The sequence below is a fragment of the Toxorhynchites rutilus genome, chromosome 2 (genome assembly GCF_029784135.1).
Source record: "Toxorhynchites rutilus septentrionalis strain SRP chromosome 2, ASM2978413v1, whole genome shotgun sequence".
NCBI classification, from domain to species: Eukaryota; Metazoa; Arthropoda; class Insecta; order Diptera; family Culicidae; genus Toxorhynchites; species Toxorhynchites rutilus.
Window position 1 is genome coordinate 260,046,531 of NC_073745.1, and position 256,955 is coordinate 260,303,485.

A 256,955-nucleotide genomic window follows, 5' to 3' on the forward strand; every position below is an offset into this window, starting at 1 on the left:
TGTTTAAGCACGTAAATATTTGCTCATAATTTTTTTGGATTGTGGCACTCTACATAATTTGTATGCAGATAGACTATCCACAGTTTGTGGGGGAATGGAATACTCATACAACTCAAATGGATAATGATTATCTGCTATCACAAAGCTGAGAAATTTTTTGACGTTTTGTTTTACTATTGATTCATTCAAAAAAAAAAAGCTTTATTTTTAAATGTTTTCTTATCCTGAGACTGGCTCACCATATTGCACTGCTACTAAAACCGTAGGCTAACTTCAAGGATATTTTTTATTCATTTTCGGCGAATAATCAATAGAGTGCCGTGTTATGAAACATCAGAATAATAGCAAAAACAATATAACGATTATAAGGTGTTGGACAGGTTATTCCAGACGATATTGGAATATATTCCATCTGATCATCTTTAGAAAGGTTAATGACCTTCAAAGGATAAATTTATCTTGGGCACATTGAATTGATGTTCATGACTTCCAGTCGGACGTTTATTCGCTCTGATAATAATTGTGTGGTCCTCACAAAGCATATATTCCAATGCCGTCAGTTCACTGAAATTATTCGCATACCGTTTGATGATAAGGTAGGATGTTGATAATCATTTGCTGCGATACCTATTGTTCCAACAGTATTCATTCGACAATATGAAGACTGAATACCTGAAATTAACCAGATTCTACCATGCAAATCTGCGGTCAAAGCAGTATGTACACTTGAGAGATGCAACAAGTTTGAAGGGATATAAAAAACATTAGTCGTTCGACAAATCTACTGCCACATATGTCGGAAGTCCACGATACATGAATATCATACGTCCATACTATTTCATTACATTTATTCGCAACGAAGAACGTAACCACACAGAATTGAATTAATCAAATATGTGATCCGTTTTATCTACAAAATAAAAAAGGGTCTGAAATTCAATCGAATTCGAAAGGTGTTTCGTGAAGTCACTAATTGAATTACTGTTGGAAAAATTATTTGGAGAGAAATGTGAATGTACAGAATTATTGGAATCTAAAAACGATTTTGGGCGGGATGAGATTCGCCCAAATCTGCTGGTAATAAAATTAATCAATTGCATCCATTACCCGTCTGCTGTTTATCGGGCGGGAGACGACAGCAAAATAAAATCGACACGAGACTGAGTCAGCCACTCACTGCGGACCAGGGATGGTAAAAAATCACATTCAACGATCAATGAATAAGTATATCCCTCTAGTCGGATGTTTTTAAATCACCCCCAGCAGGCGAGGCTCTTTTATTCTTCATATGTACACAGAGAGAATACTTGGAACGGTGAGCTACCAAGATCTCAAAAAAGCAATATGAGAGCGGAATCCCAACTGCTTGCACTCTCGAAGCATTACTTCTACTACTCAGGTTTTATCGTGAGTGCAAGCCACAAACGATTAATCCCATTCCATAGAGCGGATGATGAGTTCTTGATCGGAAAGTGTAACAAGAGACGATCAACTGAAATCTTACGACACTCATCGAGGGATTTTTAATTCTCTATTGCACTGTCCGCAGTGAGTGGCTGACTCAGTCTCGTGTCGATTTTATTTTGCTGTCGTCTCCCGCCCGATAAACAGCAGACGGGTAATGGATGCAATTGATTAATTTTATTACCAGCAGATTTGGGCGAATCTCATCCCGCCCAAAATCGTTTTTAGATTCCAATAATTCTGTACATTCACATTTCTCTCCAAATAATTTTTCCAACAGTAATTCAATTAGTGACTTCACGAAACACCTTTCGAATTCGATTGAATTTCAGACCCTTTTTTATTTTGTAGATAAAACGGATCACATATTTGATTAATTCAATTCTGTGTGGTTACGTTCTTCGTTGCGAATAAATGTAATGAAATAGTATGGACGTATGATATTCATGTATCGTGGACTTCCGACATATGTGGCAGTAGATTTGTCGAACGACTAATGTTTTTTATATCCCTTCAAACTTGTTGCATCTCTCAAGTGTACATACTGCTTTGACCGCAGATTTGCATGGTAGAATCTGGTTAATTTCAGGTATTCAGTCTTCATATTGTCGAATGAATACTGTTGGAACAATAGGTATCGCAGCAAATGATTATCAACATCCTACCTTATCATCAAACGGTATGCGAATAATTTCAGTGAACTGACGGCATTGGAATATATGCTTTGTGAGGACCACACAATTATTATCAGAGCGAATAAACGTCCGACTGGAAGTCATGAACATCAATTCAATGTGCCCAAGATAAATTTATCCTTTGAAGGTCATTAACCTTTCTAAAGATGATCAGATGGAATATATTCCAATATCGTCTGGAATAACCTGTCCAACACCTTATAATCGTTATATTGTTTTTGCTATTATTCTGATGTTTCATAACACGGCACTCTATTGATTATTCGCCGAAAATGAATAAAAAATATCCTTGAAGTTAGCCTACGGTTTTAGTAGCAGTGCAATATGGTGAGCCAGTCTCAGGATAAGAAAACATTTAAAAATAAAGCTTTTTTTTTTTGAATGAATCAATAGTAAAACAAAACGTCAAAAAATTTCTCAGCTTTGTGATAGCAGATAATCATTATCCATTTGAGTTGTATGAGTATTCCATTCCCCCACAAACTGTGGATAGTCTATCTGCATACAAATTATGTAGAGTGCCACAATCCAAAAAAATTATGAGCAAATATTTACGTGCTTAAACAAAAAAACACATGTTGACATATTTGCGCTAATTTATGTTTTTTTATTAATTCAAGGTAATCAAGGTCTTTTCTAGACACCAGTTTACTCGGCCCCGAAAAAAGTGGTCTGTATTTGGGCAGGCGGAAAAATATATCTCGCAAGACCACGTGTTCGATGTCGTAAAAGCCTTGGCCAATAACGCATTTACATTAACTCATAAAATTAGTGATTTGAGAGGGATTATTGTTTGTAGTCTCTTGATTAATTTAAACACCATCTGAGAAATCCTCCGTGAAACATGAAACATTAAAGTCGTCCTATCTGCTGTAGCGCATTTTTTTTTATTTTACCCAGTTTCATCGAAGTAAACGCGCTCGGAAAGGAAAATTGAACGCCCGGATGAGAGAGCGAGAATCGTACGTCATAGAGACACTCATTCCCATGGAGCAAATTCTTGTTAGGAGTTGAAAGCAAAACGAGGAAGGAGAGTAACTCAATTATTCAGACTAGTTTCAGTCTAGTAATGCTTTGGTCAACTCAGAGTTACCAAGAGAAAATCATTTGGTTATGATGGGTGAGGATTAATAGTTAGTCGCAGTTTGCACAGATTACGATCTGTGCAGTTTGCGATTAATCGTAAATCACATCATGCTCCCTTGTTTTCCATCCTTGCTGCGGACAGTGCAATAGAGAATTAAAAATCCCTCGATGAGTGTCGTAAGATTTCAGTTGATCGTCTCTTGTTACACTTTCCGATCAAGAACTCATCATCCGCTCTATGGAATGGGATTAATCGTTTGTGGCTTGCACTCACGATAAAACCTGAGTAGTAGAAGTAATGCTTCGAGAGTGCAAGCAGTTGGGATTCCGCTCTCATATTGCTTTTTTGAGATCTTGGTAGCTCACCGTTCCAAGTATTCTCTCTGTGTACATATGAAGAATAAAAGAGCCTCGCCTGCTGGGGGTGATTTAAAAACATCCGACTAGAGGGATATACTTATTCATTGATCGTTGAATGTGATTTTTTACCATCCCTGATCGTGATACGTGAGATTCATCGCGCCGTTGTCAGGGGATTACTCTCGCACTATTCTGAGGTTCGTCCGACAGTGATGTGACGAGTTCATTCGATGGTGACGAACAGATGAATCACAACTGAAAACTGATGTATTATAAGAAACGTCAAATCTTGCACCTCTTTGAAAAGGGCCAATGCCAGGAGTAGTAGTTCACCACTATTTTGGAAAATCAAATTTTAAATTTCTTAATTTTTATAGTTTAGATATGTATTTGGTTAAGACTGTTAATATGAAAAATACATTACAACTTTGACATCATTTTATAATAAGATTACATTATTTTACTATATCCAGTATATACATTTTGAATAATAAACATTTCAAATGATAAACATTTTTGCATAGGCCCTTTAGGGTCACCATAGCTGTTTTAGATGTTGAAAATAATTCCTGATCGATTGCTGCTGGATTCTATACGGTGGAGCGAATTTATACGTTATTACGTTGAAAATTAACATGAACGAAGGTATGCATTTTGGTGATCGATTCATACATGAATTCTTAATAGATTTCAACTGTTAGCAGGTCTCTGGAATGCGATCAGTGCCTCTGAACATTACAACAAACAACAAACGAGTGGATATACTGCGAACGCTACCGACACTTCCAGGCAAAGAGGAGCAAACTGCAGACGGTTTAGATGTAGCATTTTGGTTTCGGTAAGCTCGAGGTACAGGAGCCATCATTGAGACCGGATAACTTGCGAAAGTGCAATATGAGTTAATCATTGACTCGACGAAAGAAGACCAAAAAAACGAATCGGACTAGAACTGCGGATCAAGCAGTTGTAACTGGACCAGTACTTGATTGATGACAGACTTCAATAACGGGCTACAGAGAAAATGGATCGGATTACAACTGATACCGATGCAATTAGGATTCTCGTTCTATGGACGTCTTGCACTAAAGACTATAAAGTTAAATTGAATGTTTTCTATTATTGTCTTTATTGTCTTTATTGTTGAATTTGTAGAGTCTGCTTCGAAAACGAGTATCGAGTTGTGGTTCTCGGATAGTGAAAAAGTTGTCTGGGTTACACTTTGGTTCATCCCCGGCATGTGAGAAATTGCTCCAAAAAAATATCACAACCATAAAGGCTTCCATAGCGAATCGTTAGTTCGAACAATATTTATTGTTCGTTTTTTTTTGCTTTGAATGGATATAATCATGAATAAAACCAGAATGAGAACAAACATAAAGGCATTACTATTTCAACTTGTTTGTTTTATGTCATACTCGCGGAAATCGTGCAAACAGAACAGTGTTACGAGGAAAAGCAGTACCGACTCAAACCGTCACGCATTCGCAACGATTGTAACCAAAAAGCGACTCCGAGAATATAACGACAAATGAACAAAGTTCATCGACAAATGAACAAAATACATCGCCTCTCGGAATACTAAAGCATTCCTGAACGTATTGTTGCGTTGTAAAAAGCCTCTCGGAATAACCTCCAGTGACTAAACGCCCGACTGACTGTTTAGTCGTTTTGGCGGAGAAACTGCGTGAAGAAGCCAAAAGTCATTACTAACTGAATATGAATATAGTCAGTCAGATAGTCAGCTGACTATCCTCAGTTGATTATGACTATGCAGAGCACTGCTCAGTGCAATGTGTGCTTCTCGAAATGATTCTACAAAAACACGCAAGCCATTTAAACTTTTCAGGGTCCCCGGAACTTTTTACTAAAGAGTTATTTACTAAATTTCGATGTATTCGCAAATATTATCCGAAATGATGAACCAACAAATTAAAGAAAAATGAGATGTTCTACGTCCTTAGCGGTCGTGTCTCGGATACAACCCCTCGTCATGGGTCGTTCTACAGTTGCTGCCATGGTCCTGGGAACATGTCAGATTTTGTAGAGAGTTTCATCATGTAGCAATATTCATTGGACTAAGCGAAACTTTCCGAACTGTGTCTGATCTATTGACGGGAAACATTCAGATTAAATGGATCCGGCGGATCCGGATCGATGGCGTTCAATTTCAAAGTACTTTCACTTCCATTTTTTGGAAGAATGTCGGAGTGAGAGGTATGAGATGTTACCACTACGCCAGATCGCCTCCAGCAGATCATGGGTTACATTTGGATATGAATTAGGTTTTTTTCCGGAGATGAAGCGTATCCTTTAATGTGAAACTTGCTTCGCCCTTATCCACGTACAAAACTTGATTCAAACAATGGATGATCGATCGCACGTTTGTCGAGGGCAAGAAAACGTATTAAATGTGCGTTTGGTTTGGAATAAGGACCGCTGAGTAGAGCATATTTGGCAGCCCATTGAACATAGGTGAAGTTTGTTGCTGAGAGTGTTAAGACGATATGCATATTGCATAATATTACAATTGATCAAGAAAACTGCTGGACAAACAACTTCATCCATCCAGGATCAAGAAAATATCTTCAATGGAATATTTAAAAAAAACTCAGGTTTTTAACGAGGTTTTTACGCAGTTTTTCCAATCAACGCGTTTTTTACGTGGATTTCCCAATTAACGCTGTATTTTTGGGCAGTTTTTCCAATTAACGCCAATTTCCAATGACGTATCCCCCGCGTAAAAAAACCTGGGTGTATTTCAGCGGATTTCTGAACAAAAATATACTTTACTGAATTCGAAAAAAATGATAAGAAGAATTTTGATGAATAAATCTTTTTATTAAATCGAAGCAATACATTTCGAAAAAGAAATAAAATAACATATAAAAATGTTTGGCATTTGTGTTTCCCTGATTGTTCTCGGGATAATCTGAGACCGCCCGAAGCCGAACGGCGACTGCCTGCTCTCTCTTCTTCGAAAAAAAAGTGAATCAAAAAAATAAAAATAAGAAAATAAAAATAAACAAATACATGCAAATTTGGTTCAGTGTATTTTTTTTTCACATAATACATTTGGACCAATTTTGGAATGTATGAGCTAATTGATGACGTTTAACTAACAAAATATCGAGTTAAGTTCTCCAAACGGTCATCCAGAGTCCGTACTTGTTCTGCGCGGACGTTCCGATCCACACTCTTATCATTTTAATACAGTTAAATACAGTTGTCCCGATCCGCAAATGTGTTTACTTCCATTTTTACACTTGACGATCGTCCCGATGCGCACTCTTATAATTATCATTTTTATACGGTCATCCCGATTCGCAAATAATTTTATTTTCATTTTTACACAGCACTGTCGTCCAGATCCGCAAATAATTTTACCTCTATTTTTACACAGCACGGCCGTTCCGACCCGGACTCTTATCATTATCATTTTTTCATATGGTCGTCCCGATCCGCAAATATGTTTGCTTCCTTTTTCTTATGTACCTATACGGTCGTCCCGAGCCGTACCCATTTGTGCGGTCGTCATGATCAGCGCTTATCCCCTTTTATTCTACAGTTTCATCGAACGGTCGTCCCGATCTGTACTTATTATAAAATATTTATTTATTTTTACCTTGCTATATTTAAAAAAGTGGAACATGTCGATGGTAATAATTTGTTCGTTTCCCTTGTGAATCTTTAGAGTAACCCTCATTATTAATATATGACGAAGTAATAGGTAATAATTAATGCATTAATGCAATGGATTTACAAGACTGATGTGCGTCAGTACTTTTTTTTAATATCATCTACTAAACATAGAAACAAAATTTAAGAAAAAAACTTTTTTTGTTACCCTACAGCAACCAAGGTATTAGGCTGCATTAATTGAACAATAAATCGTTGTTTCTGGCAGCAAGTTTCAATTTTGCTATCATCCAAGTCAACCGAACGGTGACTGCCTGCTGATAAGACAGCGGATGATTAGCCGAGTGTCCAGTCCACTTGATCGCTAAACTGACGAGGGCCGTGTTACCAGAACTGGGTATGCCACACAGTTTTGAAATGGAATAAAATAAGTAAAAAAAAACTTTCAACTAAACCGTTTCATTGTGATTAAACATAATAATAATGATACAAATAATGTACTAAAAGTTAATAAATAATAGAGCAAGTAGCCTAAACAGTTATTACACCCCTTCCTTCATTAATCTGGGGCTTTGGTGAGAGTAAAAAAAATCTTGGGGCACGTCGGGCTTCCATTTTAGAGTGATCCAAAAAATCAACTTTTTCCCATTTTGTCCAAATATGACTTTTTTTCAAATAACTTTTTCATAATTTTTGAACTGCTAGACCGATTCAGATGATTGATTTATCAAATTGAAGCCAATGAGCTAGACTTTTTTGAAAAAATATTTCATTTGCAAAAAAAAAAATGGGTGGTTTTTTTTATCCCTTTTATTTATTTATCAGGCTCATTATCATTTTTGCTGTAACAGCGCCGGGTTTTAATCGTGTACATGTACATATGTTTATGTTTCTATAAATTGTAAATTCTACAATCGTTAGTAGTAGCCATTTAGGCGTAAGGGTATATTATTTCTGTTCTTCCATTGTTCAGCAGACCGGACAGCGGAGTTGATATTGATCATTGTTGGGTTATTTATAGAACAGCAGCCCGATGTTTCTTGCAAAGCAGAGCAGTTGTATGGATGAATCGATCTTTGTTCCCCCATGGATCGATTTCCATCGCTGATGATGGTTGCGTGGACGTAGTTATTCTATAACAACACAAAGATGGTCATTTGAGGACCCTGAGTTTGAACTCACGATCGATCGCTTGCTAAGCGAACGCGTAACCAAGTGGCTACGAAGACCCCCAAAATGGGTGGTTAATGTCGGAGACATAACCGGAGAGACGTCTACACCAAGGGCGGTCAATTTGAATAACTTATCGAATATCCGAGTAGTTTTTCTGTACCCATTAGCAAAATTGGGAACAAAAGTGCCCACGGCTTGCATGTATTTGCATGTTGGATTTCCAAGATTCAAGATTTTGTAGCATTTTGTATTTCCAAGATTTTGTAGCAGCTTCCATCTTGAATTTCCAGTTTTATAACGACAGCAGAGACAAAGGTGTGTTTCATTTAAGATCAATCGGTCAACAGGAAGGGGGTCAAATTTGTATTAATGTGGGACAGCGCTACATACGACCTTATAAAGTTAAAAACATACATACAAACGGGTCAAGCTAAATGAAACCGTTTAATATTAAAAAAAAAAGGGTTCGTTATGCTTTTATATCAATAATATCCGGCGGGTGAATCATTATGTATGGATCGTTGCATGTATTTACGCCCTTTTCAAAAGTAACACTTGAGTCAAAAAATTCACAATTACTGAGGAAAACTTATTTTTCCTCCAACCCAAACGGAATACAAACTTTCATTCGAATCAAAAATACATGTTTTTCTGCATTTTTAGGACGATTTTATTCGGAAATGCTCTATAGGAGTGTTATTTCGCCTACTTTCGAACAAAGATCAATTTCGTTAATTGTAGAACATATCATAGAATTTGCAGTGAAATTTTAAAAATAGTTGTTGGTTGTTGGGTGTCAACTAACAATTTGTAGAGCCATTGGAGATATTTAATTCAGTTTATAGAAACTCAATAATACCTTATAAACTACTAACCATAATGTTATTTAAATCCATTAATTTAGATGTTTCACAACTACATCCTGTACTAAATTTTCCCATTTTCAAATTTTGATTCGATTATATACAGTGAAAAGTAATTGGAGACTATATATAATCGAATCCGTCCTGTATTTCACTTTTGGAACAGTTGGGTGATGGATAGCAGTTTTTGACAGCATAGCCAAATCACTATTTATTTCACCCGTCTGTCTGATTCAAATCACCTCATTTATTCAGGTGAGCATTTCTCCATTGTTTGAAATTTACTCGCATTGAATTCTATTTCTTTCTAATGCTCTTCATAGAATAACTCGCATACGGACATCAATCTGTATAACGTAGGCAACCCTTTTCCTTGAGATAATTTATGTCCAGTGACATCTGGCTAGGTGTGTTTGTGTAAACGAACGCCTCGCTATTGAAATACCGAGAAGTCCAACCGAGGCTTTTGGGTTACCTCCACGCATAGAAAAAATAATAATAAAAAAAACAAAACAACAAGGAGCAACGGCAAGAAGATTTACAATGCAAAATAATTCACTCGAACCTCAATGTTCCTATACGGGCAAAGTGCGCTCAAATGCACTTCTCGCCGAAGGCACCTAGACGCCTATTTGTTGAATCCATCAACGAGCGTTTAATTGTCGTAAATCTGTTTTTATAGTTCTGTATTATATAGAAAATAATAAAACGGCAACGGCAATTAAAGTGCATCGGCGTGGAAGGAGCGGGCTTTTCGGCCAAATATCTCTTATTGCGAAGTCTTGCGGAGCAGTGAATGTTTTTGTTTTGGATTCGGAAGAGCATGTGCCGGTGGGTCAGACTCGATAAGGTTTACGACAAGTGTTACTGTCTGTTGAATGCAAAACTTTTCGGCAACCAATGTCGGCACATGACCACGATCCTGACCTAGCAGATACACCGGAAACGTTGTTCTATTAAGTGTGAATATTCAGGTTGTGGACACTAGTACTACTAGATGTTCAAGAGATATATGATGAAGTAATGACAATTAATTTGCAAATTTTGAGAACCTATCTTTCTCTTAGGTTCGTGTACGGTACGGGCATAAGCTATTAAGACTACTATGCAAAAATGCAGTTTCAAATCGTTAAAAAATCAATAAAAATAATTGTTTTTTTTTAATACACCAAACATGACATTCTAAACATTCTCTAACTATTACTGAATGACATTGTAAGGACAAATCAATTTGTTGAAATTATAATTAGAAACCATCAGAAACAATTTTCGTTCAAGATCATTGCACAATGGTCCAGGAGATACATTTAAGTGGAAATTAGCATTTAGAGCTTGACAGTTATTCTCGTCAAAGTTGTTACTCATGATAGAGCGCTCGTTTTTATGTTGTCAAAAATAGGGTGACCAAAATTTTCGATGAAATAAAAAATCTAACTTTCTTATCTTTATAGATAAAGATAAACATAGTTCAACAATGTTGTAGCTCATATTATTTGAGACATCTTTGTAGAACAAAGTTTTTCTCAAGGGGGTCTCCGAAGCCACATTGGTTGCGCGTTCGCTTAGTAAGCGATCGATCGTGAGTTCAAAACTCAGGGCCCTCATTGACCATCTTTGTGTTGTTACAGAATAACTACGTCCACGCAACAATCATCAGCGATGGAGATCGATCCATGATCGAAATAAGATCGATTCATCCATACAACTGCTCTGCTCTGCAAGAAACATCGGGCTGCTGTTCTATAAATAACCCAACAATGATCAATATCAACTGTCTCCGCTGTCCGGTCTGCTGAACAATGGAAGAACAGAACGAATACTCTTACGCCTAAATGGCTACTGTGAAATGTAATGTACCATATGCAATGGTATAGAAGGAATACTATAACGCCAAAAAAATGGCAAGTGTGTAATGTGCTATTTATAGATATGATAAACATGTGACATGTACACTATTAAAATTCGGCTCTGTTACAGCTGAAAAGCTAATGAGCCTGAAATAAACGAATGGGATAAAAAAAAAGTTTTTCTCTATCTCTTGAAATAACCGATATAGCGTCTTTTTTCTATGTTACGGTAGGGTCACCATGAAAAAAAAACTGTTTCTTTGCTCTAACTTTTATGTTTCAAGGTGTACAAATTGTACAATTGTACAACTGTCTTCGAAAGACTTTTAGAGCTTACTAATACAAACATTTTTTGATGCAGAACTTATCAATATCTCAACTTTACTCAAAGTTATTGATATTTCTTCCCAAAAAACACGCTCTTTTCATTTGTTTGTCATTCTTTCTGGGGCAAACATAAAAAATGTTTGTTGACGGAATTTGAAAGAACAGATTTCACTCTATATAATATGTGGTTTTCAAAACTATGTTATTTTTTGTATTTGAGTAAATTGAAATTGAAATCATGAGTTTTTGGAAAAAAAGGTTGGTGCAACTCAGATAGATGGCGCTAAAAACAACTTTGTGGGAGATATTTATTGTTTAGAAAAAAACTGTCTTAGACCAAGTTATTACATATGATAGAGCGCTCATTTTTATGTTATCAAAAATAGGGTGACCAAAATTGTCGATAAAATTAAAAATCTAACTTGCTTATCTTTATAGATAGAGATAAACATAGCTCAACAATGTTGTAGCTGTTGAGTAACAACTTTGTCTAAGACAGTTTTTGTCTAGAGAATAACTGTCGAGCTCTAAATGCTAATTTCCACTTAAATGCATCTCCTGGACCATTGTGCATTGTACATAGACAGTTACCCTGGTATGCTATAAAGGCCTTCGCATTATTATTAGTAACTAAGCAGCAACATATTTTGTGCAAAAACATCGTAGTTCTGCAAACTATTTTCATTTGTGTGAGTAATTCTCGTGTACGATATAAACATTCTAGCCTTCCTGTACACCCAAACTAGCGTTGGCAGTAAACATTTCATCTTCAGCAGAAATAATGCTTTTTCGTGTACTGAAGGGTCAAATGAACAAATAATGAACTGTTTAAGCTTTAAAATGTTTGTATGTATAGGAACAGATATGTCTTAATTTTTTTCTTATTTCATCTTTTTTCAAATATAGTGTCAACGGGGATTGAACCAATGCCAGATGAAACGCAAGGCTGTTTAACACGACCACGCTGTCCACATAGCTACTGGTGCTGTTGCATAAATGTGTGATAACCTCACCTCATTAGAAAATGAAGTTGAAAAATGTTTTCTAAGAGTGAAAAGGAGAGCACAAAGGAGAACTATATCCATTTCGGTCTGGGCCCTGTATTTGGCAAACTGTACGAAAAGCTTTCATATGCTTTCATTTCAATGTGTCTGCTGCTTCGCTAACTCATTTTGGCTCATATTGGCTCTAGCGCATTTCCTGTTATTTTGACGTAGGACTACGTCTAACCGGAAGATATAGGGGGTGAAATGGAAATTTAGGCACTGAACAAGTAGGAAAAAATGCAAGATTTGAAACGCTTATAACTTGAGCATTTCTCAATAGATCGCAAAGGTTTTTGCATCAATTGATAGGAAATATATCTACGCATCTATCATAACGAATAACATTTCATTTTTCTTGAGATAAATAATTGAATAATTGTGAAATATCAAGCATTGTCAAAATGCACTATGTGCCCATTTTTGATTGGTCCATTTTGTGCTCCTCAAATCGTACCAACCAAAACGGGCAACCAGAGCAGCAGCGAAATAGAATGAAGCGCGATTGGAAAGGAAAAAGAAAAAAATGAACGAAACATTGGTCGCAGTCTCACACATGCGTAATTCTCGAGCCAGCCAGTCAGCTTAAATCCACATCGGTTCGCATCACAACACATCAACAAACCAACCCAAGCAGCCATGTCTGGTCATGGTAAAGGAGGAAAAGTGAAGGGAAAGGCAAAATCCCGCTCGAACCGTGTTGATCTGGAGTTCCCCGCAAGGGTAGCTAGGCCGAGCGCGTTAGTATCAGTGCATCAGTCCACCTAGCCGGCGTTATATAGTTTCGGCCGCCGAAGTGGAGAAGCTGCTCGCGACGATAAGAAAACTCGCATTCAGAACAGACCACATTCGGTTCGGTGGACATCAAGACAACAACAGGCAGTTGCAGCGAGTGGCAAACGCAATCGCAAAACGACAGCAGGTAGCGGAAGAAAAAAGTTTGTTCTTTATACAATCTGCTTTGGTGGCAAAACCAGAACAAGGCGGCATCGAAGGCGTTCGAAATGGTTTTTCTTAAAACAACGAGTACTAAGTTTTCTACATTGGAACCATTCCATAAAACAAGGCGCTTTTCAGGGCCATTAAACCTTCCAAAAAAGAGTTTAGGAAATACAGTTCAATGCTTTCTAAAACATTATCCAAAATAATAATAAAATACAAATTGATTTTTTCATAATTTGTTTGCCAGGATCTGATGAGTATGTGAATTTGGCAGTTGTTCTGAGCTTATTGATTTTCACCAATTCTTAAATTGTTTCTAGATTGAAAGTACAGTAATTTACAATTATCTCGACATTTAGCTAATTGGACGGACCTGTAATGCGACATATTTAGTTGGACATTTTTGTAAACATAGAGTTCGGGGTCCATATTATGACCCCACGTTGAAAGTCGACACTGTACCACTGTCATCGCAAATGATCAATTACAGGTTAAAATTACCTCCAATCCGATACTGAGTGGTGGTAATGCGACGTGCCATTGAATGTAATTTACTGTAAAATATGTCACAAGCTGGATGGGAAGAAATTTTCCAACTGTGAAAGCTGTGGCGAGTGGCAAATGCAATCGCTAAACAGAAAGGTTTAGCCGAACAAGATGGGGATATCGAGTAATAACAAAACAATAAACTCTTTAGATTGAAGATAATTTTGTGATCCTGAAAAGGACCCTTTTTAGCCTGCATGTGAATCCAACGAGCGAACAAATCGTAATGAATGTATTTTTTTGCCATCGCTCCCTTTTAACGCTCATTCGTTCGTCTCGTTGGACTCGCCCCTCTGGCTGAGTCTGCCGATTTGTCTCTATCCTGTGAGTGTGTACCGCTAGAGTATAAAACACGCGGACCCCAACAAAATATCTTATTTTCTTTCAAACCGTATACCCGTGTGGTTGATTGCATCGACATCGTGGACGTAACAAAGGAGGACAAGTTAAGGGAAAGGCAAAGTCTCACTCGAACCGTGCAGGTCTCCAGTTCCCTGTTGGTCGCATTCACTGATTGCTCCGCAAGGGTAACTAGGCCGAACGGATTGGTGCCGGAGCACCAGTATACCTAACAGCGATTATAGAGTTTCGGCCGTCGGAGTGCTCGAGTTGGCTTGCAAAGCTGCTCACGACAATCAGAAAACCCGCATCAAGAACAGAGCAGCTTCGGTTCGGCGCTCATCAAGGCAACAATTAGTTTCAGTGAGTGGCAAAGTGTTTCTCCGGCACGTCGCATTAAATGTAATTTACTGAACAACATGTCACAAGCTGGATGGGAAGAAATGTTCCAACTGTGAAAGCTGTGGCGAGTGGCAAACGCAATAGCTAAACAGGAAGGTTTAACCGAACAAGATGGGAATATCGAGTGATAACAAAAACACAACACCAAAGGTTCTTTCCAGAACCATCAACATATTCATAAAGAGTAAGCAGTAAACTAATCCATTTTTCAGGTAGATAGGTAGGTATTCACGTAGGAGAAGAAAATAAAACAATATATTTAAAATATATATTTAACAAAAGCTGTCCCCTTTGTATAGTCCTACGTCACTCCGGTTATGTCCCCGACATTACCCACCCGTCTTTTTTTTAGGCTCATTCAATGTAATAAATCGGGATGCCAAAACCTGTGCGGAAAATTAATTTTGGGTGTATGGTTGAAGTATAATGTGGATTGAAATGAATCTCTAATTTATATCATTACTGTTAATGTCAATACGGGTGATCGTGTAAGAGACGCCAATGATTGCCTTCTTGAGTTCTATACTCTTATGGTCCATACTACTTAAGATATTAATAACGACTCAATAGACTACGAATATTCCTTGTGCCATTTTATTTTATATTACCTATTTCCAGAATATATCGAATGAATATTCATGATGTATTTTGTATTGTTTTGATTTTTTCATGTATAGTTTTGTTGTTACTTACTATAATACTATTCGTACAATCACTCCTCATTAGTTCTTTGTAGGGTTTTGATCTTGCAAACAAGCTGACCAGTCCATAATCTGAAGCCCCTATGTTATGAATTGCTGTCAAATTTACCCATTATTAATACCGTTGATGCAAAAACAGAAGTAAATGATTCTGAAGTACTTCATTGCACTTCTGAATGTACATTGGTGTTGATGAAAAGCTATCTGAACCAGGCGGTTTAGAAAATATTTTCCTCAAACCACCAAACTGCCGCCAGCAAAGTTGATTAATGCTTGAACCTTCAACGAAAAACATTCTTGAAGAATTTATATGGTTACTAGCTGACTCGGCAAACTTCGTCCCGCCCACAATTTATTTATCGTTATCACATTCACGTTTTCTTACTAAGCGCACGTTCATGGGTCCAATCATAGAACTGTTCATTGATTGATCTTCTAATATACCCTTTAAAATTACCTTTCACTATAAAATTCCTAGTACTTCTACCATAACTCGTCATTACTATATCAGATTATTTTCAGATACAATTCTCGTTCAAGATTTTGCATCCACTTGTAAATAACATGTTTCTCCGTTTGGTGGAATAAATGTTTGATACCAAAAAATATGATAGAATAAAGACAGCTCTAAATCGGACAATTCCTTTCTCGAGTTTGCTCTTATCAATACATTCGGCAATCCATTTTTATTTATATAGATAGAAAAAGCTATAGGAGTGAGTTTTATCACATTAAAATCCATTTCCACTTTCGAACAAAGATCAATTTCGTTAGCGCAAAGACTAACAACGCTTGTCACTATGAAATTGTAAAACATATGGGAATTTAATTTTCTTCAGAGTTTTCCGAAAATTTTCAATTGTCATGTTTGGTTGGAATATGTTTGATTGAAATATGTGTATGATTTCCATGGTACCCTCCACCATTCCAGAAGAGGGAGGGGTGTCATACCATCCTAGAAACATTTTGCATACCCAAAAACCCTCACATCACAAATTTGGTTCCATTTGCTTGATAAGTTCTTGAGTTATGCCCCTCCTTAAGAGAGTTTGCTTGATTAGTTTTCGAGTAATGTAGTAATTTGTGTTTCATTTGTATGGCAACCTCCCTCAGAGAAGGGGAAGGAGTGTCCAACCACCATAGAAACATTTATTGCTCCCCAAAACCTCCACATGCCAAATTTAGTTTCGTTTGCTTGATCAATTCTCGAATAATACAGAAATTTGTGTTTCTTTTATATGGTGGCACCCCTTAGAGACCTAAAACCTTCATATGCCAAATTTGGTTCCATTTGCTTGATCAGTTTGCGAGTTATGCAGAAATTTGTGTTTCATTTGTGACTGACTGATGACTGATGATTTCTATATACAGTGTCGGACAAAACATCAAGACTCAAGCAAACAAAGAAAGTGACAAAACTTTGATAATCCAATCCATTCATAATAATTTATTTGCATTGTTCGAAGACATTTGTAGAAAAACAATAGTCATTCATTGACAAATACATTTTAAGCATACTTAACAACAAAAATGACACGACAAAATTCAGCGGCGACTGGTGGAGCAGAGGCTAGGCGACAAAAGCCCCAGAAAGGTCATGATGCTGACGGCGAAGTATCTGAAGCGGCGCGGCTGAAGTTCGCAAAAGACCACTTCGATTGGATTGGTCCGCCTTTCAGGGTATCAATTTTTTTGTTTTTTTTACCATGAATTTTAAACCGGTCTTAATTTTTGTCGCGTCATTTAAGTTGTTAGGTAAACGCATTTTTAATGAATGGCTATTATTTTAACAACAGATGTTATAAATTTCTTCGAACAATGCGAATAAATAATAATAAATGGATTGAAGCATTTATTGGATTATTTTTCCTCAATGTTTTGTCACTTTCTTCTTTTTTTTTTGCTTGAGCAGTGGTCTTAATGTTTTGTCCGACACTGTAAATATTTCTTGAGGAATGTAGTGAGACTATATATCCACGGGTCTCGACCGTAGGTTTAATTCGAGAAGCTTCATACAATTTTCAATTACTAATGGGTTCTTGATATCGCTCCGGATTAGGATAGTTTTCAAAACCGAACCTTCAATGGTAAAACACCTGCTATGACTTCAAGATTCATGTTGTCAGTTGATTGCATACACTTCTTCTTCTTCTTCAATGGCACTAACGTTCCTAGAGGAACTTCGCCGTCTCCACGTAGTATTACTTGCGTCATTTTTATTAGTACTTAGTTGAGATTTCTATGCCAAATAACACGCATTCTGAGTGGCAAGCTCTAGAATACGCGTGATCACAGTGCAAGTCGGAGGAAATTTCTTTAACGAAAAATTCCCCCGACCAGAACGGGAATCGAACCCGAACACCCGGCATGTTAGTTATGACGCTAACCACTCGGCCACGGGAGCACATTGATTGATTGCATACACACTAGCCTTAGATTGTGCAAGATTGTTGTTATTGATCCTTTCTACTTCACTCGGTACGTATTGTTTCGAATATGGTGTGCTTACATTGCGTTTCCAAAGCTAATTGCAGATGGGGATGCGATCCATGAAAAAGGAGGACCAAAAATATTAATTTTTAGCAATTTATGACATTTGTGATTTTTTTTTTAATTTAGAATCTTTTGCAAACACGCCACAACATGCACACACGCTAATGACGAATTTCATGCCAACTCGTCTTAGGAGTTGGCAGCACCATTTCTGATAGTAGTGAAACATTGTGGGTGTAAAGACATGGATCATTTAAACAACTTTGCATACTTGAAATATTCGAAAAAGAATTAGACTAATGAAATGTAGGAAATTGTTTTAAAAAAATACCACAAAAAATACCAAAAATTGAAAACAAAATCGCTGACAAAAAAGTTATTTTAAAAATTAAAATTCATTTTTTCTCAAAAACGTATTTTTTTAACAATCCCAAAAATATATATATGAATAGCCCTTATAATTTCCAACAAGCCATCCATTCATCGGAAGATGGGCACTTTTACAGGGAAAAAGTTTTCCGAACGACAACTTTTTCATGTTTTCTTTGAAAAAAATACAACTTATCCTAATTGTGTTTAAAGTCAAGATAGCAATAAAGTGTATTCGAAAAAGTTTCAGATCTTATTAAAATACAAAACTTTTGTCGAAGACATCAACTTTTTATCTTTTATAGTTTTTGGAGTATAAGTCATTTTTGTATGAAGATTCCTGAAAAAAATAATGTTTTGCTCGTAACATTTGTGTGCGTTTGACATGTTCTTCAAAATTTTGTAGGACTGATAGATTTTTAGTAGGTTTTTTTTTTAAATTTTGAGTTTTTTCACCTTTTTTCGAATCATCTTAACTTAAAAACTATAAGATCTACAAAAAGTTGGTCAGACAATGAAATGTAGGAAATTACTTAGGTTTTCATTAAAAATTATCAAAGATTTTTTTGGGAAAAAAAAATCATTAAAAAAAATATTTTGGAAATTAGAATTAATTTTTCTCGAATGCTTTTAAAATTCTGAAAAAATAGATATAAATAGCCCTCAAAATTTCCAACAAGTTTTCCATACATCGGAAGATGGGCACATTTACAAGGAAAAAGTTTTTCGAACAACAACTTTTTCATATTTTTTCCTTGAAAAAAATACTTTTAATATTTAATTCGTAACATTTTTATGTATAAATTATCGCAATTTGCATGCTCTGCTAACTTTTCTTTATTTATAAACAAGAACTTGTCAAACGTGAGAATTTACACACAAAAATGTTACGAACATAACATTAGTTTTTTTTCAGGAGTCTTCAAACAAAAATGACTAATATTCCAAAAACTCTAACAGATAGAAAGTTGATGTCTTCAACAAAAGTTTATATTTTAAGAAGATCGAAAACTTTGTCGAATAAACTATATCGCTTTCTTGACTTTAAACAAAATTAGGATTAGTTGTATTTTTTCAAAGAAAATATAAAACATTTGTTGTTAGAAAGACTTTTTCCCATCTTCCGATGTATGGACGACTTGTTGGAAATTTTAAGGGCAATTCATAAATATATTTTTGGGAATTTAGAGAAACGTTTTTGGGAAAAATGAATTTTAATTTTTAAAATAACTTTTTTTTTTCAGCTAAATATTTTTCCAAAAAAAAAATGGTATTTTTTGTAAAACTTTAAATAATTTCCTACATTTCATCCTTTGACATGAATTTGGTAGGTATCATAGTTTTTAAGTTATAATTTTTTGTAAAAAATTAAGAAAAAAAAATGCCTTTTCCAAAAAGTAGTCTAACTATTGTTTGAATATTTCAAGTATGCAAAGTTGCTTAAATAACCCATGTATTTACACCCACAACGTTTCACTGCTTTCTGAGATGGTGCTGCCAACGGCCAGTCGAGTTGACATGAAATTCGTCTAATGCTTGAAGATGCATTCAAATAATATTAGGCTGTCAAAAAAGTCCTGCGGTATTTTTTTTTTGAATTTTCATTTGTTCATAAAATTAGTTACAATCATCTGTTTTAAGTCAAATATGCGCCGTTTTGTTCGATGACTTGTTCCCAACGAGATGCCAACTTCATAATACCCCTGTTATATAAGCTCGCTACCTTATTGGCAAAAAACTCGGATAGCCAATTTTCACAGGCCTCTTTTGTGGCTAACTTCTGACTACCTAGCTCGTTCGCCTTGGACAAAAACAGGTGGTAGTCACTTGGTGCAAGGTCCGGACTATACGGCGGATGCAAAAGAACCTCCCATCCGAGCTCCCGGAGCTTCTGGCGCGTCACCAAAGAAGTGCTACCTTCAAACGGTCTAGTTGTTGGCAGTACAGGTCCGAATTGAGCGTTTGGCCATAGGGAAGCAGCTCATAATAGATTATTCCTTGACAATCCCACCAAACACACAGCAGAACCTTCCTGGCCGTTAATGAGGGCTTGGCCACCGTCTGAGCCGCTTCAGCGGGCTTCGACCACGACCGTTTGCGCTTCACGTTGTCGTAAGTGACCCACTTTTCATCGCCAGTCACCATCCGCTTCAGAAACGGGTCGATTTTGTTGCGATTCAGCAGCGATTCACATGCGTCGATACGGTCAAAGATGTTTTTTTGCGTCAACGTGTGTGGCACCCATACATCGAGCTTCTTTGTGAATCCAAGCTTCTTCAAATGGTTAATAACGGTTTGATGACTTATCCCCAGCTCTTGGCCGATGCTACGGCCGCTACTATGCCGGTCTGTCTCGGCTAATTCAGCGATTTTGTCGCAATTTTCGACGACAGGCCTTCCGGAGCGTGGCGCATCTTCGACAACATCTACACCAGAATGAAAACGTTGAAACCATCGTTGTGCGGTGGAAATAGAAACTGTATCGGGTCCATAAACTGCACAAATTTTATTGGCAGCTTGAGATGCATTTTTGCCTTTGTCATAGTAGTACTGTAAAATATGTCGGATTTTCTCTTTATTTTGCTCCATATTTGCGACACTATAACTCACGAACGACTTAACCAAACAAAACACTGTCAAGGACTATATTATAGCGCGCAAAAATACCTTTCCAACAAGCTCGATATGCCAATAGTATGACTCGATACAATGAATACAACTAGAACTACGCGCTTACAACGACACCTCACGGAAATACCGCAGGACTTTTTTGACAGCCTAATATAAATTATTCACATCTACTCTTAAAAAGCCTGGAACTGAAATCAGAGGCAATAAAGTTGGAATCACAAACGATCAAATCTCTAAGAATGACAAAGAAGATCAATAAGTAGAACCTGATAGCGGTTCGATGATTTTCTTATTGTACGATGTTTAGAAATTAAAACGATGTTGTAGGATGTTCTGTATAAATATGAACTCCTGAAACCAAGTTAAACGCATGCTGGTCAGAACATGCGACCAGAAATTAGAAAAAATATTCCATCGTGATAAGAAAGCGAATGAGAAGTCATAACTCATCTGTCATGTAACCCAGTTCTTGTTCAATAAAATTGATACTAAACCAATACAGAGCTCTCTGCGTAAAATTTGATCGGACCAATCCTGCCATTAAAATACAAATAATCCTTTTGAGGAGAGATCCACAAATTGTCAGATATATTGAAAAGTAGTGGGAAACGAAGGACTACAATTATGTTGTTCTTTTAATAAATTATCCTAATAAACCATTCATTTTCACTAGGAATGTCGATGTCCAATTTATATTTCCAATATAAGGTCATGTGAGTGATCAAGACAGCTTTGTCGTTGTTGTCTTGGGAAGACATTCGACAGTTTTCATGTCTGAATAGCAACTGCAAGTTTCGATAATGATAATATGATCACGAAACAACATTGAAATCCTAAATTGGAAAATATGTTCAGTAGCGAATCAGATATTCAATTTTCCAAGAAGGAGAAGAGTGATCTCATTCAATGAAACAAATGCCTCCGGCTCTGTACCATGTACAATTAGTTCATATCAATAGTAATTTATTATACTGCGGAAATCATTCATCCAATGGTATTATAACAAAATCTTCACCTATCGCAATAAAATTACGGTTCACGCAATTTGATTACACTCATCAATTCTGTCAGCTAGCGAAAGCAGCGACAAACACGGATGCCCTTGGCATTCTCACGTATCCATCAAACGATCACCCATCTGCGGGAAACATTGCTGTTCCCCTGCCGTCTGCAGCGCTCGAAGTTAACACCCTTCGACATCCAGCGTGATGCGCACTATTCCCCGTTGAAACGTTGTATAATCGCTGGCAGTGTTCATCCGCAAAACGTACAACTTTTCCGCCGCCAGTGGATGCCATGATCCGAATGTGCACGCTGAATTAATCTGCGATTACGATACAATTAGCATGCTGATGATCTTCAGTAAGTATCACGTTACCTCCGTGTCGTAATAGTGGCAGAGACCGTTCATGCGGCTGCTCGGAATATACTCGATCATATCGATGGAGCGGCAGGCTGGCAGCAGGAGCCCTAATCCTGGGGATAAAAACATATATGTACATGCAAATTGAGCAAACGAATGGTACGAAATGCTTTACCAATGAAACCCGATGTGGGGGGATTTCTCATAATTTTGAACTTGGACTTATCCTGGAGAGCGGTCCACGCTCGCCAGATGCTTCTCGGATCCACCAGATGGAAGTTCGCTCCAGGATATTTTTCATTATAGCGCTTAAAATTATCAAACAGATTAAAGTCTGGCGACTTTATCCTGAAATGTAAGGACAAAATTAATCGTACTTTAGTGTAGCAATTTCCTCAATCCCTCACCAATCACTCAAGCTTTGGTTGAACTTCCCGGGATCCCAAGCTGCTATCGAAATGTTTGTGAACAATTTGGCAGTGAGCAGTTTAAACTCCGGCTTCGTTACCACTTGCGAATTAACCACACGCACCGTAGTTTTCGCGCCAACATCATCCTCGAACCCACTTGTGGGAGCGTTGTTGAATCGCATTACGATATCATGCTGATCGATGAATTCCCCCAGTTTAGAACCCTTCAGTGACCCGGAACTAGCGATCACTGCGCACGTGGCACTTGTCTGGTTAAACAATGGCCCCAGCGGTAAGTAGCTTCCGATTTCGTTCCAATTGAAGGGAGTGTCTCTCCAGGAAACCGTCCGTACATTTGCCCTCGTTAATCGGCAAAGCTCCGTTTCCACGTTGTCCGTCCGTTCATACTGAACCTGGTAGTAATCGTTTTTCTCAAACGACTCCTTCACTACCCTTCTGAATTCGGATATAACTTTCGATTTGAACAGATGGGTCTTATTGATGCATTCCGGGGAATCCGGATCGAAGCAGACGTACTTGGCCGGATCGAAAGCGGCGACTTTAGCTTTTTTCGATGTGCTAAAGTGAGGTCTGGTCCGGGGAGCATCCTGTTCGTTGGTCGTTATGGATGGCTTCTCCACGCCGGCCTTCAGTTGACGTTCGCTGGCGTTGTGCTTAGCGTGGAACACATTTCGTTTATCCAGTCGGTGGCTTGCTATTACTGTAAATTTGATATTATTTGATTTTTTAAATTTCGCATAATGTCTGTAATACACACCTGTTGCATGGTGAGATGACGAGATGGCAAGATTCATGAATATAATAGTTAGCGCCAACAGGAAGAGAACTGTTGTGTCGGAGTTGCTGCGATTCATTTTCTTTTATCGCTCGGTATGTGTGTCCTGGATGAGAATTATAGCGCAGAGGAAGATATTTTATAGCTCGATGTTTAAGAGTATACACTCTAAAATAGAATAAACGAACGAACAAACGAACATTTTATTTTTTTTTTCTTAATTTTTTACAAACGTTTCAAAAACTATGATACCTACAAAATTTTGGTCAAAGATTGATTTTTTTTCCCAAAATATATATTTCTGTAAAGGCTCATAAGCGTTAACCTGATTAGCTATGTTAGTAATTTGTAACCGATTATTCGCGGCTGGCTCGAAGTTAGTATTACAATTTATTGTCATAATCGGGATATTGTAGTCCAATGCACTGTACGTGTGCCCGACACAGGATACTTCCTATTGGGATGCAGCTGACCATTGATCAGCAACGCCCCCCTAGTCTGTACCTCATATCTAGTCTGTTATCTTCACTCCACATGCGCTGCCAACTAACGAGTGTGTGCTGACGAGGAATGTGGAAAAATTCATTAAAAGCAATTTGCTTTTCAAAAAGTGTGCCATCTGAAGCGCCCATCTTAGCTAGCGAGTCCGCTTTCTCATTGCCTGGAATCGAGCAATGGCTGAGGTAGTCTTGAATAATTTTTCGACAAAAATACTCAGTAGTTGTCTTATTCTTGTTGGGAAATAAGATGAGTGTTTTTCAACTTTCATTGAGCGGATTGCCTTTATTGAGCTGAGACTATCTGAAAAAAATCAAATAATGCTCGATGGGCAATGTTTCAATGATTTCTAGATCGTAGTATATCGCACCCAGTTCAGCGACATACACGGAACTAGGATCTCTGAGTTTGAAAGAGGCACTGGAGTTTTCATTGAAGATACCGAAGCCAGTGGACCCGTTTATTAATGAAACGTCTGTGAAGAACATTCTATCAGATCTAACTTTACGATATTTTGCCGAAAAGAGAGTAGATTATCTGAGATTCCATGGATGTTTTGACGCATGGACAGAAATAATGAAATGCAGGAAATTTTATTTTCATAAAAATATTTTGAAAATTGAAATTAATTTTTTTCACGAAAAATCATTTTTCTAAAATTTCCAAAAAAATATATGAATAGTCCGTACATCGGAAGATGGACACTTTTTCAAGTTAAAAGTTTTTCTAGCAACACCTTTTTCATGTTTTCTTCGAAAAAAACTGCCTAGTTTTTGTAGCGATATGATGTATTCGACAAAGTTTTAGAACTTATTAAAATATGGACTTTTGTCGGTGACGCCAACATTCTATCTTCATAGTTTCTCAAATATTTGGCACCACTGCGACCATTAGTTTGATCTATTGAAAATAATGTTTAACTCGTAACATTTTTGTGTGTATAAATTCTCGCGTTTGGCATGTTCTTGACATGTTTCTAAATAGATAAAAGTTTGCAGGACATGTTCATCGCGATAGAACTCTTTCCCTGTAACATTGCCTTTTTTCGATGTATTGGTGATATGTTTGTAGTTGCATGGACTTTTCAAATAATTTTCGTTCGGAATTAAATAAAATATATTAAAAAAAAACAAATTTTAAAAATATTTTTTTTCAGTGTCATTTTGATTTTTTTTTGTATTTTTTCTACGAATGATTAAACAGTTTCCTATTTTATATAAAATTTTATTAAAATTCTGAACAAAACAAATTCTAGTATACAAAAGAATTACAAAAATGCATTTAAATGAAATGAAACGTCTGTGAAGAACATTCTACCAGATCTAACTTTACGATATTTTGCCGAAAAGATCGGCGGAACTACATCGGAGAGTAGATTATCTGAGATTCCATGGATGTTTTGACGCATGGACAGAAATAATGAAATGTAGGAAATTTTATTTTCATAAAAATATTATAAAAATTGAAATTCATTTTTCTCAAAAATATATTTTTTAAATTTTGAATTTGTAACATTTTTGAGTGTATATTATCGCCATTGACATGTCCTGCATCTTTTATCTATTTAGAAACACGTAAAGAACATGCCAAATGCGAGAATTTACACACACAAATGTTACGAGTAAAATATTTGAGATTTTTATATTTTTTCGAGAATTTTGAATATACAAAAAAACGAAAAATTATATGGAAAATGCGAAAAATTAATTTAAATTTTTTATTCCTGTGTATTTTGTTTTTTATTTTTTGGCATTTTTTTTAATGAAAACTCAAACAATTTTCTACATTTAATTTTTTCTACTCGTAACATTTTTGATTTTTCATGTATTCCAGTTTATGAGTTTTTGAAATTTTTGTAAAAACTTAGAAAAAAAAACATTGGCCCCTTTTCGAAAAGTGGTCTAATTCTTTTTGAAGATTTCAAGTATGCAAAGTTGCTTAAATGACCAATGTTTTACACCCACAAAGTTTTACTGCAATTTGAGATGGTACTGCCAATGGCCAGTCGATTTGGCATGAAATTCCTCAGTTTTGAATTCAATTTTTCGATGAGCGACAGGAATTTAATTGAAGACCATTTATTTTTTGACGTAGAACTACGTCTTTCAGGAAGGGTGCCAAATCAGAAAACACGTTTTTTATGAAAGAAAGCCAACATTAATAACTATTTTCACTATGAACGAATTTTCATGATTTGCATACCAATCGAATCGGAAACTCTCTAAGATTTGTTTGGTATGCTATACATTACAATTCGCTAATCTCTAAACGGTTTAAATTCATGAAAACTGGAAGAACTTCCTTCTTTATCATACATTTGTTCTGCCGACTTGTGTGCTAACCCTACTCGTATTTCGAATGCTTAAAACTCGAACATTTCTTAACCGATCGGAAAGATGTTTGGATCAATTGGTAGGAAATATTTCAACGCGTCTATCACACTTAATAAAATGTTATTTTTCATGAGATGAACAATTGAATAACTGTAAAATGTCAAGCGTTATCTAAACGCCCTAAATGTCAAGTTTTGATTGGCCCGATTTACGGTTTCCCCAACACCAAACTGACCAGACGTCCCGCAATACGCGGGACAGTCCTGCATTTCAACAAAATGTCCCGCGTAAGCTTCCGTCCCGCGTTTGGCAAAAGAAACGAAAATGTCCCGCGATATCAATATATTTCAATATCACAATTTGATCATGCTGATTTTCTCGAATGGATGAAAAAAAAAGACGGGTGGGTAATGTCGGGGACATAACCGGAGTGACGTAGGACTATACAAAGGGGACAGCTTTTGTTAAATTGATTTTAAATATATTGTTTTATTTTCTTCTCCTACGTGAATACCTACCTATCTACCTGAAAAATGGATTAGTTTACTGTTTACTCTTTATGAATATGTTGATGGTTCTGAAAAGAACCTTTGGTGTTGTGTTTTTGTTATCACTCGATATTCCCATCTTGTTCGGTTAAACCTTCCTGTTTAGCTATTGCGTTTGCCACTCGCCACAGCTTTCACAGTTGGAAAATTTCTTCCCATCCAGCTTGTGACATGTTGTTCAGAAAATTACATTTAATGCGACGTGTCGGAGAAACACTTTGCCACTCACTTAAACTAATTGTTGTCTTGATGAGCGCCGAACCGAAGCTGCTCTGTTCTTGATGCGGGTTTTCTGATAGTCGTGAGCAGCTTTGCAAGCCAACTCGAGCACTCCGACGGCCGAAACTCTATAATCGCTGTTAGGTATACTGGTGCTCCGGCACCAATCCGTTCGGCCTAGTTACCCTTGCGGAGCAATCAGTGAATGCGACCAACAGGGAACTGGAGACCTGCACGGTTCGAGTGAGACTTTGCCTTTCCCTTAACTTGTCCTCCTTTGTTACGTCCACGATGCCGATGCCGTACAACCACACGGGTTTACGGTTTGAAAGAAAATAAAATATTTTTTGGGGTCCGCGTGTTTTATACTCTAGCGGTACACACTCACAGGATAGAGACAAATCGGCAGACTCAGCCAGAGGGGCGAGACCAACGAGACGAACGAATGAGCGTTAAAAGGGAGCGATGGCAAAAAAATACATTCATTACGATTAGTTCGCTCGTTGGATTCACATGCAGGCTAAAAAGGGTCCTTTTCAGGATCACAAAATTATCTTCAATCTAAAGAGTTTATTGTTTTGTTATCACTCGATATTCCCATCTTGTTCGGCTAAACCTTCCTGTTTAGTGATTTGTTGCCACTCGCCACAGCTTTCACAGTTGGAAATTTTTGATCCCATCAAGCTTTGTGACATGTTGTACAGTAAATTACATTCAATGCGACGTGCCGAAGCGCCACTCAGTGTCGCATTGGAGGCGATTTTAACCTGTAATTAAATATTTGCGATGACAGTGGTACAGTGTCGACTTTCAATGTGGGGTCATAATTTGGATCTCTATGTTTACAAAAATGTCCAACTAAATAAGTCGCATTACAGGTCCGTCCAATTAGCTAAATGTCGAACTAATTGTAAATTACTATTCTTTCAATCTGGAAACAATTTAAAAATTGGTGAAAATTGAATAATCAGGAAAGTCCCCAACTATCAATAAGCTCAGAACAACTGCCAAATTCACATACTCATCAGATCCTGGCAAACAAATGATGAAAAAATCAATTTGTGTTTTATTATTATTTTGGATAATGTTTTAGAAAGCATTGAACTAAACTTTTTTTTGAAAGGTTTAATGGCCCTGAAAAGCACCTTGTTTTATGGAATGGTTCCAATTTAGAAAACTTAGTACTCGTGGTTTTGAAAAAAAAAACCATTTCGAACGCCCTCGATGCCGCCTTGTTCTGGATTTGCCACCAAAGCAGTTTGTATAAAGAACAAACTTTTTCTTTCTGCTACCTGATGCCGTGTTGCGATTGCGTTTGCCACTCGCCACTCGCTGCAACTGCCGGTTGTATTGATGTCCACCGAACCGAATGTGTTCTGTTCCGAATGCGGGTTTTCTTATCGTCGCGAGCAGCTTTGCCAGCTAACTCGATCACTTCGGCGGCCGAAACTATATAACGCCGGCTAGGTGGACTGTGCACTGGTACTAACGCGCTCGGCCTAGCTACCCTTGCGGGGAACTCCAGATCAACACGGTTCGAGCGGGATTTTGCCTTTCCCTTCACTTTTCCTCCTTTACCATGTCCAGACATGGCTGCTTGGGTTGGTTTGTTGATGTGTTGTGATGCGAACCGATGTGATGTACGGTTTGAATGAGAATGATCGTTACGGCAGCGGAGCGGGGATTTTTAAGCTGACTGGCTGGTAGAGAATTACGCATGTGTGAGACTGCGACCAATGTTTCGTTCATTTTTTTCTTTTTCCTTTCCAATCGTGCTTCATTCTATTTCGCTGCTGCTCTGGTTGCCCCTTTTGGTCGGTACGATTTGAGGAGCACAAAATGGACCAATCAAAAATGGGCACATAGTGCATTTGGACAATGCTTGATATTTCACAGTTATTCAATTATTTATCTCAAGAAAAATGAAATGTTATTCGTTATGATAGATGCGTAGATATATTTCCTATCAATTGATGCAAAAACTTTTGCGATCTATTGAGAAATGCTCGAGTTATAAGCGTTCCAAATCTTGCATTTTCTCCTACTTGTTCAGTGCCTAGATTTCCATTTCACCCCCTATATCTTCCGGTTAGACGTAGTCCTACGTCAAAAAAAAACTTTTATTTGGCAGACTGTTCAAGAGCGCTTCTAATGCATTCAAAGATTGATACGTTGAGCTGGTTTCATCGCACCGACATTGGGCTTTTTGTTTAGAGAGTGTCAACTGGAAGCGACAGCAACAAAATTGAAAAATGATTTTTATAAAAGTACCCTATTGATCCACAGGGACCAACGTAAGTCAGACGAAAAGTTCATCTTTAGTGCCCTAGCTCGGTCAGGGCTTAACGTCTTAAATAAGCCGCAAGAACTAGTGTTTACTCGACAGGAAGAGGCAGAGTTGTTTGATGAAGTATCGTAAATGAAGCGCTGGGTGGTCTTACGGAAGTTGGCCGGAACCTGAACCATGGCCGATGAAAATATGTATATTGGCGTGTTATTTTACCTCTTCGTGGCTTTGGTGGTCGTCTGTCTCTCTATTTTGGCCATTCGCCCAAAAATTTTCTATTGGGCGCAGCTGAGGAATGTTGGGAAGGTTGGTATTCTTCGCGACAATGTTTATCTCCAGCCGATCCATCTTCCAGTGATCTTTTGGCATAATGGGCTGATCCCAGGTTCGGCATAAAGACCACATCACCTTCCCAACTCCGGCAAGCACTTCGTACTATATATCTCCCCGTTCACCATATAACTCGAAAGAAGTGCGGCTTGGACATTCCCTCAACGTCTGTCAGAGAAGGACCTTCTTCGAGAACTTGATGTGAATGATATATTCGACGTCATCGCTTACCTTGGGAACGTAAAGTACCCGGTCCCCTGCCATTCGAATTTTAACATCAAGTACGTCTCGTCTTTCATTATGAGTACGAAAAGAAGTTTTTCACTTTTTTCGCCGGAAAGAAGTTTTTCACCAGCACCTCAAGTTACTCCTTCTGAGTGATTGCCTGCTGCTCAGATGCGGCCGGTCTCATCTGACGCTTCCGCATAAAAATGTCCATTTTGGCCAGATTCTTCTCCACCGTTTGGCCGGTTGCTTTTATCTTCCGGCTTAAGGAGCGGCAAAGCGATGATATTGTAAATACCAGATCGACTATATCTGGCGGACACAAAGTGCCTCAGGCTGTCCAACGCCTTCGCTGTGGGGTGGAGCTTGCAGTATGGAAAAATCATCAAGTTACTTGACAGTGCTGCTGCTTCGAATCAACAGCCTTGAATCATTTTCGTTGTAAACTTAATAAACGTAAGATTTAAAGAAAATTTGTTCCTATAAATTATCTTTCATCGCCATCCGAAATTAGTCCATTTTTTTGAATGCATACGTTAACACTAAAATCGATGAAAAATTAATTGAAATTTTCGAGCATTCCATTCGGTAATTTGAAGAAAATTGAATCGTGCTTGCCAGGCGTAAATGCTCTGATTGAGCGAGTGATTTTCGGACGTAAACAAAATCTAAACCACAACTGAGTTCCGATACTCAGAAAGAAATAATACTGATCAGTTTAGACTCGCTAAACTATGGTTTTTGTTCACATAACGTATATACATAACATTTTGTTTTTTGTGTCCCGCGTTAGACCTCTGAACATCTGGTCACTTTACCCAACACAGACTTCAAAATCGATGTGCCTGTGGAAATCCGCTCTGCAAATATACATACAAGTCGGGGGTATTTGTGTTCCCACCGAGCTGTGTTTCCCTAACACGTACTTCAAAATTAATGTGCCTGGAGGAATCCGCTTCGCAAGTACATGCAAGTCGGGGGTATTTTTGGTGTTGAGTACTTTTGTACTCGCTTGTCGTTGTGCAGATCGGAATATGTTTCTCTAAAACGTACTTTCGAATTGAGAAGCCTGGGAAAATCGTCATTTCAGATACTAGAGGTGAATGAACTTTCTCGGTTCAAAGTAATCCATTATTTTTGGGTGAAATTCAGAACTGTTTTTAATATGCTTCGAATTGTCCGATTCGAGTAAAATATGCACCGTTTTGTTGTAAATTTCGTTGCCATTCTAAAAATAGCTTCATCATGTCTCTATCATAGAAGTCTTGGTCCTTACTTGCGAAAAACTCTAGTAATAGATTTTTACAATCTTCTCTTCATCCCAATTTCTTATCCCCCTGGAATTTTTACAATACGAGGAAAAGGTGGTAATCGTTTGGTGTCGGTTGCGGACTATATGGTAGATGCATTAAAACATCCCAATCAATCTCTCGGAATGGTGTGGCCTTGCGTTGTCCTGAAGCAATCTTAATCTAGTGTATTGCACTAAAATAAAAATAAAAAAAAATTAAAAATTTGAAAAGAAAAATTAAATTGCACGTATTTTACTCATGCATTATCGACACCATAAACATCAGTCACAATTTCAGCGGCCTGGCTTGCATTTTCGCATTTTCAAAAGAAAAAAGTGTAAAATGTACCGAATTTTCTCTTTGTTAACCTCCATTTTCAACACCTGTAACTCACAACTGAATGGAACAAATATAAAAAAGCAAAATAATTTTCTTAGTGCTTTACAACGAGCCTATACCTGAAATTGTACGATCGATATCACGCGAGATATTGATTACTAAAGCCAGCTATCGAGAAAATAATGGATAACTTTTTCCCCAACTTAATATTTGTTTTTCAAAATATTGTATATGTCGTGGTGAAAACGAAAACTGTTTTTTTAAATTATATTGAAGAGTTAATTTATCATTATTAGAATGATTCGATTCAGGTCAAATATACACCGTTTTGTTCGATAATTTATCGTAATTTTGAAGGTATTTCAACTATGCCACTCAAAAAACAATCCACGTTCTTATTAGTGAAACGGACCGAGGCAATCGATTTTCACATAATTTTTTTTATGTGGATTTTTTTTCTCCATAGTCAGGAACAGATGATATTTATTTGGTGCCAGATTCAGACTATAAGATGGATAGATAAAAATGTCCCAACTTCTGTTTATGACGAGTCACTACCAATTTCTGTGTCCTAATGGACACAATTCCTTTTCTATTATTCAAATTTGAACGCTTTCGTGAACAGTAAAGGTTCAAATCAGGAATTTAGAAGATAATTTTCTTTCAAAAACACCGAAAACATATTAAAACCTTCTATCTTGGTTTGGTCACCGTTTATGCCGACTCACCGCGTTTCGAGAACAGCCAATTTCACGTGGCTTAGTCGTAAGTAACCTGCTCTTCATCGCCAATCTCCAATCGTTTCCAAAATTCAGCAGCAATTCGTGGATGGAAATTCGATTCATTAGCTAAAGGCTATTTTGAGTAATGTTACTCATAACACTCCAGTAAAATTTAAAGTTATCCTCTCGAACATTTTTTCTCAAATTGTTTATAGTAAAATTTGTTCAAACATAATCTAAAATGAAGAATCTACCCAACGAAGATACATTTTTCATACACCTTCTCACTTCTATTTCTATTATTATTTGAAGCAGTGCCACTCTCGATACATTTGTTGCTATTTAAAACGATTATCGTTGTATTTCAAAATTATTCATTCATTACAATTCCTTCCAAACACTTCTCTACCAATCGTTGTTGCCACCAAAACACTGAACACGTGGAGAGCCGTTGTCATGATAACCACTCATTTCTGATGTTTATTTTTCTTCGCTCGAGAGTGAATCGATTGTTCAGCAGAATCAAGATGAAAATACACTGATTACCTATCTAAATGAACGTGAACACTTGCGTAGCCATCACATCCGAACCGCATCACATATAAACAACAACTTTTGCATCTTAAAAGTTTAATTTTGTTTTACACACATTTAACACATGACAAAAACTGTGAAGCCCAGGCCCGGAACACACCCTCGCTGTCAGCAGCACATTGTCCTACTGCCTAGAGACAGCTCCCGAAACGGACGAAACCGACGGCTGCTGTGCCTCCGGTTGCCATGACACTCACCAGATGAATGAATCTTGAGACGGCTGTAGTTCTTTATTCTAGCAGGTGAAAGCACTCGTGTGAGGACTGAGGACTTCCGGGGTGCGCTTGCGTAGATGGGCGCCACCGACATGTAGGGAAGAAAGTGTTTTCGCTCGACGGAATCGCACGACGATGTCAATGGGATGTGAAGCAGACATAACAGAACTCCATTCATGGGTGGAATTGGCGGGTGTACTGATTAATTCGGGGCTTTTGTTTCCGTGTGATGCGGAGAAAGGATGAGTTGATTTAGTCGATTCGATTATTCAATATTATTCTGTCAAATGTGGTGCATCCGTTGATAATTATAGTTTTCTAAATTAAATTTGAAATCAAACATTATTTCTCTATGTTTGATTTCAAATTCAATTTGATATTAAATCTTAGTACAACACTGCATATTATAACCAAAAAAAAGGTAATCGCTCTTTCGAAGATGACTTGGACCGGACCATGTGACATTTTTACGATTTCGAGAAAAACGAGCTTGAAGTTTAGTGCTGTAAGGGGTTTGTGTTGATTATACAAAACAATTTGGATACGTCATTCCTGTTGTACGCGTGATTTTCCAAATCTGATAAATGTGGTATGTAGTTTACGAAATGCTGAACCTAATGCAATCAATAACTCGATTTTTTTAAATTTTAATTTTCATTTTAACGTTATAAAACAAAATATACAGTGGTGCCCAATTTGTGGTTCGGAAAGTTAAAAAAAATCGAGGGGTTGTATCCGCTCAGGACGTAGCACTACACTATCTTTTTTTTTATATTTGTTGGTTTATCAGTTCGGATATTATTTGCGAATATGTCGAAATTTCATAAATAACTCTTCAGTAAAAAGTTGCGGGGACCGTGAAAAGGTTTAATGGCTTGCGTGGTTTTGTAGAATCATTTCGAGAAGCAACGATTCTTTCTTGCCTTTGCGAGAACAATACACTAATTGGTCATATGTCACAATTTGTTTCTTTATATTAATGCACGCATTGCACTGAGTATTTAACGAGAGGCATCTTCCGTGCATCGCCATTCAACAAGCATCAAACACGCGTCTAACAGATGCATAGGGTTACCATCTGTCCTGATTTAGCTGGACATGTCCTGATTTTGAGATCTATTTGGGGCGCTCTGATTTATTTTGCACAATCTAGCCTTTGTTCTGATTTTCTTGAGAAATTCGATTTTGATGCAGAATCACAATTATTTTCAGTGTATGTTTTTAGTAAAACCTTTTTTATTGAAAACCACAGTTTTGTGAGCATATGAAGAGTAGCAGTTGGATTTTCCACGAGATCTTTCAACTATTTTCATTTAGAGATTTTGTTTCATTGGCCACGGAGATGGTTTTCGTGTTCTGTTCGATATTCCAAGCTAATTTTTACAAATGTCTAAACGCAAGTGTTATTTCACCAATGAATTGCGCTAGAAGTATCTCTTTCTCACAAAATAACTTAAGGATTATGGGGCCAACGCTGCATATATTAGGCTGTCAAAAAAGTCCTGCGGTATTTTTTTGACTTTTCATTTGTTCATAAAATTAGTTACAATCATCTGTTTTAAGTCAAATATGCGCCGTTTCGTTCGATGACTTGTTCCCAACGAGATGCCAACTTCATAATACCCCTGTTATAGAAGCTCGCTACCTTATTGGCAAAAAACTCGGATAGCCAATTTTCACAGGCCTCTTTTGTGGCTAACTTCTGACTACCTAGCTCGTTCGTCATGGACAAAAACAGGTGGTAGTCACTTGGTGCAAGGTCCGGACTATACGGCGGATACAAAAGAACCTCCCATCCGAGCTCCCGGAGCTTCTGGCGCGTCACCAAAGAAGTGCTACCTTCAAGCGGTCCAGTTGTTGGCAGTACAGGTCCGAATTGAGCGTTTGGCCATAGGGAAGCAGCTCATAATAGATTATTCCTTGATAATCCCACCAAACACACAGCAGAACCTTCCTGGCCGTTAATGAGGGCTTGGCCACCGTCTGAGCCGCTTCAGCGGGCTTCGACCACGACCGTTTGCACTTCACGTTGTCGTAAGTGACCCACTTTTCATCGCCAGTCACCATCCGCTTCAGAAACGGGTCGATTTTGTTGCGATTCAGCAGCGATTCACATGCGTCGATACGGTCAAAGATGTTTTTTTGCGTCAACGTGTGTGGCACCCATACATCGAGCTTCTTTGTGAATCCAAGCTTCTTCAAATGGTTAATAACGGTTTGATGACTTATCCCCAGCTCTTGGCCGAAGCTACGGCTGCTACTATGCCGGTCTATCTCGGCTAATTCAGCGATTTTGTCGCAATTTTCGACGACAGGCCTTCCGGAGCGTGGCGCATCTTCGACAACATCTACACCAGAATGAAAACGTTGAAACCATCGTTGTGCGGTGGAAATGGAAACTGTATCGGGTCCATAAACTGCACAAATTTTATTGGCAGCTTGAGATGCATTTTTGCCTTTGTCATAGTAGTACTGTAAAATATGTCGGATTTTCTCTTTATTTTGCTCCATATTTGCGACACTATAACTCACGAACGACTTAACCAAACAATACACTGTCAAGGACTATATTATAGCGCGCAAAAATACCTTTCCAACAAGCTCGATATGCCAATAGTATGACTCGATACAATGAATACAACTAGAACTACGCGCTTACAACGACACCTCATGGAAATACCGCAGGACTTTTTTGACAGCCTAATACATTTCCATGGTTCTTCTCTGCACATACTGGGCATCTTTAGTCAACTCATTCACCTCGGACAAAACGATTGTCTTAAATTTCCTCTGCCCTCTTGGATCAATCTGCTGCGTTTGACAATTTGATTGATAGAATTCGTCACGACCACTCTGTCATATATCCCGGCATCCAATGGATTCCACGCCCGGTCCGTTTAGTTCCCACAGCAGATTATTACCGGCCCGAAAAGACCGTAGGACATGATATGTCGTTTTTGTTTTGACTTTTGTCAAAGTAAATATCAGATTACGGTTAATTCCAGGGATACCAGATGAATTTTTTGAAAGTTTTCGACGAAAATCTGAAATGTCGATGTTTATAAATATCTGCCAATTACGATTGTAAACGAGAGAATCGCAAAGTAATGTCTTAAAACAGAGGTTGTAAGCGCAGGGAGCTGAACCAAGTCATAAAGAAAAGAAATGCCATATCCCAGCAGTTTGCAACCGGTTCTGTTTGGTTCGACAGTAAAATAAATGGAATCTCTGCCAGTGATAATACAGTTTATGTTGACAGATAAAAACTTAACGATTCCATCACGTTTGAGTTGTCTCAATGTGCAAAGCTGAGTTGGAGATCCGATTGACATCGCCAACATAGATCGGAATGCGGTTGCCTAATGTGTAGAAGGCCTAAGAAAACCGCACCGGGAACGACAACAACAAAGTTAGAAAATTGTTTTTAAAAAAATCCACTATCGATCCGCTGGTATGCTGGCCATACGAAAAGTTCATTGTCCTTTCCCTAGTTTGGCCGAGGCTCAACGTGTTAATTAACGTTCCTATTGTTGTTTGCAATCTGTGAATGTGAATCTTTTGATTTACAAAACAAAAAAATAACTTTAAAATCACTCTTGCTATTGGGAGTACTGCCTCAGAACAGGAAAGCGCAAACTCAATCCGCCAGCCTTGTGGAAAAAGTGATTCGAAAATTACAATATCGAACGTTGAATGTGAGGTGAAGATCACTCTCGTAATATTCAAGCGACACCCAATATGGAACTGAACAATGAATAATTGTATTGATTATGAATAGTGCACCCGTGGCCGAGTGGTTAGCGTCTCACATTATCATGTCGGGTGTTCGGGTTCGATTCCCGTTCTGGCCGGGGGATTTTTCGTCAGAGAAATTTCTTTCGACTTGCACTGTGGTCACGCGTATTCTAGAGCTTGCCCCTCGGAATACATTCAAGGCGTGTTATTTGGCTTAAGAAAACTCAACTAAATATTAATAAATGACGCTAGTTGATGCATACGTTGAGACGGCAAAAGTTCCACAGGGAACGTTAACGCCATTCAAGAAGATCAATATTATAGTTAGAAGCTATAAACAATGTGTGGTACTGACCACAATCGACGAAAATTCTGTAGTCAACAGTAATGATAGAAAAATGATTGCGGAGATGCATGAAAGAAGTGTGGAATCAAGAGTAGGGACATCTTCACTGGAAACACTGTCGACTGATTGTTAGAGCTAGCGTGTCTGTTAAACTAGTACTGGAGAAAGAACCATGGTCAAACCACGCCAAAGTGAGCAGACTGTGATAGAGTCACAAAACTTTCATCAGTAGTAAACTGGTAGTATGAAATCAAAAAATACACTATTCACTTCTCCTGTATTATACGAAATATTTTCTCTGGTAACAACAAACAAAGTTTCTTTTATTATTTTCTCATGTTATTCTCTTTATTCATAGTTTTTCCACTTCACTTTCACTTCCTTACTTTTGGTTGGCATTGTTGTTGGTTGCCTTCCGAAATATGAACAGCATTGTTTTAAAAGTATACAGAAGCGGTGAAATTATATACAAATTAGCTTCAATTCGACGTAAAACAAACATTTTTTTTCCTTAGTTTTCACTTATCCACACTGTTGGGTGAATAAGCACTCTTCTTGCACCTTGGTTGAACCCACAAGATGTCCTCGTGTTTCCCATTTTTTTTCTTCTTTGCCACCTACTTTGTTTTGTTACTTGTTAAATTTCCTAGTTTCCAGATTAATACTTATATATATAGAATTCTTTTTTTTTGTCTTCTTTTTTAAAGTATGTGGGTGAGTTTCTCTCATTTATTTTGTTTCCTATTTGTTTAATATTAATCTACTCTCCGTGGATCCGATTTGCAACAATTTTCAATCAGAGTAAATTCCTACTAATACATCGTATATATATATATATTTATTTTCTTCCTCTTATTCACTGAAACATAGGTAACAAACAGTTCTACAAACTAAAAAGTTCAGGACTTACTGTGACTTCTTTTCTTATTTTTGCTCTTGAACTCGTTTTTTTTTGTTTCTGGTTGTTTCTTTACTTTTTAATGGTAATTCGTTTTCGCCTTAACACTCTACATTGTTATTATGTGTGTAGTTTCCAATTTAAGTTTTTTTTTGTTGTTGTTGTTAATGATTCGACTTACGTGTAAATGTGTTACAGTGTTTAATGTTAATGTCTGTGTCTGTGAGTGATGTTTATTCACTTTTGGTTACATGTGCGTGCCTTTCGTTAGGCTTCGAGATTTATTTCACTCCCGCTCGGTATAGTTTCATCTGTGTTCTAACACTCGCAACAGCAGAAACGTCTCCTGGTGGGGTTTTTTACTTGAACTATTGTTTTTTTTCTTCTGTTAGTATTTACTTTGTTATCCGTTACAACTATTATTTTTTGTCACTTATTCAAATCTGTGGCGGGGGCGATTGCTATTAAATTTTCATTCATTTTGTTTACTAACCTCTGGTCTGGTGGCTGTAGGTATGTGTTTTCGACCCGTTGCAGGGTTGACGCGTATCGGAACCCATTTTGAAACCCCAAAACCAAAAGTCAACTAAATACATCCATACGTTGGGGGGGGGGGGGGGTTTAATTCGGTGAACTCGGTTCGTGTCTACCCTTCTGTCCATCGTTTCAGTTTTTCTTTTAATGCTTTGCTGTAGAATTAGATAACTGTACTTAACAATTTTTATTCCTTTTTCACTTTTTGTAACTTTTTTTCATCTACGGTACGGTTTTCTTTTTTTTTGTATTTTTTTCTGCCTTTTTTGTTATATTTTTATTATGTAAATTTTTTATCTATTCTTCTCTTTCTTCTATAAAACACATTTAAGTTTGTTTTTGTTTTTCTTCAATTATCTAATATACTTCTCTGTTTGTTGGGTTTCCTTTTCTCCGTTTGGCTCTGTTCACTATTTGTGTTTTATATTGTTTCTTGTGTCTTGGCTGGCTGGGTAGAATTTGGCGTATCAGAACTTTCTTTTCTGTCTCTCGACCACCGTGAAGATTTGCCACGTTGGTTGTGAAGGTTTAATTTTCCCTTAGTGTCACTAACTTAGGATCGAGAAATTTCGCATTTGTGGTTATCCACAACCACTTGACGACCTGACGTCAAGAAATCGTTCCGAAGTTGTAGGGAGATCATTACGACAATTTTTTTTATTGTTTTTGGGACATAGATTCAAAGAGATAATCAATATGGGGCGTTGGAAGAATGTTGTCGGTAATTTACACAGAAGGGAAATACAGGTTGCCTCGGATTTCAGAGATATCAAATGATCAGAAGTTTATGGCTTGTTTTCACAGGTGATCTTTAAGAAGAGTGATTAAGGGCTGAACATCATATGCCTTCCACGTACTTTGAAAATCATAAATGAAGAAGATATCGTTTTTCTTAGGAAAGCTCCAAAATAAAACACTTGAGAAGATCAGTGTTTCTCTTCAAGGTCGCTTGCATACGGGCAACGAGCTCTCAATTAGGATCAATTGGATCTGTAGATTCAAATAAGACAATACCCATTCAAGTATCTGGTTTACCAGCCGAATCATCGGAGACTGTACAACGATTGCCATTAATCAATGACTGCGCCAGTGGTTGTGTCGTTAACGTCACAGCCTCACAACCCAGCTGGCTTGAGTTTAACAATCCCTGTCGATTCCGTTGAGATTTTATGGATACGTCTTCTGGTCGATGTGTTATTGGGTCATAGAAGAAGTGTTTGCCCGGCCTCGGCGATTGAGTCAAAGTGATCGAATTGTGCAATTGGAAAAAAAAACAAGAATGTGAAACCACAAATCAAAAAGTCGTCAGCCATCTTATGTGTTTGTATTTGATATTTTGAATACCATATATTTAAAAGATTTTACCACATACAGAGAGTACGTTTGCTGATGTTCCGCTCAGTATTGCGGAATTTTCCATAAAATTTACCTGTCTCGTAGACTTAACGTCTCGTTGAAAAAGGACCTAATAGAACTACATTTAACTCAAAAAAAAAAAAACTTTTAATATCAATAAAAAAATATATGTTCGTCAACTCGCCACTAGACTTGATTAGTTACACATTGGTTGAGATTTTGAAGCCTCAAGGCGAAAGTACGTAACTAGTTGCAAAAATATTGATTTTGCAACGCAATACTTTCTCTAAAATGAACAGCAATCTTTATTCAATCATCATTTATATTTGGATTGAATTGAGTTTTTATACTTTCTTTGTTGAAACAATATTTAGTTAGTGAGTAAACATTACTTCTTAGAAGAAGTGAATCCATAAATATCCATGTTTTTTGGGAATGTTGGGCGTAATATTCCATGTTGAATGAAATGCCAAAACGAATGTATCATATTTTTGAAATTCTATGATTTGAGTCGAAGTACTCAATGTACTCCGTAAAACATTCTTGAGCTCATGAATCTGATATCGCTGTTCAAAAGTCGGGGAAACGTCAAGATGAGTTATTTTAAATATTTTAAAAAATATGTTCCTTTAATCATGCCCATGATTGCTAAATATTGACAAACACGCAGTGTAAACAAATATTTTAACTTCTCCCAGTGTCCATTTTGGATAAGATCGCTTATCTGTTTTATCGTTTTACGATTTTCCGCATAAGAATTGTCGAAGCTTACGGCTTATGGAGAACAAAATATCCAAGCATTTCAACTTGAAATGGTTGTAATTACGGAAATTGCTCTTCGAAATCGATTCCATCAGGTGGTACGCAATTACTTCAAAAATCCCGAAAGATGCAAAGAAAACAAAAAAGAACCGAAAAAACTAATCAAAACCTCTCATATTACACCTTCTCACATGGATAAAAAAACACTAAGTTTCGCTCAAACTCTCAGAAATAGGCAATGAGATATACACTCTGTCCAACTTCTATAAGACCAGGTGATGATCTTGCTGCTTTGTGTCTTTGTGAACAAACAACGCTTCAATTTATATTCTAGTATATTTGTATTGGTAACTATCATACACTGCATGATTTTCACATGTGTGTGTGCAAACGTTGAGCATAAACAAATCTTTTTGTATTTTTCAAGTGTCAAGTTTCTATAAGACCAGTAACGTTTTCCGTTGGTTTTAGTTAGTTTGATTAATAAATCTGGAAAATTCCGAAAGTAAAAGTGCTCACGGATAGAGAAAAAAGGCAAATCGTTGCATTTCACCAAGAAAATGTTGGAATTAGAGAAATTGCTCATCGGATTGGACGAACCCATCAAGTAGTTTTCAATTATTTGACGAATCCTCAACGATACGGTAAAAAGAAGAGAGCTTTAAAATCCCTTATGCAATTGAAGCAATCTTTGAATCTGATTGTTTCACGGGAGACAATTCGTCAAATTTTGGTAACAAGTCCTTACATAGGGAGGGCTAAATAGGTTAAATCTCCTAATCTCAGATCATCTCACATCGAAAGACGTCTGAGTTTTGCCAAAGCTCACATGAATCAACAGTGGGACATGGTATGTCACGACAAAGAAAGTTTTCAAAAGAATACATTTTGCTATATACCATAACGAAAAGTTCTTCAATATTTTTTTTACTTCTAACTTTGCTAGGTTACCTTCAGTGACGAATAAAAAGTTCAATTTGGATGGTCCTGATGGTTTCAACGGTTACTGGCGTGATTTACGGAAGGAGGAACAGTATTTTTCAACCAAGAATTTTGGTGGAGGCTCGTGCATGGTTTGGGCGGGATTCTGTGCAACCAGAAAGCTCAAGATAGTTTTCACATCATTCAAGGATTACATACATGTTCTGAAATAGGTAGGAGGTTTTTGCGTGGATATCGTCACAAAAAATTCTCATTCCAGCAAAAACAATGCTACTATATATACCAGCAAAAGAACTAAGCAATGGATTAAGGACCAAAAACTTATTTTTTTGGACTGGCCGACTTGCTTTCCAGACTTGAATCCTGTTGAAAAACCTTGTGGGGATCCATGTACGCACTGACTAGCAAGGCACTGCACTGACTGTACCACGATTGAAGAGCTCAAGGTCGCAATTTCGGAAAAATGGAAAAATATCAAGAAATCTGTTCAGCAAAATTTAGTAAATAGTATTCCAACAAGAATTTTCCAGGTTATTAGCCCAAAGTGACAAGGTTGCCCATTATTGACATGTAAATCAGCCGATCGTTTTGTATTTTTCATTGATAATACATATGAATTTTGAAATGGTCTTATAGAAACTTGACAGCTGAAATTATCATATTTAAGCACAATAAATCAACAGTTCTTTTGAACGAAATTAACGTTAAATATACTTTATTCCAAGCATTCTACAAGGTCTGAATATATCTTGTTGGAATTCTAACTGTTTGTGTTGCAACGAAATATAATTAGGGTGGTCTTATAGAAGTTGGACAGAATGTAGACTGACAGTAGCCTAACATAAAATTCGATTTCCTCTGTGTTTATTGTGATTATAGTCGTCTTTCTACAAGTCAAGAAATATTTCGGGTACCTTTGAATTTTTTAGGTTTACTTCAGTGACAAAAAAATTCAACCACGATGGTTCTGATGGATTCAGCGGATATGCGGGGAGACCGCATATTGAAAATATCGTGAAATTCTCGCGTAACTTTTGAAAACGACCAATCTACATTGACCGATTCTCTTCATTGACTTTCTCTTTCGATACGCTCGGCCTTGCAGACAAATTTGGTGCCTGTTTTATCACATAGTTGGATAAATGAGGATTCCTTCTACACTATTGATCTTCGAACACATAACGAAATCTTGATCAACATGTCAAAAGGGTCTATCTTCTTTGATCGATTCTCTTCACCGACTTTCTCTGTCGATAACCACGGCCTTTCAGACAGATTTTGCTCCAGTTTTGCCATGTAGTTTGACAAACGAGGTCCCCTTTCACACTCCTTATCGTCGAACACATCAGGATATCCTGTTACCGCTGAGTTATTGATGAAAGAGAATGTAGATGAAGAGAATCGATCAATATAGATAGGTCCTTTTCAAAAATTACGCGAGAATTGCATTTAAATGAATTGGACTGGAAGATGAAACCCTGCCCGCCATTAACAAGTTGAACCCCGCGTCGGTCCTTATTGACTGACAACGGTCTTTCTTTGGGAGACAGTTAATCACCGGGACCGACAGTTACGAAGTATGAAAAAATTGTTGCAAATTGCTTTTGTTACAATATATGACTACTTCCTGGTCGATTTTCTGACTATATCTTTGGAAGCAGTGTCACAGTGGCACTATGATGTGCTCTCTAGCTCTCTTGATGCAGAATGCGCAGCAACAATGTTTTCAATTGCTCACAAGACTTCACGCTTTGTTTTTCAATAGAACCTATCTGTTTCGATCGATTTTCTTCATCGACATTCTCTGCTGTTTATAAACTCAGCGGTGAAAGCATTTTCAGAATGTTTCCGACGATCTGGATTCTAGAAGAGAACTTTGTTCGTTGAACTATCTGAAAAAAATACAGCAAAGTCCGTTTACAAGGCCGTTATTATCTAAAGAGAAAATCGATAAAGAGAGTCGATCAAAACAGATAGGTCCTATTGAACAGTTAAGCGTGACTTCGTCAGGCAAGAAAAAACGTGAATTCCCTGGAAGAGGGACCCCGGTTTTAACTGAAGATGAATAATCAGCTGTAGAAATCATTTCTTTTTCTGAACAAGTATTTTCTTGTTTTCGAAAAATCGGAATCATAACCACGCAATCAACCACAGCTTTCTTGCGCATACTACATACACCACTTGAAAAATTGTAAGAAGCAGAAGTTTTGGCTATTGTCTGATTAAACGGGTATTTAGAAAAATGACTAATGACATGTTTCTCGATTATAACGCTTACATTGATAATTTTGGAAATAATGAAAAATCTGAATATCGTGTGAAGATGAAGTAAAGATTACTTTGGGCATGTTAGCTTTCAATTGTTTTTCGACAGAAAAACAGTAGAATCCCGATTATCCGCGGAATAGTCTGGCTAGGTCACCGCGGATCACGAAAATCGCGCATAATGCAATAAATGACTAAAAAAGAGATGCAAACACAATATTTCAGCATGATAACTATGTTTTATCAGTAAAGGAATCATTAAACTATCCATCTATAAGGTTGTGTACACCAGAAGTCAAATAATGTGAAAGTTATGACCAAAACCAAAATGCAAAATCCTACACCTCACCGATAATTTCCGGGAAAGTCCATAGCATTACTATGGAACTCGCTTTCGCGGATCATTCGCGCGCGGATAACCGAGGTTCCACTGTACCCTTTGAGTTTATATCATCGACATTCTGATGTTGGATGTATGAGTACGATCAAAATGATCACTAATAGATGGCACCAGTGGCACTAAAACGTGTCAGGCAATGTTTTACCTTTTTTCTTGTTCAAACGCCAGTTTGGTTTTTCTTTTGGTTTCATTGCATATCATTATTTGGAAGTGTAAACAACGTTTCCATTCCTTTGTCTTCCCACACTCTCGAGAAGCTTTGTTTTTATGGTTGTTTTCTTTGAAGAAAAGTACAACAGAAACCTATCGAATGTTTTGTGATGCCTATGAGAAACGTGCTTCATCAATTTCAACCAGTGGTTTAGACGGTTCAAGAGATGAGATGCGAAGATGCGACAACGAGTGCGAAGGAAGGCCAGCAGCGGTTGAAGACAATGATTCGGAAGCGAAATTGAACCAAGATCCGTGTCAGTCGCAAGAGCCATATCATTGCGTCTGAAGGTCTTTAATTAAAAAAAAACCTTTAAAATGTGATTTGAAATCGTCTAATTTAACGATAAATAATGTGAGTATCTAAACCCTTTGCGATCGGAATTAAATTCCCCTTGAAAGAGGTCCTGTTATCTGTCCACGTTAATATTTTTTTGTTAATACCGAGCACCGTTATCTATTGTTCATAGAAGCTCCGTATTAATTTGTAAACAGATTCACTTGACATCTTAATTCGTTTAGTAAGTGTGTAAACTGTTATATGATTGAACAAAGTATTCAGGATTATTCCTTGCTGTGATGGCTGAGAGCAGACAAACGACTGCAAAGGGTTAAGTCAGTCGCAACAATGGTAAAATCGCATCAATTGAATTTCGAAGTACATCTCCACCCATTGTATTCCCCAGAACCCCTTCTGCGTGATGAAATAGTAGGGTAAGTAGTTTGCAGACCCTAAACGAGTGTTCCGGGAAAGGTTTTTGGTTTTAATGAAGAAAGTAAAGTTTACTCCAGCGCTCAACTCTCAACAACGAGTTCCATAGTGAATCTATAGGCCTTCCCGGAATATTTCAGTGAGTGATAGGCCCATGCTCTTTTGTTTTGGTCATGGCTTTACCATTATCTGACCACTGTTGTACTCGACCTTGTAGATGCATAGTTTAATGATTTCTGTATTGATGGAACATACTTTTCATGCTGAAATATCGTTCGGACCTCCTTTATTGCGTTATCCGCGATTTTCGTTATTCGCGGTGAGCTTGAGAGACTACCTCGCGGATAATCGAGGCTCTACTGTATTAATTTAACAATACGCTATTGAAAATTAGAGTTGTTTTACAGACGTTCCGTACGAGTGCCAATCTTATATTGCCAATCTCAGCTTTTTGGTGGATTGGTTATTCATATACCGGATGTTATGAAATATATCGCCGGTCGGACCTATAATATAGGGTTGCTCTCGGATTCTCAAGAGTAACCATCATAGCCGTATAATGAAATGATAGAGCGGTAAGTCACGGAATATTTCGCCGGTCGAGTTTATCATTGAAGGGTGATTGGCCGGTGAGCTCCTGTGCTGTTCGTCTTCTGCTGTGTGTGTATGAGAAAGAGAGTGCTTTTCTATTGTTTACCCCTATAAATTAGTACAAATTTCATTCTATACACACTAGTTTTCTATGTTCACTGGATATTATCCCCTTCTTGTTTGCATTGTTTCACTAGTAATGTTTAGATCAACGTATGTTCCTCTTATTTATTTGCTTTCTCCGTCGCCGTGTGATGAGATAAGAGTGTAATCGTTGGGAATAATCGCTAAATCACGCGTTAAGTTATGAAAACTATCGCTGGTAGAATTCATAATTCCGTCGCCGCGTGATAACATGACTGAACACTACTACATGGATTGAAAAGCCTCGGAAAAAATGAATAAGATTCATTTCGAGAGGTTCATCTGCCACTAGCTTATGTGTGAAGTTTCATGACATTTGGTTTTTTTTGTTCGCAAACTACAGTTGTTTAAATGAGCATTCGTATGGAAAATGGAAAAAGAGGAATATCGTATTTTGATCAAACATTGTTTTTTGATGCGAGAAATTCCTGAACAATCAATGCAGGGCTTGACGAAATGTTATTCCACTTCTGGTCCTTCGAGAGCAACAGTTTATCGGTGGATTAGTGAATTAAAAATGGACCGCACAAGCTCCAAAAAGAGGCTACGAATCCAGAAATCGTAAAACAAGTGCATCGACTCGTTTAGAACGATCGTAAAGAGAAGTTACGCAAGTTAGCTGAGACCGTAGGCATTTCAAAAGAACGAGTGGGATACATTTTGCACGAAATTTTGGGCATGAAAAAGCTAGCCGCGCGATGGGTGCCGCGTTTGCTGACCGTCGACCAAAAACAGCGGCGCGTTGAAGACTCAACAGCCGGTTTGGCGTTGTTAAAGCGTTATTGTGTGGACTTCTCTCGACGTTTTGTGACAATGGATGAAACGTGGTTTCATTACCACTATCCTGAGTCCAATATGCAATCTGCAGAGTGGCACTGAGGTATATTTCTAAGAATTAGAAGTTTCGTATTACAGAAAGGGAATCGAAATGTTGGAAACACGCTATACAAAGTGTATTACCATCGAAGGAAACTATGTTGAGGAATAATTACAGCTTTGCCCAAAAACCGATTGTTTTCATTAAAAATCCCAGATTTTCAACCCATGTAGTATGTGCTCTATGTTATGAAATAGATCGCCAAATTTCTCATAGAACGATGTTTCCGGTTGATTTTTCAGGCTACCCAGGGACAACATCCGTCACCGCGTGATATGAGAGATTATAATACGCATGATATGTTGTGGAATATATAACCGGTTGTTTTTATTATAGATGAATCCTCTTGGTTACTTTCTCAAGTCACCCAAGGAAAAGATCGTTACGCACGATTAGTCACGAATTATATATCATGTCGTATACGAACTTACGATCAGTAGCTGAATTGGAAGATATTGCAAAAAATTAGGGCGACAAATGCAAAACATACTATTCCACTCAATTTACGATACAATGTCTGGTTAATTCATTCGAGTGTAGCATATCGTTCATCAAATCAAAACTAGCGTCCTAAATATGCGCTTAGAAGTTGTCCAGAATGGTTCTAACGAAGAACCGAGAATGTTTCCTCACTAATGAATGACGAAACGTAAGCGAAGATAGATTTCTGATTTTTGATCTTCTATAAGGCCAAAAGATCCATCGGACAACGGCTCGAGAAGATGTCTCAAGCAAGTTAAAATTCGTTATTTTTGATAAAATTACTGAAAACCCGCTGATCTTGTCATGCTTACCAACCCGTATGCAGCTGCGGACGAAAACCGATGTTTTCTCTACGAACGAGACTGATTTATAAGGAAAAGTTCTAGTAAAAACGAGTGTTATAAGACACAGATGTACACAAGCATCCTATGAAGTTTTGGCAAGATTAAGTTAGCTGCCATTTCAGCGGTACCGGCTGCTGAAAAAAGGGTGGCAAACTAATAAGAGATGCTCCAAAAATGAATAGATTGTGGAATAAAATGGCCGGCCAGTTGAACCAAATGAGCTCCAAAAATTTATGCAAGGCATCCGAAGAAAAGTTACAGATTTCTTCAAAACCAAAACTATTTGTTATTTGTTATTGTGGCGCAGAGTGAGGCTATCAGGGCTCTGCATAGTCATAGTCAACTGAGGATAGTCAACTGACTATCTGACTGACTATACCCTCATTCAGTTAGTAATGACTTTTGGCTTCTTCACGCAGTTTCTCCACCAAAACGACTAAACAGTCTGTCATTTCATTCTTCCCAGTCAAATTGTCCTCATTGCATTTTGAAGTGACTACCCCCAAAACGAATTCGTTCCTCTCTTTCTCTCTCCCATGTACGTGTGCATGCATCGATGTTTGAGTTCAACGTGGTTTGACATACGCTACAGGTGAGCTAGATTATTTTGTATCATTCACGAAAATTACTCACACGTATAAAATAGCGTCAGTGTGTGTACGCTGTTTTGCACGCTAATACGCTAATGAGCTCACGATGGGTGGACAATAAACCGTCCATTGATGGGGTAACTTCTTTTTTGCATCAATAATCATGTTTTCGTTCCACTTTATATAAACGTGAAAATAATATTGCGTACGCGGGTATAAAATTAGTGTCAGGGGGAAATGGATGTGTGGATTGAAGTCAGTTGAATGAAGAGGCAGATTTGTATTCATTAGTAGAGCAGTTCTAGTCAGTGTCTTAGAATATCAACAAATATTCACGAGTAACGAATATGATTTTATTTCAGTGTAAATGACTTTTTTTTCAGCTCGAAACACACTGCCCTCATTATATTGATGACAATAACAAACGAGTTCATTTTGTTCATATCGCTGATGAATGAACAAATTTGTTATAATGAATGAAGACGGCATTGAGTGAGGTTCATAACTTCGCTGTTATTTATACTTTGAATATCAACAGCAACCAATTGATATTCATCACATTCGAAACGATATTCGTTCTGGCATTGATTTTGAGTCAAAATTCAAAAATAAACAAAAAAGCCAGACTGGACCATTTAGAGAACAAAAGCACCAGAGTTCGATGAAACGAACTTTGCAAGAAATCGCACAGGATTTGGTTGGCAGACGGTAACAACGGCATGAATAAAAACCAACCGCACGCAACTGCCTCAGGTTGAAAGTAAACAACAGCTGATATACATCTGGCTAATATGAAATTCAATTATGGCATCTTGAATAATCAATATGAAAATGACACTGGGTGGAAAAATGAACTTCAAAACATATTGAAGAACAAAAGTTCATTTGCTCATATTCACTGGTTGTCTGGATCTGTCATTTTGATTTTCGTTTGGAATATATAGGTTTTCGACGCAACCTAACCCGAAAATCTATGCATTCGAGCTTAGCGAAGATGATTTTTTTCAACACTGGTTCTAGTCGAAGAGAAGCTACGGAGAGTAGAGTCGGTCTTCATTATTCACTCTCGAAGATTTCGGGCTCTGGAGGCTATAGATAATTTGTTCTCCAAGAAAGGAATCGCAGTGCCAGAGAAGTGTTGAATGATTTTTTCAGATAAAAATTCATCATACAGTGCCCCATAAGCGAAAGTTCATTTGAGTCAAGCCCTGGATAATCGTATCCTCAAACACAATCTCACGAAGAATTAGACCATCGAGACACTTCCCAGATATCAATTGAGGTACACTGACAAAGTTACGAAGAACCAGCAAGAGAATTGCCAAACGTCCGACCCGCTTCGACACACGGCAGCGCGTTTTTCGGTCGAGCCAAAACTCGTGTATTCATTTGTTGTTGTTATTTTTTTCCTGTTTCTCCTACTATTCGAGTAAGATTATGGGTTTTGTTTCACTGTCGAATTTCAACATCTATGAACGTTTTTTTTGTCTCTGTACGTTATTGTTTATAATACTGTTTGTTTTATAGATCCCCTGTAAAGCTTGTCTCGTGGATTTTTCTCTCGTTCCTTCACTAGTTATTAATTGTTTGGTTTTCGTGTTAGTGTGTATTCGTTTTATTCTGACTGTCGCTAGCTGCTAGATGTGTACAAACTTTCGCTCGCACCTATCTCGTTAATCTCGATCTGTGTCTTGATTGAAGAAGGGAAAAAACTAATAGTAACGACGAAATCAGGTCTGCCTTCTTCTATATTGGATGAGTTGCAAGATGTTCCAAGTACGAGGAGTGGAAAATTGTGCAGATTTTCGTGTATTCATTGCTGCATATTGGCAGCAATCATCGACAGAAAGTGGTTGCCAAACCTCTCGTTTTCGGTCACGCATCAATTTACTATTCGATTCGCGAATGATGCCCACCACAAAATGTCTTTCAATCTTCCTTCTTCTTTAGTGATAAGTTATAGTGTTTTCTTAGATAGAGATATACTTTTATATGTAATAGATTTGATTTCTTTTTCGTTTTTTTTCTATACTAACATTATTTATTTGTTTTTTTTTTATTTTTTTCTCGACTCTATAGTACAATAATTGGAATCAATTATCTTGTAATCACCGCACTTGAGGAAAAAAACGATTCCCATCATTTTGCTTCCAATTTGTTCGTTAGTTCTAAATAGTTTTGTTGTTTCGTGTGGAAGTGAATGTTTTGGTTGTGAAAGTGAGATTTTCTTCCGCCTTCTTACTCCGAACGAATGGCAAACCCAAATTCCGGCAGAGATAAGAAACTGATGTGCTTCTTGTGAATTTGAGTTTCTAAGTGATATTTTTTTTTGGTTTTGTTTAGAACCGGTCAACTTCGAACAATGTTTTGGCCTGTTTTCAATACTTTCCTACTGTACAAACATAGCGATTCCGTGAACGAGCTCCTGTGCTGTTCGTCTTCTGCTGTGTGTGTATGAGAAAGAGAGTGCTTTTCTATTGTTTACCCCTATAAATTAGTACAAATTTCATTCTATACACACTAGTTTTCTATGTTCACTGGATATTATCCCCTTCTTGTTTGCATTGTTTCACTAGTAATGTTTAGATCAACGTATGTTCCTCTTATTTATTTATGTTTTTTGCTGCTCGCCCCAACCATTACTTATGCCATCGTCGGCTATTCCCGCGTCAAAACAATGGCTTGTTACTACTAGTTTTACCATTTTGCTATCACTATAAAAATAAGTCCTCGAAAATATATCTGTCAATTGGTACGAACAAATCAACAACACCTCACTTCGTTGCAATAAAAACATAATGCCAAGAACAAATACTTCGGGTGGGTTTTCTCTGATCGACGTATTCTGTTTCAGTTACTTTAGCCTTTATTTTGTTTATGGTTTTACCTTTGACCTACACGAATAACATTACAACTTGATGACGTCTCTAGGATTTTATTTTGTTTCTCTGTTTGCTGTCTCACCGCTTGCCGATGAATGAACGTGTTTCATCTTTATTTTTTGTTGTTTTCACTGTTCCTTTATTGTATTTCTACACCGCTAAAATTACTTCGTACATTCTTCCATCCGCCTCCAGTAGCTGCTGAATAAACTTCTTGGCCGTTTTCCTCTTTAAATCTCACATTTATGTAACAAATATTGGTTATAATTTCATTTGTTTTAATTACTATTTAAATGCTAAAAATATGGCTTTCGAACGTTAACAATTTTGTTTTTATTATTATTTTTAGGTTTTATTTATCCTTGGTTTGGCCATCGATCACGGCCGTGTTGCTGTTGTTGTTGTTTTTTTTGTTGTTGTTGCTGTTTTGATGTATTTTTGTTTCTCGGGACAAAAATAGTCCACCACTGGTCCTGCGCTATGGCAACCGTATTTTCTTTTCTTTATTAATTTTATTCTGGAGAGGAACCAATCGTAGGCCCTTCCGGTGAACCCAACCACTAGCGGTCGTGCCCTGGACATGCGATGCTCCACGATACAAACATGATGACCGATTAGTTTTAATTTCATTTGTTTGATCTAAGGTTACAATTTATGATAGATTCTATTTGGGTTCGCTCGGCTGCCACGCTCACTTCAGTATCTTTGCGTGTGCAAGAATGTGAGAATGCCCCCCAACACGAACAAACATTCTTATCGCTTTTATTTTGCTTGCTCCTCAACGAGTATAAAAGTTAAGAAACTGTTTCCATTAAATTTTTGACTACTAATTCCAACTAGTGCATTTATCGTTCACGATTAAATAAGTACAGTTTATTGGTGGATACTGTATTCTCGCTTCTTTGTTTTGTTCTATCTCCTTAGGATTCTTGTTGTTTTGCCGTTCCATCGATAATTTCGAAGTAATAATGTCGCAGTCCACACTTTGTATCCACTTATGCTTTTTTTGTTTGTTTTGTTTGTATGTTCAACAAACAACGATTGTTGTAAAAATTGACCGACTAATTATAATAGAAACGACCTAGCTGTACCCAAAACCCAAGTCCACATTTACGCTACCAATCGACACTTCCAACCCTTGTCCCCCTCTTCTTTTTTTCTACACTCACCTTTCAGCAAATATCAGATGGTAGCGGAGGATTTACCGAATGATTCGAAAAAAAACACATTCTCCTCTCTCCACTCCATTCCCTTGCTTCTTATTGATTTTGCTTCGTTTGACCACTAAAACGCTCGAAATAAGTTCTAAACTTAACAACGGAAAAAATCTAACTCGAAAAATACTTGTTTGCTTACACATGTTGTTGTTTCATCTTGTAAAAACTTTTTTTTCTGTTGAACCTTTTCATTTCTTATCTTCTTCTACTGTTAGCTTTCGTTTACGTCTATTAGTTTTCTCACTTTGCTTAACAATTAATAATTTTTTATTTCCCCTAAAATTGTTCATTATTATTATTCTTTTCCCCTTTCCGCGCACTTCAAACTTCCACCTGTAGGTGCACCATTCATTGGCCCAGCCCAGTGCACTCTCGCCCCTCTTTCGCCCGCTTTTCTTCTGTTCCCCACCTTCTTTTTCGCTCTTCGTGTCCTTCTCGAGCTGGGCCCCATACACCTCAAAAACAAACGCGGGCCTCGGAAAGGTATAAAATTGAAAAGATTACAACTTCCACCCGATGACACGATGATGTGCTGCCTTCCACCCCGCGCACCACCCACCACACCAGGAAACGCACTTACAACAGCCCACCTGATATAAAAATGCACCTTTCCTCAGCTCCACTCACTACTCACGACTCGCCTAGCTCTCTTTCTCTTTTAGTGTCGCAATTTTTGCATAATCTCCGCGGCGTGGGTTGAGGGGTTTTTGGCGTGGTGGATTTTTGTGCTTCTTTTTGTTAATCATTTGTTCTCTTCCCGTTTCTAATGTTGTAGAACCTCACAACGATCCGGTTTTGAGTCGAATCGTCAATTAATGTTATTTTTTGTTTCTGATTTACTTAATTTTCGCTTGCTTGTTTGTTTTTTTTTTTGTTTGTTTGTTTGTTTTGATGTTACAGTTCGGGGTTTTCTTTTTCGTCATACTGAGTTTCACGTAGTTTTATTGGTGCTGATTTGTGTGGGGTGTGTGTACTTTTTCGTGTGTAAAAGAAAGTTCTTGTATGTGCGTGTTGACTTAGTTGGTAGTGCCCAAGGTTTCACCTTAACTATAACCCGGCCAGTTGGAGCAAGATCTTCGTCCATGCGACAAACTCGTCCAAACACCGCAGTCGCATCGTCCACGAGTTATTAAAGTAAGTGTTATAAACCGCCTTTACACTACTTAATTTAATAAATGACGACGACGATGCTAGCGATGACGCGGATGATGATGATATCGATGATGCTACCGAAGACGCCGGTGTCGTCCAGAGGCCCACCCCAGAGGAACCGGGACTGCTGGTGGAGCCATCGACCGCCCTAGGCTCCTGTTGTTCCGGGGAGGACACAGACTGCTGTGCCGCTCGGCACTGACCCGACTGCTGCAGTGCTGTCATTGTTGCGCTTGATATACTCGGGCACGTGCGTAATCGGGGCGGCAGCTGGCTGCTGAACATCACCTCGGCGAGAATATTGCGTGTGGTTGTACTACTCCTACTCCTGCTGATATCGTTGCTACTAGAAGAAGAACTGTGGAGGCTGGTCGTGTTGGAGCTAGTTTTATTCGCGGTCGCTACTTTGTCCAGTTGGGCCCTTCCGTTGGCACCATCGTCACCGCTACCGCTGCCATCGTCCGGCTCGTCCTGCAGCAGGGGATCACACTTCGCACAAACACCGGACAGAGGATTCGCCTCACAGTGCCTATAGCAGCAATCCTCATGGCCGCTATTCGATTTCATCGTTTGCTCACCCGTTTCACCGATGTTCAGATCTGGACGGAAAAGGAAAAAACAGCGAAAAATGTTAGTTTTTGTTCCGTTTGGCAAGCAGAGATTAAAAGTTTTTCAGTGTACCTAGAAAATGTAAACTCTCACTGCCACCTTCGTCGGTTCCGAATGTACAGTTTTGGTTCACTGTACATAAGTAAATACTGTACCGTAAGTAGCGACGGTATAATGTTCTTCAGTTGGCGTTCTTTATTAAATAAGCAGTAATTATGAATAATAATGGCTCAACTGAATGTAAATTTTTAAACATTGTTTTCAACGTAGCCAATGGTGACAATAAATTCTAAATTATTCAAATGATCATGTCAGAACCCAAGTGTCTCCGCCCAGAGAGGTATCTGAGCAGAGTTCCGCAGTGGGATGAGTGAATGAGATCGAATATAGACAAAGCAGGTTTGATCTATACTGATCGATGGTTTTATTACGACTGAGTGCTCTGAACATTTCGTGTCCCTTTTATACGATCAGTCCCATAGTCATTTGAACAGCGCGATTCTATATCGGTTGCGTCTGGAATATTCGCTATAATACAATTGGGCTTTGTATAGCGGGTTCGTTTCCACCTGTTCCTATCCCATGATAATTCTCTGGTTATTGTTTGTGTGTTGTGATTGTTTACTTGTTGTTTTGTTGTGATTTTTTTTTGTGCTGTGGTGAGTATTATGTGTATTGTGTTTAGAATAATGTTTCATCATTTTTATAGGTGATTATCCCAGGAGCAAAAATAGTAAATAAATAAAATATTCTTATATGTGTAATTCACTAACTATTCTTCCTTTTCAGGTGCGGATTAAGGTTCTGCCTGCTGAATTTAATATGTTTAGTGTTTTAGTGTCAAGTGTTTATAGTAATATGTAAAGTGTTGAAGATTTTAAAATAAAATTGTTTTTAATAGAATCGAAGTGTGTTTCTGTTTGGTGGATTCTCTTTTTGGCCAGTCTGGGCCGTAACACCAAGAGTGATGGTAATGACATAGACCATCATGACCAGTCAATCTTTGGACGTAGAGCTACGTCTTTCATTAAGGGTGCAAAATCAGGAAACCGTTTTTATGTAATAAAGTTAACTTTAATAACTATTTTTGTTGCGAAAGGGCTTTTGACGATTTACATACCAAACGAATCGGAAATTACCTAAGATTTGTTTTTATGCTATATATTACTATCCCCTGATGTGTAAATGGATTGAATTGTTGTAAACTAGAAGCATTTCCATTTTCCCATACATTTGTTGTGCTCATTTGTGAGCTTCCCTACCCATGCCGTCAATAACGAGCAACTTATCGACGATCAATGAAGGGGAATGATTCAAAGTCTTCGTGAAAAAAGAAAAGAAGAAGAAGAAGAACGGAGGGGAATATTTGTCTAGAGCAGCGGTACTCAACCTTTTTTTCAGATGGGCCACAAACACGTGGTAGTCATGGTGTCGCGGGCCGCTTGTGTCTAAGACTCGACCGCATTGTTAACGTAGGAATTATGAATGCCGAAAAACAAACATTATAGTAATTCAAGAATGAAACTTTTTAGCACAAATATTTGGTTGCACTGAGGGCCGTTGAATGAATGCTCTCAGTGAGGGAGAGGTTTCATTGTTTGCGAATGTTTCGCAAACTTCCAGTTTCCACAGAAGAACACAGCACTCACTGCTGAAAATAGCTTTTTCACACCCAGCTTCAAATGCGTTGCACTTTGATGACATTTTAAACCCTGAAACAATGCTCGATATCACGAAAAATTAATTGATCGATCGGAATGTCAGCATTAAATCATTCACGATTTATTAGTCATCTTGCTAGTGACCATTTGGCAGCGACAGCGGCAGCATTCCAAATGGTCTTTGTCAAGGCCGAATGTTTTATTTAGTTTTCCAAATTGGCCTTTTTTAAGGCTAGAGGCGTATTAACTGAGAAAGTCTGAGAATCTGAGAGAGACTCTATAATTCAAAACATCATCATCATTACACCAATAAATCCGAACACGCTTCCAAATTTACAGAATCTCTCTTCCACCATAAATTCAACAATTTGTACGTGTGATTCAATTATACGCAACAATCTCCACATATCTGTATGAAAACTCGCACCATGTTGGTTTTCATACCGTTATGTGAAGATTGGTTATATTTTTAATATTTTTTATGCTTATCTTGTGCAAGCTCTGCACGTTCGTTCAACATGGTAACAATACAAAAATTGAAACCAGCCAGGGTAAGCACGATATTTATACTACTTTCACGGCCATCCGACGACATGCATCATCTACTGAGTTCTTATGATATCACCAAAATTTACAAATTTTTGTGATTTCATTTGTTGGCTTTTAAAGCTGTGAAAAATTAGGTCAATAATTAACAAACATCACTTATACACTTTTTATCTTTTGAAAGTAATTGTAATACCACTTCTCTCAACCGGCAAAGAAATGTTAACGCTCGAATCCTTGCTCCCCAAATGTTACCATATCGTTTTCGAAATTTTCAACTTGCACTCCAGTACAGATGCAAGAATGATGTGGTGCAAAAATAAAGAAACACTCTCCACCAGACGGCGTGAAAATCAACACAGTGTCTCCACCGAACATACATCACTATGCGGATACCAGTCTTTCATTTGTCCTATCGAACAAATCAGCTTTGTCTGAAATCAGTATTGAGAAAGACTGCGGTCTGCAAGTTCGAATTATAGAGGCTTTAAAACTTCAATTTATTCGGCTTTAACTTTGAGAAAAAAGCCTATTTGGAAAACTAAACTAAACTCTGAATTATGAATGTTGTGAAATAGCTTGTTTATACTCGATAAATTAAAAAACGCTGCATTTTCTATTTCTATTTCATGAAACCGTGTTCTGTTTTCTGATTTTGCACCATTACTGAAAGATATAGCCCTACGTAAAAAAAGGTGATGATTTCATAGGTTTTCGTTATTGTTACACATTAAAAATAGTTCAAAATAAAGTAACACCAGATGGGCCAACCGGAAAAGTCTGCCCGGCCCGCGGGCCGCAGGTTGAGTATAGCTGGTCTAGAGCATAAATATTGGATCTCGCTGAGGCAAACTTTCAGTATCATTCTAGATACGAAGCAATGAACATCGCTTATTCCTCCTTGTTTTGCGTCATCACATTTCTTCGTTTCGTTTGAGCTGTGGACGCGACCAAATTGCTTACTCGCTGATGTATTTTGTTAAATATATTTTTAAATATAATGTTTTTAGGGGTCCGCACATTTTGTACTCTAGCGGCACATGTTCACTGGATAAAGACAAATCGGGAGGCTCAGATAAAGGAAACGACAGCAAAAAAAAAATTATAGGAGGTTGTGTTCAAGACACAACCGCATCATTGACGTAGAACTACGCTGTGGTTTAGTTCAAGTCGCTTGTTTATAACTGCGGACATTGTTTAATAATGCTACGAAAATTTTGAAATAACCATTCTACCAGTTTGGTCGCCCTGAGATGTTTTGACGTAGAACTATGTCTTTCATTAAGGGTGCCAAATCAGAAAACAGGTCACGTTTTTATGAAATAAAGTTAACGTTAATAACTATTTTTGCCGCGAACGGATTTTGGTGATTTACATACTAAACGAATCGGAAATACCGTAAGATTTGTTTAATATGTTATACATTAGAATCCCCTGGTTTGTAAATGGTTAAATTTCATGAAAACTTTAATCGTTTCCATTTTCCCATACACTTGTTCTGTTCATTTGTGTGCTTTCCCGAACAGAGCGGTCAATAACGAGCAACTTATCGACGACCAACGGAGGGGAAATCGTAGGATTTAAAGTCTCCGTGAACAAAGGAAAAGTAGAAGAATGAAGGCGAACACTTGCCTAGAGTATAAACAGTGGATCTCGCTGAGGCAAACTTTCATTCGGCATCGGACTGTTGAGCAATCCAGTTCACTTTGCTTTCGTTGCGCTTCGATCTAAGATTGGACCCCACCAGTGCTAATCCAACTTGGATATCGTCGTTTGGTTTTTCTGTTCGTTTTTCGCGTTATTCGTATCGTGTGTTTTTCTTTCCTGTGCACCCGTGGCCGAGTGGTTAGCGTCCCACACTATCGTGCCGGGTGTTCGGGTTCGATTCCCGTTCTGGTTGGGGGATTTTTCTTCAAAGAAAATTCTTCCGGCTTGCACTGTGGTCACGCATATTCTAGAGCTTGCCACTTTAGAGTACATTCAAGGCGTGTTATTCGGCATAGAAATCTCAACCAAGTATTAATGAACGACGCTAGTTAATGAATACGTTGAGACGGCAAAAGTTCCACAGGGAACGTTAACGCCATTCAAGAAGAAGAAGAAGTGTTTTTCTTTCCGCGTCATAAATTGGACGCTTCGCGTAGTGTGATGAGCAAGAAGAAGAGGAAGGCAGGCTCGAGCCCTGCAAAAAACGAACGCATTGCCAGGGGCAATAAAATTTCGAGGCAAGCGTCATCTAATGATGCACGCGATGTTGGTGCAGTGAAAAACGCTCGCACTGAACCGAGCCTTCGAGAGTGTCACACCGCATCGAATAACAGCGTAGTAGGTGATTTCGGCACGTCAAGCGTTAAGCGTTAAGGTTGTGAACCAAAAAACAGGAAGTGGTTTATATCTATGGTATAACCGCAAGGGTGACGTAGGACTATCGTTGATTTAGAGATCATTTGTTCGAAGTTGAATCTAAATCCATCCTGAATGAATGAATAAATAAATATTTGGGTGACTTCAAAAACGAGAGTGTTACGTTGGAGACTCAAGGTTTTATGCATCCAATATTGGATACAAAAAACCTTGTTCTGAAGAATAATCTTCAGAAGCTTTCCTGCTAACTGCACTTGATTGACAAATCACAAAACCAAATGTATGTGGTCGCAGTATTATATGGATAGAAAACATTAAAATAAACTCGCTTGAATGTAATTTTCAATTCCAAGGGGAACTGGCAGATTATTTTTCAGCAACGATCATTTCTTTCCAGGTTTCCTCTCGATAACCAGCAAACGAAAAAAGTTGCGCACGTGTCTGTGTGTGTGTGTGGCGGCTGCTTCTATGTCTTCCCGAGGAACCGTATTTCGATGCTGATACTCTCTTGGTCACGAGAGTATCAGCATCGGCTTTTCTGCGCTCCCTCACAGTTAAAACAAACTGATTGCATTTCAGGTCAGGTCAGGCCAGGTAATGAATCCCTCGATCCCTCGCCGTTCATCTCGTTCAGTAACGATGTTGTCTTGTCGATGTCCTCAGGAGTCGTGCACAAATTACGTAACGCTAAAAATCCGAATTCTGAACCACCTCTCCCCCCCCCCTTTCGTAACGCAATTTCCTATCTCTAATAAACAGAAAGTAACGCAACATCTACCCCCTCCCCCCTTATTTGTGCACGACGCCTCACGAAAAATGAATCAGTTTCACCACCACAATATCATTTCAGTATGCTTTTCGTGCGTGATTGAATCGAGAGAAGGTGTGGTTTACGATGGCAATTTGGAAGGCAAACTAGAGGAGAATGAACTCTCTGAGTATGAAAATTTCGGCGACTGAGCAATAATCGATTGAAAATTATATAATTTTCTCGATACGAAACATTTTTCGTTTTTCATGTTATGCATCCAATATTGGATACGGAAATATTCTACTGATGGGAAAGAATAATCTTCAGAAGCTTTCCAGCTAATTACACTTGATTGAAAAATTACGAAATCAAATGTATTTGGTCGCTGTGTTTGCCATATAATTAGAAAACATTAAAATAAACTCTTTCGCATGGATGTATTATTCAATTCCCACGCAACTGGCAGATTATTTTTCAGCAACGATTAGATCTTTCCGGAATTTTCTCGATGCTGTATGGCATCCACATGAAAATTCTCGTTTCAGTTTGGCCTGTAAAAACTTTTCTAAACTCTAATCCATCAAATTTGGAGCCCTGAAAAGGGCCGTTGATTATATGCTAAGCTAATATAGCACCCTCTCCTTGGATTAGATGGGCCAGCTGAATGTCCTTGGGCATGATGTCGTCACATCACGTTTCACGTTTTGCGTGGATAGCACACAAATTTGTATCTTCGAATAAGCCTCCTGCAGCGTCATAACAGCGGAACTTTGGAAGCGCAAGTCGGTTTTGAAGTCCTGAGCAATTCCACGATCCAAAAGCTGCAAAGGTAGCTTGCGGATTAGCAATTCGGTCGACTTCCGATAGCGATGAATTTCACGCAAAGTTCCCGGTCGATAGCGATGTGGCTTCTTCACCTATCCTGCGGCTGGTGCGCTTATCCGAGCTGCTTCCGTGTGCCTTACCACTGAAAGACTAACTAGCTATCTGCTTGGTCCCAAACAAACGAGTCGTCACGGTGCGAGAGTAGAGTAAGAAATGAACGAAAGCAAAGGAAGCGTCATTTTATAAACCATAAAAGTATAGAATCTAAACCCCACCCTTATTATATTCGTTGCTTACCCTGAGAGAGAAACGAATAACATCGAAGTAAGTATACAGTAATGTATTTGAATCCGGACACTTTGCGTTACATTTAATACCATACCGCAGCCACAACATTTTCTGCATGTTGAATTAATGCGATTGATTAGTAACTATCAAGAAACTATCAGTAACTATATTAGCAACTATTAATCGCATAAATTCAACATGAAAAAAATGTTATGGCTGTGGTATGATATTGAATGTAATTCAAAGTGTCCGGATTCAAAAGCATTACTGTAAAAAAGAGTTAACTCGACTGAAATTTTTTCGGTTCGGCCTGCAAAAACGAAATTAAGGGCCCCCGCCGACTGCAGACTGACTTGTCGACCGATAGTTCGGTCGGCTTCTTAATCAGTACGGAGAGGTGTGCACGTGCGCAAATTACACCGATTCAGTTGCGTCGGTTTTTGCACCAGTAGGCCGATCCGACCAAACTGTCGGCTGAAAAAAAGTCTATAGTGTGCGGGGGCTCTAATTGAAGTGTACAGCATAATGCATAGACGTAAGTATGAGCTTCCCCATCTCACATTCCAATAAGATTAATGGGTTTCCAAGTGGGCGCGCTACATACGGATACGAATGATTTCAATAACCTGTTTTCGAAGCTATCATTAAGCTATTGAAACAATTTTTCGACTCAATAAATAGCAATCATATAACTCTTGGACATTTTATCTTTTGTATGAAATGATTATCATACTGTTCCGTTGATCCGAAGCAGAATGAATCACGCTTAAAGAAGGAATGGATTTTTTCTTGGAATTTAGTCAGCAGAAATAATGCCCTTTCCCAACAATTAAAAACGACAAACGGTAAACAGTTTCATCAAAGTGATTTCTTCGATATGGGGATATATTCACTACATCATGTCATATATTTCATATTTTTCATTATGAAATTCATATCCATGGCACCTATCGGTATCGAATTATCGACACTACTCGTTTCCATTTTCGTTAGTCATTCGGTGGTAAGGCACACGAAGTCAGCTCGGATAAGCGCACCAGTAGCAGGATAGGTGGAGAAGCCACATCGCTATCGACCGGGAACTTTGCGTGAAATTCATCGCTATCGGAAGTCGACCGAATTGCTGATCCGCAAGCTACCTTTGCAGCATTTGGTTCGTGGAATTGCTCAGGACTTCAAAACCGACTTGCGCTTCCAAAGTTCCGCGGCTATGACGCTGCAGGAGGCTTATTCGAAGATACCAATTTGTGTGCTATCCATGCAAAACGCGTCACATCATGCCCAAGGACATCCAGCTGGCCCATCGTATCCGAGGAGAGCGTGCTATATTAGCTTAGCATATAATCAACGGTCCTTTTCAGGGCTCCAAATTTGATGGATTAGAGTTCAGAAAAGTTTTTTACAGGCCGAACTGAAAGGAGCATTTAGCGAAAATCGTGGTTTCGATAATAATTCGTTACCGGTAGGTGCCATGGATATGGATTTCTTAATGAAGAATATGAAATACATGACATGATGTAGTGAATATATCCCCATATCGAAGAAATCACTTTGGTGAAACTGCATTATAAAATTATTTGTGTACGAATGCCGCAATCGATAGTCGACTCTAATTTGCGCTGGGTAATTTCCTCGGAGGACTCGATTCCTCCTTTGAGCATTAATAATCTCTTTCTGGCAAAACGATGTGGTATTAATCACATTATTTGAATGATAGAATGAATAAGTTTTCTGCCAATTTTCTTTCAACCTCCAAACGTATCTTTCTCCCGTTTGTCGTTTTCGCGTTCGCTAATCCTTTCTCACAACACCCATTTCTAGTTTGAGAAATTGTTGAGTAAACATTGTTTGTCAATGCGCGTAGAGCGGGAATTCCTAAAGATTCATTGCACCTCTAATAAATTGCCGAAAGACGTGGTCTTACGTTGATCGCACTTGATTGAAAAAATCAAAAACGAAATGTATTTGGTCGCAGCATTATATGAGTAGAAAGCAAATAATCGCTCGAAAATGACTTGATTTTCGCGATGTGAAACATTTTCCGTTTTTCATGTTATGCATCCAATATTGGATACGAAAATTTCCACTGATGGGGAAAAAAATATTCAGAAGCTTTCCTGTTAATTGCGATTGATTGAAAAATAACAAAACCAAATGTATTTGGTTGCAGTGTTATATGGATAGAAAACATTAAAATAAACTATTTCGCATGAATGTGTTTTTCAATTCCCAGGGGAACTGGCAGATTATTTTTCAGCAACGATGATAGCAACGAGAATTCCGCGCGTGTATGTGTGTGTGTGTGGTGGCTGCTCCGATGTTTCAAGCGGAACCGTGGCATCACTCTCCTCCTGATGGATTCCCTTTTGGCCTTAGGTGCACAAACAGGCTCTTGGTGACACCGTTCATCAGCGCTTTCATGATAAACGAAATTAGCTTCACAACAACAGCGACAACATGCTCCAATCGCTGTTCAATCATAACTGAGTGGGTTTACGAGCGGCGCTCGCTTATATACCGATTTTTGATTTCAATAGCCTGTTTTGAAAGCAATTTTAAGACTATTGAAACAAGTTTTTGGATGAAAAAGTAACAAGTATATGACGCGTAGACATTTTATCTTTCAAATGAAGTGTTTATCATACCATTTCGTTCAGTTGTTTAAGAGCTATTAACGCTCAAAATCTCGGTCTCCGGCGTAACGCTTTCGTTCTCGAAACTTTGGTTTTACACCCCGGTATAGAAATGAAAGACGTAGTCCTACGTCAAAATTATCTGGGGAATACCAAGCATCTTGAATGTCTTACTGGAATGTTATAAGTTATTTGGGTTCGCGTGCCAGTCGCAAAACTGCCTTCAACTAGTATTGCATTTGCGCTAATATTGATCATAATGAAGCATTTCTACTGTTTTTGAGGTTGTTATTAACAAAAAGAGTTTATTTCGCTTGTTTAGTCACCAAGAAAGTAAATGTCGTTTTGGAATTTTGTGACAGCTGCGCTTCTCTCGAGCATGAGAAAGTAATGCAAGTAATGCAGTAATATTAACAGAAGCGTTTCTTTTGAGAATAGCGCAAAATGATGAGAAGTGTTTATATTCCTAGTAGTTTCAAGCCACCAATATATGGCTCTGTATGCATGCTATGGCGAACGCTTGTTTGGCGGTTGGTTTACGTTGTACGAACGATGCCTAGAGGTGCGATTCCTTTGAGGCATACTAAATAACATGTAGCATGATATTTGATACTTGCAAGTTTCTAAAATTTCACAGCATTATAGAATAATATCCGAAGGTAGAAACAAGCGACTTATATAAAATAACAGTGTAGTTATACGTCAACAATGCGGTCGTATCTTGGACACAACCTCCTATAATTTTTTTTTATTGTAGAACCATTTGACGATAATTGTTTGATGATTCATTCTTGTGCTCGCAGAACAATACATGATCGAGATTAGCGCAGCCTTAGTGGAGAAACTTTCTCCTTAGTGGAGAAAGTTTTGCTACTGGCAAGCTAAACCAAATTACATACAAAATTCCAGAACGACATTCACTTTCTTGGTGACTAAATAAACGAAATAAACTCTATCTGTTAATCTCAACAACCTCGAAAAGAGTAGCACTGCTTCGTTATGATCAAGATTAGCGCAAATGCAATCCAAGTTGAAAGCAGTTTTGTGACTTGCACGCGAGCTAAAATAAATTAATAACTTAATATAACTTATTGAATAACTTGGAATTCCCCAAATAATTTTTAAGTGCACAACCTTAACGCCTGCTTCGCTATAGCGTCAGTTCAATGCATTGATGACAGAAACCAAACAATGTTAACTACTTGGAAGAAAGGCTGAATATTTGCCTCAGCAGAGATTCATTACTAATACCTTAGCGTAAATATCTCCCTCCCGCTATCTCCCTTCCATGTTTATATTTATCCTTGCGACTGCATAATTTGCAACACCAAACGCACGCACGTACGCACACAAATATCCATATATCGATGGCTTGAAGCAACTAACCAGTCATCAGAAAACAAACGCAGCGCTGCGATTGAGTTAATTTTCGTCAGCGCGCGCTCAAAGAAAACTTGTATTCTGTCTTGGTGCGAAGAGCACAAAATTCATAAGCACGACACCGCAAAATGTACCCGGCGCAGAACTCAAATACTAAACATTTCTTCTCACTTGTGTGATGCGCGTCTCATTCTATACACACACATACACATCAAATTCTAGCGCCCGCTTTGTCTTCATTCGTTCTAAGTAAAGCATAAAAACAACAGCGCCCCCCCCCCCCATTTGAACCGTATACGCTTGGGTGAAGAAAAATATCTCAACAGAGAGAGCAATCCAGATTCAAGCGCGCAGTAGAGAAATACGGCGCAAATTTCAGCGTAAAACTCAGCCTAACACTGGGCGCAGATCTCTGCGATAGAACGGCGCTGACAACCAAACATTTCGTCTGTGTTTCGGAGCGTGCTCATTCGCCAGAGCGCATGTGTGCACAAGGAGTGGGAGACAACTGGGTACAAAAATCTTGTAGCGCATCAGCATTGAGTTGCATTCTGAAGACTGCAACTAACTATACACACACTCATCTCCGTTTCGCACTCTTCTCAACAGAAGCCCTTTATGTTAATATTGCCAGTCTAGATTAGCTTAGCTGTTATCCTTTGTGGAGAGAATTTTCGTGCCGTCATGCAAAACCAAATCATAGACAAAATTTCAGAACATTTATTTTCTTGGTCAGCTGACGATAGCCTAGATTGATGATTATCCACACAATTGTGTAACTCAGAACCTTAATGCAATGGCGTCAGTTTGATGCAATGATTGCAATGCCAAAGACATCAGCGAGTGAGTAATTTGTTTGCGTCCACATCTCAATCCGAAACGAAGACATGTGATGACGCAAAACAAGGAAGAACAAGCGATTTTCATTGCTTTGAATACAGAATGATACTGAAAGTTTGCCTTCCTTCCTTGATTCAGACTTCATACTTCTTCAGTTCATTCGTCTCTAACCTTCAAATAGGCCCTTGAATAACTTTACTTTTTCCATCATATTACTCCCTCACCCCCATTGCCTTGAGAAATGCATTCAATCCCTCGCCGTCAGCTCGCCCAGCAACGATGTTGTTCAGTCAATTTCCTCACAAAGAATGAAAGTTTGCCTCAGCGAGATCCACTGTTTATACTCTAGGCAAATATTCTACTTCGTTCTTCTTCTTTTCCATTGCTCACGGAGACTTTACATCTTACAATTTCCCCTTCGTTGATCGTCGATAAGTTGCTCGTTATTGGCAGCTCTGTTCGGGAAAGCACACAAATGAACAGAACATATGTATGAGGGAATTGGAATGCTTCCAATTTTCATCAATTTAAACCATATTCAGACTATGGGATTGTAATGTAGAGCATATTAAACAAATGTTAGGGAATTTCCGACTCGTTTAGTATGTAAATCGCCAAAATCCGTTCGCGGCAAAAATAGTTATTAACGTTAACTTTATTCCATAAAAACGTGACCTGCTTTCTGATTTGGCACCCTTAATAAAAGACGTAGTTCTACGTCAAAAAATGGATGGGTTATATCTATGATATAACCGCAAGGTTGATGTGGGACTACCTTAGCTTAGCAATCATTCGTTTGTATTGATTAAAATCTTGATTGAATGAAACAGTTTCCAAATTCAATTGAATTCAATATAATTGTTTTGTGAGTAAAAGGATTGTATGATGCCATGTAAGGTCAACTCATGCATTGTGATAGATTATGTTCCTCGTTACAAGTAAATTTAATGACAGACCTTTGATGTTTGCTATGATGCCTAGGACAAAATATATGTACGGAAGAATTATCAAACGATTATTTTATTTTACATTTCCCTCTGAATTTTACATCTCTCAAGTGTACGTACTTCTCGAACCGCGAATTTGCTTGAAACTGGAAAGTTCATTCGCTTCTAGTGTCTGGACGGTTTTCCCAGGTTCCTAAGTTTAGTAGATCGTTAGGACAAACATATTCTAGTCTGCGCAAAGGCAAGCGAGGACAAAAGTACTCGCGGTTTGCAATTATTTGCAGAGCCGATTTCCCCAGAAACCTTAGTTTTGAAGTCTGTGTTAGGGAAACACATTTCAATCGGAACAAAAATACCCCCGACTTACATGAATGTGAGATGCCGATTTCCTCCAGGCACCTTTCATATGCTTTCATCTCTGTTAGGGAACACATTTCGGTGGAAGCAAAAGCTCCCCCTACTTTCATGTGTTTGCAATGCCGATTTCTTCATCGCTGCTTGGTTTTGCAATGCCGATTTCCTCAAGGCTGCTTGGTTTTGATGGCTGTGTTTCGGAAGCCGTAAATCGGGCCAATCAAAACGAGGCAGTTAGCGCGTTTATATAACGTTCAATATTTTACTTTTTTTTTAAAATAACATTTTGTTAGTTGCAATAGATGCGTAGAAATATTCCCTATCAATTGATGCAAACATCTTTCCGATCCAGTAAGAAATGTTCGAGTTATAAGCATTCGAAATTTTTAATTTTTTCTTGCATGTTCTGTGTTTAGGTTTTCATTTTACCCTCCATATATTCCGGTTAGACGTAGTCCCACGTCAAAAACCATCGTATTTTGTAAATAACTTTTAACAACTCTTTTGTGAATAATTTGGTGGCCCTGAGAAGTGCCAATATAGTTTGTATCGTTCTCACGATGCCCATGGTTTTGTCCTCATTTTGCAAAAGCACTATTCTCGACAGACTGAATGCAGTCACAGGCACTGGTGTGCTGAATCGATTCCAGGACAGTGACGGATAACGGTTATCCATTTGATGAAAACACGGTGGTTGTTGCTGCTGATATTCATGGAACTATGGCCTTGACGTCCCCACAAACTGCAGATTTTTTATCGTCCAATAGTTTGATCGGCTTCTTGATCAGTACGGAGAGATATCCATACACGCACGCACAATGCATCGATTCAGTTGGATCGGTGTTTGCACTATCTCAAACCGTACAAAACTAGCGGCCGGACTCTTAGAGCCTCCGAAAACTGCAAACTTTTTATCGGCAGACAGTTTGATCGAATTGGCCTGTTAGTGCAAAAACCGACCCAACAGAATCAGTGTTATGTGCGCATATGCATATCTCTCAATACTGATTAAGTCGGTTCATCAAACTATCGGTTTTAAAATAGTCTGCAACCTGCGGAGGCTCTTAGTGCCACTTAATGTCACAAATGACACTGCTCCAGCCTCTCCTGTCGTTGCTGCCACTCCATGATGAAACGATTAGCGCATCCGTTCTGCTCCGCGGTTAGAAATAGAATGATGTTTTTGGAAAGCAACAGCCAAATTTATATCATTCGATTTGCGATAGGGGGTCTTCGTAGCCACTCGGTTACGCGTTCACTTACTAAGCGATCGATCGTGAGTTCAAATTCAGGGCCCTCAATCGACCATCTTTGTTTTGTTATAGAATAACTACGAATAACCACGCAACCATCATCAGCGATGGAGATCGATCCACGGTGGAGCAAAGATCGATTCATCCATACAACTGCTTTGCTCTGCAAGAAACATCGGGCTGCTGTTTTATTAATAATCCAACAATGATCAATATCAACTGTCTCCGCTGTCCGGTCTGCTGAACAGTGCATATCTCTCAATACTGATGGAAGAACAGAAAGAATACTATTACGCCTAAATGGCTACTACTTTGTGTAATTTACAATTTATAGAACCATAAACATATGTACATGTAGACGATTAAAACCAGGCTCTGTTACAGCTAAAATGCTAATGAGCCTAATAAATAAACAAATGAGATAAAAATATGCGGTAGAATCACAAGTGGGAGTGGTTTACAATATGATTCTTCATTGGTACCCAAGTTATATTCCGCTATTACTCTGGTTGCTCGTTTTGGTCGGAGCCTTTTGAGGAGCACAAATCGGACCAATCAAAACGAGGCACACAATGCGTTTGGACAATGCTTGACATTTGACAATTATTCAATTGTTTATCTCAAGAAAAATTAAATGTTATTCATTCTGATAGATTCTGATTTCCTATCGATTGATGCAAACACCTTTGCGATCTATTAAGAAATGCTCAAGATATGAGCGTTCAGAATCTTTCATTTTTTGCTTCTTGTTCAGTGCCTAAATTTTTCATTTTACCCCTCATATCTTCCGGATAGACGTAGTCCTACGTAAATATCCGAAGTTATTAATAAGTGGCATGAACCAAATAACAGCGTAGTTCTACGCCAACAAAGTGGTCGTATCTTGGACACAACCTCCTATAATTTTTTTCCAGGGGGGGCACAAACACACTCGAGTCAAGTTTTACTGAATTGTCAAGTTGGTTTACAGTATTTCTTAGCAAAATTACATTGCCAAAGCTCCCAGAAACAACGCCCGAAAAACACTCAGATCGGCAACGGAAAACCACGCTATCCATATAGCTGCCAGCGCTGACATATAAAAGCGTGATAATATTACACCTCATCATAAAATGAAGTTGGGAAGTGTTTTCTAAGAGGATAAAGAAGAACATGAACGAGAATATGTCTTCGTCTGTCTGGGCATTGTATTTGGCAAACTATACGAAAAGCTTTCATATGCTTTCATTTAAATGTATCTCCTGTTTCGCTCGCTCATATTGGCTCTAGCATATATATTATACAAATTATATACATGTATCGGGGAGTAGAACATTTTCTGTTATTTTTCAGCCCATTTAATGTAATAAATCGGGATGCCATACCATGTGCTAAAAATAAACTTTGCGTGTAGTCTTGACGTATGCTTCGTCATCAATCACACAGCAGCTGTACTCAAGGAACATCTTCAAGTAAAGCTTCCTGTCGCGGATTTTTGCTACAGTTTGCTGGGGTCATTGCGGTTTAGGAGGTTCTGAGCCTTATATGAATATCATCCAACCCTTACTTTGACTTTGATTTTCTGGCCAAAACTTTGTGAAACGCCGACCTAATTGATTACATCACGTGTTGAAATATTGGGATTTCAGGTGAAATCGTGACAATCCGCAATATTTTTTTTTCCCAAAACACGATCGAATTGCTCACGATTTTGCATTTGAGCGCAAATTTTATTCATGAGGGTCCACTTGACTTATTTCCATCTTGGTCGAAATGAAATACACATTCGCAGGATATAAACAATACAGTTCAAAAAGAAACTGTGTAAATTAGGTTGATTCCTACCCAGTAAAAAACAATTTACGTACAACCTGCCGTAATTAGGAAGTTTTCAGAGTTTCTCTCAATTACGATAATTCAATATTCACCCTTTAGTGCATAATTTTTACACAAAATATGTTCTCCTTATAGACACTCCCGCAGTCAGAAGAATGAAGAGATGGTGCAGCGCGGCCTTTTCACCACAACTACAACTATTGGTACACTTTTGTATAGAAAACTAAGTTAACCTACCTTGACACAGAAAGGTCGGCTCGCCAGCGTATTGCGTGGGATAAGCTGGAGCTCGGTCACCCGGCAGCATGTACGGACATTTTTGCTCTACGGTTTGACATACATCTAGACACGGTCGTATTCGTACTCGTTGCGTTTTTCGGCGTGAACTGTAATGAAACATGGGGAAACAATGTGAATAAGTGATTGCAGAATGAGATATCTATTTAAGGGAGTGGGGATGTCGGAAATCACCTCAAATGAAGTGGCATTGGTTTGGTTCGGTGAGGAAGAAAAGAAATATATTCTATTTCGAGATAATAAGAGAACTAGATTACGAAAGATAATGACCGCTAGTAAAACTTAAGTCATTGGATTCTTTCATCGCTCGTAGTATTATGTCTTAATATTGTCCCGCGTTGCTGAAAGTAAATTTAATTCGGAGCCGTAAAAAGAAGAACATTATTCAGTTTTATTGCGAAACTTGTTCTTTCTCCTCGATACTATCTCCTCTAATTCTGCCCAGTTGCTTTCACCGGGAGTGTATGCATTAATTCATCACTCCCACGAGCTTCACATAACGGAAGATGTTCTTCATTTTAACATCACTCGTATCAGTTAACGGACCAAACGAAGGATGGGGGAGTGCAGATCTCGTTAAACTATGCACTCTGTTTAACTCATATTGTAGTCCAGAATTTGAAGAATTCATTTTAATGCCACGTTCTTTACATAGTATCGCAAAACTAGTTGAAACGGGCTTCATTAATTGGTACAGATTGCAATACATCTTGTGAGCTCTGAAGCAAACATTAGCTTTCATATATTGCTTTCATATATTTATATAAAAGCAAACCTGCACATCCGTTCGGCTTACTTACGGTGCATATTTCAATTTTAACTTCATTTACGGAACCGAACCGGCAGATCCGGCCACACTTTCTTGCATAGCTCACAATTTCAAGTCGCTCTGCAGTGGAAAATGCAGGAAAGCGCGCTCGGTGCCACAGAACCACTTAGATCCGCGAGGATAAGATTGATAAAGAAACCAGCCGAGTGCTGATAAAAAGCCGACAGCCGAGACACGGACGTCTTCTCTTCCCGACCAGGATGATGTGATGATGAATTTCTTATTCATGCTCAATCCTTAAATCCACGACAAAACAGTATGCTAAGCATTACTAGCGCTAGCGATAACGCTGAAGCATGTTGTATCATTGCGAATCTCGAGAAGGTTTTGAGTGACAGCTCGTGCAGAAAGAACGGATCTATGTCGAGTCGAAAGCAAGAAGTAATACACTGCACAAAACTCGCTGATAGGTATTGTGTTACGACATTCGGTTTCGCTGTTTTTGGGAATAATTATTCAATTGGCGCTTCAAAACATCATAGGATATCTACACTGGGTGACAATGAATGTATGGGAAAAAATCGACCCTAAAATCTCAAAAAGTTACCCTATACAAAATGTTCACCACCTCGAAAAACCATCCTATGCTAAATTTCAGCTCAATCGGACTTAAGGTAGAGTGGCGCAAAGTGCTCAAAGACACTCTGGGACTTACCCTATGCTAATATTTTGCTCATTAACCGAAAATCGTTATTTATAAATTTTTTGTTGTTGCCAAATGCCTTTAAATTGCATTACTTGTCGAGATTTACTGTTATCTCGAAAAAAAAAAATTGTCGATCTGTAATCAAGTACCTGGTAATTGGATATGGAATCAAGGAACTGAAAATCGACATCAGGGATTGGGAATGGCGAGTCCTCATCTGTAAACCATATATGGAATTTAATTTCACGGTCGGAATCGGGATCTAAAATACATTCAAATCTATTCAAAATAAAACGAACTTAAAGTTTGCTGCTGAAAGGGGTTTTCGTTGAGTATTCAAAGCAACTTAGATACATTAACTCTGCTGTACTTTTTTTTTTTTACTTGTTAGAATGCTTTATTGCTTTGTTCATAGTTTTATGTATACATTGTCATATAATTTCTAAGAGATTCACTATTTTTGTCATTATCTACAACTTCTAAATTATACATTATATATCGAATGAATGTTTTCAAAATTATGCTTTTTATGCTTCTATTACAATGAATTTTAGCGTAGTGCAAATTATCAAAGTTTATACTGTTTTGTTGAGCTGTTGTGTTTATGTTCGTAATAGTTGTCTGCCAAAGATTGAGAACTATGCGGCATTCTGAAAATTTATGTCTAATGGTTTCTATTTGCCCACAATGTTGACAATCCGGATTATCTCTTCTCTCTTGTCGATAAAGTAACTCATTATGATGCAGCTTCCCATGAACCAGCAGAAAATATATTGACTTCTCATCAGACGTAAGGTTTCTGTTATTAATATTTTTCCACACCGTTTTCCAATTCTGTATAAGTCTCCTGGTAATCCCAACAGGAGGCAGCTGCTTTAACATGTGATTATAGATAAGGTTTGATGTCGGGTTATCTATTATGCTTCGGGGTATATTTTCCATCACAATTTAGAACATATATAAGTATTGAGAAGGATAATTTTTTGCCTAATATTAACCAAACGTGGACGATTCATCCATAGTAAACCGTTTACGTTACGGTAGACAGTTTCCCAGTTCCGGGAGATAGTATCCTTTATGTTATTTTTGAACGTTACGCCTAGTACTTTTATAACATCTTTCTTGACGAGTCCCGTCCAATTTGGAAGCGGAGGACCAATATCCATTGCTGTCGTTTTTGCCATATTTAATTTAGCTCCTGCTGCTATCGCAAAACGTTCAAAACACTCCAGTATTCGAGGAATTTTTGTTGAAGCACGAACAATGATTGTGATATCGTCTGCGTATGTTATAACACATTCTTCTGGGCCGCAACATATTTCCGTCAAAGCGTCCAGGAGTGGTTGAAGATATATAACAAATAGGAGCATGCTTAGTGGGTCACCTTGTCTGACAGATCTTTTAACCGGAAAACTTTCACTCGTGCAGCCATTTATCACTATTTGCGATTTCGCAAGACCCGTTAAAATGGTCAATAAATTTACAAAAAGAGTATTGAATCCCATCCTACGAATAGTTTCCAACAGATATGAAATGCTGACTCTATCAAAAGCACTGCTAAGATCACATGCGATAGCAATTCCTCCTGTACCCTCTTGTTTAGATAATGCAATGTAATCCCTGACTGTGCATGTAGCTTCAAAAATATTGCGATTTCCATTGCTGCATTTTTGGTGCGAAGAAAGAACATCTGAGGTGATCTGTTCAAGACGATATTTCATCACTCTGCTGAATATTCTATAGTCTACGTTCAGCAGTGTGATGGGTCTCAGTCCATCCAGTCTATTGTCTCCTCCTTTTTTACGTACCAGCACGATTATTCCATCTTGCAGATCTTGTCTAATATTCCCATTTTTAATCTCGTTCATCACCAACACTAACTCTCTTTTTATTATGCTCCAGGCTTTTATGTAAAACTCCCTAGAGATACCATCTTTCCCGGGTGATTTGTTAGCTGCAGAACTTTTGATAATGGTGAAAATCTTATTTTCCGACAGATCTTCATTGCTGTCGTTTTTGCCATATTTAATTTAGCTCCTGCTGCTATCGCAAAACGTTCAAAACACTCCAGTATTCGAGGAATTTTTGTTGAAGCACGAACAATGATTGTGATATCGTCTGCGTATGTTATAACACATTCTTCTGGGCCGCAACATATTTCCGTCAAAGCGTCCAGGAGTGGTTGAAGATATATAACAAATAGGAGCATGCTTAGTGGGTCACCTTGTCTGACAGATCTTTTAACCGGAAAACTTTCACTCGTGCAGCCATTTATCACTATTTGCGATTTCGCAAGACCCGTTAAAATGGTCAATAAATTTACAAAAAGAGTATTGAATCCCATCCTACGAATAGTTTCCAACAGATATGAAATGCTGACTCTATCAAAAGCACTGCTAAGATCACATGCGATAGCAATTCCTCCTGTACCCTCTTGTTTAGATAATGCAATGTAATCCCTGACTGTGCATGTAGCTTCAAAAATATTGCGATTTCCATTGCTGCATTTTTGGTGCGAAGAAAGAACATCTGAGGTGATCTGTTCAAGACGATATTTCATCACTCTGCTGAATATTCTATAGTCTACGTTCAGCAGTGTGATGGGTCTCAGTCCATCCAGTCTATTGTCTCCTCCTTTTTTACGTACCAGCACGATTATTCCATCTTGCAGATCTTGTCTAATATTCCCATTTTTAATCTCGTTCATCACCAACACTAACTCTCTTTTTATTATGCTCCAGGCTTTTATGTAAAACTCCCTAGAGATACCATCTTTCCCGGGTGATTTGTTAGCTGCAGAACTTTTGATAATGGTGAAAATCTTATTTTCCGACAGATCTTCCATAAGGCGTTCATTTTCGTCGTGGTTTGCGTCCAGTGTTCTTCTTGGATAGAATAATTCATCGTTCTCGGTGTCTTCTTCTTCGTACAGTTTTTGGTAATGCTCGAAAATAACACGGTTGATCTCTGTTTTATCCGTAATTTGTCGTTGATTCACTTCTAATTTTACAATGTTGGTTTCTCGTCATCTGTTCTCTTGCTCCGCAATTTGAAAAATCGACACGTCTTCGCCTCCCAGTAATGAAATATTGGGTCTCCTTCTCGAATAACTAAATTGTTTTTGTTTTTGCAGCATTATCGCTTTTATTCTATTTATTTCGGTTGTGCGATCATGTTCCCGATGTTCCTCAAAAGTGCGATTCAAACAGGCGTAATAAAAACCCATTGTGCTATTGAACGTTTGTATTGCAATCGAATTTTTCTAACGAAAAAATGATCTTATTTTCCCTTTCACATAGGAAGCCCACCAGTCGACCCATGATTCATAATTTCTTTTTTGGCGTATCCAGTAATTCCATTTAAATCTCAATTCATTCAAATTTCCGTCTGTAAGCAGTTGATTATTCAATTTCCAATGAGGACGCTCAACTGTGTGTGGTCGCAAAGGGAGAACAATGCGAGATATCACTGCTTTGTGATCACTGAAGCAATTGGCATGAAGCCTGCAATATCGTGTATTGTGAAGACATGCCTGCGTGACGTATATTCGATCAATTCTGGACATAGATCGTCCACTGACAAATGTGTAGTCTATCTGATGATTAAAGTGCTTCCACACATCTTTCAAATTTAATCCTTCGCATAGTCTCTTCAACATAGTACTTATGTTTGATACTCCTGTTGCATCGTTTGAGTCAGTGACTGAATTGAAATCACCCAACATTATGGTGTGTGTAGAAAAATTTGATAAATATTGAGGAATTGTTTGGTTGAAAAATAGTTCTCGAGCAGCTCTGTTATTCGATCCTGACGGCGCATACACATTTAAAATATTTATTAAATTGTCATCGTTCCCCAATTCGATGCATACCAACCTCGAGTCCAAGCTTCGTTGCACTCGCCTAACATTTATCCCATTTCGAACTGCTATCGCTGTACCCCGCTGCGTTTCATTTACGTTCAATATCATATTGTAACCATGCAAACATATGCAATCACCAGCTACCTCTTGGAATGCAATGATATCTAAATCTAGTGAACGTACGAATGCGCGTTGATTTTGTTATTATTGCATATGCCGTTTATATTCATGGTTGCGAAAGTGTATGAAAAATTTTGTATATTTACTCCAGCCATAATTATTGATTACTTGCCGTCGCTTTTCGACCTCGTTGATCGTCGTGCTCTCGTGTTGTCTACTATTTCATCGTCAGAAATTTCCATAGTAGTCTTCTCCTCCGCTCGGGTAAGAGAGTTTGATCTACTATTCGTTTGAGTGATACGTGGACGATCACTCACCATGCTGCTCGTCATTGGTTTGTGTGTTTGGTAGATAGTCTGCTCATTCGTTAGATCGGTGTGTGGTGCTGTGGTTTTAACTGCTTTTTCCCTAGATTCCTCATCCAGGGGTTGAGCGGGGCGTTTGAAATGACTTTGGGATTGCTGTGTTGTGTTTTGTTGGGTCGACAAATGTGTTTTTTGTGGTGTTTCTTTTTCTTGTACGGAATCGGCATGCTCTCTTGTCGGACCGACAAGCACTTTGGAGTAGAGCGTTGGACTTTTGCTTTGAGTCGATAGTTTCACTCGGTTTTCAGCGCAGCTGGTCCCGAAATGGACCTCCTGATTACAGTGTCTACAAGTTTGTATTTGATTTGTGTAGGTGCAGTGGCTGCTGTAACCTTTGATGTTTACGAAAGATGGAATTGAAGAATTCATGCGAATGCGTACAATACGTACGCCGCTCGGGGTTTGAGAGAAGAACTGTGATCGACACATTTCATGTTTGATGCTAATAATCTCTCCATAATTCGAGAGATATTCCACAATCCACTCTTCTGGCATCTTCGGTGGCAGATGATGTAATTTCACGTCAGTTCCACCATCCTCCACGTAAAGTCTCATACGGTGAGGATTCCCATTGTTGTTGAGAACGAACTTATCGTCGTACTCCTCCACTACCTCTCGAACCGCCTCTTGTGTTCTCAGTTCCACGAATACTTTTCCTTCGATCCGATCGATTTGTATGGCAGCTACTTCTACTGGTGTCAGCTTCAAGTTTTTAGCGATGAAGTTGAAAATACTTTCGTCTCTCAACCTGCGTAATCCTTGAATATCGATGAAGAAGTTATGTTTCCTCAACGAATCCATTTTCGCAGCTGGGGGCTTGGTCTTAAGAGCAAGCTTTAAACCCCTAATGTATACGGTACTGATATAAACTTTTTGATTTGAAATTTCCGATCACTTCGATTTACGTCTGCTCAACACGAATGCTTAGCGGTGATTCTTGTACTCGTGATTTTCCGAATCTGATAAATGAGGTACCTAGGTAGCTTACGAAATGTTACCTAATTCTATCAATAGTTCGAAATTTTTAATTTCGCGACTTGGTCCGCTATGACCTAACACCGAGCGTATGTTTGTGATTTGTATTCTTGAATTTGAAATCCACTAGAAGCTGAATTGAGGTTCGGTATCTGCGTTCTTCGTCCGGAATTCGAATTTAGAGCTGGAATCCACAATCGATCTTGGAATCATACCGGGTGTATAAATATGCAACCGGGATTCACACATTGATAGTTATACAGGAAAATGTAAATAGTTAAAAGTCGATTCGATCGCCATTTTTTAGGTTTTTAACATCTGTCAACAACATCCAATGCAAAACTCGGAAAATCGGAATTTGGCTCAAAAAATTTAAAAGTGGCCACTTTGATGTGAGGAACAAGGAGCGAGTAGAACCGCCGAAACAGTTTGAAAACACCGGAAACCGTTCAGAACTGCTAAAAGTGCAAAGAACAATTGATCGAATTGAATCATGATTTGCTCCAAAAACGTCCGGAATATCAGATAATGACAATATCCTGTCACACCGAGCAAAATCGAGCAGATATTAATAACGCTCTACTACCACGTGCAGCTATTCACCAGGTCTGGATCATTCTGATGACCAGTCGTTTTCATCGATGGGCTACGCAATCGCAGAGCAGCTGTTCAATTTATAGGGTACCTTGATAATCTTTGAACACATTCCAAATGTCTGTCTGAGGAATTCTAGCTAGAAGTCAATTTCAGTTGTATGGAAAACAACAACTGAAACTATCTTCAAAAACATTTGAATTTGCGAGTTACAAATGTTATATTGCCGAATTAATAACATTTACATAATCTTACTTTGAAAAATGCGATTAAAAATATTGTTTAATTTTGCTGATTTGGCACTATAATTCTTAAAAATAAAACTAATAAAGTACATCTTCAAAATAAGCTATATATTAAAATGCGAATTTTAGCCGCACGATTTTTTTACAACGCCTGATAAAATCTTTCTACAGTTCTTCAATCATTCGTGGTGCTGATACACAAAAATATTATGAAAATAATAAGGTAAATGATTTTGGTTTGTCCAGTCGGAAATATGATCATGGGTTTGTCCACTTTTTTGAATGCTCCAATTCAGCACATCTTTGTCAAATCAGGTATTCGAATGTTGCAAAACATATAAATAAAATTGTCTTTTTCATTATTTACAGTAGTTTTATAGTATATTTTTACGAAATCACATGTTTTAAAGGATTATAAAATACACCATCTATTGTTGTCAATTCGCCCCTCATTCGAGCTAACTTTTAATCGATCACCAGATGATTGTTTCGCACGTATTCAGACCTTTTCTGGATTATAACACTTACATATATTGTAAACATCATTTTTGCATACCATTTGTATCAGATTTACATAGCAAAACCATTAAATTAACGCATTTTGATGAACTCAATTCTGATCATGCGTTGTCCAATTCAAAAATGTTGTTTTGTCCACATGATTTCTATGGCAACCGTTTGGCGCGCTGCAATTTGTTTATTGTGTCTTTCGGGCATAGCAGAAACAAAGTTTCTTTATATTGAGTGCGTTGAGGTAAACACTTTTAAAATGCCCAAGAAAATGCAATGTTCTGAGGAAAGCCTATATTATAAATAGATCAATATGATGGCAGTAAACTCAAGCAATGATAAATGCAACATCTAATTGAGAATTCGAATGTTTTCTTTCAAAAATAGTGGTTTCTAAAGCCGGACAAACCATGATCAGTTTTTGGACAAACCATGATCAGAGGTGGTCATACCATGATCATAATTCCTCTTTGAGGAAAATCCTCGAAAAACATAAAAATTTGAATAAGTTCAACACCTTATGGTAGTATTATCTACTAGAGACTTGGGGCTTTTCTACAAACCCAAACTCGTATCGATTATATGTGATTTTAATGAAGAAAAATCGATTTGCATTTAGTAGTTGCGTAAAAACACCCCAAATCGGACAAACCAAGCTCATTTACCCTACTTTTCCAGACGCTGTAATTTTTCAGCTCATATTCCATTTGATCGGTGTTAAGTCAGAGCGAACCAAGTCGTAAAACTAAAAATTTCGAGTTATTGATTGCATTATGTTAAACATTTTGTAAGCTACATTCTACATTTGTAAGATTTGGAAAATCACGTACAGCAAGAATAACTAATCGAAATTGTTTTGAACGGTCAATAGAAACCCCTTGTAGCACCAAACTTCAAACTCGCTTTTCTCGAAATCATAAAAATGTCACTTGGTCCAGTCTGACTTAACACCGACCATTTGTCGAACGCTTCCATAACCTGAAACTCTCATTTCCTTTAGAAAGGGAGCCAGAAACATTTCAAGCCCACGATATAACGTTTTTGTTCGAAAACAAGGGGGGCTGTCATACAAATGAAACACAAGGTTCTGCATAACTCGAGAACTAATCAAGCAAATGAAGCCAAATTTGGCAAGTGGAGGTTTTATGGAACAAGAAATATTTCTATGGTGATTCGACACTCCACCCTCCTTTCTAGGTGGGGGGAAAGGGTCATAGAGTGATCAATCAATGAAGAGCTCTACGATTCATTTCAAACCATTCTACAACAATGAGCGTGTATTTCAATAAAAAAAAATCCATTGTCTTTTCATATACTTTTCATATTCTGTATTTTCTATATGACGAATTTCATGCCAACTTAACTGGCCGTTGGCAGTCGCAGATAGCAGTGAAACATTATGGGTGTCAAGACATGGGTCATTTAAGCAACTTTGCATACTTGAAATATTCGAAAAATACTACTACTTTTTGGAAAAAGCCAAAATTTTTGATACCCATCAATATGGGTATCAAATGAAAGATATTGACTAGTAGAACGCAGTCATTTATGAAAAATGCAAATCTAAGATGGCGGTCACTACAAAATGGCGGATTACATATTTTCTCATCAATATGGGAATCGAAAAAAAGGGCTTGACTAGTAGAACACAGTTATTTATGAAAAATGCAAATCCAAAATGGCCGCCACCACAAAATGTTTTGAAGAAACTTTTTTTTTTCAAAACTGCATCAATATGTGTATCAAATGAAAGGGTTGACTATTTGAACACAAATTCAAAATGAGCCACGTCAGATTTCCATTTTCTATAGTTAGATGTTCCATCACATGTCCCTCGATTTTATTTTAGTCTCATCAATGCCCTAGATTAATGAAGAAAGGAGTGTGGTAACTACTAACTGCTACTTGCCTTATTATTTTCTAGCTTTTAGTACATCGTTTGTATTATTGTTATGTTTAATCACAATAAAACCGTTGAACTTAAAAAACCGTGTTTTTTACTTTTTTTTTTAGTTCTTAGTACATTATCTGTATCATTAGTATATTTCTATACAATAAAACCGTTCAACAATATCTTTAAAATTTTGGATTTGCAATTTTCATAAATAACCGTGTTCTACTAGTCGATCTCTTTCGTTTGATACCCATATTGATGAGGTTCTGAGGGAATATGTAATCCACCATTTTGTAGCGGCCGCCATCTTGTATTTACATTTTTCATCAATAACTGTGTTCTTTTAGTCAAGCACTTTCGTTTGATATCCATATTGATGGGGTTTGAGAAAATATGTAATCCACCATTTTGTAGCGGCCGCCATCTTGTATTTACATTTTTCATCAATAACTGTGTTCTTTTAGTCAAGCACTTTCGTTTGATATCCATATTGATGGGGTTTGAGAAAATATGTAATCCACCATTTTGTAGCGGCTGCCAACTTGTATTAACATTTTCCATCAATAACTATGTTCTACTAGCCAAGCCCTTTCATTTGATACTGATGGGGTTTGAGAAAATGTGTCATTTTGTAGCGGCCGCCATCTTGTATTTACAATTTCTATCAATAACTGTGTTCTACTAGCCAAGCCCTTTCGTTTGATACCCATATTGATAGGATTTTGAATATACAGGGAAACTTCGATATAACGTACCCTCGTTATAACGTACCCTCGATATAACGTACATTTTACCTCGATATAACGTACACATTTCCAAAGTGTAAAGGAAAAATTTTTTCAATATTTTTTTTCTGATAGAACAATGAATTATCTGTGTTGTGATGCTAAAACAAGTTTTGTACCTTCAATCAATTCCGAAATACATCTGTTTTTGTGATTCTGGATTCTAAATGAATCAAGCTTTAATCAACAGTACGAAGGTATACATTATGATAAAGGCTGGCTTCGTCTTCTGATTGAAGTTATTCATTAACATTACTAAAACAGCAACACAATAATGTATTATACAATTCGTACAATTCGATACAACGTACAATTTTGAAAGTGAAATGTACGTTATATCGAAGTTCACCTGTATATATATATATATATATATATATATATATATATATATATATATATATATATATATATATATATATATATATATATATATATATATATATATATATATATATATATATATATATATATATATATATATATATATATAAGTTAAATAGTGAAAGAATTTCGGATAATGAAAACTAAAACTAGTGAGCTATGTTGCTCCTGTTAAGGTTACGACAAGACTGATCTTTATTTTCTATTTCATGTACAAAGCTAGCTTATAATCTACCCTATCTGCCTATCTCTATGTTTCCCTTCTTCCTTCTTCTCAGAAAGAATGTTTAACCGTTTTATGGTGTCGACTCGAGTCCTTATCTGTGGCTGCATAATTGTTCGTCGGTCGCATTTACCACATGGCGTTATTTATGCTTAAGTGTTTACTTAAGCGCTAGAACATTGATGCGTGATGTTTGCTCTGTCTCCTGCTGATAAGTAATGTTGGCGTTGGTCGATACTGAAGATTGGTTGACTGTGTTGATAACTGCTCCCTCTTCAAGAGTGGACCGTCTCGGTACACTGGGCTCTGCACTCTCCTTGGTTGTGGATCTGAAGAGAGTTTTCAAACGATTCCTCAACAGATAGATTGCAAGAAATGATGAAATAATTATTGCTGGAACTCCTGTCCCGAGGGTGAGTGAGAGGTGTCTTCTGTTTAATAACACCAGATGTTCTCTGGTTTGTAGATGAATTTCGTCTAGTTTTTTCAATGTCAGAGTTGCTTCGGTGTTATTTGAGAATATTTGGATTCCGTAGAGTGGGATGAGTAGTGGTGGATCTTCATGATAATATTCTACATTACTAAACTGCGTGCCGTTAATTGTGACTGTACAGTTGCGAAAGTAGATGATCATTGTTCCAGAAATGTATCTGGAAGGTAGCCCACAGTTTGTTTGCATTAGTGTGGCGTTTCCTCTGATTAGCAGATGATTACTGCTTATTTTCTTCGTTTCTTGGGTGTACCTGTCTTCTGTATAATCGCAGCTGCCCGAGACTCCTCTGAGAATTTTGGAGTAACAGTTGTCTTGGGAAACGTCTTCTAGTTGGTTTTTGTTACATAGGGTTTCCTCTCCAATTTCCTGGCAATCGTTTTTAATGAGGTATGTTTCTAATTCATTGAAGAGTGCTCTGTTCGTTGGCAGTTTCAGGATTTTTCCTTCCTTGGGTATCGGTTCCATGATGATATGTGTAAATGTGGATGGTTTGAGATTTGGGACTGAAATCACAAATATTATTTTCGTATCTTTGTGTATTACTGCTAGATCAAGGTACTCGTAGGTTTGGTCGAATGTGTTGATTGTAATGTTGCTGTTTCTTAAAATTGTGGTCGCTTCATTTAGTTCCTCTGGTGTCAGTACGTTCAAATGGATAACCTTTGCTTTTGCTAGTTGAATGCTTTCAAAAATATTTTGTATTTGTTCTCGTAATAAATCTAGTGCCATGTTCAGGTTCATGACTTCTTTAATGATTGTAGCCTGTTCTGCATAGCCTTTATTGTTTACATAAGCGTCTCTTGATTTTATTAGGTTTTTCACTAAAATATCTTGTTGCTCGTTAACCTTTTTGATTATTCTATTCATTTTGGTTTCAATTTGTTTATTGATTTTTATTTGTTCGTTGTTTTGTGTAACAATTGTTTCTTCGTTTTTGAATAATGTTTCCAACTGATTGTTGATTTCGATTAGATCATTGTTGTCTAGATTGCCTGTTATTAATTTTATGGTGCTTCCTAGGATGTTGATTAAACCTCTTTTGTTTCTTTGTTTTGGGATAAGGTTGTTATATGTGTTCTTGATTGAGTTATATTTTAGATTAACAAGGTCTGTAGTTTCTTTTAGATTAAATATGGTAAGGCCTTCAATAATTTTCTCTAGTTTGTGAAAGGTTGGCTCGAAACTTTTTAATTCGATTACATGGAATATTTTGTGTGATCCTGTCTTTATTCTTCCTTCGTTCAGGCTCAATGTCACGAGGCCGGGATTGTTGCTGAGGTCGTAGAGTTGTATGGATGTTTGTTGCGGAAATGCAATCGATTTTGGTAGATACATTGACAGGAATGCGATGGCAAAGGCCGAATACAGGAATGGTATCCACGCCATACTGAAATGATTAGGAAAATAATTTCATTTGATTATTAGTTTCGTCGGATGTTTTCTTTGTGAATCTCTCGGCCGGAGTGATCTAGGAAGGTTTTGTTTTTATCCCGGATAACTCTGACTGGAAGATATTTTTCTTTTGCTTTGTTTCGGATGCCTTGTATTTTGTTGTATACGATGCTTTCTTCCTGTAACGTTGGTGGGTCTTCTCTTTTCTTATTATGGTATTCCAAATTGTATTCTTTTGTTTTATTTGACTGAAGCATAACGTCTTCATAGAGCTTGTTTCTGTTCTCTAGAATTTTGTTCATATCGAGATGCCTTTCTTCTCCTTCTCTGAGTCCATAGAATATTTCGCGAGGTTTGAATTTAGTTGTTGAGTGTACTGTATTGTTATAGGTAGTGCATGCGATTCGATATATTTCTTTATCACTTAGGTCGATGTAACTTGGTTTCGTACAACGAAAAATTTCCCCTAGAGTTGAGTGAAATCTTTCTACCGTACCGTTACTTATGCTATGGTTGGGTGGAGTGAAATGAATCTCGATATTTAAATTTTCCAAGAGGGCTCTGATTTCGATGGACCTGAGTGCAGGTTCATTGTCTGAGATTATCAATTTTGGAGTACCATACAGTGAAAAGTATTTTGTTAACCCCTTTCTCACGTCGTGGATGTTTCTGGATTTAATTGGGATTATCGATGCGTATCGCGAAAATTTATCTAAAAAGGATAGAAATATATTAGGTTTATGGATAAATAAATCTAAGTGTACTATTTCTAGAGGCTTTGCAGGATTTGGCGTAGATCCCAGTTTAATTTTATACGGATGTCTCTCGTATTTGTTTTTGTTGCATGTGCGACAAAGCCTAATGAACTGTTGTATCTTACGTTTCATTTTCGGAAAGTAATATCGATTGGAAATCTGCCTGTTGTTTTCCCATATACCTCGATGTCCACTTTCGTGTGTTTGTTCTATTATTAGGTTTTGTTCTTCAGCGGTCTTCAAATCAGTTAAACATTTTTGAGTAATAAATATTTTAAATGGTTTCCCTCTACTAAAGTAATTTTTATAAAAAATTTGGATTGTTTGGATCAGATTTTCTGGGCATAATATACAGTTTGATCGTTTAGGATCTATGAACTCTTTGAAGAGTTTGGTGAGATAAGGGACGTTGAAATTTGATTTCATTATGGTTCGTCTGTACACACGCGGAAATATTTCTTCAAGTGTTTCCTCTTCTTCCGTTCCCAATTTCAGAATTATTTGGTTACTAAAACTATTTAACGGCGATTCGGTGCATGGGATAAATGCTGAATCGTCGGTGTCGGCGGAGTGCATTGTAGCATCGTCTGAAGAAGAGGTTTCATCGCTTACTAACTTCACTGAAGTTTCACAGGTACTAACTTCAGCGTCATTATGGTTTATTTCCTGACGCATCCTGGAGAGACTATCCGCTACTATATTCTGTTTTCCAGGTCTATATTTTATCTCAAAGTCAAATTCTTCTAAATAGAGGCGCCAATGTATAAGCCTGCTGTTGGAGTCTTTTAAGTTCAGACTATATGTCAGAGGTTTATGGTCTGTATAGAGTGTGAATTTTCGTCCGTAGAGGTATGGTCTGAAATATTTACAAGCCCACACAATAGCCAACAATTCTTTCTCAATGGCGGAGTAGTTTTCTTCCGTTTTATTAAGTGTTCTGGAGGCAAACGCGATTGGTTTGTCGCTACCAATTTGTCCTTGAGACAAAACAGCGCCTACGGCATAGTTAGAGGCATCTGTTGTCAAAACAAAAGGTTTTTCAAAGTCAGGGTATTGCAGGATATCGCTTGATGTGAGGATGTTTTTACATCGCTCAAAAGCATCTACGAAATCTTTATTGTGATCAATTTTTTCTCCTTTTCTCAACGATTGAGTAAGCGGTTTTGATATTTTTGCGAAGTCCCGAATAAACTTGCGATAATATCCTAATATTCCGAGAAAACCACGCAACTCTTTTTCGTTCTTTGGTAGTGGCCACTCTCTGATAACTCCGAGTTTTTCTGGATTAGGCTTAACTCCATCACGTGTTACGATGTGGCCAAGGAATGCAACTTCTTTATGAAGAAATTCACTTTTATCAAGTTGGATTTTCATATTGTATTTTTGTAGTGTTTCAAAAATTTTCCTCAGATTATCCAGATGCTCTTGTAGGCTTGTAGAGAACACGATTATGTCATCCATATATACTAAACATCTGGAACCAATATGCTCCCTTAAAATATTATCCATTACACGCTGGAACGTAGATGGGGCGTTTTTTAAACCGAAAGGCATCCTTAAGAACTCGTAATGCCCGTTTTCGACACTAAACGCGGTTTTTTCGATATCATTTTTGTCTAGTTCGATCTGATGGAATCCAGATGCGAGGTCCAAAGTAGTAAAGTACATACAGCGACCTAATTTATCTAGAATATCAGTGATGTTAGGGATGGGGTAACGATCATCAATCGTTTTATCATTCAATTTTCGATAATCTATTACAATCCGCCATTTCTTCTGTCCGGATGCATCCAATTTTTTTGGGACTATCCAAACGGGAGAAGTCCATGGGCTGATCGAAGGTCGAATTATTCCTTGTTCGAGCATTTTCGAAACCTGCCGTTGAACTTCTTCTTTATGGCAAAAAGGGTAACGGTATGATTTTGTGTGAATAGGAACATCGTCTGTTGTTGTGATCCTATGTTTGATAGCACTAGTGAAGGTTAACTTCTGTCCTTCCGTATAAAATATGTTTGTGTAATCCGCGACTAATTTAATTATTTTAATTTTCTCTTCTTGGTTTAAATGGTCTAGTCTGATTTGGTTGAAAATGTTTGATTTTGGAACATCCAACGTTTCTTCGGGCGTGGTTAGTGAAAAGTTATTCACTTCTACTATTAGAGGTTGCGCTGTGTTAATTTTTACTGGTTTATCTGATAGGTTAGTTACTGTTACGAAGACGCGATTTTCTGAGCATTTGTATATTCCAGAAGGTATCATTATGTCTGGTGAGATTAAAACATCATGCTCTAGATAGAATTCGCCGCTGGATTCATTGGTTGGGAGATGTACAATTTTTGTTTCATTCGAATTCATGTGTATTGTTACAGACTCAGGATATTTTCGGTACATTTTTATTATATTTGAAGGAAATTTGAGTTCATTCTCCGCCGTTAAAATGTCAGCTTTCAATGAGCGTAATGTTTCATATCCTATTAGACCATCAAAATAATTATGGAAATCGAAAATGTAGAATATTTGGTTGCTTGCATTTTTTACGCTTGGAAACGGGTTAAAGTTGACAAATCTATCCACGGAATGTGAGCCATAAATGTTCTTAATATTCACTGTTTGTGTGAAGTGACATTTGTCTAAGTTGACGTGTTTTGGGCTAATGTAGTTTTTATTAGCCCCTGTATCTATCAGAAACTTCAAGGATCCTTTATTCGTAGAGAGTTTTATATATGGAAGAAAATTGTTTAATCCTTTGTTTTCGATTCCTCTACTAGGTGAAAATTTAGTTCGTCATTTTCTTCATTGTCATTTTTCAATAGTGCTAGTGGTTCTCTAGATGTGTTAGGTGTAATTGATAACTGTGGTTCTCTAGACGTACTAGGTGCCGATTCATAGTATTGGTGAAAATTAAATGAATCATTTGCATAATGAGGGTCGTACAGTTCTGTTCCCTCATGGCAATTTATTGATCTGTGTGAATAATTGAACGGTTGTTTTGGCCTATTCATGTAATTAACGTGCCTTGATCTTATGGAAGGATCAACTTCCATGGGAATGGGTTTTGACACTTGTATCGGTCTAGGGGCAAAAACATTTTGCGGAGGGATGTTATTGCTATTGTGGTGGAAATATTTTGGGGAAATTTGTTGAAAATGTTGTTGGTGGTATTGTTGTTGTGGGAAACGTGGAATTGATCGTGATTGGTGGGAACGTGTAGTGAAAAATTGTGGATTCCTAATTTGATTATTTGTGTATCTTGTTTTCGGGGGAAGTTGCGGTGCCAGTGGAAATATTTTAGCGGGTCGATAATGTTCAGTTTTGTTTAATCCATGTCTGTTTTGGAAATTTCTTTCTTCCACGCAGGCGTCAAATGCTTCTTTCAATTTTGACAGTTGTCGGGCTCTAACATTGCCCCCTATTGGTTCTTTAAGCCCTGCTAGAAAAACTTGCAACGCATTTTCCTGATGTGTTTTTATAAGCTCGTGTCTGCTGTTGAGATGCTCGTGTTGTTAATTAAGAGCGATAAAATTTGTTGGACTGACCCATAGAATTCTTCTAGGGTGCCCGTTTGTTGGAGTTGGAATAGCTCCCTTGTGAGTGTGACAGCATCGCGCTTGTCACTGTAATAGGCAATCAAGTTTGCCTTAATTTCGCTCCATTTAAGCGGAGTGCCATATATTTCTAGAGCTTGGTCTGCGTCTCCTGTGATCTTTGCACGAATAGATTGCAGCCAGATCTCTTCGAAAGGTGTGTCTTTCATAATATTTAAGAAAGGTAGTAGATTTTCTACTGACCTTATAAATGAATGTAATTTGACGGGATTCCCGTCGAAGGATGGCAAATTATTTATGGCTTGAGGCGTTTGCATCGCCTTCAGCACTTTTTCTGCATTGCAGAACATTTCGTTCGTTTGAGCAATGCAGTCACTATCCTGAGTATTTACAGGAATTGTGAAACCTGCCAATTCAGGGTTTATTTTTCACTATTAAATCACTATCTAATCACTATCACCTTTTTTCAGGGTTAGAATTTTAATTGTAATTCGATAATTTAATTTATTTTTGTTTTATGTTAGCTTTGTGTGTTTCTTGTGATATACAGTGGTCCGGTTACCTCGGGTAGGGCCTCGCCACTCTGAATTAGTACTTGCTTTAATTTTTGTTTTCGGGGACGGGCTTTTATTTGTTTCAGTAAAGCGCCGATCCGATTTATGAGTTAGAAAAAAGAAAAATTTTGTTACTTACGATTTTTAGAGCTGGAACTAGTGTTGCGTCCGGTTTCGTCAGATTAATCACCACTACACGATGTTCGTTCGCGCAGGCGCAATTGCTGAAATTAAACTAACGTTTCGCGAACACTTAAAACACTATCCTACCGACTGCGCCAGTTAAATAGTGAAAGAATTTCGGATAATGAAAACTAAAACTAGTGAGCTATGTTGCTCCTGTTAAGGTTACGACAAGACTGATCTTTATTTTCTATTTCATGTACAAAGCTAGCTTATAATCTACCCTATCTGCCTATCTCTATGTTTCCCTTCTTCCTTCTTCTCAGAAAGAATGTTTAATCGTTTTATGGTGTCGACTCGAGTCCTTATCTGTGGCTGCATAATTGTTCGTCGGTCGCATTTACCACATGGCGTTATTTATGCTTAAGTGTTTACTTAAGCGCTAGAACATTGATGCGTGATGTTTGCTCTGTCTCCTGCTGATAAGTAATGTTGGCGTTGGTCGATACTGAAGATTGGTTGACTGTGTTGATAACTTATATATATATATATATATATATATATATATATATATATATATATATATATATATATATATATATATATATATATATATATATATATATATATATATATATATATATATATATATATATATATATATATATATATATATATATATATAAATGGAGCCATCTTGTAGTGGTCATCTTGTAAAAAACACTATAGATAATTGAATTAATAAAAAAAATTGTACCAAACGTGCTTCCATTTAGTCCCGCTACTTATGACGCACCCGTTAATAAGTTCTACAAGAATTAATAAATAATTTCTCTCAAAGAATTGCAGAGAAAACAAGTGTCCGGATTTAAAAGCAAAAGTGTCCGGATTTCAAAGCATGATCAAAAAAGTGTCCGGATTTAAAATCACACGATGAATGAAATTTCAAATTTTGAACAAATATAACATGATTTTGTGGAATTCTGTGATTCATAACATAGATGAAGACTTCCAATTCTATAGGAACGCTAATTTTTCATTCTATGATATGTCAATATTATGCATTTCAGTGCGAAAAACGCATATTTGCGTCTCAATTATCCACTTCTGAAATCATTTACCTCCTCTCATCAAATGCTCAATTTTTTGTTACATTTTCGAGAGAAATGTTTCAAAACCCGTGTGAATGTATACAGTAAAACCTGTTTTTGTGCGGTTTTTTTTGTGCGAATTTTTTTTTTGTTCGATTTTTTTGTGCGATTTTCTGTTCTTGTGCGGTTTTTTTTGTGCGGTGTATGAAAAGAAGCATATTTGACGAAGTTATCGTCCATTTAGTTTTTTCGATGGTTTATATGCATTTCAGTGCGAAAAACGCATATTTGCGTCTCAATTATCCACTTCTGAAATCATTTCCCTCCTCTCATCAAATGCTTCTAAAAAAAAAGTTTTTCTAAGTTTTTACATGACATGATTTCTAACAGCAGCACGTTTCGACATGTAACTAAAAGCACAAAACAGTCACGCGGAACCGAAAAGGCTGTCACATCGCAAAGCAGGGAAACAAAAGGAAATTGAACGGTGAATGGCGTGGATTTGAGTAACTTTCTTGGGGGGAACTTTTTTATGCGGTCCCTATCTACCGCACAAAAAAAGTTTTTTTCAAAATGTGTACCTGGTGAAGTTTCACACGATTTTTTTTAATGCGACTTTTTTGTGCGGTCCCTATCTCCCACACAAAAAAAGGTTTGCCTGTAAATGGTTCTTAGCTTTAAAGCCTCTTAGCTTTAACCTTAGAAAGGAAAGAAAGAGGCACATTATTGGGCCTAGTGTAGATGTTTCTATAAGTAAAACAGCTAATGATGCAGAAGATGAAACAGACATCAGTTTTAAAATTCACCATTACAATTTCCCATTCTACTTCATATTGTTTGTTGCTCTCTCATTATGTACTGAATTTATTTTGTGCATTATCAAAAGATTTTATATTTCGAATTTTATGATATTTCGGATTTTTTTCCTTCTCCATTTGTCGCGTTCGAGTATTTGTCACGCTTGGGTAAATGTTGCATACGGCTATTTGTTACATTCGGGTTAATATTACATTCGTTACGTTCGGACAAATGCTACACAACCGTAGCAGAAAGGGTGTTAGATAGCTGTTCCGAAATATTCCAGGAGATGTTCGAATCTTAACTGCGGCAGAGTTATTAAACTTTTCTTGTTTTGGATTCTGTTTGCCTTAAACGGGCTCTAATAAAAAAAAACTCAATTTGTAAAAAGCTTCTATCTTTTTTAATTTCGCTGCATAAGTGTTCAATTATTGTCTTTCGTTACAACCTCCAAAAACCACAATTTTCCGCCATTGTGTTTCCACGGTTTTTATTCATTCATTTTTATAAATGTATAATGAAATGGGTGTTACGCGAAAGAAAACATAGGGCATTAAAAATTGTAAGGGTTGGCTGTAAGTGAAACTAGCCAAAGTACCCATGAGCCAGTTTCCATCTCCAATTCTTTAATTATTATTTCTTTATTTCGTCAAACTATAGTAGATAACAAATTACATACATTACATTACAATTACAATATACTTAATGAGTAATTTATAGCTATATTTATGAAAATCAATTATAAGAGGTATGCAACGCAGCAAACATATATGACAAAACTGTAATTCACGAATACAATGATATAAAGTTCGAAATGAAGTTGGCATGAACAAATTCCGTGCTCGCAAGGCTCGTGTTGGTGCATAAAAATTTAGATTTTCAAGTAAGTTTTCAGAGCTAATCCTGTGTGAAACTAAGTCAATTAAACATGAAATTGTGGCATTTTCTCTGCGTTTCTCAAGTGTTTTAATGTTTATTAACATACAACGAGCTTCATATGGGGGAAGGGGAGATGTTGTCCAGCCTAGCTTTCTCAGAGCAAATAATAAAAATTGTTTTTGTACTGATTCTATTCGATTGGAGTGCAGTTCTTGATAGGGTGCCCATACAACACTGCAATATTCTAAAATAGATCTTACAAAACTTATATACAATGTTTTTATTGTGTATGGATCACTGAAATTGTAACTAAATCTTTTTATGAAACCGAGCATACTATTTGCTTTATTGATCATTGTATTGTAATGTTCGCCAAAAGTAAGTTTCGAATCAAGAATTATACCTAAATCTCTAATTTTGACCCATCTCTCTACAGTTTCAAATCCTAGAGAACATATGAAGTCATAAGTTTCATGTTTTCGAGTATACGATATGATTTTACATTTCTTTCACATTATTATCTAAAAGACTTTTCACGCACCATTCGAAGAAAACATCTACTTCTTGTTGGAAAATCACAAGGTCACTGCATTTGGTTACTTCCATGTACAATTTCATATCATCAGCATATATTAGAATGTTGAGGTTAGTTAATACTAGTGACACATCATTTACGAATAGGATGAAAAGTAAAGGGCCTAAGTGAGAACCTTGTGGAACTCCGGATGTGACATTCACTGGATTAGAGATTTTTCCTCTAATGCGAACAAACTGTGTTCTATTGGTGAGGTAAGATTCTACCCACTTCAATAAATTTCCAGTTACTCCCATACGTTAGAGCTTGAAAATAAGCATTGGAATATCTACTCTGTCGAAAGCCTTGCTGAAGTCTGTATAAAGAGTCTCGACAACGTTGCCTCTATCCATTACCGCAAGAGAATAGGATACAAATTCTAAAAGATTTGTGGCAGTGGATCTTCCTTTATAAAAACCATGTTGATTCGGTGAAATATAATGTTTTAACTGATTGAACATTTTAGTATTGACAATAGATTCAAATAATTTGGGAATACAAGATAATATGGCGATGCCACGATAGTTATTTATGTCAGAACGGTTACCCGATTTGAATATGGGTAGTAGGAATGATTTTTTCCAGACAGAAGGAAATATTGCCAATTTTAGTGATAAATTGAAAAGCAAGGACAAAGGATGAACGAACTCTCGGGTAAAAACGAAAAATAATCGTAATCTCGAACCACGTTATTTGTTGTGTAGTAACCTTGGAAAAAACGGGCGAATTGATTACTAATATCACTATCATTTGATCCAACGTATTCTCCAAATTTCATACTTGATGGAAAATTATTAGATTTCATCTTATCGCTGGCAAAATTAAAAAAATTCTTAGGATCGGATTTAATATTATTTTCTATCCTTGTACCTTTCATATTCTAGTGATATTTTCGCATCAAGGTTTTTACAAATATCTTTGTATATGATTAAATTATCCAAAGTTTCGCTGGCATTGTATCTTTTATGAGCTTTTTGTTTTTTGTTTTTGAGATTTTTAATATCACGAGTGAACCATACTGGTGTTTTTGAATTTGTATTAAGTTTTTTCTTTCTTGTTGGAACATCTTCGCTTATGATTCTATACAGATTATCATCAAACATTTCAACAGCTTTGTGTATGTTCATTTCATCTTTAAGTAGAAATGACCAATTTATATCATTAAGCTTACAATTAATTTGCTCGTAGTCTGCCTTTTTGAAATCAAAATTTATCTCAAAATCGCAATCGGTGGGGCGTGTACTTGTGCTATCGATAAATAAAGAGTATGCTATAGCGGTATGGAATTTTTCATTTTTCCAAAGAGGACATTCAGCTTTCGAAACATGGAAATCTTCTGTGCAATTAGTAAACAACAAGTCTAGGAAACAATTTAGTTCATTTGAAATAGGATTGATTTGACAAAGACCTAGTTGGCTTGTTTTATCGAAAATAAGTTGCAATGTCTCATTTTCGCCTACAATCGGGAGTAAGATTGATTCGTTCTCCTCGTCTACCGACAGCGGTACTGTTACGGCACAAAAAAGGCCACTGGAGTTACTAATCAATAAATCGTCAAAAAAGGAAGTCAATTTAGATAATAAATGTAAATTTAAAAATTAAATACCCTAATAATTTATTTTATAAATAAATAATTATCAGACAAGCAACTGTGTAAACTTTCTTCAAACTCTAATGTAGTAGGGTTTTTTGAGTTAACAAGCTAGTTAGGAAAACTTCAGAATAGGAGTTTTAAAATAAATACAGACATCAACACAAATTTATTGAAAAATAAGTAATATGGGAAGATTTTTCAGACCGAACTTGGCCTGTGTTTCTAATAATACGAAGCTGCACGAGCTCATGCTTTGAAAATGAAAATGCAGTCAGAACACATAGCAATCAAAAGGAATCAAATGGAAAAAATATATCATATTAGATGTTCCCATTAAATTATTCTTCGGAACAATATTTTAAGAAAAAAAATATCATAAAAAATTAAACGGAACTCTCATCTAACCATTCTCAGAAGAAGAATATATAAAAATTTACGGAAGCAAAGACTCACCTTTTCACGTTGATTGATATATTTTTCACTAGTTGCTGCTTATTCGCATCGCTCAAATTCGGTTCAGTCTGCTTGTTCGAGGTGTCCCCACGGTAGTTGGCGTTCGATTTACCTTGGGTCGCCCGATCACCGTCGCTTCCGGTTTTATTGTTAACACTTTTGCTGCTACCGCCGCTGGTTCCACTTCCCCCGCTGTCGTCTCTGCTTTGACTGCTCATAGTATCGTGCACCAAGTCGTCTCTCGTCGCGAAGTACGGCAGGAAGATGGTACAGCCCCACCTCCGATATGCCTCCTGGAAAAGAGGAACAAAAATAAGAAAAACTCAGCTTTAGTATTGATCGAGTTCGCTAATTTGTTCGTATGTTTTTTATAAATTTTCAAGTACTCGTTTACGATTATCAAAAATCCCAACACAAGTTCTGACCACGTTCTTGTTTCTGGCCACGATATCAAATGAGAGACTAAACGCCAGCACATTTTAGCGCAGCGCCGAGGCGGTGGTATAATGTTTGACATACTTCCAACGCCAGGGGCATTAACTGGCCAGCATCCCGCCTCCGAACACGGTTCCCTGTTGAAGTGTAATGCTATACTCCACGTGTCTTTCGAGCACGCAAAGGATAGCAAAAGCGAAAAAAAACAGCTAGCGCTAACCACAATCGTTGTGTTCATCCTCCGTTTGACCTATTTTTGTTTGCCAGCAAGTGAAACTAATAATACATTCATTTAAATATTCAGCTTCCATAGGTGAACAAATGGAATTTCGCTTCCATGGAAGTCCCACCCGAAGGATGAGTTGACCTTCGTGCCACAATCAACTTCCACCGGCAAATGAATGAAAGTAGGGAAGCCTCCGTTGGTTTCCGTTTGAATTTTCGAGAAGTTTTCTACCCACTTGTGGTTTATTCATTAATGACGGTCTGAAAACAGGAGATGAGTACGATTTCAAGAACGGTACAAGAATTGAATATTTAGGCTTCATTGTGGATTGTGGTAACATCGCCATGATGGCGAGCACAAATTTTAGCAGCAGCGAAAGGTTCAGCGGAATGAAGCGCTGAAAATATCATTACGATTACTGGTAACTGCCACTTCACCACTCTCCCGGTAGTAATCACTTCGACTACAAACTATTTCTGTCCGGAACAAATGTTTACGGTTACTGGCGAAACAAAAAGTCCGATTCGCTTCTCCCAGCATCATCCTTTTCATGCCGGGTTACATAATCGCATCACAAATGATTCGAGCCCTTGTGCAAAATCCAGGAATGAATCAAATCAAGACAGTTGCCGACAAAAGCACAATCTCATAATCTTTCATTTTTTTTCGCTTTTCTTCGCTGGTACTGACCTTTCCTGAAAAGGTTAGTGCGTTTCAGCAAGTCAACATGTTTCCAATCTGGGCGGAACTGAACCGGTTGGTAAGTGGGTGGATAAAGGTGGGATTCCAAATGTACAAATTCTATTCGGTCACTGGTGGGAAAAGTGATGGAAAAGTGTATAGCGAATCCGGGTGCGGAATCATTCTGAGGGGAGGTTTATGTAATGCGAAACCACATCAGGACTTGCAGTGCAGCTGGAATAGTTACGGTCAGTAAAATGGGTGCCGATCGAAAGGCTGTAAGATTTTTCTCCTATTTTTCACCTATTATTCCAGTATCCAGTTTGTATTAGAAAAAAAAAACCTTTAATTATATTTCGCTAAGCGAATGTAGAGTACGCTATGAAAAATTGTTTGTCGTTCTTTCAATAGTTGCATGGTGCGTACTTCATATGGATGCAGTTGTTTCGAAAATGCCCATTCAGCTCACAAGGGAAGTGTAAATGGAATTGTTCATGGTCTGATTCTACGCATTCTTCATGTACGTATATATGCGAAATAAGTCATCGTGAAAATTGTTAGTAATTATAGAACTTTAGTACGCTGTTTGAGAAATGTAAGTAAAAAATTCATAAGAGTGCAATTCCATATAAAATTGTTGAAAACTGGTTGATGTTTCACCTACACTCTTCAATTTTATTGGAGATTTACCATATGATGGTGGCTACTCATTTATTATTTTTCCTATTAATATGAATTATCTTATGAATTAGACATATTTTCATAAGAGCTTTGTTCAACAAAATAAGAAACTTTTATCTGTTCAAAATTTTAACCACGAGAAAACGGGTAGGATAATAATGGACTACATAAAAAAAATCGGGAATACGCTGTTTAAGATCTTATTCAATACAAACATAAAAAAACCACACCGGAAAAAAACGTTTACGATTCTTTCATTTTTGAATAATAAATATTGATTTGATTTATCAAATTATGGTGTATAGAGAAGCTACTCTGTGACGCATAATTGATCGAATACGGTCGAAGAATTCAAAACAATTGATTTTAATATCGTCAAACATACAGAGTATGCGAAAATAACCGGACATTCAACGATGGAAAACACAGCGATTACTGTACCTGGCATGTTGAAAACTTATTGATAGTTTGAGTGCGACAAAAAAACATATGAATGAAATGACGAGCAAAAAAACATGTCGTATAACGGATCTATTAGAATTTGACGAAGGCAAACTTTACGAAATTGCAGTTTTCTCACAAAAGCTACATACAATTCTGCATAGATTTATCATAACGAATTTATTATCTTAAGCGTCGACATAAATCGGTAACTGAGACTGAGAGAATGAATTGATTGCGGACATCACATTAATAACTGATAACAAATAAAAAGAAGTAAAAAAAAACTTTTTAAGTTGAACGGTTTCATTGTGATGAAACACAATAACAATACAGGTAATGTACTAAAATCAAATAAATAATTGGGCAAGTAGAAGTTAGCAGTTATCACACCCCTTCCTCCATTAATCTAGGGCATATGATGAAACTATTAACTATGGATAGCGGAAATCAAACGTGCCCCACGATTTTATTTTAGTCTCTTCAATTCCCTAGGTTAATGAAGGAAGGGGTATGATAACTACTAACTGCTACTTGCCTAATTTTTTGTTTAGTTTTTAGTACATTATCTGTATTGTTATTTTTTTTGTCACAATGAAATTGTTTAACTCAACGTTTAAGTTTTTTTTTCTTTTTTTACAGACTTATCTCACTTCTTAACTAGGCGAACCTAGCCAGAATTTTCACCTGCCCCCGGGCTTCTGAATGCCAAAGGGGGACTAGGCTCTGCGGAATGCACGTATCTGCATGCTCGTGCTGTTTCAGTCCTGACCGAGAAATTGTCGGACAATCGCGCAGGTGCTAAGGATGACCGACTTTTGGATGCCGGCCAATTCCTTCTCCATATTCAACACCTTTAGCGCTTCCAGAAGTGTCTTCGGGATAATTCCAGTTCCAGAGAGAACGACTGGAACAATTCTTGGGACCTCCCTTAGCCCCCACAGTTCCTTGAGCTCCACGGCCAATGGTCGGTACTTGCAGATTTTGCGACCGTGGGTCTCCTCCAGATTCTGGTTCAGTGGAATAGCGACATCGATGATGGTGACTTTGCGGTCGCTCTTGTCGTAAACCATTATATCTGGACGGTTGTGGTGGATCGAGAGGTCGGTCAGAACAGTGCGATCCCAGTACAGCTTGAAACGGTCATTTTCCAGGACAGGTGCAGGCAGGTACCGGTAGTTTGGTACGTTGTCTTCCAGTAGAGCACATTGGAGCGCCAGTTGTCGATGAACAATACGGGCCACGTTGTTGTGGCGCTCGGTGTAGGCTCCGTTGGCCAAAACGGGACAGCCTCCCATAATGTGCTCTATGTTTTCACCTGGTTGATGGCACATCCGGCAAATGTCATCAACGTATTGATGCCAGACGTACCGCCTGCAGTTTCTCGTCGGCATTATCCTGTCCTGGATGGCTATCATGTCGGCTTCTACTACTGAAGAGAGTTCACCACGCGTTAGCCACAGATTAGATGCGGCCTTGTCGACGTGTGGCCGGTCCAGTTGATGGGGGTGGGCACCCTGCACTGCCTTCTGCTTCCAAGCTGCAATCTTCTCCTCCACTGTCTGCAGATTGCAGTTGAGTTGGTACTCCGCTTGCGCCAAGTACAGAGCGCTGTATCCTCTGTCGGCGGCGCAGACAGCCCGGTATAGCGCGTTTTGGTTGGCGCGTTCTGCGAAGTACTCGCGCAGTTGTCGTACCTGGTCAACACACAGTGCAGATATGTCGACTATTCCAAGTCCCCCTTCTTTGCGTGGCAGTGAAACTCTCTCCAGTGCCGATTGAGGATGGTGCATTCCGGCCTCTTTAAATGCTTTCCTCATCCTCCTCTCAAGGTCCTCTAGGTCAGTTTTGCTCCATTTGACTACACCAAAACTGAAGGTCAGCAGGGGAACCGCGAATGTGTTGATCGCGCGTACCTTGTTCCCCGCGTTGAGGAAAGTCCTCAGGACACAGTTCACTCGACTCAAGAACTTGTCTCGCAGCTCCGTCTTGATGTCGGAGTGGCGAATCCCGGTGAGCTATCGGAATCCAAGATATTTATAGGATTCGCCACGAACCATGTCTCTTATAAACTCGCCGTCATAAACCTCGTAACCTCCGGATTCGGTAAGCTGCCCTTTCAGCAGATGGACACAGCGGCACTTGTCGAGGCCGAACTCCATACAGATGTCCCTGCTTATATCTTCGACAACCCGGATAGCTACACCTAGACGCTGACGTGAATCAGCGTAGACCTTGAGATCATCCATGTAGAAGGTATGGGTCACTTCTTCGTGGGCGCCGTCGCCATACCTTATTTTATAGCCATGACCGTTTCTATTGAGCGTCCTACTGAGGGGGTTCAGTGCCAGACAAAACCAAAGCGGGCTGAAAGAGTCGCCTTGGAATATCCCCCTCTTTATCGGCAGCGTTCTAGACTGCAACACATTTTCCCCATCACTAAGGTGCAGAGACGTGCTCCACTGCCTCATCGCATGCTGCAGGAACCTAACGACGACGGGATCAATTTTGTAGAGCTCCAATACCCGGACGAGAAACGAGTGAGGTATGGAGTCATAAGCCTTCTTGTAATCGATGTAGGCCATACTTAGGTTATATACCGCCTTATATACCGCCTGGCCGACTATGGCTGCGTCGATGATGGCCTGGTCTTTGCAGCCATGCATATTTTTCCTGCATCCTTTCTGCTCTTCTGCGATGATGTGATGCTGTTCGCAGTGAGCAGAAACTTTGGCGGTAATTATGCTGCTCAGTATTTTGTACAGACTCGATAGGCACGTTATCGGTATGTACTTTGATGGGTTCAATGTGTTTTTCTGTCTTTCGGGAGGAGGAAGGTGACGCCACGGGTGGCGAATTCAGGAAGGTTGTGTGGGTCACGTAGCACCTTGTTGAAGCACTCAGCTATCTTTGGATGTGCGACGGTCAGCTTCTTGTGCCAAAAGTTCTGGACACCATCGGGGCCCGGTGCTGCCCAGTTCCTCAGGTACCGCGAGGCTTCGCGGACATCGTTCTCTCTGACGATGATAGCTGGCATCTCTCCAATTTCACCACAACTCTCCTCCTCCCGTCTTAACCACATTTGCCCGTCGCGATGTTCTACTGGGGTCTCCCAAATACCAGCCCAGAAGTTCGTCACATCGCTAATATCTGGCAAACCTTCGCGGTAGTCGGGCTTCTCGTCGCTAATGTGGTCGTAGAACGCTTTCTCGTTATCTCTGAACATCCGATTTTGTTCCTGGCGCTTTGCAGAGTTAGAGTAACGTTTCAGCCGTTTTGTAAGGACGCTCAATTGCTGTACCAGTGTGTCGAGTTTTTCCGTCAGCTGGTGAGCTCCCAGCTGGCGAAGTTCAGTAGGCCGCACTTGGCGACATAATTTCACCGATCTGTTGCCTCTTTTGTACGCCATCAGTCTTCCAATTGCGGCGCGCTTGTTTAGGATCCGTTGCTCCAATCTCCTTCGCCATGGAGGCTCACGCCTTTCACGGAGATGTTGGAGCAGTCCGCCTCTTGGCCTAATACGGTATCCTAAACTTTTGGCGGTCGCCACAACAGCACAGTAAACTTTCAGTTGCAGCTCCTCCATGTTCTCAGCATCAACCAAGTGCAGCGGAAGAACGTGCTCGTTCATGAGCTTTACTGCACTTGTCAGCCTGCGGGAATGCTGCAACTTCGGGATCCTGGGGCGCGACAAAGGGTCCGTGTCGCGGAACTGTGAGATCGCCTCGTCGTAATGGAAGCCCAGATCGCGTAGTAGTTGTTGATCTGGCTGTGGATCTTCCGGCTCAGGGGGTTGTTGCACTGTGGCCACCACTGGTGCTGATTCGCGTGCCCCACTCGCGAATGAATTGCTCAGCCGTACTGAACTTCGTCTCGACACATCGCTTGCTCTGTTGTTCCTGGAGCTTATTTCTCTCTGCACCTGCTGCTTGATCTCGTCGATTTGCGTTTGGGAGAGCATGTTGTTGCGTACTATCGCTCTACGCCTCGCGTTCATCGCGTTCTGATCAAGCCTCCCGACGAGCTCTGGATACGCTTCCTCGAACATTGTTAGTATTCGAGGGCGACCGCTCATGTCCGTCTCCAAAGCAGTGCAGATGTAATAGGCGCGGATCACGAATTCATTCATTTCGTGTGTCCACATGATCCGGCGCCTAGTGGTACCCACAAGTGTGGACGACTGTCGTCTGGCAGTCGCAACACGTCTCGTAGGCGCAGCGTTTCTTGGGTGATGTCGATGGCTGCTGTTTCCGTGTGGCGGTAGCTCTTCGGGTTGAACCCGGCTGGTGGCCCGCTCTTGCACATCGCCCTCCAGCCGCTGGCCGCTCGCTCTTACGCCCGTTCCAGGACCAGCTCCAGTTCGGGGACCCTCCTCGGGCGATCGCATTCTGAGTATTCTTCGTGAACGTAGCTCCATTTTCTGGGTGTATCTCCTTTGCCCGGGAGACAGCGGGTTGGCAAGGCCTCCATGACCCGGGAGGCCTTCCCCGGGAGAGATATAGCGCTCTGACTCGCTCGCACCCCCTCACTTAGCCACTTTCGACACCCGTTCTCGGAGCCAAGACCAGGTGTGTGTTTCCAGTTCACGCCCGATCTAAAAATGTCGTCATATGATCTTCGTGGAGGCGTGAGATAGGAGCATTTGAGACCAACAGGCAGGCTCCTACCCTATGTTGATCCCCATTTGAGAACCTATTTTATATTCTATTTATATTTTTTATATATTTTTTTATTATTAGATTTTTCTTCTATTGCAATGTTTTCATGATGTATTGTATTCTATCAGTCAAATCATTTCATTTGATACCGATAATGATGAGATTGCAAAAAAATACATAATCAATCATTTTGCGCCGGCGACCTTTCTGAATTTGTATTGTTCATAATACGCTGTTGTTCATTGATACGCATATTCCAATTAACTTTTTTTTTAACTAATATGAAATCAGGCATTTTCTTGCGGCCGCCAAATTGAAATTTTCAAGATAATTGAATACACATTATTATAATGACAGCAAAGATAAAGGCATGTTTCAAATTTGAGATCAATTATCAAAAGGAACGGGGTCATGTTTTTATTAATGTGGAACAACCATACAGACACACAAACATACATACAAACAGGTCAAGTTGAATGAAACCATTTAAAAAAGTAGTGCTATTTTTTTTTATCCCATTTATTTGTTTAAGGCTTATTAGCATTTTAGCTGTAACAGAGCCGAATTTTAATCGTGTACATGTCACATGGTTATCATATCTATAATTAGCACATTACACAGTTGCCATTCGCCAGTATTCCTTCTATACCATTACATATGGTACATTCACACAGTAGCCATTTAGGCGTAAGGGTATTCTTTCTGTTCTTCCATTATCCACAGTTGGACCACCGGACAGCGGAGACAGTTGATTGATCATTGTTGAGTTATTTATAGAACAGTAGCCCGATGTGTCTGGCAGAGCAGAGCAGTTGTATGGATGAATCGATCTTATTTCTACCGTGGATCGATCTCCATCGCTGATGATTGTTGCGTGGACGTAGCTATTCTGTAACAACACAAGGATGGTCAATGAGGGCCCTGAGTTTTGAACTCACGATCGATCGCTTACTAAGCGAACGCGCAACCAATGTGGCTACGGAGACCCCCCGAAGTGCTATTTTGTTACATCATGGAATTGAATGTTCCATGAATAGCTGTGATCTACTGGTTTTTTTTTTTTTTTTTTATTAAATTGTTTATTTTTACAGGCTCAGTTACATAAGCTTAAAGGAGCCAAACTCCTATCTGTATTGTTACAAGTATATATAATCATTTTTTATTAATTCTAGTGTTAATGAAGTAGAGAACCGATTACTCGCGGTTTGCTCGAGTTTAGAAGGGTGACATTTTTTTCAGGAAAAGGAAGGGATATAAGGATATGTTGACAATGTTCACACTCACATTCGCACTCACATTCATCATACTCAATTCTTAAGCCTATCTTATATCTAATATGTATTTACATTTCACCTTATTCTATTGTTAGTAAGAAGGGATTTAATTTCTCGCGAAGGAAAAGGAAAAGGAAAATATAAGGATATAAGGACAATCACACACGAAGATCGATAACTTTTAAGAAGACGTATATTTGGGACATGTAATCAAGGTCTAACCAAGCCAACACATCTCTCACCGGCACATTGGGCTGTCTTCCTCTAGCCCGAAGAGAGTTTTCTAAATTCGATCTGGCAACAAGATACACCTCGCACGACCAAACAACGTGTTCGATGTCGTGGTAACCTTGGCCACAAGCACAGATATTGCCATCGGCAAGATTAAAACGAAAGAGTAGCGCGTCTAACGAACAGTGATTGGACATGAGTCGAGAGAAGGTGCGAATAAAGTCCCGACTCAAGTCCAGACTTTTGAACCATGGTTTGAGGCTAACCTTAGGGATAATCGAGTGAAGCCACCGACCCAATTCATCTTCGTTCCACTTACGTTGCCAGTTAACGATGGTATTTTTACGGACTAAAGAATAAAATTCATTGAAGGCGATTTGACGCTGATAAATATCGCCTTCAATTGCACCTACCTTTGCCAATGAGTCAGCCCTCTCATTACCCGGAATTGAGCAATGTGAGGGGACCCAGACAAAGGTAATGACATAACAGCGTCTGGTTAAAGCACTCAAAATTTCTCGTATTCTCTCAAGGAAGTACGGCGAGTGCTTTTCCGGCCTCACTGAACGGATAGCTTCGACAGAGCTAAGACTATCCGTTACAATGTAATAGTGTTCAACAGGTCGTGAGGCGACGCTGTCCAGCGCCCAGTGTATTGCTGCCAATTCAGCAATATACACTGAGCAAGGATTCTGAAGACTGTGGGAGGTGCTAAAAAATTCGTTCAACACTCCAAATCCTGTGGACTCATTCATAGAGGACCTATCAGTAAAGTACATATTATCACAATTGATACGCCCATATTTTGCATTGAAGATCGAAGGAACGATCCCCGATCGATGATAATCTGGAATTCCATGGATTTTCTCCTTCATGAACAGATCAAAATGTACAGAGGAATTGATGTAGTCAGGAAAACAAACACGGTTGGGAATATACGAAGAAGGATCAACCTGCATGGAGATGAATTCATGATATGAAGTCATGAATCCAGAATGAAAATTTAGCCCGATCAGCTGCTCAAAATTTCCGATCACCAATGGGTTCATGACCTTACATCGGATGAAGAACCGAAGAGATAATAAATTGAAGCGATCTTTTAGTGGGAGTAGGCCTGCCAAAACCTCGAGACTCATGGTATGCGTTGAGGGCATACATCCCAACGCGATACGGAGACAAAGATACTGAATTCGCTCGAGTTTAATGAGGTGTGTTTTGGCAGCTGATTGAAAACAGAAACTGCCATACTCCATCACTGAGAGAATAGTTGTTCGATACAACATTATAAGATCTTCTGGATGGGCTCCCCACCAGGTGCCGGTAATTGTACGGAGAAAGTTTATTCTTTGTTGGCCATCTACTGGTTAAGCCCCTTCATTTGATACCTATTTTGATGGGTTTTGGCTTGAGAAAATATGTAACCCGCCATTTTGTGGTGGCGGCCATTTTGGATTTGCATTTTTTTTTTGACGTAGGACTACGTCTAACCGGAAGATATAGGGGGTGAAATGGAAATCTAGGCATTGAACAAGTAGGAAAAAATGCAAGATTTGGAACGCTTATAACTCGAGCATTTCTCAATAGATCGCGAAGGTTTTTGCATCAATTGATAGGAAATATATCTGCGCATCTATCATAACGAATAACATTTCATTTTTCTTGAGATAAATAATTGAATAATTGTGAAATATCAAGCATTGTCAAAATGCACTATGTGCCCATTTTTGATTGGTCCATTTTGTGCTCCTCAAATCGTACTGGCCAAAACGGGCAACCAGAGCAGCAGCGAAATAGAATGAAGCACGATTGGAAAGGAAAAAGAAAAAAATGAATGAAACATTGGTCGCAGTCTCACACATGCGTAATTCTCGAGCCAGCCAGTCAGCTTAAAATCCCCGCTCCGCTGCCGTAACGATCATTCTTTGTGTGGACACCGACTGGACAACATCGTTGCTGGACGGGCTGGACGGCGAGGGATCGAGTGCCTTTCTCAAGGCAAGAGGGCGGAGGTGGTAGCGCTGGAGTAGAATAGAGTAGAGTTTTCAAAGGGCCTTTCTCAAGGCTAGAGACGAATGAACTGCAAAAGTTTAAAGTCTCTATAGTACAAGACCTTCCATCCTTCCTTCCGTAACGATCATTCTCATTCAAACCGTACACCACATCGGTTCGCATCACAACACATCAACAAACCAACCCAAGCAGCCATGTCTGGACATGGTAAAGGAGGAAAAGTGAAGGGATAGGCAAAATCCCGCTCGAACCGTGTTGATCTGGAGTTCCCCGCAAGGGTAGCTAGGCCGAGCGCGTTAGTACCAGTGCAGCAGTCCACCTAGCCGGCGTTATATAGTTTCGGCCGCCGAAGTGATCGAGTTAGCTGGCAAAGCTGCTCGCGACGATAAGAAAACTCGCATTCGGAACAGAACACATTCGGTTCGGTGGGCATCAAGACAACAGGCAGTTGCAGCGAGTGGCGAGTGGCAAACGCAATCGCAAAACGGCAGCAGGTAGCAGATGAAAAAAGTTTGTTCTTTATACAAACTGCTTTGGTGGCAAATCCAGAAGAAGGCGGCATCGAGGGCATTCGAAATGGTTTTTTTCAAAACCACGACTACTAAGTTTTCTAAATTGGAACCATTCCATAAAACAAGGCGCTTTTCAGGGCCATTAAACCTTCCAAAAAAGAGTTTAGGAAATACAGTTCAATGCTTTCTAAAACATTATCCAAAATAATAATAAAATACAAATTGATTTTATCATAATTTGTTTGCCAGGATCTGATGAGTATGTGAATTTGGCAGTTGTTCTGAGCTTATTGATAGTTGGGGACTTTCCTGATTATTCAATTTTCACCAATTCTTAAATTGTTTCCAGATTGAAAGTACAGTAATTTACAATTAGTTCGACATTTAGCTAATTGGACGGACATGTAATGCGACATATTTAGTTGGACATTTTTGTACACATAGAGATCCAAATTATGACCCCACATTGAAAGTCAACACTGTACCACTGTCATCGCAAATGTTCAATTACAGGTTAAAATTACCTCCAATCCGATACTGAGTGGTGGTAACGCGACGTGCCATTGAATGTAATTTACTGTAAAATATGTCACAAGCTTAATGGGAAGAAATTTTCCAACTGTGAAAGCTGTGGCGAGTGGCAAATGCAATCGCTAAACAGAAAGGTTTAGCCGAACAAGATGGGGATATCGAGTGATAACAAAACAATAAACTCTTTAGATTGAAGATAATTTTGTGATCCTGAAAAGGACCTTTTTTAGCCTGCATGTGAATCCAACGAGCGAACAAATCGTAATGAATGTATTTTTTTGCCATCGCTCCCTTTTAACGCTCATTCGTTCGTCTCGTTGGACTCGCCCATCTGGCTGAGTCTGCCGATTTGTCTCTATCCTGTGAGTGTGTACCGCTAGAGTATAAAACACGCGGACCCCAAAAAAATATCTTATTTTCTTTCAAACCGTAAACCCGTGTGGTTGTACGGCATCGGCATCCTGGACGTAACAAAGGAGGACATGTTAAGGGAAAGGCAAAGTCTCACTCGAACCGTGCAGGTCTCCAGTTCCCTGTTGGTCGCATTCACTGATTGCTCCGCAAGGGTAACTAGGCCGAACGGATTGGTGCCGGAGCACCAGTATACCTAACAGCGATTATAGAGTTTCGGCCGTCGGAGTGCTCGAGTTGGCTTGCAAAGCTGCTCACGACGATCAGAAAACCCGCACATAGCAGCTTCGGTTTGGCGCTCATCAAGGCAACAATTAGTTTCAGTGAGTGGCAAAGTGTTTCTCCGGCACGTCGCATTAAATGTAATTTACCGAACAACATGTCACAAGCTGGATGGGAAGAAATTTTCCAACTGTGAAAGCTGTGGCGAGTGGCAAACGCATATTCATAAAGAGTAAACAGTAAACTAATCCATTTTTCAGGTAGATAGGTAGGTATTCACGTAGGAGAAGAAAATAAAACAATATATTTAATATATATATTTAACAAAAGCTGTCTCCTTTGTATAGTCCTACGTCACTCCGGTTATGTCCCCGACATTACCCACCCGTCTTTTTTTGCAAAATAACTGTGTTCTACTAGGCAAGCCCTTTTATTTGATACCCATATTGATGGGGTTTTGGAAAAATCATTAAATTCGCAGTTTAATAATGACTGCAGAGATAAAGTTGTGTTCTAAATTTCAGATCAATCGGTCAACAGGAAGGGGATCAAATTTCTATCAATGTGGTAAAGCACTACAGACAAACATGTTACAAACATACAAACAAATTACAGGGCAAGCAAAATAAAACCGTTTAAAAAATGTGTAATCGTTGTAATAATATCTAAATTTGTGCAAATAAATCTTCCGTGTACGATGGCTTCAAAGTTTTTCGTGAACGGAAGTTAGAGTTGTGAATACCACCGAGAGATAGGTTGTTGGTATCGTGTATTTCAAATGACTTTAACCCAAAAAAAGTTGGTTTAGACAACAGTAAATCAAACATTCGATGAAAAGCATATTGAACTATCATTCTTCTAGCATTTTCTTAGAAATGCCTTACATAAACTTTATTCTTTTTAACTTGTTTTATTCCATGATCACATAAAAATTCATAGAGGAATTATGGTAAAAAAAAACGTTGAAATGCGATGGATGATTTTTAGAATCCATTTCTGTAGAGGAACTGGTACAAATTCGGTACCCCATTTTGTTTTTTTGCATCAACGTAATCATCTTGTTTATAGATAATAAATCAACAAATGCCATCTTATAAAAAAGTGCACATATTTCGAATGAATGTAACGTTTGGGTTGATAGAATTTAAATTTGCGATAAAATGATTCTCTTTCTCATTTGTTCTTGTGTTTCTGAGAAACAGTTATTTCCGGGCCGCTCTGTATATAGCACTCATCCATCGATACTTTAAACTATTCCAGATTAATTTTCCTCGAACCCGAGAATCATATGTATAACAAACACACACAATTATTTATCCGGATACTAACAATCATAGGGTAATTCTTTTCAAATTTTGAATCATGACACTTTTTCGTTATATTCAATACTATCCCAAAACTGTTGCATGCTGAATTGAAGTGACTGATAGTTGATACTGTATCAATTTAGTGTAATATCAAACATTATACCTAGCTCTTATGAGACAAAAGTGAAAACAATAATTTGTGTTTCACAACCCCATGTCCGGAATAAAAAGCACATTCAGAAGATGATTCTTAAATTCCAGGAATTATAAGCTAACGATGAAAATTCTTATTGAAGGAGTTGCATAAGACTGTGTCCCTAAAATTATAATCATACAATAAATTTCATGGCTTTTGTTCATTATTGATGTTAGGTTCAAGATTGTAATAGAATAGCAATCAAATAATAACCTAATTTCTCTAAAAGAAATTCTTCTGACAGAATGTGTCCAGAATTCTAAGCAAAAGTGTCCGAAATTCAAATCTATATATATATATAAAAATGTAAGGCTAAATCTGTTGGTAAGCGGAAAACCCGAAGAAGGGATGATCCGATTTTAGCCTCCTGTATTTTGTTGTATTCGTCTCTTCCCGTAGATCAATATAGTGGAGAGAAAAATCGGAAAATTTTCGGAAAATCCTGAAGGAAGGTCGGTAAATTTGGAAAATTGAATTCCAAATTTCTGCATAACTCGAAAACTAATCAAGCAAATGGAGCCAAATTCGGCATGTGAAGATTTTAGGGGGCACGAAACGTGTCTATGGTGAGTACACTCCTACCCCCTCTCTTAGGGGGGCTGCCATACAAACGAAACACAAACTTCTGCATAACTCGAGAACTAATCAAGCACAATTTGGGATGTGAGGGTTTTTGGGTATGAGAATTGTTTCTATGATGATATGACAATGACAATTGAAAAATTCGGAAAATTAAATTCCCATATATTCTACAATTACATAGTGACAAGTGCTGTTAGTCCATTTGATGTTTGCGCTAATGTGATGAAACGCACTTCTATATCTTCTTCTATCTATACCAATAAAAAACTATCGCCGAATGTGTTGATAAGAGCAGAACTCGAGGAAGGGATTGTCCGATTTAGGACTGTCTTTATTCTATCATATTTTCTGTATAAAACATTTATTCCATATAACGGAGAAACATGTTATTTGCAAGTGGTTGAAAAATCTTGAACGAGAATTGTATCTGAAAATAATCTGATATTATAATGATAAGTTTTGTTAGAAATACTAGGAATTTTACAGTAAAAGGTAAATTCAAAGGGGTCGATTAGAAGATCAATCAATGAACAGTTCTACAATTGAACCCATGAAATTGCTCATAGTAAGAAAACGTGAATGTTTGAAGGTATTGATAACAAAAAACGAATTTTGGGCGGGACGAAGTTTGCCGGGTCAGCTAGTCATGAATAAAAATATTGTCCGGATCTTAAATTACGGCTCAATGAAGATATTTACGAATTTTGAACAAATATAACATGATTTTGTGGAATTCTGTGATTAATAACTTACATGAATGGCTTCTTATTCTATGGGAACGGTAATTTTTTAAGCTATTGACGAATTTAATGCCAACTCGACTGGCCGTTGGCAGCACCATCTCAGATAGTAGTGAAACGTTGTGGGTGTAAAGTCATTCAAGCAACTTTGCACACTAGAAATATTCGAAAAACAATTAGACTAATTTTTGGAAAAAGCCAAATTTGTTTTGTTATATTTTTACAAAAATTTATAACTTAAAAACTATGAGACCTACAAAATTCAAGTCAATGGCTGAAATGTAGGAAATTGTATAAATTTTTACAAAAAATACCAAAAATGTTTTTGGAAAAAAAATTCGCTGAAAAAAAGGTTATTTTAAAAATTAAAAATCATTTCTCTCAAAAACGTATTGTTTTTAAATTCCCAAAAATGTATATATGAATAGCCCTTACAATTTCCAAGTCGTTCATACATTGGAAGATGGGCACTTTTACAGGGAAATATATATATTTACAGGGAATATATATATATATATATATATATATATATATATATATATATATATATATATATATATATATATATATATATATATATATATTTTATATATATATATATTTTCTTTTTTTTGAGAATTTAAAAAAAAACGTTTTTCAGAAAAATGAATTTTGATTTTTAAAATAACTTTGTTGTCAGCTAAATTTTTTTCCAATTTTTTTTGGTATTTTTTTGTGAAAATGTAAACAATTTCCTACATTTCGTCTATTGACAAGAATTTTGTAGGTACACCCACAATGTTTCACTACTATTTGAGATGGTGCTGCCAACTCCTAAGACGAGTTGGCATGAAATTCATCTATTATATGTCATATTTTTTTGTAGTTTAAGTTATCATCACAAAGCATATAAGCGTCCGGATTTCGATGGATTAATATATTTCATAAGATAGAAAAATTTAAGGATTTCGTATAAGATAAGATTAGATAGGAAAATTGAAGGATTTCGATTCGCTATTAAATTCGCAGCACCCTCTCAAATTTCGTTCAAACTTTGGGATGAAACCGCGACTATCAAACCTTTGAAGCTGTTGGGAACTAGTGCTGCGAACCTATCCGAGTGCCCTTCATAAGATCCATCTGCAGAACAGAATGTGTGCCCATTTTCGCTTCGAGTGCAAGGTATGAAATCATTTGAAAGATAAAATGTCCAAGATGTATATAATTGTTACTTATTGATCCAGAAAATTGTTTCAATAGGTGGAAAACTGCTTCTGAACATACTATCGAAATCACTATAAATATAACAATCACTTCAAATATCATTTCAGTCGCGATTGGATTGCAGTTGAGACATGATGCATGATATCGACGTCAATCTCTCTCAGTTTCTATTTTGCTTTCGCATGGAGTAGTCATGAAAATTTGTTTGCTTGTGATTGCACCCGAGCGAATATTTGCACACATTTGGTATTCTACTAGGTGTTCCGTGATGCAATCCATAATCATCAGTGTCTATTCTGCTTTCGCATGCAATGGTCATGACTAATTTCGTGTATTATTCTCACGAAAACAAAATGAGTATTGTAGCAGATATTTTCAGTTGCTTTTACAAAACCACTCAAACCCATCAGTTCCTTTCAGGACCACCAACAAATTCGAAAGAGTTTAAGTGTATGTTGATAACAATTCCATATTTATACTCATCTACCCACACACTACAAGAAAAAATCAGCAATCTTTCAAAATATTCGTTCATTCATTCATTCATTGAGAAATGATTCAGATGCAATTTCAAATAAATGATTACTGAGCCAGCGGTAGTCCTACGTCAACCTTACGGTTTTACCACAGATATAACCCACTTCCTGTTTTTGACGTAGGATTACGTCTTACCGGAACATATGGGGGGTAAAATGAAAACCTAAACACAGAATAAACAGGAAAATATTAACAATTTCGAATGCTTATAACTCGAACATTTCTTAACAGATCGGAAAGACGTTTGCATCAATTGATAGGAAATATTTCTACACATCTATCACTATTAATAAAATGTTATTTTTCCTGAGATAAGCAATTGAATAACTGTAAAATGTCAAGCGAAATCTAAACGCCCTAACTGCCCCGTTTTAATTGGCCCGATTTACGGTTTGCTCATAACAGCCATCAAAACCAAGGAACCTGGGGAAATTGGCTTTGAAAATACATGCAAGTTGGGGGAACTTTTGTTCCCACCGACATGTGTTCCCTAACACAGCCATCAAAAGCAAGGTGCCTGGTAATATTGGCATTGTTAATATAAGTTGAGGAAACTCTCGTTTTCGAATTCTCCCAATTATTCATCCATTCATTTATTTAGAGTTGATTCAGATGCAATTTCAAACAAATGATCACTAAACCAATAATAGTCCTACAACAACCTTGCGGCCATAGATATAACCCACTTCCTGTTGTTTCAAATGTCTAAACGAAAGTGTTATTTTACCGACGAATTGCGCCAGAAGTACCCTTTTTCACAAAAGAACTTAAGGGTTATGAGGCCAACGCTACATATGTGATTCATAAGTGTTGGTGGCTCACATTAAGATTTAGCCATTTTGTTGAAATAGAAGTTTGAAATCAACAATGAAACATTACAGGTAGATCTGAACACGAAAAGCACATCTAAACACCAAAACATTTCCAGAATCCATGCTGAGCTATGTGGTGCAGAAAACCGGCCGGAAAATTTGGGGTGCAGAAGGAGCCCTTGCGTTTCATACCCGTGACGCGTACTTCGGTACTATTTCACTTGATATTTAAAGACTCTGAAAGCATCAAACAATTTTCGGGCTCCGTAAAAAGACAGAAACCATCATCTCCGGAGTATTTTGCACCACATGGATCGCCCAAGAAATATTAGAAATAAATAAATTTCATGTGTTTTTATTTATTTATATCTCAAAAAATCACAGTGGTTTGGTCATAATTGTAACTGTGACAGGTGTCCTCCTGATTTTCAACTCCAACCAGACAAGATGCGGACTCGAATATGTTCGAAGAGCGATCTCCCTTTACGATGTGTATTTTTTTATAGTGACTTTCAACACATTTTGGCTGGTTCGTCACTTTCACTTCCATTTTTGGAAGAATGTCGTGAGTGAAAATTGAACTCGCGACCTTTAGCGTGAGAGGTATGTATGTTACCACTACGCCAGATCGCCTCCGCTTACGATGTGTATTCTTTATGATAGGATTGAGGTTTCTGTCCATCGAAGTAATAAATAAGAGTGAGTTTAGTGAGGGTAACATAACGTGAGTGACAAATTTCTGTGGTTGGACTGTTACCACATTACCAGGAACACGAAACCACCTCAGCATCGCCGAGCAAATCTTAGGGAGCTTTCATGCGCAGGAAAAATAGAACAAAACGATTCCGTAAGCATTTGCATGGCGTTAAGACAAGCTTGTAGCAGAGAAGAACAACCCTGAGGGGGGTCGAGGGGATGATCGGGAATACAAACACGGCTTTGCACTGTTGCAGCATTCATCGGCTGGAGATTGCTGCCATTCACTGATTGAAAGCTAATAGAGGGAACGTAAGAGATAATCAAAAGCACCGGAAAGCCTTTCAACTCTGTTCTGACACGGCCATGGGATCTCATTCTTCAGCCGAGTGGCATGGTGCAAGGGAAGGCAAGTGTAGCAAGGCGTGGACGAACAAGGAAAAGGAACCGTAAACGTGCCTAATCACGTGAAAGCTGTTTCTCCTTTGCGTGCATTATTATTCAAGCGATACAATTTTCCTTTCACAGTGTTCGGGCACGATTCTGCACACAGACACAAACACATTGACTGGCATTCCACAGGAAGGGCGACAGCAACATTAAACTTGCAACATCTTAGAAGCCTGTCCCCCACCCCGTTACAGCGCGCGAACCTCTGCCACTGGTCTGCCAATAAATGAAAAAGAAAACTTGAGGAAATTCTCTTTTCATTAACTTTGCTAAGTTCAGTTGATTATGTGCCAAGTCGAGGGGATATAGACAGGGCTACAGTATTATAGTTGCCTCAGCACGCTGTAACAGAGGGCTTTTGTATGTGTCGAAAATCTTATCCGATAGACACGTGCATGCAAACAGGAGCGCAGATTCATGGAGGCGAAGCCTAACCTAGAAGGATAGAAGAAAAAAACCTAAACGAAAGCTTAGAGCGAAGGGCGCTTTAGTCTGGAGTGGGTGTAAAATGAATGGGCGTTTAACTGGAAGCTGGATCGAAGCCACCGCCAATAGACGGCAATACCGCTTTGGTGTAATTTAGTCATTTTCATTTTCTCCGCCACATTTTGCTCTTCCCGAATCTTGGCTGTCGATAATTATTGATGATTTAATTTGAACGTCAGTATTATTTAATGAGGCGAACGATTTTGGTATGTCAAGAATTCGGGGAAAGAGTGTATTCAGCACATTACAACGAAAAAGTACCACAAATGGGAGTCCCGTCGTCGATTCTTTCGTTATAGTTCACGAGGACCTATCTACGCCCATGTGTATACAATTAGAGTCGCTTTCAAGAATGAATAAGGTGAAATCGTAACCCTGTCCGGTGAAAGATGCCTAATAGAAACAGTTGTATCATGATATCACATACATTATAATTAACGATGCTGTATTTAGTGCTAATGGAACATTACAGATATACTTCTCGGAATTATGAGAATAATGATTATCCGAAGTGTACAATTATTCAGGAAAGGGACAAGAGATCGAACCGATAGATGATTTTTATATAAAAATTGACATAACCTAACTAATTTTTTGCCGGCTTTCAACTTAGCAAACATTGTTTACTTATCGTCAATCGTAAATTTGATGATACCATAATGTGGTTACGAGTATTCATTAGAAGCAGTTAAATTACGTTGAATCTCCATCCGGGCTCATAACTGCTTGTATCTGCAAACTTTCAAGCCATAAATGAAACAATCAAATATTTTGCGATTGTGGAATATGTTATAATGGTACAGACGTTCATAGGGAAGCAACCCATTTTCAACGCAGTATTTTAGTTGTTTCATTGGTTATTGGAACAAAAATCCTTGTCTTTCATTATAAACGAAAATCTGGCACTGAAGGCGTACGACACCCAGTTTTATGATGACAGAAGATAAATGGGGTGTGTCCCAAATTTCAAATCGATCGGTTAACAGAAAGGGGGTCAGATTTGTATTAATGTGGGAGAACCTTACATAAATACAAACATACAGTCATTCCACAACAAACCGATATAGTGGTTCTCAGATATTCGTGAAAAGTGGTAATTTTGTTCTTCACCGCAAAACATTAGACCCGTATTTTTCTATTTTTTCAGTAGGGTGACCATTTGCATTATAGGGTGGTCCGAAAAATCAACTTATTCTCCTTTTTTCCAAAAATCCAAATGGGTTTTCCCCAAACCTCATCAATAGGGGTATCAAATGAAAGGGCTCGACTAGTAGAACACAGTCATTTATGAAAATGGCCGCCGCCACAAAATTGCGGACTACATATTTTCTCAAAACCCCATTAATATGGGTATCTAATAAAAAGACTTGACTTGTAGAACACAGGTTTCAATCGTGTACATTAGGGTGACAGCGAAAATGGTCATGTCAAATTTCAAAAACCGATGATGTACATTTTATTTATTGGCCCAAAAAATTATCTGGGCAAAGTTTCAGCTCAATCGGACATGGCTAGTTTTGATTTTTTGATCCTCGAAAATCTTCCAAGGGAGAGTAAAGGAAATTTGAAAAATCGCGATTTTTTTTTCGATGCAAATGACTAAAAATGCATAAAACGTCGAGATCTGGTGTTATCTCAAAAAAAAAAATGTTGGCCGAAAATCGACTTTTTGGGACTTCGTTGGCCACTCAGGACAAGAAAATCAAAATTTTGAGTGCTTTGAGGCACCCCTAAATCATGTCCGATTGAGCTGAAATTTTGCACAAGTATTTTATTTGGGGCCAATAAACAAAATGTACATGATCGGTTTTTGAAATTCGATGATGAAATTTTTCCCATACATCTATTGTGTACATGTACATATAGGGTTGGGTAAAAAGAAATGTCGTATTTCTGATCGAAATTTGACGCTTTATTTAACATACTTAAAATTATCCAATTTAAGTCAAATATGCGCCGTTTTGTTCGCAAACTTGTTGCCATTTAGAAGGCAACTTCATTATCCTCCACTTACAAAACCCCCCCTCTTTATTTGCAACAAACTCAGACAGCCAGTTTTCGCAAGCCTCTTTTGAGGCCAACTTAGTATCACCAAGAGCGTTTTGCATGGACCGGAAGAGATGATAATCACTTGGAGCCAGGTCCGGACTATACGGTGGGTGCAATAGGACATCCCATCCGAGCTCCCGTAGCTTCTGGCGGGTCATCAAAGATGTGTGAGACCGAGCGTTGTCATGGTGGAAAACAACATTCCTATTGATCATTTCTGGCCGCTTCTGGTCAATCGCCTGCTTCAAACGGTCAAGCTGCTCACAATAGAGAACCGAGTTGAGGGTCTGGTCATAGTTGAGCAGATTATAGTTGATGATTCCCACACACCAAAACCTTCCGGGCTTGGCGATGGTTTGGGCCGGCTCACCGCGCTTCGACCACGACTTTTTTCGCTTTAGGTTGTCGTACGTGATCCACTTTTCATCACCAGTCACCATCTTCTTCAAAAATGGGTCGAGTTCATTCCGTTTCAGCAGTGCATCGCAGGCGTTGATTCGGTCCAAAAGATTGTTTTGCGTCATCTCGTGTGGCACCCATACATCCAGCTTTTTTTGGAATCCAATCTTCTGCAAATGGTTCCAAACGGTTCTTCTTCCGCCCATACATCGGAAGATGGGTACTTTTACAGGGTAAAAGTTTTTCTAAAAACAACTTTTTCATGTTTTCTTTGAAAAAATATAACTAAAGATCTTATTAAAATATGAACTTTCGTCGAATACGTCAACTTTCTATTGTTTTTGGAATATAAGGCATTTTTGTTTTACTCGTAACATTTTTGTGTGTAAATTCTCGTGTTAGACATGTTCTTGACATATTTCTTAATAGAAACAAGTTAGCAGAGCATGTAAGTCACAAAAATTCATGCATATAAATGTTGCGAATTAAACATTAATAGTATTTTTTTCAAAGAAAAACATGTAAAAGTGGTTGTTCGAAAAGCTTTTTCACTGCAAAAGTGCCCATCTTCCGATGTATGGACGGCTTGAAAAATATAATTTGAATTTAAAATTTGTTTCAGTGAAATTTAAAAAAAAATGTTTTTGGTGTTTTTGTAAAAAAAAAAAAATTTAAAAATTCTACATTTCACCCTTTAACCAGGATTTTGTAGGTATTATAGTTATTGAGTTATACTTTTTTGTGAAGAATCAAGAAAATTTGTTGGGCTCTTTTCAAAACGTGTTCTAATTCCTATTTGAATATTTCAAGTATGCAAAGTTGCCTTAAAGACCTAGGGGAACTGGGGGGAAATGTGGTTACCCTAAGGAACATGCCCATTTCCTGTGTCCACATACCATTAAAATTCTCGTTCTTCGAAGAATATTGTAGTTCAAATTATTGTAGTTCAAGCTAGTAAGCGGTTTTTATTGGTAAAATTTAAAATAGTACATTTTTAATTATTAGAAAAAGAGGTGAAAAATCGAACATTTTTTTAGTGAGAAGGTAAATAGGTCACTTGTGGGGGGCGAAGTGGTCACCCGCACATATCATGTTGGAAGAGATAGATTTATGCGGCTTTTCTTGGCCAAATTTGTTTAAATCATGATTGAAATAGTAGGTACATGTATGAAATGAGCTAGGCTTATTCACCTAGAATCGTAATTGAAATTTTCTCATACATACAAAAACCGTAGTAGGAAACATGTAACGTTTTTCAAAATGAGGCTTGGTTTTGGTTGGGGTGGCATATTTTTCCTGGGTCAAAACCACAAAAGGGACCCCTTTAGAAGCAGAAGGTGATAAGGTGTATCAGGTTTTGAAAACAGAACATTGTCAATAGTAATCCTCCACTAACCACTTTGCCCCCTGAACAACGCAATACGAAATATGCAAAATAATCGCTTAATTTTAACAAAATATCTGTTCACTTCCCCTAGAATATGTGAACAGTCGTCCGAATCGTTGATTTGTCGCAAATACCAGGTCAAATAAACTAAATTTCACTAGAAATTCCCTAAATTCGAAACGCACAAAACTACGGCCGAATGGCTACAGAGAGAGCGTTTCTTTTATTTCTTTCTTGACATGCGACAGCTCCGTTGAAGTACAGGGTGACTCAAAAGTCATGAAATTCTTCAAACATAAGATGACTATCAATACGGTGTCAATAGTCAATAGTTATACTACCAAACCACATTACCCACACTACCCTTATGTGTTTATACCCACAACGTTTCTCTGCTATTTGAAATGGTGCTGCCAACGACCAGTCGAGTTAGCATGAAATTCGTCTATCGTTGATACATAATTAATTCTTGTTCTCGTGAGAGCAATACACAAGAAGCGTGCCCTTATTGCCAGTATGTATCTCTTCTTCGAGACATTTACTGCCACCACAGATGATTTTATATTTGTACAGCCATCACCGTTATATATCATTGTCAACGTATGAATTCAACAACCATTACGTGCGATTCCAGCTACCAACTACTAAAAACTTCCGTGAACATTCAATTTCAATAATGCGATTTCATTGGTATGGTGAAATGGCTATCGAATCCATAGCCAATGGGCCTGATTCTCGAATACACTTCGAATACACTTTACGGTGGAAACGGAATGAAACGTATCGCGATTCCTAAATTTCCTAAATTTCTTAGTATGGTTTAGTTTCCTTATCGGTTAAATTATTCGCCTGTGTTTCGTCATTACTTTAATTACTGTCTCTCACATTCTGTACAATATTATTTTTAATTCTAGCGTCCATTGAATTCCAGTAGAAGGTGACTTACAGAAATAGGAACCTCATTACAAGAGCGTTGACATTTTGTTTATGCCTTATGAAAAAGACAAAAGTGAATGAGCTAGGTTTGGCCGTTTCGAGGTCTGGTGAGAAGCTGTCTTTCCTTACTGCTATTCTGTCGAACCATGGACGAATTGTGTTCCTAATTTTTTGAAGGAAAATTGGCCTACTGTTTCTCCAGGATCTGTCGAAGCTTTTACGAGTCTGGTGTTTTACCCAAAGGTAAACATTGGAGCCCTGCCGGATAATTTGTCGAAGGTAGCGATTAGCAGCGAGAAAGCTTTTGCGCTAAAAATTGTGCATTGGGGTGGAAGGAGAAACCTACCAGTATATCGGTTTTCGAAAATTCCGCAACCGACACCGTTGATGATTACTGAACCATCATCAACCCAATGAGGTGATTGAAACAGTCTTCTACTTTTGGGTTGGGATTTATAGCGACTCACCATGTTAGAGTCGCTATAAATCAAAGTAGACGCATGGTAATTGTTTTGGGGGTCTCCTTAACCACATTGCTTGCGCGTTCACTTAGATAGCGAGCGATCGTTTTGAACTCACACTCAGGGCCCTCATTGACCATCTTTGTGTTCTTACAGAATAACTACGGCAATGCAACAATCATCAGCGATGGAGATCGATCCACGGTCGAAATAAGATCGATTCTTCCCTATACAACTTCTCTGCTCTGCAATACACATCGGACTGCTGTTCTATAAATAACTCAACAATGATCAATCAACTGTTTTCGCTATCCGGTCTAACTGGATAATGGAAGAACAGTATACTCTTACTTAATACTCTTATGCCGAAAAATGGCATCTGTGTAATGTGCTAATTATAGATATGATAAACATGTGACATGTACACGATTAAAATTCGGCTCTGTTACAGCTAAAATGCTAATGAGTCTAAAATAAACAAAAGGGATAAAAAAATGGTAATTGTTCGGACTGCAGTGGCCCAGAAAAAAACTTCTCTGTAGCGGATTTTCTCTGATGCGCTCAAAGCTAGAACATATTTATTCTTTAATCAATATTCATATAAATTATTACCTAATTCTTACATTTTTAGTTTTTTCAAAAAGACTGATCGTATCTTCTCCGGCACGGGTATAGATTGCCTTTATGCCTGTACGCTTGTCGCCTTCAGTTCTGTTGAAATCTTCGCTCACGCGTGTATTTAACTGAGAATAAATCACTCCAATAGTTGACGTTTTTCATTACACCTACCTAAACTTGTAATTGGTGAACAACGTCTACAGTCTACACCCAAACTAGCGTTGGCTGAAAACATTTCATCTTTGGCAGAAATGATGCCATTTCGTGTGGTGGAGGGACAAATGCGCAAATAATGAGCTGTTCTAAAAACTTAAAAATGGTTTGTATGTATGCGAGCAGACATCTTTTTCTGTTTTCTTTTCTCATTTCATTTGGGATTGTGCCAAAAAAAAGTCCGTACGACGTCAATGGGGATCGAACCAAGGACGGCTGGAATGCAAAGCTATTTCAAATGACCACGCTATTCATATAGCTGCCAGTGCTGTTATATAGAAGCGTGATAATATTACATCTCATCATAAAATGAAATTGGAATGCATTTTCTACGAGGATAAAGAAGAACATGAACGAGAATATATTTTGCTCTGTCTGGGCCGTATATTTGGCAAACTATACGAAAAGCTTTCATATGCTTTCATTTAAATGTGTGTCCTATTTCGCTCGCTCATATTGGCTCTAGCATAAATATTATACAAATCATATACATGTATTGGAAGTAGAACATTTTCTGTTATTTTTCAGCTTATTTAATGTAATAAATCGGGACGCCATAACATGTGCTAAAAATTAACTTTGGGTGAACAGTAATCTTGTCGCATAGGAATGTTGAACAAAGACTGAAATTATGTTAACTTAGAAAAAATATAATTCAAAAACGAAAAAACGCCTTATTGATTTTTGGATATGTCATGTAAAAAGGCCTGAGTTTTCAAGAAAAGATATAAAAAAATATAGTGCCCTCTGTCTCTCAATCATGTATATATTGATATTGAGTGGATTGCAGAAAATACATAGTATGTTCTCTAAGTCAAGTTCGTTCGTTTGATACACATATCTCAATCAACCTTTTTTTTTTGAGATGATATGGAATCAGCTATTTTGTAGCGGCGGCGAAATTGAATTTTTCAAGAGAGCAGTTTTGAAATGACAGCAAAGATAAAGGTATTTCATAAATTCGGTCAGTTCCTATTGGTCAAATTTCTATTAATGTGGGAAAACCCTACAGACATAAAAACATACATACGAACAGTCAAGCTAAATAAAACCGTTTAATAAAGTAATTTGCTATTTTGTGATTGCGGTCATCTTGGATTTGGATTTTTCATGATCTACTGTGATCTACTTTTCAAGCCCTTTCATTTGATACCCATATTAACGGGGTTTTGACAAAATATGTAGTTCGCCATTTCGTAGTGGCAGCCATCTTGGATTTACATTTTTTATAAATAACCTTATTCTACTAGTTAAGCCCTTCCATTTCATACCCATATTAATGAAGTTTTGAGAAAATATGTAGTTCGCCATTTTGTAGTGGCAGTCATCTCGGATTTGCATTTTTCTAAAATTTTTCTTCCCTATTCTACTAGTCAAGCCCTTTCATTTGATACCCATATCAATGAGGTTTTGAGAAAAAATATTTTGTAGTGGCAGCCATCTTGGGTTTGTATTTTTCATAAATAACTGTATTCTACTAGTGAAGCCCTTTCATTTGATGCCCATATTAACGGGGTTTTGACATAATATGTAGTCCGCCATTTTGTAATGGCAGCCATCTTGGATTTGCATTTTTCATAAATAACCGTGTTTTACTAGTCACACCCTTTCATTTGATACCCATATTAATGAAGTTTTGAGAAAATATGTAGTCCGCCATTTTGTAGTGACAGTCATCTCGGATATGCATTTTTCTTAAATAGCCCTATTCTACTAGTCAAGCCCTTTCATTTGATACCAATATTGATGGGGTTTTGGAAAACCCATATTGATGAGGTTTTGAGAAAATATGTGATCCGCCATTTTGTAGAGACCGCCATTTTGGATTTTCAAGATCATGAAATACGCAGTTTTATAATGACTACAGAGATAAAGGATTGTTCCAAATTTCAGATCAATCGGTCAACAGGAACGGGTCAAATTTCTATCAATGTGGGTCAGCGCTACAGACAAACATGTTACAAACATACAAACATACAAACAGATTACAGGGCAAGCTAAATAAAACCGTTTAAAAAATACGGGTACTTTACGATAAGGAACAAAACTACCAATTTCGACGAAAATCTGAGAACCACTATATGGGTTTGGCATGGAATGTGACGTCTCTGTAAAAGCTGTAAAGTTTCTGAATTGGGTGAGAGTATAAAAATATTTTTTGGGAATATCCGACGAATCGCCAAACAGCTGAACGACGAAAGTTCGAATAAAAAATATAAGTTTAAATAAAAATATACTCGGTTAGTTTATTTAAATGAGAAAATTCTATCATATCCGTATCCTAAGCATATGGCTTCACAGCAATGTTATGTCATTATGGTTGACACTTCTCCAGTTTTTTAATTGTTGCCTTATTATGCTATGTTTCAATTTATTGCAACTGTTGCGAACGCCCCTCGTCAGTCGACACACCGCTAAAACAACTTTGGGATAACAACTGACAGATGATAGGTGATTGATCGCGGATAATTGAACTGATCTTATAATAAGAGAATTCACATTGTTCTAAAACTTCGAAGGAAGCGAACTCATGTGATCTTGAAAATCGTTATTTAAAACTTAATTATATATATATATATATAAAAGTAAAATACACTGTATTAGTAAACTATAGTGCTCAAATTTAGTTTACCGATTGGTTGAAGTGAGTAAAATAGGAATTATAAATTAGAATTATGTCTAAATGAATAAATCCTCGCAACAGATTAGGTACTTTGTAACTTGTAGGTTAGGTGCTTTGGACCAACGCTCCTGATTACGCTCTTTTATCGTTTCTTCGTACGACACGGTAAATTGTAGCTAGCTTAAAATTAAGACAAAATAATTAAAATTTTGCTAACATAAAAAAATGTTGAAATTCACCAAGGATTTTGTTCGGATTAGATTTTACTTCGGGCTAAGCAAGAAGAGATTACAAAACGTAAGTTGAACTCAATAATATGAAGATGAAGACTCTAAAATGTAACATTCATTGTAGGAAACATTAACGGTATCATCAATAAATTCGTTTAAATTTTGGAACCAACTATCTCTTCGTTGCATAAGCAACAGCAACCATTACGTTTTTGTTTGTACCCGGAATATACAATAATAAAACTATTTGCGTAGCGTAATGTAAACACGCATGATCTGTTAATTGTGTATACTTCCATAACACTTCAATATGCTTTCTGGCAAATTACACTAATCATTTCAATACAGACATTAATAAAGATTTCCTGAGGAAAAAACTAAGATAAAAAGTTTTTTTAGACCAAAAACACAGATTTCGTTGTGGAATCCTTATTCTATCTCATATTCATAATATGCAGAAGGTATGAAGCTCAATCTATTAGTAAGCACAATTTTGGCTTGCCAAATAAAAGTAAATTCCGACTGGGCGCTACTCATGATGCAAACATACCAGTGTGAACGATGAAATTCTTAAATCTTCTGCTATCCAGCCAAATGTCTACGCTCCAGTGGAACCAAATACTTGCAATCCATAACTCGGCCATCCCTGTCACAAATAATCGAGCGAGCCACCGAAATGAGCGAGCAGATCTAGAATTTGTCGCACATGTGAGTCGCCTCTCCCACATTGGGCACCATCCATCCCAACCTTCCGCCCACACTAGGACGACGACGTCGAGAGTGAGTACCGTTCGCCAAAAAGGACACTCACATCGGCCACAATCGACCACAATTTGTGCTGTGCGAAAGAGAAAAGAGCGAGAGCGGGGTTATGAGAGTGGAATCATATCTCGAACGCCGTAGTGTGGGTGTCATTTTCACTCCATCAATGGGTGCCAATGAAACATTGATTCTGTGCGTATGTTTGTGTGTTTGCGAATCTTGTAAAAAGCTCCACATCCTTGCCTGCATACCAACAAATCGATTAGCGTAACAGATCAGCAGCAACAGCATTCTGTCACGGAGAAAGAGCGAATGGACAGATTGACTGACTTGCTGATAGGTTAACACAGCTCTGATGTCGGATACCGTCTCATGGAGCCCCAATTTCGGCAGAGAATGATATGCGCAGATAGAAATTAGAGCTAATGGTTATTTAGCCACGCGATATGTTCTCATCCGCTGAATGGAACTTTGTCTGGTATTGTTTCCAGAGGAATGTTTTTCAAATTAATTCAATTATGTCTACCAATCAAGAGTTAATTGTTTTCGATTAAAAATACAACAACCGAATTCGATATGTTTTCAAGACGAATTCTACGGAACAAATGTATAAACTATATAAGATAATCTCTAGTTAGTTAAAAAGTGAGTCGATAATTATTGCGACACTTTAGATTGATTAGTAAATCGGCTATATTGCCTTTCTACCCATAGTTGCCCCATGTTCCAAAATTAGCAGCTGAGAAAAACGCAATCAATGTTTTGTACCATATTTGTCTTCTAATAGTATTTCAGTTTAGCAATACACAGGGTTTTTTTTCATAAGCAGTAAACTATTGTTTAATGAAATGTAAAAAGATCCCATCACTTAAATTCATGAATCTTGATTACGGACTCAAAAAATCCTGGTGAAACAGTTATGCCTAGAATATCAGCATGGGACAATTGGACTTGATGTTGTTTTTCATAATACTGGGAACAAACGATATTTTTTTTGTTTCTCTGAAAGAGTATGCATAAAAACATCAATCATCAGCGCAGAGAGTGATCTGCAACACCTTTGCAGACTATTAATCTCATTATTATTAGGCTTTCGCTAACAAGATGTACCGTTTTATCTCAAATTCCGAACACTTCATTTTTAAATGTAAATTTACTAACTTTAAACTCCAATCGCAGAACTGTTCATTGATTGATCTTCTAATCTACCCTTTGAAATTATTTTTAACTATAAAATTTCATCAAAATTCAATTTTTTTTACCAAAACGCGACATTATAATATCAAATTATTTTCAGACACAATTCTCGTGCAATATTTTTCATCCACTTGTAAATAACATGTTTCTCCGTTACACGAAATAAATTTTTGATAGAGAAAATATGATAGAATGAAGACAACCCTAAATCGAACAATTGCTTCCTCGAGGTTTGCTCTTATCAACACATTCGGCGTTCCATTTTTGTTTATATAGAAAGAAGGCGATATAGGAATGCGTTTTATCACATTAAAACTCATTTCCACTTTCGAACGAAGATCAATTTCGTTACCGCAAACATCAAATGGACCTAACAACGCTTGTCAATATGACACATGCGAGTTATGCAGAAATTTGTTTCATTTTTTTGTTAGCCCCCCTTTAGAGAGGGGGGAGAAGTTTCGAACTACCATAGAAACGTTTATCGATCCCTAAAACCTCTATATGCTACGTTTGATTCCATTTGTTTGATTTTTTCTCGAGTTGTCAGAACTCTCCCCCTCTCTTTAGTGTCAAACCACCATAGAAACGTTTATTGGTCCCTAAAACCTCCATATGCCAAATTTGCTTCCATTTGCTTGATTAAGTCGTCATTTTCGACCAATCAGAAGTGGGTATTTCCGTTAGGATAGTGGTTGAAATTTTTCAATTGGTCGATAGTTAGATTCATGAGATATATTATTTTCTTCAATAAAAAAAATTTTATGGAGTGCCGAAATTGATGGACCGAAAAATTTCATCAATCCATTATGAAATGACTGAGCAATAAGCGTTTGAAATTGGACAATTTTCACGATGTGCTCGATTTTCGATTTTCAATTTGTACCCCAATATGTTCCCGAAAGACGTAATCCTACGTCAAAAAAATCCATTTTTTATACAAAAGGAAACGTTTCTCAAAACAGTGGATTTTTTTACGGCACTGCGTTGAGATACCTTGAAAAATGGAAGTCTAGTAAAGAAGAAGCACAGCAGGATTCTATCGAAGTTCATTCCTGAATGATCAGTGATTCAAAAGAGCAGATAAGTATAAAACTTTCTGTTCAGACAGTTTAAATTTTTTTTAATCAGTGGACGACGATTAATTGTAATTGGAGAGATAAAAAAGTGGTACAAAGAATCCGACTCAGTTGCAAATTATTGGGAGTAAATATTTTCAGAAATTACGAATGAATTTTTAGAGTGTAAGGGATTCGTGAGGTTTACTGATCATATTTTGTGTCTGCCTGGCAGTACCACACCGATTGAAAGGCCAAACAGGAATTTGATCTGGAATATTACAACGAAATTTATGATAAAATTGCTAATTGCTGGCCATTTTGTATTCTTTTGTTACTGCCGCCATTATTAATTATACAGTAGTCATTCGGTAACTGGACTTATCTTAAATAGGACGTGCGTTAACTGAGTTACAATTCAGATAAGTATCTATAATAGACGTCATCTTCAATTTGCAGTTTTGTTTTTTCCTGTCTTGTAACCTAGTGACCAAGCTCGAAACAAAAATTCGATAATTGGTTTGATTGTCCGGCCCAGTTAGCGGTCGATTAATGTACTGTTCCTCAAATCACGTTGAACGCTGATGCTGACTTTTGCTGACATTCTGTGACGTTACTGGCAAATGCGAACATTACTATGAAGTATGCATGCCCTCATTTGATGAATTCGTACAGCAGTATCCATCTGATCATTACGACCAACCGCCAACAGTACTAATTGAGTGAGCAACAACAATGTACCCATTTTAATTTTCGACATTTGCCAATGTTTCCGTTTCGCTCTTTTCATCTCATTTTTGTTATTTACCGTTCACATACAAACCTGGCAGAAAGTAATAAATATTATTTATTATTGACTCGGATCGGGAACTCACCAAGCTCACGGCAAAATCAACTAGAAGAAAGAGAGAGAGAGGGAGGAAAAATGCACGCTCTCTCTGTCAAGAGGTGACTGCATTTCTAGTAACGTCAAAAAAAAGAGATATAAATCATCCGGTGCTGAGGAGTGCAAAAGTGGCAAATTGGTGCACGATATCCGAACATGTGGCCCTTTTCAGGGCGCATCGCATGGAAAAGTGAGTACTTGCGGTGGAGCTGTTGAGGTCGCCGCCGTCGACATTCATTACATCGGCAGCCGCATGAATAATTATAGAATATGAATGATAGGTGTTTCAAATGAACTACGACTACGACAGTGGGCCACAAATAGATCGTGGAACTTTGGCAAACCAAGGGTAGTAGTAATTTCATTGGCGATTATTCACGGTCAACCGGAATCGAGCGAAAATGGGCGAGAGCACATTTAAAATGCGCTATCCGCGGTGTTCGTGCCACATGCCCTACATGGCTGAGATGCATTGATGTGTGGTTTACGGCAGCCACCCCAGGTTCTCCGAGTTTTCCACATAAAAAAAAATGGAAATGCGCGCGGAAAGGATGGATAATTGATTTTCTCCGCACAGACCAAAATCGACATTCCTTGCTGTCCGGTTGTTTACCAAAGCACTGGTGGCACTGGATATAAATAGAACCCCCTTCCGATAGTGGATTGGAGCGCGGCGCAGTTTGCGGTTCAACGACTCGGATATTCAAATCCATCGGAACCGATGATAATGACCAGCTGCCCCCGATCCGGTCAACCCATTATCCCAAACGCGATGATAACCCATCTCGCAAGAAGGGTAGGGGAAATCTATCATTGTGTCGGCATCGATTTCAAGAGCATTATTTATCTTCAGACCGGCGCGAACGGATGGAAAAGAACTTTCCACTCTGCCGAGTAGTATACCTTTCTGTCCCGGCTGAAAATTATTGCCTCCGTAGGACGCATCCAGTAGGTAGGATTATTTTCCATGTCATCACGGACTGAATTCTTCTGAATTATTAAATATCAATCGGGAAGATATCGAACGTTCCAATTCATGGAACCTTCACTTTGTACATGCTCATAGTCCAAAGGTAGAGTGAAACGTGAACGATGTAAGTGGATGCTAGAACAGCCTATCAGCTAGAACAGCCTATCAGCCTCGGTCTTTTTTTTTTTTGGATGGTCATCCAAATGAAGGAACATGTTTTAGAAGAATTGCTAAATAGGTTTTTAAGGTTGCTGGGATGTGACAATAGAAAGATGTGTGATACTTGTTAAAGGCTTACCACGAGTGTTTTGAAGAATATCAACACCAGAGGTAACACAACTTATAGAGAAACATGGTTTGAAGAACGAATATACTCAATATATGTTGCATCCTCAGCGTTTATATATTATTTATTGTGCTGAAATACAGAAACGAACCCATATAAGTGATATAAAGTCGTTAGGGTGGATTGTTTTCGTTGCTGGTCACTGTATATCATGAGAAACCAAAGCATCGACCACCGCTATTTCTAGTCGCCCACCTGTTTGATACTTAAATCCGTCATGTACAATAGGAGTTATTTTCAAAAAATATATATATATTAAAATAGAAAGTTTTGAACAGCATTGGCGAGCTGATTTCAATGATAATAAAAATCATTACTTCAATATGAAGAAAAATGCTGCGGGAAGTCATCGCATTTTGGTGGAAGTTTATGGTGATCATGCTCCAACTAAGCGAAGTTTAAAAGTGGTAATTTTGACTTGGAAGACGAAAAACGTTCCGGACCACCAAAAAAGTTTGAAGATGAAGAATTGGAGGCATTACTCGATCAAGATCCATCACAAACGCAACAAGAACTTGCAGATACACTTAGATCAGAGTAGCTCAGCAAACCATATCCGTGCGAACAACTGCTCCAGCGGCATAATAGAAAGGGTTTTTTGCATCGAATCGTTACTGGCGATGAAAAGTGGGTCCATTACGACAATCCTAAACGTCGGGCAACGTATGGATACCCCGGCCATGTATCAACATCGACGGCCGCGCGGAATATTCACGGCCAGAAGGTTATGCTGTCTATTTGATGAGACCAGCTGGGTGTGGTGTACTATGAGCTGCTAAAACCGAATGGAACCATTACGGGGGATCTCTACCGACGACAATTGATGCGTTTCGGCCGTGCGCTGAAGGAAAAATGGCTACAATACGAGCAAAGACACGATAAAGTTTTTTGCAGCACGACAATGCTCGGCCGCATGTCGCGAAACCGGTCAAAACATACTTGGAAACGCTGAAATGGGAAGTCCTATCCCACCCGCCGTATTTTCCAGACATTGCTCCGTCCGATTAGTACCTTTTTCGATGGATGCAACATGGTCTGGTTAATCAGCACTTCTCCAATTTTAATGAAGTCAAAAAATGGATCGGCCGATTATTTCCGCAAAGAGATCCGTGAATTGCCAGAAAGATGGAAAAAAGTTGTGACTAGCGATGGGCAATACTATGAATATTGAATTTGTAACCATTTTTGCAGAATAAAGCATTAACTTTTGAAAAAAAACAAAGAAACTTATCGGTACTCCTATTAAGTGAATGAAAAAAATACCAAATGTTGACTGAAATGCGACGTTAACGTTTTTAAGAAAAATCACAAATGGAAAGGAGACGTGATTCAAGACAATTCGAAAATACAGTGACTCAAACTGGAAATCGTACCTCACCATGCAGATCTTTTTTCATTACATTTGAAAGTCGAAAACAAGCTTCCAAACATTCTATTTATATAGTGGTATATACATCATTTAAAGCTTAAAGCTTCAGCTTTTGGGATATTTCACGAATATATTGATATCTTGGAGTATGTAGATGTAGTGGACAAATAAAATGGGGAAGAAATAAAATATCAATTTCTTTCTGTTTTTATAAAAATTTTGTGAATTAACAATTTTTTTTTGCCAACCAACTTACTAGCAAATTCAATGAACCAAACAGCTTTCATTTGGTTTTTATAACGTTCATGTAGGGACTTTCCGTACAGAAATATTTTTGTTTGAATGGAAAATCGCTCCTTCATCATCAAATTGGTTCAATAAACAATAATCGCACCGCAAATCGGAAGGTTGTTTTGAAAACTGAAATAAATTATTCAACAGTTATTTTTTTTTAACGAAGACAAATTCATTTTATTTAATTTTTTTGCATCTATGTTTATAACCATCTGTGAATTTGCAAATATTGCACTAAGTTCTAATTTTAGTAGGAATAATCTTAGCCTAGTGTATCCCAAAAACATCTGTTAACGTTACGCTGATAGAATTTCCTTGTTCAGAAATTAGTTCGAAGAAGATTCAAAAATAGATGACATAAGGCGTCGTGCACAAATTACGTTATGAACGTTATAAACAGGTAAGGTATTCCGTTTGAACCCTTATTGTGGTAGCTGAGAGTAGACAAACGATCGCAAAGGGTTAAACAATTTTCTGGAGTCAAGAGCCTAATCTGACAAAAATCATTGGAATTTACTTTGAAAGGAAAATTATCTGAAAACCAATTACAATCAGTAATTACGGAAACAAAATCCAAGGGTAATATTTTTTTTCAAAAAAATAGCTAATTGACTTTATATGTCGATCGTCTGAATAGGTTCAGTAGTTCAAAAATTATTAATTTTTGAAAAAAGGGAAAAAGTTGATTTTTGGACCACTCTAAAATGGAAATGGACACCCTTATAAAAAAAATTAAAAAATACGGGTCTAATGTTTTACGATATAGAATAAAATTACCACTTTTCACAAAAATCTGAGAACCACTATATCGGTTTATCATGGAATGGCTGGATAAATAATTAGTTTTAACTTTTTACCTGAATAGACTAATTTCATGATAACTCCTCTAAGGAGTTGGCAGCACCATCTTAGATTGGACTGAAACGTTGTGAGTGTGAATATATTGATTATTTAATCAACATTGCATGCTTGAAATCTCAAAAAAAAAAATTAGACCACTTTTTGAAAACAATCAAAGCTTTTTTCTTAAATTTCTACAAAAAAATTCCAACTCAAAAACTATAAGACCTACGAAGTTTGGATCAAAGAATGAAATGTTTGGATCAGAAAATAAAAGAATATTTCTCAAAAACGTATTCATTAAAAAGATTGTACATAAAATAACCAACAAGTCATCATCCATTCCTCGGAGGAGGGCACTTTCACAGGGAAAATGTTTTTCTAACAACAACTTTTTCATATTTCTCCTGAAAAAATTACAACTAATCCTATCTTTTTTTTTTAAACACTCTATCCAACCTCTACCTCTATATTTCGCTGTAACGCAAAAAGTTAGAATATCAACAAAATATTTTCATACAATGTTGTATGTTTGGCATAATGTATAGTTAACGATAACCTAGACATTGGTCATTGTTCCAAGAAAGAAAAAAATGCCATCTTACATTGGAGAACTTTACGTTATGGAACAATTCCAAATGAAATCGACAAATGACAAATCATGGGTATTTTTGATTAGAATGAAAGTTTGTATTCAAATTGGTTTGGGAGAAATATGAGTTTTCCACAGCAATTGGGAATTTTTTGATTCAAGTGTAACTTTTCAATAGGGCAAAACAATTTTTGTAAAGTATCTAAATAGTGTCTTAGAAAGAGTTATAGAGTGTTGATGTTTAAACGTGGAAAAAATGTACGCTGAGAAAAAAATAGTACTCATTTTTTTATCCACGATAAAAATCTTTAATTTTCAATATCCAAAATACGTATTTTTCAATTTTTTTCAATTTTTTTTCATAGAAGTCATTTAGAAAATTCAAAAAATGAGTTCTAGATGGTAAAACTGTTTTTGACAAACTTTGTAGAACATCATATTTTTACGATTTTTTTTTGATCCACAAAGTTTGTCAAAAATAGTTTTACGATCTTGGTCTAATTTTTTTGAATTTCCTACATGATTTCTATTTTATATGATCAAAATTTTAAAAAAATACGTATTTTAGATATTGCAAATTAAAGTTTTTTTTTTCGTAAAAAAGAGTACTATTTTTTTTCTCTGTATGTATTTTTTCACGTTTCGACATCAATACTCTATAACTCTTTCTAAGACACAAATTCGATACGACTCATAGTTGTTGAGGTATAAATTATCAATGATTTATTTTTTTTACTAGAATCGTTATGCCCTATTGAACAGTTACGCTTGAGTCAAAAAATTCCCAATTGCTGTGGGAAATTCATGATTCCTCTAACCCAAACGGAATACAAACTTTCTTTCGAATCAAAAATACATGTTTTTAAAATCTGCATATTGAGGACGATTTCAATTGGAATTGCACACAATGTCATTCGCGTATACTACATATTACCGCAAACCCCCTTGAAGTGTTTCATTAATTTACTGTACAGGAATCCACTTCAGCTGCAATGAAAAAAACAGCGCTTAAACATCGCGGCCTTCAACATAGCTCGAAAGGATGAAACCGTATCAAACATAACAACCCTCAGTAAACACTCAAAATTGGCTGTGGAGATGCTGCAGCGTCTCGATTTCCGTCGTCCCTCCGCTGGGGGTGATCTTCAGGAGATACGCAACAATGTCGTGATAAATTATTCACGGAAAATCATAAAAAATAGCCTAGCGGCCGTATCATTCATTCATGGCGGCAGAGTTCTTCTCGGGATTTCTCGCCCAAGCAACGGTCATATTCCAGGTGGGAAACCCCGTCCTCGCAAATGCATATTTAATGTAATCTTAATCGTCACGGGACACAAAGAGTGGAACCCTGCGTTTCGAGAATCCTTCCAAAAACTCGATTTGGCGCTATTGTTTGCTGAGGGAAAGGGATGTGCTGTACACAAACATCAAGATGAATCAGCATTTTGTCGTGTCGAAACAAATAACAAAAAGTGGAACGAACGAACGAGTGAACACACTCAAACAAAGTTTCTTTGTTACCACAAATGAAAATATTGAAAACCCATTATGGGTCGAAAGATTTGTACACACTTGCAGCTGCAGCCCAAGGAACGAAAGTACGGCGTATTTGAACAGCGAACTATGTGCCGAGGGTGGGTGGAACAAAAACGATGTACAATATCTGCTAGTGGGAGTAGACCTTTTGCGAAACGTTCGAAAGAAAGAGATACGCTCAGGTTTGAGGAGAAAGGCACTTGTATTTCCGCAGGGTAAAAATTTTCACGCTTTTTCATCTCGGGGGCAGAATATTCTTGCTGTCATCGCTACAACTGATTCCACCAACGCCGTATTATCGCCACCCGCATTCCCACACAGAGAGAGAGAGAGAGAGAGAGAGAGATAGGTTGAGGATGATCATGAGGTTTTTGCTTATGTGCATTGAATAAATATTTTCGATAACAATTCCTGTCGCCTCCAACCACCTTTATACTTTCGTGTAAAGGAGCTGCTTGTTCCACACAAGGCTTAATATATAGGTCAAACCGCACGGAATCGTGGGATGAAATCTTATGGCGCAATCCCGATCCCATGCATACGAGCGCATAGATGGCGCTCAAGATGGTTACGACGACAACGAGACGGAGACGTAGTTAGGACGAATAGTGGCGGCAGCAGCACAAGCAACCGGGCGTGAACTGTGGATATTCACTCAAGATTCCAAGGCCACACACACAATACCTAGCAGAGCATTGCTGGCAACGGAGTTGCGACAAGTCCCGACTCATTTACAATAACGAATACGGATACGTGCAGCGCCACCGTTATCGGTGCTGTGCGATGAAGCATGATAGAACGCAGAAATTAACAATATTGTTGTGGCTTTGTGCAGACTCTCGGGTTTGACAGTGCTTCTCAACAGGGACATAAACAATCGCGTTTACTAGGAAGCGCAGTCGGGTGAGAATTCGGGATTTGAAGATATTGATAGTAGTCGGTAAGATGACAAAACGCCGTTAGTTTCTTGTTATTACTTTCCCATACATATGTAACCTTCTGACAGACCTAGCATCAATGAGGTGACTGAATTAAACACCAATAACGCCTAAAAATACACAATGGCAATATCACAGAGGCACAGTCCGGAGTACACAAATAACGATTTTGACGTAGGACTACGTCTAACCGGAAGATATAGGGGGTGAAATGGAAATCTAGGCACTGAACAAGTAGGAACAAATGCAAGATTTGGAACGCTTATAACTCGAGCATTTCTCAATAGATCGCAAAGGTTTTTGCATCAATTGATAGGAAATATATCTACGCATCTATCATAACGAATAACATTTCATTTTTCTTGAGATAAATAATTGAATAATTGTGAAATATCAAGCATTGTCAAAATGCACTATGTGCCCATTTTTGATTGGTCCATTTTGTGCTCCTCAAATCGTACCGACCAAAACGGGCAACCAGAGCAGCAGCGAAATAGAATGAAGCACGATTGGAAAGGAAAAAGAAAAAAAATGAACGAAACATTGGTCGCAGTCTCACACATGCGTAATTCTCGAGCCAGCCAGTCAGCTTAAAAATCCCCGCTCCGCTGCCGTAACGATCATTCTCATTCAAACCGTACACCACATCGGTTCGCATCACAACACATCAACAAACCAACCCAAGCAGCCATGTCTGGACATGGTAAAGGAGGAAAAGTGAAGGGAAAGGCAAAATCCCGCTCGAACCGTGTTGATCTGGAGTTCCCCGCAAGGGTTGCTAGGCCGAGCGCGTTAGTACCAGTGCACCAGTCCACCTAGCCGGCGTAATATAGTTTCGGCCGCCGAAGTGATCGAGTTAGCTGGTAAAGCTGCTCTCGACGATAAGAAAACCCGCATTCGGAACAGAACACATTCGGTTCGGTGGACATCAAGACAACAACAGGCAGTTGCAGCGAGTGGCAAACGCAATCGCAAAACGGCATCAGGTAGCAGAAGAAAAAAGTTTGTTCTTTACTTAGTACTCTTAGGAAACTTAGTACTCGTGGTTTTGAAAAAAAAAAACATTTCGAACGCCCTCGATGCCGCCTTGTTCTGGATTTGCCACCAAAGCAGTTTGGGTGGCAAATCCAGAACAAGGCGGCATCGAGGGCGTTCGAAATGGTTTTTTTCAAAACCACGAGTACTAAGTTTTCTAAATTGGAACCATTCCATAAAACAAGGCGCTTTTCAGGGCCATTAAACCTTCCAAAAAAGAGTTAAGGAAATACAGTTCAATGCTTTCTAAAACATTATCCAAAATAATAATAAAACACAAATTGATTTTTTCATAATTTGTTTGCCAGGAGATCATTTGTTTGAGTATGTGAATTTGGCAGTTGTTCTGAGCTTATTGATTTTCACCAATTCTTAAATTGCTTCTAGATTGAAAGTACAGTAATTTACACTTATCTCGACATTTAGCTAATTGGACGGACCTGTTAGGGTTTTCCTCAAAATAGGCCTCAGCTTCGGTAATCACTTCATCATCGGTCTTAAATTTTTTGCCAGCGAGCATTCTCTTCAGGTCTGCGAAAAGAAAATAATTGCTGGGGCCAGATCTGGAGAATACGGTGGATGCGGAAGCAATTCGAAGCCCAATTCATGCAATTACACACGAAATTCGGATTTTTCCATTTTTTTTCACAATAACAAAAGTTGCTTCACTCTCGAACCAATCGACCGATTGCTGCCAAATTTTGATACGTATCCATTGAAAGATGGTGCTTTGTGATAGTCAAGTAGATTTTTGCAAGAGGCGCCATCTAGACGTCAACCTTATGAACTTTTCAGCCGAACTGTTATACAGCAGAGGTGGTAAAACTTTTCGTTTTCCTAAATTTTAACAAAAATTTCTAACTCAAAAGCTGTAAGACCTACAAAGTTGTGATCAATTGTGACCTTCGCGTACATATGGTGTACAATAGGGTGGTAGCGAAAATGGTCATGTCGAATTTCAAAAACCGACCACGTACATTTTGTTTATTGGTCCCAAAAAAATGAACTGTGCAAAATTTCGATTTTCGGCCAACATTTTTTTTCTCGAGATAACACCAGATCTCGACGTTTTATGCATTTTTAAGTCATTTGGCATCGAATTTTTTTTTCGACTTTCCATATTTCCTTTACCCCCTTGGAAGATTTTCGAGGATCAAAAAATTCGAGGGGTTGTATCCTAGACACGACCGCTTAGGACGTAGGACTACGCAATCTTTTTATTTGAAATTTGTTGGTTTTTCATTCCGGATATTATTTGCGAATAGGTCGAAATTTCACAAATAACTCTTGAGTAAAAGGTTTAATGGCTTACATGGTTTTGTAGAATTCTTTCGAGAAGCTCGGATTCTTTCTTGCCTTTGCGAGAACAATACACTAATTTATCATATGTCACAACTTGTTTCTTTATACCAATGCACGCATTGCACTGAGCATTTAACGAGGGGCATCGCCATTTAAAAAGCATCAAACACGTGTCTAACAGATGCACACAGTTGCAGCGATGTAAATGAAACATCGCGAGAATGACCGTTTATGAAAACTCGTTTCGCGACTCTCGGTCAAAACCGTCAACAAAGCTAGAAGCTTGTTGCATAAGAACAGAGCCGATGCACACGAGAGCAAATACGAATGGCAACTAAAAGTATCAAAGGTGTGCTATTCAAATGTACAGGAAATGAACAAGTTCTAAGTTTCGCGCAACTAAAACAAGCAACACACACAAAACCAAACACTGATGGCTAGAAGCGACCTATAATCATTTGCACTCTTCTTTTTTTTCGACTGCTTTGCCATGGCTCGAATGGTACTGTTAATTGCACTTCAAGTGAAATATTCGCTAGCGTTTACAGCTCGAGGAGAACCATTAATCACTAAACGAGCACAATAAGCGACTTTTTTGTTTCGGGCACAGAAAGATTCTGAGAATTTTCCTCAGAGGAGATGCAATACTTATACGCTAGCGATAGATTACTTACTATGCAATGGTGGAGTTTACTTCGCAAATATTTTCTTTTCGATAACCCCCTTCGTTGTTTCTATTCTAGCGGCTACATAAGTTACTCGTTATTGACAGCTCTGATCGGGAAAACACACAAATGGACAGGACAAATGTGTGGGGAAATGGGAATGCTCCTAATTTTCAGCAGTTTAAATCGTATACAGACTATAGGATTGTGATGTATAGCATGTAAAACATATCTTAGAAAATTTCCGATTCGATTGGTATGCAAAACGTTAAAATCCGTTCGCTGCAAAATTAGTTATTAACGTTAACTTTATTTCATAAAAACGTGACCTGTTTTCTGATTTGGCACCCTTAATGTAAGACGTAGTCCTACGTCAAAAATCAATACTTTGAGCGCTTTGATGAGCTGAAACTTGGCACAGGTCCTTTTTTTTTGAGCCAATAAACAAATTGTACATGGTCTGTTTTTGAAATTCCACTGAAAGTTTTTCCATACATCCATTGACACCCTATTGTATATATCTAACCTATTTAGACTTATGTTCAAAATGATGACTCCTTGTCCACATTTATGAACATCGATATAAGAAATCAAATAGTGTAGAGTTCCTCGTGTCCATGTAAGAATGTGTTTACGGATTCAACCTCATCCTACCCGTTTAAATGACATAAGTTAATATAAGATCTGTCTCTCCAGGACCTTCATTTAATATACCGTCGATGGGGGTGAAAATGGGTCAAAAAAGGTAGTTTTCGAACTTTTTGTTGAAAAACTATCGTAAGTTAGAGTAAAACACAATTCTGATAGAAATGTTCTCTAATGATGAACACTCGTAAGTGTTCAAGGAATTGTTGAATAATACTAATATTTCACTGAACTACGATTAAATGAAAGCTGACCCAATCTCACCCCCTAGAGGGGGTGACAATGGGTCAAAGTAGTGAATATTACTTTCTATTAAGAATTGTGTTTAGAAATCAATTTCTCAATAATTTCAAGATAATTTAACAACATGTTAGTGTCTTGAACGTTTATCTGAGTTACGAAAATAGATATAGTGGTTCTCAGATTTTCGTGAAAGGTGGTAGTTTTGTTCTTTATCACAAAACATTAGACCCGTATTTTTTATCATGATGGTGATCATTTCCATTTTAGGGTTGCCCAAGAATAAATTTTTTCCCATTTTTTCCAAAAATGACTTTTTTTTTGAATTCATAACTTTTGAACTACCGGGCCGATTCAAATGATCGATTTACCAATTTGAAGCCACATGAAATACCAACTATGCATAAAAATTGGATTCTAGTCGCCTAGATGTTGTCCAGTCGCATAGGAATGTTGAACGAAAACCGAAAACATATTAACTTTGCAAAATCACCCGAAAACGATAAATACACCTATCTGATATTCGTATATGTTATATGAAAAAAACCTCAGCTTTCAAGGAAAAATATGAAAAATATGATGACCTTTGTTCCGGAACCATGTAAGCTATGAAAAACAATTGAGGGGCTTAGAATGAAAGGGGTGTAAGTGATTTGATCGATTTCTCTACATCGACTCTCTCTTTTGGTCATAACTTAGCTGCAAACTCATTTCCAGCTGTATTAGACAATGTGGGAGATAGGTCAGAACCTCATCTATCGGATTCTATAGAAAACTCACATTGGAACGTTTTTGCAGTTGAGTTATTAACTAAAGGAAAAGTTGATGAAGAGAAATCGATCAAGTCACTTACACCCCTTTCATTCTAAGCCCCTCAATTACAATCAATAATAACGAAAACAAAATCTGTTTTTTTTTCAAGTGTAATGTTTTTCAAACAAAACTAGCTCATTGGCTTTAATTCATTTATCGATCATCTAAATCGGTCCAATAGTTCAAAAGTTATGAATTATTGAACAAGTTCATTTTCGGAGAAAAGCGGGAGAAGTTTATTGCTCTTTTTTTCTGATGAAAAAAAAGAAAAAAATACGGGTCTAAAATTTTAAGATGAGGAATAAACCAAACTACCAATGTTCATGAAAATCTGACAATCACTATATCGGTTTGTCATGGAATTCAATTTTTTGCTTGACCCATTCTCACCCCCACACAGTGTAAATAAGAGATTATTTAGAAAATATTGAAATTCGAATGGAAAAATGTTGCTCAAAATCAATAATGACTCTTCTGGCAATACTTTAAAGAATAATTCTATCCAATATTTACAATTTTAGTAGTTCTGTATAATGCTGGGCATAATATTTTTTTCTGAGGTGTTATTTGATGGCTATTTACACATCAAAGTTTGATGTGTTATTAAATAATAACTATTTGTGCTACAGTTAAGTATTATGCAATGGAAGTTTTGGAAATATGTCTCCTATTAAACGGCTATTTTAACTTTTACTATAAAATTCCTTTCAAAAATATTCGCAATATTTGTCAAGATATTACTAATAGTAAGATTCTCCATTTCAGGCCCAAGTTCACCCCCATAACCCATTTTCACCCCCATCGACGGTATCTATAGAGTAAAAATTACAGATTTCTGAACAATGAAAACAAATCAATACAATTGCAATACAATCACAGTCCTACATCAAGCTCTCGTCCGTGCCCCTAGGCCCAGACCCATCTACTTTTTTTTCTATTTTTCGTCGTCTGCATTTTATCATTATCCTGAAATCGATTATTTTATTTTATTCGTGGATTAAAATTTGTGAAACTTACCATATCTGTAGAATTATCCAATTTCTTTTGTGTGGTATTTTTCTGATTTCAAATATCTTTATCATCATCCGTTCAATTCGACATACTTTTGAAGTGTGTGAGGAATACAAAAGTAATATAAGTAACTAGCTGACCCGGCAAACTTCGTCCCGCCCAAAATTTGTTTTTTGTTATCAATACCTTCAAACATTCACGTTTTCTTACTATGAGCAAGTTCATGGGTTCAATCGCAGAACTGTTTATTGATTGATCTTCTTTTCGACCACGTTGAATTTAACTTTTACTATAAAATTCCTAGTATTTCTAACAAAACTCATCATTATAATATCAGATTATTTTCAAACACAATTCTCGTTCATGATTTTCTAACCACTTGCTAATAACATGGTTCTCCGTTACCTGGAATAAATGTTTATACAGAAAATATGATAGAATGAAGACAGCCCTAAATGGTTAATTTCCTTCCTCGAGTTCTGCTCTTATCAACACATCCGGTGATCCTTTTTTTGTATAGACAGAAGAAGATATAGGAGTGCGTTTCATCACATAAAAATCCATTTCCAGTGTCGAACAAAGACCAATTTCGCTAACACAAACATCAAATGTACTAACAGCCCTTATCACTATGTAATTGTAGAACATATGGGAATTTAATTTTCCGAATTTTCCCTTTTTCCTTCAGAGCTTTTCGAAAATTTCCAATTGTCATATTTGGTTGGAATATTTTTGGTTGAAATATGTGTAATATTTTTATGAGACCCCCCCTCCATTCCAGAAGAGGTAGGGGTGTCATACTATTATAGAAAGGTTTATTGTACCCTAAAGCCTCCACATGCCAAATTTTGTTTCATTTGCTTGATTAATTCTCGAGTAATACAGAAATTTGTGTTTCATTTGTATGGCAGCCAGCGCCCCCCCCCCACCTTAGAGAGGGGGATGGAGAGTCTAACCACCATAGAAACATTTATTGCACCCTAAAACCTCAACGTGCCTAATTTGGTTTCATTTACTTTAATAATTCTCGAGTAATGCAGAAATTTGTGTTTCATTTGTATGGCAGCCCCCCCTAGGAGAGGGGGAGGAGTATCTAGCGCACGTAAAAACATTTATTGCATTCTAAAACCTCCACATGCCAAATTTGGTTCCATTTGCTTGATTAATTCTCGAGTTATGCCGAAATGTGTGTTTCATTTGTATGGCAGTCCCCCCCTCCCCCTTTTAGAGAGGGGGGTGGAGAGTCTCACCACCATAGAATCATTTATTGCACCCTAAAACCTCCATATGCCAAATTTCGTTTCATTTGCTTAATTAATTCCCGAGTAATGTAGAAATTTGTGTTTAATTTGTATGGGAGCCCCCCCTTAGAGAGGGGGGAGGGGTCTCGAACTAACACGAAAACCTTCCCCGGTCCCAAAAACCCCTACATACCAATTTTCATGTTGATCGGTTCAGTAGTTTCCGATTCCATAAGAATCAGACAGACAGACAGGCAGACAGAAATCCATTTTTTTATATATTATATATAGATACAAGAATGTATGTAATAAACTTCCAGTTAGACGACAGCTCGTCTCAGTAGAGAGTAATTTCCCATAGGTAATGTCGGGCGATTTCGTAGCCATATTGGTTGCGCTTTCGCTTACTAAACGATCGATCGTGAGTTCAAAACTTAGGGTCCTCAATCGACCATCTTCTTGTGAGAATAACTACATCCACGCAACAATCATCAGCGATTGAGATCGATTCATCCATACAAGCTTTGCAGGCGGAGGTTCTTAGTTTCCGAGCGCAACGCTTACCCTGTAGTCCTTTTAAATTCACTAATATTAGGCTGTCAAAAAAGTCCTGCGGTATTTTTTTTTTGAATTTTCATTTGTTCATAAAATTAGTTACAATCATCTGTTTTAAGTCAAATATGCGCCGTTTTGTTCGATGACTTGTTCCCAACGAGATGCCAACTTCATAATACCCCTGTTATAGAAGCTCGCTTCTTTATTGGCAAAAAACTCGGATAGCCAATTTTCACAGGTCTCTTTTGTGGCTAAGTTCTGACTACCTAGCTCGTTCGCCATGGACAAAAACAGGTGGTAGTCACTTGGTGCAAGGTCCGGACTATACGGCGGATGCAAAAGAACCTCCCATCCGAGCTCCCGGAGCTTCTGGCGCGTCACCAAAGAAGAGTGTGGCCTGGCGTTGTCCTGATGGAAGACAATGCGGCCTCTGTTTATCAAAGATGGCCTCTTCTTCATGAGTGCTACCTTCAAGCGGTCCAGTTGTTGGCAGTACAGGTCCGAATTGAACGTTTGGCCATAGGGAAGCAGCTCATAATAGATTATTCCTTGACAATCCCACCAAACACACAGCAGAGCCTTCCTGGCCGTTAATGAGGGCTTGGCCACCCTCTGAGCCGCTTCAGCGGACTTCGACCACGACCGTTTGCGCTTCACGTTGTCGTAAGTGACCCACTTTTCATCGCCAGTCACCATCCGCTTCAGAAACGGGTCGATTTTGTTGCGATTCAGCAGCAATTCACATGCGTCGATACGGTCAAAGATGTTTTTTGCGTCATCGTGTGTGGCACCCATACATCGAGCTTCTTTGTGAATCCAAGCTTCTTCAAATGGTTAATAACGGTTTGATGACTTATCCCCAGCTCTTGGCCGATGCTACGGCTGCTACTATGCCGGTCTTTCTCGGCTAATTCAGCGATTTTGTCGCAATTTTCGACGACAGGCCTTCCGGAGCGTGGCGCATCTTCGACGACCTCTACACCAGAACGAAAACGTTGAAACCATCGTTGTGCGGTGGAAATGGAAACTGTGTCGGATCCATAAACTGCACAAATTTTATTGGCAGCTTGAGATGCATTTTTGCCTTTGTCATAGTAGTACTTTAAAATATGTCTGATTTTCTCTTTATTTTGCTCCATATTTGTGACACTATAACTAACGAACGACTTAACCAAACAAAACACTGTCAAGAACTATATTATAGCGCGCAAAAATACCTTTCCAACAAGCTATAGTATGACTCGATACAATGAATACAACTAGAACTACGCGCTTACAACGACACCTCGCGAAAATACCGCAGGACTTTTTTGACAGCCTAATATAATAAAATCCTAGGTTTTAAGGAAATAAAAAAAATGCAGACGGTGGAAAAATGGATAGACGATATTTATACCGATCACGTATTCATCAGAAGCTTTGGGAAGTGCCATACTCTAAAACGGCTGCTGAATTGTTTCAGTGATTGTTGTAGGGGAAGACGGGGTAAGACGGCCACCCTAAGCATAGAGTACAATTAAACAAAATGCATACAGCATCGATCTTTAGGATGTTTTCCGCAATAACGCTGACTTCAAAAAGTTTTTTTTTATTTCATAATGTTATATGATAAATTAAAAGAGGTATGAAAAAGGTGCTATTAAAATCATGACAGGTCAAGTTGACCACCACTAAGGGTGAGATGGCCGCATGAAATGACTCATGAATGTACAACCCTTGTGAAATTATCATATTTAAAAATTATTATATTTGGTATCTGAAAAAAGATCAAATTTATCATGAATGCGCCTTAAGTTATTCAACCAACAGTTCAAGTGGTGTGATATTCTCATTCAATTTGTCAATTAGGCGCGTTCAAAGGTGCGTTTATGGCAAATCACATATCTTACAATAGTGACCACCTTGCCCCCGCTATGAGTCAAGCAAAAGTGTATCAATAATTCTATGAAATGCTTTTAAAACACACCGTTCTCTATACAAACACACTTAACAGACCTGTGTGTTTACTATTGCAACATTGGTTTCATAGGACATGTCCATATTCACCACTGAAACACTAAATTTCTTGCGAGCAAAATAACAAATCGTTGCTCGTCGCCATCTGAAAATTTTATTTTTATTGTTTATCATGACGTTTCACCTATACACACGCAAAAATGGGTATACATGATTGAGTGAAATGCAATACATCAAACTAATGTATTATAATTATCCAATAGTTGATTGTCTCAATAATCTATAGAGAGGCCATCTCACCCTCCCCTACATGGGACATACTTTCACAAATGTAATGTTATTAAGATGAACCACAAGCTCAATTCTGTTCTATTCTATTATATTGTTATCACTCAAATAACTATAATATTGTGATACTTAATTGATAGACAGTCTCTCGATCATGTCCCTCAAGTTCCATTATCTTGGTGTCATCCTAGACTCAGTATTAGAGTGCCAATGAAAATGGCCATCTCGAATTTTCAAAGGGAACTTGATTAAAAGTGCTGATTCTCACGAAAAACTATCCTATGCAAAAAATCAGCTCAATCGGACTTCATTTACTAGTGTCGCACAGCTGTCAACGTTTGAGTTTTTTGAAAATCGAGAAATCACCCAAGAGGGGAGTAAAGGAAATTGGGGTATTCGATTTTTTTTTATGCCAAATGTCTTCAAATTGCATGAAACGTCGAGATCTACTGTCATCTCGATTTTTTTGTCAAAAATCGACACTCTGGAACTTTTTCGGAATACGAGGTAAAACGTATGGTTTTGGGTGCCAATGAAAATCGTCATATCGTTTTTTCATAGGACCTTCCTGCGAAATGTTGATTTACAAGATAAAATACCCTTTACAAAATATTAGCTCAATCGGACTTCATTTACTAGTGTCACAGATGTTAAAATTTGAGTTTTTTGAAAACCGAAAAATCACCCAAGGGGGGAGTAAGGGAAATCGGGGTTACAAAAAAAATATTTTTTTTTATGCCAAATGTCTTAGAATTGCATGTCGAAATTGTCGACATTTACTGTTATCTCGAAAAAAAAATTCGTCAAAAATCAACTTTTCAGATGAAAGTGTCAATCGACGTGTTTAATAAAGTTCCCTTTGAAAATTCAAAGGTCACTTTTTCCCATACATCCATTGGCACTCCACACAGCATTTACCTTTCGATTCAAGCTGGATAGGCCGGTGAAATCATTGGTCAGTTTCATCAAAAATTATGCTGGTCTAAGAAAACAGTAAATGTTGACCGCTATAGGGCCATGGTAACAGACTTTTTTGTACCACAATTCGCATATTCGCGTTAAATCGCACGATCTCTCGAAAGAAGCCAAATTCATGGCAATAAATACAATTTATCTGTGTGTTGTCTCAATTGTAAATTCTATGTCCTTATACAAATACACATGTGTCTATCAACACTGACTCCATCTTTGTACCAGACCGAACATTTATTGAGCTATGAGTTTTGTATAAATCAGCTATCAATCCCACTAAAAGTTGGCAATTGTAAGTCAACACAAGTCGATTACAATGGCAAGACGAAATTCACCCGAATATCTTCGCCATTATTGCGAAGTATTTGATTACGCGCCTGTGTTTCTGTTTGCAGTCTCCTTTACGACTTATTTGCGTTGGGATCGATTTTTCCTGAAACATTCGTTCGAATATTACAAAATAACGTCATCCCACTCGGGGTCTCTACCCGGAGGGACACTGCATGTGTGAGAATCTGGTCACCGCAACGGTAACGACAATTTCTTCTCGTGGTCTTGGTCGGGGTTTTTCTCTGCGAGCTGTGAGCATGGCCAATAAACTACGCTACAGGGCGTTGTAACGCGAAGTCGTCTTCCGCTTCCTTTGTCGCCAGTCTGAGCGTGAAAATATGGGATATGATGCGGGGGCGGGGGTGGTATGTGTCTGAGCAATTTGTGTGAAATTGAGTTGCGATGTTATTATTTTGTGGAAATGTGCTTCTCAAGAATGGTTGAAAGTATGATGGTGAAATCGATTTTGGTGCACTTTGGAAGGTGTTGAATGTTGTTTCATATTTTATTATTATTTTATGGAGATGCAGCGTGTTTTGCTGCAATTAACTATTCGTATTGTCACCTTCTATCAATCAATGAATTACGGAAATTATTGAAGAGATCCAGAAGAAGGGAATACATCCGGGTGAGTAAATTAAGCGAGTCAATTTTCGTGACCGCGGGAGTGTTATTTTTGATCACTTCTGCGCATAATAAGTTCGTCGCAGAAACGAGATTCTGCCAGTGGTTATTTATACTTCTATCAGCCGATTGATTTATTCTCGCATGAAAATATAAAATATATCCAATGAAGCATCGAAACGATGTATGAATCAGGAGACGTTTTTGTCAATCAATCAAGTGTAAGTGTAGGAAGATTTTATGTGACTTTCATTGTGACATTACCACCCAAAGCATTAAGCCTTCTCATAGAAACTTTTAATTACACCATAGAAGACCACCCATTGCCACGCTACTTTCTCTCAGAAATATCGTTGCCAAAAACCATCTGGCAGTGGCAATTACGAAAGCCCGTCTTTTTCAGCTCCCGGCCAGATCGCAGTCCGCAGTTGGAAGTTTAAATATGATTCTTCATTCCATCTGCATTGCGCTAATTTTCCGGCGTGAAGTGGTTGGTGAAAACGAGCTGCCTTCATTCCCTACCTACCTCAAACAAAAAATGTTCGATATTCTCTCCGCGCGAGCATCTTGAAGGTTGAAGAGAACAGCAGTCTTTTCCGCCCGAAAAATTGGTCTTCGATTCCGTCCCGTCACCATCGTTATCGGAGGCAGCAGCAGCTGAATCGAACAGGGGAGCAGGAATCGCACACCGAGTCCACACAAACACACGCACGCATCGGAACAAATACACACGAAGCCACAGTACGCACGCTCACATGAACCCAACGCGAGACCCATTTCGACGTGGAAAAGAATTGCGGAAAACGGAAAGTGTGGGTGCGCTGGGAATTTAGCGCGTACCGGAATCCTTTCCAGTTTGGCCAATGTTAATGGTTTCCGGTGCGGTAAAACGGAAAACTTTGCGCTTGGTTTTCTTCCCTTTTTCGGGGCTTGCTGAGAGGGTCACGTTAAACCACGCCGAGCCGAGAAGTATGTAGTGAATCGCCAAAGGCATCATCATAATCATCATCATCATCCGAATAATGTGTGCATTGCCACCGAGTGCTAGCTGAAATCTATCTCGTGTAGTGGTTTAGGATGGGTTGAGCAAATGTCTGGTTTTATAACTTCGAGAACACAAGTGAGCTGTTCAACCGTAAAGGAAGATTTTTTTATATAAATTTGTTTTTTCTGTATTTTTTGATTTGGTTAAAATTTTGCAGATGCGTTCTTTATGACTAAAAATGTTTGCCATGTTGATTCTAGCCTTGCTTTTAAGAAAACCTGAACAAAAATTGCTTGAAAATTTAAAAAAATATATATCTCTCAGAAACGATTGATCAGATTGATTTGGTGTCTTCCGAAATGTTTTTGGTTATTGAGGTTATATGGAGAAAGTGTAACTGTTAAAAAAAATAATTTTGTTTCGAAAATAACACTCAAAACTAAATTTTCTCTAGAAAGGTGTTTTTGATATTTTTTTATGTGTTGCAGCGGACAACTAATGAAGTTTATTTCACAGTGCGTCAAAATGGAAGAATTTCATGCCAACTCGAAGGACTGTTGGCAGCACCATCTCAGATATCAGTGACTTACTATTTTCCAATAAGTCTTCCATATATCGGAAGATGGACACTTTTACAGGGAAAAAGTTTTTCTAGCAACAACTTTTTTATGTTTTGTTTGAAAAAATTACAACAAATCCTAATTTTGTTTAAAGTCAAACATATGACAAAGTTTTAGATCTTATTAAAGTATGAACTTTTGTCGGAGGAGTCAACTTTCTATCTTTTACAGTATCTGGAATATAAGGCATTTTTATATGTAGACTCATGAAAAAAATATGTTTTACTCGTAACATTTTTCTGTGTAAATTCTCGCGTTTGACAAGTTCTTCACATGTTTATGAATAGAGAAAAGGTGGCAGAGCATGTAAATCGCGATAATTTATACATAAAAATGTTACGAATAAAACATGAAATGTAATTTTTCCAAGAAAAACATGAAAAAGTTGTTGTTTGAAAATTTTTTTTCCTGTGAAGGTTCCCATGTATGGCTGACTTGTTGGAAATTGTATGGGATATTCATATCTGTGTTTTCCAGAGTTAAATAAAACATGAGTTAAAAAAACAAAAATAAATTTGTATTTTCAATATATTTTTTTTCAGTGAATTTTTTGTTGGTATTTTTTCTGAAAACTCAAACAATTTTCTACATTTTATCCTTTAACCAGAATTTCGTAGGTATCAAAGTTTCTGTGTTATATTTTTTTGTAAAAAATATTGACTCTTCAAAAATAGTCTAAATCTTTTTTTTAATATTTCAAGTTTGCAAAGTTGCTTAAAAGATCCATGTCTCTACAAACATAAACGTTTCACTGTTATCTGAGATGGTGCTACCTAAGACTCCTGAAATTCGTCAGTGGACAATTAATGGACAACATAATGAAAAAAAAGATGGAATTTTGAAAATTGTTGAAATGGGCCTTATAATTGTTTTTAGGCCCGATTTTATGAAAGTACGCATAACGCATACGCATATGCAAAAAGTTATACAGAAAAAATGTCGCTAAATACTACCGTTTCTGAGATACAATGATTTTCAGATAAAATTTACTGAAATTTTTTTATATCGTTTTCGTTTTCGTTTTTTTTCAGGACTTTTTAACCAAGAAGTAAATTTTCCTAAAAGAGTAGATAACTTTCGACTGCAATACTTGAAGTGATTAGGTGATATGGTTAAATTTTATGATTGTGTAAAAAAATATACATTATAACAAATCCTATTATTTTATCCGTTTTTCGGAATAAAAATTCTCAGAAGTTAATCCTTTGATGTTCGATTCGCTTCGGGTGTTGCAACGCATAACAAATATTACTTATTGTAAAGTGGATCAATATGAAAAAAATGTGGGCAAAAATATGATTAGTTTAGAAAAAAATAAAATCACGAATAAAAAGCAATCGAACTGAGCTTGGGTAGACTGTACAATTCGTAGTAGCTCTCCGTGATTGACCTGAACCAACCAAATTGCACAAAGAACACACAGAATGACGCTTGGGACTAGCAAATCATTCTCGTTGTGCAATTTTCGGTGATTCGAGCTTTAAATGGTCAATAACGACACCGGCCACGTCCTTACAGTCACCAGGGGAAGGGAAGGAATGTTAGTATGATAATCGCCGCCCGAAGGCCAGAAGGGTCGCCTCTATAGCGTGGTTCCCTAGCGATTATCATGAAAAGGATAGTGGTTAGTGGGAAAGGTATGAATCAGGATTAACTGAGGTAAGTGATGTGATTATGTGAACACGAACTATCGACCACACAACAAAACGTTTATCAAAGTTCAATCACGATGTCGGAGAACTAACTGTGGGAAACCTGAGAAGGTAACCGAGAAACCGAGAGATCTCTAAAACCAATAAGACCGGAAATATATATTGTATATTGTTATTCATCGCACGTATTCTTCATTGAACTCCAATTGTGATCGCGGAGTCCTTTTTTGAAGACCTGAGAAGGTAACAGAGAAAACTGCTCTTAAATCACTTGAACCGGAGCATATTATTTAAAAACCATAAAAATAAAAAAAAAAATTAAAAATTTTTAAATATCACATTTTAAATTTTTCGGATTTTAGATTATTGAATTTGAAATTCTTGGAATTCATAGCCTACACGGTTCTGTCACCGTCGCTCCCTCACCAAAGACAACATCTGCTCTCCTCCACCTTCACTCATCCCACGCAAAGCCCAACCGTAGACTGTTCGAAGTGCCGACCAAAGCAAACCCTCAGAATCACCCGACCGGAAGACGGACCCTTCGAATGAGAGCAAAATCCACTGAACACATCTCCCTCAACTTCTCTCGTTATCAAATAAGCAACCGGGAAAAATGTTCTATGACATAACGTAACTACTATTTGTATCTTGATTCATCGTACGTTTATTGTTCCATTGAACCATTACGCAACAACAGAGGTATAAAGACAACCAGGAGAACTCTTTTAAAACAATCCGAATCGAGTTTATATTTGCTGATTTGAGCTGGAATATGACCAGAACCAGCGTAGTTGCACTAAGAACACACCAACTTTATAGTTTGTAATTTATTGAACATTTATTCTTCCATATGCACCAATGCGACAGCGAATAATCTCAACGAGAGCTCTAAAAAGTCAACCGCGCGAGAAATCCGTATAAACTTTATAATTCATGATTTCGAATAAAAAGCAATCGAACTGTGAAATATATTTAAATCGATCTAAGATAGTGAAATATGTTCGGATCTAAAATAATAACATGATTCTAAAAAACATGTTTTTGAGAAAAATTAATTTTCATTTTCAAAAAAAAATTTTAAATGATTTTTTTAAATTTATTTGATATTTTTTAATGAAAACATAAAAAAATTCCTACAATTCATTCGTTATCTAAAATTTCGTAGATCTGATAGATTTAGTGTGATTTTTTTTTTTAATTTTAGGCTAGAGTTTCAAGTTTTTTTTAACTTTATTTCCGAAAAACTTTAATTGAAATACTATGTGTTCTACAAAATGGTCGTAAAGAATGAAATGTAGGAAATTATTTGGGTTTTATTAAAAAACATCAAACAATTTTTTGAAAAAAAATATTCATTGAAATTAAGTAAAACTTTATTCTTTCAGGAGTACTACACAAAGATGCCAGCCATATATTCCTGAAACTATAAAAATAGAAAGTTGACGTCATATTTTAATAACATCTAAAACTAAATCTCAATTTTCAGTTTAACAAAATTAGGATTAGTTGTAATTTTTTCAAAGGAAACACGAAAAAGTTGTTTTTTTTCCCAAAATATATATTTTTATCAAGGCTCATATGGCGTTAGCCTCACGGGGCCGGGAGTTCAATACTTTGACAATTTTTCTTATTATCTATGTTAGTAATATGTAACCGATTACTCGCGATTGGCTCGAGGTTAGTATTACAAGTGTTTTCGTAATTCGGATGTTGCTGTCTCCAATGCTCTGTACGTGTGCCCGACTCGGGATACTTCCTATTGGGATGCAGCTGACCCTTGATCAGCAACGCCCCCCTAGTCTGTACCTCATATCTAGCGTGGTGCGTCTTTCTCGACTCGAGGAATCCAGGATGGAATGGTCACTAACCGGCGCAATCATCAGTTCATGTAGAGTTGTCATGAGCGGTACAACCTTTGGCTCTTGTTGAATCATCAGTGGACTGCACAACCTTTGGCCCGTGTAACTGTAAAGAGTGTGTGTATGTATTGCCGCGACTAAGTAAAAGATTATCGATCGGATAGGAGGGATATAAAACGGGGACACAACGAAGGAAACATCATTAAATGTTGACATCGGCGTTCCTGAGGAACAGGTATAGATGAAGCAGAAGATCAGGATCACGGCTACCTAAGATATCCCGGACGGGGATCTCCGATTGTCTGCCTTGTGCTCTCAGTGCTCTAGAGAGCTGAGAGCGAGCAGTATGGAACCGGATACACGACCAGACAACATGCTCGATGTCGTGGTAGCCATCGCCACAATCACAAAGATTGTTTGCTGCGAGCCCAATGCGATAGAGATGCGCGTTTAGGTTGTAGTGATTGGACATAAGCCGAGATATCACGCGAATGAAATCACGACATTCAATCCCTTGAACCATGCACTCGTCGAGACCTTAGGGATAATCGTGTGTAACCAACGACCGAACTCATCTCCACTCCACATGCGCTGCCAACTTACGAGCGTATACTGACGAGTAATGTGAAAAAATTCATTATAAGCAATTTGCCTTTCAAAAAGTGTGCCTTCTAAAGCGCCCACCTTAGCTAACGAGTCCGCTTTCTCATTCCCCGGAATCGAGCAATGAGAGGGAACCCATGCTAAGGTAATCTTGAATATTTTTTCGACCAAAACACTCAATAGTTGTCTTATTCTTGTTAGGAAATAAGATGAGCGTTTATCAACTTTCATTGAGCGGATTGCCTCTATTGAGCTGAGACTGTCTGAAAAAATAAAAACAACAAAAAGTTGTTGTCAGAATAACTAATTCCTTGTAAAAGTGCCCATTTTCCAATGGGTGACTTGTTGGAAATTGTAAAATAGTGTTTGAGAAAAATAAGTTTTAATTTTTTAAATATATTTTTTCAGCGAAATTTTTAAAATATTTTTTCACGAAAACTTAAACAATTTTTTACATTTCATCCTTTGACCAGAATTTTGTAGGTATCTTAGTTTTTGAGTTATAAATTTTTGTAAAAAAATTATAGAATTTTGTTGACCCTTTTCAAAATGTAGTCTAATTCTTATTTGAAGAATTCAAGTATGCAAAGTTGCTTAAATGACCCATATCCTTGCACCAACAACGTTTCACTGATATCTGAGATGGTGCTGCCAACTGTTAAGACGAGTTGGCATGAAATTCGTCAATGGGCAAATTATAGACAACAAAGTTATAATTAAAAAAAATGGATTTTTGAAAATTGTTGAAATGTTTCTTATAATTGTTTTCAGACACCTCTATAAAATTACGCATAATTTGCTGTCAAAAAGGTATACGGAAAAAAATTGCCAAATGCTACCGTTTCTGCGATACAGTGATATTCAAATAAAATTCACTGAAAATTTTCAACTTTTGGTCGTTTTCGAATGTTTATTCAGGTAAAAAGACCAAGAAGTAAATTTTTAAATTTTCCTAAATTAATTAGGTGATATGGTTAATCTTTATGGTATAGGATGGTATAGATGGTATGGTATATGGTATAGGATTGTTTTTTCAGGTAAAAAGACCAAGAAATAAATTTTCCTAAAAGAGTAAATAACTTTCGACTGCAATACTTAAATTAATTAGGTTAATAATTAATCTTGCCTTGAACCTTTCTGACTGCAAATTATGCGTACTTTCATAAAATCGGATCTAAAGAAAATTATAAAAAACATTTCAACAATTTGAAAAATCCAACAATGAATATAACTTTTTTGTCCATTATTTTTCCATTCTGGCGCACTATGCAATAAACTTTATCATTTGTAATAATAAAATCAAAAAAATCCTTTTTTGAGAATATTGAGTTTTAAAGGTCATTTTCGAAATAAAATAACAATGAAACATTTTTTATAGCAACGCATATTTTCTCCATATAGCCCCAATAATACAACAATAAAATATTGCAGAAGACACCAGATCAATCCGACTAACCGTTTTTGAGATACATTGAATTTTGTTTTGAAAAACTGTTCAAGCAGCTTCCGCATAGGCCCTTCTCAAAAGTAAGGCTGGATTCAAAATGGAAAACCGATGATGCTAATTCTACTTTTTGGTCATAAAAAAATGGGGCTGCCAAATTTAAACCAAATAAAAAAAAAAGAATAAATAATTCATGTTTTTGTCGTTTTAGATTCAAATTTAAAACTTTAGATTCGGATTCCTGATTCAAGATCCGGATGGTTGTCGGAGCGAGAAATCAATGTTTCGGGTTTACTTGCACACATGTCGAACTTGATAATATCTTCGATGGACTTCCTAATTGTATGGAAGAAGGGGCATTATTTTTGGTAAGTAATTCCGAGGAGAAATCCAATCCTTCTTTAAAGGTCGGGACGATAATATTCGGTTACTCGTTCAGTCTGATCGGATGGTTTTTAGTGTCAGGATGTACACTTTATAAGAACATGTATTTTCAGTGATATCGTATTACTCGAACAACCGAAGCCTTAATGAAACTTTGTCCTCTTTTGGTAAGAATTTCAACATTTCTCATCGTCGATTATTTCCTCTGGGGGTACGTGAAGGTGCGTTGCTATATTGATTAGCCACAAAATTTGGAGGAACTTAAAGGAGAAATAACTCGGATTATCAACTGCATCGAAGTCGTAATGTTAGAGTTGTGCATGAAGATTTTTTTTCACCGTTTAAAACGCGTTATCGAAAAAAAGGGTGGTCACATCAAAAATGTCCTAAAATAAGCTTTATTTTCGTTTTTTTAAAATAAAAATCGGTTCACTTTTGTAGAAGTTATTAAAATTCTTTGCGTGAGCGTTTAATATGAAAGACCCTGTAATTTTAAACAAAAGATAACATGTCCAAGAACTTTATGTTTGTTGTTTAATGACTCGAAAAATTGTTTCAATAGTCTCAAAATTGCTTTGAAAACAGGTTATTGAAATCACACAAATCTGTATATAAACTGGCGCCCGCTTGGAAATCCATTTAGTTGTTATTGCTATGTGAGGTAAGGATAGTCACGCTCACACGCCTGTGCATTATGCTCTTCTCTCTCAATCCCATTTCCTTTCTGCAGCCGGACTGAACGGAGCCGCATTGTTTGGTGAAAGCAGAATTTCTATTATCAAATGCTCACGAATGCAACTATCAACCGATGATTCCAATTGTCGGGGCTTGGGGGGGGGGGGGTATTATTTGTGCTGTTTATTTTCGAGGAGGAATCGATTCCTCGTTTTTTTTTTTATCCCATTTATTTATTTAAGGCTCATTAGCATTTTAGCTGTAACAGAGCCGAATTTTAATCGTGTACATGTCACCATTGCCATTCGCCAGTATTCCTTCTATACCATTGCATATGGTACATTCACACAGTAGCCATTTAGGCGTATATTCTTTCACACAGTATATTTTTTCTGTTCTTCCATTATCCAGTTGGACTACCGGACAGCGGAGACAGTTGAATGATCATTGTTGAGTTATTTATAGAACAGCAGCCCGATGTGTCTTGCAGAGCAGAGCAGTTGTATGGATGAATCGATCTTATTTCGACCGTGGATCGATCTCCATCGCTGATGATTGTTGCGTGGACGTAGCTATTCTGTAACAACACAAAGATGGTCAATGAGGGTCCTGAGTTTTGAACTCACGATCGATCGCTTACTAAGCGAACGCGCAACCAATGTGGCTACGGAGACCCCCGATTCCTCGTTTGAGCGTTAATAATTCTTTTCCTGCTAAACGAAGTGGTATGACAATCACTTCATTCGAAATTATGAAATGTTATATGCTTGAATGCTTGATACTTATTAATTGCTAAAGTTAGCCAAAGTTAGCGCTACGTTCATTTTGCGGTTGTATCACAGAAATGATCCATTTCTAGTTTTCTTGAAAAATATTATTCTTTAGGGCAGGTGAAGAACCACAAACGTAAAGTAAACAAGTAAAGAAAAACAAAAGACCTTCGAATAACGAAAACCTTCATTAATTCTATATGATTTCGAGACTTGAATTTTGTTCATGACCTTCCGAATTTTCAATAGATTTTTGTGAAATTTAGTTAAAACAACCCATGTTCTGTTGTTCTGCCGGCGGAACTGTTACAAGGTCTCGAGAGCTGGCCACCGATGAACATGGAAATCCAAAAAATATTTGACGAAACTTCATAAAATACAATTGAAACTATACTACCGTATGTCCACGAAGACAAATCCTGTTCAGCTGAGGGGTTGCTCCGCGGAAATTTCCCCTAGCCACCACAACATTACTAATGCTAATGTTAATACTGACGTTGATGAGACAAACCATTCTACACACGCACACACGCACACATACATAAATACTCCAGATTTCGCCCGCAAATTTCGAAGGTAATTTGGTAGGGAAATAAAGCTTTTGCCCTGATTCGTCCGGCGGAGCGAGCGCGGTCGAGCCCCGTTGAATCAGTGACTGGAGAAGGGCACAATGCGTGTGGGCGGGGTGGCAAATTGCACCGGGGACCGATGGAATCCATTTCGGATAAACGTTAATCGCTTTTCCCTGGAATTGTGTGTGAGTGGGCTGCAGTACTAAAGCGGTCCCGGGGTGAGGTATCGATATCATCCATTGTAATTAGAGGGAATGAGGGTGGGAGGAATTGAAATGAGCAATGTGTGTTTACCACCTATTTTACTACGGCGGCGGTGGGTTCGTGCGAACCCAACATGCGAGTTAGAAGTGATGACGTGTCATAACATCAGGGCCAATTCGTGATGTTAAAGCCAGATTAAATATTCAAACAGTATGATTTTGCTTTAGCAGCAACATAAAAAGCTGGTTCGTAGTGAATGTTTTTTTTTCGGTGAAGTTGTTTTGCAAGGTAGTAGATAGTTCATTGTGTACAGTTAATTAAGTTTAATCGAGGAAAAACGGAATGGAAATTGAATAAAACGTAACACCACATACGAAATGTTGTTGACATTTAGCGAGTAAATATAAATGAAAAAAAAAGTGAACATGAAATGAGTGAATACGACAAGAACTGCAAACACCACCACCCAAAAAAACTGTCTTAATTTCATTCTATAATAACATCAAAAAGCTATGAACATATGGTATTGAAAATGTTTATTGAATTTGTTATTAGTTTGGTTGCTTCGCTCTCTTGCAGTAGACATGCTTCATCAAATACAACAAGCAAAATATTGTTTATGATTCTGAAATTGAGGACTACGAACATACACAACCACCCAAAAACTTAGTGCGCTTAGTTGGACTCAAGCACAATCAGAATATGCAGCAATTTTGGAAAAAATTGAAAACTATTAACTGGATTACATCAAAAGTTGAGAAACAAAGGTATCGCACGTCTGAAACCCATTCGTGAAATGCAAATATGAGAAAAAAAAAGTCACAGGAGGGTTGTGTCCGAGACACGACCGTATAGTTGACGTAGGATTCCGTTAGGCTATCTGTTGATTTTGGATATGTTTGAAGAATTACATCGTTAAGCTCTTTGATAATGATTTAGTGGCCCTGAAAAAGGCAATTTTGTTTGGTTGTTGGGTATTGTTTGTTCACTTCACCAGTGTTTACCGAGTGATGATGACAGAAGTATGGAAAACCGTCGTTGTGTGTTACGTATCAGATAGAAAATGCCGAAGTGGAATGAGATATGATGAAAACCGCCCTCTTTGACCCTATACGAGAAGCCTTCTGTGTTATGTATGGATGAAATAAAGAATAAAACTCACCAATGTAATATAAGATAATTACCAACACCAAACACAATTATCAATTTTTCTCATTAGTAAAACCAAGTTACTTTAATATAGAGAAAACATATTTGAAATCGAAAAGGTTATAAAACAAAATTTATAATTTTCACTTGCTGAGTGATTCAACCCAATGCGAATTTTAATTGGACTAACAACACCTAATACTATATGTAGAGTATATGGGAAACCACTTTTCGAATATTTCTTCACTTTTTTTATTTTTTCTCGCCCCATAAACTTTCCTTGGGTGAAAATGAACACAACAAAACAGACAGCTTAAACCGAACGACCCGTTCTCGAGCGGAAACATACCTTGGATTCTATTTATGAAAATTGAAATGAATCGTTTCATATAACAAGTTATTTTTAACACAACTGCTACCATATACAATTTTACAATTACACTTGTGTTAAATTTTTTACAATACACGATCGGTCATTGGTATGGAATTTCACGAAGCAACCAACATTAAAATTCAAAATTTAAATTTTATTTGCTAGATATAATCGTATCACTCACCTAACTAGCAATATAAAAATGCCCCCGACTTGCATGTATTTGCAATGTCGATTTCTCCCCGGCAGCTTGGTTTTGATGCCTCTGTTAGAGAACACATTTCGGTAGTCACAAATGTTCCCCCTACTTTCATATATTTGGAATGCCGATTTCCCCCAGGCAGCTTGGTTTCGATGTCTCTGTTAGGAAACAGCCGCATGTGTCGTCAATTTCGACCAATTAGAAGTAAATATTTCCGTTAGGATAGGGGTTGATATTTTTCAATTGTTCGATAGTTAATTTCATGACACATATTATTTTCTTCAATATAAAAAAATTATGAAGTGCCGGAATCGATTGACACAAAAATTTCATCAATCCATCATGAATTGACTGAGCAATAAGCGTTTGAAATTGGACAATTTTCACGATGTGCGCAATTTTCGATTTTCAATTTGTACCCCAATATGTTCCTGAAAGACGTAATCCTACGTCAAAAGATTCATCGGAAAATGAATTGAGATGATGGATGCATAATGAGAATCCGAAACGCAAAAGCGTGTAGGTAAAGCCAGGTGAAGTCCGTCTATTGAAGCATGTGCTGTGGGTGGGATCAGTAAGGTGTTGTGCACAATGAGTTGCGGAAAGTCTAATACTTTAATTTAGATGCAATCAGACCCGACGGGACTGTTGGTATTCACCGTTAACAATGCTTTTGAATTTATTTGTAGGAAAAAAAAATGTAAGGGGTTGTATCTAGGACACCACCGCATATTTTCGACGTAGAACTACGTAATTATATTATGCAATCCACTTGTTTACCACTTCGAATATTATTTTAGAATACATCGAAATTTATGTAATAGATTATGTTCTACGTTTCAAATAAATTTGATGAACGTCCTTTTACGTTTGATATGATGCCTAAGACTACCAAAATATGTGAACGGAAGAATTGTCATTTCCCTCTGAAATTTTTGCACATCTCATGTATACATAGTTCTCGAACAGCAAGAGTTCATTCACCTCTAGTATCTGAAATGACGCACCCAGGTTTCTCAGTTTAAGAGAACGTTTTAGGTAAACATATTCCGGTCTACACAGTGACAAGCGTGAAAATGAACTCAATTATTTACAAATTTCTGCTTTTCAACTGGGCTACAGTCCATTCGATGCGGGACTTGGCCAAAAAGCTCGATGTTCTGCAAAGTTTCGTCCAGAGGGTTAAGAAGCGATCCTGATTGAAAACGTACAAGGTGCTTCCCAAATCGGGACGAACAAACCCCGCACTAGGTTACCGTAAACGACTGTACAGGCTCTGTTGGAGGACGTCAATCGAAAATAAAACTTGCTGAATGTAACTCCATAAAATAATGTTTTGGTACAAAAAATACATATTTATAATTTAGATTTCTTTTTTGGACCATTACTATTAGGGTTTTAATCCCTTCGGGTTCACTATTCCAAGTAATCTTCTCTGATGAAAATAAATACAACCTGAACAGTATTGATTCATAGCGAAGGGACTTATAGAATCATTAATGATTTCTTTCAACTAACAACATTGAATGCAAAAGTTTGATCGTTTGGCTCAGCTATTAAATTTTTACTGTAAACTCAAAATAAAGAGTGGTTCTAACTTTATGAAACATATATTTTTGTATTGCGATGCAATATCTCTTTCGTCATCTTTTTATTTTCAAAAAACCATAGAAATAAATGCCTGATCAAAACCATTTTCCAACTTCTCACAGAAATATGATACAGAATTCATCTATTGCACGAATGTGTCTTTGGATTACATCAATCTGTTCAAATTCAAGTCCAAATTCATCGAAAGATTTTCAAACGAATCACGTTCCTTGAAATCATCGAAATTATTATATTCATAAACTAAATGGGTTGGGTAACGTTCACATAACAATATAATCATATTCTATCATATTTTGATCTAGATAATAAGGTGCATAGCGATTGATCGAGGTGAATTCTGGAATCATTTCCGGAAGAATTCTTTCAATATAGTTTTATTGGTCTATTTCTGATTTCCGAGTGACTAGTGGACACATCAAAAATTAATTAAGGGATAATGTGTAAAAAGCTAAGTTCACCTTATTTTTTTCCTTATATTCAATGTGTATTGTCAAAATGAACTATTTGACTATGACTATTTGTACACAGCAAAAAAGAAAAAGAAAAAACGGAGAATTGGTTTTTGTCATAAAATAAATAATGTTTGTTTTCACTTTTTTTACAGAAAAAAATTTACTCTAATCTTAATAAATTAGAATGAGAGGGGTGTAAGTGACTTGATCGATTTTCTCTCCATCAACTTTTTCTTTCATGATCGAGTTATTCATGAAAGAAAAAGTTGATGGAGAGAAAATCGATCAAGTCACTTACACCCCTCTCATTCTAATTTATTAATAGAGAAAATCGAACCTGTCACGTACACCCCTTTCACTCCTTTCCCTCACATATTCCGTGTACACGAATTTTCACGTAACAGCATGTGCCCATAAGGCCTACTCTAGCTAGAAATAACTGTGTATAAAAACTAAATAACAATGAAGTGTCCGGATGCACTCTCTTAGCAACGGTTCGTTGAAATAATCTAAACTGGTCAATATTCTAATACAAGCTGTACGATGGATGCATGTTTTAATACCCAATTATGTCAATCACATGACAACCATTCCTTCTGTAAGAATAGGTTTTGGCTCAAAATGTTTCCACTTACTTTCCTTTCTCAGCAATATCCATTCTAACGAACCGAAGAAATTACGATCACAATATATCATTGGAGGAATGCAAGCGCTCTCCCTTCGCCACTTCTGCTTCATCTGAATTGCGGCAATTTCTCACCGAAATTGCCTACAATGTTGCTCGAAAACATCATACATACCCATATATTCTTTGTTACAATTTATGTGGAAATCGTAACTGGATTAGTAAGCAAATAAAATATTACAATGTATACACACAGGAAGGGTTGAGGAGAAAAACGCCCATTGAAATGAGAAAGACCAGATAATTTCATTAGTCGGCACATAACAAGATAAAGCAAACAGACGGTAAGGTATTTGCAGTAAGTATGCGCACTAGTTTGAAGCTTTTTATAGCTCCCAAGTGGGAGACAGTTTTTTCATGCATCAAACATATTAAAAGAAATACATATTGAAAGGTATTCCAGACATTTCACCTAATTTGGCCTGTTTTCATAAGCCACAAGTTTCTATTTGCGAAAAGTGGTCCAGTTCGTGAATAATACACTTCGGCGAAGTAATTAAATCATGTGACCCCATTTCAAGGTCCCTTAATCCCTCTTCTCATCTCGCAATTGCATATCATCTCATTACACTCTTGATGATTCACATCGCCAAGACAAACACGCGAGCACGCACTCACGTGCACATGTTTCATCCACCCCTATTTCCCACTGCTGAACCAGAATGAGTATATTCATTTAGTGGAGAAATTAACTCCATGTCGCTCCGGATCTGCGGACAACTAATACAGGACAAAATATTCTCCCTCCCATAGACCATCGTATGTATCCGGTTCACTTCATATCTCCGTCACACTTCCTGTTCCCGAGAGGAACGTAGCAACTGGCAGGACACAGATGGACGCACGTGTGCACCTAAAAGCAATAAGTTGGCTCCGTCGATAGCTGCTTGCAGCCATAATGCCAGTCACAATGGAACGCAACGTAATGGGCAATCTGATATCACTTGCATCGAAGATCAATAAATATTTTAGGTTATGATTTGACGTTTTGCACGTACCGACACCGTAAAATGGATGTTCAAAGAGAATAGACCTTTATTTTCCAACTGCAGTGGCCAGAAAGTTCGTGCCGACACTGGTGATGACCAAATCAAGACGCTGATCTAGAATGTTTCAGACTTACTACAGATTTCTAGAACAGAAAGATATAACATCTAAATGGCGAATAACCAGAACGTCGCGGATCGGAAAAATAGTTGGAATTGACGAATTTCATGCCAACTCCTCTTAGGAGTTGACAGCACCATCTCAGATAGCAGTAATACGTTGTTAGGGTAAAGCTATTGATCATTTAAGCAACTTTGCATACTTGAAATCTTCAAGAAAGAATTAAAAGGGCTCAATTTTTATTCTTTATTTTGTATAAAAAAAACTAGCTCAAAATTGTAACACTTACACAATTCTGGTTAAAAGATAAAATATAGGAAATTCTTTACATTTTCATGAAAAAATGCCAAAACAATTAACAAAAAATTACACTGGAAAAAATATTTTAAAAATTTAAATTCATTTTTTCGAAAACATTTTTTTTAGTTTCAAAAAAAAAGTGGACTCGATTATCCAGTGACTCGATTATCCGGAATTTTAGACTCGATTATCCGGAGTTTTTTATTTTTGATTTTCGGAAATTTTGAATAATAATTTCACATTGAATAGCTAATATGGGTATCAAATGAAAGGGCTTGACTAGTAGAATACAGTTATCTATTAAAAATGCAAATCCAAAATGGCCGCCACCACAAGATGGCGGCATATATTTTTTTTTCACAACCCCATAAATATGGGTATCAAATGAAAGGGCTTGACTAGTAGAATACAGTTATTTATGAAAAATGCGCCTGACTTTAGATGAATCGTTACTTGTACAAGTTCAATGAAGCCGAATTTAGGAAAACAACTAATGCTCATTTTGTTTGTAGACAATATACTATATCGCTATATCGTATTCAACAAAGTTTTAGATCTTTATGAAATATGAACTTTTGTTCAAGACGTGAACTTTCTATTTTCAATGGTTTCTAGAATATATGGCATTTTATTTGGAGACTCTGAAGGAATAATGTTTCACTATTAACATTTGTGTGTGTAAATTCTCGCGTTTGACATGTTCTCGACATGTTTCTAAATAGTAACAAAAAATGCATAATATGTAGATAGAGATAATTTACACACTAAAATGTTACGAGTTAAACATCAATACAGCGAGCAATTCTACACCAAATCGGCCAATAAACAGCAAATTTTGACCCGACCCTCTCCGATTTTTCTGAAACATGGTTCTTATTGTGAAATGAAAAATTGAAATTTTCATCATAAATTACCAACCTAAATTACGACTGAGTATTGAAAAGGGCGTATTCAAAATGATTGACCTTTCTTTCAAAAAATCGTAGTTTGAAAACCAGATGTCTGATTGAAGCTTAATATTTGAGAAAGTTGTTGGAAAATCAATTACCTATTTAGGAAAAATAGTATTTAGAATACATCGTTAAAAAATCTTACTCGAAAATTTAAATTTTAATTTGTTATATCTTGAGAACGGTTAGTCCTAGAATAAAATGCTATATATAGTTTTTCATGCTGAATCGCATGTAGATTATTTTTTTTAATATTACCTTACCTAAATGGTTACAATTTCACAAATTATTGAAATTTTCTAAATTTTCAAACAAAATATATCTCTATTTTGGGATACGGCACCACTACACATCAAACTTTTACCTAAAAATGGGAAATACATGTTCAAATATACATTAAACAATAAACAAAATATTTTTTTCAACAAACTTTTTTTCACTAACTAGTTCGATATTTTTTAATTAAAACCTAAATAATTTACTGCATTTCATTTTTTGATCAGCAACAGTTTCTGAGTTAGTAAAGAATGAAATATATGAAATTATTTATCTTTCTAACAAAAAATATTAAACTAATTCAAAAAAAAATCATTGAAAATAAAATATTTTGAAAATTAAAATTCATTTTTTCTCAAAAAAAAACATAATTTTTGTAAATTTTGAACAAAAATTATAAAAATGGCTCATTCAATTACCATACATTGGAAGACGGGCACTGATACAGGGGTATCAGGAGCTCAACTTCTTCATGTTTTATTTGAAGTTTTTTGACGTAGGACTACGTCTTTCATTTCTGTACAGGGGAGTAAGTGCAAAGTTTCGAAAACGAGAGAGTGACGCTGCAGTGCAAGATTTTGCACGTTAATACCTCTTTACCGGCTGAATGGAGCTGTATAATAATCACTTCATCCGAAAGATAAAATGTCGGATCGTTTCAATAGCTTAAAAATTGCTCTGAATGCAAGCTATTGAAATCATCACTGCGCATTGATGATGATTGGTGATAGCAATGTGTTCCCGAACACGGACGCAAAATCTAGGCACCTGGAGCAACCGTCATAGCGAATACATGCAAGCTGTGACTTCTTTTGCTCGCATGCATTAGTGTTTGGGAAACCATCCCGGACACATGCAAGGCGTGAGTACTTTTATTCGCATCAGTATCTGTTCTGCTTTCGCATGGAACAGTCATGAAAAATGGTTTGCGTGTGAATGCGTCCGAGCGAAGGAATATTCGCATTTACGCATTCGACTTGGTGTTCCCGTGATGCAATCCAATTGACGAACTTACGCAAATCTGAATCAGCTCATGCGACACCTACATTAGAGTTCAGAACCACACAAGTGATGGTGTTTGTTTATACAGCGCACTGAAATGCAAGATTCGGTCGTGATTATTCACTTTATTTCTATTTAGATTCATTTCAACCAATAAATGTCTTCAGTATATGGTAAGAAAATTAGGGCTTTGTATATTTACGCTGATTTCAACACGCGATTGGACCAAAATCATTGATAATCTTCGAAAATTTTTAATTTGATAATGGATACAGGTTAGGAATACTGTGGATAATGGTGATGAAATCGATATCATATTAAGTTGGATTATATAATTGATAATGTAAGGGCCGATACAAGAAGGATTTGCAGTATTTTTAGCGCAACACATGCTACTCATTGTTTATCTAGTTGAAAAAAATTAAAGTTACAACACTTATACCAAGCCATTCTTCAAAATATACATACCACATTGTAAAATGGCGATTTCCTAACCTTTTTAGCTTAGAAAGAATACGTGAAACCGGGAAATTTGAAAAAAACATCATCATTTTTCTCACCGCGCCATCTGGTTGTAAATCTAACGTAAATTCGTCAATAGCATCAATTTCTGTTCAGCTTTCGCATGGGACAATCATGAAAAATTGCCACATCACGATAAAAACGAAATGAAATTTATGCAAGGTTATATAGACTTTATTTCGTTTTCACCGTGAAGTGGCGCTCTCAGTTTCTATTCTGCACATGGAGTGATCATGAAAAATCTCGTGTTATTCTCACGAAAACAAAAATGAATCATGTATCAAACATCTTCAGTTGCTTTTACAAGGCCACACAAATTCCATCGGTTCGTTTCAGGACCACCAACAAGTTCGAAAGAGTTGAATTTTATGTTAATAACAATTCCATACTTATACTCATAAAACCACATACTAACAAGAAAAACTTTCAGCTATCTTTCAAAATATTCATTCATTCATTCATTTAGAATTGATTCAGATGCACTTTCAAATAAATGTTTACCGAGCCAACGGTAGTCCGATTGCGGTTATATCACAGATATAACCCACTTCTTGTTTTTTATTAATGTTTTTTTTTCCCCAAAATATATTTTTTATTTAGGCACATGTGGCGTTAGCCTGACGGGGCCGGGAGTCCAATATTTTGACAAATTTTGTCTTACAACTATGTTAGTAATATGTAACCGATTACTCGCGGTTGGCTCGAGGTTAGTATTACAAGTGTTTTCGTAATTGGGATGTTGCTGTCTCCAATGCTCTGTACGTGTGCCCGACACGGGATACTTCCTATTGGGATGCAGCTGACCATTAATCAGCAACGTCCCCCTAGTCTGTACCTCATATCTAGCGTGGTGCGTCTTTCTCGACTCGAGGAATCCAGGATAGAATGGTCACTAGCCGGCGCAATCATCAGTTCGTGTAGAGTTGTCATGAGCGGTACAACCTTTGGCTCTTGTTCAATCATCAGTGGACTGCACAACCTTTGGCCCGTGTGTCTGTAAATAGTGTGTGTATGTATTGCCGCGACTGAGTAAAAGTTTATCGGTCGGATAGGAGGGATATGAAACGGGGACACAACGAAGGAAACATCATTAAACGTTGACATCGGCGTTTCTGAGGAACAGGTATAGATGAAGCAGAAGATCAGGATCACGGCTACCTAAGATATCCCGGACGGGGATCTCCGATTGTCTGCCTTGTGCTCTCAGTGCTCTAGAGAGCTGAGAGCGAGCAGTATGGAACCGGATACACGACCAGACAACATGCTCGATGTCGTGGTAGCCATCGCCACAATCACAAAGATTGTTTGCTCGAGCCCAATGCGATAGAGATGCGCGTTTAGGTTGTAGTGATTGGACATAAGCCGAGATTTTATTAATGTTCAACTCGTAACATTTTAGTATGTAAATCATCGCGATTGACATATGCTGCGAAGTTTTTGACGTGGGACTACGTCTAACCGGAATATATGGGGCGTAAAATGAAAACCTAAACACAGAACATGCAGGAAAAAATGAAAGATTCCGAATGATTATAACTCGAACATTTCTTACTGGATCGGAAAGATGTTTGCATCAATTGATAGGGAATATTTCTACGCTTGTATCGCAATTAATAAAATGTTATTTTCATTAGATAAACTGTTGAATAACCGTAAAATGTTAAGCGTTATCTAAACGCCCTAACTGCCTCTTTTCGATTGGCGATTTATGGTTTCCTCAACACAGCCATCAAAACTAAGCAGCATTGGGGAAATCAACATTGCAAATACATGAAAGTAGGGGGACTTTTGTTTTCACCGAAATGTGTTCCCTAACACAGACTTCAAAACCAAGCAGCGTTGGAGAAATCGGCATCGCAAACACATGAAAGTAGGGGGAATTTTTGTTTCCACCGAAATGTGTTCCCTAACAGAGATTTCAAAACCAAGGTGCCTGAAGGAAATCGGCATTGCAAATTCATGCAAGTCAGGGTCATTTTTGTTCCGACTGAAATGCGTTTCCCTAACACGGACTTCAGAATCAAGGAGCCTGGGGAAATCGGCATTGCAAATACATGCAAGCCGGGAGCATTTTTGTTTCGACTGAAATGTGTTTGCCTAACACTTCAAATCCAAGGTTTCTGGGGAAATCGGCTTTGCAAACAAATGCAAACTGCGAGTACTTTTGTACTCGCTTGCCTATGTGCAGACTAGAATATGTTTCCCTAACACGGTCTTCTGAACTTAGGAATCTGGAAAAATCGTGCAGACACTAGAAGCGAATGAAATTTCAGGTTGGAAGCAAATTCGCGGTTCGAGAAGTACGTATACTTGATAGATGCAAACTACAGAGGGAAAATTAAAATAAAATAATCGTTTGATTATATATTTTGTCCTAGGCATCAGGACTGTCTGTCATTTAATTTACTGTCAAAGGATTGTCATTTAATTTCCTTGTAACGAAGAACGTAATCTATCACAATGCATGAATTGACCTAACATGTTCAATCTTTTTACTTACAAAGCAAATATATTGAATTCAATTGAAATCGGAAATTGTTTCATTCAATCAAGAATTTAATCAATACAAACAAGCGATTGCTAAGCTAAGGTAGTCCCACGTCACCCTTGCGATTATATCATAGATATAATATACCCATTTTTTTTTCTATTTGGAAACATGTCAAGAAGATGTCAAACGCGAGAATTTACACACATAAATGTTAATAGTAAAACATTATTTTTTCACAAGTCTCCATACAAAAAAGCCATATATTCTAGAGACGATAAAAGATAGAAAGTTGACGTCTTCAACAAAAGTTCACATGTTCATAAGATTTAAAATTTTGTTCAATATTCTATATCGCTATCTTGACATTAAACAAAATAAGAATAGTTTTATTTTTCTCCAAGAAAACATGAAAAAGCTGTTGTTAGGAAAAAAATGAGTGGGTTATATATATGATATAACGGCAAGGTTGACGTGGGACTACCTTAGCTTAGCAATCATTTGTTTGTATTGATTAAATTTTTGATGGAATGAAACATTTCCTGAATTCAATTAAATTCAATATATTTGCTTTGTGAATAACAAAAATGCCACTGACTTGCATGAATTTGAAATGCCAATTTCCCCACGCTACATGGATTTGAAGTCTGTGTTAGGGAAACTCATTTCAGTCGGAACAAAAATGGCCCCGACTTAAATGTATTTGGAATGCCAATTTCCCCACGTTCCTTTGATTTGAAGTCTGTGTTAGGGAAACACGTTTCAGTCGAAACAAAAATACTCCCGACTTTCATGTATTAGCAATGTCGATTTCCCCAAGGCTGCTTGATTTGATGGCTGTGTTAGGGAAACCGTAGATCGGGCCAATCAAAATGAGGCAGTTAGGGCGTTTAGATAACGCTTAACATTTCACAGTTATTCAATTATTTATCTAATGAAAAATAACATTTTATTAATTGCGATAGAAGCGTAAAAATATTCCCTTTCAATTGATGCAAACATCTTTCCGATCCAGTAAGAAATGTTCGAGTTATAAGCATTCGGAATCTTTAATTTTTTCCCTCATGTTCTGTGTTCAGGTTTTCATTTTACCCCCCATATACTCCGGTTAGACGTATTCAAAAAATCCCTGTAAAAGTGCCCGTCTTTCGATGAATAGGCGACTTGATAAAAATTGTAACGGCTATATTTTTTTAAATATTTTTTGAGAATTTTCATAAAACAGAAAATGAATTTCAATTTTAAAAATCCTTTTTTTCAGTGTATTTTTTTCTAAAAAAATTGGTATTATTTTATGAAAATTTAAACCATTTCTTATATTTCATCCTCTGACCAGTATTACAGTTTTTAATTTATAAATTTTTGTTAAACAATTTGAAAAAATGGCCGTTTCAATAAGTGGTCTAATTTTTTTTAAGATTTCGTATATGTAGAGTTGTTCAAATGACCAATATCTTCACATCCTAAACGTTTCACTGCATGTCGCTGCCATTGGCCCGTCGAGTTGGCATGAAATTCGTCAATTTCCCTATTCCGATTGTTTTTAACGAACTATGTGCTCAATATTGAAAGTGACCGGATTGATTGAAAGATCAGAATCATAAATTTAGCAGAAATAATTTTCGAAATTTCGAGCAATCCATACAACATATTTATCTCCACCAAAAAATTATGTTACGATTGAACTTTGTACTTTGAAGGCAGACACATATTTTGCATACTGCGAGTCGTGTTGAATCCCATTTCAAACACGCTGTTCCGAATCCACTATGTGTTCCGAGAGGAATCATCTACCTCACTGGTCACTGTTTCGAGTGGTGAGAGATATGGGCAGAGCGTGCCAATTTACAGCAGCGCCATTCCGGTGCAGCGCACGTTTTCAATTACCATATCGTACCGTGCAATTTCCAGCCGAGCGAACAGTGCTAATTAGCCACAATCACTTACCTTGCAGTCTTCGCAGTGGTGGATGATCGAGTACCGCTGTCCGCAGTCGTACCGTACCAGCACCTCGGTGAACTCGCAGGTGATCCTGGCGGCCAGGGCGTCCGTTTCCAGCAGGTCACTCAGCATCCTAACACAATCCGGACCGCCGCGCAGCACCGCGGCGAACGCCTCGTTGTGCAGCGCGCTATCCACGGTACGTTCACAACAATGTCTCAAACGTGTCGTTCGCAACTTGGTCTCAATACTTTGTGACGATTTTTTACAAATTTGTGCTGGACTTAACTCTTCCTTATCGCCCAAATAGTCAAGGCACTGTTGTTTATCATTTAACCGGTTCTCCATGTTATATTTAGTATTATCAATATTGTTTGCCTTAAAGATACTATTTTTATTATTAGACTTAGCCATGCATGGCGGTGGACACCGCGGTGGACCAGGACCTTCGTCTATCCAGGCCACAGGCAGTGTACCGGCTGAACATTGACCCTGAAACGAGAGAAAAAAAGCATATATATTTTTAATATTTTTCAAAAGAATACCAAACCGTGAAATAAGAATATTTGCAGTTGATGGTGCATACAGTTCAGAAGTTAATTTCTTGTTTACTGCTCATCTTCAATTGAAATCGGAACAAAGCGGCAAAGCATTAATGCTGATTGATGCTGATAAACACTTGCCCAGTTAACATCAACTTATTTACAGCCCAGTCATTCGGCGGGACTCTCCGACATTTCAATTATATTCCCCTTTTTTCCGGACGGTCGCCAGCTTATTGCTGTTTCGCGATTCTAGGTAAAAGACTGGCGCTGCATTCCGTGACTCATTCGGTACCGCATACCGGAAAGGAGCACAGCGTCAAAGGCACACAATGACGTAACCACCGAGTTGTTTTTCCCGTGGTTCGTTGCCGCGTTACTTTGTATTGCTACCTACCATAGCGCTCACCGCGGCCGGTGTGGGCGGCTATGACGTCGTTCAGGTAGCCTCCGCTCACGATGAGGCGCATAGTCTTTAGGGGGCGAATGCAAAAAAAAAATTCAGAAGTCCCAAGTGAAAACGTAAAAAATGTAATGATGATTTTTACTTAGCATGGCTATCAGTCTGAGTGAAATAAAAAGGTGTTTTTATCCCATGGAATTTCAACTTTGAACGTAGGTTGCATCTTTTTTTTTTTCGTAAGATAGCGCGGAATTTGTATTGTTTTTCTGAGAATTCTTTTATTAGAGTAGTTGTTATTTTTTTTTTTTTTTTTTATTTAAATCGTTTATTTTTACAGGCTCAGTTACATAGGTTTAAAGGAGCCGAACTCCTTACTGTATTTTTACTAGTATATATACATTTTTCCTTAATTCTAATGTTAATAATATAGGAAACCGATCACTCGCGGTCAACTCGAGTTTAGAAGGGTGACATATTTTCTTCAGGAAAAGGAGGGGATATGAGGATATGTTGACAATGATCACACTCACACTCTCAATCACACTCATCACACTCAATTCTTAAACCTATCTTATATCTAATATGTATTTACATTTCATCTTATTCTTAAGAAGGGATCCGATCTCTCACAAAGGAAAAGGAAAAGGAAAAACTAAGGGTATAAGGACAATCACACACGAAGATCGATAGCTTTAAGGAATACATATATTTGGGACATGTAATCAACGTCTAACCGAGCCAACACGTCTCTCACCGGCATCATGGGCTGCCTTCCTCGGGCCCGAAGGGTGACTACTAAATTCGATCTGGCGACAAGATACAGCTCGCACGACCAAACAACGTGCTCGATGTCGTGGTAACCTTGGCCACAAACACAAAGATTGTTGTCGGCAAGATTAATACGAAAGAGTAGCGCATCTAACGAACAGTGATTGGACATGAGTCGGGAGAAGGTGCGAATAAACTCCCGACTCAAGTCCAGACTTTTGAACCATGGTTTGAGGCTAACCTTAGGGATAATCGAGTGGAGCCACCGGCCCAATTCATCTTCGTTCCATTTGCGTTGCCAGTTAACTAAAGCGGACTAAAGAATAAAATTCATTGAAGGCGATTTGACGCTGATAAATATCGCCTTCAATTGCACCTACCTTTGCTAATGAGTCAGCCCTCTCATTACCCAGAATTGAGCAATGTGAAGGGACCCAGACAAAGGTAATGACATAACAGCGTCTGGATAAAGCACTCAAAATTTCTCGTATTCTCTCAAGGAAGTACGGCGAATGCTTTTCCGGCCTCACTGAACGGATAGCTTCGACAGAGCTAAGACTATCCGTTACAATGTAATAGTGTTCAACAGGTCGTGAGGCGACGCTGTCCAGCGCCCAGTGTATCGCTGCCAATTCAGCAATATACACTGAGCAAGGATTCTGAAGACTGTGTGAGGTGCTAAAAAATTCGTTGAACACTCCAAATCCTGTGGACTCATTCATAGAGGACCCATCAGTAAAGTACATATTATCACAATTGATATCCCCATACTTTGCATCGAAGATCGTTGGAACGATCCTCGATCGAAGATAATCTGATGTTCCATGGATATTCTGCTTCATGGACAGATCAAAATGCACAGAGGAATTGATGTAGTCAGGAAAACAAACACGGTTGGGAATATACGAAGAAGGAACAACCTGCATAGAGGTGAATTCATGATATGAACTCATGAATCTAGAATGAAAATTTAGCTCGATCAATTGCTCAAAATTTCCGATCACCAATGGATTCATAACCTTACACCGGATGAGGAACCGAAGAGATAATAAATTGAAGCGATCTTTTAGTGGGAGTACGCCTGCCAAAACCTCGAGACTCATGGTATGCGTTGAGGGCATACATCCCAACGCAATACGGAGACAAAGATACTGAATTCGCTTGAGTTTAATGAGGTGTGTTTTGGCAGCTGATTGAAAACAGAAACTGCCATACTCCATCACTGAGAGAATAGTTGTTCGATACAACATAATAAGATCTACGGGATGGGCTCCCCACCAGATGCCGGTAATTGTACTGAGAAAGTTTATTCTTTGTTGACATTTTTTACTCAGATACCTAATATGGTCGAAAAAAGTTGAAGTTTTGGTTTTGCTGGTCTATGCTTCCTAGAAAAAACCACCATCTCTGTTTTCTCCGTGGAGAATTCGATCCCTAGCCCAATGGCCCAGGTTGAAAAATTGTTCAAAGTATCTTGTAAGGATTCTTGCAGGTCGGATTCGTTTGATCCTACGACAGACACCACTCCATCATCTGCAAGTTGTCTTAGGCTGCAATTTTGTGTAAGGCAATTGTCAATGTCGCTTACGTAGAAGTTATACAAAAGGGGGCTTAAACATGAGCCCTGGGGGAGTCCCATGTAAGAGACCCGACTTACTGCCGAATCTCCGTGAGAAAAGTTCAAATGTTTCTCACAAAGCAAGTTATATAACATATTATTCAATAGAGGCGGCAGACCCCGAGATTGTAATTTGTCTGACAAAACCTCTATTGAAACAGAATCAAAGGCCCCCTTAATGTCCAAGAATACTGAAGCCATTTGTTTTTTTTTTCGGCGTAAGCCATTTGAAAATCTGAAGAAAGCAACGCAAGACAATCATTCGTCCCCTTGCCCCTGCGGAACCCATATTGTGTATCTGAGAGTAGGCCATTCGTTTCAACCCATCGATCAAGGCGAAACAAGATCATTTTCTCCAACAATTTCCGTATACAAGACAGCATTGCTATTGGGCGGTACGAATTGAAGTACGCGGGTTTTCCGGGTTTTTTAATAGCTATAACTCGCACTTATCTCCAATCATCTGGAACAATATTATGCTCCAGAAACTTTATAATTCAACAATAAATTCAACAAGCGATGTTTCGCCACATCAGGGAGATTTTTCAGCAAGTTGAACTTAATTCTATCCGATCCCGGAGCAGAATTGTTACATGAAAGGAGAGCAAGAGAGAATTCTACCATCGAAAACTCGGAATCAAGATCGCACCTATCTTGTGGTATATCTCGAATAATTCTTTGCACTGGAGCGGAATCGGGACAAACCTTTCGTGCAAAATTAAAAATCCATCGATGTGAATATTCCTCGCTTTCATTGGATGAAGAGCGATTTCTCATGTTTCGAGCCACTTTCCATAATTTTTTCATTGACGTTCCTCGTGATAAACCTCCCACGAAATTTCGCCAATAAGCACGTTTTTTCCCTTTGATCAAGTTTTTAAATTGATTTTCAAGGTCCAAATACGTTTGAAAATTCTCAATGGTTCCACGTTTCCGAAAAGCTTTAAATGCATTCGATTTATCTCCATAAAGCTTGGAACACTGGCCATCCCACCATGGATTGGGAGGCCTTCGACGAATAGTGGAACCTGGGATGGGTTTCGTTTGAGCGCGAATCGCGCTGTCATAGATCAAACGAGAAATGAAGCTATACTCCTCCAATGGAGGCAAACCGTCTCTGGAATTGATGGCTAGAGCAATCGCGTCCGCATATTTTTTCCAGTCAATGTGTCTTGTGAGGTCGTATGCCATGTTTATTGATTCAGAAGAAATCAACCCATTGGTGATAGAAATTTTGATTGGCAAGTGGTCACTACTGTTGGGATCCTGGATTACATTCCACTTGCAATCTAACGATAGTGAATTCGAGCAAAGCGAGAGGTCAAGAGCACTTGGGTTAGCAGGAGGTTTAGGTACACGTGTTGTTTCCCCAGTGTTCAAAACGGTCATATTGAAGCTGTTACAAAGGTCATATATCAACGATGAACGATTATCGTCGTACGGTTCCCCCCAGGCAGTTCCGTGAGAGTTGAAGTCTCCCAAGATTAATCGTGGCTCAGGAAGGAGTGAGCACATGTCAACAAGTGGCTTGCGGCTAACCGCAGCTCTCGGAGGCCAATACAAGCTGACTATACAGAGGTCTTTGCCTCTGATGTTTGCATGACAAGCAACAGCTTCGATCCCTCCTATAGGTGGAAGGTCAATTCTAAAAAATGAGTGACACTTATTGATCCCCAATAGTACCCCTCCGTATCTGTCATCGCGGTCCAAGCGTATTATGTTAAAATCGTGGAAAGAGAGATCATTTTGAGAAGAGAGCCAGGTTTCGGACTAAGCAAAAACATCACAATTGAGTTTATGAATTAGAAATTTGAATGTATCCAATTTAGGCATAAGACTACGACAATTCCACTGTAAAACAGTGATATCTCCGACCTCTCTATATAAATTAGACATCAAGAGAGATAATCATTGCAAGGAGGGGCCATGTTTGCATCAATTGCTGCAAAATTGTCTTTAGTACTGGAAGCATTGCGGTGACAATGGTTCTGATGGAGTCGGAAACATTAAAACACGTGAAGATTTGATCCACAAGGTCAGACAACTTTATAAATCCCGATTGGGAAGTTGAACTTGACGGAAAAACAGGGACAGTTGGGGTTTTTGATGTCCCCTCGAGTGCTGGGTCGTTCGAAGGTGAACTATTACCACGGAGGCCAGGAGGGACCTGATTTTGCTTATCCGCTGCACTCGATTTTTTGGGCAAGCTAACAGGGGGTATCACCGGAGGGACTTGTCCTTGAACTTTGGGAGTGGTCACATTTTTGCGCCGGGGATTCCCTTGAGAATTAAACGGCGTGCCCCCGTTAGCTGTATCCGCTTCCATTTCGTCAACTGGCAACGTAGCGAAGACATTGTGTGTATTGATTGGTTGTTATTCTTGAGCCAGTGGAGAAGCGCCCTTCAAAATTTCTGCGAAAGTGCGTTTAGAGCGTTCCCTCAAAGAGCGCTTCTGTTTCTCCCAGCGAGCCTTGTATGTTTCACAAGCTGAGAGCACGTGTGGGGATCCCCCGCAATATGGACACTTATGCTCAGTCGCACTGCAGGATTTCCCCTCATGTTGCTCTCCGCAAGTGGCACATCGTTCTTTATTGGCACAATAAGCAGCCGTGTGACCAACTGACTTGCACTTTAGACAAGTCATTGGCTTTGGAATAAAAAGTCGCACGGCTAACCTCAATTTATCTACCATCACGTAGTCAGGGAGAGCTGAACCAGCGAAGGTGACTCGAAACGAGTTGGACGGCGTAAATTTCTTTTCTTCTCCTTCATGGGAGACTGTTCCGAGCTGGCGGCAACCCAAGATCTTAACAGTCGTCGAGGGCAGTTTTTTAAAACGGCCGGTACCTTCACTCGTAATGTATTCGCACGTCAAGCCCGTTTCGGTTATCACACCCTCAATTTCGACTATGTGAGAGGGAATGTAGACCCGATACTCAATTGTAAAATGCTGATCGACAACAATCTTGTTTGCGTCTTTTCGATCATTCACGACAACTCGCAATTTGTTTGGTCTAACCTTCGAAATTTCCGAAACGGAGGTATACCTTGCCAGATCTTTCGCGATCTGCATGACTCAACGCCTTTCCATTTGGCTTAGGCCTGAAGAAAACAACCCAGGGACCAGTTCCGGGCGCATCTTCTGGATAGACCTTTACACGGGGAGTGGGAATAACAGGGGGGAAGGCGAGGACGGGGATTGAGAGTGGGAAGGCGAAGGTTGAGAAGGAGCGGGAAGAACAGAGGGAGAAGACGAGGTTGGAGGTAGATGATGATGATGATGATGACCCACCTCATACCCCTACAAAGGTTTGAACTGGCCGATTTATCTAATAGATAATATTTATATTTAACCAAATTAAGATATCAGTATTATAAAACAAAACAGCGAACTGACTCTGTTGCAGGCATGAATTTCTATTAATCGAACATCATAAATAGGCAAAAACTTTAAAAGAAAAACAATGGTCCTATCCTTATCGACATTATCATAATGATAATCCCAACTTCAGACCCAAAGTTTTTTTAAGGCATGTCAAGAAAATTTCCAACCCGGGAAGATCCTTGACAGATTGGGAATCGAACCCAATATCTAAAAGTGTCTACTTAGAACATGATAGAGATCTGCCACATTCACAAATACTCGATATAACCATCTTATGATAAGATAGTTTACGACAATTCTGAATGAGCTATCCCCATTCCAGTTTCCACTTCAGACCCACATAAAAATTTCATTATATATCAGTGTTCTGCCAGTGTTCCATTAACATAGTCCAGGCCGACCAAACGCGCGCGAGGCTCAAACTCTCGTAGACAACGCTTATTACTTTTTTTTTTTACAATATACATAAACAAAACAAAAAAAAAATCATCATCATCAGTACGAACATGGTAGTTTAACCTGTAAATAAATTTTATTAATTTTTATCAATTGCAAACATAAATGAATGATTTAGGAAAAATTATAAAACCTGTTTACAAAACAGATTTTACGTGTGAAATACACATTTTCTTGAACTCTGCCATTGTTGCCGCACGTTTAATTTCTCTGGGCATCGAATTGAAGAAATTTATACCTTTATATAACAACGAGTTCTGCGACCTACTAAACATAAAGTTGGGTGTTCTTGCATCATTCGCGTTTCTTGTATTGTATCTATGAACATCACTTCCTCTTTCAATTCGATCACACAAATATCGAGGCAGCATATCGTTCAAAATTTTGAAGATGAACACCATTGTCATGTAATAAATTCTCTGCTTCACAGATAGCCACTGTAGCGCGTCCAACATCAAACTGGAGGAAGTGTATCTACTACATCTTAAAATCAAACGCATTACTTTATTTTGTAAACGCTGCAATCTCGTTAATTGTGTATTATTTGCAAGGAAGAGGATCGACGAGCAAAAATCTATGTGCGGTGAAATCAATGATTTATACAATTTAATTTTACTGTTTATTGTCAACTCTTTCTTCAAACGACACAAAACGCCGTACTTCTTGGCAATCTTTTTGATGACATTATTGATGTGAGACTTGAAAGTTAACGTGTCATCAATAATAACTCCTAAGTATTTGATTTCTTTCACGCGTTCTAATGTCTCACCATCTATTTCAAAATTTACGTCAATACTGGAGTTTGCTGCAGAAATGAGCATGTATTTTGTTTTGCCAACATTTAACTTTAATTGTTTAAATTTAAGCCACTGAGCCAGAGAATGCAAATCTTCGTCTATGTGTTCCGCGGTTTCTTTTATATCCTTAGCTGCGATGAACAGGACAGTATCATCCGCGAACAAATTAATGTCACAGTATCGTAAAATTCGTCGCAGATCATTTATGTATAAAATAAACAAAATAGGTAGAGTGTATAAAATAAACAAAATAGGTAGTGGTAGAGTGGGATCGTTAAGGGCAGATGGGAGATTTGCTACTTTTTTGGAGGGAGGCTTGGTAGGGTTAGCTGACTCGTCCCCAGAAATAGTATCTTCCGTATTTGGAACACGTTTGAGTGACTTTTTTTTATCCGTTAGGAGGGAACTAGAGTCAGAGACCTCCATATCCGAAGGTCCCCCACTCTCTGCCATTTTAAATTTTCACTTATATTCTAAGTATTTTTTTGAACAATATTTCACATAAAATAATTCACAAAAACAAAAAAAAAACTTATAATTATTACATATTTTCTCTCAGTATATTTAATGTTATTCACCTATGAACGCACTCCAGTGCAGATGAACGGGAGCGTGCTGAAAGCTCGTTGGTGGTGGGAATGTGCCTACGACACCACTACACACAGTCGTCGGTGAAAGCTTATCCGCACTGTCACTGTTGGCACGATGACTCGGCGAAATCTTCAATGTCGGCGAAGCAGCGACAAAACAAAAACCAATGCTTGGCTTTCCGAGGATGAAAGCCTCTATCCACTTGCAGGCAGGGCACTTCACTCACTATCCAGATAGCGAAATGAACTCTTCAGCGGCAAAAAAAACAACAATCACGCGGTAACCGATAACGGAACTTGGACGCGACTTTCCTTCGTCTGGTTACTTCGGGCAATCGGCGAAGAATGAGTAGTTGTTATGTTACATGTGTTTTTAAATATTTTTTTTTTTTTGGAAATACATCGTGGAAAATAAAATTCCCGAAAAAATAAAATCGGATCTCTAAAACGTGTTAATGGAAAATCAAGCGATTTTTAATTATGAAAGCATCATAACTATTGAGTGCCATTCGGCAATGGCATCAGAAATTATCATGATGCAAAACACCAACATATTCTGGATGATTTTTGTTTTTTTCGACAGAAACATTTGTTCTAGTTAGCTACTTATATATTTCTGCTTCAATGTGTGTATGTCGAGAAAGAAAACATTGTTTTTTCTTCCTACTTGCAAGCAAAATAACGACGAATTCAATTAGCCTCATCATCAAGCTTCCATCCAGATTTTTCCAGTAAGCGAATTGAGTATAACCATTTGCTACTAAGATAATGTTGATTGTATGAACAACTACCTTTGAAGTCATCATCCATCTACTTTGATCTATTGAGTTAGGCAAACGGCTGAATGAATCAAAATGAAATTTTCCTGTATGTTAGATATAATTAAGATATTAGAATAATAGTTTACTTACCAACATAAGTTTTTGCTGCAATGTACAAACACTGCACGGAATAAATGAAAAAAAAAATCTTCTTCGAAATTTTTGCGTATTTCACATACACACACCATTTCTTCTTCGAGAATTTTGTAAAAATAACTTTTTTCGGTTTTTTTAAGCTTTTTCACTACAAATATAGCTTAGATTGAATGAAAAATTACCCTTAACTTCAATGATTTTCTGTATGCGTTATGGGAATGTTCTAGTCTAGAAATTCTAAAACAAATAACTTTTTACTTCAAATTTCTAAAGTTAAGACCAGTCTTCCATGTTTCACAAAAAAACACTGCGTCCGGGATAAACATGTCCACGCTGCTGCTCGCAGTTTTGTGTTTGAATACAAACATGATTTTTTCGTACCTATGTTTGAAAATGTGACATGTTTGTATTCGTAGTATGTTTGGACATACGATGTTTAATCCCAATGTTTCACATGATGTTCGAACGTGGTGTACAGTTTCTCTTGCATTTTCACCCCAAGCACAGGCAGTGCGTAGAGTAGAAGAAGCGAATCGGACACCACACCACCACCACTCAACGCGTGGTGTGTTGGTATGTTGACATGGAAAAAATGCTTTCCTATCATGACAATGGGTGCTTCGTCTAAAATATTGGGCAAATAGAATAAACCTCTTTATCTGTTCTGAACAAAATAAACGTCGATTGATATCAGAGTTTTTCACTATTAATATCATTAGTGGACGCATCGATTTATATATTGAATTCATGTAACATTCGCTATTATTAGCTATTTGAACAAGTACTCAAATTGAATAGAGCGTGGCGGAGATGTTTAGTTACCCACAACAAATTTTACAATATTTCTATAATTTTAATCGAACATAAAGCACCAGAATTATTCAGCAGTGACATGTTAGGCGTGACGCTAACCACTCGACTACGGGAGCAACAATTTTGGCTGGAATACAAATGGCCAATACTGCCGAGCTATAAATCGAGCGAGGAAGAGAAAAAGAAAGGATGATGCAATCGCATGCATACATAGCATATGTCGTGCAGTGTAAGTGTAGCTTTTAGTTTTTTCCTTCATTCAGTTTGTGATAACATCGAGAAATTAATGGTGTGTTTCAGCCGCTGAAATTTCTCTGCTGGTTCTGCTGTGTGCCGCTGAAGGTTGCATCTAAAACTAAGTTTTTTGGTATTTATTTTTTTGGTCAGGATTTGTACGACGTCGCCCGCTGTGCAGTCGGTTCCCCAGATTTTAATTGCCAACATGTACGCAAAAAAATTCTCATAGAAAGCTTCTTTCTATTTAGAGAATGTTTTCTTTGCACGAAACCAAGGATTATTTAATCAGACTTGCAAAATGTGCATGAACATAGCCTCTTAGTTCGTGCAACTTTTGTAATGCGAACTAAATTTCAAGTTCGTTTCTGTGAAAAAGTATTCTACCAAGAAATGTTTTGGGATGAATAATTTCTTTCCGTGTATGAAAAGAAACGAAACGAAAGCAATGAATACTGCGACTTCTGGTGATATATATATATATATATAAACATCGTGTTTGTTTTCAAATGTTTATGTTTGTGTATCATTGTTCGTGTTCGGGATAGACATTCAACACTAGCGAAAATCATGTTCGAATTCAAACAAAAACATGGTATTTTCACATCGCGTGGTCATGTGTAAGTGTTTTTCGGAAGACTGGTCAAGACATTCGAAGAGAGTCGGTCGGTCGGTCGTCGAGTGCAGACGCATTCTCGGTTGTTCCGTGTATATTGTTATTTAGAGCCGCTAGATATAGTTCGACAAGAACAAACGTTTTCTCACAACAAGCCTTTCTGTCTAAATTAATCGTGATTGTGGTTTTATGTGCTATTGCTAAAATAATTGTGATATGTGTTGAAATGCATGATGTTTTAGAGGAATTTGATCGGAGAGATTCACTGCAGCTGCAAATTAGTTGCAGAATCATTTCACCTCGAATAATGCGCACACTGATTAACGCTTCCGTAGTTGTGTTCAGTCCGAAATTTTCGTTGAACACATTCCAGAACCGTGAAAAAACGTTCTTTTGTCAATAATTAAACAGTGGAAGAACAAAGAAAGAAATAGTTTTGAAAAGATTTCCGATTTCTGTTATTCTTTACACATAGGGTAACACGGGGTGATTTGGACCACCCCATTATCTCAAAAAGTACGGCTCAACTTGGATTTTTTATAATGTCATCTTCTTCTATTAATGAACCGTATGTAACTAACGTAAAAAAACTTTGGTAAAATTCGACAGGTGGAAGGAAATGGTAGCATGAACACATCAAGCACTTTGATTGTCAAAAAATGTGAATTTTTCGATCGTGGTTTTAAGGTCTTTCCCGCTGATTAAACAAAACTTTTCGTGTATTGCACAGTAAAGTTCTGTTCGCCTACAGAAGAGGAACAATTTGATGCAGCGAAACTGTAAGTTTGATAACAATAAATGAAATTAATTGCATTTTAATTTTTGCATGTTGTGTGGGGTGACATGGACACGTTTTTGTGGGGTGAATTGGTCCTACCGATTTGAGGTTTTTCTTTGGTCTAATTGATTCCAGATGCCGCTGAATTACAAAAAGAGGATGGGCAGACAACGTTGGAAGAAGGAGGAGCTTCAAAGAGCAACGCAGGCCATCGAGACCAAGCATCGAAAGTGTTCGAAAATGTTCGAACAACAGTGAAAAAATCCATGCAGAATTCGAGATGGTCTCAATCCAATTCTTCTGGTCTGAAATCTGGCCATGATACCTGGTATCGATCCCAGAACACTGTTACTGATTGTAGCATTATTCCAAAATACTTTACATAAACATAACTATGTTTTTTTCGATGAAACACACACTGGACCAAATCACCCCGCATCAAATTTTAATGTTCAAAAATCATATCTTTTATTTTATTATATATTTGGTAGTTTAAAGCTTCATAATGATTAAACATTATTGATTGAGAGAAAACAAGTGTAGCTTAGTATTCAATGTGACATTTTTCATTTAGACCGTATTGGTTTGGAAATATTAGGCGATTTGCTTAGGTGGTCCAAATTCCCCCCTTTTCCCCTACGTGGATCGTGGAGAGTCATCGAAGGAAGAAATAGTGTGCGTGTTCTTCTCCCATGCACTCTTCCAAGAGTGCAGCCTTTCGCTATCGTGAGAATTTCCGCGTAATGATGGTCGTGTGCGTAATGAAATGTGCAAAGTGCAATACAGGTCGGACTCGATTATATAAAGTCGACCATTTTTTTCAACAATTATTTTCAAATCCTATACATAATCGAATCTCAAAAAGACAATTTTTTCATTAATGTATGAATGTCAAACGTTAATAGAAAATAGCTTTTTTTGTGATTCGATAATGTTTATAATCGAGTCCGACCTGTAATAGTATGGAAGTTTTTCGGGAAGAATAAGGAAGAGCATGGAAAGAGATTCAAACGTGCAAATGAAAAAGGACCTTTTCTCTTCATGAACGCCCTGAAGGTCACGACTGTGAAGTTAATTAAGCGAATGAAAAACACACCTCTTCACCCTATGTGAAATATTTTTTTTACATGCTAGAATATTAAAATTTAATGTGTGTACTGTACTCATTACATCCATAATAGAAAAGTTTTTGTAGTGTAGTACTACCACATTCAGCAGAGTCTCATCATCATTAATATTTGGATCGTTGATGATATGTCTAGTTTTAGGATGTGCTAAGCTAAGTAGTATATGTATCGTGAAATAGAGAGGAGTGAGGAATCTTCACATTCAAGCTCTGAGCAGAGAGAAATAAGAGAAAACAGGAATACAATACAAACATTCCTGTTTTCTCTTATTTCTCTCTGCTCAGAGCTTGAATGTGAAGATTCCTCACTCCTCTCTATTTCACGAGTTAAATTGATAAAAGTGGGGATGTTCAAATCTATTCAGTTTTACGTATTTCTTTCCCTTTTTTTATTTATTTTTTTTGCAAGGAAGATGGTTTTTTAACAGTCCAGTGATTTGGTTACTAATCTTGCTTGATTGTTTTAATGATTGATTCCTTCAAAATTACAGTTTTCAGATCAATTAAATCAAATTTTGAACGTTATTTTAAAGTACCTCGCTCAAGATTACGTTCTCTAGAATAATTTTAATTATAAATTTCTGAATGATATGTATATTCTAGGTTTTTCAATCACTGTACTCAAATTTCAAATCTCTACCTGATTATATTTCTAATGGAGACTTTCGTGTGAGCTCAGATCCGTATCCTTGAGTATAGTTATATTGAATCGAAATACATATGAATGTTAGATTGTACGATGACTGACGAGGGGAGGCAGGGTATTCTGTTCGTTTGGTGTGGTTGATGCTGGGTGGGGCGGGAGGTCACTGGCAGTCCCACCAGTGTGGTTCTGTGTAGCTTTTTACTTCTCGCGATTGTATGTAATTTGCGCGGCCGCATTTTCGCACAGAGGTGCATCAAATCTAACCAAATACAGTAATCATTCGCTGACTGGTCCTGGTTTAACTGGTCCGCTTTTTAACTGGGCGAACGTTAACTGGTCCTTGGACCAGTTAAATAGCAGAATTTCGTAAACAATCGACGCCATATTCAAATGGAAGATTTGCATTCAAATGTAGTTTGAAATGTTATGAAAATGGACATTATTTTCGCACGACAAAAACATTGATCAAATTACAGAAAAATAATTTCCTAAAACTATACCTTTTGTCGTACTCAATACGAAACTTCCATTGGAATCCTTTTGTTTATCCAATTTCATGATCAACGCGAATAAAAAAATTCATTGAAGTTTCCCTCGATTTTATTTGACGTTTAACATGCCGGACCAGTTAAAACACGAATGTCGATAACTGGTCTTCCCTTTTCGCCCAGTTGGTGAATGTTTACTGTAGTACCTTCAGACGTCGTGCAGGAATTACGTAACGCGAGATAGGGGAGGAGGAGGGTCTAGGTTGCGTTACCTACTGTGTATTAGAGATAGGAAATTACGTTACGTAGGGGAGGTGGGGTTCAAAATCCGGATTTTTAGTGTTACGTAACTTGTGCACGACGCCTTAGTGTGTTAGTTTATATTATAATCGAGGACGATAGTTTCTAGATTAATTCTCTTGGCTCCTTCTAAGGTCCTCCAAAGATAATTCTCCGAATATATAGTAATATATTACACTTCATCGGATCGATTTATTGTAGAGGAGTTCTCTCGGTTACCTTCTCAGGTTTCCCAAATATAATTTCCACCGATACGGTTGGATTATATGCGATAAATATTAGAATATATATAGTCGGTTAAATTCATTTTATAGGTTTTCCTTCTCAGGATACCTAACGTCATTTTCACGTCATTTTCAGATCTCCGTTTGGTGGAGTGGTCGATAGTTCGCGTTTTATAGTTGTTAGTGGGAAGAGGTAAGAATCAGGATTCACTGAGGTAAGTTATGTGATTATATAACTTACCTCAGTGAATCCTGATTCTTACCTCTTCCCACTAACAACTATTCTTCCATGAGACTAGCTAGGGAAACTAGGGAAAATATTTAAAAAAAATTTTTTTTATTTTTTAGACTGCTGGAAATTTGACTGAAAACGATTCTTTGGGCTTGTCAGAAGATCATACCATAGCGGGAATCTATTTATGGAAAGAAATGATACACGCCATTGGACTGGTTTTCGGCTTCCCGCTTCTAAAAAAATCTTGATTTATCATGTGAATAGTATATATTAAATAAAATAATATAAATAGTATTGATAGTATTAAATAGCTTGTTGTAATTGAGAAACGAATAGGATGTAATTTAAGTAATGAATAAGTTTTCACATATTCTTCAAAGTAGACCAAATTGTAGCATTAAATGAGGGAAATGTCTCGAGTTACAATTACAATAAAAAAAAAATATTACCTCAAAAGCCTTATCGCCTTCTGAAGCAATACACTTTTCCGTACGAACAATCCAGTCATCGAAACACTTTTCATAACTGTATTCAGGAATTGCCTCCAGTTCATTCAGCGAATTCGTTTTTTGTCTTCAATGCTGTCAAAACGGGTCCCACGAAGCGTTATTTCAAGTTTCAGTAATAAGAAAAAATCACACGGGGCCATATCTGGAAAGCACGATGCTTGTTCAATCACATTTCTGCTATTTTTGGTCAAAAATTCCTTCACAATGATGCCTATGATAGTTTAGAGTTTATTGTTTACAGTATATTTTTAACGCTGTCAGTTTTTCGAAGTTTGGAAAAAAATGGCGTCATCCCAATGCTTCGGTCAAGGATGTGGCCAAAAGTTGAATCTGTCCAAGTCCGAAAGACCGAGAGGGACCGCGAACGTATAAAGTGCAAAAGGGTCCAAATCGTGACGAACGGCAAAATACGGTCACGGGCCCGAAAACTGTACACCCAGATGCTGACGAAGCCTCATCGTCTCATCATGAGACTTTCGTCAAGGTGAACTTTCGGCAGTTTCCGGGGCTACTGTTCTTCACCGTTCAGCACAAGTTTAAGATTCCGAAGGAAGTAAGGAAGCAGAAACATTCAAAGTTTGCCTAGAAATACATGGTTTACCAAGCGATATGCTCATGTGGCAAACGGAGTGCGCCGTTCGTGACTACCGGGACTGTAAACGGACAGATCCATCTCAAGAAGTGTCTGCTTCCTCTGTTGAAGCAACAGGAAGGTCCTACGATCTTCTGGCTGGATCTATCTTCTTGCTACTATTCAAAGGATGTCCTGGAGTGATACGAAGCCAACGGAATCACTGAGGAAACATGAAGAAAAAGGTAGATTTCCGTACAGAAGAAGCTGCAGTCAAATGTTGTACAGAACCTTATGATTGGACTTAAGCGTAAGGTGCGAGCATAATGTTATAGTATTAAAGTTGAATGAAATAAATAGGCCAAAAGCTTACGAATGGGTTATATTCTATTGTCTGAATGTTTGAAAAGGATCGGTCAACGACGTAACTTTTTTACAGCGTTTTTCCGTGATTCAATTCGATGTGGGACACTCTTATTCAGTCCAAAGTAAATTCAATGTGTTTTCGCAGTAAAATGTTTATGACAAAATAATCTTCATAAAAGGATGAACGACAAAAAAGTTGTCAAGAAGTTTTTTTTTTATCCCATTTATTTATTTCAGGCTCATTAGCATTTTAGCTGTAACAGGGCCGAATTTTAATCGTGTACATGTCACATGGTTATCATATCTATAATTATAGCACATTACATTACACAGTTGCCATTCGCCAGTATTCCTTCTATACCATTGCATATGGTACATTTACACAGTAGCCATTTAGGCGTAAGAGTATTCTGTATTGTATTTTTCTTCCATTATCCAGTTAGACCACCGGACAGCGGAGAAAGTTGATTGATCATTGTTGAGCTATTTATAGAACAGCAGCCCGATGTGTCTTGCAGAGCAGAGCAGTTGTATGGATGAATCGATCTAATTTCGACCGTGGATCGATCTCCATCGCTGATGATTGTTGCGTGGACGTAGCTATTCTGTAACAACACAAAGATGGTCAATGAGGGTCCTAAGTTTTGAACTCACGATCGATCGCTTACTAAGCGAACGCGCAACCAATGTGGCTACGGAGACCCCCCTTCAAGAAGTTGTTGGGGCCAAAATTAGCGCGCGTGTATTATTTTTGTCATTGTTGGAAATGTTTGATTCGAAAGTACATTAACACCCCGAATTGTCCTTGCTGCGCTTTCCGTTCAACCCGCATAAACAGCGCACAATGGTCCAGGAGATGCATTTAAGTGGAAATTGGCATTTAGAGCTTGACAGTTATTCGGGGATAAAAACTGTCTTAGACAAAGTTGTTACTCATGATAGAGCGCTTGTTTTTATGTTGTCAAAATAGGGTGACCAAAATTTTCGATGAAATAAAAAATCCAACTTTCTTATCTTTATAGATAGAGGTAAACATAGTTCGACAATGTTGTGGCTCCAATTATTTGAGACATCTTTGTAGATCAAAGTTTTTCTCTACCTCTTGAAATAACCGATATAACGCTTTTTTTTCTAAATTACGTTATGGTCACCATGAAAAAAACTGATTTTGTTTTTGCTCTAACTTTTATAGTTCTAATTTTACATGCAAACTGTCTTTGAAAGGCTTTTAGAGCTTACTCATACAAACATTTTTCGATGCAGAACTTGTCAATATCTCAACCTTACTCAAAGTTATTGATATTTCTTCCCGAAAAACATGCTCTTTTCATTTGTTTGTCATTCTTTCTGGGGCAAACATAAAAAAAAATGTTTGTCGACGGATTTTTAAAGAACAGATTTCACTCTATATAACATGTGATTTTCAAAACTATGTTATTGTGTTTGAGTAAATTAAAATTTAAATCATGAGTTTGTGGATAAAAACTCATCAATAACTTTGAGCAGGATTAAGATATACATGTTCTGCATCGCAAAATATTGGTATTGATAAGCTCTAAAAGTCGTATGAAGACCATTTCGATGTAGAATTTTAAATATAAAAGTTAGAGTAAAGAAAAACAGTTTTTTCATAGTTACCCTAATGCAACTCAGATAGAAGGCGCTAAAAACAACTTTGTGGGAGATATTTATTGTTTAGACAGAAACTGTTTTAGACAAAGTTGTTACATATGATAGAGCGCTCATGTTTATGTTATCAAAAATAGGGTGACCAAAATTGTCGATGAAATGAAAAATCTAACTTTCTTATCTTTATAGATAGAGATAAACATAGTTCAACGATGTTGTAGCCCCAGTTATTTTAAACAACTTTGTAGAACAAAGCTTTTTTCTATCCTTTAAAATAATCGATTTAACGCTTTTTTCTAAGTAGCATTAGGGTGACCATGAAAAAACGTGTTTTTTTCTGCTTTAACTTTTATATTTCCTTAATCCTACTCAAAGTTATTGATGATTCTTTACCCAAAAACTCATGATTTCAATTTTAATTTACTCAAACACAAAAAATAACATAGTTTTGAAAACCACACATCATGTAGAGTGAAATATGCTCTTTCAAATGCCGCCAATAAACTTTGTTTACGTTTGCCCCAGAAAGAATGATAAACAAATGAAAAGAGCATGTTTTTTGAGAAGAAATGCCAATAACTTTGAGTAAAGTTTTAATATAGACAAGTTATGCATCGAAAAATGTAGTAAGCTCTAAAAGTCTTTCGAAGACAGTTTGCATGTAAAATTTTAAACATAAAAGCTAGAGCAAAAAAAAACAGTTTTTTTCATGGTGACCCTAAAGTAACTTGGAAAAAAAGCGCCATATCGGTTTCTTCAAGAGATAGAGAAAAACTTTGTGGTACAAAGATGTTGCAAATAATTGGAGCTACAAAATTGTTGAACTATGTTTACCTCTATCTATAAAAATAAGAAAGTTAGATTTTTTATTTTATCGAAAATTTTGGTCACCCTATTTTTTGACAACATAAAAGCAAGCGCTCTATCATTAGTAACAAATTTGTCTAAGACAGTTTTTGTCTAGAGAATAACTGTCGAATTCTGAAGGCTAATTTCGACTTAAATGCATCTCCTGGACCATTGGGCACCGTTTGCACAATATCAGTGTCAGTCCCAGCTCCCATAGATAATTATTGTATAGTTAGAAAATAGTCAGAAATTCGACTAGAAAGTAGTCACATTTCGTAAAACATCTGGAAACAAACCATATACACTGATGGACATAAATATTCGGCATATGCATGAATCTGCCACGAATGTTTTTTTTACTAAGCGATATTATTCCAATCCACTTCCGAAGGTTATTCAAGTGATACAATATAGTCTTATTATAAATTTACTTTATTGGGAAATCAAAACAATGAAAACAATTAGCTTATTTTACAAAAATCATAACTTTATCTTCAAATTCAGCTGGACAAAAGTATTCGGCACTTAGAACATTTCTCCAAAAAACATTTCTGAACAAATTATCTAGACATTTAATATCTTGTGTTTAATCCTTTCTGTGCAATGACCTCTTTCAATCGATTTGTCATTGAGTGTACCAGCTTCTCGCATACCTTAGGCTCGATCTTATACCATTCTTCACGAAAAATATCTTTCAGCTGCTTTTGTGATGTTACATGATGTTCACGTACACGTCGATCTAGAACATCCCACAAATGCTCTATGGGATTCATATCCGGTGATTGGGGTTGCGTTTTGTGCTGATAGGGTGTATTATATAGCAGCCAGAGGCATACCGCTTCCGCAGTATGTTTAGGGTCGTTGTCTTGTTAGAAGCAGAAATTGCTCTCTATACCCAACTTTTCAGCACTTTCTTCATATTTTCTTTCAAAATATTTGTATATTGCTCCTTTTTCATGATACCATCTACATATACCAATTCCCCGACAACGGATGCTGCCATACAGCCCCAGACCATGACTGATGCACCTCCTTTTTCACGGGAGCTTGAACATTTTTCTTCTGCAGCTCAGTATCCGGTTTTCGCCATACCAATACCCTTCCATCTGATTTGTAAACATTGAATTTGCCCTCATCGGAAAACAGCACATTGTGCCAGAAACTAATCGGGTGATTTTGGTAATCTTTCGCAAAGTTCAACCTTTTAGCCTTTAGCCAACCTAATTAACCTTGCTAATAAGAGGTTTCTTACGACAAACACGGGCTTTATATTGGGCATTATACAACACTCTGCGCACCGTTCTGGAAAGAACATCTTGCCCAGCAGCTCTCCTCGCACTTTTGACGAAGATGTTTTCAGTTCTTTCTCAATAATTTGTATTATTTTTCGCTTTTCTCTATCCGTTAACTTGCAAGGACTTCCCGTCCTAGGTTTTTTGTCGAAGTTATCGCTGTTCTTATAACGATTGATAATATCCTTTACCGTTGTTCTTGGCATACCAACACTCCTAGCTATTTCGGAAACTGTGTTATTCATTTTGAACAAATTCAAAACAATTTTCCTTTTCTCCATCGTAGTTTCCTTACATTTCCTGCCCATTTTGTTACCACGGAATAAAAATTATACGAACGCAGCCGATTTTTATTAAAAATATACAAAAGTGATTAAATGTGTCAGGTTCATTCATTAACAGTGTTTCCAGATCTTTATGGATCGATAAATTAACATTTTTTTCAAGGTGACGAATACTTCTGTCCAATTAAAAATGTGGAACTCGGCCTTTTTCTTTCCTGTAATTTATTAAAGCAGGGTAAATCATTGAAAACTTCTACTGTCTAGATAGAGTACACTTCACAGAATCTACTGCACCTGCACAGTTGAGTTTATTTTTTTGTGTATGTGATACAAATGCGATAAATTAATTCATGACGAATACTTATGTCCACCAGTGTATATTTTTATTTTCTTATTTTGTAACTGCCAGTCCCAGTCAGTAAGCGCTTTCCTACCAAAAAGCTAAACGTTGGCCCTAGGGACCGACGTGGGGCTCAACGTGTTAAGGCTGACAGCCAGGTCAAGATTTTTGAAGATATGTTATCAGATGATGAATGAGTTCGATGAGTTCGTCAGTTCGTCAGCTCCTAGGCCAGTTTATTTGCACAAAACGAAATTCACAATCAATGACTTATTGTGAATGATAATAAAGTAGTAGAAACTGTTCTGTGTCAACAACCCAACAGAATCTAATCAAAACGATCTCTTCTAATAACAATAAAGTAATGTATGGAAATGCTTCGTAATTGATATGGTTAGAACGCACCAGTTGATGGTTCACTCACAACGTACAGTAAAATCACATCGAAAAGCTTGGCACTTGGCACCACCCGAAGCTGAATATTCTGGAGGGCTCGGGTGAAAGAGGGAGTGAGCGAAAAAAAAACACAATTTCCATTACGATCATCTTAGCCATTCGCCCAGCAACAGCTCTATTTTAGCCCCGAACATTGGCCCGGTCAAAGCTCGGGAGCGGTGAGGGGTAATGATAATAGCCGAGAGATTCCGACAAGGTTCTAAAATCAATTTGATAAAATGTTATCTTCCCTGACACCGTGTCACGCTGCTGGCCCATGTTAGTTTGTCTGGCTGCTGGTTGCCCCTATCGGTGGTGGGTACGACCGCTGCGGTACATAGTATGTGGTGAGCGCTTTATTACTTTCCCACCCCCCAAGCCCCCGCACATCCATGCACACATACGTTCCCGATTCACATGTATTGTGTCACTTACGAGCCCGGGACAATGAAACATCCGACAACTTCGTCCTAGCACACACAGAGCGCACACCATAAATTTCTTCACAGTAAAAATGAGGATCAATTAGAGCGGCGGTTGGAGGAGATGATAGTGTGCAAGTTTCCGCTTTGTCTCTGTTGCTCATTTTCGAGACTCACACCCACTGGGTTCTCCCGACTTGCTGGCTTTCCGTGCGCGAGGAGCGACAGAGTGAAAGAGGATGAAAGGAGATGGCGCGGGTGGAGAGTTGCTTTATCCTCCGCGCCCTACCCACCCACGAAGCTTCCCTCATCCGCTCATCCTTTTATCTTCATCAGATTCAATATACGCTCGGCGTGAAGTAGTGGAAGATACATGATTCACTCGCTGGTTTCGTGAGAGGGATGGCTGAAGGCAGAGTAGAAAAAAAAAACACACGAGCTGAACGTGGAACGTGCAGTATATTTTACTATCTGTCCATCTATACCCACTTGTTTCTAGGAAATCAATAAGGGATCCCTGGTTTTCTTCTCCGGCTGATTGCTTGTTTTATGAATCGACTGCCACGTTGGCTGCTCGAAGGAATTTCAAATCGCAATTGAATGCCTTTGGGGAGTCGAGGAATGGCGGAATCTCGATCTCGAACAATGCACTTTTTTTGTGAATAAAAAAAAAACTAGATCCTCAGTGAAATATTTTTCCAGTTGGTTTGATAGAGAGGGAATGGATTGAAATTGCTATATACTGTTGAATTTCAATTTTCATCCGTCGAGATAAGGACGAATCGGGTGTAACGACTGCTTATTGAGGAATTTCAAGCGATAGATTTGTAGATACGTTTCATTGCTTTCAAAAGTCTGTTTCACACAAGGAACAAAAGCATGTAATGTATATATTCTTGATACCATGTACTTCTATAGAATACTTTTTTCTCTAGAACCGTATGTATCATAGAAGCCAATTTGATTCGATATAAATTTTGATAATACATATTTGTCTTACCACAAAGTTCATGGACCTTGTTTATAGAGTGTCGTTTTCTTATCTACTGTCTGCCATTTTAAAAATGTTTATCCGAATTCATCATGTGAAATTTGCTAGGGCCATTCACTATGTCGTTATGTTGATTTCTGATACATCACGTATTCTTCCGGCTTTATGAAACAGACACAAATCGGGTCGGTTTAATGTTTTATATTCTGGATTTTAGGAAAAAATAAACACATTTTTGGAATAAAAATAATTATTTGAGGTGCTTTGTGTGTTCAGCCATTTCCTATAAAAACGAACTTTTGTTTTTTTCCATCTGTTGAATCATCTGTTGGAGAATACTATACAATGTTTTTTGTTTATTGCCAGTTTTCTGACGTGACAACTGCATACTTTTTGTGGTTTCCAGCAGTTAAAACATTTCTAGCAATAAATGGGAATGGTTGGTGGTTGTGTTAACGAAACCGCAAAAGGAAATTAAACTTACAATTGTACTGATTGTTGCATGCACTTGTCAATATATTCGAGATGTCTTGGGAAGTTGGGTTTAAATAAAGTTGATGTTCGCATCATCAATAGCAAACACACAGTGGATGTTCCGCTTGCGACGACATTCGCGATATGACCCACAGTAACAACAAAAGGGAGGATTAGAACGATGAATTTGACCAAATTTGCCTGACACGTTCGACATAGAAAAAAGTTTCATTATTCGTATCTGAATAAGGTGTTTTACAGACTAGCAGAAGTTCACGGTAATCTGTAAAGCTCGCAACTAAAATTATTTTTCTAAACTTGACTAATTTTTTTACATTTTATTGCAATATAATGAACTTCAATATAATTTTGTTTATCATTCGCTATCCAACTCTTGACGAGTGAAGTTCAGTGTCGGTATTGTGCGTTGCCACTTTTGCTATTGTACTATCGGTACGAGTGAATCGTGTACGAGTGAAGGTCATTGCTGTCCGCTTTCGACCTGACCTTTTGTTAAGTGGAACGAAGGAACAAAGGAACCAACGCTCTTGCAGCGAGCCGGATTGCGGCTGTTGAACTGATTCGGCATAACGGGATCGACATCGCGTGACTGTCGCAAACGGGATTCATCACCACGTGGCTCCGTAAGCTATTCTTGCGCTATTGTGTTGTCTCCGTAGCGCGTAGCCTCTGTCTCTCCCTGATTAGGGCAGTAGAGCGCATTATTGGAACAACTTCTATATTAAGGTACACATATTTATTATTAATATCATTATTCAATTCATTTGTTCATTGTTTAATATTATTATCAATTATTATCATATTTTTTTTGAGATTATTGTTAAAATCATAAATAAATTAAAAATACGACAGAAATCTTTGTAAAATGGAGTATAGTGGAGGATCTCCAGAGATGGAGATCTCCGATAATGAATCTCATACAAGATCTGGGAAAAAACATAAACGAGTCCCTCATAAGGAAGATAATTCTTCTGGGGACGAATCCGCTCATCCTACCAAGCCCCCCTCTAAGAAAATTGCAAGCCTCCCTTCTCAACCCACTGTTACTTCCACTCCCCCTCTCCCATCATCGATTTCGCTTCCCCCTTCTGATGCTTCCGATCCAACCCAATCCTCGTCCTCGTCCTCGTCCTCATCCTCATCCTCGTCCTCGTCCTCGTCCTCGTCTTCCCCCTCTGTTGTTGTCTGTTGCTCCACGTGTCAGACTTTATCCAGAAGATGCACCTGGAACTGGCCCGTGGGTTGTTTTCCTCCGGCCAAAACCGAAAGGAAAAAACCTTAACGTGATTCAGATCATGAAAGATCTGGCCAGATACACTTCTGTATCTGAAATTCGCAGGGTTAGACCGAACAAATTGCGAGTTGTCGTGAATGACCGGAAACACGCAAACGAGATTGTTGCTGATCAACATTTCACTCTCGAATATCGAACATTTATACCCTCCCATAACGTAGAAATTGAGGGGGTGATAACTGAAACGGGTCTGACGAGCGAACAAATAAAAGCAGAAGGAAAAGGCAAGTTCAAGAAGCTCCCCTCAATGGAAGTAAAAATCTTGGACTGTCGCCAACTCGGGAAACTTTCTCATGATGGGGACCAAACTAAATTTACGCCGTCCGACTCGTTTCGAGTCACCTTTGCTGGTGCCGCCCTCCCTGACTACGTTATGGTGGACAAATTGAGACTACCTGTGCGACTCTTCGTGCCAAAGCCCATGACTTGCAACAAATGCAAGTCAGTTGGTCACACTTCGGATTATTGTGCCAACAAGGAGCGCTGTGCCACTTGCGGAGAGCAACATGAGGGGAAATCCTGCAGTGCGACTGAGCATAAATGTCCATATTGCGGGGGATCTCCACACGAGCTCTCAGATTGTGAAACTTACAAGAGTCGCTGGGAGAAACAGAAGCGCTCTTTAAAGGAACGCTCGAAGCGCACATTTGCGGAAATTTTAAAGGGCGCTTGGCCACTGACCCAACAACAAGAACAACCAATCTCAACACACAATACCTTTTCCACGTTGCCAGTTGATGAAATGGAAGCGGACACAGCTATCGGGGGCACACCGTTTATTTTCAAAGGGAATCCCCGGCGCAAAAATGTGACCACTCCCAAAGTTCAAGAACAAGTCCCCACGGTTATATCCTCTGTTAGCTTGTAATGTTGTATCGAACAACTATTCTCTCAGTGATGGAGTATGGCAGTTTCTGTTTTCAATCAGCTGCCAAAACACACCTCATTAAACTCGAGCGAATTCAGTATCTTTGTCTCCGTATCGCGTTGGGATGTATGCCCTCAACGCATACCATGAGTCTCGAGGTTTTGGCAGGCCTACTCCCACTAAAAGATCGCTTCAAATTATTATCTCTTCGGTTCTTCATCCGGTGTAAGGTCATGAACCCATTGGTGATCGGAAATTTTGAGCAGCTGATCGAGCTAAATTTTCACTCCGGATTCATGAGTTCATATCATGAATTCATCTCCATGCAGGTTGATCTTTCTTCGTATATTCCCAACCGTGTTTGTTTCCCTGACTACATCAATTCCTCTGTGCATTTTGATCTGTCCATGAAGCAAGATATCCATGGATATTCAGATTACCAACGATCGAGGATCGCTCCAACGATCTTCGATGAAAAGTATGGGGGTATCAATTGTGATAATATGTACTTTACTGATGGGTCCACTATAAACGAGTCCACAGGATTTGGAGTGTTGAACGAATTTTTTAGCACTTCACACAGTCTTCAGAATCCTTGCTCAGTGTATATTGCTGAATTGGCAGCAATTCATTGGGCGCTGGACAGCGTCGCCTCACGACCTGTTGAACACTATTACATTGTAACGGATAGTCTTAGCTCTGTCGAAGCTATCCGTTCAGTGAGGCCGGAAAAGCACTCGCCGTACTTCCTTGAGAGAATACGAGAAATTTTGAGTGCTTTATCCAGACGCTGTTATGTCATTACCTTTATCTGGGTCCCTTCACATTGCTCCATTCCGGGTAATGAGAGGGCTGACTCATTAGCAAAGGTAGGTGCAATTGAAGGCGATATTTATCAGCGTCAAATCGCCTTCAATGAATTTTATTCTTTAGTCCGCAAAAATACCATCGCTAACTGGCAACGCAAGTGGAATGAAGATGAATTGGGCCGGTGGTTTCACTCGATTTCCATCCCTAAGGTTAGCCTCAAACCATGGTTCAAAAGTCTGGACTTGAGTAGGGACTTTATTCGCACCTTCTCTCGACTCATGTCCAATCACTGTTCGTTAGACGCGCTACTCTTTCGTTTCAATCTTGCCAGCAGCAATCTCTGCGTTTGTGGCCAAGGTTATCACGACATCGAGCACATTGTTTGGTCGTGCGAGATGTATCTGGTCGCCAGATCGAATTTAGAAAGCTCCCTTCGGGCCCGAGGAAGACAGCCCAATGTGCCGGTGAGAGATGTGTTGGCTCGGTTAGACCTTGATTACATGTCCCATATATATGTTTTCCTTAAAGCTATAGATCTTCGTGTGTGATTGTCCCTACATCCTTATACCCTCCTTTCCTTCCTTTGCGGGTAATTCGTCCCCTTGCTATAGAAGTAGTAGTAGTAGTAGAATAAGTTGAAATGTAAATACACTATAGATATACGAATAGATTTATGCAATGAGTGTTCATCAACATTGTTACAATTTCCTTATATCCCATCCTTCTAAAAATATGTCATCCTCCTAAACTCGAGTACACCGCGAGTAATCGGTTTTCCACCTTACTAACCATAGATGTAAGAAAATTGTTTATATATATATATATATATATATATATATATATATATATATATATATATATATATATAGTTTTAAAATTATATTTAAGAATTCGGCTCCTTTAAACTTAAGTAACTGAGCCTGTAAAAATAAACGAAATAAAAAAAAAAATAATTTTGTTTATCAGATATTCAATTTTTAAGAATGAGATACTTCACAATTGTTATTGTATTGAGCTATTGAATTATGAAAAAAAGAGTAAATTGGTCTACAATTCCAATAGCTCGATCTCAATCAATCGGAGATAAAGGAATGTACAACAGTGCGATATTCTATAGCATTTACAAGAAACACGGTCACTCGAATTACAGTCATCCGGATAGTATACTTACCCGAATGTTAAAAACCCCCGAACGAGAAGCAATCGAATATTTAAAATTGAAAATTTTGTTGATACTCCTGATAACAAATTGAAATTAGTTGAACAACACGTGAAAGAGAAGCTCATTTGTGAAGGAAGCAATAGTTTTCAGAAATGATTGAATTTTACCAATAAACACGAAAAATTCCCCGATCAGAACGGGAATCAAACCCGAACCCCCGGCGACCACGGGAGCATAAAAATGGTTCCAATACAAATGACAATTCTTTGTCATTTTTATTTCAATATGATCTCCGTCATACAGTCGGTAAGTCTAATATTCGATCATTTTTTGCAACAATTGAGGCCGTATATCATAGGTAACGTGGCTACCTACAAGGCCTCATTCGTCTGCGGCTAATCAGCTCAAACCAGAGACATATCTCTACAAAAAAGCCGAACAATTTTTAATTGCTTGATCTTGGGAGCCTAAATTATGGGTCCACCACATAATTTTATTCGTTCACCGAACTTAAAATACAAATGAAACACAAATTTCTGCACAACTTGAAAATTAATCAAGTAAACGAAACCAAATTTGGCATGCGGTGGTTTTAGGGTGCAATAAATGATTTTTATTGTGGTAGAACACTCATCCTCCTCTCAAAAAGATGAAAGACAAATTTCAGCATAATTCAAAAACTAATCAAGCAAATGGAGACAAATTCGGTATGTGAAGGTTTTAGAGGGCACGAAATGTTTCTATCCTGGCTCGACCACTCCTCCCCATTCTGTGCAATTCCAAATGAGATCGTCCTAAAATGCAGATTTTAAAAACATGTATTTTTGTTTCGAATGGAAGTTTGTATTCCATTTGGATTGGAGGAAATATGAGTTTTTCACAATAATACATTTTCACAATGATAATTTATATAACAAAAACTATGAGACGTATCGAAATAGTGTCTTAGAAAGAGTTATAGAGTATTAATTTAAACGTTAATAGAAAATGAAAAAAGAGAAAAAAAAATAGTGCTCTCTTTTTACTTACAAAAAAAAACTTTAATTTGCAATATCAAAAATACGTATTTTTTGATATTTTTTCGAAAGAAAATCATATAAAATAGAAAACATATAGAAAATTAAAAAAAAAGTCCAATATTGTAAAACTATTTTTGACAAACTTTGGGAACATTGAATTTTTATGAATTTACGGATCTTTTTTTTTACGGAATTTTTGTATGTTAACAATAATGTAGAGAGGGGGAGGAGTGTCAAACGTTTCTTGCCTCCTGAAACCTCCTCATACCAAATTTGGTTCTGTTTACTTGATTAGTTCTTGAGTTATCCATACATTTATGCTTCATTTATATGGTATCATACCCTTTAGTGAGGGGGAGGAGTGTCTGTTCACCATAGAAACGTTTCGTGTCCCCTAAAACCTTCACATACCTCCATTTGCTTGATTAGTTTTTGAGTTATGTAGAAATTTGTGTTTCATTTGTATGGCAGCCCCCCCCTCAGAGAGGGAGACGGAGTGTCTAGCCACCATAGACATATTTATTGCACCTTAAAACCTCCACATGCCAAATTTGGTTCCGTTTGCTTGATTAATTCTTGAGTATTACAGAAATTTGTGTTTTAAAAGAACCTTCCCCGACCCCAAAAACCCCTTCATACCAATTTTCATGTCGATCGGTTCAGTAGTTACCGAGTCCATAAGTATCAGACAGACAGAAATTCATTTTTATTCGATTCAACGAGAAATTCAGCCATTCGATACCAAACCGATATAGTGGTTCTCAGATTTTCGTGAAAAGTGGTAGTTTTGTTCTTTATCGCAAAACATTGGACCCGTATTTTTTTTTATATTTTCACTAGGGTGACCATTTCCATTTTAGGGCGGTCCGAAAAATCAACTTTTTCCTCTTTTTTCCAAAAATTTTTGGAAAAAAAGTGAAAAATGATTTTTGGACCATCGGTTAACTTTGACAAATCATAATTTAAAAACGAAAAAAACGCCTCTTTGGTTTCGACATATGTTATGTGAAAAATCCTCAGCCTTTCAGAAAAAAAAAATATAAAAATATATAGCGCCCTTGGTCCCGGGACTATGAAAACAATAAAAAAAAATACAATCAATAATACCGAGAACAAAATTCGAATTTTCTGCAGGTTTAGTATTTTTTTCAAAAAAGGTGATAGGCTTTAATTTGATATGTCGATCATCTGAATCGGTCTATTAGTTCAAAAGTTATGAACTTTTGAAAAAAGTCATTTTTGGAAAAAGGGGAAAAAAATTGATTTTTTAGACCACCCTAAAAGGGAAATGGTCACCCTACTGAAAAAAAAATTAGTGGGTTATATCTATGATATAACCGCAAGGTTCACGTGGAACTACCTTAGCTGAGCAATCATTCGTTTGTATTGATTAAATTCTTGATTGAATGAAACAGTTTCCAAATTCAATTGAGTTCAATATATTTGCTCTGTGAGTGAATAAAATGAACAAATGCCGTGTAAAGTCAATTCATTTATTGTGATTGATTGTTCTTCGTTACAAGTAAATTTAATGACGGACCTTTTACGTTTGGTATGATGACTAGAACAAAATATATGTACGGAAGAATTATCAAACGTTTGATGAACCAGCCTAAGGCTGAAAATCTTTCCAATAAAGACAAAAAAAAATTATCAAACGATTATTTTATTTTACATTTCCCTCTGAAGTTTACATCCCAAAAGTGTACATACTTCTCGAATCTCGAATTTGCTTGAAACTGGGAAGTTCATTCGCTTCTAGTGTCTGCACGATTTTCCCAGGTTCCTAAGTTTAGAAGATCATGTTAGGACAGACATATTCCACTCTGCACAAAGGCAAGCGAGAACAAAAGTACTCGCAGTTTGCATTTATTTTCAGAGCCGATTTCCCCAGAAACCACGGTTTTGAAGTCTGTGTTGGGGAAACACATTCCAGTCGGAACAAAAATACCCCCGACTTGCATGAATTTGAAATACCGATTTCTCCAGGCACCTTGGTTTAGAAATCACTATTAGGGAACACATTTCGGTGGGAACAAAAGCTCCCCCTACTTTCGTGTGTTCTTTTTCTTCTTTTTGGCTTTAAGAGGGTTTAAACTTTTCAGTTCACTCGCCTCTAGGCTCTTTCGTGTGCTTGCAATGCCGATTTCGCTGCTTGGTTTTATAGTCTGTGTTAGGGAACATTTTTCGATGAGAACAAAAGTCCCCCTACTTTCATGTATTTGCAATGCCGATTTCCCCAAGGCTGCTTGGTTTTGATGGCTGTGTTAGGGAAACCGTAAATCGGGCCAATCAAAACGATGCAGTTAGGGCGTTTAGATAACGCCTAATATTTTACAGTTATTCAATTGTTTATCTAATGAAAAACAACATTTTGTTAGTTGCGATAGATGCGTAGAAATATTCTCTATCAAGTGATGCAAACATCTCTCCTATCCAGTACGAAATGTTCGAGCTATAAGCATTCGAAATCTTTCATTTTTTCCTGCATGTCCTGTGTTTAGGTTTTCATTTTACCCTCCATATATTCCGGTTAGACGTAGTCCCACGTCAATAAAAAAGAACCGGTCCAATGTTTTGCGATAAAGAACAAAACTACCACTTTTCACGAAAATCTGAGAACCACTATATCGGTTTGGCATGGAATGGCTGTATAGATAGGCTCTTTTAATATGTTTGTCGTATTATACCGTCACATTCATGAAAAATAATCATGTTTTGTCATTTGTCTATTTCATTTGGAATTGCTCCATACTTCCACTAATCAAATCAAACTGAATGAGGCTTTCAAATTGCGCAGGGGTGTAGAGGAGAAATAGTACTTTCACATGTCACCAAGCACCAGGTCCTTAAAAATCGCATACAAATTCTCTTCTATATTGCGACATTTCTCTATAAAGACCTGCTCAAGTCCATAGGCCATATTTGTCCATATTTGTTTTTATACCAAAAATTGTCTATACTCAGATGCTCTCAAGCACTTCTAGTACAAATGCATTGTTTCCACTTTGAGTTTACTGTCAAAAATAATTATTAAACACCAGAAAATATTTCCTCCTGCTAAATAAAAGTAGGTCTTACATTAAGGGTGCCGAATCAGAAAACAGGTCACGTTGTTATGAAATAAAGTTAACGTTAATAACAATTTTTGCTGCGAACGGATTTTGAAGATTTGCATACTAACCGAAACGGTAATTTTCTAAGATTTGTTTTATACGAAAACTTGGTTTCTGATGCAAAAAATGGTACCCCATCAATGGACGGTTTATTGTCTACTCATCGCGAACTCAAACTAACGAACTTATACATTTATCAATTATGTTATAAATGTCCTCGCGTTAGTACACCCAAATTGATTTTAGCTCATGTTTTGTCATCCCGATTTATTACATTAAATGAGCGAAAAAATGACAGACAGTGCCATGACTCACAAATACTGGTAAGCATTTGTATAACATATATGGTACGGCAACATAAGTTTAATACGAGCGAGCGAAACAAAAGACACGTTTCAAATAAGCACGCATTACTTCACCACATATGTACACGGCCCAGACCAAGATATAGTTCTCCTTCATGCTGGAAAGTGTTTTCTAAGAATAATATTAGAAAACACTTTCCAGCTTCAATTGGTAATGTGATATAATATTATCACGCTCCTCCCCAACAGCATCATTAGCTTTGTTGGATAGCATGTTCGTGTAAAACAGTATATCATTCCAGCCGGCCTTGGTTCGATCCCCGTTGACGCCGTTTGTACTTATTTTTTGTGTGAAATCCCAAAAAAGATGCAAAAAGAAAAAAGAAAGAGATGTCTGCTTCCATACATACAAACATTTTAAAGCGTTGGGGGACATATGACATTATTTGCATATTCGACGCTTCAAGGCTGGGAATGAAATGTTTTCTGTCGAAAATGAAATCTTTCTGACAACGCTAGTTTGGGTGTATTAGTAAATAGCGTGCAAAATAGCGCATACACAGTGCATGCTATTTTATATGTGTGAGTAATTTTCGTGTACGAACAAAAAATCTAGCTCACCTGTAGCGTGTGTCAAACATCGATGCATCCATACATGATTGAGAGGAACAGATTGAGAGGAACGAATTCGTTTTGGGGGAAGTCACATCAAAATGCAATGAAGGCAATTTAACTGGGATGAATGAAATGAGATAGTCGAGTTGTAGAGGGGGAAAGTGATTAAACAACTGACTTTTTTTTCTCTATTATAGTGACTTTCAACACATTTCGGTTGGTTCGTCACTTTTACTTCCATTTTTGGAAGAATGTCGGGAGTGAGAATTGAACTCGTGATCTCTGCGTGAGAGGTATGGATGTTACCACTACGCTAGATCGCCTCCACGAAACGACTGACTGTTTAGTTGTTTTGGCGGTGAAACTGCGTGCAGAAGCCAAAAGTCATTTCCGACCGAATATGGATATAGTCAGTCAGATAGTCAACTGACTATCCTCAGTTGACTATGGCTATGCCGAGCCTTGATATGGTGGTTTAAATTGATGAAAATGCTTCCATTCCCATTTCCCCATGTATTTGTTCTATATGGGGAACACACAAATGGGCTTTCCCGAACACAGCTGTCAATAACGGGCAACTTATGCAGCCGCTAGAATAGAAACAACGAAGGGGGATAGCGAATAGAGAATATTTGCGAAGTAAACCCCACCCTTGCATAGTAAGTAAGCTGTTGCTAGCGTATAAGTCTTGCATCTCCTCTGAGGAAAATCTTTCTGTGCCCGAAACAACAAAGGTCGCTTATTCTGCTCGTTTTGTGTTTTATGTTTCCCCTCGAGCTGTGAACACTAGCGAATATCTCACGTAAAGTGCATCTGGTATTGAAATTAACACAACCATCCGAGCCATGGCAAAATAGAGAAGAGTGCAAATGATTATAGGTCGCTTCTAGCCATTAGTGTTTGGCTTTGAGTGTGTTGCTTGTTTTTGTTGCGCGAAACTAGTTCATCTCCTGTACATGTGAATAGCACACCTCCAATACTTTTAGTTGCCATTCGTATTTGCTCTCGTTTGCATCGGGTCTGTTCTAATACAACAAGCCGCTAGCTTTGTTGGCAGTTTTGACAAAGAGTCGAGAAATGATTTTTTATAAACGGTCATTCTCGCGATGTTTCATTTTTATTGCTGCAACTGTGTGCATCTGTTAGACGCGTGTTTGATGCTTGTTGAATTTTTAAAATATTTTACAAAAACTCACAAAAATACAACCTTAAAAACATTGATCATGCAATAAAATTTAGGAATTTGTTTGAATTTACATTAAAATGTATCAATTCAATGCATCATCAAATTTGTTTCAATTGAAAAAGTATCAAATTTTAAAAAATACGATTTTCAATGATACAGAAAGATACAGAAATAAAATCAATCAAAATATCATCGTAAACTGTGCTAGTTATGTGCATTTTAACATTATCTCTCGAACCACGAACATTGCCTGCGAATGACGGATCTTTTTAAAAGCATGTCCGAAAAAGAACCTCAAGCTATTGAGGGTGGAAGAGCAGAGGATCCAGAGCCCCTAAGGAGGATGGTTGTAATAGCTGTTATCCAAGGTTGTTAGTTAAAAAAAAAGAAATGGGTAAACTTCAAATCACATCACTCACCACATTGAATCCTGATTCTTACTGCCCCCCACTAATAACTATCCCTTCATTGAAAGTCGCAAGGGAATCATGCTATAGAGGCGACCCTTCTGGCCTTCGGGTGGCAAATATCATACTAACATTCCTTCCCTTCTCCTGGTGACTGTAAAGACGTGGCCGGCGTCGTTATTGACTATTTAAAGCTCAATCCACCCGAAACTTGCACAATGAGAATGATTTGGTACTCCCAAGCGTCATTCGGTGTGTTCTTTGTGCAACTTCACTGGTTCAGGTCAATCACGAAGAACAACTACGAAGTGCATAGTCTACCCAAGCTCAAGCTTACAACTTTATCTTTCGAACCACGATGCGGATAAGTCTTCATTAGCAGCAATTCCAAATGAAATCTCCTAAAAATGCAGATTTTAAAAACTTGCATTTTTGATTCCAATGAAAGTGTGTATTCCGTTTGGGTTGGAGTAAATATGAGTTTTTCACAGCAATTGGGAATTTTTTGACTCAAGCGTAACTTTTGAAAAGAGCGTATCGATTTTAGTTAGAGAAATCTTTGATAATTTATATCTCAAAAACTATGAGTCGTACCGAAATAGTGTCTTAGAAAGAGTTATAGAGTATTGATGGTTGAATATGAAAATAAATGTACACTGAGAAAAAAAATAGTACTCTTTTTTTATTTACAAAACAAAAAATCAATTTGCAATATGCAAAATACATGTATGGCAGTTTCTGTTTTCAATCAGCTGCCAAAACACATCTCATTAAACTCGAGCGAATTCAGTATCTTTGTCTCCGTATTGCGTTGGGATGTATGCCCTCAACGCATACCATGAGTCTCGAGGTTTTGGCAGGCGTACTCCCACTAAAAGATCGCTTCAATTTATTATCTCTTCGGTTCCTCATCCGGTGTAAGGTTATGAACCCATTGGTGATCGGTTAAGTTAAATTTTCACTCTGGATTCATGAGTTCATATCATGAATTCATCTCCATGCAGGTTGATCTTTCTTCGTATATTCCCAACCGTGTTTGTTTTCCTGACTACATCAATTCCTCTGTACATTTTGATCTGTTCATGAAGGAGAAAATCCATGGAATTTCAGATTATGGGCGTGTCAATTGTGATAATATCTACTTTACTGATGGGTCCTCTATGAATGAGTCCACAGGATTTGGAGTGTTCAACGTATTTTTAGCACCTCACACAGTCTTCAGTATCCTTGCTCAGTATATATTGCTGAATTGGCAGCGATATACTGGGCGCTGGATAGCGTCGCCTCACGACCTGTTGAACACTATTACATTATAACGGATAGTCTTAGCTCTGTCGAAGCTATCCGTTCAGTGAGGCCGGAAAAGCACTCGCCGTACTTCCTTGAGAGAATACGAAAAATATTGAGTGCTTTAACCAGACGCTGTTATGCCATTACCTTTGTCTGGGTCCCTTCACATTGCTCAATTCCGGGTAATGAGAGGGTTGACTCATTGGCAAAGGTAGGTGCAATTGAAGGCGATATTTATCAGCGTCAAATCGCTTGCAATGAATTTTATTCTTTAGTCCGTAAAAATATCATCGCTAACTGTCAACGTAAGTGGAACGAAGATGAATTGAGTCGGTGGCTTCACTCGATTATCCCTAAGGTTAGCCTCAAATCATGGTTCAAAAGTCTGGACTTGAGTCGGGACTTTATTCGCACCTTCTCCCGACTCATGTCCAATCACTGTTCGTTAGATGCGCTACTCTTTCGTATTAATCTTGCCGACAACAATCTTTGTGTTTGTGGCCAAGGTTACCACGACATCGAGCACGTTGTTTGGTCGTGCGAGGAGTATCTTGTTGCCAGATCGAATTTAGAAAACTCTCTTCGGGCTAGAGGAAGGCAGCCCAATGTGCCGGTGAGAGATGTGTTGGCTCGGTTAGACCTTGATTACATGTCCCAAATATATGTCTTCCTAAAAGCTATCGATCTTCGTGTGTGATTGTCCTTTTATCCTTATATTCTCCTTTTCCTTTTCCTTCGCGAGAAATCAAATCCCTTCTTACTAACAATAAAATAAGGTAAAATGTAAATACATATTAGATATAAGATAGGCTTAAGAATTGAGTATGATGAATGTGAGTGCGAATGTGAGTGTGAACATTGTCAACATATCCTTATATCCCATCCTTTTCCTGAAACAAAATGTCACCCTTCTAAACTCGAGCAAACCGCGAGTAATCGGTTCTCTACTTCATTAACATTAGAATTAATAAAAAATGTTTATATATACTTGTAACTATACAGATAGGAGTTTGGCTCCTTTAAACTTATGTAACTGAGCCTGTAAAAATAAACGATTTAATAAAAAAAAATCCAAAACACATATTTTTTAATTTTTTTAAAAATTTTTCATACAAAATAGAAGTCATGCAGAAAATTTAAAAAATGATCCCAAGATGGTAAAACTATTTTTGTCGAACTTTGTGGAACATCGAATTGTTAGGAATTTTCGAAACTTCAAATTTTTGTATGTTAACAATCATTTTAATTCACAATTTATGAATCCTGACGTGATTTCAAACAAAAAAGGTTATCATCAATCTTCTTCTAAATGTAGCCATTCTCGAAATATTTAAAAAAATATTTCTAATTTATTGTCTTTTTCATAGTAAATAATCCCTTTTAATATGTTTGTCGTGTTATACCGTCATGTTCATGAAATTTTATGAATTTTCTTATAATTTCCAACAACTTTTCCAAATACATTATCATGGTTCAATTTTTGACTCAAGCGTAACTTTTGAAAAGGGCGTCTCGATTTGAGTAAGAGAAATCTTTGATAATTTATATCTCAAAAAATATGAGTCGTACCGAAATAGTGTGTTAGAAAGAGTTATAGAGTATTGTTGGCTTAATTTGAAAAAAATATACACTGAGAAGAAAAATTAGTACTCTTTTTTTATTTACAAAATAAAATTTTAATTTGCGATATCAAAAAAATTGTATGTTTTTATATTTTTTTCAATTTTTTCATATAAAATAGAAGTCATGTAGAAAATTTAAAAAATGGGCCCAAGGTGGTAAAACTATTTTTGACGAACTTTGTGGAACATCGAATTTTTAGGAATTTTCGAAATAAATTTTCTGCATGACTTCTATTTTGTATGAAAAAATAAAAAAAAAATAAAAAATATGTATTTTGGATATTGCAAATTGAATTTTTATTTTGTAAATAAAAAAAAGAGTACTAAAATTTTTTCTGTGTACATTTTTTCATATTCAACCATCAATACTCTATAACTCTTTCTAAGACACTATTATTTCGGTACGACTCATAGTTTTTGAGATATAAATTATCAAAGATTTCTCTTACTCAAATCGATACGCCCTTTTCAAAAGTTACGCTTGAGTCAAAAAATTCCCAATTACTGTGGAAAACTCATATTTCCTCTAACCCAAACGAAATACACACTTTCATTCGAATCAAAAATACTCATGTTTTGTCATTTATCGATTTCGTTTGGAATTACTCTTAGGTTGAACTAAAGGATTCGATTTTTTATTCTTTTTTTTTTGTTAATAAAACTAGTTTAATCCAATATTACATTCTTTAATTTCACCATTCATCTTACGTAAACATTTTCTTGAACTTATTTTTTATTGGGTTATTTTCAAATACTGATTTCCGAAGATTGTATTCGTCCTTTCAACATAAATTCGCTTTTTTCTGGCCATGTGATATGACTCCAAATTCCGATGCAGTCGGCGCGTTGGATGATATTTCGAAGATCTACCACAGCATCCAGGGTGGCGATAATGCGGAAACAGAGCGTTCGTGATTCGGACCAATTTCTAGCTAGTACCAGACGACGTTTGGTCAACGTTTCCGTCAACGAGGAAAATCGGACAGCAAACGAAGGTAGGTATCGTATCGCATCTTTCGCTGATGGTATCAATCACTGCGAGGGCAGATAGGAAGGGCCGGCAGGCAGTTGATTGCCCTGCTGTTGTTATTCTTCGATTTTTCGCCGAACCGACCCCACCAAACAGTCGAAAAATTGATGAGCGGATGGATTGAACTCATGGCAACAAAGTAGTTCCGACAGGCGTGGAAAAAAGACCACCACAATTTGATGCCTTCCAGATGGAGCCCGACACGCTTCCCATTTGGTCATTTGAAACTAATGTTATTGGCAAACTGTCCTACTTTACTCGTTCCTCCTCATTGGATCCGCTGGATCCAATTTTCGAGATGTTTTTTAAGCTTCCACCTTCCTCATGACTTGTCTACGTTTTTGACAGCCTCACGATAATTTTCGTTCAATGATTGGCGGTTCAAAGCCGCCCGACATACACGGTTTATTATACCGATCGGAGATTTATTATAACACACAAACAAATACTCCAGGCGCAGTACCTCTTTATTGCGCTTACCGCTTGAATGATGGAGAGAGAATCGATGGATTGGCGAAATCTTATTCAAAAATCTGGGGCAAGGCATCACGCTTGGATGCTGCTGCTGTACCGCCTGCTAAATGCCGGGGTTCGCCGAAATGATTCTTTTTTTTTTCTACAGGTTCACCTCACCCGCAAGCACATACGCACACACTCACCGATGGTACAAAAGAGGGAAGGAAAATCGTTAAAATCATTCCTTGATGTGTTCTCCCTTTTCTCTTCCTATCTGTCCTCGGCCATCTCACTTCCTCGCACAAACACACACACACACCCTCTGTATGGGAGGGCCCGTTGTTGTGCGCTTCGACCCCTCCCAATGATGCGAGTATAATTTATTGGGGGGAAAATTGGAAAAAACCTTTGACGTTCCGACATGCGACATTATCTCTTCCGCTTGATCTTGCGGGCGCCCAGCTCGGCTCGGGGAGCCTATGTGAATGGGGAGCAAATTTGATGCATCTCTCTGTGTGTCGAATTATGAAATTGGTGAGGTGGCGCACATGCACAGCCCTGTTTCGGTGACCACGTTTGAACATTTGTTGTTCGCAGAACGATTTTTCAGGGTGAAAAGTAATTGTTTCGAAACATTCTTGTCAATGATACTTACGTACATAAGACAATCATGGTTTTAGAATAACGGTTGCTGAATAAATTTGCGATTTTGAAATTCGATTTGCATATCACAACAGAACAATACTTGTGGTTCAAAAGTCTAGACTTGAGTCGGGACTTTATTCGCACCTTCTCCCGACTCATGTCCAATCACTGTTCGTTAGATGCACTACTCTTTCGTTTCAATCTTGCCAGCAGCAATCTCTGCGTTTGTGGCCAAGGTTATCACGACATCGAGCACATTGTTTGGTCGTGCGAGGTGTATCTGGTCGCCAGATCGAATTTAGAAAACTCCCTTCGGGCCCGAGGAAGACAACCCAATGTGCCGGTGAGAGATGTGTTGGCTCGGTTAGACCTTGATTACATGTCCCATATATATATTTTCCTTAAAGCTATAGATCTTCATGTGTGATTGTCCTTACATCCTTATACCCTCCTTTCCTTCCTTTGCGGGTAATTCGTCCCCTTGCTATAAATAGTAGAATAAGTTGAAATGTAAATACACTATAGATATACGAATAGATCCTAAAAATATGTCACCCTCCTAAACTCGAGTACACCGCGAGTAATCTGTTTTCCACCTTACTAACCATAGATGTAAGAAAATTGTTTATATATATAGTTTTAAAATTATATTTAAGAATTCGGCTCCTTTAAACTTAAGTAACTGAGCCTGTAAAAATAAACGAATTAATAAAAAAAAAACAGAACAATACCAATTTTTTATGGAGCTTTGTCTCTATTATACACTTATTAAAGTAGATAGGAAAGAAACGAAATAAAATCGGATAAGTCAGTAAACTAATAATTATTAGGATTACCATTCTTTTGGATTAGTTCTGAAATTCAAAATGGCATACTCTTAACAGATTAAAAAAATCTGATCTGATTGACTCTTACAATGAATATTGCAAAAATTTAGATCAGCAATGGAATCATTTTGCCTAAAGGGTGTGTCACATCAAATTGCATCACGGAAAAAACGCTGTAGAAATTCGCCCAGTAGACCGATCCTTTTGAAAATTTTAGACAGTAAAATAAAAACTATTAAACAACTTTTGGCATTTTCTTTTTATTCATACTTCGAGCCCAAGCCCGTATGCTCGCACCTTCCTCTTTACCCCGTCCATAAGGTTCTGTACAACGTCAGGTTGTAGTTTTTTTTTAACAGAAATCCATTTTCTCTTGAAGTCCGCCTCCGATTTGACAACTTTTGGGTTCTTCCGGAGGGCCTGCCTTATAATCGCCCAATATTTCTCTATTGGGCGAAGCTCCGGCGCGTTGGGCGGGTTCATTTCCTTTGGCACGAAGGTGACCCCGTTGGCTTCGTACCACTCCAACACGTCCTTTGAATAGTGGCACGAAGCGAGATCCGGCCAGAAGATGGTCTGGCCCTCGTGCTGCTTCAATAGTGGTAGTAAGCGCTTCTGTAGGCACTCCTTAAGGTAAATCTGCCCGCTTACCGTGCCGGTCATCACGAAGGGGGCGCTCCGCTTTCCGCAAGAGCAGATCGCTTGCCACACCATGTACTTTTTGGCAAACTTGAATAGTTTCTGCTTGCGAATCTCCTCCGGAACGCTGAATTTGTCCTCTGCAGAGAAGAACAACAGGCCCGGCAGCTGACGAAAGTCCGCTTTGACGTAGGTTTCGTCGTCCATTACCAGGCAATGCGGCTTCGTCAGCATTTCGGTGTACAGCTTCCGGGCTCACGTCTTCCCCACCATGTTTTGCCTTTCGTCGCGATCAGGAGCCTTCTGAACCTTGTATGTACGCAGGCCCTCCCGTTGCTTGGTCCGCTGGACGAATGAACTTGACAAATTCAGCTTATTGGTGACATCCCGGACCGAACTTCTCGGATCACGTCTAAACTGCTTAACTACGCGCTTGTGATCTTTTTCACTGACGGAGCATCCATTTTTGCCGTTCTTCACCTTCCGGTGGATGGTTAGGTTCTCGAAGTATCGTTTTAGTACTCTGCTGACCGTGGATTGGACGATTCCCAGCATCTTACCGATGTCCCGATGTGACAACTCCGGATTCTCGAAATGAGTGCACAGGATTAATTCACGACGCTCTTTTTCGTTCGACGACATTTTTCCAAATTTACGAAAAATTGACAGTGAAGCATGGCCAACGTGATCTATACACTCTTATCTGATTTTAAAGCGAAAGCTGAAGATATAATTCCTAAAAATTAAATTCCTACAGCGTTTTTTCCGTGATGCAATTTGATGTGACACACCCTTTATGTTCACGAAATACTTTGCGTGCTATGATTCCCCAGATGTTCTTCATGGGGTTTTAATTAAGGATTGTTAACCGGTTTTACCGGTAATACCGGGCCATTTCTCATTACCGAATTACCGGTAATTTTACAATCAATAACCTGTAATTTCGGTAATTTTTATTTTCACGCCATAAATAATATTTGTCTTCATGCCGCTTTAAAACATTGCTCGAGAATCAAATAAGATCGAAAAAAACAACTTGCAGTGTTGCGCCGATTCTACGATCTCCAAATTTCTGTTCAAAAATCGCTGCTAGATCTAAAAACGAAGCACAAGATAAGATTTAGCGATGAAGAACTGACAGCGGTGAAGGAATTGGTTGATGCCCTCGAACCAGTTCTGATCGCTGTTCAAGCCCTGATTGGAAGGATTGCAGAAGAACGTTTTGTATATGCAGATTTGTTCCCGCATATGATTAATCATTCTGCTCGTGGTCGTGACATAATTATGGAGACTTTGGCGTATTCTATCAAACGTCGCGGGGTACATTTAAATTGCTCCTGACTTGATCAACTTTGACGATGATTATATTGATTCAATAGCTGAACAACAGGAGAAAAAAATCCACTGGACGATGGGAAACCTGCAGAACAGTTGAGCATCAAATTTGAACGACGATTGTAACAGTCAAAGATATTAACGTCCAGCCCAAGCTCAACGTCTATAAAAGGATTGATGAAAAATCTCACACAAGCGTTTTCGTACAGAGGGCATCAGAGGCAAATACATGACAATGGTATTCGATAGTCTTCTACCCAATATAATTGGACTCTGAACGGGCGTTTTTCTCATCTGGAAACTCTGTTAAGGTGGTATTCTAGTGTAGAGACACGAATTTCTAACGATTCTCCGAGCTCCGTAAAAATAAAAGAAAGAATAATTTTCTAACCATTATATTATCATTTGTTCATCTATCTTTTAACAAAAATCAAAAATTGTACGGAGAAAAAATATTCATAACGAGAATAGTTATGAGCTGAAGAAGTGAGAGGGTTAAAAAAAAGTTGTGCCTTGGCGTACACGATTCCAGCCCTTCTGATTATCTAAAACAAAAAAAATCGAATAGATCATTAATCAGTAAAGATGCCGCTATCGCATGAACCTCGAACAAGTCAAAAACTTTTTTTTTGACAAAATGGCGGCCGTTTGTAAAACAAAATGCGGTTTAAAACGTTTTTTCTTACGTCTCTAGATTTTTTAATTAAATAATATTTTTTTAAATACAATTTTTTAGAGATTCATGTGATAGAGAGATGCCTGTAGATCGATCCAAGGTCGAAATAAGATCGATTCATCCATACAACTGCTCTGCTCTGCAAGAAACATCGGGCTGCTGTTCTATAAATAACCCAACAATGATCGATATCAACTGTCTCCGCTGTCCGGTCTGCTGAACAATGGTAGAACAGAAAGAATACCCTTACGCCTAAATGGCTACTACTGTATAATTTATCATAATGTAATGGAACAGAAAACCTAACGCCTAAATGGCTACTGTGTAACTTTCAATTTATAGAAACATAAACATAAATAAATGGGTTAAAAAAAACTTTTTCATACTTTCTTTGAAAAAATACAACTTATCCTAATTTTGTTCAAAGTCAAGATAGCGATATAATGTATTCGACAAAGTTTCAGATCTTGTTAGTTTATATTTTAAACTTTTCTTTAAAAATTGGTTTTCATTAAAAATTACCAAACAATTTTTTGTAAAAAAATTTCATTGAGAAAAAAATATTTTGAAAATTAAAATTCATTTTTCTTGAAAACATAAGTTTTTAAAATTCTGAAAAAAAAGATATAAATGGCCCTTAAAATTTCTAACAAGTTTTCCATACATCGGACGATGAGCAACTTTACATGGAAAAAGTTTTTCGAACAACAACTTTTCAATTTTTTCTTTTTGAAAAAATGCTATTAATGTTCAATTTGTATCATTTTTATGTATAAATTATCGCATTTTACTTACTTTGCTAACTTTTCTCTATTTAGAAACAAGTCCAGAACATGTTAAACGTGAGAATTTACACACAAAAATGTTACGAGCAAAACATTACATTTTTTAGGAGTCTTCATACAAAAATGACTTTTATTCCAAAAACTATAAAAAAAATAGAAAGTTGATGTCTTCGACAAAATTTTATATTTTAACAAGATCTAAAATTTTGTCGAATTCATTATATCGCTATCTTGACTTTAAACAAAATTAGGATAAGTTGTATTTTTCAAAGAAAATATGAAAAAGTTGTTGTTCGAAAAACTTTTTCCCCACTCCTAAGACGAGTTGGCATGAAATTCGTCAATATTAAGTTTGTTCGGATTTTTTTTTTATTTATACTAGCTTTCGATACGAATCACTATACCATCTAGACACCAATACGAATGACACAAACAACTCGATACTCCATTCCAACTGATTCCACCATGTACATTCCATGAATAACCCAATTTGGAGGTTTGTTTAAGAAATGAAAAAAAAACACCCGATTCATCAATATTCGAGAAAAATAATCTGTCCAATTACTAAATAGCATAGAATCAATCACAAACAAAAATAGAACCTCACGCGAGTGGAGTTCATCCGCATGTATAGCTCTACTAAACTATCATAATTCAGTTTACCGAAGTGAATAGCGAAAATCTTTGTGTCAAGCGGCCAGACGATAATTCAATTTGGAAAATATCTCGGTTTTCGTTTCCACCGCGCCGAATCAAATTATATCGCATATTACAGGGATGGTGTATGCGGAACGAAAAATCATTTGCAACCGCAAAAAAAAATCCAACCAACCAAAACATGCTCAAATGGAAACCTGCCTTTCGACTTCCATGTACATACGCTTTTGGTGCGGTAGTGTTACACCCGCGCACACATGCTTCAAATGGGGCAATTTTGCGCCAAAGTCACGCGATTCCAGCGACCACCAACCAGGATATAGATTCGCTAAAGCTGCTGTGGCAAAACGCTTCACTGCGCTTTCCGAATTCTCTGCGGTTACGTGTACTTACGGAAGACTATTTTGAAACCACTTTTGATGCCGAAAGTACAAAAAACCGCTCGGGTTCTCCGACCCATATACACGTTTTGTGCAAATATTTAGGAACAAATATAGGATTGCAACCGAGTCGAAGAGGCTGCGAATTGTTATGTGTGTCTACTACGTGTGGTTGAATTCAGTCCATTTTTTAATGCTTTACGGCTCATCAAGATGCTAGTCCGGGTGAAAAGCTACAAATTCTCTTGGAAATACTTCCGTCAGTCTTCGGCCGAATTCCATTCTCATGGTGAATGATCGATTTCGAACCGGCTTTGACAAAACCATGCCGTTTATTCCCCCGTTCAATCGCTGAGAGTCTGACGAAAACCTTATTTTGAACCCCGTCAGTCACCAGAGGCCGCCCAACCCGGCGTGCGTATACTAACGCTTCCGTCGGCTAGCTAATTTCACATAACTCATCCGTCATGTTCCCCGGCAGTGTTTTTCCTCCCCAACGGCTTCCGTTCGGCGCTCAACGGTTCACAAAGAATGTAAAAGAAACGATACTACCGCGCGAAAACTGCGCCAATAAACACTCCATATCTTTTAAGATTCTTGGATAAATAAACAGTATTACCCATCGAGTCGAGTCGCCGCTCCGATTCATCTGGAACCCTTCTTCCCTGGTGGGTGTGTGTGTGTGTCCCCATTGCATGCCGAAGCATGCGCCCGTTTGCCCAACCGGAAGGTTATTATTCATGACCATTGAGGCGGGACTTTTAATTGCCTCTTAGGAAACCTTTCAAACAACCACATTCGATGATGGTTTATGCTAAAACTATTACTATCTCTTGCCCACCCCTCAGTGCGCAAATTGCTCGTGTCCCGGGTGTAAACCACGAGCGTATACTTCAAATAAATAGTTTTGAGACGTCCAGTCCAATCTGGAAGTAAACAATAACGGGCGGATTGGTCATCTCACAGTACTAAATCTAAATCAACAGGGAACGGATCTAGCTTTACCCTTCTGCGATGGGATAAAATACGAGTATAATCTCAATCACTGCAGCGATGTATGCGTTGTTGAAATCAATGCTATTCTAGTGTAGTATCGAGTAGAGGAAACGCGGGTCAAATGAACAGGGGAAGTGCTAAAAATAAAGTTAAAAATAAAGCAAACTCAATGACCACCATTTGAAGCATGCACAACTGCTCGACACACCTTGTCATACGAAAATCGAACATCCGCTTTCCTTAAGGTTTTATTTGTTGTAACACTAGCAAACAAAGCAAACGTTGTTCTGCCATAAAACAATATTTCTAGTTAATATGTTGATTGTGAAATTAAAAAAAATACTAATGTATTGTAAGTGTGTTTAAATGTTTTAACGATTTACACATACGTAATACGTTCGTGGCTCTTGTGTTCATACTTGTGTTCAGTGTTGCCACAAGTATAGATTTATCTGGAAGGGTTCAGATTTTTTTTTTGTTATTTTGACGTAGAACTACGTCTTTCATTAAGGGTGTCAAATCAGAAAACAGGTCATGTTTTTATGAAATTAACGTGAATAACTATTTTTGCCACGAACGGATTTTGGCGATTTACATACCAAACGAACCGGAAATTCCCTAGGATATGTTTGATATGCTATACATCACAATCTCATAGTCTGTATATGGTTTAAATTGATGAAAATTGGAAGCGTTCCCATTTCCTCATACATTTGTTCTGTCCATTTGTGTGCTTTCCCGAACAGAGCTGTCAATAACGAGCAACTTATCGAAGAGCAACGGAGGGGACATCGTAAGATGTAAAGTCTCCGTGAACAAAGGAAAAGAAGAAGAACGAATGGGAATATTTGCATAGAGTATAAACAGTGGATCTCGCTGAGGCAAACTTTCATTCTTTGTGGGGAAATCGACTAAACAACATCGTTGCTGGGCGAGCTGGACGGCGAGGGATAAAATGCCTTTCCCAAGGCAATGGGGGTGGAGGAGTAACATGATAGATAAAGGAAAGTTTTTCAAGAGCCTTTTTGAAGGTTGGAGATGAATGAACTGAAGAAGTTTAAAGTCTCAAGCAAGGAAGAAAGGCAAATTTTCAGTCTAGTATCATCACATGTCTTCGTTTCGGATTGAGGGGTGAACTTTTGAGGTTATATGTGCTTTTATGCCAAATTCAAGAGAGAGAGAGAGCATAGATTGTACTACAGGTCTGCAAAAAAATATGTTAATACATGTTTTAGTTATTCGACGTATTTTTTTGTGAATGCGCTGAATCTGAATATAACCTCCGTTTATCACGTTTAATTTTGACGTTTTTACGTCACGTTTACTGGCAATTGAGGGGCTTAGAATACAAGGGGTGTAATTGATTTCTCTTCATCAACTTTTTCTTCAGTTAATAACTCAACTGCAAAAACGTTCCAATTTGAGTTTGTTATAGATTCCGATAGATGAGGCTCTGACCTGTCTTCCGCATTGTCAAATACAGCTGGGAATGTATTTGCAGCTAAGTTATGACCAAAAGCGAGAGAGGATGTAGAGAAATCGATGAAATCACTTACACCCCTTCCATTCTAAGCCCCTCAATTCACCAAGTGTACGCATGGTCTTACTCAGCGTGACGGAGTATTGTAATCAAGAAAAATCACTTTGTTGTGTTGCTTTTCTAATAGTCTGGTCGTTCCTAGAGCAGAGTACGATTCAATTTGTTCAATTGTTTTCGGTAACGTTCACTATTGATAGTTTCATCGGTTTTCAAGATGTGGTAAGGTAAATGATTTTGGTTTGTCCAGTCGAAAATATGATCATGGTTTGCCCACTTTTTTAAATGCTCTAACTCAGCGCTCCTGTGTCAAATAAGGTATTCGAATGTTTCAAAATATATAAATAAAATTGTCTTTTTCATGATTTACAGGAGTTTTATAGTATATTTTTACGGAATCACGGTCACGGGTTTACGGTCCTTCGCGGATAGCAGAAATCAAAATTTCTCTGTGTTGAGTGTGTTGAGGGTAACACTTTTAAAATGCCAAAGAAAAGGTAATATTCTAAAGAAAACCTAGATTATGAATGGATCAGTATGATGACAGTAAGCTCCAGCAATGATAAATGCAACATCTATTTGTGAATTCGAATGTTTTCATTCAAAAATGGTGATTTCTAAAACCGGACAAACCATGATCAGTTTTCGGACAAACCATGATCAGAGGTGGTCAAACCATGATCATAATTCCTCTTTAAGGAAAATCGTTAAAAAACATAAAAATTTGAATAATTTCAACACCTTATGGTAGTTATTAGCAACTAGAGACTTGGGGCTTTGACACTGAAAAACATTGAAATTTTCCAACATTAGAAGCGATTTTTTTAAGTTAATGTAAAAGAAAATCAGTTATGTCTGCAGATCGTAGTTAGTAGGCCAAGTTAGTTTTTTAGCTACATGTCGAACATGCTGTTGATATTTTGATTTTGATATTGTTGAAGAACGTTAAAAACATAAAAAAACAGGAAGTGGGTTATATCTATGGTATAACCGCAAGGGTGACGTAGGACTATCGTTGATTTAGAGATCATTTGTATGAAGTTGAATCTGAATTCATTCTGAATGAATGAATATTTGGAGAACTTCGAAAACGAGAGCGTTACGTTGGAGGCACAAGGTTTTATGCATCCAATATTGGATACGGAAATATCATACTGATGGGGAAGAATAATCTTCAGAAGCTATCCTGTTGATTGCGATTGATTGAAAAATCACAAAACCTAATGTATTTGGTCACAGTGTTACATGGATAGAAAACATTAAAATAAACTCTTTCACATGAATATATTTTGAAAATTCCCAAAGGAACTGGCAGATTATTTTCAGTAACGATTAGATATTTCCACATTTTCCTCGATACTGGAAGCCCACCAGTGGTTAATGCCAACTCGATAACCACCTGTTAATAGCATTTGATTGAAACATATTTGGTCACAGTGTTACATGGATAGAAAACATTCAATTAAACTCTTTCACATGAATATATTTTGAAAATTCCCAAAGGAACTGGCAGATTATTTTCCAGCAATGATTAGATCTTTCCGGAACATTCTCGATGCTGAATGGCATCCTAACGGAAAGAGTTCTGCGCGTGTATGTGTCGATCCTTCACCGCCCACCTCCTCCAGCACGTTAGGCAACGATGTTGTCTTGTCGATGTCCTCACGAAAAATGAATATGTCTTACCACCAGAATATCGCTTAAGTATGCTTTTTGTGTGTGATTGAATCGAGAGAAGGTGTGGTTTACGATGGCAATTTGGAAGGCAAACTAGAGGGGAATGAACTCTCTGAGCTCGGAACTTTCGGCGACTGAGCAATAATCGATTGCGGGCGCATACAATATTGGATACGGAAATATCCTACTGATGGGGAAGAATAATCTTCTGAAGCTATCCTGTTAATTGCGATTGATTGAAAAACCACAAAACCAAATGTATTTGGTCACAGTGTAACATGGATAGAAAACATTCAATTAAACTCTTTCACATGAATATATTTTGAAAATTCCCAGAGGAACTGGCAGATTATTTTCAGTAACGATTAGATATTTCCACATTTTCCTCGATACTGGAAGCCCACCAGTGGTTAATGCCAACTCGATAACCACCTGTTAATAGCCGCGCGTGTATGTGTGTGTAGCGATGTCTTCCCAGGGAACCGTTTGTGGCATCACTCTCCTCCTGATAGATTCCCTTCTGGCCTAGGGTGCACAAACAGGCTCTTGGTGACACCGTTCATCCGCGCTTTCATGATAAATAAAGAGCTTCACCGCAACAACGACAACATGCTCCAATCGCTGTTCAATTAGAACTGAGTGGATTTCCGAGCGCCGCTCGCTTATATACCGATTGGTGATTTCAATAGCCTGTTTTGAAAGCAATTTTAAGACTATTGAAACAAGTTTTTGGATCAAAAAGTAACAAGTATATAACGCGTAGACATTTTATCTTTCAAATGAAGTGTTTATCATACCATTTCGTTCAGTTGTTTAGGAGCTATTAACGCTCAAAATCTCGGTCTCCGGCGTAACGCTTTCGTTTTAGAAACTTTGATTTTATACCCCGGTATAGAAATGAAAGACGTAGTCCTACGTCAATAACGATTGACATGACTTTGAACCTTTCACATCAATTTCGTGATTATTAATGTGTGAATTCCGGTTTCATTTGTATACTAACATGTCAAAACATATGTTTTTACGAAATACAACTGCTATGCTCAAAAATATAAATATAACCGACATCAACGATCGATTTTTGTCCCCCAATGTCGGAGTGTCTATTTATTTTCGCTAGCCCCGCTGGTTTATCGTTGATGTTATGTGTACAGTAATTCGACGGAATTGCCATACCGAGGGGAGCGAAAAAAAGTCGAACGTTGCTTCCCTTTCCCTCAGTCCCGGTCAAAACCTGTGACTTCTGACAGCTAATTAAAAGAATTATCACGACTGGCCAGAAATGATGATGAATAATTTAATGTATGTGAACCCTGGCGAGCATGTGGTGGCTGTGGCTAAAATAAGAAAAATAATTTCTCGCCAACGTGTTTCCCGTGGTGCTTAAAGAGTGTCCCCACCACCTGCTTTCATCACTAGGAGGGCACTGATAAATCTATGTACATCCTGCTAGCGAAACGATCTCGTGTACGGCGCATGTTTTGCCATTTTTCACGATCATGGACTGGATGCTAGAGCAGCCGAAACGATTGAGCTCATTTTTGAAGGGATAATTTTTGTATGACCAGGCTGGATTTCGCTAAACATCGTATTCATATTTGATAAATTTAAAGCATTACGAAAAGTCAGTGCAAAGTAAGAAAAAATATGAATGGACTACAAATTTCCACTTATTCAATAATATTTATATAGGCATAGGCACGACAGGAGCAGCGTATCACAGTATGTAAAGTAGTCGCGATTTCGGCATAAGCATCCGTCATAAAAACATTCTAGTCCACGGATCAATTTTTCCTTATAAAGAAAATATTTGTTTGATCGTGTAGTAAATTTGCTTTATATTTTTGCCACATACACGGCCCACGTCCGATAGTAATACAGATTCACGTTTATGCTCTTTTTTTTTCACTTGGAAAACACTTTCCATGCACCATTCTTTTAATTACCTTCTACTAAAAAATTCCTAGTACTTTAACCAAAACTCGTCATTATAAAATCAGATTATTTTCAGACACAATTCTCGTGCAAGGTTTTTCAATCACTTACAAATAATATGTTTCTCCGATACATGGAATAAATGTTTGATACGGAAAATATGATAGAATGAAGACAGCCCTAAATCGGACAACTCATTCCTCGAGTTTTGCTCTTATCAACACATTCGACGATCCATTTTTATTTATATAAAATGAAGACGATTAAGGAGTGCGTTTTATCACGTTAAAATCCGTTTTCACTTTCGAACGAAGATCTATTTCGTTACCGCAAACATCAAATGGACTAACAATGTCAATATGTCAATATGTATTTGTAGAACACAATTGAATTGAATTTTTCGAATTTTTCCATTTTCCCTCTGAGTTTTCCGGAAATTTTCAATTGTCATGTTTGGTTGAAATATGTGCATTATTTTTATGAGACCCCCTCTCCTTTCTAGAGGAGGAAGGGGTGTTATACCATCATAGAAACATTTCTAGTACCTAAAAACTCTTCCATCTCAAGTTTGGCTCCATTTTCTTGATTAGTTCTCGAGTTATGCAGAAGTTTGTGTTTCATTTGTATGGGAGTGGAAGTGATCACAATCAGAGTGCCCATTGACTCCGTAATCGGAGCCACACGCGCCTAAGCAATCAAACAATCATTCGATTTCCCATTGGAAGCACTCAATTCGGAGCAGTCTTCCGAAAAACACTTACACATGTCCACGCGATGTGAAAATTCCATGTTTTTGTTTGAATTCGAACATGATTCTCGCTAGTGTTGAGCGAACAATGATACACAAACATAGACATGTGAAAACAAACACGATGTTAATAATTCAAGAACATCATGTACAAACATATCACCCGATGTCGCAGTATTCATTGCTTTCGTTTCGTTTCTTTTCCCATTTCAATAGCTTGACTTCTATCCCTATTTTTTTGAAGTTTAAGAAGGAGTAAGGGTATATCAACACTATCGAAAGCCTTACTAAAGTCAGTGTATAGAGCTTCAACTTGATTACCATTATCCATTGCATTCAAAGTGAATGTGACAAATTCCAGCAAATTTGTTGTTGTTGATCGTCCTTTGAAAAAACCGTGTTGCTTATTCGTAATTCGTGTCTTTAGTTGTTGAAAAAGTTTTTGGTTTATTATGGCTTCAAAGAGTTTTGGAATGCAAGAAATAATTGCTACTCCACGATAATTTCTTACATCGGATCTATTACCGGATTTGAATATTGGTACATATTGGTACAAGAAAAGAGTTTTTCCATATTTTTGGGAACCTTTCTGATTCCAATGACGTATTGAAAAGCCATAAAAGTGGATGAGTTAATTGAGATGCCAAATTTTTTATAAAAACCGGTGGAATTCCGTCAGGACCTGGCCCTTTCGAGACATCGAGCTTATTTAATGCGTCAAAAATTTCAACGTAAGTTAGTTTTCTGACTCCAACATCACATGAAAATTCTGGAAGAAATGCAAAGAAGTCACGATCTCGGTCCTCCTCAGCTGTTACAATATAAACTTCTTGAAAAAATGTTGCAAAGAGGTTGCAATTTTTTTCTGGGTCATTCCCCACGGTATCGTCAAGGTGCATGCGTGATGGAAAACCATTGCTTTTTAATTTGTTTTTTTATGTAATTAAAGAAACTTTTCGGGTTAGATTTTATGTCCGACTCTGTTTTTAAGCTGTAATCTTTTAACAGTTGAGTTGAGCTTTTCGCAAATGTTCAGATATTTTTGGAGATTAGCGTCAGATTTGTATTTCTTATAAAATTTTTGTGCCTTCTGTTTTTTATTTTTTAGATTCTTTATGCTTTGATTAAACCAAATCGGATATTTTGCATTCATATTTCTCCTTTTTCGTCTTGTTGGTATCTCCTGCTCTATAATTTCATTGATCATCGAGTAGAAAGTCGTCACTGCTACTTCAATGTTTTCCACACTTCTAAATAAATCCTGCCAGTTGATATAGTTAAGCTTACACCTAATTCATTGGTAATTTGCTTTAGTGTAATCAGAGACTTCCTCAAATTCATAATCAAATGGTTTTTGAGTGTTATCTATAAATATATAATATTCGATAGCTGTGTGGAAAGCTTCATTTTTCCAAAGTGGAGTTAATGATTCAGTCACACAAAAATCTTCGGTCATATTTGTCAACAAGAAATCCAAAAAGCATTTCTGTCGATTCCGAACATTGTTTATTTGATTCAACCCAAGACCGGCTATTTTATCAAAAATAAATTGCAGAGTATTATAATCACCAACAACTAGAAGCAAGATAAATTCATTTTCAGAATCAGTGATAAAGTCCGCATTTCGTTGATTGAAATCTCCGTATATATGGATTTTTGATTCTGGTGCAAAGGAAGATAAAATATTTTCAGCAACTTCAAAGAATTTTTCATAACAACTAAGTTGAGCACGATCAGGGGGGAAGTAAACAGATGCAAATATATGTATCTCTCCCGCAATAAGTGCTTTGACCCACACTTGCTCAAACTCGTCGAATTCTGTTGTTGGAATATGTTCTGAAGTTATTAATGAATTAATAGCAATAAGGACGCCGCCTCCCGATTTTTTATGGGATTTGTGAAGATTACGGTCATCTCTGAAGAACGGAAGAACGATTTCCGAATACTTCCTCACTTCTAACACTATCATCCCAACTTGTCTCTGTGGCCATAATTATCGAGAAAGAAGAATTCAGAACATTAATTTGGATTTCTTTCATTTTGAGTGGACTTTTCATACGGTTGAAATTTTGACAGTATATCAAAATTTCAACTACATTTAGTTGTTGAGGCGAGGAAGATGGTTCATTATCTACTACTTGGTATGACGAGGCATACAAATTGTTAAAACTTACTACTTCTCCTGGGTGTGAAGCTGACAATTGATTATCTTCTGGGACTTCTGATTTCGTTAATGGAAACATCTCCTCCTGAGAAGATGTCATGTCTTGCCTTACGCCAGGAAGTGGCGAGTTGTCATCCTCCAATGGGTACGTCAATTCTGGGGAAAACACGAATGCCTGCATGAATATATGTTGCACGGTGCAGCTGTAGAGTCTCCCGAAGTCATGCAGCAGGACGAGTGCGCTTGAACGCAATGTGGTACGTTGGGTGCCATGTAGGGGTTGAGAATTTCCCCTCTTTCAAATTGTATTGTTCGATAGCTAGCCGGTAGCCCAGAGAATTGATACTTCGCTGCCGCCAGAAGCTCTCTGTCCGTTGGAAGTTGGATGTTTCTGTGTTGACCGCTAGCCATGTTTCCAAGTATACCTCTGTTATTGATGTTATTCCTGCTATTGATGGGGTTGTTTCGATTGTTGTTTCTGTGGTTGTTGTTGTTATTGTTACGGTTATTGTGATTGCTCCTGTTGTTGTTGTTGTTATTGTTGTTGTTGTTGTTGTTGTTGTTGTTGTTGTTGTTGTTGTTGTTGTTGTTGTTGTTGTTGTTGTTGTTGTTGTTGTTGTTGTTGTTGTTGTTGTTGTTGTTGTTGTTGTTGTTGTTGTTGTTGTTGTTGTTGTTGTTGTTGTTGTTGTTGTTGTTGTTGTTGTTGTTGTTGTTGTTGTTGTTGTTGGTGTTGGTGTTGTTGTTACGATTGTTGTTACTGTTGTTATTACTGTTGTTATTACTGTTGTTATTGTTGTTGTCGTTGTTGTTGTTGTCACGGATGTTGTGATTATTCCTATTATTGTTGTTGTTGTTGTTGTTATTTCTACGATTGTTGAAATTATTCCTATTCCTGCTGCCATTGTTAGGGCTACCATTGTATCTGTTATTATTATTATTGTTGTATCGGCGATTTTGTTTACGCCGTTTTCTGGCTTTATCTGCCTCTTCTTGTTGTTCTATTCTACGGAGTTGCCGTGCATCATACTCAGACCAATCTGGCTTCCATCTCCTTGTTGAATCCAAAATTCTCCAGCCTGAATTCTCTGGAGGGTAAAATGGGGGATTAACTGGAGGAGTAAGTTCCGCACGCAACTCATCAGCTAGACTGGGACAGGACTCCGGTGGAGGTGGTAGCATATGTTCAACATTGTTTCCTGTTGATTTAATAACGGCTGACAATGTTCTTAATTCCTCTAATATTTCTATTTCGACTTGACTATCCTGTGCGGTTTGATTAATGTTTGCCGCTATTTCCAGTGACAAATTCCCCAGTTGTTGAATTTCTTCCCGCATTTGGCTGAGATCGCGATTCAATTCCATCGTCGTTGATTTAATATAATCCGCTATATTCTCTTTCGTGTTACTCATTGCGATGTCAAAGAGTGACGTAATATGATTTTTTATCGTCACCGCAAAGAGATTGCTGCTTTTATTTGCGGACAATTCATTTTTCAGATCGACGAGCTGACCCTCAAGTCTGTCGACGGCTTCATGTACAACACTTGCATTTTGTTTTTGCAGTGTCAGCAAACTTCCGTATTGTATTGTAGTTACTCGTTGAATTTTTTTTTCTGCTCGGTAAGTTCACTAAAGTCCAACTCGGCGCGTACGTAATTCTGGCACTTGTTACAGTACGGTAATACATATGACTACCTAATCACTGGATCAAGTAACGTTAAACATCCGATCGATCATCATCCAAGGTATCCGGAGCAACAATGTTTGGAAGCGATAAGGTCGAGAACACAATCTCGATGCACGATGTGGCATCATATTCGATGGACGGGGCATTCGTCGTGGCGATCATCATCGCCATCATAATTTTCCACTGTCGTAGGAACGCCAAACGACTGCAGCAATTGGAAGCGGGGGCGCATTCATCAACGAAGAGGGCACATTTTGTGCACACGTAGTGAAGTAATATAAAATCTACCAGGCACAATTTGTGCTGACGAAATAAACACAAATATTCCCTTTATTCAAAATCATAGAAATAAAGTTCAGTTCTTTTCCGAAGTTAGACGAATGCGGTCAGTTCTTTTGAAAGAAACTCCTGTAAACTTCCAGCACCCAGGGGTGTTGGGAGTTTTAACATTGAACAGGGAGCTCCCCTTTAGAGAGGGGAGAGGAGTGTCGAACTACCATAGAAACGTTTATCGATCCCTAAAACCTCTATATGCTAAGTTTGATTCCATTTGTTTGATTAGTTCTCGAGTTGTTCAGCACCCTCCCCCCTCTTTAGAGAGGGGAAAGGAGTGTAAAACCACAATAAAAACATTTATTGTTTCCTAAAACCTCCATATGCCAAATTTGGTTCCATTCGCTTAATTAGTTCTCGAGTAATGCAGAAATTTGTGTTCCATTTCTATGGCAGCCCCCCTGGGAGGAGTGTTGAACCACCTTAGAAATGTTTCTTGTCCCCTAAAACCTCCACATGCCAAATTTGGTTCCGTTTGCTTGATTAGTTTTCGAGTTATGCAGAAATTTGTCTTTAATTTGTATCGCAGCCCCCCATAGAGGGGGGCGGAGTGTCTAACCACCATAGAAACATTTATGGCACCCTAAAACCTCCACATGCCAAATATTGTTTTATTTGCTTGATTAATTCTCGAGTAATGCAGAAATTTGTTTTTCATTTGTGTGGCAGCCCCCCTTAGATAGGGGTTTGGAGCGTCTAACCACCGTCAAAACATTTATTGCACCCTGAAACCACCACATGCCAAATTTGCTTTCATTTGCTTGATTAATTCTCGAGTAATGTAGAAATAAGTGTTTCATTTGCATGGCAGCCTCCCCTTAGAGAGGGGGGGGGGGTGTAGAGTGTCTACCACCAATAGAAACATTTATTGCACCCTAAAACCTCCACATGCCAAATTTGGTTTCATTTGCTTGATTGATTCTCGACTAATGCTGAAACTTGTGTTTCATTTGTATGGCAGCCACTCACTCCCCCGGTCTTACCACCATAGAAATATTCATTGCACCCTAATACCTCCGTATGACTAATTCGGTTCAATTTGCTTGATTAATTCTTGAGTAGTGCAGAAATTTGTGTCTCATTTATATGGCAGCAAAGATTGTATAATATGAAGTCTATATTATAGACAGGCAGAGAAATTTTCATTTACGTATTCGTGCTTCATTTCAAATTTCATTTCAAGACTATGGAATAGAAATTTTGCCATAACTAGTCTGTTTTGAACGTTGAACAATTAGAGTTATCTGGAACAATCACCCCTACCTGATCATGCCACTTGCTATTTTATGCACGAGTCTTGATAATGTAACGCAGCAAATCGTGCAAGCCTTCTTGGAAAACTTCACTCTTCCGTTGTTATGGCGGTTTTCATTCTAAAAATCACAGTTCATGAAGTCTTGGGGATCTTCAAATTGGAGCACAAAATCAAAAACATCCGAAAACGATGGGAATTCGACTAGTTAATATAAAGACATTTCCAAACGATGATAACTTCATCGTTCAGTCTCCAGTTGATTAATATTTTTCTATGAGCTAGTATTGCTCAATGCCCAAGCACGCATTGAATGCCGACTACAAAAGAATTTATAGAAGAACAGCGGAAGCAAACTTGTATACATAATATTAAATATTCAGTTATTAACATCAATTCGAGGTGATTTGCTCACTCTATTATCATTATATTTTCTACTTGGTTCTCGTTTATAACGAAAGTTGAAATCCATTATCTTGCATTCCTCCCCACTAATCTGGTTTGGAAAAAAAAACCCGATCGTTGATAAAAGTTTTATGGATATCTGCCATAAAATCCCCCAACTTAGCAACCCCGAAAATGCTGCCTTGCCAAGCTACGAGCACAAGTGTCGCGAAATCGTGCCGTGAACTCAACATTTATTTTTACCCCGCATCAATCTGAGCTCTCTCCCCGCTGTCTCCCCTCCCCTATTGCGCTGAATGGTGGTGACAAAATTAAAATCAATATAGTAATTTATATACATTAATTACATTCGCCCTCGGCTCGTCTCCCAGCTAGCAGGAGCAGCAGCAGTGTGTCAAATCAGTCAATTTAAGCATTGGCTCTGGCTCTCGGCAATCGTCTCGGTCCTTCACCGCCTCTGTCGCCTCCGCCGCCGTCGTGCTCGTCAGTATTTGCACGTTCGCTCACTTCTCTACTCGAGCCTGGATAACATGGATGGAGTCGTCTGTCATTCAAGGAGCATAATTTCTTGGGGTCCTCTCCCAACCAGCCAGGGATGGGATTTCAGTCAGAGATTGCTCACGACCGATGGCTCCCCTCGCGGTGGGACAGGAAGAAAAAATCACTCATGCTCTCCACTCTCTAGCACCAATCCAATTTCTCACTCTCATCTCTAATAAGCGCGCAGATCCTTGCGGATCCGTGATGTTGGGGAAAGCGAAAAAGAAAATAGCTGAATGGAGACTGGTGCTGCCCATACATCAGTCCCATCGCATCCTCGAAAAATCAGCGAAGAATGAAACGAGGTGGTGAGGGGAGGGGCAGGTGGAAAATACTTTGCTCGCCTCCCAGCTACATTATTAGGAATCATGTGTTAGTATGGCGATGGCAGATTTATTTTTTATTCGCTCCTCACAGCTTGGCAATAAAAAGCATAAAAAATGGTGTGCTTTTCTTCAAATCGGACACGGTAAGGAATCACCGAATGTGTTTACGAATGTGTGAATTTGTGCTCGCGGGTATGTGTGTGTGTGTATTCTTCTAGCGATAAAGAGAGCTCTGTCCCAATAATAAGAGATTTGCAGATGTCTTGAATAAGGACCTCTGCGTTAAGAGCAGCTCTAGATTCAGTTTTTGATTTTGTTTTTGGGGTTGATTTTGGGGTTGATATGATATGGGATGCCGAAATCAGGTTGGGAAAAGAGAATAAATAATAAGAGCTCATTGCTGGAATAGACAAATGGTGGAAGAAGGATATTCACAGGATGGAAGAGTACTGTGAATGTAGAGTGGGTGGAGCTGGATGAGTTGTTCCATTGCCCGAAGCTAAGACGCTGGCCAATATCAAACTTTTAGGCAAGTTTTCTGGTCGGAAAAAACCACCTCTGTAATAACATTGCACACGTGTTCCCGAGGACATGCTCGCAATGTATAATATTACAGCTCAAGTCGTCGGGGGAAACTTTTCGCCACTCTCGCCGAATTGATTCACAAACAAGTTTATCATTGATTTTCCTGAAATCCTTGAATGACTCGTAACCATGGAAACGCTCATCCCACTGCTCCCGTCTGTCAGCGTGAGATTGGGACTTAGATTTTCGCCGTATACAACTCAATTAATTAATGGAAGGATCATTCGAGAACCGACTTTTTTTTTGTGCCACTGGAAGCTCCACCGTCATTCCGCAGAATTTAATCTCTAATGATATTTCACAGATTTCATGAATCGATGCTAAGTGTGCGTGAAGAATGGCAGGATTTTCACTCAGGTGGTGATCCCCAGCTCCAGCAAGATTGAAACTCTCAGCTTTTTCATTTTGTTGAGTGATGGTAAAGTTTCACTCGAAACTGAGCCCACATGAGGAACTTGACAAGAAAATCCGCGAAGCCATAAGACCGAACATGGTTAGCAAAATTTCCCAATTTTTCTTCCCGAGATAATGACCTGGCGCACCGTGACTGTCTGCGCCCAAGTGTTAGTGTGTGAATTCGCGATTTATCCTCCTACTCATTAGTTGTAATCTTGGGTCCCCAATGGAGAAGTGTTGTGTGTGTGTGTGTGTGTTCGGGAAAATGTTTGGTTATCTGTCTGTCAGATGGTGAGCTCCATCTCATTCTCGTTTTATATTACACACACACACATGAGTGCAGCTTTGGATGGAAATTCGCAATCCTCGAGCCACTCACACAAACACATGTTGAAACAAAAAATACACATAGTGAGTGGAGGAATCTCTCGCGCTCTCGTGATTTAGAATCTTGTAAGGTCTGAATTTTATTATTATATAATTGATGAATGAGATGGTTTTTAGTGGGTTTTTTTTTCTACCATTACTTGATTTTAAAAATCTTCTTTGTTGAATTGGTCTACAAAAGTAACTGGGAGATGGCTAAGAATCTTGACACAAATTTTCGATGGCTGGGAATCTAGCCAATAGGAAAAGACCTGAAGATCAAATGTTGTTGAGTAATTAAGGTAGATACAAAATAGGTACCTGGAGATCCGGTGCTGTGTTGGGTTGCGCCAGATCGCACGCTGACAACCACGGATTTATCCGTGATAGTGCTTCCGTATTGTCTTCCTCAAATTCGCCCAACTTTCTACCTTCAATGGCACTGCTCTGTTGACTGGTGCCTCGCCGAGCCCCCGAAATAAACGCAAGCGCCATCACGACCAGCCCGGGTCCTGGCCGCATATTGACCTCGGGTTCGGCGGCGCTAGCATGGTGCAGGCCCGCTTGAGACGCACTTGCGACTCTGGATGACCTCGGGGCTCGGGCTCATGGCCCCATCATCTCAGTTTTTCAACGTCCTTGCGTATGCTTCTTAGTGGTATCGCTGCACTGCTGCAACGGAACACGGTATTCTGCTGGATGTTACACTGTTTCTCAACACTGGTACTGCTCGCCGTGGAACACTTTCGGCCATCTTGATCGCACACAGTTGTAGTAGGTTTTTCGCACACCACACACAATCGGAACGGCCCCGTTGGCCGGAATATTTTCGGACAGGACGCGGACCGCGATTCTGGGACGGCTACTGGCAACGGTCCGTCGAAAGCTTCGTTCATCCGTGGTTACGGTACGCGCTGCAGGATGCCGATCCCTGCTTCTCGATGATGGCCCCAAACGGCATTACAGTACGTATAGATGGCGCGGCAAGCAAAGGGTTTGCGTGCGCAATCAATCGATATCACAACTCATGCGTACTACGAGGTCACTGATTAAAACGCCACTTCACTCCCAACATTTCCATGGAATTTTCTCTCTTGCTCTGTTTCCCCAAAATTCGCTCACTTCGTTTTTGCACGTTCTCTCTTTCTCTTCTGTGCTCTCTGCTTTTCGCAATACCACAAAAAGGGCGACTCACGACTCACTCTCTCAGACCCTTTTTCGCAATCCTCTACTCTCGTCGATATTCTCTTCTGCTTCCAGAGGATTCGGGAAAATCTTTCAGCACTCACTGCTATGACCACAATATCAGCACTTTTCTTCGCTTGTTGTTTTTCCGCCTACCACTCTCGAGTTGCTCCCACAACGGAGTGCTCCACTTCTTCTTCTTTCTGCTGCTGCTGCTGCTCCTTTAGTTCTTCTGCTAATCGCTTCCATTCGCAGCCCTCGGAACGGAAAGTTGGTGAACGAACAACGAGTCTAGGCCACCCATACGAGTACACCCACACACGCACACCGCACCAAGAGCTTCTCGAGTGCTCTCTCACTCTCGTTCAGAGCCAGAGGTCCTATTTGAACACCGAATAGCCTACATTTTCTACACGCACCAGGCTATCCAGCCAGCCAGCAGCAGTAGCTATCACAGCACAGAAGCGCCACCGAACGACAAAATCAGCAACGAATTTATTATAAACACACCGAGAGTGGAAAAAGAGAACTGCAGCGCCAGCACCAGCAGCAAGGAACAATACCAAGTACACACTTCTGTCACAATGAAGAAGAAGAAGACGAAGAAGAAACAGCAGCGGAGAGAATCCCTTGAAAAAAAGGGAAGCTGATCCCACTGTGTGATTCCTTTACGACCACAAATGGGGGAGAAAATTCACTCTAGTCTCTATGCTATGGTTGTTCACAGTCCACCGAAAAATTCTTCAATCAACTTTTTTTCACCCCCGATGTCTCACAGTCTCTAGCAGCAGAGGGCAGCAATGTATATGTGGTCCAGCGAGGTTCCCCGAAAATAGAAATTGGAAGAAATCGGCTAGGGCTTTTTTTCCTCTAGTTCTCCTCCACCCCCAACAGTTTCACACGGTCCAGTTCAGCAGCAGCTCAAAGTGTCCGATTTAATACACAACACTGCACACACACACAGGAATCCTGGTCTCTGCAGCGCCCGTGGTAACGGTTCCACAAACGGGAATTCAAAGAGACACGGCCAAGATGGATACGTATATTCCGGAAGGAAACGAACCGACAAATAGCACAAGGAAAAAAAAGTGATCAACTGTCTGACTAATGATGGTCACCACACACTCAACTACCGCACCAAACTTTTCGCCTGATGAGGTTTCGCTGATGCTGTCGTCCGCATTCCTTTATCGGTGTACACTCACTGAACGGCTGCTCCCGAACCAACGAAGGCTTTTCCCCGAAAAACTCTATTCAACTGGAAACTCCATCTCTCGGCGTGTGCTTCCTGTCCATGCCACTGTAACCCCGGAACTCATTCTCCCTCTCCCTCTCTCTGTGTCTCTCTCGCACCATTTTTCTCTCGCTCCAAACTCACCCCGATTGTGTCACCAAAAAGCGGAGCGGAAAACTCACCACGCAACCCACCACCCGCCGAACCCATTTCGGACCGTTCGAATGGACCGTTTGCTATCGCCGACCCCCGAAAAAACAAAATGCTTCAAACCTCTTGATTATCAAATCACACACGCCACGATTTATGACTATCGATTTCCGATCTCGGATTCTCCCGCATTTCGCGATTTTTTTCCGGTCCGGTTGCTTAACCTTACTCAGCACTCGGGCTATGTGTTTATAAAATATACATTTCCCTGCGAGCATCATCACCGATCATCGCCGCCAGCCAGCACCGATTAAGCTACACAATCCGCCACTAAACCGCCGCGCCGTCTCAATTTATAGCAATGAAACACTTTTCCACACACTCGTATCGGGTTTTCCATCCTCGCGCGCGCTGCCTTGGAGCTTGGCGCGCGAGGGTATAATGGAACCAAAAACGAAAATCACACACACCAACGGGTTCATTGAAGAAGACTGGCTAAGCCGGCCCGAAGAAGGGGTGAGGGGATGGGGTGGTATCGGATAGATTGGAAAATTGATTTCCGCTAAGATTTTTTATTGCCCCCTGCACTGAAACGCTGGCGCGCGTTCTTCCCCCGCCTTCCACCGTTCTCACGGCATAAAAGATGTGTTACACTGTGTTGGAATGTTGCTGGTAGCGGGTGATTGCAACATCGCACGAGCTTATTGTTGCGTGACACAAACTTTAAGCTTTCATGCTGAGCGATACCTAGTGAGTGGTCGAGCTTTGTAGCGTAGCTGGCGGTGATCTCAATAGATGGCGGTGGTACATTTAGCAGTATGCAGTCGTTCCTCGTTCAATATGATTTCTGCCTGATCATTTTCACAATTACAAGATTTCCTGTATTTATACGCTCTCGGACAAAGTAATCTATAATGAACCTGCTCTGAATTGCTATTACCGAGCTATACATTCTGTTAAGCGAACCTTACACGGTTTATATGATTGACAGTATGATGACATTTGAGAGCATAATGATAGCTAAACACAGCCGACGACGCAGAAATCTGGGTTCTCTGATTTTCGAGCATCAATATCTTGACATTTCTATATATATAAAAATGGAGTGATGTCTGTCTGTCTGTCTGATTCTAATAGACTCGGAAACTACTGAACCGATCGACATGAAAATTGGTATGTAGGGGTTTTTGGGGCCGGGGAAGGTTTTCGTGATATTTTGAGACCCCTCCCCCCTCTCTAAGGGGGGGCTGCCATACAAATTAAACACAAATTTCTGCATTACTCGGAAATTAACCAAGCAAACGAAACCAAAGTTGGCATGTGAAAGTTTTAGGGTGCAATAAATGTTTCTATGATGGTTAGACAGTCCTTCCCCCACTCAAAGGGGGGGCTGCTATACAAATGAAACACAAATTTCTGCATTACTCGAGAATTAATCAAGCAAATGAAACCAAATTTGGCATGTGGAGGTTTTAGGATGCAATAAATGTTTCTATGGTGATAAGATACTCCTTCCCCTTCTCTTAGAGGGGGCTGCCATACAAATGAAACACAAATTTCTGCATTACTCGGAAATTAACCAAGCAAACGAAACCAAAGTTGGCATGTGAAAGTTTAAGGGTGCAATAAATGTTTCTATGATGGTTAGACAGTCCTTCCCCCACTCAAAGGGGGGGCTGCCATACAAATGAAACACAAGTTTCTGCATTACTCGAGAATTAATCAAGCAAATTAAACCAAATTAGGCATATGGAAACTTTAGGGTGCAATGAATGTTTCTATGGTGGTTAGATACCCCTCCCCCGTCTCTTAGGGGTGGCTGCCATACAAATAAAACACAAATTTCTGCATTACTCGAGAATTAATCAAGTAAATGGGCGGGACGAAGTTTGCCGGGTTAGCTAGTATATATATAAAAATAAATTTCTGTCTGTCTGGCTGTCTGATTCTTATGTACTCGGAAACTACTGAACCGATCGACATGAAAATTTGTATATAGCAGTTTTTGAGGTCGGGGGAGCTTCCCTTCCCCCTCTCTAAGGGGGGACTGCCATACAAATGAAACACAAATTTCTACATTACTCGAAAATTAATCAAGCAAATGAAACCAAATTAGGCATATGGAGCCTTTAGGGTACAATAAATGTTTCTATGGTGGCTAGACACTCCACCCCCTTTGTAAGGAGGGCTGCCATACAAATGAAACACAAACTTTTTGCATTACTCGAACATTAAGTCAAATTTGGCATGCGAAGGTTTTAGGGGACACGAAATGTTTCTATGGTGAATAGACACTCCTCCCCTCTCTCTGAGGGGAGCCATCCCTGTCTAATGGATTTCAATATCTCGTTTCGTAAGTTATAAGGCGACTGCTTGAAGTTGACAGCATTGTTCTACTTTTTGGGCCTTCTACGATGACCTCCTCATTCGACTCAAATCTCTGTCCGGCGAGTGACTTTTTCAAGTTTTAAAACGAAAAATAGTCGCACGGGGCCAAATCTTGAGAACACGGTGGATAGGGCAGCAGTTCGTGATGCAATTCGATCAATTTGGCCGTGGCGACGGCGGAATTTCCATTTTTTTCATTTTTCTAAAATCCGCGGGAATGCCCGCTTCCTCACACGGTCGAAAGAAAACTACGAGTCCGATTCGGCTGAAATTTTGACATTAGCCGTTTACGAGAATGCACTACACGATAAATAATCTCTCTTGCGATACTGACACCATCGGGCGATGAGGCTAAGTACTCCCCAGCAAACATTAAATCGTATAATTTTGCACGTACCAAGTCTTACAAGAAATCCGAATAAATCATAATCGCATATAATATCAATCAAAGTATGTATCGTGTATATTTGAAATCGCATAAAATGTAAAAACTCGATTTTATATACCATTATCAAATAAGGTCGCAATTCGGTATAAAAGACATCAATTTTATGATGTACATTGTCGTAAAATATATTTAATCCGCGTCATATGCGTATATTACGCTGATACAGTTTGTGAGTCGTATAAGCGTATAATTTAAATCGATTCAGTACTGCAGTAAATCGTGTTGCATGCTGAAGAAAATCATGAAACAGTAAATCATATTAAATCCTAATAAAGATCATATTACATCATATTGAAATGTCAATGAAATGCTGATGCACTCGAAAGTTTTAACCGCTGTTGAATTAAATTTCAGATAGCCGCGCGAGATAGCTGGTGGATGATAATCCAGACGACCGGAGTTCGAACCCACATCGGAGCAGTTTTCGCCAAACATCAATCTGTGCCATTTTAAACATTCATATCCCACTCCCAACACAAGTCAATCAAACAATTATTATTTCTACAAACATAAATACTCATATATAAAAATGGCGATTCGTGAGGCTATAATAAACATTTCACGAAAATATTTTGCTTGTTTTTTTTCTATGTCTGTAATAAATCGTATATGAGTATGGCAAAAGTCGTATTTGGTGCTTTGACAATTCATGAATATATTCATATTAGATCGCAATTCAATTCCAACATATTCGCTATTATAGCCGGCCAAAGTTGCATATTCATCCAAACAAATTCGGTAAGCATTTGCCATGTATGTATATGGCCTCCACTTTTGCGTGCATATGCCAGTTAGGCGCATTATATGCCAACCAAATTTTAGGGCATATGATGTTATATATACGCTTGTTATGCGATTTAATGTTTGCTGGGTCATCGGACCGCCTTCGTATATAAAACGTATACACCCATACCTCGCTAACGGCCCTCTCCAATTAAAGTACGTTTTCGGTTTACGGCCTAAAATGTTTCGCTATAAGGGCAAAACAAACTTCTGTCGATGTCGATACATGTCACTACATGTTACATGTTGCCAATCATACGCAAGCGCAGTCTCGACGCACACACTTTTCTATTTCCTCTTGTTTACGAGCGTTATTCAGTTTGTGCTCATAAAGCGGATGGTTTAGACGGTGCCAGTCAACGCGCTAGTAGAAGAATCCAATCACTAGAGTCTAGTTATTAGTGCCATGTAAACACCCGGCTCCAGTTACTTGCGCAAGTATCGCACAAGTAATTGGCCACGCCAGCGAATAGAAAATTTTCTAGATACTGGCGCCAATAGATAAATGACAATTGCTTCCAAACAGTGCGTCATATTAGACATTTGTGTGAAATCGAAATGCCAGGCAGTTTCAGTGGTGCCATATATTTATTTGTACTGGAAGGGGAAAAATCTTTTTCGGCTATGGTGAAGACAATTATTAATCGGTGTTATTTGGCTTGCTCTGTAATTTGTATGTTTGTATGTTTGTAACATGTTTGTTTGTAGCGCTTCACCACATTAAAAGAAATTTAACCCCCTTCCTGTTGACCGATTGGTCTGAAATTTGGAACACACCTTTATCTCTGCAGTCATTATAAAACTGGGTATTTCATTATTTTAAAAATCCAAGATGGCGGCTGCTACAAAATGGCGGATTACATATTTTCTCAAAATCCCATCAACATGGGTATCAAATCAAAGGGCTTGACTAGTAGAACACAGTTATGCATGAGGAATGCAAATCCAAAATGGCCGCCTCCACAAAACGGTGGTTCACATATTTTCTCAAAACCCGGTCAATATTGGTATCAAATGAAAGGACTTGACTAGTAGAACACGGTTATTTATGAGAAATGCAAATCCACGATGGCCGCCACCACAAAATGGCGGATTACATATTTTCTCAAAACCCTATCAATATGGGTATCAAATGAAAGGACTTGACTAGTAGAACACAGTTATCCATGAGAAATGCAAATTCAAAATGGCCACCACAGAATGGCGGATTACATATTTTCCCAAAATCCCATAAACAAGGGTATCAAATGAAAGAGCTTAACTAGTAGAACACAGTTATTCATGAGAAATACAAATCCAAAATGGCCGCCACCACAAAATGACGGATCGCTATTTTCTTAAAACCCTATCAATATGGGTATCAAATGAAAGGACTTGACTATTAGAACACAGTTATCCATGAGAAATGCAAATTCAAAATGGCCGCCACCACAGAATGGCGGATTACATATTTTCTCAAAATCCCATCAACAATGGTATCAAATGAAAGGGCTTGACTAGTAGAATACAGTTATTTATGAAAAATACAAATCTAAAATGGAGGCCACTACAAAATGGTGGATTACATATTTTCAGAAATTTATGGAAAATTATGAAAAATGCAAATCCAAAATGACCGCCATCACAAAATGGCGCCATGTTTTTCTCAAAGCCCATCAATATGGGTATCAAATGAAGATGCTCGACTGGTAGAACACAGTAGTTCATGAAAAATCCCAACAAACATCGAAACATACTTTTAATTCTATTGTCATTATAAAACTGCGTATTCCATGTTCATGGAAAATTTGATTTGGCCGCCGCTAAAAAATGGCTGAATGGCTTGACTTGGAGAATACACTACACTATGAACAACATAATTTCGAAAAGGTCACCGCTATAAAATGGTCCACTATGTATTTTTGCAATCCCCTCAATATTAGTATCAAATGAAATGATTTCACTAATAGAATACAGTACACCATCGAAATATTCCGAAGAAAGTTAGGTAAGAAACAAAAATTGAAAAAACAAATTTTTTGAATGGTTTTAATGTAGAGAAACTAGGAAATAAAATAAGTAAAAAAAACCTTTTTAAGTTAAACGGTTTAATGTACTAAGAGCTAGAAAATAATTTGACAAGTAGCTGTTAGTAATTATCACATCCGTTCTTTCATTGATCTAGGGCAATGATGAGACTAAAATAACATCGTGGGGTATATGATGTAACAACTAACTGTGGATAATGGAAATCCAACGTTTATTTCTTACCTAATTTTCTTCGGAATATTCTCATGATGTATTGTATTCTATTAGTCAAATCATTTTATTTGATACCGATATTGAGGGGATTGCAAAAAAATACATAGTCGACCATTGAGTGGCGGCGACCTTTTTGAATTTATGTTGTCTATTATGTTTCGTGTTCTTCATGCCAAGTCATTCAGCCATTTTTAGCGAAGGCCAAAATAAATTTTTCAAGGTCATAGAATACGTAGTTTGATAATGGCAGTAGAATTAAAAGTATGTTCCATATTTCAGATCAATCAGTCAATAGGAACGGGGCAATTTTCTATTAATATGGGACAACCCTACAAACATTCAAACATACATACAAACAGGTCAAGCTGAATGAAACTATTTAAACAGTAATTAGTTGTTTGGGGACTGCGGTCATTTTGGATTTGCATTTTTCATAAATTACTGTCTTCTACTAGTCAATCCCTTTCATTTGATATACATATTGATGGGGTTCTGATAAAATGTGTAATCCGCCATTTTGTAGTGGTCGCCATCATGGATTTGTATTTCTCATGTATAACTGTGTTCTACTAGTTAAGCTCTTTTATCTGATACCCATATTGATGGGGTTTTGAGACAACGTGTAATCAGTCATTTTGTGGTGGCGGCCATTTTTGATTCGAATTTTTCATAAATAACTGTGTTCTACTAGTCAATCCCTTTCATTTGATACCCATATTGAAGGAGTTTGGGAGAATATGTAATCCGCCATTTTGTAGTGGCAGCCATCTTGGAGTTTTAAAATGATGAAATTCCCAGTTTTATAATGACTGCAGAGATAAAGGTGTGTTCCAAATTTTAGATCAATCGGTCAACAGGAAGGGGCTCAAATTTCTATCGATGTGGTAATGCGCTACAGACAAACATGTTATAAACATATAAACGTACAAACATACAAACATGCAAATTACAGGGCAAGCTAAATAAAACCGTTTTAAAACAGTTCCTATCGGTGCTTTATGAGAAAAATCTGTGTTCTTACTGTACAGAACAAAACAAAAAAAACTGAAAAAATATACCTTTCCGCATAAATCTGTACATTTGTCAACACTGGATGGTTCGACGGTACAAGGAACATCAAATTCAATTCCCTCAACGTATACATGGAAGAATCTCCATTCGCGTTGACGGCATTGTGCTTCATGTGTTCGATTTGGGAAGCGAAAATGATAATAGACAATGAAATCATGGAAATATCAGGAAATTTATATAAAAACAGCTGATGAAGGTTCAGTACGACGTGTTTAAATTAGTAAATTAACAAGAAGTTAAATTTTTCATTCAAATTTTGACAATTTAAAACTGCTTCCGGGCCTACAAAACCGATAAAGATTAGTTTGCCTCCCAAAATGGTTATCGCCACCAGATGTCGCCACTGTTATTCGTCATCGAGGATAAAGTGACAGCCAAGCTGTCCAGTTGCTGAAAATGTGTATAAACGCACAGCACCAGTCAACTGGTGATCTAAATATGGCGTGCCGTTGACGTTCAAGTAACTGGCGCCAATTACTGGTCAATGTGTAAATCAGCTATTACACATGAACTGGAAAAATTGGAAGCAAAAAAATGTCTCTTTTTGGTACGTAAGTACATATGTATGTATGTACAAATTAAACATTTTTAATATGTATTTTTCATTAATCTTATTGTATAATTTCATTATTTTTTAGACAAAATGCCACCGAAACGATTGTCGACTTTGAAGACTGATAAAAAGAGAAGCCAAAAATCAGTCACGCTAGGAACTTAACTAGAAGTATTACGTCGCATAGAAGCTGGAGAGAAAATTGTTGAAATTTGCAAGGCAATGGGACTCGCGAAATCTACCATTCAATCTATTCGCGATAAAAGAGAAGACATTAAAACATATTTGCAATCTGCCGCACCTTTAGATGTCTCGAGATTAACACGCCAAAGAAATTGGATAATGGAAAATATGGAGAAACTATTGATTCTATGGATTGAGGACAATATCAACGAATCATGGAAGGAATTAGAATTAACAACAACGAACCATGTTTGGAAAAAAATATGACCAGAATGTGTAAAAAGTAATGCTGCAGGATGATCTACTTGAAGCTGATAAGGAACCCCTTTCATATGAGAATTCATTCAGTTGCAAGCAGAACCGGCATTTAAAGAAGAGAAAGAGCCTGTTGTATCCAAACAGCTAACATCAAAACAATTTTCGAAAGCTTTTTCCTATTTCGAACAAGGAATAGACATCCTCCTTGAAAACGATCCTGACGTCGAACGTAGCGCTAATGTTTCTCGAGGAATTAACTCAGCCATTAGCTGTTACAAATCACTGAAGAACGAAATAGATAAGAAGACAAGACAAACAACTTTGGACAATTTTGTTGAGCCAGGCCCATCCTATCACCGAAAAATGATGACGACAATGATCTGCAGGTTATCATTTCTTCATCGTCTTCAGATCAATCATTTTTTTAAAAAAATATGATAATACAGGGTTCTCCAAAATTAAATTCAATTTGTGACAAAAAAAAATCGGTTAACATGCGGCCATAGCGCTCACCATTCACAGTTACCGTCTCGCCGTCCTCATTTTCAAAGAAATACGGCCCGATGACTCCACCAGACCATAATGCGCACCAAACAGTGACTTTTGGCGGATGCAATGGCCTCTCAACAATCACGTGTAGATTTTCTGAGCCCCATATACGGAAATTTTGGGCGTTCACATAGCCACCGAGCTCGAAATGTGCCTCATCGCTGAAGAAAATTTGATGCGAAAATTCAGCATTCTGCTGCTGTTGTTCGTTCACCCAATCGACGTATTCCCGACGCATTCCATGGTCATCACGCTCTAATTTTTGTACCAGTTGGACTTTATATGGATGTAGGTGCAAGTCCAAATGCAAAATTCGCCACAATGATGTGTTTGACAAGCCCAATTGCCGAGCACGCCGTGGAATCGAAACATTCGGGTCATCCTCCACACTGGCAGCAACAGCAGCAATATTTTCGGCCGAACGCACATTACGATGATGCACAGGTTTCACAATATCCGCTACGGATCCAGTTTGTTCGAATTTACGCACTACATTAGCGATTGTGTGCTCTGTAGGCCGTCCATGACGACCAAAATCCGTCCGTAATGCTCGAAAAACATTTGCCGGTTTTTTATCATTTTTATAGTATAATTTAACAAAATTAACACGTTGTGCGATGCTAAAACGATCCATATTGTAAAATGGCAGACATTCAACTAACGATATGACGCTTTGGTTGACAGCTATGTCAAACGGTTGTCAGCGCAGGGCTGTATACTTTCGGAAGCCCGAAATGGAAAACACTGTAGTTTCGCGTGTGGAAGTGGTGTACTAAGTAGAGGCATCCGTTGATCGCCGCCAACCGGAAGAGGTCGTGGGTAGACCACGAGGATAACCCTCAAGGAGTCATCGAATCCCCACAAGTGGAAGCAGCTTCTTTCAAGACGTATCCTGAACCGACGGGAGCGGTCGGTGGAGGTAAGCCTAAACCTGATTGTGACCTGAATCAGCGTCCTCACCGAGCGTGCGAGGAGCGATTAGGTGCAATCAGTTCCTGTACTTGACGGGTGAACGTTGTGTCACCGTGATATTCTCTCTTTTCGTTGCAGACTCGCCCTATCCTCATAGCTCTACCGACAACGCGAGCTGCTTTCGTATAAGAGAGATAGAACGAATAAAAGAAATCCGCACATGCTTCCGCATGTAACCAATTAGTTTATTAAATTAATTAGATTAGTTATTACTATACGAATTAAAATACACTGAATTCAAACACTTCTCACATCTGCCGAATAAATCCAGTTACAATATCATGTCATGCAAAAACTTAGAAAAACTTAGAGCATTTGATGGGAGGAGGGGAATGATTTCAGAAGTGGATAATTAAGACGCAAATATGCTTTTTTTGCACTGAAATGCATATAAACCATCCATATGCACATAAACCAAACCAAAAACTAAATGGACGATAACTTCGTCAAATATGCTTCTTTTCATATACCGCACAAAAACAGGTTTTACTGTATCTTGTATTTTCATATTTTCATAAACAAAAATTTCTTTCTAGAAAGTCAGAGTGGTCCAATATGTGCTACCCCGGTTTTTCCGTCTGAAACGAGCAAGTAACATAGCCGTTTGCAGCAGTATAAAGGTTGTTTTTAGTAATTTCAGTGTTTTCGCGTCGCTCTAGACATCGAGCAATCAACAGAAAATATCCTATAAATTTAGCATGCTGAGAGTTTATTTCACAATTTGTAAATTAGCTTTTTTATATTGCTTCGATGCTTTGCGCACCGTTTGCGCCGCACAGTGCAAGTTAGTTTGCTTACGTTACATCTGCACTATATAAAAAACATGACTAAAAAGCAGTCTCATAAGCTATTGATTCATTACTTGTTTTTTACTGATGTTCACACCGGTCACCCACATATAACATTGCTGTGCACATTTGTCTTCTTCGCGCAGTTTCTCCGCCAAAACGACTAAACAGTCAGTCGGGCGTTTAGTCGCTTTCCCCCTTCATGACTCGATTATCTCTTTTCATTCTTCCCAGTCAAATTGTCTTCATTGCATTTTGAAGTGACTTCCCCCAAAACGAATTCGTTCCTCTCTCTCCCATGTATCACGTATGCGTGCATCGATATTTGTGTTCAACGTGGTTTGACATACGCTACAGATGAGCTAAAATTTTGTATCGTACACGAAAATTACTCACACGTATAAAATAGCGTGCAGTGAGTGTGCGATAGTTTGCACGCTATTCACTAATATTAACGCGAGTATCTTTATAGCATACCTGATAACTGTCTATGTTCGTTGGTTTGAGTTCACGATGGGTAGACAATAAACCGTCCATTAATGGGGTAACTACTTTTTTGCATCAGAAATCATGTTTTCGTTCCACTTTATATGGACGTAAAAATACGATTGCGTATGCGGGTAACAATTCTGTTCCTAGAGGGGTAGAAATGTGGATTGAAGTCAGTTGAATGTAGAGGCAGATTTGTATTCGTTAGTCGCATCAGTTAGAATAAAGGGTGTGTCACATCAAATTGCATCACGGAAAAAACGCTGTAGAAATTTAATTTTTAGGAATTATATCTTCAGCTTTCGCTTATAATCAGATAAGAGTGTATAGATCACGTTGGCCATGCTTCACTGTAAATTTTTCGTAAATTTGGAAAAATGTCGTCGAACGAAAAAGAGCGTCGTGAATTAATCCTGTGCACTCATTTCGAGAATCCGGAGTTGTCACATCGGGACATCGGTAAGATGCTGGGAATCGTCCAATCCACGGTCAGCAGAGTACTAAAACGATACTTCGAGAACCTAACCATCCACCGGAAGGTGAAGAACGGCAAAAATGGATGCTCCGTCAGTGAAAAAGATCACAAGCGCGTAGTTAAGTAGTTTAGACGTGATCCGAGAAGTTCGGTCCGGGATGTCGCCAATAAGCTGAATTTGTCAAGTTCATTCGTACAGCGGACCAAGCAGCGGGAGGGCCTGCGTACATACAAGGTTCAGAAGGCTCCTAACCGCGACGAAAGGCAAAACATGGTGGGGAAGACGCGAGCCTGGAAGCTGTACACCGAAATGCTGACGAAGCCGCATTGCCTGGTAATGGACGACGAAACCTACGTCAAAGCGGACTTTCGTCAGCTGCCGGGCCTGATGTTCTTCTCCGCAGAGGACAAATTCAGCGTTCCGGAGGAGATTCGCAAGCAGAAACTATCCAAGTTTGCCAAAAAGTACATGGTGTGGCAAACGATCTGCTCTTGCGGAAAGCGGAGCGCCCCCTTCGTGATGACCGGCACGGTAAACGGGCAGGTTTACCTTAAGGAGTGCCTACAGAAGCACTTACTACCACTATTGAAGCAGCACGAGGGCCCGACCATCTTCTGGCCGGATCTCGCTTCGTGCCACTGATCCAAGGACGTGTTGGAGTGGTACGAAGCCAACGGGGTCACCTTCGTGCCAAAGGGAATTAACCCGCCCAACGCGCCGGAGCTTCGCCCAATAGAGAAATATTGGGCGATTATGAAGCAGGCCCTCCGGAAGAACCCAAAAGTTGTCAAATCGGAGGCGGACTTCAAGAGAAAATGGATTTCTGTTCAAAAAAAAACTACAACCTGACGTTGTACAGAACCTTATGGACGGGGTAAAGAGGAAGGTGCGAGCATACGGGCTTGGGCTCGAAGTATGAATAAAACGAAAATGCCAAAAGTTGTTTAATAGTTTTTATTTTACTGTCTAAAGTTTTCAAAAGGATCGGTCTACTGGGTGAATTTCTACAGCGTTTTTTCCGTGATGCAATTTGATGTGACACACCCTTTAACCACTGACTGGACTAGTTCATCAGTCTTCCTCGCTAGTCAATGCTAGTCAATTCATTTTCTAGTCAATTCACTTTTTGTTGACGGCGACTGCCGAAGCAGTTCTAGTCGAAGAGAAGCTACTGAGAGTTGAGTCGGTCTTCATTTTTCACCGTCGAAGATTTCGGGCCCTGGGGAGTATACTGACGAAGGAACGTGATTTGAACGAAGGGTAGAGGCAGCACTTCGATGAACACCTGAATGACGTACAGGCAGAGGACCAAGATGACGATAAAAGCGATTACGTTGGTGCATAAATAATGACAACGATAGGTGAAGTTAGGAATGCTATTAAACAGCTGAAATATACAAATCAACTGGCAAAGATGGCATCGGAGCGGAACTTGTCAAGATGGGCCCGGAAAAGTTGGCTAGTTATCTGCATCGCCTGATTGCTAGAATTTGGGAAACGGAATAACTACCGCAGGAGTGGAAAGATGGGGTTATTTGCCATATCTTCAAGAAAGGGGAATAACTAGACTGAAAACTATCGTGCAATCACCGACCTGAATGTCACCTACAAAGTGCTTTCCCAAATCATCTTCCGTCGTCTATCGCCACTGACAAACAGATTCGTGGGAGGTTATCAGGCCGGCTTCATCGAAGGTCGGTCTACTACTGATCAAATCTCCACCTTGCGGCAGATCCTCCAGAAATGCCGTGAGTACAGAGTCCCCATCGACTTTAAAGCCGCATAAGATTCAATAATACGAAAAGAGCTATGGAGAATCATGAACGAAAACGGCGTCTCCGTATAGCTGACATGAATGATTAAGGCTACGATGAATGGAATACATTGCTGTGTTCGAACATCGAGTGGATTATCTGATTCATACGAGTCCCACAGGGGGCTTTGACAAGGGTATGGCAGAATATTTAAGACGGTAGCTGAACATTACACTAGACTTAAGCACGATGCAGAGAGAATTGGAATGAAAATCAATGCGTCTAAAACCAAATACATGCTGGCTTCCGGATCCGAGCACGACAGGACCCGATTAGGCAGTAGTGTCATGATAGACGGCGATGAGTTCGAGGTAGTGGACCAATTTCTCTACCTTGGCCCAATGGCAACGTCTGACAATGATACCAGCCGCGTGGTCCGGAGACGCATCAAAGGGCGAACACGAAATTATTGCGACACATTCAACAGGGCATAACTTTTTTACCATTGGGTAAAAATCAACCAAATTTTGCACACTTTCTCATTGATTTGTATTGTCTACATGCTGTCAAACTCGAAATCGTGTTTTTCGATTCAACGAAAATGGAGGTGAACCAACGCGAGTCGAGAGAACAAATTCTTTCCAAACACCTGGAATTTCCTGACCTGTCGCATCGGCAGTTGGGAAAAATGTTGAACATTCACCATTCAACCGTCTCCAGAGTGTTGAAGCGGTTCCAGGAGCGGTTGACGTTGGACCACGGCAAAGGACCTGGAAGAAAACCGGGACCGGAGAACAAAAACACGAAGGGAAAGGTGAAGCGGATGATTAAAGCAAATCCCAACGTCTCAAGCCGTGATTTGGCTGAAAAGATCGGCATGTCACAGAGCTACGTCCAGAATGCAAAGAAGAGAGCTGGACTACATACATACAAGTTACAGAACTTCCCAAACCGCGATGAGCGGCAACAATCGACGGCTAAAACTCGGGCACGGAAGCTCTACGAGAAGATGCTGACAAAATATGGCTGCTGTGTGATGGACGACGAAACGTATATAAAAGCCGATTTCAAGCAAATTCCGGGGTTGGAGTTTTTCACCGGCAAGAGCAAGTTCGATGTGGACGACAAATTTAAGAAGAAGAAAATGTCGAATTTCGCCTCCACATATCTCGTTTGGCAGGCCATCTGCTCATGCGGACTGAGGAGTGAGCTTTTCGTGACAAAGGGTACAGTAAATTGCGAGATCTACAAATCTGAGTGCCTCGAGAAGCGCCTTTTGCCGTTCTTGCAGCAGCACGACGAAGCTCCGCTATTTTGGCCAGATTTGGCATCATGCCACTATTCTAAAAGTGTCCTGGAGTGGTATAAGGCCAATTCTGTCCATTTTGTTCCAAAAGGCATGAACCCGCCAAACTGTCGGGAGCTGCGCCCGGTGGAGCAGTACTGGACAATAATGAAGCGGGAACATCGGAAGAGCAAGAAGACAGTCAAAGACGAGAAGGACATGTTAAGAAAATGGAAAAACACTGAGAAACTGGTACCGGATGACACTGTAAAAACTTTGATAGAGGGCATCAAGCGAAAATGCGTTCAATTTTACACTCAAGGCTCAATCGATTAACTTTTCTTTTGATTTTTGAAGTAAATATGTGTATAAAACTACCCTAAAATTTTGGTTTGATTCTAAACATTATAAGAAAATTGGCATGACATTTTCGGTGTCGCAATAATTTCGTGTTCGCCCTTTATTAATGGGAGTCGTACCTACTATGGTTTCCACAAATACTTAAGGTCAAACAGAATTAGCAGTCGTGCGACATGTTCCCTATACAAAACGCTCATAAGAACGGTTGTCCTCTACGAGCACGAAACTTGTACAATACTCGAAGAGGACCTGCGGGCACTCGGAGTCTTTGAACGGCGGGTGTTCAGAACCATCTTCGGCGGTGTGCAGGAGGAAGGCGTAGGGAGACGAAGGATGAACCACGAGCTCATGCAACTCACCGGCGAACCAAGTATCCAGAAAGTGATCAAAGCTGGAAGGATACGCTGGGCAGGACATGTTGCAAAAATGATGTTCATCGGAAATCCGGCTGGTACGAGACGACGAGGAGCACAACGAGCAAGGGGGATAGCCCAAGTGGAGCATGACATGGTGAGCACGGGGTGCCCCGGAGTTGAAGAGAGATAGCCAAGAACCAAGTTAATTGGAGAAAAACTGTGTATCAGGCCATGTTGTGAAAACGTTAATTCAAAAAATAATAATAAAAAATAATCAGACATCTAAAGTCAGAGTTATGATTTTTTGCAAAAAAAAAGTTTAGGGATTCAGGATACACACCCCACATAAAAAACCAGTCGTGATTAGAATTGGTCATCCTATAAATTGTGTTGTTAGATAAATACCATCTTATGAACAGTGTTTAAAAAATCGGATACTGTCGCGTAAAAATCGATTGTTCTTCTCCTGATTTGGCTGATTTGCTCTCTATGTGACTTTTTCGTTGCGTTGATGGAAAAACATTCATTTTTGAAGAAGTAATAAATTTCCACCTACAATACCGTCATTTTGAGTGTTTGTATGTTTAGCGCCTAGCATAAACAATGAAATTTTATAAACGAAGGTATTATACCTCACCTTAATGTGATAGACGCGTAGAAATATTTCCTATCAATTGATGCAAACATCTTTCCGATCTGTTAAGAAATGTTCGAGTTATAAGCATTCGAAATACGGGTAGGGTTAGCACACAAATCGGCAGAACAAATATATGGAAAAAAGAAGGTTCTTCCAGTTTTCATGAATTTAAATCATTTAGAGATTGGCGACTTGTAATGTATAGCATATCAAACAAATCTTAGAGAACTTCCGATTCGATTAGTATGCAAATCATGAAAATTCATTCACAGTGAAAATAGTTATTAACGTTAACTTTATTGCATAAAAACGTGTCCTATTTTCTGATTTGGCACCCTTCCTGAAAGACGTAGTTCTACGTCAAAAATCAATATCAGCAACTATAGTGGCGATCTTCTTCGCAGCTGACACAAAGCTTTGCTGAAGTGTGATGTAATAATACACAAACACTATTCAAAAGAGATTTACGATATACGTGCAATATTTGTGTAGACAGTAAGACGCTTCTTTGAAACGTGGTCGACTGTGACGTATTTTGTTCAAAAATATTCAAAATCAACTCCGACAAATATCATAATCTAACAAACACATTGAAAATGATCAAAGTAGCACTTCGGTGCAATATTTTCCATTTACAACACACAATCCCTCCGAAGCGATTTCTCTCTCAGTTTTCGTGTCGTGCAACACCCTTGTGTGTGGCGGTTAGCTGTTCGCTTGCTGGACCGCGAATACCACGCAAATCCTTTGACGTAGGATTACGTCTTTCGGGAACATATTGGGGTACAATTTGAAAATCGAGAATCGAGCACATCGCGAAAATTGTCCAATTTCAAACGCTTATTGCTCAGTCATTTCATGATGGATTGATGAAATTTTTGCGTCAATCGATTTCGGCACTCCATAACATTGTTTTATATTGAATGAAATAATATATATCATTAAACTAACTATCAAACAATTGAAAAATCTCAACCCCTATCCTAACGGCAATACTAACTTCTGATTGGTCGAAATTGACGACACATGCGGCGGTTCCCTAACAGAGACATCAAAACCAAGCTGCCTAGGGGAAATCGGCATTGCAAATACATGAAAGTAGGGGGAGCTTTTGCTCCCGCCGAGATGTGTTCCCAAACAGAGACATCAAAACCAAGCTGCCTGATGGAAATCGGAATTGCGAATACATGAAAGTCGAGGGCATTTTTATATTGCAAGTAAGAAGAGTGATACGAATAATTCTAGCAAATCAAATTTAAATTTGGAACTTTAATGTTGGTTGCTTCGTGAAACTCCATATCAATGTCCGATCGTGTATTGTGAAAAATTTAGCACAAGGGTAGATGTAAAATTGTATACGATAGCCGATTTTTTTTACCCTCAGAAAAAAAATGTTTAGTTTCTCTAAATCCCTGCATTACCATCTCCACTATAAAAAAGAAACGTACAAATGATGTCATTATTCCGTTGAAATATTGTCATGGAAATTATAATTTGCGAACCTTATTTCTTAAAGTTTAATCATCCAACTTCGTGAAAGCAGCCGTTTGTTCATGCAGCGGCTTGAAAGTAGTTCGCCTGCGCGGAGACATACTGCTACTCGTGATTAGCCAACCTTATCCGAACGAATCTGCTTTTTTGAGTGATAAATAAGCAATTAGACCTGCTCTGAAAGACTGAAGAAAAGAAAAAGGTGAAATGTTCAATACAAATTTCTGCCAATATATTTGGCACCGATAGCAGGCAGTGTACGGACATCACGCGTATTTGTGTATAATACTTAATAGCTAAATATGCTCCGAAACAATATAACAATATATTGAAAAATAAAAGTATTCATCATATTAATTTCGTTCTTCCCTACTCCAAAATATTCTAGATTAGAAGCATTTTATAACGAACGTGATTTTGAAAATCAAGAATAGCGTTTTTGAAGTTAGAAAAATAGACCTTGTTTTGATTCAAAACTAAACCACTTTCAAAACGTAAATCGAAAGTGCTCTGGATTTCCAAATAGGTTCCGTGAGGCACACGGTTTCCCTTGAGTGGCTTGCATAAATTGTGCACATCAATGTGTCCAACTGTAAACAACATTCCAAAATTCCTAAAATGCCTTTTATTGTTCGCTTCCACGGCAATTCTAGGCGGGACTTTTTCGAGATAATCGTCGGATGTTTTCAAAATTACTAGTCTTCGAAATGATACATTTTCGAATCAATTGACATTTAAAGAAATAACGACATCGCAGGCTTCGTCTTCCATTGAGGCATTGTTTCATCTAGAGTCCGACCCGATATGTCTGTATGCATATGATGAACGCCGAATCGGAAGCCACATCATTATGCATTCGGTCGAAAACTGCAGCAATTTGCGGCCAAACCAGTTTTCGCCCGCCTATTAAAACTCCATTCGCAGCTGGAAACACGTCGCACAACGCAAAAGAAAAAAAAACACATAAAACACAAATTCTTTGGCCAAAAACAATTATTGCGTCGTCGCATACCTGCTGCTCCTTCAGCAGTCGACTTATTACACACCGAAACAGTGATGAATGGAAACAACTTAGATTTTCCAGCCTTTTGTTTTGATTCCCTCATTCGGTTTAAGTTAATGTTGTTTTTGTACGTCCTATAGAAGCTTAGGCTCAACCCGAAACATGCCGCTCTTCGTTATCAGTTCCAAAACGTTTTCGACCTATGATTATGTCATTCTCCGATTTTATACGTTCGACAAGGTGAGCATTAGCTTAATCTCCCCAGAAACAAAGCAGCATAGAATTCTTCGACTTAAAAAAATGAGAGGCTCGGAACGATGTTCTTCGTCTGGAGAAAGAGAGGAAAGAGAGAAAACCGCGCTCTCTCCCATATTGAATTAAAAAGAACCTAATCGCAGAGTTGCCAGTTTGGAAGGAAGTCGAACCACGGTGCACATTAATCTACTTTTCATGCACAGTCAGTAAAATCGATATTTTCCTTAATCTTTGAGAAATCTTATGGTTTTGACAAAATACAGAGATCAAAGAGGCGAATTTCTTACCTGAATATAAAAATTTAACAATTTATTCGAAAAATTTTGATTTTTCTTTTAAATTTGTCGGTTGATAAGATGGATGAAAACACAACAGATAATATCATGTAGATTGATTTTGTTTTTGTTGCTGTTCTAAAATAATGTAAAATATCGCCACCTCTTTTGTCTGCGTTTTCATTTAATTGGATTATTGTGGTTCAAACATGACTTCGAAAACGATCACACTCTACCCGCAGACAAAGCCATGAAATTTTATGAAATGAGTAACCTTCACCAGGCATCTCCAAACAGGCAGTTTGCAGTACATCTGCCACCTTCCTGTCATTCACAATCTGTTTTCATTCGACAATGAATCTATGGAAACTTCACAAAGCGAACGTCGCCACCACACAATCGATTGGCTACAAACTTCCGTTGCCGTTCTGCAAAAAGTGCTGCATAGTATAGATGGTTGATCATTCCTTAGGGGATTATATTTTTGGGAGCGTTGAAATTTGATAAGATACTGGGAAATTTTCTTGGATACTCAATATGTTCAGTGTTTTAATGTCACCTTAGACAACGAGCAATCAACAGTACATGTTAATTTTATTTATACTTTTCAATTTTTATTACTTCGTTCTGTTGAAAATTATATACTTTTACAACAAACTACTTGATTTGGTTTTTTTCCCAAACCACAGAAGGTTTTAGTTTTTTTTCGATAGTGAAGAGTAAGTGACCGCAAATGATCAATATATTTCATAAGGTGTCGAAAATTAAAATAGACAGAGGTAGATTGAGAAGCTCATTACAATTCGATTTAAACCATTTAACACTAAAATTAAATGTTCTACAATTTTGCTTGAATGAATTAAGAGGAATACTATGGTAACATTCAATCCCAAATAGAGTCTTTGAATAAATAATACTCGTCCAGATTATTATGACTGTTGTTGCTGTGTTCATTAGGTGCTCTCTACTTCTTCAGCGGTACGCGAGACCTAGTGATCTGCATTTTGTTTTTTAAATGTAAAAATGAGTAGAGATAAAAATATATACTTTTTTAGGCTGTTGAACGTAAGATTATTGCATATGCAGCAACTGAGTGGCTCAATATTTAAGGGTGACCCTAAGCTGCAGTTACATACGACACAGTTGAGGCAACCCGTTTCATTTATTTTACCACCAGCCCTACTCGAACTGTTTGTTGTTTGGTGAACGCAGAAGTTTCGTTTTACAATAATACATTGAAAATGTATTGAAACACAAAAATAAAATTTCCGATTTCAACACAATCTTAATGAACTCTTCATGGTAGGGAAACGAACATTCTGGAATAGCGAACTAAAAAAATTAACTAACTGAAAAAGCAAGTGAATAGTTCACGAGTAATTGTGGTACAGATCGGGCGTTTTAAAAAATAACTTTCGAAATTTTTTGCACTCGTTCTGAAGTTGAGAATTGAAGGGTCGTTATAAGCTAAACAAACAAATATAAAAGGGTTTTCGAAGACACGACTGCATTGTTAACGAAAGATCACGAAATTAACTCATTGTTTATAACTTCGTATATCAAAATTGAGGATTAATTTTCTGGTATAAAATAGAGGCAGCCCTAAAAAAATCGATGGTTTGCATGAATTATCGCATCGGAAGCTAAAGTCCAGCATAGATATTCCAACATAAACACGAGAAACTCGGCATTCCCCGGTTCATTTACATCAATTTTAACAAATGTACACAAAAAACAGGAAGTGGGTTATATCTATGGTATAACCGCAAGGGTGACGTAGGACTATCGTTGATTTAGAGATCATTTGTTTGAAGTTGAATCTGAATTCATTCTGAATGAATGAATATTTGGAGAACTTCGAAAACGAGAGCATTATGTTGGAGGCACAAGGTTTTATGCATCCAATATTGGATACCGAAATATCCTACTGATGGGGAAGAATAATCTTCAGAAGCTATCCTGTTAATTGCGAATGATTGAAAAATCACAAAACCAAATGTATTTGGTCACATGGATAGAAAACATTAAAATAAACTCTTTCACATGAATGTAATTTTAAATTCCCAGAGGAACTGGCAGATTATTTTCAGTAACGATTAGATATTTCCACATTTTCCTCGATACTGGAAGCCCACCAGTGGTTTATGCTAGCTCGATTAACCACCTGTTAATAGCACTTGATTGAAACATATTTGGTCACAGTGTTACATGGATAGAAAACATTCAAATAAACTCTTTCACATGAATGTATTTTTAAATTCCTAGAGGAACTGGCAGATTATTTTCCGGATCTTTCTCGATGCTGAACGGCATCCAAACGGAAAGAATTCCGTGCGTGTATGTGTATGTGTAGCGGCTGCTTCGATGGTCACCTTCTCTTCCCCTGACGGATCGGCTTCTCTGTGCTCCCTCACAGTTTCGAACAAACTGCTTGCGTTTCAGGGCAGATCTCGATCCTTCGCCGTCCAGCACCCTCAGCAACGATGTTGTCTTGTCGATGTCCTCACGAAAAATGAATGTGTCTCACCACCAGAATATCGCTTAAGTATGCTTTTTGTGCGTGATTGAATCGAGAGAAGGCGTGGTTTACGATGGCAATTTGGAAGGCAAACTAGAGGGGAATGAACTCTCTGAGCTCGGAACTTTCGGCGACTGAGCAATAATCGATTGCGGGCGTATACAATATTGAATACGGAAAAATCCTACTGATGGGGGAGAATAATCTTCAGAAGCTATCCTGTTAATTGCGATTGATTGAAAAACCACAAAACCAAATGTATTTGGTCACAGTGTTACATGGATAGAAAACATTCAAATAAACTCTTTCACATGAATGTAATTTTAAATTCCCAGAGAAACTGGCAGATTATTTTCAGTAACGATTGGATATTTCCACATTTTCCTCGATACTGGAAGCCCACCAGTGGTTAATGCTAACTCGATAACCATCTGTTAATAGCACTTGATTGAAAAATATTTGGTCACAGTGTTACATGGATAGAAAACATCAAAATAAACTCTTTCACATGAATGTATTTTTAAATTCCCAGAGGAACTGGCAGATTATTTTCCGGATCTTTCTCGATGCTGAATGGCATCCAAACGGAAAGAATTCCGCGTGTGTATGTGTGTGTGTAGCGGCTGCTTCGAGATCTTCCTGGGGAACCGTTTGTGGCATCACTCTCTTCCTGATGGATTCCCTTCTGGCCTCAGGTGCACAAACAGGCTCTTGGTGACACCGTTCATCCGCGCTTTCATGATAAATGAAGAGCTTCACCACAACAGCGACAGCGCTGTTCAATTAGAACTGAGTGAATTTCCGAGCGGCGCTCGCTTATATACCGATTGGTGATTTCAATAGCCTGTTTTGAAAGCAAATTTAAGACTATTGAAACAAGTTTTTGGATCAGAAAGTAACAAGTATAGAACGCGTAGACATTTTATCTTTCGAATGAAGTGTTTATCATACCATTACGTTCAGTTGTTTAGGAGCTATTAACACTCAAAATCTCGGTCTCCGGCGTAACGCTTTCGTTTTCGAAACTTTGATTTTACACCCCGGTATAGAAATGAAAGACGTAGTCCTACGTCAAAAAAACACAAATAGAACCGTCCCACAGAAATACGAATGTAGAAATGAAAACATCTTAACTCAGTTTTCAAACATTATTAAAAAAATACAAATATTGTTTATTATGATTTACATTCTTATATAATGCGCTTTATGAACCTTCCATTGTGCTATAAAAACTATTAAAATAAAAGCAATGGTTATGAAATTCGTCAACAAATGACGTAGTTTTTTTTATTTCCCACAAATATTAGGCTGTCAAAAAAGTCCTGCGGTATTTTTTTTTTGAATTTTCATTTGTTCATAAAATTAGTTACAATCATCTGTTTTAAGTCAAATATGCGCCGTTTAGTTCGATGACTTGTTCCCAACGAGATGCCAACTTCATAATACCCCTGTTATAGAAGCTCGCTTCCTTATTGGCAAAAAACTCGGATAGCCAATTTTCACAGGCCTCTTTTGTGGCTAACTTCTGACTACCTAGCTCGTTCGCCATGGACAAAAACAGGTGGTAGTCACTTGGTGCAAGGTCCGGACTATACGGCGGATGCAAAAGAACCTCACATCCGAGCTCCCGGAGCTTCTGGCGCGTCACCAAAGAAGTGTGTGGCCTGGCGTTGTTCTGATGGAAGATAATGCGGCCTCTGTTTATCAAAGATGGCCTCTTCTTCATTGAGCGTTTGGCCATAGGGAAGCAGCTCAAAATAGATTATTCCTTGACAATTCCACCAAACACACAGCAGAACCTTCCTGGCCGTTAATGAGGGCTTGGCCACCGTCTGAGCCGCTTCAGCGGGCTTTGACCACGACCGTTTGCGCTTCACGTTGTCGTAAGTGACCCACTTTTCATCGCCAGTCACCATCCGCTTAAGAAACGGGTCGATTTTGTTGCGATTCAGCAGCGATTCACATGCGTCGATACGGTCAAAGATGTTTTTTTTGCGTCAACGTGTCTGGCACCCATACATCGAGCTTCTTTGTGAATCCAAGCTTCTTCAAATGGTTAATAACGGTTTGATGACTTATCCCCAGCTCTTGGCCGATGCTACGGCCGCTACTATGCCGGTCTTTCTCGGCTAATTCAGCGATGTTGTCGCAATTTTCGACGACAGGCCTTCCGGAGCGTAGCGCATCTTCGACGACCTCTACGCCAGAACGAAAACGTTGAACCCATCGTTGTGCGGTGGAAATGGAAACTGTATCGGGTCCATAAACAGCACAAATTTTATTGGCAGCTTGAGATGCATTTTTGCCTTTGTCATAGTAGTACTGTAAAATATGTCGGATTTTCTCTTTATTTTGCTCCATATTTGCGACACTATAACTCACGAACGACTTAACCAAACAAAACACTGTCAAGGACTATATTATAGCCAAAAATACCTTTCCAACAAGCTATAGTATGACTCGATACAATGAATACAACTAGAACTACGCGCTTACAACGACACCTCGCGGAAATACCGCAGGACTTTTTTGACAGCCTAATATTATGAAATGTCAAGCTGCATCGACCCATCTGTTTTCGGATGGAAGAGGGCATTTTTCAACACGGTCAATTTTTTTTTTATCCATTTCGTTTGTTCGATTTAGGCTTATTAACAAATAGTCAAGTGTATCTTGTTGCTAGAAGCAGATCACATCACAAAAATTCAAAAACTGGCTTGTTCAAAATAAGATGCTTTTTTATAATAACAACGTTCGACCACGTATGACTCCCATCACCCGGAGCGCACTATGTTATGTTGGGTGAGGAATTGTGATACACTAGCCTATCTGCAGAGAACTCTCTCACCAATGTCCATAACCAAGTGATAATGATAGCAAGAAGGTGATTAGTAATTTGATGGTGCGTATCACGATAGAAGATGCCTAAGTAAAATGAGACGAAACCGCCCTCTGTGGCCCTGGGCGAGGTGGCTCTTGTGTTATGTATGAATGAAATAAAAAAAACTCATCAATGCAATATAAGATAATTATCATTATCGAACACATAATTATCATTATCTTCAATTTAGACCAATCAGAACGAGGTATTTCCGTTTGAAGATTTTTTGATTGTTTGCTAGTTAGTTCCATATGATATTAACATATTATCAATTATGATGAATTGTTATGAAGTGCTCAGATCGATTGACGCAAATGTCTCGTAAATCCATCAGGAAATAACTGACCAATAATTGTAAGTATATGAGCCGCCGCATGTGTCGTCAATTTCGACCAATCAGAAGTGGGTATTTCCGTTAGGATAGGGGTTGAGATTTTCCAATTTTTCGATGGTTAGTTTCATGACATATATAATTTTATTCAATGTACAAAATTGTTATAGAGTGCCGAAATAGATTGACACAAAAATCTCAACAATCCATCATGAAATGGCTGAGCAATAAGCGTTTGAAATTGGACAATTTTTACGATGTGCTCGATTTTCGAGTTTCTATTTGTACCCCAATATGTTCTCGAAAGACATAATTCTACGTCAAAAGTTTAACAGAATACGTGTACACCTACTTAGCGAATGCTTTTAACAATGAGATTTAAATTCTGCAAAGGTGTTGAAGATCATTCACTTTTTTATAAAACGTATGCATCATGCATAATGTTTCGGAAAACACAGAAAAATATTGTTTTTTCCCAGTATTTAGAAAATCAACTTCAAGTTCAATTGTCCCATGTTCATATTCTAGGCATAGCTGTCCCTCCATGTATTTTTAAGTCCGACTTGACTAAATCGAGTGAGGGGAAGTTTTCACATTTCATTAGACAATAGGTTACTGCTTATAAAAAAACCCTATGTATTGCTAAATTGAATTATTTAGAGCTTCTGGTAGACAAATATGGTAGAAAACTTTGATTGCATTTTTCTCAGTTGCTGATTTTGAAACGTGGGACAACTATGCGTAGAACGGCAGTATGGTACTATAATGAAAATTTCTTATCGAACTGATATTATGTGTTATTTTTTTAAATACATATGTAAATTGCATATGAGGGGCTTATAATGAAAGGGGTGTAAGTGATTTGATCGATTTCTCTACATCGACTCTCTCTTTTGGTCATAACTTAGCTGCAAATACATTCCCAGCTGTATTTGACAATGTGGAAGATAGATCAGAACCTCATCTATCGAATTATATTGCAAACTTAATTTGGAACATTTTTACAGTTGATTTATTAACTAATGAAAAACAGGAAGTGGGTTATATCTATGGTATAACCGCAAGGGTGACGTAGCACTATCGTTGATTTAGAGATCATTTGTTTGAAGTTGAATCTAAATCCATTCTGAATGAATGAATAAATGAATATTTGGGAGACTTCGAAAACGAGAGCGTTACGTTGGAGGCACAAGGTTTTATGCATCCAATATAGGATACGAAAAACCTTGTTCTGAAGAATAATCTTCAGAAGCTAACCTGCTAACTGTACTTGATTGACAAATCACAAACCCAAATGTATTATATGGATATTTTATGGATAGAAAACATTCAATTAAACTCTTTCACATTAATATATTTTGAAAATTCCCAGAGATTGGCAGATTATTTTCAGTAACGATTAGTTATTTCCACATTTTCCTCGATACTGGAAGCCCACCAGTGGTTAATACCAACTCGATAACCACCTGTTAATAGCACTTGATTGAAACATATTTGGTCACAGTGTTACATGGATAGAAAACATTCAATTAAACTCTTTCACATGAATATATTTTGAAAATTCCCAAAGGAACTGGCAGATTATTTTCAGTAACGATTAGATATTTCCACATTTTCCTCGATACTGGAAGCCCACCAGTGGTTAATACCAACTCGATAACCACCTGTTAATAGCACTTGATTGAAACATATTTGGTCACAGTGTTACATGGATAGAAAACATTCAATTAAACTCTTTCACATGAATATATTTTGAAAATTCCCAAAGGAACTGGCAGATTATTTTCCAGCAATGATTAGATCTTTCCGGAACTTTCTCGATGCTGAATGGCATCCTAACGGAAAGAGTTCTGCGCGTGTATGTGTCGATCCTTCGTCGTCCACCTCCTCCAGCACGTTAGGCAACGATGTTGTCTTGTCGATGTCCTCACGAAAAATGAATGTGTCTCACCACCAGAATATCGCTTAAGTATGCTTTTTGTGTGTGATTGAATCGAGAGAAGGTGTGGTTTACGATGGCAATTTGGAAGGCAAACTAGAGGGGAATGAACTCTCTGAGCTCGGAACTTTCGGCGACTGAGCAATAATCGATTGCGGACGCATACAATATTGGATACGGAAATATCCTACTGATGGGGAAGAATAATCTTCTGAAGCTATCCTGTTAATTGCGATTGATTGAAAAACCACAAAACCAAATGTATTTGGTCACAGTGTTACATGGATAGAAAACATTCAATTAAACTCTTTCACATGAATATATTTTGAAAATTCCCAAAGGAACTGGCAGATTATTTTCAGTCACGATTAGATATTTCCACATTTTCCTCGATACTGGAAGCCCACCAGTGGTTAATGCCAACTCGATAACCACCTGTTAATAGCACTTGCTTGAAACATATTTGGTCACAGTGTAACATGGATAGAAAACATTCAATTAAACTCTTTCACATGAATATATTTTGAAAATTCCCAGAGGAACTGGCAGATTATTTTCAGTAACGATTAGATATTTCCACATTTTCCTCGATACTGGAAGCCCACCAGTGGTTAATGCCAACTCGATAACCACCTGTTAATAGCATTTGATTGAAACATATTTGGTCACAGTGTTACATGGATAGAAAACATTCAATTAAACTCTTTCACATGAATATATTTTGAAAATTCCCAAAGGAACTGGCAGATTATTTTCCAGCAATGATTAGATCTTTCCGGAACTTTCTCGATGCTGAATGGCATCCTAACGGAAAGAGTTCTGCGCGTGTATGTGTCGATCCTTCGTCGTCCACCTCCTCCAGCACGTTAGGCAACGATGTTGTCTTGTCGATGTCCTCACGAAAAATGAATGTGTCTCACCACCAGAATATCGCTTAAGTATGCTTTTTGTGTGTGATTGAATCGAGAGAAGGTGTGGTTTACGATGGCAATTTGGAAGGCAAACTAGAGGGGAATGAACTCTCTGAGCTCGGAACTTTCGGCGACTGAGCAATAATCGATTGCGGGTGCATACAATATTGGATACGGAAATATCCTACTGATGGGGAAGAATAATCTTCTGAAGCTATCCTGTTAATTGCGATTGATTGAAAAACCACAAAACCAAATGTATTTGATCACAGTGTTACATGGAAAGAAAACATTCAAATAAACTCTTTCACATGAATATATTTTGAAAATTCCCAGAGGAACTGGCAGATTATTTTCAGCAACGATTAGATATTTCCACATTTTCCTCGATACTGGAAGCCCACCAGTGGTTAATGCCAACTCGATAACCACCTGTTAATAGCACTTGATTGAAACATATTTGGTCACAGTGTAACATGGATAGAAAACATTCAATTAAACTCTTTCACATGATTATATTTTGAAAATTCCCAGAGGAACTGGCAAATTATTTTCCGGATCTTTCTCGATGCTGAATGGCATCCAAACGGAAAGAATTCCGCGCGTGTATGTGTGTGTGTGTGTGTGTGTGTGTAGCGGCTGCTTCGAGATCCTCCCGGGGAAGAGTTTGTGGCATCACTCTCCTCCTGATGGAT

General features: G+C 38.1%; 2 protein-coding genes across 8 annotated transcripts; both read right to left on the bottom strand.

Annotated features, from left to right (window-relative positions):
- Positions 1-21,845: 21,845 nt before the first annotated feature.
- LOC129770988 (beta-galactoside alpha-2,6-sialyltransferase 2) lies at positions 21,846-33,060 on the bottom strand. Of its 7 annotated transcripts, none has more exons than XM_055774213.1 (7): positions 32,826-33,060; positions 32,286-32,349; positions 23,469-23,592; positions 22,688-23,411; positions 22,456-22,628; positions 22,296-22,393; positions 21,846-22,241 (listed from the first exon to the last, which is right to left on the bottom strand). In XM_055774213.1, the coding sequence occupies exons 3-7, from the start codon at positions 23,563-23,565 to the stop codon at positions 22,101-22,103; spliced, it is 1,233 nt and encodes a 410-aa protein (XP_055630188.1). In that variant the 5' UTR covers positions 23,566-23,592; positions 32,286-32,349; positions 32,826-33,060; the 3' UTR covers positions 21,846-22,100. The 7 variants fall into 7 exon arrangements, with proteins under 7 accessions (XP_055630188.1, XP_055630185.1, XP_055630183.1 ...); XM_055774210.1 differs by having other exon boundaries at positions 23,469-23,654; XM_055774208.1 differs by having other exon boundaries at positions 23,469-23,654; positions 32,286-32,529.
- A 4,446-nt stretch (positions 33,061-37,506) lies between these two features.
- On the bottom strand, positions 37,507-228,903 carry LOC129771384 (uncharacterized). The gene is made up of 5 exons (XM_055774971.1): positions 226,818-228,903; positions 167,313-167,798; positions 93,772-94,064; positions 70,032-70,180; positions 37,507-54,127 (listed from the first exon to the last, which is right to left on the bottom strand). Exons 1-5 carry the CDS (start codon positions 227,016-227,018, stop codon positions 53,424-53,426), a joined length of 1,833 nt encoding a protein of 610 aa, XP_055630946.1. The 5' UTR covers positions 227,019-228,903; the 3' UTR covers positions 37,507-53,423.
- Positions 228,904-256,955: the final 28,052 nt, after the last annotated feature.

Bases quoted from the DNA above. Each gene is read 5' to 3' on its own strand.
- LOC129770988 (XM_055774214.1), bottom strand. From the start codon at position 23,565: ATGAATCGCAGCAACTCCGACACAACAGTTCTCTTCCTGTTGGCGCTA. The intron at 23,412-23,468 runs GTGTGTATTACA...TCAAATTTACAG, and splicing joins GTCATCTCACCATGCAACAG to TAATAGCAAGCCACCGACTG. The intron at 22,394-22,455 runs GTAAAGCATTTC...TTTTATCCCCAG, and splicing joins CCCCACATCGGGTTTCATTG to GATTAGGGCTCCTGCTGCCA.
- LOC129771384 (XM_055774971.1), bottom strand. From the start codon at position 227,018: ATGCGGCCAGGACCCGGGCTGGTCGTGATGGCGCTTGCGTTTATTTCG. The intron at 94,065-167,312 runs GTAAGTGATTGT...CCTCTTTTCCAG, and splicing joins ACCACTGCGAAGACTGCAAG to GAGGCATATCGGAGGTGGGG. The intron at 54,128-70,031 runs GTAGGTTAACTT...TTTTCCGTCCAG, and splicing joins GCCGACCTTTCTGTGTCAAG to ATCTGAACATCGGTGAAACG.